At 41.1% G+C, this 281,875-nt stretch overlaps 7 protein-coding genes across 21 annotated transcripts; 4 read left to right on the top strand and 3 right to left on the bottom strand.

Annotated features, from left to right (window-relative positions):
* The first annotated feature begins 39,164 nt into the window (after positions 1 to 39,164).
* fbxo32 (F-box protein 32) lies at positions 39,165 to 61,720 on the top strand. Its single transcript, XM_048529207.2, has 9 exons — positions 39,165 to 39,677; positions 44,001 to 44,113; positions 48,830 to 48,879; positions 48,983 to 49,075; positions 52,981 to 53,074; positions 55,437 to 55,621; positions 56,666 to 56,848; positions 56,958 to 57,101; positions 57,790 to 61,720. Exons 1-9 carry the CDS (start codon positions 39,565 to 39,567, stop codon positions 57,877 to 57,879), a joined length of 1,065 nt encoding a protein of 354 aa, XP_048385164.1. The 5' UTR covers positions 39,165 to 39,564; the 3' UTR covers positions 57,880 to 61,720.
* Positions 61,721 to 69,526: 7,806 nt separating this feature from the next.
* On the bottom strand, positions 69,527 to 84,476 carry ntaq1 (N-terminal glutamine amidase 1). 5 transcript variants are annotated; one of them, XM_048530226.1, is made up of 6 exons: positions 84,395 to 84,476; positions 81,725 to 81,824; positions 77,913 to 77,963; positions 73,119 to 73,267; positions 71,208 to 71,332; positions 69,527 to 70,112 (listed from the first exon to the last, which is right to left on the bottom strand). In XM_048530226.1, exons 2-6 carry the CDS (start codon positions 81,725 to 81,727, stop codon positions 70,003 to 70,005), a joined length of 438 nt encoding a protein of 145 aa, XP_048386183.1. In that variant the 5' UTR covers positions 81,728 to 81,824; positions 84,395 to 84,476; the 3' UTR covers positions 69,527 to 70,002. The 5 variants fall into 5 exon arrangements, with proteins under 5 accessions (XP_048386183.1, XP_048386181.1, XP_059501932.1 ...); XM_048530224.2 differs by having other exon boundaries at positions 84,174 to 84,441; XM_059645949.1 differs by lacking the exon at positions 84,395 to 84,476 and adding an exon at positions 83,723 to 84,074.
* A 9,607-nt stretch (positions 84,477 to 94,083) lies between these two features.
* Positions 94,084 to 156,980, top strand: LOC125451564 (ATPase family AAA domain-containing protein 2-like). 4 transcript variants are annotated; one of them, XM_059645946.1, is made up of 28 exons: positions 94,084 to 94,315; positions 100,191 to 100,330; positions 100,582 to 100,625; positions 101,797 to 101,944; positions 102,022 to 102,127; positions 103,471 to 103,561; positions 106,507 to 106,620; positions 107,596 to 107,710; positions 108,147 to 108,254; positions 115,988 to 116,096; positions 117,101 to 117,216; positions 119,545 to 119,719; positions 120,966 to 121,054; positions 122,765 to 122,924; positions 123,622 to 123,712; positions 123,909 to 124,223; positions 128,253 to 128,382; positions 134,977 to 135,163; positions 136,346 to 136,531; positions 137,008 to 137,143; positions 137,423 to 137,619; positions 138,818 to 138,977; positions 140,397 to 140,519; positions 140,782 to 140,931; positions 147,775 to 148,209; positions 154,872 to 155,008; positions 155,517 to 155,645; positions 156,589 to 156,980. In XM_059645946.1, exons 1-28 carry the CDS (start codon positions 94,184 to 94,186, stop codon positions 156,625 to 156,627), a joined length of 4,062 nt encoding a protein of 1,353 aa, XP_059501929.1. In that variant the 5' UTR covers positions 94,084 to 94,183; the 3' UTR covers positions 156,628 to 156,980. The 4 variants fall into 4 exon arrangements, with proteins under 4 accessions (XP_059501929.1, XP_059501928.1, XP_059501931.1 ...); XM_059645945.1 differs by having other exon boundaries at positions 147,772 to 148,209; positions 156,589 to 156,979; XM_059645948.1 differs by lacking the exon at positions 123,909 to 124,223 and having other exon boundaries at positions 147,772 to 148,209; positions 156,589 to 156,979.
* Positions 156,981 to 165,637: 8,657 nt separating this feature from the next.
* On the top strand, positions 165,638 to 184,044 carry LOC125451545 (zinc fingers and homeoboxes protein 1-like). Of its 5 annotated transcripts, none has more exons than XM_048528745.2 (3): positions 165,638 to 165,991; positions 173,084 to 175,930; positions 181,668 to 184,044. In XM_048528745.2, exon 2 carries the CDS (start codon positions 173,214 to 173,216, stop codon positions 175,926 to 175,928), a length of 2,715 nt encoding a protein of 904 aa, XP_048384702.1. In that variant the 5' UTR covers positions 165,638 to 165,991; positions 173,084 to 173,213; the 3' UTR covers positions 175,929 to 175,930; positions 181,668 to 184,044. The 5 variants fall into 5 exon arrangements, with proteins under 5 accessions (XP_048384702.1, XP_048384704.1, XP_048384705.1 ...); XM_048528747.2 differs by having other exon boundaries at positions 165,638 to 166,031; XM_048528748.2 differs by lacking the exon at positions 165,638 to 165,991 and adding an exon at positions 166,069 to 166,722 and having other exon boundaries at positions 173,084 to 175,829.
* Positions 184,045 to 185,864: 1,820 nt separating this feature from the next.
* zgc:101716 (uncharacterized protein LOC492784 homolog) lies at positions 185,865 to 251,559 on the top strand. 2 transcript variants are annotated; one of them, XR_007247351.2, is made up of 8 exons: positions 185,865 to 186,001; positions 190,233 to 190,328; positions 191,244 to 191,387; positions 192,333 to 192,853; positions 195,073 to 195,205; positions 204,934 to 205,127; positions 218,044 to 218,130; positions 251,106 to 251,559. XR_007247351.2 is itself a non-coding variant. In XM_048529135.2 (7 exons), the coding sequence occupies exons 1-6, from the start codon at positions 185,888 to 185,890 to the stop codon at positions 205,111 to 205,113; spliced, it is 1,188 nt and encodes a 395-aa protein (XP_048385092.1). In that variant the 5' UTR covers positions 185,865 to 185,887; the 3' UTR covers positions 205,114 to 205,127; positions 251,106 to 251,559. The 2 variants fall into 2 exon arrangements, 1 of the variants encoding a protein (XP_048385092.1); XM_048529135.2 differs by lacking the exon at positions 218,044 to 218,130.
* On the bottom strand, positions 216,106 to 223,496 carry LOC125451563 (protein FAM83A-like). Its single transcript, XM_048528782.2, has 4 exons — positions 222,978 to 223,496; positions 220,051 to 220,218; positions 217,965 to 218,089; positions 216,106 to 216,760 (listed from the first exon to the last, which is right to left on the bottom strand). Exons 1-4 carry the CDS (start codon positions 223,494 to 223,496, stop codon positions 216,106 to 216,108), a joined length of 1,467 nt encoding a protein of 488 aa, XP_048384739.2.
* On the bottom strand, positions 239,832 to 279,647 carry tbc1d31 (TBC1 domain family, member 31). Of its 3 annotated transcripts, none has more exons than XM_059645941.1 (22): positions 279,355 to 279,647; positions 275,585 to 275,731; positions 273,703 to 273,818; positions 270,649 to 270,827; positions 266,045 to 266,196; positions 262,997 to 263,156; positions 260,937 to 261,137; positions 259,972 to 260,166; positions 258,688 to 258,767; positions 257,222 to 257,368; positions 254,164 to 254,297; positions 253,936 to 254,069; positions 252,898 to 253,077; positions 249,983 to 250,215; positions 249,665 to 249,817; positions 249,126 to 249,261; positions 247,831 to 247,923; positions 247,302 to 247,442; positions 245,876 to 246,067; positions 243,994 to 244,135; positions 242,745 to 242,870; positions 239,832 to 240,198 (listed from the first exon to the last, which is right to left on the bottom strand). In XM_059645941.1, the coding sequence occupies exons 1-22, from the start codon at positions 279,429 to 279,431 to the stop codon at positions 240,047 to 240,049; spliced, it is 3,270 nt and encodes a 1,089-aa protein (XP_059501924.1). In that variant the 5' UTR covers positions 279,432 to 279,647; the 3' UTR covers positions 239,832 to 240,046. The 3 variants fall into 3 exon arrangements, with proteins under 3 accessions (XP_059501924.1, XP_059501925.1, XP_059501926.1); XM_059645942.1 differs by lacking the exon at positions 279,355 to 279,647 and adding an exon at positions 277,810 to 277,936; XM_059645943.1 differs by lacking the exon at positions 242,745 to 242,870.
* Positions 279,648 to 281,875: the final 2,228 nt, after the last annotated feature.

Raw genomic sequence — 281,875 nt, 5'->3', positions numbered from 1 at the left:
ATCACTACAATTGATGTGAAGCATTTGTTTTCTCTTTCATTTCATCATTCTATTTTGGTTTTTGTTTTATCATTTCTTCTTCTACCTCCTCTATTTATTCACTGCCTTGTTTCCAGCCATTATGTGGTTACAGTAAAATGTCTGGTGAAATGTAGAACTGCAGCAGAATGTGGTAACTCACCAAACCTCACATGTGGTTACGAAATGAGATTGGATACAGAACTGACTGGGTGATCGAAAACAGACAGATATTTTTCAGGATGTAGCGGAGTTCACCAGGGGTCGGTGCTAGGACTTTGCTTTTCATGATATATTTTTAGTTATCTGGATCTCAGTGTGTCAGGGATAATGTCAAAGTTTGCAAATGACATGAAACTTGGAAGCGTTGTAAACTGTAAGGACAGCGTGGAACTCCAAAATGATGTGAGCACATTGTTCACGTGGATAGATAGGTGGCAGATGAGGCTCAATGCAGAGAAGTGTGAGGTGATGTGATTTGCTGGGAAGAACAATGTAAGACAGTGTAAAAGAGGTGCTACACTTTTAAAGATAGTGCAAGAACAGAGGGACCTGGGACACAGATCATTGAAGGAGGAAGAACAAGTGGACGGAGCAGGTCATAAAACATAGTGTCCTCAGCTTCATTAGTGGGGAGGGTACAAGACAGGAAGGTGATTTTGCATTTGTACAAGACACTTGTTTGCCCTCAGCTGGGGTGTTGTCTACGGTTGCAACAAGGTAGTGGAGCAATTTACAAGAATGGTTCCAGACATGTACTCTGGGGTGATTCCTACAAATTGGAAAACAGCTAATGTGATACCATTGTTTAAAAAAGGAAGTAGACAAAAGGCAGGTAACTACAGGCCAGTTAGTTTAACTTTGGTAGTGGGGAAAATGCTTGAATCTATCATTAAAAAAGAAATAGCAAGACATCTGGATATAAAATGTCCCATTGGAAACACCCAGCATGGGTTCATGAAGGGTAGGTCATGTTTAACTAATTTGGTGGAATTCTTTGAGGACATTACTTGCATGGTGGACAACGGGGAACCTATGGATGTGGTGTATCTGGATTTCCAGGAGGCATTTGACAAGGTGCCACACCAAAGGCTGCTACATAAGATAAAATTCCATGGTATTACAGGTATTGTACTGGCATGATAGAGGATTGGTTGAGCAATAGAAAGCAAAGAATAGGGGTAAAAGGGTGTTTTTCTGGTAGGTAGTCAGTGGCTAGTGGTGTGCCTCAGGGGTAAGTGTTGGGAACACACTTGTTCACAATTTACATAGATGATTTGGAGTTGTCAAAAGCGTGGTGTTGTCAAAAGTTGCAGATGACACTGAGGTGAGTGGTAGAGCAAAGTGTGCAGAAGACATTGGAAGTCTAAGTGAGTGGGCAAAGGTCTGGCAGAGGGAGTACAATGTTGATAAGTATGAAGTCATCCATTTTGGTGGGAATAACAGGAAAATGGACTATGTTTTAAATGGTAAAAAATTTCAGCACGCTGCTGTGCAGAGAGACTTGGGTGTCCTTGTACATCAATCGCTAAAAGTAGGATTGCAGGTGCGGCAGATGATTAAAAAGGCAAATAGAATTTTGTCTGTCTTTGCCAGAGGGATAGTGTTTAAAAGCAGGGAGGCTATGCTGCAGTTGTATAGGGTCCTGGTGAGGCTACACCTGGAGTACTGTGTGCAGTTTTGGTCTCCTTACTTGAGAAGGGACATGCTAGCACTGGAGGGGGTGCAGAGGAGATTCACTCGGTTGATTCCAGAGTTGAGAGGGTTGGATTATGAGGAGAGACTGAGTAGACTGGGATTATACTCATTAGAATTCAGAAGAATGAGGGGAGATCTTATAGAAACATATAAGATTATGAACGGAATAGATAAGGTAGGGAGACAGGGAGATTGTTTCCACTAGTGGGTGAAACTTGGACTAGAGGCATACCCTCAAAATAAAGGAAAGCAGATGTAGGACTGAGGTCAGGAGGAACCTCTTCACCCAAAGGGTTGTGAATCTGTGGAGTTCTCTGCCCAGTGAAGCAGTTGAAGCTACCTTGCTGAATGTGTTTAAGGCAAGGCTAGATAAATTTTTGAACAGTAAAAGAATTAAGGGTTATCGTGTGCAGGTGGGTAAATGGAGCTGAGTCTCAAAGATCAGCCATGATTTTATTAAATGGCGGGGCAGGATCAAGAGGCCAGATGGCCTACTCCTGTTCTCGTCCTTATGTTCTTATGAGAAGCTTCAGTTATGAGGACAGATTGAGGAATTTGAAACTGTTCTCCTAAGAGAGAAAAAGGCTGACAAGATATTTGATTGAGGTTTTCAAAATCATAAGTAGATTGGATAGAGTGAATAGGGAGAAACTTTTCTGATGGCAAAAGAAACATGAGTGAGAAGGCACAGGTTTAAAGTGATGTGCAAATGAAGCAAGGGAAAAGTGAGTAAAAACTATTTTCAGATCAAGTATAGAACATGCTACCTGGAAATGTGGTGATAGTTTCAGCTGAGGCATTCAAGAGGGCATTAGATGACTATTTAGATAGAGATATTGTGCAAGGATATGGGGAAAGTAGGAGATTGGCACAAGGTAATGTTCCTCGTTTGAAGAGCTATGGTAGGCACAATGGGCTGAATTCCTTTTTCTGCGCAACAACAATTCTGTGATTCCGTGGCATGTCAGTTAGCTTGATGTCCTTTTTAAGTCTCTGCTTGAAAACCTTCTGCAACTCTATGACTTCTGAAAAATTCTTTCTCCTTTCTTGTCATTCAGGAGAGATAACCATTCTGCAAACAGAATTGTCATCTGAAAAGGTAAGGCTAATCATCAATGAAGATGATAATGAATTTAACTTGACAGGCACAACTGAAAGATTATTTGTATCAGAAAATCACATATGTAATATGACTGTACACCAAAATGCACAGGGGCTGCACAGAAAGCTGTACTTCTGAGAAAATTGTACTTGTAATTCTCTGGCACCTTTTAGGCTGTCAGCATTTCACAAAACACTTTACGGCTAATAATGTACTCTGGAAACATAAGCATGATTGTAATGTAGGAAAAGCAGCACATTTATGCACAGCAATGTAAGGACTTGTTCATCTATTCTTAGCTGTTAGTTTTGAGAGGGATTGAAACCTAATTTAACATCTCATCCAAACAAAATGTGAAGCTAAAACTTAGGAGCAGAAGTGGGCCAATCTGCTCCACATGAAATAAGATCAAGACTAATGTGTCTGTAATCTCAACTTCACATTCCTGTCTGCCAACTGCAACCCTTGACTCCCTTGCTTATCAACTGAAGTCTATAAACATGAGAATTTCTTTTAAATAAAATGTTGGATGTGCTAGAAAAATTACAACATCTAGACCAGAATCTGCAAGACAAACAGGTAAACACTTCTGGGCATGACCATTCATCAGAATACTTATCATTTTTTACAAAATCTTCCAACACCCCTTGGAAACAAAGAAGAAAATCACTCAGGACCTCTTACATTTTACCCTGCCTCATTAATGCACTGGTCGTGTTAGCCGAGTTTCAGCACGCAAGTCTCTGGAGTGAGACTTAAACCTGCAATTGTTTCATTGTGCTTGGGATTTCGGGACTGTTTTATCTCCCAAAAGAATGCTGCTGAAGCCCATGGGACAATCTGCAGAACTTTCTATTTGCAACTTGATACAATCACACATTATTTTTGTATGAGGATATAGCTTCTGTTCCTTTCTGGATCTCATGATTTAATCATGTGACACCAAAACCCTTATTACATCATTGTTATGATTAGGTATGCTTCTGATGTTAATCCCATAACACTCCGACAATCTTCAGACTCAAGAGGTTGGTGTTCACAACTGAGCCATGGCTGCTGGAAAGGTGCATTCCCTATGGCAAAATCATACAGAAACATTCTGTTACATTCCATTTGGGAAGAAATAATTATCTTAGTTGCTGTTCCCCAAGATAGAGAGAACAAGATTGTTTGCCTGTCCTGTACTGCAGCTGGCTCTGACTGACATCTGGGCCCTTGGACATTCAACTGATCCAGTTCTTTTAATCTCACAACGACCAAGAGGATATGTCTAGCATGGCCTGCTCATATAATTCCCTTGGGGCAGAGATGGTGATAAGGTTGATGGTATAACTGAGGTCCATGCAGCCAATAAATTATCAAACCACAAATAATCTGATTTGATTTTATTCATCGTAGTCCTGTATACCTACGTACAGTGGAAAGCTTCGCTTGCGAGCAGTACAAGCAGATCATAGTAAGCAAGGACATGCAGATCAGAGTGCTTAGATAGAGTGAGGCATACAGTTACACTGCATAGGAGATGTGTGAAGCAAGATCAGCATTAACAAGGTCAGCATTATTTGAACTGAGTCCATTCATCAGTATGGTAATGGCAGGGAAGAAGCCGTTCTTGAACCTGGTGGTGCATGTGTTCAAGCTTCCATGCCTTCTGACTGATGGATGAAGTTGTAGGGGAGCATCACCAGGGTAGGATGGGTCTTTGATGATGTTGGCAGCCTTTCCGTGGAAACACAAAGTGTAAATGGAGCCCTTGGATGGAAGGGTGACTTCAGTGATGGGCTAGGCTGTCTGCTGTCGTAATTTCATGAGTGAGGGACAACTCTTCTCTACAGGATTTTTGAGGAAATAACCTCTCTGTCTCATTTGCAGTCATGGTATACATATTCTCATACAGATTATACAACTACAACATTGTTTGGTCAATCTTGAGAAAGACAGAAACATGAATTGAAAATGTTGGGATATATTCAGCAGGTCCAGCAGCATCTGCAGGGACAGAATTAGCGTTACAGTTTCAGATCATAGATATTTTCTCAGAACAGAATCAGATTGGGAATGTTGTGCTGGTTATCATTTCCAAAGTATGCCAAGTATACTATTGGCCAGATGAGTCATTGCATGTTTCATTGCACTGAACAAGTGCTCAAATTTACAGCAGGAATTTTTTGCTTATTAGGTAGGAATCCCAGTCAATAATTGTTTCTAAAATACTTCCCCATCCATTCTTTTGCAAGCCGAGTCAAGCAACCAGCAGTTAAACATTATATATATTTCATAACATCCCTGCATCTTATCCTGACACATAACCGCATGATTAGTGTGACAAACCCTAACAGTTGGAATACCATGTGGAATGCTGCAATACGACCAAGCATGATTAATCAGGCACAATGTCAGTGTAATATTTGTAAATGACTCTACAGAAATAAGCCGAAAGGTCGGGTATGTTGTAGAGAAAGTTACTGGGTTGACAGACACATTTTCATTTTATATCTGAATAGATTGGAGCCGGAGAAATTACAGAATCATTGAAACAAGTTCAGCTAATGTACCTTTTAAAGTCATGCCTGAAACCACAGGGTTACAAATTCTGATTAACACTGTGCTCTCCTGTCATTTTTCTATTTCCTCTTCTTGTTTTCTTGTTAGCTTGTTACCTATTTACAGTTTGGTCATTTTAAGTTCTTTTATATCTCATCCCACTTAAAATCAGGCAGACGTGAAAGTCAAAGGAAAACCTGAGTTAAAACCTGAACAGGCTGAATCGAGGATTGCTTTAAAGGATCAACACTTTGATGACAATGTTGTTCTTGACAAAATCAACTAGACCAAACTGAAATGAACAACGTTCTAACCCAAGACATGGAAATGCTGTAATAACTCCATAATAATCCACCAGTCATAGATTCTGGTTTACAGGAGAATTCTGAACTTTAAATCAGAACTAGTACTTGAAGATAGTTGTTATCGGTTAAACTTATGTTACCAAGAAAAAGTATTTAATGGCAAAATGTGACAGAAGTGAGATGATATCACTTGTATTATTTTTACTAAGTTAGTTGAGGAGTTTACAATGATGTAGTTTGATAATGTTGGAGAACTGTCGTAACATTTTTTTAATTTTCGGTGGGGGCAGTTGATGTTAATACTGCCATCTTTTCTAAGACAGTTACGTTTTAAGTCATCACTTCAAGCTAAAACAGAATGCCTTAGAATGCAGGAATGATGTGAAGTTGTACTGAACTCTGCCAAGCCAATAAGCCCATGTGAACTGGCTGCCACAAGGTCAGGAGCCAAGGTCAAAACTTACTCAAAGGCAGTTATGAAACTTGACAACTGGACAAAAAAAAGAGGCAACTGGTCTTAATGCTACAGATTTACAAACTCTCAGAGCTAATCAAAATGAAAGATTGGGGAAAAGAGAACACACCACAGTTGCTTCAATGTCAAACAGAAGAAAAGGGTTTCTCTTGGGTTACTCACTAAGCAGAGAGCTGGGAGGAAGGAAACTTTAGGGAAGATGGATTGTGAACAACAACCCATGGAATAACCAGAGGGAACCTTACAATGGAAAGTCTGTTCAATTATGTTCAAAGGGCTGAGCGTAAAGGACTGGATTAGTGGAACACTGAAGAGAAGGAACATTATTAATGTTGCGAGGAATTAGACTTTCATTTTAAGACCACATGCTTTTGGAGAGTGTTGTGTAATGAATAAACTTGTATAAGTCACAAGAGGGATAGATTTGTTGTGGTTCATTTCATTAGTCCTCTACTAAGTAATGTTTGGTCAATGTTGTTTTAATTTGTTTGCTTCAGTAAAAGTCTTAAAATGTGAAATCTTATCATGATTCTTTGTACATGGTCATAGGATTATAAAAGTTATTTGTTTCAGAATTATAACAATACATCAACAAACCACAACTAGCCTGTTGTCAACTACTAATAGTCCCCATTAGCAGCAATTGTTTCTCCCATACTGACCATTACCAATTCTTTTGTCTGCTGTTTTCTCTCTCTCTGAGCTCCATCTTCATTTACTCCTCCCCCAACCCACATCTACCTTCAACATATATCTTAACCTTTTTCCAGCTACAATTAGTTCCAAAGAGTCTCTAGACCAGAAATGTTAACTCTGCTTTTACTCCATAGACGTTACCAGACTGCTGAGTTTCTCCAGCAGTTTCTGTTTGTGTTTCTGATTTCCAGGATCTGCAGTTCTTTGGTTTAGTTTAGGTTCCTTTATAAAGTTAGAGTTATACAGCATAAAAACAGACCCTTTAATCCAACTAGTCCAAGCCGACTATGTTTCCAAACTAAACTAGTCCCACTTGTCTGCATTTGGCCCATACTCCTCCAAACCTTTCCTATGCATCCATCACATCTTCTGGCAGCTCATTCCACACAGATGCAACTCTCTGGTGTAAAAAAACTCGCCCCTCACGTCTTGTTTAAAACTTTCTCCTCTCCCCTTAAGAGCATGCCTCCCCCAACCTAGGGAAAAGATTTAGATTAGATTTTATTGTCACGTGTGCTCAAGCACAGAAGAACAGGAGTAGAGTTAAATCGTGTCTAATGTTGTAACACACATGGCTTCATCTTAGGTACAAAGGTACCTAGACACAAAAATCTCAGGTACAATATAGTAAAAGAAACAAAGTTTAAAAGTTTAAGTATTCCAGGCCTTCATAGAATAAGTAGAAAAATAAAGAAATAAGGTAATGTTTAACATTAAAGTCCTTCTTAATATAAACCAGAAAAATAAAGTTAAAAGTTCAGCAGTCTTTGATGAATGCCTGCTGAGGCCCCAATCTCCTCCACTTGGCTCACTGTCCGGGAAACCTCAGCTGCCTGTTCTCAATGCTGAGACAGGTTCTGTTGGAACCTCCCTCACTGCTCGCTCTTCTAGCATCTGGCCGGGATGCCATCGCTGCTGCCGCTTCCACCTCTGATCTCCTCCTGCTGCATCTGGAACATGCCCCCCCACCCCCCACCCCCCCACCCCCCCCCCCCCCCACCACCACCCCAGGCAGGCCCTGCTGGCAGCCTCCAATTGACAGGTACACACTGGGTCCCACTCTCACCACCAGTTACTTTGGATGCTGGGCCAAAAGACCACCACAGGGGACCACGACACCATCTTGGGCCTCCATTGCCTTTTCAAGTCACCTTATGCATACCTCTCATGATTTTATAAACAGCTCTCAGGTCACCATAACGTCTACATATCTGACCTGCCAAACCTGCTAAATCTACAAATCAGCAACTAGAAGACATTGGTAAGCACAGGCATTGCACAAGCAATATAGGAACAAAAGGAGATATTTACTCCTGTGGCATTTTACTTCCATTAGACAAAATCATGACTGATCTTCATCTTAATCCCATTTACCCCAACTTGGTTTCATGACCATTGTCATCTTGTCTTTTGAAATCTGTTAATTTCTGTTCTGATTTATTTCAATTGACTTGCAATTTCAAAGTGCTTTGGAGGACAGAATTCCAGATTACTGCATGTGTTTGTGTGAAGATGCTCCTTCTGTTATCACCCACAATGGCCAAGCCCTATTTTAAAGTTTATATCACATTGTACTGGGCCTTCCCCGAATCCCACAACCCTCACCAAAGGAAATTATTAGTCTTAGTTACCAACTTCTTTCATCATTTTAAACAACTAGGTCACACTTAATCTTCTATACTTGAGGGAATGTAAACCTAACTAATCTGACATCTAATATAATTAGCTCTTTTAGCCCGGCAACAGTCCACAGTAAAGTCTGTGTAATCAGCAGTTAATTATGACTAGAGTCACCGAGTCATACGGCTCAGAAACAAATCCTTTGGTCCAACCAGTCATGCCCAACATAATCCCAAACTAAACTAGTCCCACCTGGCTACACAAAAGTAAAAACGTATTTAAACAGTTTCTATTAAGATGGTGGACATTAGGAATCCTATTGTGAAATCTAACAACTGTTAAAACAAATCAACTGAGTAAAACATATTAGCATGGATTTTACACGTTAATGTTCACCACTATTAGCAAATAAACAATTGGCAACTTCTTATACACAAAAATGTACAGTTAAGTATAGAAAACAGGAAGTTACTGTTCTCTTCCTGAAGCTTCTCCATATTGTTATCTTGCTTCGAAACTTCACGTAAATGCAAATAACATGAGGTTGTGATGGTTATCCACTAATTACCCACTAAACATGACAGAGAAGGGAACAGCTTGTCCATTCAGTATTATTGAAAATTTACTTGTGTTGTAAAGTCTTACTTGTTTCCAAACAACAGTCATCAAGTCACGGAGCTGTATGGCACAGAAACAGACCCTTAGTCCAACTTTTCTATGTTGACCAAATATCTTAAATTAATCTAGTCCCATTTGCCAGCACTTGGCCCCTATCCCTCCAAACCTTTCTTACTCATACACCAATCCAGGTACCTTTTAAATATTGTAATTGTACTAGCCTCCACCACTTCCTCTGGCAAATGCCTTTTAAATGTTATAATTGTACCAGCCTCCACCACTTCCTCTAGCAGCTCATTCCATACCCACACACCCTCTGTGTGAAAAAGTTGCCCCTTAGGTCCCTTTCAAATCTTTCCCCTCTCACCTTAAACCTATGCCCTCTAGTTTTGGACTCCCCATCCTGGAGGAAAAAATCCTTGATTACTCATCCTATCTATGCCCCTCATGATTTTATAAACTTCTGTAAGGTCACCAATCAGCCTCCAATGTTCCAGGGAAAATAGCCCCGGCCTATTCAGCCTCTCTCTGTAATCTAATCCTCCAACCCTGTTAACATTCTTGTAAATCTTTTCTGAACCCCTCAAGTTTCACAATATCCTTCCTACAGGAGGGAGACCAGAATTGCATGCAGTATTCCAATTGCAGCTTAACCAATGTCCTGTACAGCCGCAACATGACCTCTCAACTTCTGTACTCAATGCATTGACCAATAAAGGCAAGCAAACCAAATGTCTTCTTCACTATCCTGTCTACCTGTGACTCCACTTTCAAGAAACCATGAACCTGCACTCCAAGTTCTCCTTGTTCAATAACACTCCCCAGGACCTTCCCATTAAGTGTTTCAGTCTGCCCTGATTTGCCTTCCCAAAATGCAGCACCTCACATTTATCTAAATTAAACTTCATCTGCAACTCCTTAGCCCATTGGCCCATCTGATCAAGGTCTCACTGTACTCTAAGATAACCTTCTTCACTGTCCACTACACCTCTGGTTTGGCAAAGCTATCTTATTTTCCCTTTTACCCCTCCTGACTTCCCTCTTAAGGGTCCTCCTACTGTCTTTATGTTCTACTAGGGATTCACTTGATCCCTGCAATCTACACTTGACATATGCTTTCTTCTTTTTCTTGACCCAAACCTCAACTTCTGTAGTAATCCAGCATTCCCTGCACGTACTAGCTTTGCCCTTTACCCTAACATAGTTGGTTTTAAAAATTACATACACAAGTCTGGGGTTTCGTTACTTCAGATTTTAATTACTGTCATAAGTTTGATATTTTCATTGTTTCCGTAACTTTATCTCTCTCTTTTAATCCTAATCTTTCTCTTTCCCTCTATTCCTTTTTCTGTACATGATATTACATTGAATTAAATCCTCTAATTTAAATTTTCTGATTTAAACACAGCATGTCTCCATGAAGTTCTTCTATCTGAATAGCTACTGTTTGTCCTGTTGACATAAGTCCTAGACTGTCTTTGAAGGATGCCCCACTGTAATAGTTTTCAAATGTGATTCTCTCAGATTTCACACCATAGCCCACATCATTTGAGGCCCTACAAGATTCCACCTCATGTGAACAATCAAACCAGGATTCACTCTAGGATCAAATTTGTCTAATATCAACATCAGGCAGGGTCATGACAGGACAGAACATCAAAGGAAACTTAATCATTTAAACTGAAATGTGGTTTTTGGAGATAATGCACTCCAACTCCTAGCGTATACCATTCAGCTCTCTGTCCAGGGACACCCAGATATGACATTACTATGGAAGAGGGGCAAGTTGTCAACTATAATGACCCACTACTGGGCCCAGGAGCAGAAGCACAACTAGAACAAAAGAATGTGTGGATGCTGTAAATCAGGAACAAAAACAAAGTTGCTGGAAAAGCTCAGCAGGTATGGCTGCATCTGTGAAGAGAAAAAGAGTTAACGTTTCGGAGGAAGTTCTGAGGAAGGGTCACCGGACCTGAAATGTTAACTGTGTTTTTGCCTTCATAGATGCTGCCAGACCGGCTGAGCTGTTCCAGCAACTTTGTTTTCGATCACAACAAGACCCCTGACTTGTAGGCCCCTCCCAACAACAGGTACTAAAAGAAGCATAAAGCTGAAGTACAAACAAAATTTAAGAAGCAGGTCACTTGTACAACTAAAAAGTCTGTAGCCTTTGGCACTCAGGGTAGGCATGGTTCACAGACTCTGGATTTTCTCTATCTCTATGCTAGGTATTTTCAAACAACCTGTTTGGACATGTGATGGGTACACTGGTACGGCAAGTGTGGCTTGAATTTTGATCTTCTGTCCTGGAGATATGGATACCCTTACTGCACCACAAGACTCTTTCTACATGTTTTCTTTATTTCAATATTCTACACGATTTCTACATAATTGAAAAATGCATGCACCAGTGTGTCTGAACAATTTAATTAACTCACTGTTAAAAATGTTCTACTTTTTATTATCTCTGGACAACATTACTCAAGAATGTCACACCATTGTGCACAGGCATTCCATTGCGGTCTCTGAAGTAGATGCACACATTTTTCCGGTGCTGCGTATTAATTCTGCTAAGTGCAGTGCCTTAATTGCAAAAACCAGAAAATGTTAGGGTTAACATGAGGCTCAGTGTCTGGATGTAATGTGGGATGGAAGATTTTGGATCAAAGCCACTTGACTGTAAAGTCCAACCATAATAACAGAATCATGACTCATTGCTTAAAAATGCAAAGATTCATAGCAATGTTCCTCAGCCACATACTTGTTAATGTAAGTGGCAGCCATTTTGTTTCTTTAACTGAACAAACAATTTCAGTTCACAAGGACTGATGATCCCACTGCCAAGTACAGCTCCGAAACAGCAGAACTACGGAGAGAAAAGAAAATCAATTTTGTGAGAGTAGATTAAATGTCAAAATGCAGAAACTTTGAATACTCTTACAATACAAATTAATCAAAACAGAATATCTTCTTTCTTAGATAACAAAGTGTAGAGCTGGATGAACACAGCAGGCCAAGCAGCATCAGAGGAGCAGGAAGGCTGACGTTTCCGGCCCAGACCCTTCTTCAGTAATGGGCTATTTCTGAAGAAAGGTCTAGGCCGGAAATGTCGGCTTTCCTGCTCCTCTCATACTGCTTGGCCTGTTGTGTTCATCAAGCTCTACACCTTGTTATCTCAGATTCTCCAGCATCTGCAGTTCCTACAATCTCTGGCTTCTTTCTTAGCCTCTTTCCAGCTGCGCTCTTTCTATTAGCAGCTAAGATTCCTTCGGTTCCGAATCACTCCATATCCAACTCTTCCCGGTGATGTCACATTTGTTCCTAAGCAGAGCTTCCATACCTTAAAACCTTTCTATCATCAGGATGTAGTGACTGTAAAGAGGTCAGCCTGGTAGAGAGCATAGAATATGAGTTCCCTGATTAAGGCTGTTAACCTGGTCCAATTAGGGAGCCCTGGCTGACAGATAAGAACAGGAGTGTCAGCGGTTCTGCTCACTCTGAGAGCTGCCTATGAGGGAGCTAGATCATGTCGAGGACGTTCAACATGTAAATAAATGGTGACTGAGTGACAGGATACTAGCCTCTGTGGACTTATTTCAACCATCTACTTCCACCTCTGTAACAGTACATGCCTCCATCTTAAAACAGCCTTTCTGTTATTGAAACCCTCATCCATGCTTTCATTACTTCCAGACTCCACAATAATCTGCCTCCTAGTCATCTCTTTTACTACATTCACCTTCTGTTCATTTCAGGTTATCCTGAAACTTTGCTGCCCATATCCTAGCTCACGTCATTTCCTGTTCGCCCTGTGTTTGCTGATCCACATTGACTCCTGGTATATGATGCTTTCCCAAACCCCTCTGTGGCCTCAACCCTCCCAATCTCTGAAACCTCTGCCAGCCCTGCAATGCTCCAACATCTCTGTGCTTCTCCAATTCAGCACTCTTGTGTTTTCCCAATTTCACCACATCATCATTAGCAGCTGTTTCTTAGGCTGCTAATGGTCTAAACTCTGGAATTTCTCCCCTACACCTAAGATGCTCCTTAAAACTTAAAATTCAGCTCTATGTCTTTCAATCATGTTCAGTGTCACCCTTTATCTGATATTGCACTAATGAAGAGCCTTGGCACGTTCTTATGCTGTGCTTTCTACCGTGTACACACAAAATGCAGACTATTGATAACTTAGCATGGTAGACTATTTCATTGGAAGGGATATAAAACTAATATTTGGGAGGTCGTTGGTCTGGTGAACTGGTCCTGTCCCTTCCCTGATGATTATATGAGGAATACATCACAGCCTGTCTGGTCGCGCACAGCAGTTTTAAATGTGCCCCTTAAAACTACACCACAACATTTACTTACATTAAAGGCACTACATAAGTACAGATTGTTGTATTACTGAGTCTGAATTTGGAAGCTGGGATGTTGTGATTTCTGCTTGGTTCGTGTGCAAGAAGGTTGGTATTATCCACGCTGAAACTGATATGATGCCTGGCACAATTCAATCTGCATGCGAGATCATTATCTCTAGTGTTTACTCCTGTCCTGTTCTCACTGTTGCTATGGAAGTCAGGTTACCATCAGTCCCTTTTAAAGGGCATGATCATGAGGTAAATAATCTGTGTAATTGTTTTAAAATTCCAATACAAGCAGCACAATAATCTCAAAGTCTCTGATAATGCAATTCAATATTGGCCCACTGTTTGAAGAATGTGATCTTTGATCTTTTCCATTTATATTTGAAAAATAATGCTGGTTTGCATACGCAGCACAAACATATTAGCCACATTAGACTTGATTGGATTACATAAAGCACAAGTCCTGGCCCTATCTGCCAAAACTGCTTCATATTCAAGCATCATCTGGAAGTGCAAAGATTCTCCCAGTTTTGTTTCTGTTCTCAAATTGACTTTTAAAATCCCTCTCCCCATCTCCTCCTACTGCTACTTTCCACTGGTACCCCTTACCAATCTTCCATTAATACTACCCCTCCGCCTGGCCTATACTCATAGCTTTCTACAGTTCCTGTTCTACTTGTCCTCATGTGCTCTTTGATTTCAAGAAACTTCCAGTTTTTTTATTCTGTTATTCTGTTCCTGTTAAATTGCTGATTAACCACTTCTTGCCCAGTGCCAAGTCAACTGCTATTGTCATTGATTGTCTCACTTCAAATGTTGTTCCTTTTTGCCTTAAAACTAATGTCATCTCCCCTCTCCTTAAAATAACTAACCCTTCATGCTGCCGAAACAAAAACAGAACAAAAGCTGGAGAAACCTAGCAAACTGATTGGTATGGATTGGTATGGCAGGTCGGCACAACATCGAGGGCTGAAGGGCCTGTACTGTGCTGCAATGTTCTATTAACTGGCAGCACCCATGGAGAGAAAAATAGATCTAATATTTTGTGTCCAGTGGCCCTTTGTCTTTGACTCTTCAATCCATCCAAACTACCATCCCATCTCCAACTCTCTTTTCTCTTCAAAGTCTTTGAATATGTTGTCACCTCCAACGTCCACGCCTAACATTCCTAGAACTCCATGTTTGAATCTTTCCAATCAGCATCCCCACAGCCCCCTCACTCCCACCACCCCACCCCCCCCAGTCCCTGCTCCACCGTACTGAAATGATATCCTTTGTGACTATGGTAAAGGTCAATTTTCCCTCCTTGTCCATCTGCTGCCTTCGACATGGTTGGACCCATCATCTTCCTCCAACGCCTCTCCACTGTTGTCCACCTCTTACCTAGTTACATTCTTTACAATCTAATCATAGAACATAAAACAATACAGGCAGAACAGGCCCTTCGGCCCTCGATGTCGCGCCGACCTGTGAACTAATCTAAGCCCCTCCCCTACACTATCCCATCATAATCCATATGCTTATCCAAGGACTGTTTAAATGCCCCTAATGTGGCTGAGTTAACTACATTGGCAGGCAGGGTGTTCCATGCCCTTACCACTCTCTGAGTAAAGAACCTGCCTCTGACATCTGCCTTAAATCTATCACCCCTCAATTTGTAGCTATGGCCCCTTGTACAAGCTGAAGTCATCGTCCTCTCACTGTCCACCCTATATAATCCTCTGATCATCTTGTATGCTTCTATTAAATCCCCGCTTAGCCTCCTTCTCTCCAATGAGAACAGACCCAAGTCCCTCAGCCTTTCTTCATAGGACCTGCGCTCCAGACCAGGCAACATCCTTGTAAATCTCCTCTGCACCTTTTCCAATGCTTCCACATCCTTCCTGTAATGGGGCGGCCAGAACTGCACGCAATATTCCAAATGAGGCCGCACTAGCGTTTTGTACAGTTGCAGCATGACGTCATGGCTCCGGAACTCAATCCCTCTACCAATAAAACCTAACACACCGTAAGCCTTCTTAACAGTACTATCAACCTGGGTGGCAACTTTCAGGGATCTATGTACATGGACACCAAGATCCCTCTGCACATCCACACTGCCAAGAATCTTTCCATTGACCCAGTATTCTGCCTTCCTATTATTCCTCCCAAAGTGAATCATCTCACATTTATCCGCATTGAACTCCATTTGCCACCTTTCAGCCCAATTCTGCAGTTTATCCAAGTCTCCCAGCAACCTGCAACATTCTTCCACACTGTGCACCACTCCACCAACTTCAGTGTCATCTGCAAACTTACTAACCCATCCACCTATGCCTGCATCCAAGTCATTTATAAAAATGACAAACAGCAGTGGTCCCAAAACAGATCCTTGAGGCACACCACTAGTAAGCGGACTCCAGGCTGAATATTTTCCATCAACCACCGCTAGTTGCCTTCTTACAGAAAACCAATTTCTGATCCAAACTGCTAAATCTCCCTCAATCCCGTGCCTCTGTATTTTCTCCAATAGCCTACCATGTGGAACCTTCAATGGATTCTCTTACAACTCCTGTTACATCTACTATCCTCAGGGAATACTTGCACGCACGCCTCTACCCATATGGTTTCTCATCTACATGCTGCACCCAGTGACATCGTCTGGAAGCACAGTGTTAATTTTTTACATATAAACTGATGACAGCTACCTCTACCTCACTTCTCTCAACACCTACACTGTTCTAAGTTATTGTCTGTTTAGTTGACATCCAATACTGGAAGGGCAGAAATTTTCTCCAATTAAACATTGGAAAGACTGAAGCCACCATCTTTGATTCCCACTTCAAATTATTTTCTAATTACTTATGCAATTCCTTTCCCTGGCAACACTCTAAGACTAAACCAGAATGTTGTGTTTTTTGACCACAAGATAATGAAAAGACCATAAGATATAGGAGCAGACTTAGGACATTTGGCCCATAGAGCCTGCTCCACTATTCAATCATGACTATGTTTCTCAACCCCATTCCCCTACGTTCTCACTGTAACTCTTGATCCTCTTACTAATCAAGAATCTATCTATCTCCGTCTTAAAGACACTCAATGACTTGGCCTTCTGTGTCAATGAGTTCCACAGATTCCCCACTATCTGGCTGAAGAAATTCTGTTCTACAGGGTCTTCCCTTCACTCTGAGGCATGTCCTCAGGTTTTAGTCTCTCCTGCTAGTGGAAATAATTTCTCCATGTCTGCTCTATCCAGGCATCTTCATGTTCTGTAGGTTTCAATGAGATAATCCCTTGTCCCTCGAAACTCCATTGAATCTAGGCCCAGAGTCCCCAATCGATCCCAATATTACAAGCCCTTCATTCTCAGGTTCAATCTTGTGAAACTCCACTGGACCTCCTCCAAGCCAGCATATCCTTTTTTAGGTACAGGGCCCAAAACGGCTCACAATATTCCAAATGTGGTCTGACTCGAGCCTTATACAGCTTCAACAGTACATCCTTGCTTCTGTATTCTGGCCCTTTTTAAATGAACATATTGCATTTGAAAATAATCTAGGCCTCTATTCTTCCTACCAAGTGCATAACCTCACACCTTCCCACATTGTATTCCATCTGCCATTTCTTTGCCCACTCTCTTAGACCATCCAAATCCTTCTGCAGCCTCCCCACTTCTTTAATATTGCCAGTCCCTGCACCTATATCTTTGTGTCATCTGCAAATTTAGCAACAATGCCCCTAGTTCCTTCATTTGAATCGTTAATGCATAGCGTGAATAGTTATGGTCCTAATGCTGACTCCTGTGGAACTCCATGAGTCACCAGCTGCCATGCCAAAGATATTCTTTTTATCCACAGTCTCTGGCTTTTGCTAGTCGCCAATCTTCTATCCATGCCAGTACCTTGTCCCTAACGCCATGGACTCTTACCTTATTTAGCAACCTCCCTGCAACACCTTGTCAAAGACCTTCTGGAAATCCAAATAGATCACATCCACTGGCTCTCCTTTGTCTAACATGCTTGTTAGTTCCTCAAAGCATTCTAACAGTTTTGTCTGGCATGATCTCCTCTTGATGAAGCTGTGCTGACTCTATTTGTCCAAACGCTCCACAATCTCTTCCTTAATAATGGATTCTAAAATCTTACCAATGACTGAAGTCAAGCTAATGGGCCTACACCTTCCTGTCTTCTGCCTCCCTCCTTTTTTTAGATAGGAATGTTACATTTTCAAGTGTTCTGGGACCCTGCCTACTCCAGTAATTCCTGAAAGATCGCCACCAATGCCTCTATAATCTCCTCGGACATCTCCCTCAGAACTCTAAGTTGTAGTCCATCTGGTCTAGATGATATATCTACCTTCAGCTTCCCCAGCACCTTCTTCTTAGTGATTGTCACTAGACTCATCCCTACCCTCTGACTCCAATGAAGCTCTGGTATACTACTAATGTCTTCCACCATGAAAACTGATGCAAAGTACCTATTCAGTTCATCCACCATTTCTTTGGTCTCTAGCCTCATTTTTTTTAGAGGTCCAATGTCCATGCTTGCCTTCCTCTTATCTTTTATGCATCTAACAAAAAACTTCCGCTATCTTCTTTTATATTACTACCTACCTTACCCTCATATTTCATCTTCTCCCCCTCTACAACTTTTTTAGTTGCTTTTTCAAGGCTTCTCAATCCTCTGGCTTCCCACTAATCTTTACCACATTGTATGTTTTTTTTTGCTTTTATGCTGGTCCTGACTTCCTAGGCTACCAATGAGCTTTCATCCTCCTCTTAGTATGTTTCTTCGTCCTTGGGATGAATCTCAGCTCTGCCCTCCCAAATTACTCCCCAAAACTCCTACCTTTACAGTTCCATCATCTTGCCTGGGAGGCTCCTCTTCCAATCAACTCTGGCCAGCTCCTCCCTCATGTCTTTGTGGTTACCTTTACTCAATTGTAATATTTTCACACCTGACTCCAGCTTTTCCCTCTCAAAATGCAGGTTGATTTCTATCATATTGTGGTCACCGTTCTCTCAGGGTTCCTTCACCCTAAGCTTCCTAATCAAATCTGCATCATTACGCAACACCAAATCCAGAACTGCCTGTTTTCTAGTGGTAACATAGTATGGAGCAGGAGGAACACAGCAGGCCAGGCAGCATCAGAGGAGCAGGAAAGTTGACATTTTGGGTCGGGACCCTGACCCGAAATGTCAATCTTCCTGTTCTTCCGATGCTGCCTGGCCTGCTGTGTTCCTCCAGCTCCACACTTTGTTATCTCTGTCTCCAGCATCTGTAGTTCTTACTATCTCACTGTTTTCTAGTGGGCTCTGTTACAAGCTGCTCCAAAAAAAAATCTTGTAGACATTCCACAAATTCCTTTTCTTGAAACCAACCTAATTTTCCCAGGCCCCCTGCATATTGAAGTCCCCTATGTTTATTACAATAGTGCCTTTTTTACATGCCTTTCTAACTCCTGATTTTTTTTTAATCTGCCATACAGCCTGACAACTGCTAGGAGGCCTGTATATAACTGCCATCAGAGTCTTTTTCTCCTTTGTGGTTCTTCAGCTCTATCCACACAGAGTCTATGAATTCCAAACCCATATTGCTTATTACTACTGATTTAATTTATTTCTAACAAGTCAACCTCACCCCCCCCCTGCCCATTTCCCTGTCCTTTCGATAGGACGAGTGTGGTTAGATACCATCCCTAATCCCATTGCAGCCATATGTCTGTGATGCCCACAATATCATATGTGTCAATTTCAATCTGTGCCTGCTTGAACTAATTTAAAGTCCTTGTGACCACCTTGTTTACCTTTGTTTCTGGGATCCTGGTCCCAGGTCAGTTTAGGTGATGGCCCCACAATACAGTCTTCTCCTATCCCAGTAGTAATGCCAGTGCCCACGAAATGGAACTTCTCTTTCCTGTGCCATTCTTTCAGCAATGCATTAAATTCCCTAATTTTCTTATCACTATGTCAATTTTCACATGGCTCAAGTAATAATGCAGTGATTAAAACCCTTGAGTTCCTGTTCTTTAATTTTATTCCTAATTCCTGATATTTCCCAAGAAGGACCTCCTGCCTACTCTTGCTTATGGTGCCAACATGGACCACAACAACTGGATCTTTGCCCTCCACCTCCAATACCCTTTCAAGCAGGTTCAAGATGTCCCTTCCCTTGGCACCAGGTAGGCCACACACCATGCCAGAGTCTTGATCCTGCTTACAAAGGATAATATCTGTACCCCAAACTATTGAATCCCCTACCACTACCATTTTTGCTTCCCCCGCTTGAATATACCATGGCACAATTGTCAATTTGCCCAGCCTCCCTACAGTCCTTTTCCTCATCCACACATGGAGTATGTCATACCTGCCTCACTTGGAGTCACACCCTCCTGTCCCTGGCCATTGGCCAAATTGAAGTTCTTCATCTACAGGGTGTGACTGCCTCCTGAAACATAGCATCCAGGTACCATTCTGCCCTTCCCTGATGTGTTGCAGTGCTCAGTCTCTAGCTCATCAGCTCTGAGCTGGAGTTCCTCAAGCCCCAACCCAATGCCCCCGTGAAGCATCTTGAGACATTCATCTGCATTTAAAGTGCTATGTAAATCAAAACTTTGGCTGTTTCCTGCATCTCATGCATCGTGCTCTTGTTTCTATGATTACTTCCGATCATCATCCAAGGTTGTTATAACATGATTGTACAGATTTAACTCAGATTTAACTTCTTGGCTCATCAACTTGTAGCAGAATAGTCGACACTGCTTGGCGACACTGCCCCTCACTCCCACTGTTGATCACCAGCCCATTCATGCTTTTTTGAGTCTTGCCATTCCAAGTTAATTGGCAACATGAAGACTGTTTATTACCTGATTAGGCAAACCTTGAATTTTGGTCAAATGAATGCCTTTCTCATGTCTCCAATATTTTTTATATTTTATATAAAAGTTTTGTTTTTAACTAATACACAAAAGGGTTCAAAAGAAAAGTGAGATTAATATTTCTTTCAGCAAAACTAAACCACCATGGATAGTAGGAACTGCCGATGCTGGAGAATCTGAGATAACAAGTTGCAGAGCTGGATGAACACAGCAGGCCAGGCAGCATCAGGGGAGCAGGAAAGCTGACCTTTTGGGCCTAGACCCTTCAAGGCCTGAAACGTCAGCTTTCCTGCTCCTCTAAAGCTGCTTGGCCTGCTGTGTTCATCCAGCTCTGCGCCTTGTTATCTTAGACTACCATGGTTGCTGGAGATCTGAAATGAAAACATTAAGTGCTGGAAAAACTCAGAAGGCCTGGCAGCACATGTAGTGAGATAAACAGAGTTAATATTTTGAAATAATTTTACAAACATTGACAACTGAACTCACTACAATGAACCAATTATTTATATCTGGTTCCAGATTGGGTTAAGTTTTGCGTCTTAATAAAGCAAACACCTTGATCATTAAAGACCCAATTTCGGATCACAGTCATGTTTTGCTCAGAGGACCTTGCTGTGTGCAAATTTGCTGTTGTGTTTCCAATACTACAACAGTGTTCATTGACTGCAAAGTACTTTGGGATATCTTGAACTATTGCATGTTGCTGCATGAATGTGAGACTTTCTGAAATCATGTCTTCTGAATTTTATTTTAAATCTTATTTTAGAAACGTAGGAATGGGACTAAGTCATTAAGCCATTTAACCCTAACCTGCCATTTTAGATCATTGCTACTTTTAGATTTTATGAAATACCATCTTCCTGCTATCCATGGATCCTTGCAAAGATAGTGATGAACCGGTTCATCCTAGGTGGTGAAGATATTGTTAGGTAGAGAAATCCAGGATGCTGATGCAGTGATCATGAAGGTGGTGCATCAATGTTGCATATCAGCTTGGAATGTGGCACTGTGAGAACTTGGAGAACTTACTTTGCTTATTTTGTTTAAAACAGAAACGTTTATTTACAATAGAAGACATGAGGACCAGGAGATGGCAAACTTGGAGACTAGGTTCAATCAAAGGATCATAGAACCTGCATTGTGTGAAAGTAGGCCATTTGCCCCATCAAGTCCACATCAACCCTCTGAAGAGCATCCCACCCAGACCCATCCCCTACCCCTATCCCCTAACCATTGATTCACCATGCCATCCAATATCTCCTACAATCAGTATATAGCCTCACCAACAGAGGTAAAGAGACAAACAACAAATTAAATAATGCTGAGGTTGTTAAAAAGATGTTTTTGAAATCTACATATTTATTAGACCTTTTAGTGTATCATGGGGATTCAGTTTTAATTAGCATCGTTGAGAGCAGGTGCAGTAGGAAGAGTGAAATGAAGTGAGTCACAGGATGGGACTGTGTGTTTGTCTTGTGATTCCTGTTGTAACCTGACCTCAAGGAGATAGATCAATGAGGCCAGATGCCTGCTAGCAGTCACAGCAGGGATGGACTTGATTCCTGGTAAAGTAGGGAGGGGGAAATTCCATTTTTTTCTCTCTCTTTTAGAAGCAGTGCTAATGATTTACACCATGCGCAGGCCTTGTGATCGGAGATTATTTTAACCCCTTTGACTGGCAGTTCATACAAGTGGTCTTTGAATGTACACATCACCCAAAGCAATGATGAAATCAGTGAGATCTATAACAACAGGTGGCAATGCCAATAAGCTTGGGTATTTTTACAGCTGCCCCTTTGCAATAGATTGCCTCACCTTGAAACAAAACCCCAAGAAAAATATTTCTGTGGCTTTCATAATAGTTCAATAACAAGCTCATTTGCTGGCCTAATTAGAAAACAACTGAATCAACATTCCTTTGTAATAATTATAGTTCAAAAACAAAAAAGTATGAGTAATTTAAGACTATTATGAGACTTGATAATTGCTTGCCCTTTATTTATATTTTATTTTTAACTCTATCTGGCATCCTAGGTCTCTGTGCCTGACAGAGAATAAGACTGTTCTCAGGGGCATTATGCATTTATGCTACAGATTTCCCAAGAGTGGCCATGTGCTGCAGAGTAGACAGAGCACTTAATCTCATCCATCAAACAATGATTTCCAGTTAACTCCTCAACCACTGCACATTCTGCCTGATGTCCTCGGTGCCTGTGCGTTATTCTACAAAGTAACCTGATAATAGTTGAACACTTTCTAATTGGTTAAACATTTTAAGGTGCCTTGTGGGGTGATTATTCGACAAAATTGTAGACAGGAGCATGTAAGAAGGACGATGGATTTAAGGTGCAATAAAAGAAGGAGATAGAAGTAGAAAGGGTTTTTCTGGTGGCGGGGTGGGGTGCGAGGAATTGTATTGCTTGGTCAAAGTAGTTTAAGGCAAGGTTACCAAGGTGGAGTAATGCAAATTAGGAATGCACAGAGATCTCAGAGCATTGCAGAAAGTGATAGAAATGAGGGAGAAATAGCTCAGGCAGTGAAATGTTTAGATTGGCGACCTGAGGTTTGAGTAGCTTGAGCAGCTACTCAAAGATAATTGCTTTCTTATCTCCCACTCCCAGTTCCTTGTTCACATGGTATACATTTCATCCTGTACACTTTCCCTCCAGTCTGCTCTCAGATACAATCCAAGTCGATGCCTCTGGGTTCTTCCTTAACAGGTTGCAGGCACTTGCCTTGTTAATCCTGGCAAAGAAGTAAAGGGGCTTGGATAGTGTTCCTCTGTTCATATTAAATTGGTATGTCCACATGAGGGAAAAGGATATACCATAAGATTGGATGAAGACCATTCTACCAAGAATGACAAATCCTGTAGATATATGGAAACAGTGCCATTTTTAAGCTCCCCTCCAAGCCACACATCATTCTGTCTTGGAAATATATTGTTGTTACTTTACTGTTGCTGGGCCAATATCCTGGAGCACCTTTCCTGACAACAATGTAGGCACCCCTATACCCCAAGGACTGTAGCGATTTAAGATGGCATTTCACCACTACATTTCCAAGGGCAATTGTGAACAGGCTTCATCCAGATCCCATGAAAGTATAAAAAAAACGAAGGAGGCTTATGTGGAGAATAATCATCAGTTTAGACTAACTGGGCCGAACAATGTAGTTGTCTTCTTTAAATTCTCTGTACATTTTGAGTAACAAAAGATGAAAAGGGACCAGAATGAATGAGGATCTGAGTTGGCAATGTGGCTTATAGTAAATGGAATTAAACTGGAGTTTCATTTGCAGATTCACAGTTGCTTTACATCTGGTGTAGCAGCATGAGAAAGAATTATACATTAAATGCTATAACAATGCTTCTCTGGGTATCCTTGATCCAGGGAGTCCGATCTTCCACACAGACAGAATACTACATTGAGATCACTAGAATAAATCCCAAAAGGAGAAATTGGCGTTAACAACGTTGTTTTCACTAAAACAAAGACATGAAAAGTTGACAAGCGGATGCTGTAAGCAAAAGAGAAGGCAAAAGGTATATTGGCCTTTATCGCAAAGAAATTTGGAGTGCAAGAATAAAGAAGGATTGCCCTAATTCATGCTACCTACTGAGTCACAGTGAGACTCTTTCAAGATTATTGTATGCATAATTTTGGAAGCATGTCCTTGCATTGGAAGCAATTCATTTGCTGAGTTCTGAAGAGTAATACCAGACTGAAGCATTTACTGTTTTCTCTGTCTCCACAGATGTTGCCAGACCTGCTGAGTTTCTCCAGTATTCTCTGCACTTGTTTCACCACATGGGACCTGGGATGAGAAGGGTTCCTATGATAATAGGCTGAGTAAATTGGATTTAAATATCTAGAGTTTAGAAAAACGAGAGGTGATTTCATTCGAAGCATGCAACATCCTGAATGAACTTTGAAAATGCTGACATTAATAAGAGATAATGGGAACTGCAGATGCTGGAGATTCCAAGACAACAAAATGTGAGGCTGGATGAACACAGCAGGCCAAGCAGCATCTCAGGAGCACAAAAGCTGACGTTTCGGGCCTAGACCCTTCATCAGAGAGGGGGATGGGGGGAGGGAACTGGAATAAATAGGGAGAGAGGGGGAGGCGGACCGAAGATGGAGAGTAAAGAAGATAGGTGGAGAGGGTGTAGGTGGGGAGGTAGGGAGGGGATAGGTCAGTCCAGGGAAGACGGACAGGTCAAGGAGGTGGGATGAGGTTAGTAGGTAGCTGGGGGTGCGGCTTGGGGTGGGAGGAAGGGATGGGTGAGAGGAAGAACCGGTTAGGGAGGCAGAGACAGGTTGGACTGGTTTTGGGATGCAGTGGGTGGGGGGGAAGAGCTGGGCTGGTTGTGTGGTGCAGTGGGGGGAGGGGATGAACTGGGCTGGTTTAGGGATGCAGTGGGGGAAGGGGAGATTTTGAAACTGGTGAAGTCCACATTGATACCATATGGCTGCAGGGTTCCCAGGCGGAATATGAGTTGCTGTTCCTGCAACCTTCGGGTGGCATCATTGTGGCAGTGCAGGAGGCCCATGATGGACATGTCATCAAGAGAATGGGAGGGGGAGTGGAAATGGTTTGCGACTGGGAGGTGCAGTTGTTCGTTGCGAACTGAGCGGAGGTGTTCTTCAAAGCGGTCCCCAAGCCTCCGCTTGGTTTCCCCAATGTAGAGAAAGCCGCACCGGGTACAGTGGATGCAGTATACCACATTGGCAGATGTGCAGGTGAACCTCTGCTTAATGTGGAATGTGAAAGATGACATTCCACATTAAGCAGAGGTTCACCTGCACATCTGCCAATGTGGTATACTGCATCCACTGTACCCGGTGCGGCTTTCTCTACATTGGGGAAACCAAGCGGAGGCTTGGGGACCGCTTTGAAGAACACCTCCGCTCAGTTCGCAACGAACAACTGCACCTCCCAGTCGCAAACCATTTCCACTCCCCCTCCCATTCTCTTGATGACATGTCCATCATGGGCCTCCTGCACTGCCACAATGATGCCACCCGAAGGTTGCAGGAACAGCAACTCATATTCCGCCTGGGAACCCTGCAGCCATATGGTATCAATGTGGACTTCACCAGTTTCAAAATCTCCCCTTCCCCCACTGCATCCCTAAACCAGCCCAGTTCATCCCCTCCCCCCACTGCACCACACAACCAGCCCAGCTCTTCCCCCCCACCCACTGCATCCCAAAACCAGTCCAACCTGTCTCTGCCTCCCTAACCGGTTCTTCCTCTCACCCATCCCTTCCTCCCACCCCAAGCCGCACCCCCAGCTACCTACTAACCTCATCCCACCTCCTTGACCTGTCCGTCTTCCCTGGACTGACCTATCCCCTCCCTACCTCCCCACCTACACCCTCTCCACCTATCTTCTTTACTCTCCATCTTCGGTCCGCCTCCCCCTCTCTCCCTATTTATTCCAGTTCCCTCCCCCCATCCCCCTCTCTGATGAAGGGTCTAGGCCCGAAACGTCAGCTTTTGTGCTCCTGAGATGCTGCTTGGCCTGCTGTGTTTATCCAGCCTCACATTTTGCTGACATTAATAAGTTGTTTTTCCTGTTTGGAGAATATAGGTCAAGGGATGAGATTTTCAGGATAAGTAACTGTTAATAAAGGACTGACATTAGGAGAAATTTCTTCATTCAAATGGATCTGCATCTCTGGAAATCTCTATCGCATTGAATATATTTAAGGTTGAAAAAGACAGATTGTTGGTACGTCACTGATCCCCTCAAGGGATGTGGGCAGCAGGCAGGAAAATAAAGTTGAAGTCAATGTTTAGCCATACATTCACTGAAGCAGGCTCAATGAGCCATATGGTTTTTTTGTTGCTTCTATTTCTTAAACGTTTGTGCATTTATTTGGCACCTTACTTCACTTCCTGAAGTGTGTTAAATGAAGCGCTTTATGAGTTACAGACACTCGTCATTTAGAAAGTGAAGTAACTAACTCGAACTCACCCAACTTCCCCTAACAATTGAGTTAATGAAGTTTCTTTGATTGAGAAATAAATATTGGCAAGGACACCAGGAAACTTCCTGCATTTCTTCAAATCACGCCTTGGGACTTATTTTACAATTACCTGAAGGAGCACACGGAACCTTGGTTTCATATCTCATCAGAAAGGCAGCATTTCCAACAGAGAAGCACTCACTGTGTATGGCACCGGGTGGGTTAACTTACAGTTTGTGGTCAAATCCTGGAATGGGACTGACATTCTGACTCAGAGATGAATTTTTACCTACTGAGCCATGATAACCATAATACCACTGGTTCAATTGCCTTCTGGTTGAGGTCACAATCAAGGTCCTGCCTTCCCAACCTCACCCCACACTTGGGTGAAGCTGATCTTCAGGTTATTCTCATCACCAACTGGCTCTGTCTAATGAAAGAGTACCCCATGGCCCTCTGGGGCTATGGCAACCTTCACACATGGTTGATGGTCTGTCCTGGAGAAGTTGATGAAATTGAGAGAAATTTTAAAATGATAAAATGTGAATAAAGAAAGACTATTTCCTCTTTCTTACAAAGTCAGTGCCAATGGATCGTTAATTTAAAATAATCCCCAAGCAAGGAGAGTAGCTAGACCAAATTGCTTTCTATATTTGACATAGAACAGTTTTTCCGCCGTCTTCGCCTCCATGCCTACTTCTTCAACCGGGAACCTAACCCTCCTTCCACTGACCCCTTCACCCGCTTCCAACACAATTCCTCCTCCTGGACACCACCCCCAGGCCACCTACCCTCCCTCGACCTCTTCATCTCCAACTGCCGTCGAGACATTAACCGCCTCAACCTCTCCACCCCTCTCACCCACTCCAACCTCTCCCCCGCAGAACGGGCAGCTCTCCGCTCCCTCTGCTCCAACCCCAACCTCACCATCAAACCCGCAGACAAGGGTGGCACAGTGGTAGTATGGTGCACTGACCTCTACATCGCTGAGGCCAGACGCCAACTCTCCGACACCACCTCCTACCGCCCCCTCGATCATGACCCCACACCCGAGCACCAAACCATCATCTCCAACACCATTCACGACCTCATCACCTCAGGGGACCTCCCACCCACAGCCTCCAACCTCATTGTTCCCCAAGCCCGCACGGCCCGTTTCTATCTCCTTCCCAAAATCCACAAACCTGCCTGCCCTGGTCGACACATCGTCTCAGCCTGCTCCTGCCCCACCGAACTCATCTTCACCTATCTGGACTCCATTTTCTCCCCTTTGGTCCAGGAACTCCCCACCTACGTCCGTGACACCACCCACGCCCTCCACCTCCTCCAGGACTTCCAATTCCCTGGCCCCCAACACCTCATATTCACCATGGACGTCCAGTCCCTATACACCTGCATTCCGCATGGAGATGGCCTCAAGGCCCTCCGCTTCTTCCTGTCCCGCAGGCCCGACCAGTCCCCCTCCACCGACACCCTCATCCGCCTAGCCGAACTCGTCCTCACCCTCAACAACTTCTCTTTTGACTCCTCCCACTTCCTACAGACTAAGGGGGTGGCCATGGGCACCCGCATGGGCCCCAGCTATGCCTGCCTCTTTGTAGGTTACGTGGAATAGTCCCTCTTCCGCACCTACACAGGCCCCAAACCCCACCTCTTCCTCCGGTACATTGATGACTGTATCGGCGCCGCCTCTTGCTCCCCAGAGGAGCTCGAACAGTTCATCCACTTCACCAACACCTTCCACCCCAACCTTCAGTTCACCTGGGCCATCTCCAGCATATCCCTCACCTTCCTGGACCTCTCAGTCTCCATCTCAGGCAACCAGCTTGTAACTGATGTCCATTTCAAGCCCACCGACTCCCACAGCTACCTAGAATACACCTCCTCCCACCCACCCTCCTGCAAAAATTCCATCCCCTATTCCCAATTCCTCCGCCTCTGCCGCATCTGCTCCCACGATAAGACATTCCACTCATGCACATCCCAGATGTCCAAGTTCTTTAAGGACCGCAACTTTCCCCCTACAGTGATCGAGAACGCCCTTGACCGCGTCTCCCGTATTTCCCGCAACACATCCCTCACACCCCGCCCCCGCCACAACCGCCCAAAGAGGATCCCCCTCATTCTCACACACCACCCTACCAACCTCCGGATACAACGCATCATCCTCCGACACTTCCGCCATTTACAATCCGACCCCACCACCCAAGATATTTTTCCATCCCCACCCCTGTCTGCTTTCCGGAGAGACCACTCTCTCCGTGACTCCCTTGTTCGCTCCACACTGCCCTCCAACCCCACCACACCCGGCACCCTCCCCTGCAACCGCAGGAAATGCTACACTTGCCCCCACACCTCCTCCCTCACCCCTATCCCAGGCCCCAAGATGACATTCCACATTAAGCAGAGGTTCACCTGCACATCTGCCAATGTGGTATACTGCATCCACTGTACCTGGTGTGGCTTCCTCTACATTGGGGAAACCAAGCGGAGGCTTGGGGACCGCTTTGCAGAACACCTCCGCTCAGTTCGCAACAAACAACTGCACCTCCCAGTCGCAAACCATTTCCACTCCCCCTCCCATTCTTTAGATGACATGTCCATCATGGGCCTCCTGCAGTGCCACAATGATGCCACCCGAAGGTTGCAGGAACAGCAACTCATATTCCGCCTGGGAACCCTGCAGCCCAATGGTATCAATGTGGACTTCACCAGTTTCAAAATCTCCCCTTCCCCAACTGCATCCCTAAACCAGCCCAGTTCATCCCCTCCCCCCACTGCACCACACAACCAGCCCAGCTCTTCCCCTCCACCCACTGCATCCCAAAACCAGTCCAACCTGTCTCTGCCTCCCTAACCGGTTCTTCCTCTCACCCGTCCCTTCCTCCCACCCCAAGCCGCACCCCCAGCTACCTACTAACCTCATCCCACCTCCTTGACCTGTCCGTCTTCCCTGGACTGACCTATCCCCTCCCTACCTCCCCACCTATACTCTCTCCACCTATCTTCTTTACTCTCCATCTTCGGTCCGCCTCCCCCTCTCTCCCTATTTATTCCAGTTCCCTCTCCCCATCCCCCTCTCTGATGAAGGGTCTAGGCCCGAAACGTCAGCTTTTGTGCTCCTGATATGCTGCTTGGCCTGCTGTGTTCATCCAGCCTCACATTTTATTATCTTGCTTTCTATATTGATTTGTTATAGTTGGCAATTTGTTGTCATGGAGTTGATTTGCAGTTGAAACAAGTTGCATTTCTATAGATTGTTTAACACAGTAAAACATTGGAAGGTATTTTGTATGGGCATTATTAGTCAAAATTGACACTTAACCAGATAGGAAGATATCAGAACAGGAGACCAGAAGTTTGGTCAAATAGGTAGGTTGGAACCCATATCTTAAAGGAGGAGAGGGAGAGCGGTAGAGAGGTTCAGGAGGGAAATTCCACGGCTTACGACCTTGACACCAGGCACCAACAGTAGTAATTAAAGTTAGGAAATGCTCAAGAGACCAAAATTAAAGAGACATAGACATTTCAGAGGGTTGTGGGCAAGTAAGAGGTCAGAATGCGATAATGCTATCCACTTCCAATCTTTGACCTGGGAGCTGCTTGTAGCTGCAGTCACATTGTTGTGAGTATGATGGAGATCAGAAAGATTTCAATCTACTTACAGCAGCAGGAAAATAGCACTCCTGAAGCTAGTATTCAATTTTCTTCCTCTCCACTTTCAGGCAGTAAATTCCAGATCAAAACAAGTCACTGTGTAAAAAATATTGCCTCATCTCCCCTCTGACCATTTTGACAATCTTCTTAATTGCTGTGCTTATTTTGGGTGGCTTAGGTTTATATACTCAGTTGCTCAATGTTATTCAACCATGTATGGTGTTTTATTATTATTTAATTGCACACTTGACATTATCCAAAACTGCACAGCCTATCTCTTAACTCACACCAAGTCCCAGTTGCCCAGCACCCACACTCTCTCCTCCAACCTAATCCCAGTTCAATTATGTACATTATTTCCTGGTTTATGATCAGGTGAGATGGGATGAATCAGTTCCATTCTTTTCAACCTCCTCAGTCATACACAATAAAATATTTTAAATTCTTTATAACAAGCAACCACTCCCCTCCCCAATTACAATGTGGTTAGCTTCTTCACCAGAAACAATTAGGAGCAAATCATAGTATCCCTATACTGTGGTACCAGGCCATTTGGCTCATCAAGTCCACACCAACCCTCTGAAGAGCATCCCACCCAGACCCACCCTCCACCCTATTGCTGCATTTCCCACCCTCAACATTATGGGCAATCCACATAGCCTGCACATCTTTGGACTATGGGAGGAAACCCATGCAGACATAAGGAGAATACGCAAACTCCACACAGACAATTGCTAAAGGCTGGAATTGAACTCAGGTCCCTGGTGCTGGGCAGCAGCAGTACGAACCACTGTGGTACCATTTCATTCCCAAATTATAAGGTTTTCTTGAGTGAAAGGAAGAGCGATTTTAAAACTTATAAACCTCAATGAAAAAATAAAGGCATGACATCAAACACGTAAAAATACAGGTAGCAAATTTAAAAGTGGACAGTATCCACAATAAAAGGAAAATAAGAGAATATGCATTTTAAAATTCTTAGGGTGTTCTGAATGTGTAAAGTTTTAATCTGAAACGACAGTGTATTGACTCAAAAATGGCCATGAATATTACAGATATTTTTGAGTTCTTGGCTTTTCCAACTAGCTTTGTCACTGGGCTTTGTCCTTCCAGAAAGATAGAGCTTTTTCCAGCTCTAGTCACAAATCGAACTCTCCCATTCTGCCAAAGCAGGTCTTTGAGATACAGCTCATTCTTGTATTCTCATTTAGGGATTTGTTGTCTCCAACTTGGATAATTGAAGATGAAGATTTTTAATTCCAACATGTGAACTTTTCATAAAGGTATGAGGCAAATAGGAGACATAGGTTTCTTAATGCCCTAACTGATGTCAATCTCTTGATAAAAAATGTTAATTTCAGTTCAGACTGGCAATTGTTATAGAGTTATACAGCACGAAAACAGACCTTTTGGTCCAACCAGTCCATTCCGCACATAACCCCAAATGAAATGAGTCCCACCTGTTTGCTCCTGGCCCATATCACTCCACAATGTTCCTATTAATGTACTTACCTAGGTGACTTTTAAGCATTGTAACTGTGTCCACCACTTCCTCAGGAAGTTCATTCCATACATGAACCGTCATCTGTGTAGAAAGAAAATGCCCCTTGTGTCTTTTTAAATCTCACTATCACTTAAAAATGTGCCTCTGAGTGTTGAAATCTTCTATCCTAGGAAAGGACACCTTCTATTAACCCTATCTACAGCCCTCATGATTTTATAAACCTCAATAAAGTCACCTCTCAACTTCCTATGCTCCAGTGAAAAAATTCCCAGCCTATCCAGCTTTTCTTTATAACTCAGACCTTCCATGCATGGTAACAACCTAGTTAATCTCTTCTGAACCCTCTCCAGTTTAATAATATCCTTCGCATAACAGGGTGACCAGAACTGCACACAGTACTCCAGAAGAGGCCTCACTAGTGTCCTGTATAACCTCAACGTGAATTCCCAACTCCTTTGTTCAAAAGGACTGAGCAATGAAGGCAAGTGTGCTAAAAGCCTTTTTAACCACCCTATCTACATGTGACACAAATTTCAAAGAATTATGTACCTGAGCCTCTAGGTCCCTCTGTTCTACAACACCAGCCAAGGCCCCGCTATCAATTGCATATGCCCTGCCCTGTTCTGTTGTACCAAAATGCAATACCTCACATTTATCCAAAATGAACTCTGTTTGCCTTTTTCCAGCCCATTGATTCATTTTATCAAATTCCCTCTGTGATCTTAGAAAACTTTCATCAAGGTGGAGGAAGCTAGGGTCAAGTTCAGCTAGAGAGGATTACATGCAGGCAAGGAAGGAGCTCAAAAATGGTCTGAGGAGAGCCAGGAGGGGGCACGAGAAAGGCTTGGCAGAAGGAATCCGGGAAAACACAAAGGCATTTTACACTTACGTGAGGAATAAGAGAATGGTCAAAGAAAGAGTAGGGCCGATCAGGGATAGCATAGGGAACTTGTGTGTGGAGCCTGAGGAGGTAGGGGAAGCCCTAAATGAGTTTTTTGCTTCTGTCTTTACGAAAGAAACGACCTGTGTAGTGAATGAAACCTTTGAAGAGCAGGTGTGCATGCTGGAATGGATAGAGATAGAGGAAGCTGATGTACTGAAAATTTTGTCAAACATTAAGATTGACAAGTCGCCAGGCCCGGATCAGATTTGTCCTCGGCTGCTTTGGGAAGCAAGAAATGCAATTGCTTCGCCACTTGCGATGATCTTTGCATCCTCGCTCTCCACTGGAGTCGTACCTGAGGACTGGAGAGAGGCAAATGTAATTCCTCTCTTCAAGAAAGGAAATAGGGAAATCCCCGGCAATTATAGACCGGTAAGTCTCACGTCTGTCGTCTGCAAGGTGTTAGAAAGGATTCTGAGGGATAAGATTTATGACCATCTGGAAGAGCATGGCTTGATCAAATACAGTCAACACGGCTTTGTGAGGGGTAGGTCATGCCTTACAAACCTTATCGAGTTTTTTGAGGATGTGACGAGTAAGGTTGATGAGGGTCAAGCTGTGGATGTGGTGTATATGGACTTCAGTAAGGCATTTGATAAGGTTCCCCATGGAAGGCTCATTCAGAAGGTCAGGAGGAATGGGATACAGGGGAACTTAGCTGCTTGGATACAGAATTGGCTGGCCAGCAGAAGACAGCGAGTGGTAGTAGAAGGAAAATATTCTGCCTGGAAGTCAGTGGTGAGTGGGGTTCCACAGGGCTCTGTCCTTGGGCCTCTACTGTTTGTAATTTTTATTAATGACTTGGACGAGGGAATTGAAGGATGGGTCAGCAAGTTTGCAGACGACACAAAGGTCGGAGGTGTCGTTGACAGTGTAGAGGGCTGTTGTAGGCTGCAGCGGGACATTGACAGGATGCAGAGATGGGCTGAGAGGTGGCAGATGGAGTTCAACCTGGATAAATGCGAGGTGATGCATTTTGGAAGGTCGAATTTGAAAGCTGAGTACAGGATTAAGGATAGGATTCTTGGCAGCGTGGAGGAACAGAGGGATCTTGGTGTGCAGATACATAGATCCCTTAAAATGGCCACCCAAGTGGACAGGGTTGTTAAGAAAGCATATGGTGTTTTGGCTTTCATTAACAGGGGGATTGAGTTTAAGAGTCGTGAGATCTTGTTGCAGCTCTATAAAACTTTGGTTAGACCGCACTTGGAATACTGCGTCCAGTTCTGGGCGCCCTATTATAGGAAAGATGTGGATGCTTTGGAGAGGGTTCAGAGGAGGTTTACCAGGATGCTGCCTGGACTGGAGGGCTTATCTTATGAAGAGAGGTTGACTGAGCTCGGTCTCTTTTCATTGGAGAAAAGGAGGAGGAGAGGGGACCTAATTGAGGTATACAAGATAATGAGAGGCATAGATAGAGTCGATAGCCAGAGACTATTTCCCAGGGCAGAAATGGCTAGCACGAGGGGTCATAGTTTTAAGCTGGTTGGTGGAAAGTATAGAGGGGATGTCAGAGGCAGGTTCTTTACGCAGAGAGTTGTGAGAGCATGGAATGCGTTGCCAGCAGCAGTTGTGGAAGCAAGGTCATTGGGGTCATTTAAGAGACTGCTGGACATGCATATGGTCACAGAAATTTGAGGGTGCATCCATGAGGATCAATGGTCGGCACAACATTGTGGGCTGAAGGGCCTGTTCTGTGCTGTACTGTTCTATGTTCTATGTTCTATGTTCTAATGCCTACTACACCACCAATTTTGGTGTCAGCTGCAAACTTACTAACCATGCCTCCTATGTTCTCATCCAAATCTGTAACAAATAAAAGAGGACCCAGAACTGATCCTTGTGGAACACCAGTGGTGAGATGCCTCCAGTCCAAAAGGCAACCTTCTGCTGCCAGTCTGTCTCCTGCTGTTAAGCCAGTTATGTGTCCAATGGCAAGCTCATCCTGAATCCCATTTGATCTAACTTTACTAATTAGTCTACCATGCAGTTCCTTGTCAAAGGTTTTACTAAAGTTTGAGTAAACAATATCTACTGCTCCCACCTCATCTTTTTGGTAATGCTGCAACTGCATAGGGTGCTGCTGAGGCCACACCTGGAGTACTGTGTGCAGTTTTGATCTCCTTACTTGAGAAAGGATGTACTGACACCGGAGGGGGTGCAGAGGAGGTTTATTAGATTGATTCCAGAGTTGAAAGATTTAGCTTCTATGGGGACATTGAGTAGACTGGGACTATGCTTAATGGAATTTGGAAGAATGAGGGGAGATCCTGTAGAAAAATATAAAATTATGAAGGGAATTGACAAGATAGAAGCAGGGATATTGTTTCCACTGTTGAGTGAAATTGCAAGTAGGGGGCATAGCCTCAAAATAAGGGGAAGCAGATTTAGACTGAGTTTAGGAAGAACTTCTTCATCCAAACGGTTGCAAATCTGTGGAATTCCCTGTTCAGTGATGTATTGAAGCTACCTCATTGAATTTTTTCTGGCAAAGTTAAATAGATTTTTAATCAGTGAAGGAATTAAGGGTTATGGTGAGCAAGCAGGAGCCAAGTCCGCGAAGAGATCATCCATGGTCTTATGGAATGGCGAGGTAGGCTGGGATGGGCAAGGTGGCCTATTCCTACTCCTGTTTCTCATGTTCTTAAACAAAGGCACAACATTAGTTATCTTCCAGTCAAACGTGGCACAAACCTATGGTCAAATGAATACTGTGGCCACTTTAAAGTCCGTGTTTAACACCATTAAAGTGCACAAAAATCCTGAGTACTAAAGCCAGATGATGAAATTCAAAAATCAGTTATGCATATTTCAGTATCATTGTTGTAAGCAGTGCCTCAACTTTAAAATTCTCATTGTTATTTTCAAATCACTCCATTCACCAAAAACCTACCCTTCATTTCCATCTCTGTAATCTCATTCAGCTCCACAATCCTCTGAGATAACTGAGCTCCTCTAATTCTGCTCCCTTCAATATCTTTCACTTCATTATTTCAACAGATGAACTATAGTAGTTTAAGGAGGAAGCTCACCATTTCGTTTCAAGCCCAAAGAGGGGTGGTCAAAAACTGCTGGCCTTGTCAGTGATGCTCATATCCCATGGAAAAATGAAAAAAAATGGTATCTGTGCCTTCTGTTGTCTAAGGCCTACCTCTGGAATTCCCTCCTAAATTTCCCTATGTCTTTCTCCTCTTTTATGATACCGCTGATTAATGTGTTTCTGTAAAATAATGTGATGAAGTGGATACTGGGAGATAGTTCTTTCTACAAGCCTCAAGTGAAATCTTGACCTTCACATGGTCCGCATTTAACATGTTGCTGACAACCAAGCCTCCAACAATCTTTATCAGCATCACTCATGGACAAAATCAGACTAAAACAACAGACTAACAGGTGTTGGCAGAAGGTGAAAAGGTGGCATAAAAGGCATAGCCAGTGAAAGATTATGGAGCACAGAAACAGTACAGTGAAGCAATGGAAAAGACACTGATCTTATCAGAGTGCTTCAAATATATTAACAAGGCCAAACCAGGCCTGAAGCAGCACTGCAGATTTGAGAACATCCTCTCCACATTAGGATTAGGCACAAAACTTAGTAAAAAAGAGGTTAGAACTCTTCATTACACCATGGACAATGGTTCTGACAACCTCATTAGACAAGGGATTAAAGAGAAACCAGCTTCATATGACAAACTTATTAAAGCATTCAACATTTACTCCAGTCTTAGGAGAAACACCATTATTAAGCAGCCAAAGATTAGTAAACGTACTCCTTTTATTAACGAATTATACCAGATGGCAGAAAATTGGGTAGATCGTAGCTTAACAGAAGAATTAATCCGGGACTGAATAGTCCAGGATTGTAGCTACCTTAGATGAGACTTTAGTAGACCTCTTGAAGACAAGGGGTGATTTGACACTGTTAATCAGGTAGGCAGAGGTTAGAAAACAAAACCATATAATAATTTGAGGTGACAGGGAACCGCTGTGAAAAATGACCAATACTGTAGTGTTTGTGTCTTTTGGGAGTGGAGGTATGACTGCATTGAATCAGCGGAAGCGCAAAGAAATATGATAGCAGCCATAACCTTGCAGTCTCAGTGCGGCAGGCAATAGCTGCATCAGTATGAAGATTGTAGACAGCATCTATCAACAAGAGGAAGTACAGAAAGGAACCAGAGAAAGGAATGTGAGCTATCTCAGGCCAAGGGCCAATTTCACCTCCCAGAAACACTGGCCTAATAGTCGTTGGATTGCAGCTTTAGGATCGGACTCATCATTCACACAAGGATCCACAGAACCCATGAACAGTGAAATGGAATTTCCTAGGTGGGCAATCATACTCATTCACCAAGCTGCAATGAAAGCTTTGCTGCAATGTTTACGAGAAGCTGGACTTAAGTTCAACACCAAATGTGAGTTCTTGCCACCAATCATTAAATTCTTAGGGCACAATGCACATGCTTCAGTGGTCAGAATAGATCCTCAGAAAACCAAAGAATTACCACGTCCTTGAAATGTCACAAAGTGTCAGCAATTTATGGAATTATGAATCAATCAGGGAAATTCATACCAAACTTAGCACATGCTAATGAAATACGCTGTCAGTTGCTCAGGCCAAACCAGTTTTGATGCTGGGGAGAAGATCAAGATGTTTCTTGAAAGAATCAAAGAAATGTTAATTTCACTGGACCTGTGGCCTCATTATGACCCGAAACAGCATGTTATTATTGCCACAGATGCATCATCAGCTGGACTGGGAGCTTTCACTTTTTTCAGTAAAAAGATTTTCTGAAGAAGGGTCCTGACCCGAAACATCAACTTTCCTGTTCCTCTGATGCTGCCTGGCCAGTTGTGTTCCTCCAGCTCCTCACTGTGTTATCTCTGACTCCAGCATCTGCAGTTCTTACTATCTCTAGGGTTGTAAGATGTTTGCAGAATATGACTTGGGCCTTCAGTTCACAATGAAGACAAACCCGAAGCCTTTGGTTACCCTGCTGAATGATAAGGAATTAGCAAAGATGCCACCAGATGTGCAAACATCTCATTTGAGATTGATGACACTTACTGCTACAACTGAATATGTGCAAGGGAAGATGGTCTGAAAGGTGAGCTGTTATCATCTGATGATTCTCAATCTGCCGAACCAAGTTTGAGAGAAAGGGTGTAAAACTCAAATTCAGGATTTAATATTGAGTGCAACACCTCCAAATTGTGAACCAACTCCATTCCTTCCCTTTCTTTCAGCTTCACTTGTTACATTCTCTATTGCCATGTCCTCTCTCCCCTCCCCCCACCCCAGGAGCACTATCTGTTCTTTCAAGTCTGGCAATTAAACACCATTGTTCTGCCATTCTCACATTCTGATTACTTAATCTGCACTATCAACATCTTTTGTCTCCCTGCACTTTACACCCCACCACCCCCACACCCTCCCCAACTATAGCATAAATGTTGCCTCATCCACACTTCAGCTCTGATGAAGTCATCCACACTCGAAACATTAGCTTGCTTTCTCTTTACAGATGCTGCCTGACCTGCAGTGATCTCCAGCATTGGTTGTTTTCAGCAGAGAACTCAAATTCTTAATACAAACCGAAAGAACTGCAAATGCTGTAAATCAGGAACAAAAGCAAAGTTCAGCAGGTCTGGCAGCATCTGTGAAGGAAAAAAACAGTATTAACGTTTTGGGTCCAGTGACTTTTCCTCAGAACTTCAGATGCTGCCAGACCTGCTGAGCTTTTCCAGCAACCTTCTCTTTGAACCAAAATTCTTAATCTCCTCCAAGAGAGCTGAGAATATGGTTAGGTATGGTTAGGTTAGGAATATGGTTAGATGAAAGGTCTAGGCCCGAAACATCATCCTTCCTGCTCCTGTGATGCTGCTTGGCCCAGTATTCATCCAGCTCTACACCTTGTTATCTCGGATTCTCCAGCATCTCCGATTCAATATGGTTAGGTGGACAGGTGAAACTGCCATAGCAGTTACCTCCAACAACCAGGGATAAAGTCAGAGACTTGAGCTGGAGATACAGTGTGAAGGGTTAATATGAATATGTAAATCAGTTTGTCCACATCATCAGGGGAAATGATGTAAGAACACATGACTGAGGGTTCTCTCTAGAAGCTTTCTGTGAAGTTTTATTGTGTACGTACCTGGAGTTAATCTTTACCGTGTTAAATAAAAGGTTTTTGATGACAATCAAGCCTCCTGCAATCTTTATCCAACCCATTTGCAGGCACAACCTGCTGAACAGAATTTAACTCAAGTCTGGCCTAATGTGTGGTCCTGGCAATTTTAGTTTTATATTACTCACATGAAGCACCTTAACTGGCACTTTACAGTGTTTAAAACGCTAAATAAATACAAATTGTTATAATTCAGCCACAAAGGGGTGTTTGGTTTTCAATTCAGCTGTGTAGACGATACTCTGCATCATAAATTCTTGTCAATTCAGATTCAGCTTCAACTAGATCTCGTGAAACATCTTTTATTAGTCTTAGTGCACACTGACCTAGTGAAAGCTATGAGAAGTCATGCAAGGGATAGTAAAGGTAGAAATTACATAGCCCAGCTACAAAGAGGAAAGGACTGATGAGTTGTTATAACAACTCATAGTGTGACATTAGTTTGTCAATATGCCCCTCCCCCACTCATGTTGTGCAAATCGCACTGGATCACGCTGTTCCAGCAGCCGAGCAGGAAAAACAATGTGTCATGTGAATAAGTTACATGTTTTGGGCTTGCACTATGCAACTTGACATGGGGGATGGGAAGGGAGGCGGAGCCACGATCTCTTCCGGCAACAAAGAAGCTGTATAAATAAGCAGCTGGGAGCAACTTTGCAGACCCCATAAGGAACGGGAGAACGAAGAAACTCAGAAACGCGGGAAAAGGCTTAGAAGAACGTAAAAGCAAGAAGCAGCAAAGGAAATACCGGCGACAACAATTGTACGACAGAGAGAAAAAAAGAACAGATCACTGTAGAGGAAATTTGGAGGATGCAAACTAAGCATCTTTGCTAAAGTAAACAGGAGAATCTTGTATTGAAGGAGTCGATTAAACATCTCTCCCACTCTTCTGCTACAACAACCGAAGCGGGGCCAGTGAGGTTTGGCCACCACGAAGTGACGTTTCCACTACTTTGTTTATAACAGAGGTAGCGTTGTTTCTGTGCCTGAAAAGATGCCATTTTTGGGTCAGGATTGGAGATCTCCCGGCCAGAATTGGATCAAAACTGACAATGGCTGGAAAAGGTCCAACGATGAAACAAATAATAATGTCACGCCGCTGAACAGGTTAGTTACCCACTAGTTCCAATATTAACAGCTCAGCAAACCACGATGATCGCAGCAAGAATTTAAATGTATCTTTTTTTCCAAAAAAAGTTCCTTGTAAGTGTGTTCAACAAGCTGCTTTTCATCCCGAGTTCAGGCTTCATGAGTGGAGAAGAAATAGGTTGGAAGCTACCCTAGGCCAGAAAGGGAACTAATGTGTTAAAATTAAACAAATGAAATAGTTTCGAATAGATCATTATACGCAACACCGCAAGAAGTCGAGCCAAGTTGGTTTTATAGTTAGGGAGCAAAACATGGTTTGTAACGGTACAGTAATTGTATCAATCTGAAACTAAACACATACAGCGTCTTACAGTCTTGTGATGAAAAATAATACATAGTAGTGTCTTTTTTGTTTGAAAGCGGGCTTTTCTAATTATGGGGTCAACAAAGTGTCTATTCTTAGCCTAAATTGTGATTGTACATTGTGTTCTCTTGAAGGAGACATTGGAAGGGTATTGCAGCAGTTTAGGGTATTTTTTTCACTCTGGAGACATGACGTTCGAAATCCAGAGTTTTTTTGTATCTTCGAGGTTGTGGCTTGGCCGGGGAGCACACAGAGAGCATCGTTTTCTTTACATAAGCATCCCTTGTTAGAAATGTTGCATTTAGAACAGCTGATGAAAACAAACAGATCCTGTTGACAGCATTACTCATCTGTTCTGCCTGATAAATATCGATATTTGAAAAGATCAAAGAATTACACATTAGGCAGAGTGGAAACTTAATGTGAAAACTCAGCACTTTTTTGGGATTTTTTTGGAGCCTGTGATTTTTTGTAAAAAAAATGCATACACTATTGTAAATTCTCACGCGTTTGAGTTTGCTGGGACACGTAATGCAAGTGTAGGGTAAGGGAAATGTCCCTTCTGTTTGCAGGCTATTGTGTAAGATACAAGTAAGCACCTGTTGCCTTTTCTTATGTAACTTATTGTTACCCCTAAACTTGCCTTGTGACCTGTCAATTCCTGCAGTCTTTACAGTGTCCATATTGATGAACAATTCAATGATAGTTATTGTTGAGTAAAACTTTTTTTTTTCCTTTCTGAGTTTAAGAGAAAATTGTGTGCAACAAGATTCTTTTATGAAAGGGAGAACAGTGCTCGTTAGACTGCTGATGTCTGGCATTCTGCCAGTGTGAGATCAGATGGTCAGCATCAGCAGACTCTTCTCGATGCGGGTGGTATTTTTCAGGCAAGCCTGACTGTGATCCATGTCCATACATGTTCTCCTTCTGACTCTGATCACAAGGCAAGGATGAAGACTTTGGAACATTTTAAAGCAGTGATTAGACCAGAGGTCAGATTTGGGGCCCAATTGGTTTGTAAAAGTCATCAGTGAAGTAACAACAACAGCTTGCATTTATGTAGCATATTTGTCATGCTAAAAGTGCCCCAATTTGCTTCATGGGAGTGTTATCAAACAAATTATGTGCACTCAGCACATGTAAAGAGATATTAAAATAGAGGATTGAAAGCTTGGTTAAGGATCTATATTTAAAAGCCTTTATTAAGGGAAGAGAAAGGCAGAGAGGGAGTGAATTCTATAGCTTAAGGCCTAGGAGGCTGAAGGCACCATTGCCAGTCGTTGGGCAATGAAACTCAGATGCTCTAGTGGCTAAAATTGAAAGAATGCATAAGTATTGGAGGGTTTTAGAGGCACAACTGCTGTTTGGTGCACTTACTCAGTGAGCAACAGAGGGAAGCAATTGCATGATAGATTTTTGACTTGTCCATCTTATCCTGTTACCTTTAGGACCCGGAAAGTCCAGGAAAACAAGCAATGGGATCACCACTGCCTCTCAGTTCCCTCCAAGCCACACACCAACCTAACTTGAAACTATATCATGGAACTTCAAAATCCTGGACTTTTCTTCGCTTATAGCATTTTGCATATACTTCCAATCTATCAATTACAGTGGTTCAGGAAAGCAGTTTGACACCACCACATTCCAGGAGCTATTAGGGATGGGCAGTAAATGCTAGCCTTGCTAACAATGCCCTCATCCAAAGAACCATGCATTGTAATGGCAGATGATGCTCCTTAAGGCTGATTTAAGAGTTTCTAAAATGTTAGTTTTGAAATATGGCTGCTTTTCTGGCTTTTTTAAACAATTCTGAATTGATAAGACTTTATCATAAAATCATCAGATACAAACACAGTTTGCAGAATGTGCTGAAGTCCGTTCTCTTTCCTGCATCAGTGATATCCAGGATTACAGGAATTGGGTGGAGACCTTTCATTCAGGACAATACATTGTGCCAAAACATGAAAATATTTTCTCAAGATGATGAATTTCCCCCCCAATTTGTTTTGGCAAAAATATCAAATCTGCACAGCAAGCATGTTTACTTTGAGGCGTTGCAGACTGGGGAAAATTATGACAAATTCAGATGTTCTTGAAAAGGTGATGGGGAGAGTGCATAGCTTATTACAAAGGGGCATAACTTTAGGATTAGATCTGGCTTGTTCTGGATAATGTCAGGAAGCACTTCTTCACACAAAGGGGAGTAGAAAGTTGGAACTTTCTCCTTCACAAAGCTATTAATGCTTGAAGTCAATTGACAAAATGCCAAAACAGATTAATCTATCTTTGTTCGGTAAAGGTATCAAAATTTATGCAATGCAGATGGGTACATGGTGTTAATATGCTGGTCAGCCATGATCTAATTAAATGATGGAACAGACTGAAGGGCTGAATGGCTTCCTGCTGTTTCTATGTTGAGGGATTACAGCAGTTTCTGGAATAGCTGAAACTTTTCAGATTGATTGATGGGAACTGATAAGTTATCAAAATACTCTTTAAAAGTGGTCCCTTCCTCTCAGTTTGTCTCATAATCCCCTTCCTCCCCCATCTCCCTGGCACAGGGCCTGCCAGACTCTGTTGCCTTCATTTACACTGGCTGTCTGCCTGGGAGCCAGTTTACAGACTGCTGGGTAACATCTTTCAATTTTTTTTTGTAGCAGCCTTCAGCTCATTACTCTGGATAAGAATATGCTGGAAAGAGTTTGCTGGAGCCAGGAGAACCTGTATGTGCAGTTTCTCCCTTCTGCAGGGTGACGTTTGTTTTTTTTTCAAATCCCATTGAGCTCTTTCTACAGACATGGGACTGTCTAAGTCAAGCCACAGATCAATGCTATAAATAACTCGTATGTGGTTGGCTGTTCACAACCAGCTTCCCCTGTCGAATGGTAAGCTGTGGCCTAAAAATTACGTTTGTTCAGAATCTTGCACTTCTACCTTCCTCTGTTGAATAACAGCCATTAAACAGGCAGCCTAAAGATGATTAAAATTATAGAGGCTATGCAATTTCTCTTCCTCTCAGTTTAACAAATGTTTTGAAGGTTTGAAACTGATTCTGTTTATGCATAGAATTAATGAGGGAATTTACATAGTTCAACCTAACTGATCCATACTTGTGTGTATGCTTCATTCTGGACTCCTCCTCCTAACACCTCCAACTCACCTCACCCCAGCAACAACTGTTCCTATAACTTTCTCCCTCATTTTCATAGTAATTGCAGAGCCCTCTTTTTATTGCAAACTTCACAGAACTAGTTCCAGTCCGTAAAATGTGCCATTCCAAGCTTCCAATATATTTTTGTCAGTTTCTAAAGTAAGAATTATTTAACTTGTAGAAACTGAGACTTGTGCACTGATGAATAAATTTGTTTTGGCAAGAGGCCTTGGAAATTTGGTCATCTTTGAGACAATAACAGAAGAAAGTTTAAATTTGATATGTGGCTGATTAGAGGGAAATACAAATCTCAAAGTGGGCTCTTGGAGATAAAATTTTGCATCCATTGAACGGCTTGGATGAGTAGTTAAACTAGTTTAGTGGTTTACATCAGTTAGACCAAAGTCTAGAGTTGCTACCTGAGCTAAGGAGGTCAGTGTAAGGTGTAAGTACCAGAACAGCATTGGTACAGTCAGATTTCATCATGTGACCTTCTGTCTTTAACTGACCCACTCCCAATCTCCCACCATTGGTCACCCAACCTGTCCATTAGGGTAGCACCCTACCTTTTCTAGGTCCATCAGAAAGCAAACAGACGTTCTGATTGGCTCACTTTTTACTGCCAGTCAAACAAACTTTTCTGCCCTCTGCAATAATTTTACAACTGGTAACCTGGAATAGTGAGACTTGAGAAAATGTTGGTGGATTTCCCCTTTCTCAGTGTCCAGACACAGAGCACTTTTCCTGTTGATTAATTGGTCACCTTTTGCATTGAGCTGTTCATGTCCTACAGCACAATTCATGTTTCACATTTGTCTTTACTTAGTTTCTGTGATGAAGAGGAGTTTAATAAGGAGAACTTCTTGAACAGTGTTGGTTATGATATGATGACAAAGAAGAGAAAGAAGGATCTGCTGAACAACAACACAAAAATCCAATGTGAGTTTTCATCTGTCTTTGAGTAGACTTCAAAATGTTTAGGATTAGTCTCTTTAAATCATAACTTTTATCCTTTAAGCCTGACTTTTGAAACCGTTGTGCAATTCTAGTTTTCGGAAATGTTCCAGCCGTAGATTATTCGATAATGGCAATCAGTCAGGAAGGAGTTGGCTGCAAATCCTTATCCGACATGAGCAAAGTGTCAAGCACGTTAATAGAATTTTGTTTTGTTACATTTTTTCAGTTTGAGGAGAAACTTGCATTTACACAGCATTTCGGAGCACAAAGTGTTCTACAAGCAGTGAAGTGCAGTCAATGTTGTAATGTATGGAATTGTGGCTGCCAACTAACTATTCAGCATTGTCCATCAAGACATCATATCAGCCAGTTTAAACAGCAGTGTGTTGTGGCTTTGTTGGTAGCACTCCTACCTCTGAACCATAATGTGCTGAGTTCAAGACCCTCTCAAGGACTTGACACCTGAGAAAGGAGACGTGACAATGTGGCTTGTCAGCTTGTGGATCAGCCTGAAAACCCTTCCACACCACTCTCCAAAGAAAGAGCATGAATATGCGAGTCAAACTAACTGAGCTAGTCCTGTTCCCTCTGTCATTGAGACTTATAAAATTCTGAGGGGACTTGGCAGGTTGGATCTTAACAGGATATTTCCCCTAGGAGAGTCTAGAACTGATAAACATATTTTAAAAAATAAGTGACTTTACCAGATACATTAACAAGTTCTAGGCTGACACCTTAGTGCAGTCCTCAGAACGTGCTGCACAGTTAGAGATGCTACCTTTTGGGTGAGATATTAAACTAAGACTCTTCTACCTTCTCGGCTTCCACAGGACTGTTTTGAACAAAAGCACCGGAGTTCCCCTGGTGTTCTGGTCAACATTTATTCCCACAACAATGTGTAAAATCCTATTAACTGGTTGTTATCCCACTGGTGTTTGTGAGAGCTTGCTGTGCACAAACCTGCTGCTGTTTTCCTGTGTCACGAGTTCAAAATGTACTTCATTGTCTGTATAGTACTTGTGATTTCCTGGAAGTTGCTATGTAAATGAAAACTACATCTATGCTGTTTTCACTCTGAATTCTCTTGTGAAATGTGTGTGGTTGAGGTTTTCCTCACCGTCCCAGATGAGCAGTACTCATTCTCTTGACCTTAACTAGAAATATTTTGAATGTCTTAGGAGATTAGTCAGATGCACTTGTGTCAATGTTGATTTCTCTTTGCCACCCTGAGATAAGATTGCTTCTGTCATGTTTGGTTCTAGGTAAGGAAGCAGATAAACAGGTCACTGTCAGAGGTTTAAGTACTTAGTTTATCAGGCCTTCGACTGGCTGTTGGGTCAGAGCCCTGCTTCCTAAAGCTTACTTCCACATTACCGCCATAATTTGAACTGCCAGTATTGAGAACTCTGTTTAGGTGTACAAATGGGAACTGCCCACATTTCTATCCAAGTGACTGATAGAATTCTGAAGACATTTCCTGTTGTGGTGATTTTAATGTTGAGGCCACATATAGAATGCATAGCAAAGAAACAGCCTATTTGGCCCTGAGAGTTGTAACTTCAGTTCTCATATCAGCAGTCATAGAAGTGTTTTACTGTACTAATGATACATAATTCGAGGCAGTTCTTGGTTATCCTCCTTCCAGTTTCAAAGAACCAACACAGGCAGGCTGGCTTGATGGTATCTTTCTGAGCTGTATCATTGTATGTTCCTTTTATTTAAGCACCACTTCTTTCTTAAAGCTGGTTTGTGTTTCTTTTCTTGTGGCCTGGGTTAATCTGACCCATGAAATCTCAAGCTGATTCATCTATCAGCTACTCATGGCCTTATATGCTAAAATATTTGATTTAGATCTTGTTTTGGTTTTGGGCTGCTGTAAAAGAAATGGGAAGTTGAATGATGACTTTTATTTTGTATTATAGCCTATAAATCCCAAGCAATAGCAAAATGTACTGTACTCTGCAGACTAGCAGACGTGACATAAACTCCCAGCTACTGCAGTATTGAATAACCATTACAAAGAAATAAGTATCAGCGGATTGAAGTTGACGAGGCTGAGGATATGGATCATTGTTAAATGAATACAACATACAGGAGCAGGAGCAGGAGCAGGCTATTTATCCCTTTCAGCTGCTCCGTCATTTAATAAGTTCACGGCTTGTGAACCATCTGAAGGATATGATAGGTCAGAGTTCCATTGGTGGGTTGTTATTGTGGTTTGGAATTATTAGAATGGTTACAATAGAGAATATGGCCCATATGAGCAATGCAAATTCTCAGCGAGTGTAATTTGCTAGTCCCACTCCTTAGCCCTTTTCACATAATCCTGCACTTTTGCTTCTTCCTCCACACCAAAACAATGATCCAATTCACTTTTGAAAGCTATCATTGTATCCACCAGGTTCTTCCTATCTACTCTGCCCAGAATGCTCATGATTCTTCTCTTAACTTCTGTTTTCTCCAAGGAGAATAATCCCTGCTTCTCCAAACTCATCTCCTAACTGAAATTCCTCAGCTCTAAAACAATTCTCTTAAATCTTAGGTGCACCCTCTCTTAGAGCCTTTTGAAACATTTCTGAAAGTACAGTGCTCAGAATTCAACTCTAGTTGAAGTCAAACCAAATGATCTATCAAGATTCATTGTATCTTTACTTTTGTACCCTTTGCCTCTAATTGAAGTCCAGGTCCACGTCAACATTATGAACCACTTTGAAGGAGTCTGGGCATATTTTAATTTATGTACATCTGCCTAGGTCTTTGTTCCTCCTCATCTTTGGAAGTGAACCCTTTATTCCATGGTATAGAGCTGGACGAACACAGCAGGCCAATCAGCATCTTAGGAGCAGGAAAGCTGACTATGAAGGATCTCAGCCCAAAATGTCAGCTTTCCGGCTCCTAAGATGCTGCTTGGTCTGCTGTGTTCATCCAGCTCTACACCCTGTTATCTCAGATTCTCCAGCATCTCATCTGCAGTTCTTAATATCTCTAACCCTCTATTCCATGTTGCTTTAATCATTCCTCCTACCAAAGTATATAACTTTGCACATCTCTACAAAGTTTAACATTTTGGAGTTATAAAGAACCTTTGGAAGGAACAGGGAAGGATGTGAAACTAATTGCATTGCTTCATCAAAGAGCTGTCACCAACACAGTGTATGGAATGGCTTCCTTCTGTGATTAGTTAATCTTTGTCATCTTTGAGGGCTTACTTCTATTATTCACCTCCTTCAAGAAAGTGAATTGTTTGCATATAATACATCAGCATGGGAGTGGGGCCACATAGTGAACACAAGAAATCGGAACAGGAGGAGATGATATTATCCCTTGTGCCTGCAATGCCAATCAATATGTTCATGACTGATCTCGGGCTTCTCTGCACTTTCCTGCCGACTCCTCACGTCACTTGATTCCCTGAGAGACCAAAACACTGTCTTGAATGTACTCAGCATTGGAGCATCCACAACACTGGGGAGGAGAGTTGTACAGTTTTGCAACCCTTTGAGTCACATTTCAGCTCTAATGTTGGTCCTTGTCCTGAGATTGTGCCCCATGATTTAGATTTCCTGACTAGCACAAAAGCATCTACTATATCAAGTCCCTTTAGAATCTGGTAGGTTTCAATAAGACCACCACCTCTCATTCTTCTAAACTCTGGAGAATATAGACTCACTTCACTCAGCCTGTCATCATAGGATAACCTCCTTATCTCGGGCACTCATTGTGGTTTTGTGAGTGGGGAGTTGTACATGGAAGGAACTTCTTTAAAAATTCACTTATTGGGTGTGGTAGTTGCTGGCTGGCCGGCCAGCATTTATTGCCTGCTCATAATTGTTCTTTAGAAGGAGGTGGTGAGCTGCCTTCTTGAACTACTGCCGTTCATGTGTTGTAGGATTGACCCACAATGCAATTAGAGAGCAAATTCCAGGACTTCGACCAAGCAGCAGTAAACACGCTGCTTTGCCCTGGATTCGGTCAGGGTTCTGGAGTGTTATTGGAACTGCACTCATCCCGCCAAGTGGGGAATATTCCATCACACTCCTGACTTGTGCCTTGTACATGATGGACAGGCTTTGGGTAGTCAGGAGATGCATACTGCATCAAGTAACTCAAAGCTTTTGACCTGTTCTTGTCGCCATTGTGCTTTTGCTGCAAGTCCAGCTGAGTTTCTGGTCAATGGCAACCCAAGGATGTTGATAGCAGGGGATTCTCTGATGGTAATAGCGTGAGTGTACAGGAGCTGTGGTTAGAATGCCACTTACTGGAGATGGTGATTGCCTCTTGTCAGTCCAAGTCTAGACATTGTCCAGATCTTATTGCATTTGAACATGGTCTGGTTCAGTAATAGGCTTAATGAGCTAACACAATACAAAAGTGTTGGCAATACAAAAGAAGTTGAAGCTGAGAATATGCAGCATGCCCCATTGAAATTTGTGCCTGGAGAGATTTAATATCATCAAGTGATTTTTTTCTAAAACTTCACTGTGTCCTAATCAAAATGCAGCAAAGACAGTGAGGGCTTATAGATGATGATGATGATGATGATGATAGGTAGATGTGTAAAGTGTCACGGTAGCATTTATTAGATGTGGGATCAAAGGTTCAGATATTTGTTGCTTTAAAATCATGAGTCTTCTGTGTATTTACTTAACCATTATTTGCTGACTGCAATAATAGCCTACTATATTTGTTTACCTTCAGATTTCCACCAAGAGACTTGGATTTCTGTTCACAAAGGAAGTACGAAAGAGGTAAGTAAAAATGGGTTATATCAATAAACAGCCACAAGTTCACTGATCCTGCATTAATCAGATTTCCATCAACAATACTGACAGTCCCTTGTTTCTCTTCCAGCGTCATGGATATTGCACTTTGGGTGAAGCTTTCAACCGTTTGGATTTTTCCAGTGCAATATTGGATACCAGAAGATTTCACTATGTTGTGAGGGTAGGTGATTTTCACATTTGAGTGTTCAGTTGAATGTTTTACTTTGGTAGGTTTTGCCGCTGTGTCTTGGTTGGCAAACTCCAACCTTTGAGTCAAAGATTGCAGATTCAGATTGCACAAAAAAGAATGCTGACTCTCTAGTACAGTGCTGAGGGCGTGCTGAACTGTTGGAGGTCTGATCTTTTGGATGTGAGGTTAAACGGTAGCTGCCTTGCTCAGGTGGGTGTAAAATATCCTGTGGCACTATTTCAAATGGGGCTTACCCCTGGTATCCTGGAGAATATTTATCCCTCAGTCAGTATTTCTCAAACTGATTTTCTGCCCACCTTCACATTGCTGTTTGCCAGAGCATACTGGGCACAGTTGGCAGCTATATTTCCTACATTTCAATACCACAACTCATCAAAAGTATCCCATTGGCTGTGAAGCTCAAAGGGACATCTGACGGTCATGGAAGGTGGCCTTTAGATGTAAGTCTTTAATTTTTTTTCCACCTCCTTCATTATTAATTGGAATTTTACACCATCACAAGGACTATTGGGGATTACAGTGAATCCTCCATTGTATGGACTGGAGCAGGAGTAATTCCATCTGATGGAAATTGTACTGCTCTGAAATCTAAACGGTGTGTCTAGCACAGAACAAGGCAACAAAGGAAAACTGTCTTTGTCCAGCAACATACAATGTGCTCATATGCCGCAGCCCTTCCTGAATCCTTTTGAGTAACTGTTCACATTTCTTCAATGCATTTTTGATCCATTACTAATTGAAACTGACATACAAAGAAGGATAGACGGGTTTGGGCCCTTTTTTTATCGGGGCGTGGGATGTGGGGAGTTGACTCCAGGGTGATGTATAGAGATCTTTAAAGTTATGAAGGGGGTTTGATAAGGATAGACATGGAGATGATGTTTCCATCAGAACTAGAGGGTTATAAATGTAAAATTGTCACTAATGAATCTATTTAAAGGATTGCAGAGAATCACTTTTGCCTAGTGAATAGTGAGACTGTGGAAATTATAACCACAGGGAGTAGTTGAGGTGAAAGCAGAGATGCAGCTTCCTCTTAAAATGTAGTTATGTGTGAGGGAAAGTAGCAAAACATATATGATGAAAGGATGATATGAAGAGAGACATAGCAAGTTGTGCCAGTGGGCTGTTTTTGTGCTGTTCATACCAGGAAATCCTCTATACAGGTCTTGACCAACAGCCTGAATTCCTGTGTTACTGTATGAAGATAGCTTGCTTTCTGGAAAGGTGCTCCATCTCCAAGGATAATTTCTTTGTAGATGTGTATCAGTTGAGTTTTACAATTTTTGATGATTGCAGACCCCCTGAAACTGATCTGTTTGTGCTGGTCACCATCCAGTTCAAGTAGGGATCCACTAGCCTGAGTCATTCAAGAACACTTTGCAATAGCAGCCCTGGCTATCAATCACAAGTCAAGTCATCATGCTGAGTGACAAAGCCAGCAGCTGATACAGTATCCCAGTGTGTTGTTGCTGGGGCTAGAAAGGTGCTGACGGAAGTGGAACTGTTTGGGATTCCTGCCATGTTCTCTGTCACCCTCCTATGTTTTCTCTGACCAGTATCTCATATCTCCTCAACTCTTTGTTTGTAGATGACATTCACGCTCAGACAGTGAACTAACAGTTTACTTCTGTTTAGAAGGACCAAGTGTGGTGTCATTTGGGTGAAGGGGCTATAAATTGATTCTGAAGAAAGGGCTTGGATTTATGCATCACCTTTGCCAATTGCAGTTTATTTTCCTTTACCCCACCAATAAAAAGCAGGTCAGTCACTGAGGCACTTTTAAAAATAAAGTCATTGTCAAAATGTAGAAAACATGATTGCACCACATCAAACTGCCAGAAGCAACAATCTGATAATTACTAGATTTTATCTCTGTGGTAATGATCGAAGAATCAGGATACCAAGGATAACCCTGCTCTGCTCTTCTTTGCAGTAAATTCTGTGCTCATTTGCTTTCACCTAAAAGGGCAGTGGCTTGGTTTAATGTCTCATATGAAACATGCTACCTCTTGACAATACAGTGGTCCCTCAGTACAGCTAAACCCAATGGCTGGTTCATCATTGTCTTGAAGAGCAATTGTAGGTAAACAAGATGTAAAATCTGTCTATCCTGGATTGGAACAGCCCTGAAAATTAATTTGTCTTTTCCTGCCAGACCAGTAGGCAAATCCATTGTTATTCCCTTAAACTGCTTCTTTCATATTTTGCACTCTTCAAACAAAGAGACAGAAGACAGATTAAGCCACAAAACCTTTGCCATCGTTTATGGCCTGCATACAGGTGACATGAGGAACCATGTAAATGAATGAGGAAATTTATGCTCTTTGTTATTTTTTCCTTCTTCTCCTCCTCTTTGTGCACAAAGGACCAGGTAATTGATTTGTGAGACAATTTTATTGTTGTTACTGCAAACTACGCAGGAACTGAATGTTGACCATTGGAGATAAATGAGCACTTCACCCAAGGAAGGGAAAGGATGGTTTACCCTGACCGTGTCTGTTAATGTGGAATTTCTGTTTGTTATTTCTGTATTTTAACCATTTTCAGGAAATAACTGAAATAATTTAATTACATTAAGTGATTTCAACTTCACTCGATTTTCCAATGGCCCAGTACTAATAGAGAAACAATACAAATTAATTTTAGTGAAATGTTGCTGCAAGTTATAGAATTTGTTGTTCCAAAATGCCTAATATTATACTTCACTCAACAACTCCTTCTGCCATTTCCTGATATACCCATGCCTGCAGTTTAGAAGGGTAGAGATGGATTGTACACTTGCTCCTGGAAGGAAAGTCAGCATGCCTGCAGGAAGCGAACCCCACTGATAAAATACACTGCAAATGGACCAAAATTGCAGAGAGCAGGACGTCTGATGAAGAGGCTCAAACTGGACTCAAAATATTAACTCTGTTGCCTTCCCACAGACTCTTCCAGACCTGAGTTTCAGTAATGTTTTAGTATAGAGACGGTGGGACTTCCTCTCCTATATAGGAGTTAGTCCCTTACAGCAGCTGTAGCAGGTCATCAGCTCCATAGTGGGCACTGTCTGGACTGAATAAGGAACACAAAGAAGTTTATGGTTGTTCCCACGCCCCCTCCCCCCAAAAAAAAATCCATTACGTGGCTTTAGGACAAGGAGAAATACTGGCTATCAGAGTTGGGAAGGAGTGATATAGGGTGCCAGGGTGTGGAGGGCAGGTCAGGTGTGCATGTGTGTGAGTTTATTACATTTTGGGGTGGTTGCCGCTGATCTGCACATGGTGACCCATGTCAGTCTGTCTCTGTCTCTCTGTCTGTCTCTCTGTCTGTCTCTCTGTCTGTCTCTCTGTCTGTCTCTCTGTCTGTCTCTCTCTCTCTCTTCACCCCCGCCCTCTCCACCAACCAACCCCCCACTCCAACACCCCCCCACCCATTGATTACTACCTTTTTTCATCAAGTTCACAGACAAACAAGTCTGCCCACTTGCTCATATCAGCCATATAATGGTGGGGGACAGTGTATTACCTGGTCTGTAGGCTTGCAGGGTAGCCTCATAAACCTTTTAATTATTGATTTCATGTACAGCCAAGCTGCCTATTATTGCTTCCTTGCACTTTTGTGTGTCAATGGGGGTCAACTTCAGTGTGAGGTGGAATAAGGGGAGCTGTACACATATGCATGTCCCCTCACCAAAAGCATGACCAGCAGGGGTGCATAAAAATCGAGACCTGGTGTACACACAACGATGCGCACACACCCCTTGATATGGAGCAGATGAAATGTAAATGTACAGTTGCTATGGCCTAAGTTATCACATTTGGAACAGCTGAGTGACTTGAGGAATTGCTCTGTTGTGCTAAAATGACGCCAACGTTATTTTCTATTTGCAGTTGCTGGAACTCATTGCGAAATCTCAGCTCACGTCCCTCAGTGGGATTGCCCAGAAAAACTACATGAACATTCTGGAGAAAGTTGTACAAAAAGGTGAGCAGTATCTGAACAGCACTGGTTTCCAAAATGTAAAATAATATGGAGACACTGGAAAGTTTTACTCGAATGATGTTGGAACAAAAGATGCTTTTATCAAGGAATGTTCATCAGGATGGGGAGGAGCTATAGGAGATTATCAGATCTTTAATATTGTGAAATAATAATAAGTGCGTCGACATCGATGTAGAGAAGATGTTCCCACTTGTGGACAGACCAAAAGTAGAGATTATAAAAATAATATGGCCACAAATAAATGCCAGAGAATTCAGGAGGAATATCCTCACCCAGAGAATGGTGAGAATATGAAACCTGCTTTCACAGGAAATGGTCAAATGTGAACAGCAGACTCGCATTTAAGGGAAGCTGAATAAACACATATCAGAAAATGAAGGGTATATTGAGGGAATTAGGGGGAAGATGTGTGGAAAATAAAAAATGGTGGGATGAATAGCCTGTTTGCCTTAAATATTTTGTGATAATTAAACTAAAGATTTATAGGAAAGAAATATTTCAATCTGCTTAATTTAATTCAGTTAAAATGTTCAGAATAACGCATCGAAAAGGGGATCATTGCGTAAAGAACCAAAGGGGAGATGAGAAGAATGACATTTTTAAATATTGTGATCTAGAATGTGCTGCTTGAAAAGGCAGCAGCTCATTCAAAACCTTTCAAAAAGAAATTGATGAATATGTGAAAAGGTGAACATTTGCAAGGCTATGGGAAAGCTAGATCCGGTGAAGTGGGACAACTGGGCAGCTTTCAAAGAGCTGCCAATGAGCTCAGTGGCTTCCTTCTGCTTCGTATAATATGTGACAGGATTGATTGCAGATTTACACTCCGGTTTTTTATTATAATTTTATTGGACAGTTACTCACTAATACATTATCAACTCGAGATTAAGTTTGTAAAATACTACACTGTTCTATCATTATGCCTTTATGGAACATAGTAAAATTTAAAATATATTTTATAATATTCAAAGTGAAAATATCTACAACTTTTTAAGATTCACACATCTTTTGGCACATCTAGGCCATGTGCTAATGTCTTCTTGTGCAAAAATACAGCATATGCATTCAATCTTGAAGTATTATTCACCACTAATGGTTAATTAAAATTGTGAGATTTGTTAATTTGTTGACCAAACATTTCAACTCTGGAGTATGGTACCCATTTCCGAACTGTAACAACCAGTTGGTTTGAATTCCTGTGGTCGTTGCACATAGGAACGCTGCAGAGACAAATTGCCTTGTGGTCATTTGTGTTCACATTTCATAGATCTAATAATGGAAAGAAAGGGCAAAATTCTCTATCTTCTTGTACTCTTGTAACATTAAGAAGGCATTAGAAAATTAGTGAACAGTTCTGGAAAATTCTTTTATGCTACTCCACTTGGAAAGTGATAGGGATACAAAGCAGACTGCAGCTTCAGTCTGTATTTGATAATGAAGTCAGCTGCTCTGTTTGAAGCAAATAATTACTTGGAGAGTCAAAATCCTAAAATTATTTTGAGGAAGGATAGTTCGTTTTAAAAAGTCAGCCTTGTGTTTTGGTGCTTTTAAGAAGTTTTATCTGCAGTCGTTGCATCATATATGATGCAATCATTAATTCATTAGGACTGAGAAGATAGTTACGAATTCTATTAGATTCCCAACATGAATCTAGAACATGGGACCAATTGGTTAGAACTGATTCGTCATTTACCACTGCCATGGTGACAATGCTTGAATATCTTCTTTGGATGAAATCTTTTTGGAAGTTTTCCTAATTTCTAGCAAAATGCCAATACAACCAGTCAGTTTGAAACACCTCAGTTTTAAAATTCTCATCTTTGGTTTAAAATACTTCCATGACCACGTTATCCCCTTCCTTATAACTGTCAACTCCTGCAGTCCCACTACCCTGAGATCTCTGACCTCTCATTGTGGTCTTTTGAAAATTCCTGACTTAAATCACTATCCCATTGACAGCTCTCCAGCTGACTGGATTCTACCCTCTGGGATTCTTTCCCTAAGTCTCCACTGCTCTCATTTCCTTTTTAAGATTTTCCTTTTACACTCTATCTCTTTGGCCAAACTTTTGGTCCCCAAGCCTAACCTTGTTGGACTTGGTGTTAAATTTTGTTTTATCGTGCACTAGTATAAGACATTTTATTGCACTGAAGTGCGAAATAAATACAGGTTGTTTTGTAATATCAGCTACAAGAGGTTTTTCATCATTTATTCAACAATTTTAACTTTGTTTTTCTGTCATCTCCATCTCTACAAATTTTTACTCTTATCCCCACTAATAACTGTTTGTTTTTAATACATCTATTTTTCATATTAAGAATGTTTTGGTCTTTTATCATCTTAGTGCTTGAAGACCAGCAGGATATCCGACTAATTAAGGAGCTGCTGAATAGCCTATACACAACTCTGTGTGCGCTGGTGAATGGTGTGGGCAAGTGCGTTTTGGTGGGGAACATAAATACCTGGGTCTGCAGAATGGAGGTCATTATGCACTGGCAGCAGCAACTGAACAACATTCATATCATCAGGGTAAGTGGTAGCCATAAACATCAGCTCCAAGGCACGATAAGGAGAACATGCCCATTCTATTTGGACCTATATCAGATGTTGTAATTTGTACTAAAGTAGTGATTTTTAAATGCAAAAATGCAAATCTCTTTGAATTTATTGTGGGAATATGGCTGGGTCAGCATTTATTGCCCATCCCCAGCTTATCTTGAGAAGGTGGCGATGAGCTGCCTTCTTAAACCATGACTGTTTTTATTTGGTTCAGATACACCTATTGCCCTGTTAAGGAGGGTTTTCCAGGATTTTTGACTCCGAAAAACTGAAAGAACAGTGATATATTTTCAAATCAGGATGATGAGTGACTTTGCAGCAAGGCAGGGACTTTTATATTATCAGATCCTTACTAAAGCGGTCGATTGAATGTTCCATCCCCTCAAATGAAGATGCTCTGCTGAAGGTTGTAATCTATTAAAACATTCTATCTTAACTCTAGTCTTTGAATCATTTTTGTTATTTTCATGCAAGTCTTTCTTGGTAGTCCTATTGAACAGCAGGTTGGATCCCCTGAAATTCATCTAGTATGGCATCACTTCATTAATATCGATGACCATAATTGAAATTTGACAGCAAGCCATATAATGAGATATATGAGATATACAGGATAATAAAAGCTTGGTCAATGTGGTAGTTTTTAAGAAGCATCTGAAAGGGAGGAGAATAGATGGAGACCTATAGACAGAGTTTAAGAACATACATGTGGCAGTTGAGGACATGGCTGCCATTGATGAAATAATAAAACTAGGGGATGCTCAAGAGGCCAGAATTGGAGTGCCCGGACCTCCAAGGTTTATGGGATTGGATAGAGATGGAGGGTTGGAGAGACCGTGTTGAGATTAGGAAATGACAATTTTTAAGATCAAGGCATTGCCTAGTTAGAGAGCCAATGTATGTCAATGTGTAAAGTTGGGATGATGGATGAATAGGACATTTTTGGGATACAGTCCTGTTCTACAATACCGTTGATTCTTGAGGTCCAATTTAAATTTGACATCGCTTGTTTTGCAGCCTTTGAATACGGGGCTGACCCTCACAGACCTACCAATGTGTCTGCAGTTGAACATCATGGAAAGGTTGGCTGATGGGAGAGACATTGTCAATCTGGGACAGGTGTCTCCAACCCTGCAAGTGCTGAGTGAAGATCGCCTTCTCTGGAAGAGACTGTGCCGCTATCACTTCACAGAACGTCAGGTAGGTAATGGATGAGCAAAAATCTGATTTCAATTTAAATTCAATACAACCCTCCAGCATGCTTCAGTGAGACCTGCTGAATCTTTGATATCTGTCTTGTTAATTGTAGATTCGCAAACGACTCATTTTATCTGAAAAAGGCCACTTGGATTGGAAGAAGATGTATTTTAAGCTCAGCAGATGCTACCCAAGGAAGGAACAGTATGGGGACACACTACAGTTCTGTCGACATTGTCATATCCTCTTTTGGAAGGTATGCTGGTCATTTTGTCACACCTGGGGTCTGATCACAGCAAATAGCATTGGTTCTCTTCCTTTGCATAACATGTCATTCCCTCATACTTCAAAATAATACATTCATTTATTCCCATTTTATAGATTTATTCATTTACACTGCAAACCATAAATTCTGATCACTGGATAAGTTTCATGGAGAACCTGAGGTGCATGTGAAGGGTGTATTCACCTTCAAAAGGCTGTTTGCTCATAAGAAAAGTCTATCATTTCTCTGGCACGTTCCATGATCTCTAGTGTCTCCAAGTGCTTCATCATTAGTGAGGTATTGTCACGGCTATAGTTTAGGAAAATGGTAACCAGTTTGTGTGCCACAAGCTTCCACTACGAGCATTGTGATAATTACCAGATGATAAGCTTTCATAGTCTCAATTAAGCAATAAATATTGGCCAGAATGCCAGGGAGCATGCTCTTTTCAAATTAATTCCCCAGGATCTCTTCCATCCACCAAATGTTTGAAATTTGTCCTCCTTGCATTTCTTCTGATGAGTGCAAAACAAAACACTTTGGCAAAGTCTTTCTGTTCAGCCATATTTGAGATCTGCCTATGTGATTGTTCATGTTGTCAATCCCATGATTTATTTAAAATGCTGACTTCATTCATTTATAAATACTTAAGTGTTTATCTCTGTCATTGCAATTATAGGATACAAATCACCCTTGCACATCCAATGACCCAGAAGGTTCTTACACTGCTGTCTCACCTCTTGATTTCATCAGTCTTTTCAAGTTCTGAACATGGAGGTTCCAGAGGACTCCCGCTGTGGAAAATAAAAAGTTTCCACTGAAAATTGAGAGTGATTGACTTTGTGTACTTCTCTTTTAAATGTGTAAATAATGTACAATAATATTTATACCTCCTTTTGTACAGTGAAACTGACATGGAGGTTGATTATGTTTTTTTGTTAAATATAAAGTTATCTATGGTTTGTAAATATCCTGAAGGGTGATGCATGAGCAGAAAGTTACTGAAACAATGCTTTTTGCCTGAAGAGTAAAGTCAGATCATGCTGTTAAATAGGTTATAGAGCATCATGGGAATGCAACAGGTAGTCGGATATATTTTCTTCTAAAATGGGATTGATATGTGTGGTGGGAGCAATGCACAGAGAGAGTCCAGTCAACGTGCTACCCGTTTGACGTGCAGAACCATTTTGCTCTCAAACTGGCTTCTGCTTATTTCACTACTTGGTGCACTGTTAATTCCGAATTGCAAGTTGATTCGCTTTCCCATATGGTTAGTATGGGACATCATTGGGTAGTATGAATGCGACTAACAACTGTTCTGTTTAATTATTGGTACTGGTGGTCAAAAGGGGCAACTGCTTGATAACAACTTCAGTTGTGAGCAATTCTGCTGTAAGAATTTTTAAATTGTGATTAGCATCGCGGCTATTCTTTCAATTATGTTTTTGTACCATTTTTATATAATATCTCATAGTTGTGTTAGATTGTAACGTGGGTGCTGGATTGAAAGTTACCTTTCATGCTTTACATTGTTAAAGACATTGAATATAAATGCCAACTGCTGTTGGCACTCTAGAGTGGGGGAATTGTATATAGAGATTGTGCAATAATGGAGAAGTGATAAGGAGTGAGTAAGGGAGACATTTTAGTTACGATGTCAGGCAGGGGTCCAATGCATTTTCCTGGTTAAATCATGATTTAATATATGCAGCAAGCAGTTGGCATTGAATCACAGCTGGTTGCTAGCTCGCCTGAGCAAGGATGGGGAGCAGGTATAGAAATCTGGTGACCGTATACTTCTGCAGGAAGTGTCAATAAAAGAGTGAGAGTGGATGAACCTCAAGCACAATTTATTGCTGAAAAAGAGAGATATGATGTTGAAGATTTTCATCTTGCACTTATCTGAACACACTAAAATACCAAATTTCAAAGAGCAACAATATATACTGCATAAGAAAATCAGCACCCTCTTTTCATCCAGTATAAGTTCTTGCTCCCTTTGAAATTAGGCATTCTTGCACCTGTCCCGATACGTGCAGGTCATAATCTTAGGTAATAGGTCTCTTCTTAGCAATGCTGTATATAGTCAAGTGATTATAATACTTTAGTTATATTTTCAACCACTAACATCCAATGGTCACCAATTCTGTAGAATTGCTCTGGAGTCATTAGGAACTGAAGGCAAAACTCCAGTTGGACAAATTTGTGGTGGCAGCAAAAGGTTGTGTGCTTTTCTTTTCCATTGTTTTGTTTTCTTTGAAAACATTTTGATAACTCATTTTTTAAAAAATTGTAGGTGTAAAGATAGATTGACTGGTAGTCAAAAGTTATCCAATTGGGGCTCAAAGAGGCTACTTGCATTCATTGTGCGATGATACCGTAATGATGGTTTCATTGAGTCAGGGTGGTGTTTGACAGCTGCTGGTCATATGATGCCTCCAAAAATGTGTTCCAAGGAGAGTGGGCAGTCCTTCCATCTATGCCAAAAGCAATGGGGTAATGGACAGACGTGGCTCACCATCAACTACCACCATAATCCACTCCTGTTAATGTAGACAAGAGTCTAAGTTGAAGTCACCTTTTTGTTAGTTTCTGCATAAAAATGTTCCAGTCTGCATATCAGAATAATATGGGCATTGGAAGAATGTCAGGGCTTATATGAAAAAGTGCTTGCGGAATATGATTATTAAGTTTACATATTCTCAGTTTGTTACACTGGCTTTTGTAAAGGCAACAATGATACTACTGTACAGCTGACTATACTGTTATTACTAACTATAGATGACCACTGTATTACCTTCACCTATTTACGCAATTCACTATATTAAATTAAATATAGATATACAGTTGACCTTTAATTATGTCAAGCCTTATACATCCACAGCTTGTTTTATATGTAACCTGATGACAGTAAACCCAAGAGGAAGATATGTTCATGGGTTCATGCTGAATAGTGGAAACCGAAGCAAAGATAACTTTAGTTCAGCGATACATTTAAACAGGAACTACTGTCAATATTTACTTTTTTATCCACAGAATACTCTTAGCAATTTGGAGTGCAATTGCTGTGTTAGCTATACATTGAGCAAGTTAACGGCTGATAATTTTTGGTCATAATATCACCAACTAAATTCTTGAAGTGAGTTTGAGTTCACTTTTTCCACGTTTAAGGGATGATTTGATGAAAGCTTTCAAGATGTTAAGGAGAATGATAGGGTAGATGAACTATTTCTACTAGCTGCCAAATCAAGAACAAAGGCCATTGTCTAAAAATTAGCAAGAGTTTTCAGAAAGAAAAATGGGAAACGCTCCTTCACATGAGGTCATGTAAGTTTAGAACTCTCTTCCACAAATGCCTGATGATGCTAGCTTATTTGTTAAACTTAATTCTGAGGTGAACAACTTATTGTGAGCCAAACATAGAAGGGAATAGGGGTAAAGGCAGTATGTGGAGTTAGATTGCAGATCAGCCATGATCCCAATAACTGATGGAATAGGCTCATCAGGATAAATTACCTCCTAGTTTTGTCTGGAAATACTCAATGGCTTAAGTAGTAGCTGTAGATGGAGAAACAGTTCACATTTTCAGGTCAGTTATCTTTCATCAGCAGTAATTTGCTTCTCTTTATTAGAATATAGCTTATTTGATGGTTGTGGTGAGAGGGGGTCTGTTTGTTGAGTTTGATGTCCAACTTTAACCCCTTTATAGCCCATGGGGCTTTACTTTTACATGGATCCTTACTTCGTGCAATAGTGTAAATCAGATGGGATGGAATTAACGCCTAGCTTTGGAACTCTGTTTCATTTCCAACAGAGATAACTTGATTTTAAAAAGCTGCATATTTGATTCTTAACAATCTAAGCTTTCTGTTGAGTGTGTCTTGTATTACACTGGCTATGGTAGAACACTGTGTATTTGGGTGGGTCACCCACACAGTTCATCTGATAATCTGCACATTGTCCGAGTGGTAGGAGGTCATTAAATCAATAGTTGTAATCCTGAAACACTGCAGTATATGTCAGAAAAGTGTTTTGAATAAGCAAATATTGCAACTCCGCTGGCAAGTCTTGAATCCATTGTCAGGTGACATTTTCCTGTAAAACTAATTTTTCTTTTTGTTTTTCACTCTGGAATTGCTGGATTTCTTTTGGACGCGGCAAAGAATGATTTTAACTTTGGTGACTTATGAATCAGAGGTTAATTCATGCATTTAAATTCAGTGCTGTTACTTGATTTCAGTGATTATTAAGAGGAAACCTGTTTCTGATTTTCAGAGATCGCGGTTTGCTGTTTTCATCAAGTTTCTACCTAATCACTACAATGCTGGTTTTTATTCATCGGAGCTGCTGTATGCAGCTCCAGATATTAATCTTCCTGTTTTTTTTAATCTCAGGAATTTTATACCTATAACTCCAGTGCAGTTGAAGCGTAACTTGTTTTTTGCATGTTAAACAGTGATGCATTTGCATTGACTTTATATATAGTCTCTGCAGAGACACATTGTAAGCTTTTGAACATCTGTAAATTAGTAGCACTATACTCTGATGTAAAATACTTTTGTAAATTTTTAATTGATATCTTTTTAATAAATTGATATCTTTAAAATTTAGTGGATCTGAGTTTTGAATTTTTTTAAAAACATTTGTGTGTACACTTCCAGGAGCAAGATGCTGGTGTGTAAATTCTAGAGATTCTCCTGATCATCACTTGCCTCAGTGAGGCAACAACAGTATCCCCAAAGAAATAATTCAAATACTGAGTTTACAAGGTGCTTCTCTGAGAGGACAAATGGTTAACTTGTTCCAGCAATCATGTAGGGCTGACAAATGGGAAAAAGTAGGGAAAATGCTTCTGAGGGAGATAAAACTAGAGTGTTATAAATATAGAAGTCTCTAATTAATATGACAGGGAAATTTAGAAGGAGCCTTCTTAACCAGAGAAATGAACAGGCTGAAGAAAATATCAGACGTATTTTAAGAAGTTAAGCAAATGAGTGAGAGAACTAGAAGATGTGAGCTGAAATATGTTTTGAGTAGGAGAAGGCTGTTTTGGAGCATAAACACCATCTTGGACATGTGGGTCATTTGGCCTCTTTCTGCTGTACTTTCTGGGACATGTTATGCAGTCATTGTGCAGTTATCACATTTTTCTAGTTCACCAAACCTCTCTGCACTCTTTTCCAGACTTTTTTGCCGCAGAATACAATCTTGCAAATTGTGTTGTGGAACATTTGATCATTCTGAGTTCAATTTTGAATGGAGAATACTTGTGTTTATAATTGTGATCAAAATAAACTTCCACCATGCATCAAAAATTTAAACATGGTGTTTCACAGAGATTTATTTCTGGTGATATGTAAACTAAAAGGGAAAAATTAATTTGCAAAAAAGTGTGGTACATTCACGTTGCTGACAATTATTGACTAAATTCTTCACTAAGAGCAAACTACATTCTTTGGATTTAGCAGGATTGACAAGTTGGTATTAAATCATATGCATTATGCTGAAAGACTGGCAGAAACTCACTGGCATATCAGACTATACCAAGGTCTTGCTATGACTTGTGGTGGCAGCAAATGGTAAATATGGGCTGGTAACGTACTTCAAACTAAAGGGTATTAAAAACTGAGTTTAAGACTCTGGTAAACCCAAAAGAAAAGTCTCTGCCAGTATCCCAGCACCCACCAAGTCCTGTTCATCCATTACCTCTATGCTTGTTGACATATACCAATGCCTGGCTGGCAACACCCTGATTTTTTTTTTAAAATTCTCATTCCTGTGTTAACTCATTTCATGGCTTCATTCGTCTGTCTGTCTGTGTCTCTCTCTCTTTCTCTCTCCCTCCCTGATTTCCTGCAACTCTACAAACCACCTCCTGAGGTTCTTGTACTTCTTTAACTCCAGTTTCTTGCTCAGTCCTGATTTTCAGTGCTTCTTCATTGGCTATGCCTTTAGCTACTCAAGTAAAACTCTAATTCTCTCCTTTTCAGGCATTCGTTATAATGTACCTTGACCAAACTCTTAGCGACCTCCTCCTTTTGCAGATCAATGTCCAATCTTATTTGATACTGCTCCTCCTGTAAGGCACCTTGAGATGTTTTTAATACATCGCACTTATACTGCATATTTCGTGACAACTGGATGACCCAAATCACTTCACACCCAATAAAGTATTTCTGAACTATAATTGCTGTCATAGGAAATGTGGCAGTCAATTTGCACACAGCAACCTGCATTAGAATCAAAATGATAACTGATCTGCAGTGATATTTGATGAGGGGCAAATATTGGTCAGGAGATGAATGCCTGCTTGTCAAATATAGGATAATTTATATCCACCTGAGAGACTAGATGGGCTTTAGGTCTCGTGCCAAAGAAAGTACCTCCAAAGATGTGGAACTCCCTCAGTACTGCATGGCATTTCAGCCTTGCTGCAACTGAACACTTTTTTAAAAATATTGAACTTGGTTTTTCAAATCAACCTGTTCATAGAAGTTATCACACATCTCAGGAGCAGGTAGGACTTGAACCTGAGCCTCCCAGAACAGGGATAGGCACACAAAGATTACACCACAAGAGTTAAGTCTGATTTGAAATACCTGACAGAAGGTAGTGTCGTGATCAAAAGTTCCTATCTCCTGGGACATTATGCCCTTTATTAGCGAGTTATATCTCAGAGCAATCAATAGCAAAGGTAGAGAATCCAACTTTCTATCGATCGCATGGCGGACCAGGAATCTTGCCTGTTCTTACCACCTGCCATCGGTATGTGGTAGAATTTTTGGCAGGTTGATGCTAAGCTTGTTTGGCTACATTAAGTACTTAGCTTCCTAGCTCAATAATCCCACAGTGAGACACAAACACAGACCTTCTGATTAGTCTCCGTTTACCAAATCTCGTCGTCTAGTACAGAATGATGCAGTTGAATTAAAGGAATGGTAACGTACTACACAAATAAGTCCCAGGTAATATTTTAGTGTCACGAACTGTCAAGAACGAAAATGAATGAACTTTGTGACAAAAAGGACACTCTACAATACTATCTTAGTGGAAATTTGTAGCTCAGGTTGTGGATGCGGTTGTTTGTTAGCTTGTTTCAACACACACACACAATGAGAGCCATCAGTTCGACTGGGACAAAGTGACCATACTGGGACAAGTGAACATCAGACATGCAAGGGAATTTCTGGAAGCCTGGTTCTCAACACAGGACTGCATTAACAAAGAGACAGAAATAGACCCCCATATACAGATCGCTGCTAAAATCACAGAACCGGAACCGGAAGCAACCAGAGGATCATCATATAAATCTGTAAGGAAGCAGAATACCAATGCTTCGATTAGAGGTCACACTGATGATATTGCCTATAAGAGTAACAAAATGTCTGCACACCACAGAACAATTGGCTTGGCGAGCTAACAAACAACTGCACTCAATTAATACACCATTTCTTTCTTGAAAGAAATCTGTGAACTAACTGTGGTGCAGGACAGTTTAAAAAGATAGAGAGACAAAGTGTGCTGTTCTCTACACAACGCATGTGAGTGTAAGATCACTGTATGAATAAATATCACCAGTGATAGTGAGTGCCTAAACTGAGGATGTATGCCAGAAACGAAACATCTGCATAATATCTTCAGGAAGTGAAATATTCCAAGGCTTAGCACAGGACTGATGAAAGCATTGTTGAAGGGAGCAATGGAAATTTTGGGACTGCTAACAGAAAGCTTTTGTTTAGCTACACTTGTATACTTGAATTATTTTGTAAACCTACAGCAGCAGATACCTGTAACTACATCTGGAATGATAGAGAGTTGAGTAAGTAATAGGCTTATCAGTTTATTGTTAAGATCAGATGATGACAAAACCCATGCCAATAGATCTCTTAAGTTACTTACAGGAAGAATCAAAATTCCCCAAAGTTAGAACGACAGCATTACAGAATACAGGAGGGTTGATCCATCCTTAGTGCTTGTGTTAACACTTTGAAAGACCCTCTCTCCATAAATTGATTTCTTTCAATTATTCATTTACTTTCCTTTTAAAGTTCATGACTGAATTTGCTTCCATCATCCTTTCAAATAGTATCTTTCAGATCAAAGCAACTAGCCATGAATAAAATAAATCATCTGCCCTCCAATTCTAACCTGTTGATCATCGATCAAAGCTTTTGCCCAGATATTGAGGAACTGTGTTTTTTTTTCAGTTGTCTAGAACTCAAGTTCTACCTATTCTTTACCAACTTGCTTCATAATTTTATAAGATCTGTACTTAGAGTTCCCCTCAGCTTTCAGTCTTCCCTAATAACCTTTAGGTTCTGATTATTATCCTTTCAGAGTTTCATGCACCTTCTCGGCATCTCTCAATCTACTTTACAATGTTGAGACTGTTGACAACTGTTCTCAGTTTATAAGGTTGCAAATTAGGAGTCATCCAAGAAAATTCACAGAAAAAAAAGACCTTTTTGTTGAATTATTAGTTTATAGGATGTAGGAATTACTGGCAAGGTCAGCATTTATTGCCCATCTTTAATTGCCATTGAGAAGTTGTTGATGAGACATCTTCCTGAACTGAGTTTCCAGTGTGGTTTAGTTGGTAGGTATTTGCAGAAGAGGTGTGTAAAATGAAAATAAATTATATTATGGATAAGTGTGATGTGGTTTAATAGGAGAAGTAAGAAGAAATATCACTTGGAAAACAAGTCTAAACAGATTAGAGGAACATAGATATCTGAGACTACAGATTCACAAATTGTTAAAAGTAGCAGCAAAATTTAATAGGGCTTATAAAATGCAAAACAATCAATGATGTTCGTGTATTGAGGTACTGAATTAAAGTAGATATGTTCTTTGAAATGTGCATATCATCTTTCTTTGACCACAGTGCTAAGGCCCTCTAAAATGAACTTTCAAACCACTCAGTTACACTTTAACAAGGGGAATGGATAATAAATGTCAGCAATTGCTTTCCCCTGGTGCTTGCTGATGTGTTGGAAGCAGACTTGCCTGCCATTTCCCCAACCTGCAAGCACCCTAATGCTGCCTTGACTGAGCTAACTAGAGACTTGGGGCTTGACCACTTAGACACAGTTGTATGATTTCACTTGCTGAATGGAGGTGAAGGGTGTGGGCTGTTGGTTTGGCTCTTTTCAGTTTTGCTGTAACTTCAAAACAGCCACTACTTTTCAAATGACCTGGACGACGGCATTGAAGGATGGGTTAGTAAATTTGCAGATGACACTAAAGTCGGTGGAGTTGTGGATAGTGTGGAAGGATGTTGTAGGTTACAGAAGGACATAGATAAGCTGCAGAGCTGGGCTGAGAAGTGGCAAATGGAGTTTAATGTGGAAAAGTGTGAGGAGTAACAGACATACAGAGTACTGGGCTAATGGTAAGATTCTTGGTAGTGAGGATGAGCAGAGGGATCTCAGTGTCGATGTGCATAGATCCCTGATAGTTGCCACCAACGTTGATAGGGTTGTTAAGAAGGCGTACAGTGTGTTCGGTTTTATTGGTACAGGGATTGAGTTTTGGAGCCGCGAGGCTATGTTGCAGCTGTACAAACTCTGGTGCAGCCGCACTTGAAGTATTGCGTACAGGTCTGGTTGCTGCATTATTGGATGTAGAAGCATTGGAAAGGGTGCAGAGATTTACCAGGACGTTGCCTGGTATGGAGGGAAGGTCTTATGAGGAAAGGCTGAGGGACTGGAGGCTGTTTTTGTTAGGGAGAAGATTAAGAGGTGATTTAATAGAGACATACAAGATGATCAGGGGATTAGATAGGGTCTTTTTCCTCGGATGGTGATGGCTAGCACAAGGAGGAATAGCTTTAAATTGAGGGGTAATAGATATAAGACAGATGAGAGAGGTAGGTTCTTAACTCAGAGAGTAGTAAGGGCGTGGAATGCCCTGCCTGCAACAATAGTAGACTCGCCAAGTTGAAGGGCATTTAAATAGTCATTGGATAAACATGTGGATGATAATGAAATAGTATAGGTTAGATGGGCTTCAGATTGGTTTCACAGGTCAGCACAACATCGAGGGCCGAAGGGCCTGTACTGCACTGTAATGTTCTATATTCTAATGCTCACATCCCAAAAATGAACAAAAAAGAAAATTTATGGGGGCAAAATTGCAGCTTAGAAGTATGCCTCCATTGTGCATGGACAAAGTCCTGGAACATCCTCTTTAACACCACCACGGGTATAACATTACAATGTGGATTGCAGTGGCTCAAGTAAGTGGCTCACCACCCCCTTAAGGGCAATTAGGTTCCGGAAGTAAATATTGGCCAAACCACTGATGCCCACATTCTGTTGACAAATAATTAAATAAAATTTCTCCTGTGAATATTCTTGCATGACTCCCAATTTTCAAAATTATTACAGACTATCCTTTAATTCTGACTCACTGTGAAACAGAAGACAGAAGCAAGCTGTTTTTGTCATACTGTTGCAGTTTTATAAACTGTTTACTTAGAGGTATAGTGGCTGGCTAGCAACAAGTGAAATCTCCAGAACATGGAACAGCTTCAAATAGCAGACAGCTGCACAATCCAAAATTCCTGTCTGCTATTTGATAATGGTTCCAAGTGCAGTTCACTTAACTTTCACCTGACACATATATATGCCTTGAAGTCAGAATAAGATTGAGGAAGGGCAGGGGGTTGGGGAGGAGGTGGTTGGGGCAGAGAGTGATGGGAATTTTCAAGAGGACTATAGTGCCCTCAGCAGGATGCATAAGCAATACCTCTGGCAATATACTCCTTGAAGGGAACTTTTATAGAAAGAATTGCATTTATATGGCACCTTTCACAACCACCGGGTGTCACAAAACTATTTACAACCACTGAAGTGTAGTTTCTATCGTACTGTGGGAAATACAGCCAACAATTTGCACACAATGAGTTTCGAGATGGCAATGTAATAATGAGTAGACAATCTGCTTTACTGGTGTTTGTTGAGAGATAAATATTAGCCAGGACTATGAGGAACACACCCTACTCTTCTGTGAATATATTCATAGATCTTTCATACCAACCTGCAAGGAAATGCAGTAAGTTTAACACCTCAGCCATGAGAGCTATACTCTCTCAGTATGACATTATATTGTCAGTGCGCATTGTTGCACTGAAGTCCGAGCAGTGGACTTGAACCGAAAACCTTTAGACTAAAAGGAAAGAGTGTACTCACTGAATTGCAGCTGACACCTTCTTGGTATACAGTAGATGACCTACATTGTTTGAAATACACTAGCCTATCTACACATACTTAATTCCAAGTTCAAAGACCTATTAACAATTTGAAAGCCCTCAAGAAATTTTCTTGATACATTTAGTATCAGATTATAAATGTGAGAAAATTAGTGTGCACAAATACACTTGCTGTCAACTAGTATCACACACCATCCTCAGTCATTAAGTGCTTCTCTGTCAATATTAGCGTATATAACTACTGTTTCAATTTTACTCCCGTGTGAATTAGCCAGTAGTGGTCTCAATTCCAAGGAAAATAGTTCTGCATTTCAGTCTTAAAAATCAAACTTGACACTCCAGAGAAGCTGTCCTTTAGATTAGATGTGAAAGCTTAAATTTTCAGGCCAAAACCAAACAGAGAGTTCATAGAATCCCTTGAGTGGAGGTAAGCAGGCCAATCAGCTTATCAGGTCTACACTGACTGTACAAACAGCACGCCAATCAGACCCACTGCCTCTACCCTATCCTTGTAACCCTGCATTTCCCATGGCTAATCCACTTATCTTACACAACCTTGAACACTACAGGCAATTTAATATGGCCAATCTACCTAACCTGCACATTTCTGCACGGTGGGAGGAAACTGGAGCACGCAGAGGGCATTCAAAGCGGAATGTGGCAACTCCATCCAGACAGGTGCTCGTGGCTGAAACTTGAACCTGGGTCTCTGACACTGTGAGGCAGCAGTGCTAACCACTGACCCACTGTGTCACCCTTTTTTAAAGCTACTTGAGTTTCATGAGGGATACGGACAGAGTAGATGTTGAGTAACTTTTTCCATTGGTAGAAGAATTGTGAAAAAGTTGCCTGAGAATGTTAATATGGTGGTGCCAGATTCAACTGTAGCTTTCAAAAGTCAATTGCATAAGCACCTGAAGATAAAATATTTACAGGGCTGGAGGAAATGGCAGGAGAGTCAGACCACCTAAACTGTCCTTTCGACAGTACAGGCCTGATGGACTGAATGTGCTTCTTTTGTACTGTAGATATTTATGATCCAACACCAATTTCAGATTGCGTATCAATGGGGCACCATATCTAATAAGGTGTGTATCTCCAATGAGCACCCAGCACAATTTATCAGGTCATCTCAACTCCAGTAACAAAACACATACAAATGCTATCTAGTAAATATTAACAGTATAAATAACAGAAAACAATCTTTAAACTTTAAAAAGATTTTTATTGAACTAGTTTGCTTTGTGGATTAACAATATTCTTCAGGATTCTACATTGATCAGATATGATTGGTGTTCTTTACTCGTCATATTAATGTATGAAGAAGGAACAGTCTCAATGGATAAAGATATAGCACGCATCAATTGTAAACAGTTCATTACATTCTCTCCTCCTTATGTTAACGATTCATTCTTAAGTAATGGTTCTGATTTGAGGGGTCGGCAGAATCACCACTTCCAGCATCAAGTTTGAATTTGATTTTCTTTAGTATCCACCTCTCCCTCTCCCTCTGTCTCCTCCATTCTTGTCATCGTGGGTTCTCTCAATTGCCCATTTTGGGGATTTTGGAAACTTCAACACCAAGATGCTGCTTCTTGGAGGATTATTAATGTCTGTTATGCAGTTCTTCTCACAGGGCAAGGACGAAAACTGGAATCTTTGTGATTTTTCTTTCAAATATTATAACTTTGAACTTCCGAATTGTTGGACAAATTCTGGAAAGGTATAGACATCACCCCATCCGATGGTACAAGTCATACTGATAAAATCATCCAAGTTCATCTTTGACTCTAAATTTGAACCAAGGTCACAAATTAGGTGATGCAAATTTTAAAAGACACAGCACCAAAATTGGTAACAACCTATTATAATGATCTTCCAGCCATTGGAACAGATGTTCCTTATTTAATTTATCAAAAATCTTAATGATTGTACAATCCTCCATTAAATATACTCTTAACCCAAATATCAAATAGCATTTTGTCATGAGAAATGAAAATATCAACAACTCTTCAGCTGTCAAGAACACGCCAGAAATTTGACCTTATAGTTATATCACCTCAGGGAACATAACATTACCTCAAGAACACACCATCCAAAAAAGTGAGGACAGGGTCCATCATTGACCAGGAACTTAATCGGACCATGAACTGGACACATTAGTTTTGTCAATTTGCTACACAATTGGGTTGGAGGTTGGGAATTCAGTGGTGACTAACTCTCCTCCTGATTCCCCAAAGCTTGCTGGTAGCGTATAAGTCACTAGTGTGACGGAATACGGTGCTGGAGAGCAGCAGGTCTAACAATAGTTGAAAAGCTTGATATTGTCCCAGACATAGCAGCCTGCTTGACAGCATCCCACTTATCGTAATCAAAATTCAATCCTTTTACCAGTAAAGTGCCGTGGCAGCAGTATGTACCATACACAAAATGCACTGCAACAAATTGTCAAGGTCCGTTCTCTGGTGAAACATTTACCATCTAGAAAGACAACAGCAGCAAATACATAGAAACACTGTCATCTGCACGTTACCTTCCAAGCCACACACTATCCTGACTTGAAAATATATCACTGTAACTTCACTGTCGTTGGATCAAATTGGGGAAATCTCATCCAAAACAACAGTGGGTGTCCCTAAACCGTGGACTACAGCAGTCAGGGAGGCAACCCACCATCACCTTCTCAAGTGCAGTTAAAGACAGACAATGTAAATTGGCATAGCCAACAACACCCACATCCCATGAACCAATAAGATTGTGTAGCTGTTGACATATTTAAGTTTCAACCATAAGGCAGACCAAACTTGTAAACTCCATAAGAAAACATGCATTACCTGGTTTTGGTGCATTGTGTTAAAGTTTTAAACATATCTTCTTTCACTAACCTGCTGTTTGAATACAAGGATATGGAGGAGGAGGCATGCGCCACATTCCGTTAACATCTTTCATATGAGATCGATCTGAAGCGAATGTCTTCAGGTACAGATCTGCTCGTAGTACTCTCAATTTTCTGAGCAAACACAACAATACCATTTGTTGAATTATATTTTTCATGGTTTTGTTTTCTTTCTGCCTTGATCTTTCTTTGATCTCAAATATTTTTCTCTGTCAGGTCAAAGGCTTAGAGAACCCAAGCTAGATGGAAACTATCTGTTACTTCTGCATTGATTCACTGTGGAAGATTGAAGTGATGAGAAGAAGGGACCACTAAATTCATCAGAATCAAAATGGCCTCCACTTAAAAAGGTACATGAATATGGTCTGGAGGACAATTTTCAGTGCAGTTCTTCACCTTAACCACAGGAGGCTTCACACACTTGGGAGCTCACAAGAATAAAATATTGCAAGAATAGGGGCAAAGTCAAGAGGGCAGCAAAATAGCAGGAATGTCATTTGAAGGAAAGATGGCAGAAGCCGTTGTTAGTTGGAGATTTGCCTTCTTTTTTTCATTTCTCTCTATTCAGAATATTTTTCTTACAATCTTGACATTCACCCAACCCTTGTCAAGTCTGGCTCCATGGGTGACACACTTTCCTCTCAGTTTTAAAGTTATGGGTTCAAATCCCACACTGGAGAGCAAAGCTTCAGGCTGACAGTCCCATTGATTTTCAGAGAGAGTGCTAAACTGTCAGAAGTTCTGTATAGAGGACTGTCTTAATCTGAAGTCTTGTCAATTCCCTCAGATGTAAAAACTTCTGTTATTTCAGGAGAATCAGAAGTGCTGGTGGTGCAATGATAGTATCCCTAATTCTGGGGGAGAAGGGCTGGCCTCAAGTCCCACCTGTGTAATAATACGTCTGAACAGGCTGATTAAAAAACAGAAGCATTATTCCTGGTGTTTGGTGTCCCTCAATCAAGATAACTAAAAACAACTTATCTGTTAATATTATTATGTTGCTGCTTATGACCTTTTATGTGCATAAAAGGGATGCACTCATTGCAACACCAGCACTTTTGATTCTCCTGAAATAACAGAAGTTTTTACATCTGAGGGAATTGACAAGACTTCAGATTAAGACAGTCCTCCATGCAGCACTTCTGACAGTGTAGCACTCTCTCTGAAAATCAATGGAACTGTCAGCCTGAAGCTTTGCTCTCCAGGTGGGATTCAAACCCATAACTTTAAAACTGAGAGGGAATTATGTCACCCATGGACTTGACAAGGGTCGTAATGTATTTCCTATATTACAGCAGTGACTCCAATTTAAAAAAGTAATTAATTAATCATTAAGAACTTGTGGGCATCTTGAGTTAATGATTCCTTGCTGCCATGTGGTTTGATGGTCTATGGCAAATGTATCCTACAGTACCCTTGCCAAGTAGCCACTCTTTTACGCATGGGCTTAGACTGTTGCCCTCGTCAATTACTTGGGCATGGGTCATCAGTAACAACCACAACTCCCTTCTCACTCACAGGGCCTCAAGAACAGATGGAGGCCATTCAGCTCCTCATTTCGTGAGATTATGGTTGATCAGTGATTGAAAACTGTCTATCCCACTTACAACCCATTTTCATTTCATGCAATTCACAAAAATGCATCAATCTCAGATTTAAAATTTACGTTGATCTGGCTAGCCATTTGCAGAAGAGTTTAAAATTCTTCCTTTGCATGTAGAAGCATTTTCAATTCACTCCTTTGGGGCTTGGCTCTAATATACAGGCCACAAGGGTGAGCTTTATTCTTCAAGACTATTGTATTTTCCAGGTGATTCTCTCCGTGGTTAGTAATAGTCATAAAATTTTCTACTCCAAACAGTGAAAAACTGTGCAGAACTAAAACAGTAGCTTGTCTCACCTTCTGAAAGCTGGTCTGATGAGATCTTCAGATCTGAAGGCTTCTTTCACGTAAGTATCGAAAGGACATGGAAATGGGAGTGTCGTATCCAGGTCATAGACCTCACAGTGCTGTCCTCCACAATCATGAAGTAGGATAACATGGTAATCCTAGTTTAAAAGATATTAATATTGAGGTTTGCTCTACCAGCATATCAGATTACAAAATCTGTATTTGGTATTACACGTTCATGAAGTATATACTATCGCAACACATATGTATCTGGTTTTTCTGACAGCAAAATATCCCAGATCATTTGCATAGCTAATTATTAGACTAAAAGTCTAATAAGACTAAAGGTCGCAATTATCACGGGAGCAAATGCAGGCACTTGGTCCAGCCACATCCAAATTTAAAAATTCAATTTTTAAAATATTCTTTCCTGGTGAGTATCACCAGCTCAGCATTCATTCCCCAGTTGCTTTTGAGAAGCCCACTGTTTTGAATGGCTGCAGTCCATGTGGTATAGATAAATCCACAGTACTGTTATTGTGTTAAAATGCCTCCAATGTCTTGCCCCTCTCTATGTCTATTCTCTTCCAACCTTACATCCCTCCGAGGTATCAAAGTTCATCCAATCTGGGCTCTTGCACTTCTCCAATTTTAATTCCTCCACCATTGGTGACCTTGCCATCAGCACGTAGGCCCTAAGCTCTGGAATTTTCTCTGCAAACCTCTCCATTTCTCTCTCTCTCTCCTCCTTTATGATCCTTCCAACAACCTTGCTGTTTGATAAATGTTTTGATCCTCTGTTCTAATATCTTCCTATCTGGCTCCTTGTCAATCTTTGGCTGATAACCCTTCCTGTGAAAAAGTGTTTTGAGATGTTTTACAATGTTAAAGGCACTATATAAATGTTATTGGTTGAGGGTGGAAGGTTTGCCAAGCTGTAATAAAAAATGCTCACTCAGCTTTCATTATTCCCCAGGGATCTTTAGAGATTCACCTGAACAGGTAGATGGGACCTCTATATGATATACATAGGTTTGTAAAAACTGATGTTGTGAATATATTTCTGTATTTTATCTTTACACATAAACTTTAGGTACGCCAAGAAGAATTAAAGCTGTGTTGATTATTCTGCATTGAAGTGTCAGTCTAAATTGTGGATTTCAATTGGCAGTCATCTGGCCGGGTTCTCAGTTAATTTTGCCAGAGTTTTGTCACAGACAAGATGGAATTCTATTTTGTGTTGCAACAATATAACCAGTTATATTTATAAAGCTGAGATAACAAAAAAAGAAGGGTCTAGGCCCGAAACGTCAGCGTTCCTGCTTCTCTGATGCTGCTTGGCCTGCTGTGTTCAACCAGTTCTACACCTTGTTATCTCAGCCTCTCCAGTATCTACAGTTCCTACTATCTCTGATACATATAAAGCCACTTTAATGTGATGAAATGTCCCAAGGGTCTTCACAGGAGTATTTTAAAATAAAGTATGGCCCCAAGCCACACTCAGATCACCTAGAGCTAGGCCAAAAAGATGAGATTTAAAGACTGTCTTTCAAAGCAACATAGCAAAAGAAAGAGGTGTACAGAGGGAATTGCAAAGCATGATGTAGACAAGGCCAGCAAAGACAGAGCGATGAAAATCCAAAATGCAAACAAAGCCACAATTAGGGGAGCACAGGTTTCAGCAGTGTTGTGGGTTGGAAGATGATAGGAACAGGATGAGACCGTGAAGGTGCTGAAAATAAGAATGAGAAATTTAAAGATTTTCTCTGACCAAAAGACAGCATAGGCCAGCCAGCACAAAGAAAATAGGTGAATTAGGATCAGATGCAAATTTGGACAGGGCAGCAGAATGTTGGATAATGCCAAGTTTATCCAAGGTAGAATTTGGGAGGCCAGCCAGGAGTGTATTGCAATAGTTGAAAATAGAGGTAACAAAGGTATGAAAGAGGGTTTCAGCAGCAGATGAGCTCAGGCAGGGTTTAAGTTGGAAGATGTTACAGTGGTGTCAGCAATGGTGCAAATAGGAGGTTGGAAGCTCATCTCAGGCAAATATGATATCCGAGTTGTAAACAAATTGGCTCAGAGTATTATCAGGACAGCAATGGAGTCAGTGCCTATTAAATAGAGCTTTGAGCAGGGTCTGAAATGATAGCTTCAGTCTTCTCAATATTTACTTGGAGGTAATTTCTGCTCATTTGGGTCCTGAATGTCAAATAAGCAATCTGATAATTGAGCAAAGTTGGAGGATTTGCAAGAGACAATTGTGGGGTAAACTGGGATATTGTCAGGTTAGGTTTAAATGCAAATCTCTTGGCTTTGGATGGTGTTATCAGGAGAGGATAGCAGGTAGGAGGGAACCAAGGACAGATGCTTCTCCAAGATCCAGTTAAAAGTCCAAGTCCTTGAAGAATCTTGAATCATCTTATTTTGTTTCATAACAGCTCAAATTATTCTTCAGCACTGTATTGTTATTTACTCTGATTTATTTTTGTCTTGGCAAACTACCAGTCTAACTCCAACTTCCCATTAGTCTCCAAAATGAACAAACATTGTTGACTTCCAAATCTGTGTCTGTTTTCCCCACACCTTCATGGCTCAATGTCTCGAATATGAATTCTGCCCTGCCAGAGTGCTGAAGCTACCCCTTAGGAAAGTTGTCCTCTGGCTTCCTCTACAGCCATAGTCTATTCCTCTCCTCATCAATCTCAGCTTCTCTGTGTCTTCAGTGTGGGACAGACCTCATTTCATTCCACTCCTACCTAACCATCAATATTATCAACAACCTTCTCTTTACAATCCTGCATTGCTATTATCTAAATAAAGGTATATTGGGATTGGACACATTCCAGAGAGGTTAACTAGGTTAATCCCAAATATGAAGGGATTTTCTAATGATGATAGGTGGAGTAGATTGGCCTTGTACTAATTAGAGTTGAGAAAAATTACAGGAGATCTCTTATTGTAAGATATAAGATTCTTAGAGATCTTCATATTGTACATGTGGAGAGCTTGTTTCCTTTTGGTTGCAGAGTCTAGGATTAGAAGCCATAATCTTAGAGTAAGAGGTTGTTCATATAAGACAGAGATAAGGAGGAATTTCTTCTCTTAGATGGTAGTGAATCTGTAGAATTCTTTACTGCAGAGAGGCTGGATCATTAGCACTATTCAAGGCTGAAACTGACAGTCAGATTTCCATTTAGTAAGAGAATCAAGGGTTATGAGGAAAAAGCAGGAAAATACTTCTGAGGATTATCTGATCAGTCATGACACCACTGAATGACAGAACAGACTTGATGGGCTGAATGGCCTACATCTGCTCTCAGAGCTTATGATATCTAATGCTTGTTAAACAAGGAGAAACTTCTGCTCTGGCACAAATTGGATGATCTTAAGTGTTATTTACATATTTAAATACTTCAGAACTCCCTTCACCGAAGAATCTATTCTTGGTGGCTTCCTCATCTACTTTCTGTTCCGCGGTAACATTATGCCAAGGCATAGTGTCACCATCTACATGAATATTAGCTCAGCTCTGTCTTCTACCAAATATCTTAACCCATTTGTTGGCCTGTAGTTTCTGCCATCCAGTCTGGGATGCAAAGCAATTTAGTCCACTTAAACACAAAGAAAACCAAACGATCACCTTTGGAGCCCATTACAAACTGTAGCTCCCCACCAATTCTAACCACAATAACTCTCCTACCCGCTAGCCTCTCCTAATAACACTATCCAAAGCCAAGAGATTTGCATTTACATCTAACCTGACAATATCCCAGTTTACCTCACAATTGCCTCTTTCAAATCCTCCAACTTTGCTCAATTATCAGATTGCTTATTTGACATTCAGTCCTGGAGGAGCAGAAATTTCTTCTCAGTAAATATTGAGAAGACTGAAGCTATCGTTTCAGACCCTGCTCAAAGCTCTATTTAATAGCCACTGACTCCATTGCTGTCCTGATAACACTTTGAGCTAATCTGTTTACAATTCTGATGTCACATTTGCCTACGATGAGCTTCCAACCTCCTATTTGTACCAAAATTGCTCCAAAATCACTGTTCTAGCTTGAACCAAAAACTGTCCATTTCCACTGCTGTAACACTGCCCATCTCCCCTCTTGCTTTAGCCTATCGCCTGCCAAAGGCTTTATCTATTCCTTTGTCACCTTCATAAGCAACTGTCCCAATTAACCTTAGTTAATATCACATCCTTCAAACAGTTCAGCTCATCTAAAACTATCCACAATCAATCTCATACTAACTACCGCTCACCTAACACCCCGTGCTGACGTATAACTGCTTCTTCAACCACAAAGCCTCAAACTTAAAAATCCTACCAGTCTGTTCAAATCTTTTAATGGCATCTGGAATTTTCTACAGTTCCATAATTCTCCTGGAATATCATGTACCTCTAACTATAATTTCTGTAAGTCCAGAACTCTTCTTGAGCTTCCATTGCTAGTCTTATTTTAAGCTGTCTCAGACCTGAACTCAGCAATTCCCTTCCTAAACTTCTCTACCTTGTTCTCTTTAAAGACAATCCTTAAAGCCCACTTATTTGAACAAGGCTTAAATCACGTCTTCCACTGTCTCTTACTTCAGTTTGGCAACACTTTTGTGAGGCATTTTTGCTGCATTAAATATACTGTGTGTACGCAAACCATGTCATTGCTTCTGTATAAATTTTTACAGAAAAGAAAACCGAGCTTGAAAAGCTTTGCTGTTCAGTAAGAAACGAAGGATTGAAAAATTCTTATGCCATTGAAAGTGTAGCTACCAATATTGATTTACAAAAGAATCACTTACCCAGATTACAGGCTGATCTCCACTACCAGACTGCTGACTCCAGATGGGCACCTTTGTAGTAATGAAATAAATAAAACAAATTGCAAGTTGGGCAAAAATAATTATTCAATTTCTTTTATTTAGCATGACAATTGTGTAGCCAATGTATCATGTCAGCAATATGTTGATTAGAACATTTTGGAAGATGGTGGTAACGTTACTGGCCTTGTAATCCAGAGGCCCGTGTTAATGTCTTTTGAATCTAATCATGGCAGCTGGTAGAATTTACCATCAATAAATAAAATCTGGAAAATCAAGCTGGTATTTTAACAGTGAGCATGGGGAATAGTGTCAATTCTCATTAAAAACAACCATCTGGTTCATGACTGCTCTTTAGGAAAGGAAATCTGCTATCTTTACCTAATCTGGTTTATATGTGACTCCAGACCACAGCAATGTGGAGGATTTGGGGCGGCATGGTGGCCCAGTGGTTAGCACTGCAGCCTCACAGCACCGGGGACCTGGGTTCGATTCCAGCCTCAGGCAACTGTCTGTGCGGAGTTTGCACAATCTCCCCGTGTCTGCGTGGGTTTTCTCCAGGCGCACCGGTTTCCTCCCACAGTCCAAAGATGTGCAGGCTAGGTGGACTGGCCATGCTAAATTGCCCGTAGTGTTCAGGGGTGTGTGAATTGTAGGGGAATGGGTCTGGGTGGGATGCTCCAAGGGGCAGTGTGGACTTGTTGGGCCGAAGGGCCTGTTTCCACACTGTAGGGAATCTAATCATAAATCTTAACTGCACTCTGGATTCAGTTCAAATGCGATGAGAGAAAGGCAATAAATGCTGGCCCTACCAGCTACACGTGCATTACATGAAACAATAAACAAAAGAAACTCATTCAAGCTGCTGCGACAACATACACTTTTTGAATTGATTTATTACCGTCACATGTATCTGGGTGCTGTGAAAAGTTTTGTTTTGTGTTCAGTACAGGCAGATCAAACCAAACAAAGTGCATAGGGTAATATAAGATATGTATGAGTAACATCTGCTGTAGACAGCTCACAAAATGTTGTCATGCTCTGGCGTCATCCTGGAAGAGACAGCAATAATCTTAGCAGGTGGTTGATTATGAATCTCTCCCACTTTTAACGCCTGCCAGCAGCATCTGTTAGAAGGAATTGCAGGTCGATGCTCACATTATGAATGCACATTCCTTGGTCACCAGGTCCTCAGGTTGGATGGGAACTCAGAATTTCTAACTCAGATGTAGTGACACATAGCCACTGCATAAGACCTCTTTCATTTCTGTTTGTACATTTTCCCTAATCTTACTGAGAGAGGAGTTAAGACAATAAAATGTGAGGCTGGATGAACACAGCAGGCCCAGCAGCATCTCAGGAGCACAAAAGCTGACATTTCGGGCCTAGACCCTTCATCAGAGAAGGGTCTAGGCCCGAAATGTCAGCTTTTGTGCTCCTGAGATGCTGCTGGGCCTGCTGTGTTCATCCAGCCTCACATTTTATTGTCTTGGATTCTCCAGCATCTGCAGTTCCCATTATCACTGAGAGAGGAGTTAAACTGGGGATCCCTCTGCTGGTTTAGTGGGGAGCTGCACTGTAGTGTGAGAATAAGCCTTTCACAGCATGTTTATCCAAGACTCATTCTCTATTTCCATTCAGCATTATTGAAATATAACAATGAAATGTTTTGCATTTAATCTAACTCCGTTATTTTGGGTGTTTCATGATGTTAATGTGCTGAATAAGCAGAGAGTTCACTGAATATGTAATGTATAAGTTCATAGATCTAAGAGCACAGGTAGCTATTCAGGTCATTGTATCTGAGCAATCTCTTTGAAAGACCTATCCAATTCGTCTCACATCCACTGCCTTTCCACCATAGCCCTACAAATACTTTCCATTCATGATTTCAGCCAATTGCCTTTTGAAAATTTTCACTGGATCTATTTTCAACGACCTTTCATGCAACGCATTCCAGATCACCTAGTCATCTAGTCATTTGTAGGCTTCTGCATAACTTCCTCGTTTTTGTATTTTGTTCAATGTAAAAGAAAAAGCCAAGACAAACAGTACTTGTAGTCTGTATTTATTGTAAAAAAATTCCCCAAAGCACTTCACTGGATCACTTTAAAACAAAATATTGACACCAAACCACTCAAGACAATATTGAGTCAGGAGAGGGGGAAGTTATATCAAACAGGAGTGCTCATTGTCCTTGCTCCTGAGTAGAAACCAATTGCTAACTGTTTTGTCCCATTGTGGTGGAAAAGAACACAAAGAAAGGGGAGGAATAGACCATTTGGTCCTTTGAATGTGCTTCACTATAAAATATGACAGTCAATCTGTAGTGGTCCCAAATCTCATTAAAATCTATTATTCTCCTCAGTCTTAAATATACTTATTGACTGAGAATTTAAGATAGAAAATTTAAAAGATTCACAATGCTTTGAATGACGAAATGCCTCCTCATCTCAGATTGAATGGCCAACTCTTTATCTTGAGACTATGATCTCACATTTTTGATTCTACAGCCATGAGAAAACAGCTTTTCAACATCACTGTGCCAAACCCTCAGAATTTTACACACTTCAATGAGACAGCCTCTCAGCTTCAAAACTCTAGATAATACAGGCCCATTCTAATCAAAGTTCTGAGGAAGGGTCATTGGGCTCTGATTTCTCTTCACAGATGCTGCCAGACCTGCTCAGCTTTTCCATCAACTTCTGTTTTTGTTTCTGAATTACATCGGCAGTTCTTTCGGTTCTTCTCAGTACCAACGCTGGGGCAAATATATTCTTCCTTAGGTACAGAAACCAGACTGCACACAGCACACCTAGTGTGCTCTTACAAAGTAATATATAATTACAGCAAGATTTCTTTTGCCCCCCTGTAACTTGTTTACAGACTTCTTTCCATCTACTCCTCCCCACGTTTCTCTATATATAAACATCTACCTCAACCTTAAAACATAAATCTGCTTGTCTTACCCAGGTGGCAGATTTCAAATTTTACCTTATAGTATTTAGTTTGATGTGTTCAGATTTTTCTCATTGTGCTGGTTAATTTTAGAGATAACAAAAATAAATTTAATGGAAGAATTCTTGCTATTCTAACAAAATGTTTAGTTTACAATATTTGATCTGATTGCAATTACAATTATTCAGTTTCTTGGAGAACTCAGTTAGTATCAGCCTTGGTTAAACTGGGCAGCACTTGTATCTTGGAATCAGAACGGTATGTGTTCAAGTTCTACAGTATTAACCTGAGCAGAAAATCTGTGCAATCTGGATGGAAAACACCGCTTTTTTTGTGAATAATTCGTTTTTATGCAGGCAATTTAAATAACTCAGGCTGATAACGGAGTTAGCACAGGTCAGATGGGGGGGGGGGGGGGTGGGGGTGGTGGTGGAAGCTGTTCCCACTGGAGGAAGGAGTGAGAAGAAGAGGACACAGATTTAAAGTAATTAACAAGGCAGCAATTGAAACTTGAGGAGAAACCTTTCATGCATCGAGTGGTTAAGATCTGGAATTGGCGGCCTGACAGCATGGTGGAGGCAAGGTCAATTGAGTCATTCAACAGGAAACTGGATTATTATCTGAAAAGGAAGGTTGTGCAAGTACAGGGTGAAGGTTGGTGGGTAACATGAGATATACTGATTAACTGGACAGCCTCAGCAGACAGAATGGGCTAAAAGATGTCCTTTGATATTGCAACAGTTCTGTGATTCTATGATACAGACAAAGCAGGAATTTGGTGAAATTCTTGTACCTTGAATTAATAAAACGTACATTCAATTGTAGATTGCACTTACCATCTTTTGGTCATTTGACACGAAAACAGTGTACCATTCTTCCAGAGGATATTGTCTTCTGTTCCTTATGTATTCACAAAGCTTCCATATATTTTCTTCACTAAGAACATATTTTAATATAAATGTGAACATTTATTGCAAAAATATTCACTTTTTTGTCTAAATCAAATGCTACAATATTCTGGGCACCGCTTTTGGGCATAGAGGCGTGAATGATGTATGTATGTTGCGCGGTGGAGTTGGAAAAGTCAGGACTATCCTCTTTAGAACAGAGATGGCTAAATATACAGTTAATACTATGGCTACAAAAGCAGGTCAGAGGCTGGAAATTCTGCAGCAAATCATTCACTTTCAAGCTGCTCAAAGCCTGTCCACCATTAACATGGCACGTCGAGAGTGTGGTGAACACTCATCACTTACCTGGCTTGGTGCAGCTCCAACAACACTAAAGAAGCTTACACAATCCACAGCAAAGCAGCCGCTTGATTAATATCACATCCATTACCTTTAAAGTTCATTCTCTTCACCACTGATGCACAGCAGCAGTGTGTACCACCAATAAATGCACTACAACTAGTCACCAGGCTCCTTTGGCAGCACCTTCCAAATCCACAAACTCTCCCACTTGAAATGACGAGGGCAACAGTTGCTTGGGAATACTACTACCTGCAAGTTCCAATCCAAGCCACTTAGCTTCTGACAGGAAACAATAACACTGTTTCTTCAAAGTTGCTGAGTCAAAATACCGGAACTGTACCCACAAACCAAGCAATGCAGCAGGTCAAGGAAGTGGCTCACTACCGCTTACTCAAAATGAAATTAAGGATGGACAACAAATGCTGGCCATCCCCATGATCGAATTCAAAAAATGACTTTTAAGATGATGAGGTTTTGGGATGGTCAATAAAAATATTATTGTTTCTGAGAAGTGAGTCAATAGCCGGAGGTTGTAGATTTAAACTTATTAGTTAATGAGGCAGAGGGGCATGAGGAAGATATTTCTACTCGCACAGCTGTCAGATTCTGTAATGCTGAACCACAGAAAGGATTCCAAAACTAATTTTTAAAATGAGATTTTGACATGTACCTAGTGATGAGGAATTTACAGGGTTACAGACAAAAAAAAACTCGGCTGTAGGACCAAGCAGAATACTTTTTAGAAGAACAAGCACAAACAACGACAAGCTGAATGGGCTCCTTCAGTTCTGCAATATTCTACAATTACAAGTACAAACTAAGTTTTGTATTCTTTTTATTTTTTGAAATCTGCTCTCATGGCTGGACTTGGACTGTAGAGGTTCTAGTGCTCTTTTGATACCTCATTTTTCTGGCCTTTGTAGGAAGGTAGAAAGATGCCAGAAGTGTACTAAACCCAAGGGTCACAGAGTTGAGCCTGGACCTGTCTTTCCACATGGAAGAAAATGAAATATGCTGCTTGGGAGCGGAGACTCAAAAGAAAAATAATACAACTTGTCTGCAAAATGGAATTTACAGTCTATTAGAGTATTGCTGAAAGCAGTTAAATATTTTCAATCATACTTTAACTGCTAACAATATAACTTATATAGCTTGATCAATGCTGATTACACTTTAGCAGCATTAAAAGCCAGGTTGACAATAAATAACTGTTTAGTCCTAAAAGTAAATTATGAACAATCCTTCAAAAGAAAAAGTACATTTGTGCAATTATATTGCATATTCCTAATTTCAGCTCAAAACAAGTGCTATTTGAATAGAAGGATCTACACTGACATAGCAGAACAAAACCATGTGAAAATCCTCCATTGATTCGTCGGAGAGCAACCCTGTAGGGGAAGGCAGGTGCAGACAAGTACAAATAAACTGTTGTTGTAAGTTTTAAGTACTAACCTTCACAAAATAAAATCGCTTAAGATGTGATTATTAAATAAAATTTGAAACTGAGCACCCAGTGAAAAAAATAGAACAGGTGACCAAAGTCCTGATCAAAGAGGTAGGTTTTAAAGGAGAGAAGCATACGTTTTGGGAAGCGATTCCAGAATATAGGGCCCAAACAGCTGGCCTTCCCCCTAAAAGGAGAAATAAATCCAAAGCTGTCAAGATCAGGTGATTGGGAGAAGGTAACGTTTAGGGACTATTCCAGCAAAGGAGGCCATTCAGTTCGATATATCTCGGCCGGCAATTTTGAATAAAACTGCCCAATCAATCCCACTCTCTTCCTCTGTTGTAGCGTTGCAAATTATCCTTAGAAATGTTTGTCCAATCCCTTACTGAAAGTCCCTACAGTATTTGAATCAGCTTCCGCTGCGCTTTCAGCCAGTGCACGTCAGATCACAGTAGTGATTTTCCTTTTAAAAAATACACTGATAACACAACTTCCGTTTAATTTATGGAAAACGTCGCACAATTTGTGGGACTTACACCCCCATTAAATAACTGAGACCATTTTTTCCCAGTAAGGCCTGCTTACCAATAACAGCTGGTGTACACACAATCCTCCTTTCGAATGGCTGAGATCTGGCTCTTACCTCCTGGGTCTAACCTCTCAGGGTTTGGGATACTCATAACAACTTCGCAACAACGACAAATTAGAAACTAAATTGCAGGATACCTAAATTTTCATTCATAATACTAAACAGCGAATTCATTCAAACAAAACTGGCTCAAGGTAAGAACCAATGGGATTACAACCTTAGGAACCATTCATCGGGGATTAGGACCAAAACAGGAAGCCGGAAGGAATAGCAGGTGCACACGGAAGAAGACTGCCTCGCTTTCTTTGACGTTTGGGATACTGCCGCCTGCGTGCGCAACCTCCGCTGCCTCAACGAAGTGTTTTAATACGTTGACGCGTAAAGCTGTCATGTTAAAACCTGTCTTTCGTAACAGTGTGAAATAATTATGCACTTTCTTCAATTAGCAATATGAATTGTATTAGGTTGATATGGGGAGTAGGCGTTGAATTCATTCACGTTTTCCTTCAATTGTTGCTTTTAACTCTATGGATATCCTGGTCATGTCTCTACCTCTGGCCTGGAAAATTTGGTTGTAGTCACACCTGAAGCTATGTGTTCGTGGACGTGTGCCAGCAGGTTCATAATCTCCCCTTCCCCTACTGCATCCCTAAACCAGCCCAGTTCATCCCCTCCCCCCACTGCACCACACAACCAGCCCAGCTCTTCCCCTCCACCCACTGCATCCCAAAACCAGTCCAACCTGTCTCTGCCTCCCTAACCGGTTCTTCCTCTCACTCATCCCTTCCTCCCACCCCAAGCCGCACCCCCAGCTACCTACTAACCTCATCCCACCTCCTTGACCTGTCCGTCTTCCCTGGACTGACCTATCCCCTCCCTACCTCCCCACCTACACCCTCTCCACCTATCTTCTTTACTCTCCATCTTCGGTCCGCCTCCCCCTCTCTCCCTATTTATTCCAGTTCCCTCCCCCCATCCCCCTCTCTGATGAAGGGTCTAGGCCCGAAACGTCAGCTTTTGTGCTCCTGAGATGCTGCTTGGCCTGCTGTGTTCATCCAGCCTCACATTTTATTATCTTGGAATCTCCAGCATCTGCAGTTCCCATTATCTCTCATAATTTACAACTCGGTTTGTGGTGCAGCAGTTTTGTGCCTGACGCAGTGTCAAAAAGTTGTGTGTTCAAATCACGACATTGAGAAATTTTGAGACTATAGGGTTAGCTGATCTTGTGTTACAGCGATGGTGTCCCTTCCTTTGAACCCAGTGGTGTGCTTGTAGATGTCTGCAGATTTCTAGTTGAAGATTAGTTTTCTCATGAAGACTGTCAAAGAAACAATTGGACCCCAGGCAGACATGTCTAAGATACTGAAACCAAAGAGAAAGTAAATTGAAACAAAAAGGAGTAGCACTGAACAAACATAGGTATTTAAGAAAATTGGAAGTTTGATGTCAACTAATGTGAAGTGATAGGTTTTGAACATGAAGAGGAGAGAAAGATGGAGAGGTTTATATAATGTAGGAATTGCAGCAGTCAATTTGGATATAGCAAAATCTTTAAACAATGTTATAATAACTGCAAAATCTGTTTTAGTGATGTTAGTGGAGAGATAAGTATCCGTCATTAATTCCACACACCCCTACAAAATAGTGCAAGGGTGAGCATTTACATTTAACTGGAGCATAGATGAGACCATTGTATGATGAAGATAGTCAACCAGTGCAGTAGTGTGGAGGTAGAACATAGAAAAGTACAGCACAGTACAGGCCCTTTGGCCCATGATATTGTGCCGTGGAATAATCCTAAGCAAAAATAGAATAACCGAACCTCCATTCCCCTCAATTTACTGCTGTCCACGTGCATGTCCAGCAGTCACTTAAATGTCACTAATGACTCCGCTTCCACGACTACCACTGGTAAACTATTCCATGCGCTCACAACTCTCTGGGTGAAGAACCTCCCTCTGACGTCTCCTCTATACCTTCCTCCTAACACCTTAAAACTATGACCCCTCGTGGCAGTCAATCCTGCCCTGGGGAAAGGTACTGAGATTACATGTTCATTCTCCTGCAGTGGGACTCTGTGTTAGACAGGATGACTACAGCAAACCTTTTATTAATGGACACTTATGGGATCAGGAGCGTGTGAGTTGACTAAATATTCCAGTTGATCAAGAGGTCCACATAATCAATATAAAAACTCTCACTAATTAATAGAAATGTAATGCGGCGGTATACACATCGCTGTTCTACTTATTTGCAGCATAAATCACTTAAATAATAATGCAACTTTGCCTGAAATAAACCTTACTGGCAGAGAGCCCTCTCACACCCTGAACTGACTGACTACTCAGAGATTGTGATAATTCAGTAAACTTCCTATATTTGAGGTATATAATTCTTAGTGGTTTATCAAAAATGCTGGCCATAAGGTATCGGTTAAAACAAAGTTTGCAGTAATATTTTGACTATTAGTAAAAAAAGGGCATCAACTGGACTTATTGAAAAGGGACAGTCAAAAGATTGTGGGTGTAAGAATTAAAAGGTACAATATACCTTAAAAATTGGACAGCTTCAGGTACCCAGTACCACTGAATTATACAGTACAGGAAGCTATTCAGCTCATTCTACTACTGCAGTCCCTTTGAAGCACCTATACAAATTATTCTCATTAAGTTGTTCCCCTTAGCTCTGCAAATTTTTCTTCAAAGTATTTATTCAATTCCTTGTGAATCTAGCTATTGAATTCCACCATTACACACCTATTCCACCTTTTTAGGAAAATCAAGAGCTCCCTAAAAGAACACTTGGGATATGTGTGAAATTGCCTCTACTGTATAACTTAATAAAATTATGAAGATTGGGGAGAACCTTTCTCATTGGAGGGTAGGAGGTTGAGAAGTGACCTTATAGAAGTTTATAAAATAATGAGTGGTATAGATAGAGTTAATGGTGGTTGTCTTTCCCTCAGATGGAGGATTTCGCGTCTCGGGGGCACATTTTTAGGAGACAGAGAAATTTTAAAAAGTCACACAGAGTAGTTTGGGTGTGGAATGAACTTCCAGAGGAAGTAGTGGATATGGGTACAATTGCGACGTTTAAAAGGTTTTTGAATAAGTACATGACTAGGAAAGGTTTGGAGGGATATGGGCCAGGAACAGGCAGGTGGGACTAGTTTAGTTTGGGATTATGTTTAGCATGAATTGGTTGGACCAAAGGTCTGTTTCTGGCTGTGCGACTCTATGACTATGAGTCTATTTATGGAAATATGATCACTGGCAAGTCCAGTGTTTGTTACCCCTCCCAAATGTCCTTGAGAAGGTGACAGTAAGCTGTCTTCTTGATCACTGAGTGGCATGGAATGCCATATCGGAATCCAGTTAAAAATCAACCACATCATTATGGATCTGGAGTCACATGAAGCTCAGACAGTGTAAGGATAGCAGATTTCCTTTCTTGAAAGACAAGGTAAAATAGATTTTTTAGAAAAGCTATCAAATAGTTCCAAGGTCACCATTACTCAGACTTTTTATTTTCACAGTTCCATTTAATATTTATTTGTCCCTACCACTGGACAGAGAGGCTTGTGTTCAAGACCCACCTATTCCAGAGATGCATAATAACATCTCTGAACAAGTTGATTAGAAAACTGTGTGACAATACCATGGCCTTGGGTGTATTTTCTCCTTCTTGTGAAGAGAGGTGTTGAGCCATAGGCACCAAGCTGTCTCCTCCAAGCCAATAAAGTGTACAGGTTGTGAGGACGTGGGGATTTTTAAAAAGTTGAAAAATAGAGTCAGCATGAACAGGGGAGTCAGGCTCCCATAGAACTTCAATACACAAACATTACATTGACTCTAAACGTGCAAATATTCAACACTACAGTCCATTTCAATCAGTTTCTTCTGCCAACAAACACCTTCATTTTCTTTCGTTAAACTTGTGACAACGCATCAGCAATTACATTCTCTCGTCATACCATGCATATAATCTTTAAATTAAGTGGCTTTAACAACAAATTCCATGTTGGCAATATTGTATTTCTCTGTTTTTATTTTTCCAAAAAACATTAAGGGTTTATGATCAGTATATACAATTGTCTCAGGCGCATTACTGGGAACATAAATGTTGAAATGTTGCACCATCAAACTCAAGGTCTCCTTCTCAATTGTGGAACATTTCTGAGAAGGACATGGAGCCTTTTTCATTTCATGTGAGAAAGTAGCTAAACAAATGAGATGGTTGGTGATCATGCTGATATTGTTGATTCAAACCACATTTGTCGGTGAAATAACTCCACGAGGACCAGTATCCCATCACCAAGTCACCTTTTACTTACATGTGCGTAGCATATGACACTGGCCCAGCTAGCACAGAGCTGGTTCCTGTAGTATAAAACTAAAGGTTTTTAAAAATGAAGCCACCTATGTTTATTGATAGTTCATTTTTCTTTTAAGGGGTAGGGGAAGGTGTAATGATATTATGGCTTTAAGAGGAGCATTTTGCCCTGTGTCTTTTTGAAGAGAGGTTTTGAGTATCGATGAAAAACTGCCTCCTCCAGGCTAATAAAATAAATAGTCATGAGGCCTTGGGATTTTTTAAACGTTAGTATAATGGAAGCAACATGAATGGGTGGAATCAGGTTCCTACGGAACCAGAGTTTTATTTTCACTCAGCAGTTGTTGGGGTTTGCAGTTGACTGTGGAAACTGTTACATCTGTTATGGACCAAATATTAAGATAGCTGAGACCCTAACTTGTTACTTTAAAAGTAAGAGGCATTGTGTTCTAGATGTAATTTGATTGGTCAAAATTACTCAACTTTAAGCAAAATAAACTTTATTTTTGAACCAGAGTTAAAAGACAAACAAAACAAAAATTAAAAAAGGCTTAATTGTAACTCTATTGAATTCTGATATATATATTAACTACCACTAATTAATTGTACCAATATGGTAACATTCCATGAATACACCCTTGGTAAAAGCAAATTCCCACATGCAATTCTAGTAGCAGGAAGAGAATCCCCACTTTTAACTGTAACAGAGAGAAGACTAAGAGCTTCCACATCCAGCTTCAAGACCTCAGCAACTGCAGAAACCTAAAACTAAAAATCCTAGTTATTTGAGAACTTGACTCCACCCATCCAGGCTGCTCCTATTGTTCCAACCTTAAAAATCCTCAAGGCCTCACATGCTGTTTACTTTAATGGCTTTGAACAGACTGTTCGATAGCTCTCTTAACCTTTCTTCACAAACAAAAACCAGGTCAAAATATGCCTTTTAAAGCCACAGTATCATCACTCTTGGTCACAGCAAAATACTGAATTTCTCTCTGCTGCCAGAGTTGCATGTGAGGCCATCTCTTTTACTGAATTTGCCTTTGCTCAGGGGATGTTTAAGGGATGTTACTATATTGGATCAGTTGCTGTTTAGTAGTTAAATAATCTTGTGGTTGATTGGCTCGCCAAGCTCGTATCTTTACCCTGCTGGATAATGTCATCAGTGCAGCCTCCAATGAAGCACTTTTGTGTTTTCCTGTCTGTTACTTGAACTCTGGTGTCCATTGAACTAGGTTACCTTACTTCCAGTTTTCCTTCGCTGTGGAGTATATATAGGGTCTAGCTCTGTGAGTTTGTTGATGGTTTTCTCAGTGAAGAACCAGGCCTCTAGGAATCCCCATGCTTATCTCTGCTTGGCCTGTCCTAGGATCCTGGTGTTGTCCCAATCAAACTGGTGGTTTTCTTTATCCATGTGGATGGAGATGAGTGAGTCTTAGCGGTGTCTTTTTGTTGCTAGTTGATGTTCGTGTACACTTGTGGCTAATTTTCTTCCTATCTGTCCAATGTAATGTTTGTTCCAGTCTTTGCAGGGGATCTTATATGTAACGTTGGTCCTGTCCATAGAGATAACGGGTCTTTGGTTCAGGTTAGCAGTTGTTGCAGGGTTGATGTGGGTTTGTGTGTTACTCTGATGCCCAGTGGTCTTAGGAGCCTTGTGGTCAGTTCAGATATGTACTTGATATAAGGCAGCATGATGAGTGTGTTGGGGCATGCAGTAGCTTATTAGTGTCGTTCATGTAATAGGCATCTTCTGACTCAGTTTTTCAGGTATCCATTGTTCCATTGGAGGAGGTACTCTTCTTCTTTTTGGCATCGTTTGTGTTGCTGCAGTGTGTTGTTGTCCATTTAAATAGAGTTTTCATGCAACGTCGTTTGTGAGTGTTAGGGTGGTTGCTGTTGAAATTCAGTACTTGGTCAGTGTGTGTGGCTTTTCTGTGTATTTCCATTTGGAATTCCTCATTGGTCCTGCATTCCACCATGTTCTGGAGGAATGGGAGCTGTTTGTTCTTTTCCTCTTTCTAGGTGAATCTGATCCCAGTGGAAATGTCGTTCATTAGTTTGTGTGTCTCCTCTAGAGCTACAAATCTATTCAAAAACCTTAGCTAAATAAGCTATTATTGTGTTGTGTTTTCCAATATAGTTACAGTTACACCAATTCTGCTGTCTTGTTTATGTTTTAACTGGGGTTAGGAATAAAGTATGTTTCGCTTAAAGCCAAGAAGTGTGACCAATGGAATTACATCTAGAACACAGCACCTTACATTTGCCTTTAAATAAGATAAAAGTATCTAAGCTAAAGTATGATCAATAACAAATAACAACTAAGATCAATGAAAACTTATCTGAAAAGCCTTCCTTGTGGGCCCACTTGTGGTGCAGTGGTAGTGTCTCCACCCCCAGATCATGTGACCTGGGTTCAAGTCCTACTTTCCCCAGAGGTTACGTAATAACATCTCTGAACAGGTCGAGTAGAAAAATAGGTTAAATTTAACATAAAAATTATGGCCTTCTTGTTGTGATTTGCATTGCCCATAATGGACTTTGCTTGTAAATTCGCAGTTGGACACATTGATGTTTTTACAGGTGGTGGTTACCATTTTATAGTGAAAGAATAAATCTCACCTGTCGCCCTGGTTCAATTTGAAATGGTGTCACTGAAATTGTCCAAAAGTTTTTACTGCACTTTCTCAGGACCATTCACACACTCCATACCCTCCAAGCCAACAGATGTGCTAAATATTCCTTTTATTGATGACCCCCTCCAATGAGGACGGGAACCATTTGGTCCTGATGGAACCCAAACTGAGCATCAATGAGCAGGTTGTTATTTAGCGTCACTTGATACCACAGTTAATCTTCCATCACTCTGCTACTGGTTGAGGGCAAGCAGAAGCACAACATATATCTGGACATGGTCAGGTAGATGCTGGAATCTATACTGAAAACAAAAAATATTTGAAATCACAGTGGGTCAGGCAGCATCCATGGAGGGAGAGCAAATTAATGTTTCAAATCTAGACGACTCTTCATCAGAGCTGATGTGAATTTCCAGCATTTTTTATTTTCAGATGCGAGCACTATCTGCACTGGAACAACTTAGCTAAGGATGTTGCTTGTTCTGGGGGACAAGACTTAGTACTGTTGGTGGAAATTTGTCAGGGTTCGTAGCTTTTGCAGTAGCCAACATCTTTATTTGCTTCCTGATATCGTATGGAATGAATCAAATTGACTGAAAAGTGGTGACCTCATGACGAATTGGAGATGGATCATCCACTCGACACACCTTGCTGAAACAAATTGTGAATGCCTCACTGTCTTTGCACTGATGCAATGTGCTACTGCATTACTGAAGAGAAATAGTAGGAACTGCCGATGCTGGAGAATCTGAGATAATAAGATTTGAAGCTGGATGAACACAGCAGGCCAAGCAGCATCAGAGGAGCAGGAACTTTCTTCAGAAATGGGGGAGGGGAAGGGGATTCTGAAATAAATAGAGAGAGAGGGGGAGATGGATGGAAGATGGATAAAGGACCAGATAGGTGGAGAAGAGATGGCCAGGCCAAGGAGGCTGGAATGAAGCCAGTAAAGGTGAGTGTAGATGGAGTTAGGATGGGGGTAGGTCAGTTAGGGGAAGATGCACAGGTCAAGGAGGCGGGGATAAGGCTGGTAGATAGGAGGTGGGGATGGGGTTGAGGTGGGAGGAGCGAATAGGTGGGAGAAAGTATGGATAGGTCAGGGAGGCGGGGATGAGCTGGGCTGGTTTTGGGATGCAGTTGGGGTTGTGGAGATTTTGAAGCTTGTGAAATCCACATTGATACAATTGGGCTGCAGGGTTCCCAAGCAAAATATGAGGTGCTGTTCCTGCAACCTTCAGGTGGCATTGTTGTGGCACTGGAGGAGGCCCAGGATGGACATGTCATCCAAAGGGTGGGAGGGGAAGTTGAAGTGGTTCACAGCTGGGATGTGCAGTCAATTGTTGTGAACCGAGGATAGGTGTTCCACAAAGCGGTTTCCAAGCCTTTGCTTGGTTTCCCCGATATAGAGGAGGCCACATCGGGTACAGCGGATACAGCATACCACGGTAGCAGATGTGTAGATGCACATCTATTGGATGTGAAAGGTTTTCTTGGGGTCTGGGATTGGGATGGCGGGAGGTGTAGGAGCAGGTGTAGCATTTCCTGTGGTTGCAGGGAAATGTACTGATGATGGTGGGGCGGTGGGGATTGTGGAGTAGACAAGGGATTCACAGAGACAGCGGACGCTCTGGAAGACAGATAAGGGTGGGGAGGGAAAAATGTCCTTGGTAGTGGGGTCAGATTGCAGGTGGCAGAAATGGTGGATGATGATGCATTGGATCTGGAGGTTGGTGGGGTGATACATGAGAACAAGGGGGCTTCTGTTATTGTGGGGAGGGGGTGTGAGGAATGAGTTGCGGGAAATGCGAGAAATGCAGTGGAGGACATTTTTGACCACTGTGGGGGGGGAAATTACAGTCCTTTAAAAATGAGAACATTTGGGATGACCTAGAGTGGAATGCCTCATCTAGGGGGCAATAGTAGATGTGGCGGATGCAAAGTAATTGGGAATAGTGGGTAACATTTTTGTAGGAACGTGGGTGAGAGAAGGTGTATTCTGGGTAGCTGTGGGAGTCAGTAGGCTTGAAATAGATATCTGTTTCCAGGTGGTTGCCGGAGATGGATACAGAGAGGCCCAGGAAGGAGACAGAGGTATCGGGGATGGTCCAGGTGAACTTAAGGTTGGGGTGGAAGGTGTTGGTGAAGTGGATGAACTGTTTGAGCTCCTCTTAGGAGCACGAGGCGGCGCCGATGCATGACTGAAGATAGATTCAGAGACAGTAGGAACTGCCGATGCTGGAGAAACTGAGGCAGCAAGGTTTAGAGCTGGATGAGCACAGCAGGTTAAGCAGCATCAGAGGAGCAGGAAGGCTGACGTTTCGTGTCTAGACCCTTCGTCAAGGCCCGAAACATCAGCTTTCCTGCTCCTCTGATGCCGCTTGGTCAGCTGTGTTCATCCAGCCAGAAGGGTCTAAGCCCAAAACGTCAGCTTTCCTGCCCCTATGATGCTGCTTGACCTGCTGTGTTCATCCAGCTTGTTATCTTGTTTCCGAAGACAACTGTGTAGCTTCCTCAAGAGACGACCGGACGGTGGCGACCAATGAGATCGCGTGACATCACCTGCCTTGGATTGGCGGAGATACTGGCCAATGGGAGTGAGGAAGGGGGCGAGGCTCAGCCTCTGATCAACTCCCGGCAAAATAAAGTGGGAAGCTGGGTCGCAGGGGGAAGCTAAATCAAATCAATCCGCGCTACGACAGGAGTAGGCGATTCTGCCTTTCGATAGGAAATAAACCAAAAATAATTTGATTCAAGTGACTGAGTTGTCGTGGACTTTATTTTTTACCTTGACATTTCACAACCAGTCGGAATTCGAAGGAAACTAATTTTGCTGGTGGAAGGATGCGATGGCCAGTGTGTGTGTGTGTGTGGAGCGCGCGGGAAAGTTGTGGCGCCAAAACTTCCAACCGCCGGAGCGCGAGAGTAACGGTCGGTGGGGGTTGCGCAGGCGCAAACCCAGTGAGCGCTGTCAGCTCCATCGCATTTTCTGCTTCTCCGGAGCCCCGCTGAGGGCTAAGTGAAATTCTGTCAGGATGGTGATGCTGAGGAGTGGCGCGTCGCTTAGCCTGGATTCCAGCTCCGAATTCATAGTCCTGGACAACAGCGAGAGGCCACTGCTGCCCACATCCCCGGCTCCCTGTGGCAAACGGAGCCGGACTGAGGCGGTGAGTGATTGGGGAAAGGAGTCCGACAGACACTGAACGAAAGCCCCCGGGCCTGTGAGGAGAGGTCAGGGCACTTCGACCTCTTTTTGTGTTTGTCCTTTCCCCACCCGGTGAATAATTTTACACCCGCAGTTGTCCAGAAAATGGTATCTGGTAGTTGGCGGGTTGTGTCACTCAAGTCTACTTCGGGCCAAAGTGAGGAATGGGCGGAGCAGTGGCGCAGTTTGCCGTAGTTATTTATTTTGAAATAATTTCCTGAGTCGCGTTTCTTTCCACATGATAACAGAGCCCGCTCGACTGGGAAAAGCAAGGGAGAAATCGAGGATCTTTCACCTCTTGGGGGCGATTTAAAAAAAACATATCAATGCTTTTCATACTTTTTTGGGTTAATAACAGCGACGAGTTTGTCACATGGACATAAGGGGGTTGGACAAATGTCATCATTTGGAAGTCCTCTTTATTTCTTGTTTCACAGTCTTCCTGCGTTGTCACTAATTCTTCCTCCACATTTTCTCCTCCGGTCTCTCTTGTCTCGAGGTTTAATTTTGACATTTGCCATCTCCTGCGCTGCTGCTCCTGGTGATTGTTCTTGTTGGTAATGGAGGCAGGGTTGTCCCAGCATTCTCAGCTCCTGAGAAAGTCCTCTACCCGACTACAGAGATTCAGGCATTTTACCCTCCCCCTCAACTGAGAAACACTTTATCGTCGCCGTTTGGTCTCTGTGTTTTGCAATTTATTTCAAATATTATCACTTGTGAAGTAGGTTCATTAATTGATCTACTTCTTGTCCCATTGAGACGTCTCTCTTCACAAAAACACGGTGGAGGCTGGTATATTAAACTGTCAAGGTTGAGTTTGACACTTTCTTGACTAGGCAGTTAAAGTTTCCAAAGGGTAGTGGATTGGAAAGTAGAGTTCAGAACTCGATAAGACACGCTGTGATCTTCTAGGACTGTGGCGCGAGCTTGAGGGGCCGCATGGCCTACTCCTCGTTCCTATCTACGCCATAACAAAAGAAACAAGCAGCAGGCCACCATATGGACCTGCTCTGTCATTTTAAAGAGAAATTTGGTTGCCCTTCAGCTTCGATTTTTAAAGAAGCATTAGAGATCTACAGCACAGATAGAGGCCCTTCGGCCCATCTCTTCTGTACTGGTCAAAACAACCACCTAACTATTCTCATTTTGGTTTCCTGCACTTGCGTACGGCCTTGTATGTTTTGTGCACTTACAAGCTACTATAATGTTTCTGTCTCTAACGTTTAAAAGGTAATGAGTTCTGAATTCCCACTACTCTCTGGGTGAAAAAGTTTTTCCTCACATTTCCTGCAAACATTTTGCCGCTTGCCTTTAAATCTGAGCCCCTGTTCATTCTTTTATCAAAGAGAAACGTTATTCCGTGCCCTGTCTACGTCCCTCATAATTTTATACATCTTGATCATGTGTTGTGGCATGGAATATTTGTGATCCTTGAGATAGAGAATTTGAAAGGTTCACAATCCTCAGTTTAGCTTACGTTGTTTACCTTGGTAGGTTGCTTTAGAATGATGAAATGTGCACTGAGAAAGGTCATGCTGTTTGCAGATATAATTCCTATGCTCTGCCACTTTTCATCTACAGTGTAAACAACTACACTCTGAAGTGGATGCCTCTTCAGTCCAATGATGACCTCTCTTATTTCATCTTAAACTGTTGTCTTCATGGTATTGTCTGTGAATGCAAGACTTCTCTGTGGCTCTTGTACTTTTTAATCTGCTACCTTCAATTTACTAACAGAATGGTTCTAAATTAATTCATTTGCAAATCAACAAAAACAGTCAGTCCTTTAAGGCACAGTGTTAGCTGCTTTCTGCTACAGTTGGAAATTCTGATTCTTGGCCTGCACAAGCAGTTCATGAGCCAGTCAACAGTGAAAATATTATTCTAAATTTGGGGCTGTTGTTGATGACCTTCTCATTCATTGATTGCAGTTGTTCCTGCAGGAGTCTGAGCAACTGTTATTGATGCAGACCCTGATTACCCTAAAGCAGCTTGGATGATATCAGGTCTAAAGATGCCAAACTGTAATTCTCTTTGTGGCTTGGACTGTAATATGTAATTTTTTTCAAAAATTGGGCATTACTCCAGAGTTTTTCATTTTTTTATGTTGTTATGACTTACAAACAGAAAAGAACTTTTTGAGTATATTTGCTGTTTTCATGTGGAAAAGATATACAACCAATTTATACACAGTGATATCTCATTTAGTTTATGAGAGAATATGTTAGTAATCTGTTTGTTGTACTGGTTGATGATAAATATTAGCCAGGACATGGAATTCTCTCTCCAGCTGTTCTTTGAAATAATCAAATTGAATATTTTTATACCAACATGAGGGGACAGATGGAGTCTTTTTTAACAACTCATGTGAATGATGGAACATTTGCCTCTGCAGCACTTTTTGGAGCAACATGGTGGCACAGTGGTTGGCACTGCTGCCTCACAGCGCCAGGGACCCGGGTTCGATTCCAGCCTCGGGTGACTGTCTGTGTGGAGTTTGCACGTTCTTCCCTTGTCTGCATGGGTCTCCTCACACAGTCCAAAGATATGCAGGTTCGGTGGATTGGCCAAGCTAAATTCCCCATAGTGTTCAGGGATGTGTAGTTTAGGTGAGTTGTACAGAGTTGAGTCTGGGCAGGATGCTCTGAGATTTGGTGCGGACTTCTTGGGCCGAAGGGCCTCCTTACACACTGTAGGGAGTCTATGATTCCCCTCCAAAACCCCCATCACCATACGCACTTGTGCTCGTCGACCTAGATTTTTGTATATTTCACAATCCTGAGTCAGTACCAAATAATGTAAGTTTTGATTCGAGTCATTTTAGCTACCTCTTTTTTTAGTAAGGTGAATGTGTCTGTTGCTCTGTACAATTATATTCCCGTAGCTCAGATAATGCACTGTTGCCTAGACGTTGGATGCTGTGCTACTCTTCCTTGGGATTTTAACAGGTATATAACCAGCAACAAGGCATTAAATATGTCAAGTAGCAAATGCATGTGGAAGTGCATCAATGTCATGTTGCTGAACTTACAAAAAGATGGCACTCGCTACCATTACCGCTGATGTGTTGTTTTGCAAACAAATGGCTACACTCCTGTTTGAGGCCGTCTTTGCAAATTTGATATGCCTCAAACACATCTCAGTGCCAGCCAGTTGCATTCAAGATCTACAAGGTTATGTAGGTCAGTGGTGAGGCCTCTTCTGAAGTACTGTGTACAGTTCTGGTTACTGTGCTATGGGAAGGATATTCTTAAGCTAGAGACGGTACAGAAGATACTTAGCAGGATGTTGCGGAATACAAAAGGTTTGAGTTATAAAGAAAGGCTGAGACCTTTTTCATTGGAGCGTAGGTGGAGAGGTGACCATATAGAGGTTTATAAAATCACGAGGGGTATTGATAGGGTTAATTATAAGTGTCCTTTTCCTAGGATGGGATTTTCAAGAATAGAGAGTATATTTTTAAGGTGAGAGGAGAGAGTTTTTTTTGAAAAAACGACATCGGGGCAATTTTTTTTCCACAGAGGTTAGCTAGTGTGTGAAATGAACTTCCTGAGGAAGTGGTAGATGCAGGCACAGTTGCACTTAGATAAGTACATGAATAGAAAAGGTTTGGAGGGATATGGGCCAGGAGCAGGCAGGTGTGACTAGTTTAGTTTGTGATCATGGTCGGCATGGACTTATTGGATCCGTGCTGTATGATTCTATAAGTAGGTACTGCGGCTGTGCTTCAAGGCAGTGGCACCAAAAAGATAGGCTGAATTTTGAAAAAAATTTGTTTATATATGGAACTGAAGATTGGCCATCTCCTAAGCCCCAAACCCTGGCTTGCCTCAAACATGAAACCTGAGATTTGAGCATGGTAGACTCCTCATCACTTAGAATAGTTCCAAGCTGCAAATTATTTCTTCATCTTCCTTGAGTTTGCTCATGATAGAAGAGTTTGAAGGGAGAGCAGCATAGATGGCTAGTTAATACTGTTATTGTTGGTCCTTGGAGGAACATTTGCAATTATGCCATCCCTGATCTTCCTCTGGACATATTTGGTGTAAATGCTTCTCAAAACATATAGAATCAAGTTTCAGCGCTTGCCACTATAGAAGCTAGGCAGCTCAAGGAGTTTACTCAAATGAGGTGCTCTACAATGCAGAAGTTCAAGACTTTTTTGAGTATTCTGTAATATTTGTACCAAACGCCTTAAATCTTTTGACCTGAGACATTGCCCATAGAAATTTTGTGTTCATCAATGCAAGAAGTATTGTCTGACACTGAACTAAGTTTTCCCCAGGATGACCTCCATGCAATTGAATCTTGCACAATAAATCTTATTTCTGGTTTTCCTCTGCCGCCATATTCTCATGACAGGCTTAGGTGACTTTGGAAATAGCCCAGAACTTTGCGGTATCTCTAGGGGAGTCGCGATGCTGCATCATTTATCAAAGTGGTAAGGACAATGACCTGATAGCATTAAAGTGAAAACTAAAATCAAACTATGAAGCTTCCAGACATAGTTTTGGAGTTGGCCTTAAACCAAATGTCCTTTCTGAATGTGCACAAAAGCTTCAATAGACAGAACACTAAAAATTGAAAAATTTTCCACAGCCTTGGGATTGGTGCTATCAATGATTATGTCTTCACAGTGTTTTCCTGGCTCTAAATGAAATATAGCCACAGTCTCGGGAGGAACTGATTTGGAGACCAAGGTTTTTGTTGGCTCTTAAGAATTAATTCGCCATAGTGTGAGTGTCTATCTTATTATGAGCACAAGGGCACAGACATCAACATAGAGGAGCACTCTGAATATTGTCTTTTGTGGCTGTGTTGGAGGCACACTCTGGAATGTTTCCCTGAATTGAAGCCAATATTGATACTTGAAGTTTTGTCTCTTCCTTTTGGTTACTTCCTTAAATATGACTGCAAGAAGAGATTGAATAATTGTGAAGTCATAATGCATCCTTATTTTAAATTGGTTACTGTAAAACCATTAAATTTGTTTGTGCATGTCTAATTATGCAGCGGGTTCAAGATTTTGACACAGTTCCTAATATGTGGGTCCAAGTCTCTACATAACAAGATAAATTTTGAGCATGCTATACAACCTTGGTTTAGTGGTTTCCTTTATTTGATTAATTCCCATGCAGTAATTCTCTCAGGTCAGGGATATGCCTACAATATCTGATCAGTCACAGCTGTTCGTGGAATTATTTTTGTCTTTTCCTCTAGGACTTCACAGACAGGCAGAACCAAATTTTTACCACCCAAATATTGAGAGGTGCTAATTGCACTGATTACTTGCATTTATATGGTACCTAAGGTAGGTAGGTAAGCAAGCAGAGATGATAGATCAGCAGGACCTCAGCAGTGTAGCCTACTTTACAGGTCGCAGAGGTTTGGATGAGTTAAACTAGAAGAAAGTGACAGCTTCAAGAATCCAAGTAAGTAATGCTTTGGTTTACAAGTCAGTACATTCTTGCAAGATTAAAAAAGAAAGATTATTTTCCCTAGAGCTGAATGTCAGAAAAGAGATATTTCCCCAAATGCTTTCTGCGGACGTTGTTTTGAAACATGGCAATGCTGATATAATTATAAAAATTACAGGATCTCAGTACAATGGGAGATTTCCCAAACTCATGATTTCACATGTGTTGGAAACTTAGAGCTGAGAACAAAATGTAACAACTCTCTTATCCCCACCTTCTGGATTCACTGTTCATGAATTATTTCTGTTAGTTTCCAGCCATTTTAGATTTGTAGGATAAATGTTAGCCTGCCTTACAGATGTTTGTAGACATTTTACAGCTTGTATCATTCAGTATTCAATGTAATTCTTTGCACTCTAGAGTTACTTGCCCAGTGGTGTGAAGAAAAACTGCAATGATAATCTATCTCCAGTTTTGAAAAGGAAAAGTCGATTGCAAGCCGAGACATCCTTAGATTCGAGCTGTAATGACAATAGTATGGAAGTAAGACATTTTACCAGGTAAAATGTTGACCATGTACTTCGTGTTTGTGCTTTCACAGTATTGCGATTTCCTACTGCAGTGTGTGCATTGTGTTGTCTTAAAATTCAATTGTTTTTGTGTAGGAGCTTTTGGTATGCATTAGTTGCCACCAGGGAGCGCCATTTGTCTCTTTGCTATTGACATAAAATGCAGTTATCCGAGTTCAGAAAACTTCAAGAATGTCTAATTTTTCAACTTCATATTAAGCACTCTTTTTTTCTCTATGCAGGCAATCTGTTAGACTGCAAGTCAACAAAAATAATGACAAAGATGGCAAGTCAAACTTTTTCATTTATTTTTGTTCACTAATGTTGTGTACCTCAGGTAGAGGTATTTTAACTCTGCTGGAATCATTGCTGAAATACAACATGAAGATGAGATCTTTTGTGTCAAATAAGTACGGTGCAAAAATAATGCTAAAAATTTTGTAATTGGGTTTGGGCTTGTCAATGTTGAATAATTGGGGTCAGTTCTGGATCATATTGAACATCAATAGCTTGCGTTTATTAAATGCCTAGAACACAAGAAATATTCTGAAGCTGCTTCACACCAGTGTAATCAGACCACATTAGACAGTAAGCCAATGAAGCAGATAGTTAGGATGACTAATATCTTGTTCAAAGCACTGAATGCTCTTAATGGAGATGAGAGGCAAAAAGAGGTATTTTCAACACTTGCAGCCTAGGTTACTGAAGGTCCTTCTGCCATTGCTGGCATGAAAAGAGTTGGGTGAGTGCAGGAGGACCACATTTGGCAGGGTGTTGGAAGATGTTTCAAATGGGCCAAGCCATGATGATGGAGGGTTTTGAACACTCAGAATTTTAAATTTTCTCTTTTGGTAGACTAGCAAACCGTGTAGGCAAATGTGTGAAATGAATTTGTTCTGGGTTAGGATTTGTGCAATAGAATTTTGTATGACTTCAGTTTATTTAAGGTCGTGAATAGGAGGCTAGTCAGAAATAATTGGAACAACAAGATTGGAGATCACAAAATATGATTGAGGATTTCAGTGGTAGGAATTGAAGAGGAGTCCGGTATCGCTGCACCTCTTTTGACAGAGGATGCAAGGTTGGAAGTTCAACTGGGAGTCAATTTGCTCTTTGGTAGTTGTTATTCTGTACTATACAGGTAGAAACTTGATACAGTTCTTTTAAATTGTGAAAGGATATGCTAGGGTACCATAGAAAAGATTTTCCAGTTATAGGGTGAGACCAGATCTAGGGGCCATGAACTGGGAATTCAGGAGAAACCTCTTTACCTGTTTAATGGTTAGAATAGTGTGTTTGGGCTTGATGGACAAAATGACCATTTGCTGTGCTAGCAATACCTTAGTATGTTGCAATGCATATCATGAGTCACCCAGAGAAGCAAAATATGACATTAACTTATATGGTCATGTTTGTCCTCTGTATTATAATGGTCATGTCCTTTCTACTGAATGCAGGATCACTTCGTGGTAACAGAGTTGAAATGGAAGTGAATGAGAGAGTACGGGAAGGCACTGACATAGAAGTGCGCCGTAGCTGTCGACTTCGAAGAAATCGCTATAGTACACTAAACCAATCTGTACTCTTTGATAAATTAATAACAAAGTAAGTATGGGGTGGGGAGTCATAATTCAACCTATAATGCATTTCTGGAGTCTAACCTGGAAATATTTATTGGACAGCACTGCTGAAGCTGTTTTACAGAAAATGGATGACATGAAGAAACTGCGTCGTCAAAGAATGAGAGAATTAGAGAATTTGAGAGAGCTTAACGATACTGAAGATGAAGTAAGTCTGTACTTGAAGTACTTCAAATGTAACTTGTAACTGCCTGAATGTAACCAAATTGAAGTTTTCTGTGATTGACATGTTGATAAGTTGGACATGATGGTTATTTAGGGGAGAAAGGGGGCCAATTAAAGATACAAACCAACACTTGGAACACACAGGCATGGAATAGGAGCACAATTAGGCTTCTCCAGCCTGCTCCACTGATCAATCAGATCATGCTGGTCTGATTTTTGAACTTTACATTCCCATCTACCTTCACTATCCCGCATCCCATTTTTTAAAAAAAAACCCTTGATTCTCCTGCCTAACAAGAATTTATCCATGTGTGTCTTAAAAATAGTCAATGACCCTGCCTTCTGAGGCACTGCCCTCTAAGAGGAAAAACATTCTACTGATCACAATCCTAAATGACAATCCATAGTTTTAGAATTGTATTCCCTTAGTTCTAGAGTGACCTTTCTTTGCCCATCTTGTCAAGATTATTCAACATCTTCAACACTTCATTCAAGTCATTCCTCACTCTTCTAAACTCAAATGGAAACAAACCCAACCTATCAAACCTGTCTTCTTAAGACAACTGTGATGTTCCAGATATCAATCTAGTAAACCTCTGAGCTGTCTCAAATGCATTTAAATAACTACGTAAGGAGTCCAAAACACTCAGTATTCAAGATGTCGTCTCACTAATGTTCCATATCAGTGTAGTGTAGTATCTTTATTTTAGTGCTGATCTCCCCATATAATTAGAGAGAGCATCCCATTCTTAATTTATATGCAGTACCTGCATGGTAACTTTTTGTAAATTATGTATTGGGATGCCTAAATCCTTCTGCAGAATGGTATTCTGCAACCATTCTTCTTTTAGGTAATACTCCACTTCTTTTCCTTCTTCGTATGAAAGTGAAAACTTCACATTCCTCAAATGAAAAATCCATCTGCCTACTTACTCAACTTGCCCATATCCCTACTTTCGTTACAGCTTCCTTATAATATACTTTTCTATTTACCTTGGTATTGAACCATGCACATGCTGTTTTAAATGTCTATATATACTGATGTGGCATATAGAGTTGATCTGGGCCATATTTTGTAGATTTGTCCAACTTTGTCTTAAGTAGGCTGTGGTAATGTTTTTTGTTTGATTGCCATGGGGAAATTGGAAGTTCGATTGTACTGTACAGAATTAATGTTGTTTAATGTTGACAGTGCTCCGCACATTGATTTTACAACAAAATTGATATTACAACAAAAATAAACCATTGAGCTGAAATCAAAGACTATCCTGTCAAGGAGTAAAATATTTAAGATTTGGTTCCGATAAGATCTTTCTTGCTTTAAAGGAAAATCTGGATATGTACTCGCGTGTGAACAAGAGGACAGTTCAGACAATAGATGAAGAAACCACCGAAGATCATGAGGACGGGAGTGGTGGTAAGTATCTCAAAAGTTTTGTTGTACAAAGCAAATAAAAACAAAATGCTGGAGAAACTGAACAGATCTTGCATTATCTCTGGAGAGAATGGCTTCTCTCTCCACAGATGCTGCCAGACCTACTGAATTTCTCCAGCACTTTGTTTATATTTCAGATTTCAGATATCTGCAGTATGTTGTTTACATTTTAGTTACACAAAGATAATTTTAACCATGATCCCTCTTCTCTGAAAGAGTCTAAGTTTTAATGCATGGTAATGTATGAGAGAAGTGAACAATTAAACTTTTTTTTCATAAAGCACTTTTGGTCGCAGAGTGTTGGGAAACATGAGGAATCTGTTTTCTCCCTGCCATGTGCACTTTTCAACACTCCTGAACTAGTGATTTAATTGCAGGACTTCACCAGCTACATGAAGTGATCTACAGCATGTGACTTGAATTCTTCTAGTCAGATAAGTGGAAGTTTTCAGTGCCAGTGGGTATATGTTATGGTTTGCCAAAGGGAGGAGAGGTAAAACTTTGATTCTTACCAGGAGGTTCTTGCACTGAGATTGCTGATGAGAGGGAGAATTTAACGTACAAGTCCCAATTACTGTGATGGTAATTATTGCTCTGAAGGACACAGTACCTGACCACAATTCTGTACTGTGATGAACTAATTTGGCATGTAATAGAATCTAACTTTAATGGGAAGCTTTGTGGTCATTTATGGTTTAGTTATGTACTAAACTGAGTCTTTGCAAATCAGAGTGTAATAGTAAGCAGTTAACCAACACAGAGGAAACAGGAGCAGGGGAGGTTATGGGGCTCCTTGAATTTTCTCTGCCGTGGAAATAAGCTGATTTTCTACCTCAACACCATTTCCCTGTGTTGTCCTAATGTCTTGATAGATTTTATATCTGGAAACTTGTCCAACTCTGTCTTAGGTAAACTTGACTGAACTTCAGCCCTGGTGAGGTAGCAAATTCCAAGGGTTCACCACATTCAAGTGAAGATGTTCCTCTTCATTTCAGTCTAAAATTATCTACTTATTCTGAGACTTTCCCTTCTAGTCTAGACTCTGCTGTGCAACCAGTGGAAACATAATTCCGGGATCACCCTGTTGAGCCCAGTAAGACATTTCATACATGAGATTACAGATCATTCTCATCAACATGCAAAAACTGGACCTATGTTTTCTCAACTTCTCCTTAAAGATACTCTGGTCATCCCTAATCAGTCTGAACATGTGTTGCACTTCCTGTATGACAGTTTTGCCCTGTCCAAAGCTGTCCATGATACTCCAGGTGTAGTCTCACCAAATGTCTAATTGCGGCAAGAATTTGTTATTTGCACTAAAGGGCAACATGCCATTTGCCTTTCTAATTGCTGGCCACACTTGGCATGCTTTCTTTCACTGACTTATGATCAAAAACACATGGATCCCTTTGGACTTCAGTCCTTTTGGACGCCAATCTCTCACTTTTCAAGAAATGCCTTGGTTTTTTTTTGTTTTCCTCCCAACGTGGATAACCTCACATTTTTTCCCATTATAGTTCATCTGACGTGTTCTTGCTCACACTCGCACTCTGTTCAAATCCCTTCTAAATTGTCTTTTCATCCTCCTCACAACTCATTTTTCCTTTGGTTTTGAATTGTTGGTGACCTTGAAATATTACGTTTTGTTCCCACGTACAAATCATTGATGTAGACTGTGTGAATAGCTGGGGCACAAGCACTGCTTCTTGTGGTACCCCACTGTTCATAGCACCCCATATTGAAAAATGACCCCTTTATTGATACCTTTTTGATAGTTAACCATTTCTAAATGCTGTACCAACGTACTGTCCCAAATTCCATGTACTTAAGTATTATGTCCTAATCTCCCGTGTGGAAACCCTATAAAAGCCTTTGGAAGATTCCAATGCAACATGTTGACTGGATCTCCTTTTGTTCATGTTGTAGATAAGGTCCTCAAAAAAAAACTTGGGTCACAATTCTGTCACGAGATAATGGGAACTGCAGATGCTGGAGAATCCAAGATAACAAAGTGTGGGGCTAGATGAACACAGAAGGCCAAGCAGCATCTTAGGAGCACAAAAGTTGACGTTTCGGCCTAGATCCTTTCCCTTGCATAAATACATATTGACAACTACCCCATCATACCATTGTTTTCCAGTATCTAGTTATCACGTATTTTATGATTCATTAGCATTTCCTTTAGTACTGATGTTGGGCTAATGGATCTGTTGTTGCCCTTTTCTTTCTTTCTTTCTTTCTTTAAATAGCAAGGTTACATTTCCTAGCTTCCCATCTGGAAGTACCATGACAGAATCCATACAGTTGTGGAAGATGATCATCTAACCCAACCACTATTTCTGCAGTCACTTCTTTCAACACAAATGTGGATCATCCTCTCCAGGGGATTTGGCAAATTTCAGTTCTGTAAATTTCTTTAGTACCATTTTTAAATTAATAATTGCTAACATGCCGACAGTCCATTAATGTAGGTTTCCTCTACCTGACAGGTTTAAAAGCAAAAAAATCAAATCAATTTTAATAGCAATATTTGCAGCATGCTGCAGTGACCAAGTGTAATCAAATTTAACACAAAGCAAGAGAATGAAAGTTATTTTAACAAGACATCCTTCATTAATCACTTTTTCCATCTTTTCTAACTTTAGTTTCACCTGTACTAAAAGACATACCATATTTTGAGCAATTAACTTTGACATTGGTGGGAGGGGTGCAATCTATCCTTAAATGTCTGAATTTCTTTCATGCCTTTTCTTTCAGTCAATCCTCATTAAGAACATGATATTGTAATTTTTTCCCTTTTTTGACTTTTAAAGCTTTAAAATCAACCAGTGATGAATTGAGATATTGAGGAATTAATGTGTGATCTTTCCTTCCTCATGATAGATGTTGAACTAACAAATAATTAATTCCTAAACCTGTTAAAATAGAATTGTCTGAAGAAGAAGAGACTGAAGATAGAGAAGATGAAGATGGTGAGGAAGACACACCAAAGCGCTACTACCTACGTCAGAGGAAAGCTGTTGTGCAGTGCCAGCCTCCAGGTGAAAATATGACTACTTTAAGTCTGATGTGTTTCAACTTCCTGTCTCTTTTTGCCTTGATCCCACAGACACCATTTCAAAATTTTTCTTTTCATAGTATACTTTTTGGTTTCTTAGGCTACCTTAATGCAATCCAAATAGGGCTGGTGGAATTTACATGTCGACAAGATTGACATTACTTATCCTCCAAATTAAATAAGTAGGTGCCCATAGGCTTTTTACAATCATCTTACTTTGCAGATGAAGAGGCTGGAACTGCTTTATTGTGCTGGCATTTTCAGGATGTCTGCAGTCCTCCAGGGCATGGAGAGATGGAGAAATGTTTTGATTTTGTTTTGCGGCAGATTTCCAGGGATGGTAATAATAGTCTGACATCTTTGCCTCAGATATCCACTTTAATCACTTTAACAGAACTGATCTGGAAGATGGTATAAAGCTTTTCTGGTTTGTACCTTTGTTATTAAGGCCTGATTTTACAGTTGCAGATTTGAACTTCATAAAATTGATTTTATTTTAGATTGTTTAAACAGCTCGGATGCATATACAAAAAACCCACCTGTTTATACATACCCATTACATGACTCTCACTGTATCTTCCTCTGAGTTGTGCAAGACTAACAGTGAACCTGTTGAGAATAAAAATGTCTTGAGTTTAGTAAGGATTTTCATTATGACACCAATGTATTTTTTTATGGTCATAGGCTGAAACAACCTTTTTGTATTTTTTTTTGTGACAGCGATGCAGCTAGATCTTGCCTTTGAAAGGGTTGATTTATTCTGCATTATGTTTTTCTGTTAAACAAAGGTAGTGTGATCCTGCAAATAATTATGTTTGATTTTAAGGGTAGAAATTGCCAACAGATAGGTAGCTGTCAATCTGTCTTCTATGAATTGTTTGGGAAAATCTTCAATCTTTAGTCCGTACATACTAGACAAATATAATTAAATTGTTTCACTTGTGTTTTTCTGTACCAGAACCTGAAAGTAAGCGCACAATGTTTTATCGTGGCCCAGCTTCTCCTGTAAGGCGAAGATTTCGATTTGGTACTTCTGGCTCGCGGAGCCCTTACTGCAAGAGAAAAAAGACCAGGTTCGTAATGGAATTATAATCTGCAATATAAATTACTTAGACTTTGGGCAACAATCTTTCTTAGTAATAGGATTTAATGCACTTTTTAATTCAGATAATGAATTTGTTTGTCATCTGCTTGATCCTGAATGAATAACTTTCCCAATAAAATAGATCATATGGTATATTAAGGCTATATGACTTTGCATTAGTGTTTTCTAAAGCATGTAGCTATGTCACTTGGAAAAAAAACACACCTGTGAATATTGGCATCAATGCGATCCTTAAACTTAAAAGTTCTGAAGACCAGTGCTAAAATCTCTGAAGTGCTGTCCTTTACATGGACTTGCACTGACTGACTTGGACAAGAGATGATCAAGATATAGGGATTCTTTTTTAAGAAGGTAACAGCTATGCACGAAATTTTAAAATATACTTACGTGTTTTCTGTTTGAAGACGAAGACATGCAATACACAGCAGTGATTCCACCTCTTCCTCATCCTCTGACGAGGAAGAGCGTTTTGAGAGAAGACGAAACAAAGCAAGGAACCAAACAGTTCTGAGGTATGTTGTGCATTTTAGCAATAGAGATATGTAAAATAGATAATTGTTTTGTCCCAGAGTTAGTACTTTTGCTTTGCGTCTTAGAGCAATAAATGGACATTTGTCGAGTACAGTCTTTCCAAAAATACTAGATTCATAGTTAATCGGGTGTGGAGCCAGAAGACATGTTTTGGAATACGTTTGGGATAAAAATTCTATTTTGCTCATGACTCTTTCACTTTTCACTTGTCTACAAATTATCAGCTTGTAGTGAGTTGAAGTGCAATCTATAATGAGGGTCAGTGTCATTGTGATTATGATACTCCAATGAAAGTGTAGTTTTTAACCACTAAATATCCATTTTGGTTTTAATTAGTACATGTGAAATTTGATGCTTTGGGCTGATTGTTTAAATGTGGAGTTAGTACTAAAAGATTTCACTTTATTATGTCATTTCATTCTTATTTTTAAAAATCTTGCATCATAACTGTAGGGCTTTCTTGTTTGAATATAAATCACCTCTTTCAGCTGGCAGTCTCTTGAAAAATGTAGAAATAGTTCAGACAACTGTGCGTTGAAATAATGCTGGTATACAATGAAGTTAGTCATTTTGAAAAGATTTGAGTTTTATTTTGTGTAACTGATGGACACAATAGAATTTGTGGAAACCGATTGCTGATGGTGAGTTTTGTCTGTGGAGGTGTATTTGGCAGTAATTGACAACATGAACTTAATATTGCTCATAATTCTGCGTCACTTAACAGAATTTGCAGTATATGGTTTTCACATGGGGTGAGTTACTGTATAACAATCAAACAAGCACACTTAAGTTGGCACCAAGAAGTCACAAACGGGGAGCAGTTAGGATTGAAGGACAGATGAGAATCCCAGCAAGTTAAACATAGCTGAGTATTACTTTAATGTTTCATAAATGCTGACAGAACTGATAGAAGAAAAACTCGCATGCCTTGTTAGGAGGCAAAGGGAAATATTTATAGGAAATTTGGAACTTTTGAAAGAATTTTGAAAATTCTTTAAAGTGTTGAGTTAATATAAATATTTGATCCTTTTCCCATTCCTTCAAAGCTTCTGTGAATACACTTTTATTAAATCTGTTGCACATTAACCTGAATGACAAGCTGAGGCTTCTCCACCTACTAATGTTGGAGCATTAAGTTTTTTTTTTGTTTGTCTTCCATGGACCGTCACATTGGAATCTTGACATCCGACTCGCGTTGAGTCCAGGTGCGACTGACTTTTGCAAATGCAACTGAAATTCAAAGTAATCAATTGTGAAATACTTAGACGTTGATAAAAAAATGTACATCTTTTTACATTACTTTGAACTTCAAACAATATGTGTTTTCTGTGTAATATTTTAAAAGTTTGGTCTGAAACAATTGGTGTATATCTGAACTAACAATTTCATTACAACATCTTTTTCATGTAGAAAAACCAAGGTTCATTGGTGCCAAAAGCTATCAGAAACTTGGTACATCACATGTTGAAATGGCCTGTAACAGTGAACTGTTTAAAATCCATTTAGATGGGTGCAAATGATTTCAATGCCTTTTGCATGTGGATTGAATTAGTTATTGATGACAAATAGGAATTTTTGGAAGCCAATGTGTTTCTTGTAGTTACGGATATTGACTGAATGCTAGGAAACATGGTAATGCTTAATGGATGTTTTCAACTTGGGGAGGTTTTTGAGAGGAGTTCCATTGTAATCAATGTTGTGACGCTTGCATCCCATAATATATGTTGATGCACAGAGCACACTTCCCAAATTTTGAGGTTAAAGTGAAATGTGGAAGCATTGTGAAATGAGCAAAGCATAGTGTAGACCTTGGAGGACACAGGCAATTTGCAGCTGTTGTCAGCTGGCAGATGAAGTTCGATATGGAGAAGTGTGAGGTGATACCTTTGGTAAGGAGAACATGGATGTCTAGTTCTGAAGGGGATGATGATCGATGAGAACTGGATGTATATGTACTTTTGTCTTTAAAGGTGACAGATTGAGAAAATAGTCAATAAAGCTTACAGTGCCTTGGCTTTATTAACCGTGACGTGGAGAACAAGAGAAAGGTAGTTATAATGAACTTGTATAATACTATTTTAGGCCACAGCTGAAGTATTGTATTCTGTTCTAAGCTTTGGAGGGAGTGCTGAATTGGTATACAAGAATGGTTCCAAGGATGAGGGATTTCATTTGAGAAGTTTGGCTTATTCCTTTTGGAGTGGAGATTCGATTTGAAGTGTTCATAATCATGAGTAGTCTGGACAGAGTAAATAAGCAATCGCTCCATTTCAAATTTCTTTTGGAAAGAAAGTATTTGCATATTGTCTGGCCTGTCCATTTGCTCGTAATGTTTCCTTACCATCTGTAATATCTAGGGTGCTAGCGAAGTTATTAGATCCATTTGCCTTTGTTCTCAAAATGGCAACCTTAACCAAGCTTGTTTTCCTGCTGTCCTAGAATCATAACAAAATGGAAGAGGCCCTTCAGCCCTTACAAGTTGTGTTGACAAAAACTACTCTAAATTTACATTAATCCCATTTCCCAGCGTTTAGCCCAGAGCCTTGAAGTCTGACATTTCAAGTGCTCATCCAAATTTTCTTCAAGGTTGTGAGGTTTCTAACCTCAACTAACCTCCCCAACAGTGCATTCCAGATTTCTGCCACCCACGAGGTGAGAGAAAAAATTCCTCCAATCTCCAAGTCACCTCAACCTGCTGCCTTTCACCTTAAATATTTGCACTCTTGTCATTGATCCTTCAACTGAGGGAACAGCTACTTTCTATCCACCCTGTCTGTGTCCCTCATAATCTTAATACACCTCAATCAAGTCCTGTCAACATTCCCTGCTCTTAAGAAAACAATCTGAGCTTATACAGCCCCTCTTCATAGCTAAGCTGCTTCATTTCTGGTAACATCCTGGTAAATCTCCTCCACATCCTGCCAGTGCAACCACATTCTTCCTAGAGTGCGATGACCAGAACCGCATGCAATGTGTAAGCTGTTGCCTAACCAAAGTTTTGTACAGCTACAGTGCAGATTCTTTATAATCTATGCTATGACTATTAAATGTAAATTTCCTAAATGCCACCTTAACCATCCTAATATTCCGTCCTGCCTCCTTTAGGGATTGTGAACAAACACCCCAAGACCTCTCTGATCTTCTGAGCTTCCTTGTCCCCTGCAATTCATTTGAGTACTCCCTTGAATTGTTACTTCTTCCAAACTGCATCATATCACACTTACCAGAGTTAACTTCCTTTTGCCACTGATAACAAAGTGTGGAGCTGGATGAACACTGCAGGCCAAGCAGCATCCCAGGAGCACAAAAGCTGACGTTTCGGGCCTAGAACCTTCATCAGACAGGGGGATGGGGAGAGGGAACTGGAATAAATAGGGAGAGAGGGGGAGGCGGACCGAAGATGGAGAGAAAACAAGATAGGTAGAGAGGAGAGTATAGGTGGGGAGGTAGGGAGGGGATAGGTCAGTCCAGGGAAGATGGACAGGTCAAGGAGGCGGGATGAGGTGGTAGGTAGGAAATGGAGGTGCGGCATGAGCTGGGAGGAAGGGATGGGTGAGAGGAAGAACAGGTTAGGGAAGCAGAGACAGGCTGGGCTGCTTTTGGGATGCCGTGAGGGGAGGGGTCGAGCCAGGCTGGTTTTGTGATGCAGTGGGGGGAGGGGAAGAACTGGGCTGGTTTTGGGATGCAGTAGGGGAAGGGGAGATTATGAAGCTTGTGAAGTCCACATTGATACCATTGGGCTGCAGGGTTCCCAAGTGGAATATGAGTTGCTGTTCCTGCAACCTTTGGGTGGCATCATTGTGGCACTGCAGGAGGCCCATGATGGACATGTCGTCTGAGGAATGGGAAGGGGAGTTGAAATGGTTCGCGACTGGGAGGTGCAGTTGTTTGTTGCGAACCGAGCGGAGGTGTTCTGCAAAGCGGTCCCCAAGGCTCCGCTTGGTTTCCCCAATGTAGAGGAAGCCACACTGGGTGCAATGGGTACAATATATCACATTGGCAGATGTGCAGGTGAACATCTGCTTGATATGGAAAGTCATCTTGGGGCCTGGGATGGGGGTGAGGGAGGAGGTGTGGGGGCAAGTGTAGCACTTCTTGCAGTTGCAGGGGAAGGTGCCGGGTGTGGTGGGGTTGGAGGGGAGTGTGAAGCGGACAAGGGAGCCGCGGAGAGAGTGGTCTCTCCGGAAAGCAGACAAGGGTGGGGATGGAAAAATGGCTTGGCCCACCACTCTCCCCACCACTGCATCCCAAAACCAGCCCAGTTCTTCCCCTCCCCCCACTGCATCACAAAACCAGCCCAGCTCGTCCCCTCCCCCCCATGGCATCCCTAAACCAGCCCAGCCTGTCTCTGCTTCCCTAACCCGTTCTTCCTCTCACCCATCCCTTCCTCCCACCTCAAGCCGCACCTCCATTTCCTACCTACCACCTCATCCCGCCTCCTTGACCTGTCCATCTTCCCTGGACTGACCTATCCCCTCCCTCCCTCCCCACCTATACTCTCCTCTCTACCTATCTTGTTTTCTCTCCATCTTCGGTCCACCTCCCCCTCTCTCCCTATTTATTCCAGTTCCCTCTCCCCATCCCCCTGTCTGATGAAGGGTCTAGGCCCGAAACGTCAGCTTTTGTGCTCCTGTGATGCTGCTTGGCCTGCTGTGTTCATCCAGCTCCACACTTTGTTATCTTGGATTCTCCAGCATCTGCAGTTCCCATTATCATTGATACAATTCCTTTTGCCACTGTTCTGTCGATTTGATCAATCTAACCGTATCGTCTTGTAATTTAAGATCTCCTTCCTCACTGTCAAACACCTAACCAATCACTTGCTTACCATTCCCCATATTTTTTTCTATGTTGCTTATATGTGTCATGAACAATAAGGAACCCAGCACTGATCCCTGTGGTATATCACTGGGCTTCGGCCCCCAGTCACACAAACAGCCTTCTACAACCATCCTGTTTTTGGATCCAACTTGCCAAATTATCCTGAATCCCATGTGTTTTTATCTTCTGTATCGGTCTGCTATGTAGTTGTTGTCTTCTATGCTTTGCTATCTTCTTCATCCATCTTGGAGTACTCTTTTCATTCTTCAAAATATCAAGAGGGTACGGATGTAGAGAAATTATTAAAAGGTGCAAAAGCAAATTAATTTTTAAGTCAACAAATGGTTGGAGTCTGGAATGCAATGTCTGTGTGTTGTGGAGGCAAGTTCAATCAAGACATGAAAGTAGTTAGGTGACTATTTGAAAAGGAATGATGTGCAGGGATCTGAGGAGAAGGTGGGACATGCAGGACTCATCATATTGTATTTAAATGAGTGAACTTGATTGGCCAAATTTTTGCTTTTGTAGCTTGTCGTCTAAATCGTCCTCTTGTTAATTCCATAATGGCCTTCAAAGTTGCAGTTTTTTGCATTTGCACTCTTAATTTCATGTCCTTTCATTGAAATTGCCTTAATTTGTGTGGCTTTGTTAAAGCTGATTAATTGCTGATTGACAATTGAAAAGTAACTCCTGGAGCAGCACTTAGATGTCTTTTAGTAATCTTTGTCCTATCGCTACCTGAAACAGAAATTGCAATTCCTGGAATTGCACAAATCTTTCAGCATTTGTGATGATGATGGGCAAGATAACATTTAAGAGATCTGGATCTTAAGCTTGAAGCAGTGATGGACCAATATATTGACATGTTTTTCTTTTTCTACCAGTTGCTCTACTGTGTATTTACAGGTTTCTGCTTTTCAATGCAATCAAACTTGTGGGTCAAGGATGTTTTGGTTGGTAATGTAAAATTGATGATAGTGAATGGGAAGCCTGTTTATTGTGCTTGATTCTCTTCTGTTTTCCATTGACTTCAGTGCCTCTAAAAATGCAGTCTTCTGTAAATATCTTTTATAGCTTCTTTGTATCTATCTACCTTTTGCATGGCATCTTTTGCCATAGTGTTGATTTGAACTAACCTTCCTCTGTCCCCCAAATCTTTTGCTGTTCTTATTGCTCTTTAAGACCCTGCAGGTGTTGAACAACTCCAAAATCCATACCTCTTGATGTACACAGGGACCCATTCTTATTCCCTAGCTAAAGTCACTTGGTTATCTGAAGACTCTCAAATGGCTGCAAAAACATGCCATCCTGCAATTTCTGCTCTGAATACTACACCGCCTATTGTAAAGATAAGTCATGGCAGTCCTCTGAATCCAGAATAGCACGAATCTTAAATTCCAAATCTGTTGGAAGAATCACCAGTCCCTTCACTTCTGATTTCTGTGGAAAACGAAACATTTGCTTACTGATCTCTGCTCTGTCCATTTGTTCATAATGTTTGTTTACCACTAATACAATCTAAGATGCTGTTACGTTTGGCTTGGTTCTCAAAATGGAAACCTTAGAACTGCAAATTTTATCCACCTCTTCATCCATTTTGGATTTATTGTTTCATTCTTTAATTAGTGCAAAGCAGAACTAATTAACAGGCTTTGCTCATTTTATCGCATTGTCCTACCAGCCTTTGACAATCTTTAAGACTTAATTTTCTTGAATAAAAGAATATTGTGTGTTTTATGAAAAACGAATTTTTATGAAAAGTGAATTATTATGAATGCTGTAAATCTGAAATAATATCAGAAATATGCCTGAAATATTAAGTTGAGATTGGCAGCATAATTGAATGTATTCTTCAGACCTGGCACAAGAATAGCTTTTGTTTTTCTCTCCACAGATGCTACCTAGCCTGAGCATTTTCAGCAGTTTCTACTTTGTTTTCATTCACAGGATGTCAGTAGCTGGGCCACAATTGATTGCCCATCCCTCAGTCACCTTGCGAACTAGGTAGTGAGCTGCCATGTTTACCTGCTACTATCCATTGGTTATGGGTAGACCCACAATATTGTTAGGGACAGAGTTCTAAAATTTTGACCCAGTAATGACAAAATATTTCCAAATCAGAGTAGTGGTGTGTGTTCCAATGTATCTGTTTTCCTTGACCTAGATGGTCTTGGGTTTCGAACCTTGATAAATACCTGCAATGCATCTTGTAGGTGGTACAAATTGCTCCAACTGGATGGAGGGCTTGAATGTACACGTAATGTCAGTCAAATGAGCTGTTTTGTCCTGGATAGTGTCAAGCTTTTTGTGTATTGTTGGAGCTGCACTCTTCCAGGCAAGTAGGGAGTATTCAATCATACTTCTGACTTGTGCCGTGTAGATGGTGGATAGGCTTTGGGGAGTAAGGAAATGAGTTACTTACTTTAGGATTCACAGGCTTCTGAACTACTGTTTTAGCGACTGTATTTATATGGTGAGTCCAACTCAGTTTCAGGTTAATTGTATCTTAGGATATTGACAGTGGGACATGTGATAGTAAAATTCTCTGATCATGCATAATACATGAGAGAGGTTTGATTTCAAAAACTTTATGAAATTAGCCAAAACATTTGACTTCTGAATGAGCATGGCTAAAATGTAGAAAAACATGCTCCTAACAATTTCAGGAGCTTTGTGTTTGCTGGCTCTTTTGTGGAGGCATGCTAAAAGACAGCCACTTCCGGGCAGCAAAATAAGTTGCATAAGATAAAGTAATGCACAATGCAATGTTGTATGTGTAGTTTTCCCTTCTAGGATTATCTCTCTAATTAGTTGTTTACAATTAACATGTACAAGCATGCAAAGGCACACTTTGTATCAACAATCCCCTATTTAATTTTCTTTTGCCTTCCAGATGTCTTCCACTAAACATTAGGAAAGATGACTTGAAAGGAATTCACAAAGATCGAATGAAAATAGGTGCTAGCTTGGCAGATGTGGATCCAATGCAAATTGACACTTCCGTAAGTGAAGAAAAGTTGGTCTGCTTCCTCGGATCCTTGAGTCTTTCCATCACTCCACTTCTTCCCCACTAAAGTTTAGCAGCTCAATCACCAAGTGTTGTCAGGTTAAATGATGTATAGAAATTGGAAATAGCTATTTGGCCTTTGGCCACTTTATTTCCACTGAACTATCAGGAATAATAAAGGTTTCTTGCTATCAATGACAGGTTTTCAGTTGTTGTGTATCTTTTTTGCTGAGACTTCTTGCAATTTCCTTCAAGCTCATACTGAGTTTCAAGTGGAAAATATACAGGACAATAAGAAAGAAAAACAGAAATTTCTCGGAAAACTTCTGCCTAAAGAAGGGTTGCTGGACCTGAAATATTAACTTTACTTTCTCTCCACAGATGCTGCCAGACTGCTGAGCTTTCCTAGCAATTTCTGGTTTTTTTATTTCTGGTCTCCAGCATCAGCAATTATTCTTCTTTTTTCCCCAGTATATGCAGGGCAATGGTGTTTGGAGAGCACAAGATTTAGTACAAGATGGACCAAATGGTGGCCTCCTGTACTATAACATTCTACATGGTTAAATCAGATTACAGATCAGCAACAATGAAGGCTCACCACTGTAATGCTATAGATATTAAAAACTTTTAGAGATGAATTTGGGGAAAATGTTCTGTGCTGACAATATTGTTTTCCTTTTCAGCATTGCTTACCATTTGAGTTGTAATTACCAATTTAATGTCTGGCATTTTCTAATGTAAAATGGACAGTTGTGTATCTTAGAAGCTGATTGTAACAGTTTTATGAACTCTCTTTATCTTGATTTTGGGAATGCAAAATAAATGTAGAAAGACTGGTTTCTATACTTTGAATTATATAGCATGAATCAGATGTCTAAGAGGGTTTTGGATAAGGTTTGGATAAGTTTGTTTTAGTTTATCAAAGTGTGGAAGGAAGGCATATTTACGGTAACTGTGTCACTAGTAAAAGTGGTATTTGTTTCTGTTATGTATTCTTAGGTAAGTTTCAGTAGTGTGGGTGGACTTTCAAGCCATATTGCTGCACTGAAGGAGATGGTGGTTTTTCCATTGCTTTATCCTGAAGTATTTGAGAGATTTAAAATTCAACCTCCAAGGTACAGAAAAGTTTTACTCCTCCAGTGTTTTTAATGCTGTTTTGTATGGACTGGGGTGGTTAATTGTGAAATTTAGGAGCCACTATGTTGAAGGGAAAAAATACAAATTATTTCAGATTTTTAAAGTCTTCTATATTTGGTCTTGCTGTGCTAAACTGCATTACTTTATAATCTTCCACTTTATTTTAGTCACAGATAATCAATGATCTGGAAAACGTTATGTTGTTTATCTACTGGCATAATTTGTTCACTCAAGTCTGTTGTTGTAAATAGGCAAATCCAGCTAATGGTGAACTGCTGTTGAGCTTCTCTTTATATGACTATGTAGAATCATGTTCACAAATTCCAAGCCCCAGCTGATTGATCACATTTTATGTACTTGTACTTATGTCAAAAGTAATGGATCGATGCTAAATAAAAGATTCTTCACTTTAAAACATCTGCTGTTGTATTGCTAACGAAAAATCAGAATGATGTTCTTTTTCAATTCAAATAATATCAGGAATGTAGGAATTAACAGCGTGAGTAGGAAATTCAATAACAATTCAAAGAACGATATAAATTCCAGATATTATAACCGAGTGAAAGGTTCCAAAGTATTTTTACAAGAGTATTAACAAACCAAATATGGCCCAGAAGCGTATCAGAAACTATTAGGACAGATGAACAAGAGCTTGACCAGAGATGAGTTTTATGCAGAGTAGTAAAGAAGAGAGAGGTTTAGTGAGGAAATTGGAGCTGATACAGCTGAAAGTATGACTGCCAAAGGAAGGATCGACAGAAAGGCATGAACAAGAGATCAGAACTGGAGTACGGTGACCTAGGGCCGAATGATATTGAGTGTTGAGATCTTGAAGGTTTTGAAAACAAGGATAAGAATTTGCCAGATTGGAGTTGAGTGTGGGACAGCCAAGAGATGATGAATGAATGGAGCAATGTTGGAGTTGATACAAGTAGCAGAAGTTTGGATAAGTTGAATTTAAAGTGACCTTACTGTAGTATTATGCTGGCAGGGTGGAGATGAATCTCTTTTCAGGCCACAGTGTTGAATTGCTAAGTAAACAGAAACAAATCATTCCAAGTTGGATCACTGTTTGGAAGGGTTCCGTGTCTTTCTTTGGACTGTATAATCAGATGAAGAGGGATGAATGGCTTTCTGCTTTTCGATCCCCTTCCAGTCAGTTGCAGCAAATAGATTTATTATGTAGTTATCACACTTCACTTAATCTTAGCTCCCCTTTTTGATGTCGTTAACTAATTATAAGGTTTTCTTGTGTAAAAGAGAGAGAAGTTCTCCTCAGGTTCACTATGTAATACAATAAGAAATTGCAACATTAAACACACATGAACACAGGTAATAAGCTTTCAAAAAAATGACTGGGACGGGTATCACATATGGCAAAGAAGGGAAAGGCAAATGCTATTTAGAGTTCTTGAGTTGAGTGTAACGTGTCCTGTTGGTTTAGTTGTCGTCCTGTTCCATCAGGAATGATGAAGCTTGCAGATAACCTTGATTTCTCAGTGAGTGGAGTTTCTTTTGTCTCAAATTGTTTTTTCATTTGCTTGCTTGGGCTGAAGAGAAGTAAAGAACAACTTTCAATATCTTTGCTGTTATCGGTCAATGCTGCTTTCTGTCTTGGGTTACTCAAAGCTATCTACTGAAATATGGTTTGTTTGATTATCCCAAGTCGAGCTTCATTGCCTTTTAAGGCTGAATGCTCTGGACTTTTCATCTTCATGTGAAATTAAAATGCAATTGTGTTTAAAACAATAGGTGCAAATTTATTGCTGCCTCATTGAATTTGTGCTTTGATTTAAAAATGTAATTCTGGTGTAGCTGGTTTTGTATATTCCACATGAGTTGCCTGAGCTTATTTGGTGATTTAAAGCAACCATTTTAAGTCAGTAGTGTTCTTTTTTTAATTAAACTATTTTTAATCCATAAAAATCTCAGTTATTGAAGCCAAATGATGTAAGTTGAATATTGATAGCCCATTTCACTTTAATATGAACAGGGCTCCCACAACATTGATTGAAATCTGTGACAAAATGAATAACTGAATGTTCATAGATGCAGAGAGTAACTAATTAAGTAACTTTATTAAAGTGTACAATAAAACAGAGAGGTGATCTTTTTAATTCCCTTTAACTCTTGATTTGTAGTAAAACTAGTTTGCATCATGCTGTTCCTTATCAGCAATGACCCACAGTTAACTTGTGTAACAGTGGCTAAAACTGAATCTATCAGAACTTGTGAATATTTCTTCCTTTGTAAACACTAGGCACAAAAATATTACTTTTAAAAACTGCTTACCTTTGAATTTGTAGAGGCTGCTTATTCTGTGGCCCCCCTGGAACTGGGAAGACCCTTGTAGCCAGAGCTCTGGCCAATGAATGCAGCCAGGGAGACCGAAGGGTGTCTTTCTTCATGCGAAAGGGTGCAGATTGTCTCAGTAAATGGGTAGGAGAATCTGAGCGACAGCTACGGTTACTTTTTGATCAGGTAATTAGAAACCTTGATCTTTTTTCCAGATTATGATTATTATATCTTTTTCTGATAGTGGAGGCTTATTTTTGAGCTGCCATGCAGCATCTAATATAGACAGAATTTAACCAAGGCTTTTGCTGGTAGGGCAGATAGCCTTTAAATCTGTTGATAATGTGAAAAGGAGAATTCCTTTCTGACCTCCACAGATTAGGCGAGGTAAGGCCCAATTTTGGGCTGGCTTCTAGCTTTTTGTTACAGGTATCTGTTCATGGCTGTATTATCCTGAAACTGAGTTCAAGTGACTTCCCATCCCATACAGTTGATAAACCACAGTATGGTTACACTGCAGGAAGAGGCTCTTTTGGCTCATTGTGCCCGTGCCAGTTCATTGCAAGGACAACCCTCCTAGTTACACCTTGTTCCCTGCAAGAAACGGTTTTTCACAATTTACAGTGTTTAGATTATCATGACTTGAACACCTGTATCAAATTTGACCTTAATCTTCTCTTCTCAAAGAGGAAAAGCCGAGCTGGTCTAATTTGTCCATGCAGCCAATGTTTCTCATCCCTGGAATTATTCTTGTGAACCTTTGCTGCATCGTGTCCCATCCCTCGTAAATGTGCACACTATTCCAGCTGAGGCTGGGCCACCGCCTTTATACAGGTTTATTGTGATTCCCTTGCATTTTTTCTCTGTGCCCTAATTGATAAGACTCAAAATCCCATTTTAATTTTAGTATACTGCTTATAGAAATCTTTATCATCTGATTTTTTTTCATTTTTTAGTAATATCTTAATATTTTTAGTTATTGCGGAAACAATATTAGTCCTGGTATTGGCCATGCCTCCTAATGACTAGGTTCCTATCTTTGGATTCATCCTAATAAAGTCTGTACAGTTTTCTTTTGTGGCTTACATATTGTTTTGTAATTGCAAGCCTAAAACTGTACAGTTGTGGCAGACACATTGATCATTACATAATCTTTTTTGTACCTGTTTATAAAATCTATGTTTGACCTTATTTATCGATGGCATGCTCCCTAACTTCCTATCTCACAAATTGCTGTATTTTCTCTGCTCAGATTCAAATCATTAAATATTTTTAGAACAAAAGTTAATCCAGAACTGGACCTTGGACATTTATCACTTGTAAATTTTCTCTAATCCAAGTATTTGAGTTGTCTATTGCAGTTCTTTTCAGACAGGCCTTTCTGTGTTACCCTCCTTGGAGTTTGATCTGGTAACTTCTTTTTTATTAAAAGGCCTATCTTTTGCGTCCTTCAATTATTTTCTTTGATGAAGTAGATGGCTTAGCCCCTGTTCGTTCCAGCAGGCAGGATCAGATACACAGGTAAGGATGCAAAGGATATTTCATTTGAACTGGTTTGTAAATAATCATCACCATTTTTAATATGGTAATCTGATTCCTTATTAATGTTATGCATTAAGAAACCTATTGATACTTAATATCTTTTGAATGAATTAGCGGGGGAATTGCTGAAGCTGTATATATCTTCCACATAAAGATCTTATTTGGCTTGACCGAGTTGCTGCGAGATGTATTTTTACCACCTGGAGAGTCTGATTCCAGAGGTTGAATTCGTAGAATTAAGGGTTGGAAGTTTAGAACTGAGGAAAGGAATAATTTTTTCATTTAAAGATTTGAGTGTATTTAAAAATTCTCCTTCCTTTGAGCTGTGTGTGCTTACTCATCAAGTATATTCAAGGCTGACAAGCAGATGTTTGGGCACCAGGAGAGTTGAGGAATAAGAAGGAAGTGGAAAAATGGAAGAGCTGATTAATTGTGGTCATCTTGAATGAAGGACCTGGTTAAAGGGGCTGTTACTCAGTTAATTTGATTGGCATAAGTTGTACATTTCAAAAAACAATTAACTTAAATGGGCCTTTCTGTTTTCGTGATAATGGGAACTGCAGATGCTGGAGAATCCAAGATAATAAAATGTGAGGCTGGATGAACGCAGCAGGCCCAGCAGCATCTCAGGAGCACAAAAGCTGACGTTTCGGGCCTAGACCCTTCATCAGAGAGGGGGATGGGGTGAGGGTTCTGGAATAAATAGGGAGAGAGGGGAAGGCGGACCGAAGATGGAGAGAAAAGAAGATAGGTGGGGAGGTAGGAAGGGGATAGGTCAGTCCAGGGAAGACGGACAGGTCAAGGAGGTGGGATGAGGTTAGTAGGTAGGAGATGGAGGTGCGGCTTGGGGTGGGAGGAAGGGATGGGTGAGAGGAAGAACAGGTTAGGGAGGCAGAGGCAGGTTGGACTGGTTTTGGGATGCACCCACTGCATCCCAAAACCAGTCCAACCTGTCTCTGCCTCCCTAACCTGTTCTTCCTCTCACCCATCCCTTCCTCCCACCCCAAGCCGCACCTCCATCTCCTACCTACTAACCTCATCCCACCTCCTTGACCTGTCCGTCTTCCCTGGACTGACCTATCCCCTCCCTACCTCCCCACCTATACTCTCTCCACCTATCTTCTTTTCTCTCCATCTTCGGTCCGCCTCCCCCTCTCTCCCCATTTATTCCAGAACCCTCACCCCATCCCCCTCTCTGATGAAGGGCCTAGGCCCGAAACATCAGCTTTTGTGCTCCTGAGATGCTGCTGGGCCTGCTGTGTTCATCCAGCCTCACATTTCTGTTTTCGTTTAGGTTTTTCTAGATTTTTGTATCCATTTTCCCATTTTGTCCCCTACTTACTTCACTGAACATACCTCGCTTTATTTTCCCCTCTGGTCTGAAGCAGGCCCTTATTCGTCAAGAAAATAATCTGGAGTATGATGGAATATTTGTTCATAAATTTGTCTGACTTTTTTTTTAAAAAGTGGATTAATGGAGACCTGTAACTACTGAGGCATTTATTTTTGTGGTGCTTTCAACTGCACACCAACTTTAAAAAATGCCACATTTTTGTGAATGTGATTTTGATTTTTATTAAATCCCAAATCTTGACTCCCTTGCTGCATGTTTTTACAATAACATGTTAGCTTGAATTATATTGTTTATATTTTTACTGTAGTGTAATTTTAATGTTAATTTTTCTTCAGTTCTATAGTTTCAACATTGCTGGCATTGATGGATGGATTGGATAGCAGAGGTGAGATTGTGGTAATAGGGGCAACAAACAGACTGGATTCAATTGATCCTGCTTTAAGAAGACCTGGACGATTTGACAGAGAATTTCTTTTTGGCCTCCCCGACAAAGATGTTAGTATATAACTTGTTTTGGTAGCAAGTTCGTATGACTAAGGGATTAGCTTAATTTTAAAGTTGTTCATTTTGCTTACCAAAATGGGAAGATTGCAGTTTACTTCATGTAATTTTTGTCACGTCTGTGAGTTTGATTCATCTTATTGGAGTTTCTTGTATGTAACTCGGTAAACAAGGCTAAATTCCCAGATCTGTTATGAATGGTAACTTTTGACTTTTGGTTATGGCGGTGTTCCAGTAGATAGCTAGAGTTATCTGTAGAAAGTCTTCACTTAATTTTTGCAGTTAAATTCTGCTGAAGATAGGCTGATGTTGGGAGCATGCTGAAGAAACGGGAGCTTTATGACTTTTTAACAAATGGTTTGATGTGACACTTGATTGTGTAGACGAAAGTTTAAAACTGTTGGAAAATGTGAATTCTGTTTTGCATGGAGTTTGTGTACACTTATTGGTTTACTGGTATTGGCACTGTTCATTTCGTATCTTTGTGACATGGATTGTAGCATTTACCTCTCTGTTCCAACTTTTTGGCTCATACAAAGCAATTTATTAGATTCACAAAGTAATTGAAAACAATGCTGTTCGTACAAATATGAAATCAGCTTGCACTAGAAACAGAATGAGTTATCCATCAGTGCATTAATGAAATTATTCTATTTTCCTCTTCTGGTCTTTTGTTCAATTTGATCCATAGGCCCGTAAAGAGATACTGAAGATCCATACCAGGGATTGGAATCCAAAGCCATCTGACGCATTTCTCCAGGAACTGGCTGAAAAGTGTGTAGGTGAGTAATAAATAGGCAATGTACTTGAGATACACTTATCCACACTTGAACATTTGTGTGTTTGGTTAGAATTTATCAAATGAATGGTACTGCTTAATTTGCAAGCAATGTTGTGGATTATTGAGTTTCGTGTATCTATGTAACTTTACACATTAAACCCTGCTGGTGTCAACTCATAAATTCATTTTGTTCGTAGGTTATTGTGGTGCTGATATTAAGTCTGTCTGTGCTGAAGCAGCACTTTGTGCCTTGCGTCGTCGTTACCCACAGATCTATGCCATCAATGAAAAATTGCAACTAGATGTATCTTCCATCAACATAAAAGCACAAGATTTTCTAATGGCCATGCAAAAAATCGTGCCCGCTTCTCAGCGGATGGTGGCTTCACCTGGACAAGCACTTTCGTTTATTATTAGACCGCTCCTGCAAAACACCTTCAGTCAAATTCTAGAAGCTTTGAAAAAGGTTTTCCCACATGCAGAACATGATTTAAAAAAGAATGGCAAGATTGGTGAGAGCTGCATACATAGAATTTACATCACTAAAACAGATCATTTGGCCAACATCCTATTATAGACGGTCTCCTCATTACTGGTTGAACTGAGGTGCAGAATTAGAGAAAATGGCTGCATACTAACTTGACGTTAATGACCTCATGTCCAAAAAAAAAGTTAACAGTGAAGCAGTTATCACAGCAGCAGCCAAGCATTCTAGCAAATGCTGTCCAATTATCATTAGAAGGCCAGGTTTAAAATTCACTGGAAGTTCACCTGCAGACGACACAAAGGTTGGAGGTGTCGTTGACAGTATAGAGGGCTGTTGTAGGCTGCAGCGGGACATTGACAGGATGCAGAGATGGGCTGAGAGGTAGCAGATGGAGTTCAACCTGGATAAATGCGAGGTGATGCATTTTGGAAGGTCGAGTTTGAAAGCTGAGTACAGGATTAAGGATAGAATTCTTGGCAGTATTGAGGAACAGAGGGATCTTGGTGTGCAGATACATAAATCCCTTAAAATGGCCACCCAAGTGGACAGGGTTGTTAAGAAAGCATATGGAGTTTTGGCTTTCATTAACAGGGGGATTGAGTTTAAGAGTCGTGAGATCTTGTTGCAGCTCTATAAAACTTTGGTTAGACCGCACTTGGAATACTGCGACCAGTTCTGGTCGCACTATTACAGGAAAGATGTGGATGCTTTGGAGAGGGTTCAGAGGAGGTTTACCAGGATGCTGCCTGGACTGGAGGGCTTATCTTATGAAGAGAGGCTGACTGAGCTCGGACTTTTTTCATTGGAGAAAAGGAGGAGGAGAGGGGACCTAATTGAGGTATACAAGATAATGAGAGGCATAGATAGAGTTGATAGCCAGAGACTATTTCCCAGGGCAGAAATGGCTAGCACGAGGGGTCATAGTTTTAAGCTGGTTGGAGGAAAGTATAGAGGGGATGTCAGAGGCAGGTTCTTTACACAGAGAGTTGTGAGAGCATGGAATGCGTTTCCAGCAGCAGTTGTGGAAGCGAGGTTATTGGGGTCATTTAAGAGACTGCTGGACATGCATATGGTCACAGAAATTTGAGGGTGCATAAATGAGGATCAATGGTCGGCACAACATTGTGGGCTGAAGGGCCTGTTCTGTGCTGTACTGTTCTATGTTCTATGTGTGACTTGGGAAACCTAGCTACCATCTTTGTATCTTCATTTGAATAGCTGAATCTTGTTCCTGTTTGTTTTGATCTTAAGTTGCAACAGCAGCATTGATATTTCACCAAATGGTTTCTTCCTATCTTAACATATTAATACAGTTTCAATGAGCTTGGTTTGCCTCTTACTCTACAAATATTGCAGTGCAAAGACTCAAACAGATTAACAGCACAAATACAAATATCTCTGGATTGAGACCTCCCTTGGTATCAGGATAACTATAAATAGACAAGGCCGATGGTAAAGTTGTAAGTAGGGAAAGAGAGCACTGTTTTGCTGTGTAGTCTACCGTTCTCATCAACCCAGTTATAGATGTTAAAAGCTTTCACCACCATTTAACGATCCAGTGCTGCTTTGGTTACTGATGGGGCTTCTTTTTATTGTTGTGGATATGTTATTCAACTACAAACCCAGAGAACCTAATTCAGTTGCCTCTACAGCTGTTTAAGAATTTGAATTTAGATAAACAAAACTTGATTTTTAAAAAAAACTGGAATCGATGCAAGTGACTGAAACTGTCAAATTGTCTTAAAAACACTGCCATCATTAGCCAAGACAACAAAATGTGAGGCTGGATGAGCACAGAAGGCCAAGCAGCATCTCAGGAGCACAAAAGCTGACGTTTCGGGCCTAGACCCTTCCTCAGAGAGGGGGATGGGGTGAGGGTTCTGGAATAAATAGGGAGAGAGGGGGAGGTGGACCGAAGATGGGGAGAAAAGAAGATAGGTGGAGAGGAGAGTATAGGTGGGGAGGTAGGGAGGGGATAGGTCAGTCCAGGGAAGATGGACATGTCAAGGAGGTGGGATGAGGTTAGTAGGTAGATGGGGGTGCGGCTTGGGGTGGGAGGAAGGGATGGGTGAGAGGAAGAACAGGTTAGGGAGGCAGAGACAGGTTGGACTGGTTTTGGGATGCAGTGGGTGGAGGGGAAGGGCTGGGCTGGTTGTGTGGTGCAGTGGGGGGAGGGGACGAACTGGGCTGGTTTAGGGATGCAGTTGGGGAAGGGAAGATTTTGAAGCTGGTGAAGTCCACATTGATACCATTCGGCTGCAGGGTTCCCAAGCGGAATATGAGTTGCTGTTCCTGCAACCTTCGGGTGGCATCATTGTGGCACTGCAGGAGGCCCATGATGGACATGTCATCTAAAGAATGGGAGGGGGAGTGGAAATGGTTTGCGACTGGGAGGTGCAGTAGTTTGTTGCGAACTGAGTGGAGGTGTTCTGCAAAGCGGTCTCCAAGCCTCCGCTTGGTTTCCCCAATGTAGAGGAAGCCACACCGGGTACAGTGGATGCAGTATACCACATTGGCAGATGTGCAGGTGAACCTCTGCTTCATGTGGAATGTCATCTTGGGGCCTGGGATAGGGGTGAGGGAGGAGGTGTGGGGGCAAGTGTAGCATTTCCTGCGGTTGCAGGGGAAGGTGCCGGGTGTGGTGGGGTTGGAGGGCAGTGTGGAGCGAACAGGGGAGTCACGGAGAGAGTGGTCTCTCCGGAAAGCAGACAGGGGTGGGGATGGAAAAATGTCTTGGGTGGTGGGGTCAGATTGTAGATGGCGGAAGTGTCGGAGGATGATGCGTTGTATCTGGAGGTTGGTAGGGTGGTGTGTGAGAACGAGGGGGATCCTCTTAAGGCGGTTGTGGCGGGGGCGGGGTGTGAGGGATGTGTTGCGGGAAACGCGGGAGACGCAGTCGAGGGCGTTCTCGATCACTGTGGGGGGAAAGTTGCGATCCTCGAAGAACTTGGACATCTGGGATGTGCGGGAGTGGAATGTCTTGTCGTGGGAGCAGATGCGGCAGAGGCGGAGGAATTGGGAATAGGGGATGGAATTTTTGCAGGAGGGTGGGTGGGAGGAGGTGTATTCTAGGTAGCTGTGGGAGTCGGTGGGCTTGAAATGGACATCAGTTACAAATTGGTTGCCTGACATGGAGACTGATGGGTCCAGGAAGGTGAGGGATGTGCTGGAGATGGCCCAGGTGAACTGAAGGTTGGGGTGGAAGGTGTTGGTGAAGTGGATGAACTGTTCGAGCTCCTCTGGGGAGCAAGAGGCGGCGCCGATACAGTCATCAATGTACCGGAGGAAGAGGTGGGGTTTGGGGCCTGTGTAGGTGCGGAAGAGGGACTGTTCCACGTAACCTACAAAGAGGCAGGCATAGCTGGGGCCCATGCGGGTGCCCATGGCCACCCCCTTAGTCTGTAGGAAGTGGGAGGAGTCAAAAGAGAAGTTGTTGAGGGTGAGGACGAGTTCGGCTAGGCGGATGAGGGTGTCGGTGGAGGGGGACTGGTCGGGCCTGCGGGACAGGAAGAAGTGGAGGGCCTTGAGGCCATCTGCATGCGGAATGCAGGTGTATAGGGACTGGACGTCCATGGTGAAGATGAGGTGTTGGGGGCCAGGGATTTGGAAGTCCTGGAGGAGGTGGAGGGCGTGGGTGGTGTCATTAGCCAGCCAAGGCAACTGCTGTCCCACACAAAGACGTTAGCCTTTGGATTCCCTCTGCGGCTGAACGAAGCTCTACCTGCTAAAGTTGACTTGAAAAAGGCATTAAGTGCTAGCTTTGTGAGAGCCTAGCTCTGGAAATCTGCTGTTCATGCTGTCTCCATTTTGCTGCTGTGAGTGCTTTGGAAGTTATAATATGATAAAGGTGCAGCACATATGTGTGATGTTGCTTCTACGGGAGCATAAAACAACAAGATAAAGGATTTGTTTCTGCAGGGGATACAATATGAAATATTTATTTTCAGCTGGTAGTTTGTTGATAACCATACTACCTTTTGGTCTGGCACAGGGCAGGAAAAATTGTTCTTTCAATTCAATAACACATCACTGATATGGTTTCTGCTTTCAACAGATGGATTAAGTCATATATTAAATGATGGAATTTACAGTGATGATGAAGGTCCATCTGTTTTTGAAAATGGCCCACTTCAGCAAGCTCCGGGCAAGCTGGGGCATAATGGGTATTTCCTCTGTTACAACAGGTATGTTGTGACAGTCTTTACATTCTGTAGCCTATATTTACTCACCTACAAGTAATGAATATAATGATGTTTGGGATTTTTATCGTCAATTTTGTTTTCTTCTGGCTATACCACTTGAAAGTTGTTAAGGGATGAAAAGGTGGAGCTTGGAGTCAGTTTTTTTTTTGTTCATAAGACATAGGAGTGGAATTAAGGCCATTTGGCCCATCATGTCCACTCCGCCATTTAAATCATGGCTGATGGGCATTTCAACTCCACTTCCCTGCACTCTCTCCGTAGCCCTTGATTTCTTGTGATATCAAGAATTTGTCGATCTCTGCCTTTGAAGGCATCTAACGTCCCGGCCTCCACTGCACTCCATGGCAATGAATTCCACAAGCCCACCACTCTCTGGCTGAAGAAATGTCTCCTCATTTCTGTTTTAAAATTACCCCCTCTAATTCTAAGGATGTGCCCACAGGTCCTAGCCTCCCTGCCTAACGGAAACAACTTCCCAGCGTCCAACCTTTCCAAGCAAGGTTTCTATTAGATCTCCCCTCAACTTTCTAAACTCTAATGAATACAATCCCAGGATCCTTAGCTGTTCATTATACAGTAAACCTACCATTTCAGGGATCATCCGTGTGAATCTCCACTGGACACGCTCCAGGGCCAGTACGTCCTTCCTGAGGTGTGGGGCCCAGAATTGGACACAGTATTCTAAATGGGGCCTAACTAGAGCTTTAAAAAGTCTCAGAAGCACATCACTGCTTTTATATTCTAACCCTCTTGAGATAAACGACAACATTATATTCGCTTTCTTAATCACGGACTCTACCTTTTAGAGAATCCTGGACCAACACTCCCAGATCCCTTTGTACTTCTGCTTTACGAATTTTCTCACCATTTAGAAAATAGTCCATGCCTGAATTCTTTTTTCCAATGTGCAAAACCTCACATTTGCTCACGTTGAATTTCATCAGCCATTTCCTGAACCACTCTCCTAAACTGTCTACATCTTTCTGCAGCTTCCCCACCTCCTCAGTACTACCTGCCTGTCCACCTATCTTCATATCATCAGCAAACTTCGCCAGAATGCCCCCAGTCCCTTCATCCAGATCATTAATATATAAAGTGAACAGCTGCAGCCCCAACACTGAACCGTGCGGGACACCACTCGTCACCGATTTCCATTCCGAGAAAGAGCCTTTTATCCCAACTCTCTGCCTTCTGTCAGACAGCCAATCCTCAATCCAAGCCAGTAGCTCACCTTGAACACCGTGGGCCCTCACCTTGCTCAGCAGCCTCCTGTGAGGCACCTTATCAAAGGCCTTTTGGAAGTCTAGATGGATAACATCTGGATTTCCCTGGTGTAACATACTTGTTACCTCTTCGCAGAATTCTAACAGGTTTGTCAGACATGCCCTTCCCTTACTAAATCCAAGCTGACTTGTTCTAATCTGACCCTGCACTTCCAGGAATTTAGAAATCTCAACCTTAACAATGGATTCTAGAATTTTACCAACAACCAAGGTTAGGCTAATCGGCCTACAATTTTCCATCTTTTGCCTTGATCCTTTCTTAAACAAGGGAGTTACAACAGCAATTTTCCAATCATCTGGGACTTTCCCAGACTCCAGTGACTTCTGAAAGACCACAACCAAAGCCTCCACTATTTCCTCAGCCACCTCCCTCAGAACTCTAGGATGTAGCCCATCGGGGCCAGGAGATATATCAATTTTTAGACCTAATCAGGTCAGGTGCCAGCATAGAACAAGGAACAGAACACGCATTCGTATCCAGGTCTCTCTTTTGGAGATGGGTGAGAAAGTGAGAGATCTGAATTTAGATTTAAGAACTGGAGGTAAATTATAACTGAAACTTAGTTTTCTGTGCTTAAAGCTTTAAGTGATACGGTAGGTCTGCTCTGCCAGAAGACACACCCTCTAAGACCCTCCCTGATTCAAGTGATTCCTGAATGTTCACTACCAATGCCGCCTCAATCTCTGCAGTTAACTCCTGCGGAACACTTAAGTGTAGTCCGTCTGATCTGGGTGATGTATGTACTTTTAGACCTTACAGCTTTCGTCGCACTGCCTCCTGAGTGACAGCCATGACTCTCACCTCTGCCTCCGACTCTCTTGAAGTTCTGGAATGCTTTTCGTGTCTTTCGCTGTGAAGATTGATGCAAAATACCTGAGTTTCTCCACCAGTTCTTTGTTCTTCATTTCTGTTTTTCTAGCCCCATTTTCCAGTGGTCTATTGCCCACTTTTGCCTCTCTCTTACCTTTTATACATTTACAAAAACTCCTGCAATCTTCTTTGAATTTGGTAGCTAGCTCAGCCTCAGTTTCATTTTCTGCCCTTTTTTGTTTATTATTGTGTAGCGGCTTCCTACTCTGACACAGACTGTGTTCAAGTGAATGGACTGTGAAAAGCAACCACCTATCCATTCAAACCTGATTTTCCAGCAATTGACACACAGCCTTGGTATGTTTTTGGCATGACAAGTATACACCTAAATATATCTTAAATGTTATCATGGTTTCTGCCTCAACTTTGCAAGCAGTGAGTTGCACATTCCTACTGTTGCCTGGTCTGTGACCAGCAATGTTCCAGAGGGCTCAATGCTGGGTCCACTTTTGCTTGTCATTTTATATAAATGATTGGAATGAGAATATAGGAGGCATGGTTAGTAAATTTTTTCAGACATACCAAAAATTGTGGTATTGTGGACAGTGGAGAAGGTTTTCTAAGATTACAAAGAGATCTTGATGAATTTGGTCAACGGGCTGACGACTGGCACTTGAAGTTTAATTTGGATAAATGTGAGGTATTGCATTTTAGTGAAACAAATAAGGGTGTGACTTATACAACTAATTGTCGAGCCCTGGGTAGTCTTGTTGAACAGAGTCCTCGAGTTTAAGGTACGTAGTTTTTGTTTGAAAGTTGTGTCACAGATGGACATGGTGGCTGACAAGGCATTTAGCATGCTAGCCCTCATTGCTCAGTCCTTTTGAATATAGGAGTTGGGACGTTTATGTTTGAGGTTGTACAGGACATTGGTGAGGCCTTTTATGGAGTACTGTGTCCATCTGGCCGCCCTGTTAAAGGAAAGATATTATTAAGCTGGGGAGGGTTTGGAAAAGATTTACCGGATGATAACGGGAATGGAGGGTGTGAGTCATAAAGGCTGGATAGGCTGGGACTTCTTTCACTCAAGTGTGTGAGGTTGAGGAGTGATTTTATAGAAGTTTATAAAATCATGAGGCATAAGTAAGGTGAATAGCAAAGATCTTTTCCCTAAGGTAGGGGAGTTCAAAACTAGGGGACATATTTTTGAGGTGAGAGGAGAAAGATTTAAAAAGGATGTAAGGGGCAACTTTTTTTACACAGTAGTTCATGTGTGGAATCAACTGCCAAAGGAAATGGGAGGTATAGGTACAGGTACAGGTACAGTTACAGCATTTAAAAGACATTTGGACAAGAACATGAATAGAGAAGGTTTAGAGGGATATGGGCCAAATGCAGGGCAGGTGGGACTAGTTCAGTTTGCAGACATGGCAAGCGTGGACAAATTGAACTGAAGAGTCTGTTTTCAAGCTGTATGTCCTTGGCTCACTATCTGCTGAGTTGTTTTATAGAGCCATCACCATGGGGACACACACAGACACACACACAATGAAACACACCTTCAGTCCAGCTTTTTCACACCAAACAGGCGTTGTAATTTGAACGAGTCCCATTTGCCAGCATTTGGCCCATATCCCTGTAAACCCTTGTTATTTATACACCCATCCAGATACATTTTGTTTGTTGTAATTGTACCAGCCTCCCATCACCACCTCTAGCAGCTTGTGTTATACACACGTTTTCATGCAAAGTATGGTTACTGTTCAGGCCCTTTTTAAAAATCTTTTCCATCCTCACCCAAAACTGATGTCCTCTAATTTTGCCCCCCACGCCCCCTAGGAAAAAGAACTTGGCTGTTAACCCTATCTATGCGCCTCATAATTTTATAAACTTAAATAAGGTCAAGCCTCAGTCTACAATGCTCCAAGGGGAATAAAGCCTCAGCCTCTCCTTGTAGCTCATGGACTCCAATGGCAACATCGTTGTAAATCTTTTCTGCACCCTCTCAAGTTTAACAATATCTTCACTATAGAATGGTAATCAGAACTGAATGCAGTATTCTAGAGGTCGCCTCACCAATGTCCTGTACAACTACCACAACATAGCTCAACTCCTATACTCAATGAAGGCAAGACTACCAAATGCTGCCGTCACCACCCTGTCTATGTACCACTCCACTTTCAAGGAATAGTGTATCTGCACCTGTCGGGCTCTTTGTTCAGCAACACTCCCCAGGGCCCTACCATTAAGTGTATAAGTTCTGCCCTGGTTTGCCTTGCCAAAATGCAACACTTCACATTTGTCTAAATTCAACTTCATCTGCTAGATTAAACTCATCAGCCCATCTGATCAAGGCTCTATTGTACTCCGAGAGAATCTTCTTCACTGTCCACTACATCACCTATTTTGGTGTAATCTACAAACCATCCATCCTATATTGACACCAAATTATTTATATAAATTGTCTTGGCAGTTTTTGTTTCTTGTCAGTGGTTTGCCATTGCCTTTAACTCTTAAGAGCAGGGCAAAGAGGCAGGTCCCAAGTTCACCTCAGCTGGAATGGGAATTGTGCTGTTTGCCCCATGCTAACTAATTACTCCTTTTTCTAAGGAATATATGTTAAAATTTATGGAATTAACTTGGGAAATCATTTTCTAATTTCTCATTCGCTGCATTTTATTAATCTGACCATTTATTCCTTTTTGTTTATATTTAATCACTTGTTCAGCAGACATTTTAAGTAATAAACTTACATGTCCACTTTAGCCATTCCAGATTATCGGTGTGGTATTTTGTTTTCGGAGTTTGTCTTTCGGGTGTGATTGTTAAACCAAAGCTTTGTCTGCTCAGAAAGATCTTTTTATTCAAGACTGAGTTGAAAATCTATCTTGGCACCTTGGCCAACATTTATTCAAATACCTTTGGGCAACTGTGTGGAGTTTGTACATTCCCTGCATGGGTTTCCTCTAGGTGCCCCAGTTTTCCCCCACAATCCAAAAGTGTGCAGGTTAGGCGGATTGGACATGCTCAATTGACCATAATGACCAGGGATGTGTGGGTTTGATGGATTAGCTATGGGAAATGCAGAATTACAATGATAGGATGGGGGAATGGGTCTTGGTGGGATGCCTTTGGAGGATTAGTGTAGATGTGATGGGCCGAATAGCCTGCTTCTGTAATATAGGGATTCTATATGATTTACTGTAAAGTGCTTTTCAATGTTTTGGGAGCATTATAGGATGACATCAATGCAATCTTCCTCAGCAATTTGTGGGAGTTCGTGCATGCCTTCCTTTTAATTAGCAAGTTTTTCAATTTTTAAGAAATAGTCATAACCAGCAGTGCAACCCTATTGTTTTAAACAAGACACAAGTTTTACTTTATTACACAAGGATTGCTGTGTAAGTAAGCTAAGAATACCAAGTGTACCAAGAATAAGTAGGTACAGCAACATCAGGATGTGAATGGAAGACCTTTTCCCTTCTTGTTCTTTAATTATTAATCACACTATCTGGATTCCTTCTTAGTATTACCTGGAAGAATTCTAGGCAATTTTTGTAGTCCCTGATGTCAGGGAAAAAGCAAACTTTCCCACGAAGTTCACAGTTGGTTTTGTTGAGAGTGATGCGAGAGCTATCTTCACAGCTTGTCATGAGATCTCTGCACAAAATGATTGTTCACAGCTGAATGTTTTACACAGTTTAAAAATGGCTGCTGTCCGAAACTTCTGAATCATGTTTCAGTTGGGTATTAGCCTAGCCCAGGTCTGAAGCACAGAACCATCCATTGTCTTTTAGTGAGATAATTAACTTTTTAAATGTCTCTGCCATTAACTTGAGTAGCCACCATTCTTACAAGTTTTGGTGAGGTAGAAATAGGGATGGCATCATGGCTCAGTGTTTAGCACTGCTGCCTCAGTGCCAGGAACCTGGGTTTAATTCCACCCTCAGGCAACAGTCTGAGTGGAGTTTGCACATTCTTCCTGTGTCTGTGGGTTTCCTCCCACAATCCAAAGATGTGCAAATTAGGTGGATTAGTTGTGCTAAATAGCCACAGACCCCGCAGAAGACTAATCATCGGAAATGTAGGGTTACAAGGATAGAGTGGGGGTAGGGTTTGGGTAGGATGCTCTTCAGAGGATCAGTGTGGACTCTAGGCCAAATGGCCTGCTTCCACAATGTAGTGATTCTATGATTCTATTCAAATTTTCAGAGAAGTCATTGTTAATGAATTTATTTATGCTTTGAAATGTTTTATTTGAATTTCAAAAGATCTCTTTTATGATTCTTCTTGAGAAAGTACAGTCTGGTTCCATTTGCAGCTGAATCACCAAAAAACATTGGCTTCTGGGAACCATTTTGAAAGACTCCTTTGTATCCAATTTAAAGACAGATTAGCTTTATAATGCAAAAATATATAATATAGCAACAAATTATCAGTTGAACAGTAAACATTTTTTCAGTATCTAAACTTTTTTATTAGGTGTGCCTATCACCAACCAACCTCCTATAGACCAAGGATGCTGTTGTCTGGAATACCGGGTTCAGGTCAAAGTTCACATCTTGCCCCTGCATTGCTTCACAATTTGGAAAAATACACTGTGCATACACTAGATCTTCCAGTATTGTATGGCATCAGTGCCACATCACCTGAAGAAACCTGCGCAATGGTAAGATTTTGTATGGTTGAAATGATCAGAATACACATTTTAGTGGGAATGTGATTGATAATTTTACCACAGTAAAATTAAGCAATAAAATTAGACATTGCACTTTATTGTTTGCTTCCAGTAAAGTGGCCATAAACTGTTCAACTGAATTGTTTTATCAACTAAATTCAGTCTTTGAGTTTATAAAGTCAATTATGGAATCATTCACCTTGTAAAATTGCATTTTTTCCCCCTCTGGTTTAATTTTGTTTCTTTGAATAAAACAAATGTATGTAACTGTTGACGATTCCCTTGGAAGGCGAAATCTGAAGATGTGTTGTAAAAGAATATATGTCAGGCATTTGGAGGCGTAGATCATTGGTCAAGATTTTCCTCTCAATTTTATTCACATTTGCTTTGATCTTTATTCAGTGGCTAAGTTTTGACCAGCCTGTGTGTACGCTATTTACTGCACAGGTGTAGCATTTGACTGTAAACACGTTCAATGTACTATGAACACTGAGATAACAAGGCGTAGAACTGGATGAACACAGCAGGCCAAGTAGCATCAGAGGAGCAGGAAAGCTGACGTTTCAGGCTGAGACCCTTCTTCAGGGGAAAAAGAAGGGAATTACTATGAACACTAACATCTTTATCTTCTATTAATGTGTCTGGTCAGGGTTATTGGCTTTCTCACTGGTGTTCAGTAAAGAAACAGTGTAGTATTAGGCAAATGTCATTTCTCTTTTTTTTAATAAAGAAGCTGCAGGAGTTGTGCAATATCTATAACATCTGTCTAGCATTCAGTACATGTTATGTCTGGCAGAGCCAGTCAAGGTGGTCTCCGTTCTCAGTTGAACAGGAGAGCCTGGAAATTAGTCCATTCACTTCCTTCACTGTCAAGTAGTGACTCCCAGTTAATGCTTGGAAAATGACCAGATTTGTTTTATTAAATGGCATCTGATCCTGCTGACTACATAGGTAAAGAAAAAATGGTTCATTTGAGTCTTCACCCTGAAAGAATCCAGATATGATGCTGCCAGAGTAAAGTGTAGGCATCACTCATTGGAGATGGGCTGTCATTATTTTTGTGTCCTCTTTTATTGCAGAAATTAAAGTTCATTTTTGGATTTGAACAGATTGTATGGTATGTTGGCCTTTGTATGTAATTTATTTTACACTATTGCCTCATTTCTTTTTTAGCTGTTTCGAGAAGCTCGAAGAACAGCCCCAAGTGTACTGTACATGCCACATATTGATCAGTGGTGGGAATCAGTTGGAGATACCATGAGAGCCACATTCATTACATTACTTCAAGACATTCCCACGTTTACCCCTATCTTGCTACTGGCAACATGTGATGTCCCGCATAGCGAACTGGCAGAAGAAGTGAGTTCTCTCAGGAACAGATACCATGTATTTCTTTTGCATTAACTACTTTTAATCATCTGACATAACTTGTTATATATATATAGGTTAATTTAAAAGCATATACATCTAGACTTTATTAAGCATGGGTTTACATTTTGCTTCTTCAATGATGTCACCAAGTACTTCTATCACAAAACATGATTTGCACTTCATCCAATTACCCAATTTCATAACCTGACTACTGTATGGTAAGAAATTTTCTAACAGCATTTTGATTAGGTCCAGTAAATTAATGTTGGGTAAAGACAGTACGGAGTGTGGAAAGAAGGATGTGGCTAAATTTTTGCATTTAGATTAAATTAATAAATATTGGTCTTGTAGATCAACTGTGCTCTGAACCTCCAAGGCAGTTTAAGCCTTCCTAATCATGCCCAATCAGTTTCTAGTTTCATATCTAATCTTTCAGCTTTCAATTTGGTATTTTATCTTTTAAGGTAAGAAAGATATTTGTCTGCCATTACGGAGAAGTTTTTGATGTTGGGCTTCCAAGCCATGAAGAACGAAAGAAGTTCTTTGAGGAGTTGTTATTGAAACAGGCTGCAAAAGCCCCACCCTCTAAACGAAAGGCTGGTGAGTCAAAGACTTGCGTTGCTGATTGGGGTCATTAGACTAAGCTAGTATACACATGATTGAGATACTTAGTGAAAGAAAAATACATTTCTGTTTCTCAATGTTTTACCAGTTTATTTGGCATTTCTAAGCTTGAAGTTTGAAAGAACTGAGTTTACAACATGAAGTTCAATTTTAAAATGCTTCCTAGTTGCTGTGTTTTATTCTACCTACTGTTAAATAAATATTTGTTTCTTATATTTGATCAAAATAGCAGATAAATTTGAAGTCCCTTTTTAGTCCTTCAGGCTTTGGAGGTTCTTCCAGTAGCACCGCCACCAGAACCACGACGTCTCTCCAATAAAGAGGTGAAACGACTGGAAGAGGAGGAGGAAGGCACTCTACGGGAGCTGAGGCTTTTCCTCCGGGATGTGACTCATAGGCTGGCAAACGATAAGCGTTTCAGAGTGTTCACAAAGCCTGTTGATGTTGAAGAGGTAAAAATCGCTGAAATTCAGTGGAGCATATTGTCCCATAAGAATGGTCAACATTTAATTGACTTTTTATAGTTGAAAAAATTCTCTTCCATCTTTTGAGCATTGCCAGTGGAATTTAAGGCTAGATGAATTATTTGACCTTTGAAAAATATTATATTCATGTAGTGTTGCTTGTCCTCAAGATATCCAAAGTAGAAATTTATCCTTTGTTTTGTACTGTTTCTCCATGTTCTTCCAACCAAAATGAATCACGTCATACTGCTTCTTCACATTAAACTTCATCTTCCACCTGAAACCACTGTCACACTCTTCCAACCTGTCTGTCCTTGTAAACTTTTATATGATCCGCCTAACTTACCACAATACCTCCAAGTTTTGAATCATCTGCAAACTAAAAAGTTTTGCCCAGCACACTGAGGTCATTTAATGTTAGTCAGGTAAAGCAAGGGTCCCAACACTAACCACTGGGGACTTCCATTGCAAATGTTCCTGTAGTCTGAAAATCATTTGTTAATCAAAGTTGGGTCTCCTTAACTAACCTACATTTGTCCTTACATCTATGAATTAACAAGCTGTGAAACATGCAGCGGTGTATTCCTGCCACCAGCTATCTTGTCTTAATTTTTCTGACTGTACTCTGCACTGTGTTTTTCATTCTATTTTCTCTGGAGATGAGGTGGAGTGAGTTCACACTGGCCGCTTTGAAAAAGTGACTCTGTAACCTAATAAATTTATGCTAAATAACTAGGATGAAAGAAAATACCATAGATCATTTTGCAGGAAGGGCGACTTATGCAGCCTGAGTGTACCATGAAGGAGTTAAATATACATTATCCTGATGAATTGGCTATGGTTAAGCCCTGCCCTTCATAAATACCTTGTATGGGATGCTGTACCATTTAGCATACTGTGACTTCATTGTTTGCTCATCTGCAGTTTTCTGGGAGTAAACTGTCACTTTTTGCACAAATGCAGTCAGTTATTTTTGTTGTTTGCAAAATTCGCCCACTTTGATGAGCTCCAGGAATGTATCCCTCTCAAAAGGTGGGACTTTATTGCTTTGTGTTCCAAGTATGTCTAGTCTGATTGTCAACTTTTGGATTTATTCAGCTACATCTAGAATTGTGTAAACACTTTGCATACCATCACAGTATCTCTTCAAGTGTGCACATAGTTAAAGTACTCAAATTTCTGTTAGGTTCCAGATTACTGCGCTGTTATCAAACAGCCGATGGATCTTTCCACTATTATGTCAAACATTGACCTCCACAGATACATGACTGTCAAGGTATATCTTCAAGACATAGAGTTAATCTGCAATAATGCACTGGAGTACAATCCTGATCGAGACCCTTCAGGTGAGAAACAAATGAGTGAATCTAATCTGTTGAAAAAGAAGGTCCAAGTTGACCAAATTAAAGGGAGCAGTTCTAGTGTCAGGCAAGAGAGTGGAACTGGAATAGAAATGAAAATGCTGGAGAAACTTAGCAGTTGTGACAGCATCTGTGGACATGGAACCAAAGAAACAGGTTTTAGGAGGAGTGGCCCAAGTTTTGTCAAAGATAAATTTTAAGGAAAGTCTTGAAAAACTTGAGGGAGGGCCAATTGAAGAGGGGCAGTGCACGCTAAGACTTGAGCTGTTGAAATACAATTGTCAGTGAAGCAAGATTGGTCAGAGATACTGCAGACTAGAATCAAAGAAAAGGAGTATACTGAAAGATTATAGTGCTGAACCATTTTAGTGGCAAGGTCAAGAAAGGCTTTGAGTGCAAGAATGAAGATAGTAAATGCATCTGGGAACCACTGAAATGGAAGAATAGGGGATAGGTTGCACTTGTGCAGAATATGATATAAGCAGGAAAATTTTGAACACCTGCATTGTCTGTAGGGTAGGAAGTGTGCCTGGAATATGACAAGAGTTTCAGCAATAAATGAATTTCTAACTGTACCAATATCTTGAATGAGTTTTTTAGGAGGGGTATTTTTCAGGAATTGAATGGGTTATTCCATTCAATCCACGTCATGTATTTCAGTTTGAGAAGATTAAATTCTTAATTGTTTAATGTACCACAGTTCCAAAACAAAAGCAATTTTTGTCTGTGCACCCGCATAGAGCAAAAGGACCATTTGAACATAAAGATGGTGGTTGGGGAATGCACAGTATATTACTGCAGTGTGAAATTCATTTTGTAACTTTAAATTAGCAATGCATTTTTTGTGGTTGTCCAGTTTGGAGCTGTTAAATAGTACATTATTGCTTTGCAGATAAATTTCAGTTCAAATGGAGTCTGGAGGCGATCTTAATTGACATTTAATTGATTTAAAATTTTATATTTGATGAGTTCTTTTAATTAATTCATAGATCTGAGTGTTGCTGGCAAGGTTTACATTTATGACTCAGTTGCTAATTTCCCTCTAAGGTCACAATGATCCACTTCCTTGCTGACTTATATCATTTCTGAGAGCAGTTGAGAGTCATCCACATTGTGTTGGTCTGGAGTTGCATGTAGGCAGGATAAGAATGGCAGATTTCCTTCCCTAAAGGGCATAAATAAACCAGAAGTTTTATTAAAGAATTTTAGTTACTTGATACTAGCTTTCATTCCAAATGCAATTAATCAACTGAATATCAATTTTCCAGCGACCATAGTGGAATCTCTCTAATTTAGTACATAACTACTGTTACCCTATCTCTGTCTCCTATCAAAACAGAATGGAAATAAAATGTAAGTTGCTATTGCTTCTACAGAATGACTAATGGAATATTGCTGTCCTAGATCGTATGATTAGACACCGAGCCTGTGCTTTGAAAGACACTGCCAATGCAATTATGAAATCAGAACTTGATGAAGAATTTGAAAAGCTCTGTGAAGAAATTCAAGAATCTCGAAAGAACAGAGGTACATCACTTTTTATTATTGAGCCCTTCCACTTTAGTGCTAGTTATGTTCCATCACTTGCTTGTAGCAGAAGCTGTAGCAGTTGACATGTACGGTCATAAGAAACAACCTGTCAGTAAAGTTTCTGAAGCAATATCAAGTGATTGCTTACATTAAATGCTAATAGTATACTAGCATCTATAATGCAAGCCCCTGCATTTACTGACAAAAAAGCATTACATTTCAAGTAATATCCAAATCTTTACACTTGTTGCTATCACAGGTTGCTATTCTTCCAAATTTGCACCCACGTTTTATCATGTGCTACCAAAGAGTTCTACAACAGAAAATAAAAAAAACACTCAAGAAGCTTCTGAACAAAGAGTTGAAATGCCCACACCAGTCGCTGCAAGCACCCCTTCCGTCCCCACAGGTAAGTTCATGAAGTTCTTGGTAATCTGCTAAAATCAGATTAGGGCAGCCAGAGTTTACTCAGTCCTCGTGATTTGAAAACCTATAGTGGTCCCTTGAGCTATTTTAAAAGCAAATTGCAGTTAATTTTTTTTAAAAATTGATAAGTGTAATTTTAATTTCAGTAAATGGCTTTTCATCAAAATAACTCCTCCATCACTAAGTCACCCTTTTATTTATACAAGCATAGTACATGTCACTGACCGTGCTAGCTCAGAGCCTGCTTCAAGAGTGAACAGAATCCCTGACACTCCTGTTTATATCTGTCAGCTGGGGCTCCCTGATTGAGGCTGACAACTCCCTTCCCCTTCCAAGTCTTGGGACATCGGCCCATTCTTTCTCCTGCAGCTTTTCCTGCAGTGTTTTTGCACCAGGTCCATTTCCTTAGACTGCCTCGGATACTGGTGGTATGTACCAGACTGTAGCCAGCTTCTTTCCCCATAAGGTTTCGGAAGAAATTCATCATCTTTGTCAGGTGGTAATGGTGTCGAGGCTGTGACATCTGCCACGTCCATCTTGTCCTCTGAGGTTTCTTCACTAGGCTGAGGGGGAGAGGTATGTTTTACTACTATCTGTTTGCAAGGTTGCAGCTTTCGTGTGGTCCAGTTGCTTATTTAGGTCCGCCTCCCTGATCTGAATTTCATATGTCACATGACCTGACCTCACGTCAACCATGTCTGTTGATCTTGCAGGGCTATTCCCGTGATTTGGACAGAAAGGTTTGTCTCTCACTTAAAGGAGTCTTTTGCCTGGCATTGGCATTCCTGATTGTATTTCACATCCCCCACCCACCAAGGTCCGGCAAGGTTCGGTTTAACCTGGTGCGGAGTCTTCTCCCTATTAGCAATTCTGCTGAAGCTATTCCTGTAGTTGCATGAGGGATGGTCCTGTAATCAAATAAGAATCAGGATAGTTTGGTATCTATGAAGCTGTAGACTTCTTCTTTAAGCCTGTCTTCAAAGTTTGGACTACTGTTTCCGCCAGTCTGTTGGATGATGGATGGTATGGAGCTATCCTTACATGCCAATGCCATTCGACTTTAGAAAATACTTGTATTTGCTGCTGGTAAATGATGGCCCATTGTTGGCGACCATCATCCCTGGGAGTCTGTGTACGACAAAAGTTGGCAGCTTTTCAATCATTGTCCCTGTGTTTGAACTCTATGTCTAGCCACTTTGAAAGGACATCCAAAATGATTAACTACATGGAGTCCATGAAAGGACAGGCACAGTTGATGTGTAACCGAGTCCAGGGTATACCCAGCCATTGCCACAAATATGGGAGAGCTGCTGGTGGTAACTTTTGTCCTTATTGGCACTCCAGGCACTGCCCCACTAACACAGCTATGTTAGCATCCAGTCCTGGGCATGAGACATAACTTTTTGCCTCATTTGTTTTTGGAAACCCCTGGATGATCCTGTTGGAGTTCAGCCAGTATCTGCTGGCAACCTTTACTCTGGACAATTGCTCTTACTCCCCATAACAATCTGCCATCCTTTATGATGATCTGGTCTCACTGGGTCCAGAAAGATATCAGTTCTAGTTGTGATGGCCCTCCTGTTTCCTGCATCACTAGCTGGTGTTTTAGTTTTGCCAGAACGGGATCTTACGTCCACAGTCGCATGCTGTCAGTGGTGTCCAGAAAGTTTAAAACCAGAAAGGACTCTTTTAGTAGCAGCACTGGGGTAGATGGCATAAGGCATCCACATTTTCCACTTGACCTCTCAGACAGTGTTCCAGCTTATATTTGTATGCACTCAGAATAAAAGCTCAATGCTGAATTTGACTTGAATTTATGGATAGCATGGCCCTGTCCTCTTTAAGTAGCCTTAACAAGGGATTGTGGTCCGTTACTTTTACAAATTAATGTCTGTGAAAGTATTGGTGGAACTTTCTGTCACCAATGATGACCACCAAACCTACCTTCTCGATCTGGATGTGTTTTGGTTCAGCATTAGCCCAAGTCCAGGAATCACGTTATCAGGTGTTCCTGTCTGTTGGACCATGGGTGAGCCAATACTACAATGACAGTGTCGCATGTCAGCACCACATTTTGCTTGGGATCATAGTGTGCCCACACCTCAGATGATAATAGCTGCTCCTTCACTTCCCTAAAGGCTACATCTTGGCTACGGAACCATTTCCAAGGCTGATCCTCTCTCAATAGCAGATGTGAGGGTACCAGGTTATGTATAAATTTTCTATAATAATTCAACAACCCAAGGAAAGACCTAAAGCTGCAGTACAGACCTGAGAGCTGGGGCACCTTTGATCACCCTGACTTTATCTTCCAATGGGCGTAACCTGGTTTTCTTGACTCCGTATCCCAAGTAGGTTACTTGTGGTACCTGGAACACATCTTTCCTTTCTGAGGCGTACACCTGCCTTGGAGAAATGTTTAACACTGCTGTTTATTGGTCTTCCAGGTTATTAGCATGTCATATAGATAAATGGCAACCTAGGGTAGACCTTGTAAAATGTTTTCCATTGTCCGCCGGAAAGTTTCAATGGCTGATAATACCTGAACATGTAGTCCCATATATTGATACAAATGCTTATGTGTTTTAATTATAGCAGACTTCTAGAAATCGTCATTAATCACAATTGCAGGTACAGATGGCTCTTATCCAGTTTCATGAAGGGCAGCACCACCAAAACTCCCCCCAAAAAAGTTTTGTGTACAAGTCCTCTGTGTGAGGGTTTGGGTATTTATCCAGCTGCAAAAAGCAGTTTACCATTTTTTTGAAATCTTTAGAATCAGTACAACCAGTGCTGTCCATTCCATAAATTGTAGTGATTTGTTGATTCCTTTAGTTTGCAACACCCTGATTTCTGCCTCAACTTTTGCAGTGCCTTACACAATCATGGAATTGCTTCTAGGCCAACATGCAGGGTGGCTTTCGGCCTTTTGCAAGACACTCTAGACTTCCCTGAAAAAAAACTTCTGGGCATTTAATTAGGACTTTACTCAGGCAGCCATTTTCTAATGGAAAAATGTTTAGCTAATCAAGTGGAGTCTTTCTCAATCAATTTCGCCCCATAAAGCTCAGGCCTGAGCCGTTTAGTTCAATCAGTGGTAACTGAACCAGCTGCTTCTCATGAGACTGGAACTGAAGTTGTACCCTTAATATTTAGGGGATCCCCAGCATAGGTTCTTGGCTTGGCCGAGGCTTGTGTAAACTTAAGGGCTGGAGTCCAAAGCAAGTTTATCAAAGACAAGTTCCACAATCACTGATGCAGCCATGCTGGTATCAACCTCCATTAGAACTAGGTGATCGTGTTACCAGACATTTATTTTGATTGGTTCTGATTTGGATGTTGCTAAACAATTTAACAGTTCCAAACCAGGTGTAGATTCTCCTACATACTATGAGTTCTGTTACTCAATTCAGGCTTAGTGGGATTCTCTTGCCGTCTTGAGTCCACATACTGGCAGCAACTACAATGGTCTGTCACCCAGACCCTCAAGAAAAATAACTTTGCATGAAGTTTGGCTTTATCCTGGAGTTTTGCTGTGGGCTGCCCTATAGTACCTCTGTTCAGTTCATATCTTAAAGTCATAGAGATATCCTAAATAAATCTAGTCCCATTTGCCAACATTTAGCCTATATCCGTCTAAACCCTTTCTATTCATATACTGATCTAGATGTCTTTAAATGTTGTAATTGTACCAGCATCGACCACTTCCTCTGACAGCTTATTCCATATATGCACCACCCTCTGTGAAAAAGTTACCCCTTAGATCCCTTTTAAATCTTTTCCTTTCTCACCTTAAATCTGTGCCCTCTAGTTTTGTACTCTCCCACCCCAGAGAAAAAAATCTCTTCACCATTCCCCTCATGATTTTATAAACCTCTATAAAGTCATCCTTCATCCAACAACACTCCAGGGAAGATAGCCCAGTCTTTTCAGCCTCTCCCTATAGCTTAAATCCTCCAACCCTGGCAATATGCTTGTCAATCTTTTCTGAACTCTTTCAAGTTTCACAACATCTTTCCTATAGCAGGGGAGTCGAGACTTACATGCAGTATCCCAAAAGTGGCCTAACCAATGTTCTATACAGCTACAATATGATCTCCCAACTCCTATACTCAATGCACTGACCAATAAAGGCAAGTGTACCAAATGCTGTGTTTACTGTCTTATCTACCTGTGACTCTGTAGTTCCTTGAAAGTGAACCTGTGCTCCAAGATTCCTTTGTTCAACAACACACTCGGGACCTTACCAATAAATTTGTAGGTCCTGCCTTGATTTGTCTTTCCAAAATGCAGTACTTCACGTTTGCCTAAATTAAACTCTATCTGCCAATCCTTGATCCATTAGCCCATCTGATCCAGATCCCATTGTACTCTGAGGTAACTTTCTTCACTGTCCACTACACCACCAATTTTGGTGTCATCTGCCAACTTAATTATCATACCTCCTATGTTCACATTCAAATCACTTATATAAATGATGAAAAGCAGTGGACCCAGCATTGATCCTTGTGGTACACTGCTGGTCACAGGCTTCCATCTATCAAGCAACCCTCCACCATCACCCTCTGTCTTCTACCTTCGAGCCAGTTCTGTACCCAAACAGCTAGTTCTCCCTCTTCTGTGTGATCCAACCTTGCTAACCAGTCTACCATAAGGAACCTTGTCATACCTTTACTGAAGTGCATATAGATCCTTTTTGTTATTTTTTCAAAAAACTCAATTAAGTTAGCGAGACGATTTCCCATGCTCAAAGCTATGTTGACTATTCATAATCAGTCCTTGCCTTTCCAAATACAAGTACTGAGTGAGGTCTTCATTCTGATGTTCTTCAAGCTTAGTTGGCCTGGCAAGGCTATCAACTTCCGTCAGCATATCCTATAACTCATAAGCTCCATTTGCTGCATTATCAAATGACAAAGCCAGTTGTAGTGACTGTGTTTATTTGAAATCCAGTTGGGCTTCAGCTAGTAGCTGCTTTTGCTTGGCCACATCTTTTAATCGCATGTACCAAATGGGGTCTTAGTACCTCACTTAGGGTTGAACAAAAAGCACATGCCTCCACCAATCGTCTCAGTCTTATTTCCCTGGTTCTCAAATGCCAAGTAAAACTGGAAGTGTCACAGGATTAGAGAGGTTTGGGGTTTTAGTGTTCCTTAGCTAAATCTGTAAACTCGACAGGTTTCTGTTTCTGGTGCCTTGTGGGCAGTTAGGCTCCCAGTAACCAAAAGAGTTTCAGCTCTACAAGCGGTCAGGAGGATAACTTGTTGACCTTCATCTGTCCCAATGTCATTTTCTCGGGAATAAATAACTCCTCCTTTCCACCTACTGGGCCACATCTTCAGTAGGATTGAATTAGTCGACCTTCCTAATTCGCAGCTTGATGGCAGAAATGCTTTTTCCAACTCAAAGACTGTTGTGAATGAATCTGTACGGGGGTATGATTTTCTCATGTCCCCATGAAATGGCTTCACCAAGACAGGTATCCTGTCACCAAGTCACCTTTTATTTACGTGACACTGACCTTACTAGCTCAAGGCCCACTCCTGTGGTAGTCTGTCAGCCAGAGTTCCCTGATTGGGGCTGTTAACCTGGTCAAACAAGGAATTCATTCTGTTTGGTCCACATGGCTTACCTCTTTCTAATCACTAAAGCCATGTATTACAATAAAGCACTATCTATCTTCAACCAACATGAATTGTTGGATGTTAATACTTATGGCTGCAAAACGATGCAAACTTCTGTTTTCCAATCATGACTTTAGTTGGTAAACAGTGTGTGATTGGGTATCTTGGTTTAATTCATGTGATCAGTACCAGTTTAGTTCTTCATAGTTATGCTGCTGCCATCTAGCTACAATTGTCCTAAATGGATGTAGGTAAAAGCAAATATTGGTGAGCGTTCCTGCTTTTTGACTACAGTGCTCCTGACCCAGCTTGGAAGTTGATTGCAATAACAAATGACCATGGTTGATCATGGTACCTACTGATCCTCAGACCTATCTTTCACTAGTCTGTGTTTGGATGACCCTGTGCTGTCTAAGCTTGTTTATGAGCAAAAGCATTTGGGGTAAAGTAGTTTAGGGTGACTTTTATGGCCAATGCATCAGTGGGTTTTGAAGAAAGGAAGGGCAGCAATCCAAAGCATTGATGCTGATGTACCTTATTGAGATGGCCAGACTAACAAAATTCACACTGATAAAACACCTAAATCAAGGAAATAAATTTTTGTTTCTGCAAAACTTCGGGTTCTTTTTAAACAGTAAATAAATTTGGAATCAACATTATTAAACCAAGAATAGGTTTATTTGGTAATAACTCTTAACTTACTGAAAGCACTTTATATATTTCAGAAAGAAATCTATCTGTAGGTACAACCTTTTAAAACAGATCTGAATGGCTCTCACTTTTATAAAATAACTTTTTTTTAAAATTACATGCAAGCAATTAATTTCATTCCATCTGAGACCTCTGTTTAAGTTGGACTGATGTTTAGAAATTATGATTCATGACATTTTGAGGGCCATGATTGACCAGAAACTGGACTTGTCATTATAGAACTTTGGCTACAAGAATAGGTCAGAGGTTGTAACTTATACAAAATGGACTGCAGCGGTTTAAGAAGGTAGCACATCACATTCTGAAGGGTAATGAGGGATTGGCAATAAATACAAGCCTATTCAGCAACCACCATCATCCCATGAATTATGAAAAAGCATGAGGGTTGATTGTATATATGTTCTATTTGTTGTGGGGGGGAAACCTATTGTTTAGTAATCACATTGTATTAGGAATTATTCTGATGTTATTTCATGATATTATTTAAGTAGTTCAATCAAAGAAGAAACTTCGGAGATCTAATCGCTGGGATTGTGATGTACGCACCAACAAGCGCAAGAGATCTTCACCAAATATCAGAGATGCAGAGGATGGTTTTGGTGATAACTCCATTGAGAGAATAAAAAATCACAATGATTCAAATGTAGTTCAAACAGACTGCAATGGAGATTACTCCATGGAAACTCCGCCAGCCCAAAGTCTCCACAATGGGTGCGTAAAAACATTGACTAAGGAATTTATTGAAATCCAGTCTGATGATGCACTGATCTCTGCTGGTGTGAACATGTCCAAGAAGAAAATGCTCTCTTCTAATGAGGCAAAATTTGAAGAAAAAGAACTGGTTGAAGAAGATTGTTTTAAAAAACAGCAACTCGAGTCAAGTGACCACAAGGAGAAGACGACTGACAAAACACATCATTCTGCAGGTCTGAGTGTATGTGATGTATATTGTTTGTGTGTGTGTGTGTATTTATTTTTGAGCTTTTTTGCCGACAGGAAGTCAGTTCAATCATATTATACTGGATAGAAAAGTATAGCACAGTACAGGCCCTTCGGCCCACGATGTTGTGCCGTGGAATAATCCCAATCCAAAAATAGCCTAACCTAACTTACATTCCCCTCAATTCACTGCTATCCATGTGCATGTCCAGCAGTCGCTTAAATGTCACGAATGGCTCTGCTTCCATGACTACCACTGGCAAAGTATTCCATGCACTCACAACTCTCTGGGTGAAGAACCTCCCTCTGACATCTCCTCTATACCTTCCTCCTAACAGCTTAAAACTATGCCTTGTGGCAGTCAATCCTGCCCTGGGGAAAAGTCTCTGGCTATCGACTCTATCCATGCCTCTCATTACCTTGTACACCTCGATCAGGTCACCTCTCTTCTTCCTTCTCTCCAGAGAGAAAAGTCCGAGCTCAGTCAACCTCCTCAACCTGGTAAACCTCCTTTGCACCCTCTCCAAAGCCTCCACATCTTGCCTGTAATAGGGCAACCGGAATTGGACACACTATTCCAGTGTGGTCTCACCAGGGTTTTGTAGAGCTGCAGCATAACCTCGCGGCTCTGAAACTCGATCCCGCTGTTCATGAAAGCCAAAACACCATCTGATTTCTTAACACTCTTATCCACTTGTGTGGCAACTTTGAGGGAGCTATGCACTTGAACACCAAGATCCCGCTGTTCCTCCACACTGCCGAGAATCCTGCCTTTAATCCTATATTCAGCATTTAAATTCAACCTTCCAAAATGCATCACCTCGCATTTATCCAAGTTGAACTCCATTTGCCATTTCTCAGCCCACCACTGCATACTGTCAATGTCTTGCTGAAGCCTGCAATAGCCCTCGATACTATCAACGGCACATCCAACCTTTGTGTCATCAGCAAACATACTAACCCATCCCTCAACCTCCACATCGAAGTCATTTGTAAAAACTACAAAGAGCAGAGGCCCAAGAACAGACCCCAGCGGGTCACCACTCAGCACTGACCTCCAGGCAGAATATTTACCATCTACAACCACTCTCTGCCTCCTGTCAGCCAACCAATTCTGAATCCAGACAGCCAAATCACCCTGATTTCCATACCTCCTGACTTTATGAATGAGCCTGTCGTGGGAAACCTTATCAAATTCCTTGCTGAAGTCCACGTACACCACATCCATTGCTTGACCCTCGTCAACCTGTCTCATGACTTCCTCAAAGAACTCAATAAGATTTGTAAGACATGACCCGCCACTCTCAAAGCCATGCTGACTCCCTTTAATCACGCTTTGTGCATGTGCAACAGCACATCCACATGAAATTTGACAGGGCAGGTCCTCGTCTTCTTGACACAAATTTTCTGCTCTGTGGATAACTCTGGGGAGGCTTCCAGCGCTTGGCAGGGGGTAGCAATTGACATAGTTGCATGATTGGGACTGCAGTAGGTGAAAATAAAGGCATTACCTACTCACTACACGCTGTTGGGTATCTACCAGGGTCACCCAGCTCCTGGCCTCATTGATGCTCTGGTTCAAATATGGACAAAAGAGGTGAGGGAGTGAGGGCGAGAGTGATTGTTCTTGACATCAAGGCCACATTTGACCAAATGTGGCACCCAGGGAACCGAGCAAAACTGGTTTTAACGGGAATGGAGGGAAAGCTCCCTGCTCGTAGGAGTCAGATTGAGTGCAAAGAAGATGGATATGTTTGTCTGGAGTTAGAATCTTGGTGGCACACTGCATGGAAATAAGCCTTTCTGCATACTGTCAATGTCTTGCTGAAGCCTGCAATAGCCCGCGATACTATCAACCTCCAACCTTATGCATCCAGAGATTATGACATTGAAGGCTCTGCTTCACGGTGCCAAATTCCTCATTACAAATATTCACAAACGCCTTTTTTGTCCGGCCTGCAATGACTGGATTCTCCACCTCCCACCGCAAGGTCTTTTCCCGTCTGAGCAAAAAAGACCGTAAGATGTACGGGCAGCATTAGGCCATTCTGCACACTGAGTCTGCTCTGTCATTCAAGCACGGCTGACATACTTCTGAACCCCATTCTCCTGCGACCTCCCCGTAACTCTTGATGCACTTACTAGTCCACAAACATATTTATCTCTGTCTTAAATACACTTAATGACTTAGCCTTTGCAGTCTTCTGTGGCAATGGCTTCCACAGTTACAGACTCTCACTCTTTGCTGCACAGAATAGAGTCAATCCCACTGACTACTACGTTGTGTTTATCAAGCCCCATTAAAAGTGTTTTTTTACCACAGTGTGATAGTCAATTTGCACAACCACCCTAAAGCTCATGCCTTCTAGTTCCGCTATCAGCCTCATTCAGTCACAGAAGAACATGGAAACTAGAAGCAGGAACAGGCCAATCAGCCCTTCAAGCCAAGTCCACCATTCAATAAGATCATGGCTGATCTTACATCTCGATATTATATTCCCACTTTCCTGTATACTTATTGATGCTTTTAACATCTAAAAATGTATCACAGAATCAAAGAATCCCTACAATGCAAAATGTATTCAGCTGATTAAGTCTATACTGACCCTTCGAAGTGCATCGTGTCCAAGACTGGCCCCTCCATCCTTGCCCCACAACTGTGTATTTACCATGCCTCATCCACTTTGCCTGCATATTTTTGGACTGTGGGAAGAAACCTAAGCACCTGTTGGAAACCCACACAGACACAGGGAGAATGTACAAACTCCACATGGACAGTTACCCAAGGGTGGAATCAAAACAGGTCACTGGCACTGTGAGGCAGCAGTGCTGAGCAACTGAGCCACCTTGTCTTGTTCTTGAATACATTCAGTGATGGCCTCCACAGTCTTCTGTGGTTGAAAATTTCACAGATTCGCTCTGCTTCAATGAAGAGATGTTTTCCTCATCCTAGTCCTAACTGATCTATCCCAAATCCTGAGACTGTGACCCCTGGTTCTAGCCCCCTAAACAGGGAAAATAGCTTCCCTGCATTGAGTTCATCTGGCTCAGTTCGAACTTTCTGTATTTCAATCAGATCCCCCCATCATCTTTTTAAACGCTCATGAATACAGGCCCAGTTGAAACCATAACTCCCCACAGGACAGTCCGACTTTCCCCAGTATTAGCATAATGAACCTCCACCATCGAACTCTCCTGTGCCTGAAGACTGACCAAATCAGACAAACACAAACTTAAGGGCTGTGACTGCCTCTTGGTGCAAAGAATCCAGGTAACTTGCTCCCCTCCTGATGTGTCCCAGCATCCCTAAGTCAGCCTCCAGCTCATAAACACAAGCTACTCAGACACTAAGTGCTTACAGCAAACATGCTTGCACCAGACCATACTGGAACACAGGAGCTCCTACATGTTGTACACGAGTTCTAATTAATGACTTGGCTATTTTTATTTAATTATATATATTTACTTATGTTTTCCTAAAGCTGCTTAACTTTACCATCAGTTGCATCATGTTAAATCTTCGGAATAGAATAAGCCACAGTCACTACTTCTTCTCTAGCACTGGAAGAATCAATGTAAATAATTTTTGTGTAACTCTATTATGGACATAGCAAAATGACATTACTTTTCAACATGCCTATCAGATTAGTAGAGTCCCTTAATCATATAGCGAACAAACTGAAATAGTGAATGTTAGAAGTGTATGTTTTTAAAAAATAACCCTTCGGTATTGTTCAAAGAGCGGGGGACTTGTTTCAGTAGGGCCCTTATTTTATCCCTTAAATAGTCATCAGAACAGTCATTGGTGTTTGTGGGGCTTTTTGTTCAGAATTTGGGTGCTGTTGTTTTTCATTTGTGAAAGTGTGTACCATTTGGCTAGGCCAGCATTTGTTGCCCATTCCTAATTGCTCACAAGGCAATTAAGAGTCAGCCAAGTTGCTGAGAGTCTCAAGTCAGATGAAAATAAAGGCAAATATCCCTCCCTAAAGGACATTAGTGAACAAGATGGATTTTGATGACAGTTGACTTTTTTTAGGTATCACAGTTAGGTTGGCCTTTTATTCCACATTTTTATTGAATTAAAATTTCACCAAAATTAGCCTGACATTGGGTCATTAGGTATGTGACATTACCACTATGTCACTACTACTACTTTTAAACCTAGCTGAAAGTAACTGTGCTTCAGAAGTAAATTGTATTGACTGCGACGTACTGAGGTCATTAAAGGACAAAGTAACTGCAGGTCATTTGTTTTTATAATTTTACCTTGCTGTCTTAATCAGAGTTTCATTTCGAGTTGATTGTGTATTCTTGAGTAACATCTGCTTTTTAAGCTTTTTTTTTCATTTCCATGTAAATGAAATTTAGGACTTGTTGAGCATGTCAGAGTTTTAACATTTTTTTTCCTCAGAGATGGGTTGGGACCAAAAAGAAATTGGAATAGACTTAATTGGATAGAACCACAGGTATTAATTGCTCCATTTAGACTAACTTCCAAGTCCAATACTCCAGAAGTCTCGACTGACAAGCTGTCAGCAGGTGTCCACTATCAGTTGCGCTATGGACTTACCCATTCTGAATATTTTCAGTGCCCAATTTGTCTAGGTCAATGTACATGAATTTCTAAGGCAGGGGCTTCTTCTGTTTGCATGATTGCATGCTAATGTACTTGGCTCCACTTTACTTATTTATTCAGTAATGTGTCTGTCTCTTGTCAAGGGGGATGGGAGGGAAGAAAAGTCCAGCAGAAAAAGGGCGGCACGGTGGCTCAGTGGTTAGCACTGCAGCCTCACAGCACCCGGGACCCGGGTTCGATTCCCGCCTCGGGCGACTGTCTGTGTGGAGTTTGCACACTCTCCCCGTGTCTGTGTGGGTTTCCTCCGGGTGCTCCGGTTTCCTCCTACAGTCCAAAGATGTGCAGATTAGGTGAATTGGCTATGTTAAATTGCCCATAGTGTTCAGGGGTGTGTGGGTTATTGGGGGATGGGTCTGGGTAGGATGCTGCAAGGGGTAGTGTGGACTTGTTGGGCCGAAGGGCCTGTTTCCACACTGTAGGGAATCTAATCTAATCTAACTTCCTTATGGTTGGGCGAATTGGAGCAGTTGCAGAGACCATAGGCACCTGGGAGAAATGGGAAGCCAGAATGGGAGTGAACTTTGAATGGGTTAAGATGGAACCATGTGGCTATTGTTTTGCTTACAGTTTAGTTTGGAGGCAGCAAGGTGTCATTGAAGCAGTGAAGCATCCTGGAATTAAACCTAGCACTTCTCATTCCTCCCCACGTAACCCAAGGCTGAATAGTGTGATTTGCCCAGGTCTGTAACCCCCAAGGCACAGCAATGTGGTTGTGCAATATCTTGTTAAAATATTTGGAAATGGAACACTAGTATCTTACATTGTGCCACCTTGTTTAAAAAATTAGGATGTGGATTTTCTTTTCTCTTTAATTTTGTGCAGACATTACAGCTTTTTTTCTGATCTTATAATTTTCCATTTATATTGTAATCTTAGATGATTAGTTATCTCACAGATGGTTAAAAAATTCATTTTTAAAAATTCTCTTTCTTTCCCCTCCATCTAACCAGTAATGTTTGCTAGAGGTAGTCATCTACTGTGATCTCATTGAGCTGGATTTTACGTGTCCCAGCTCAGCAACTGTTTATTTGGGGGGTGGGGGGAAGAGGAAGCAGCGGCAGCATTGGAATGGGTGTTCCGCTAACCTCTGTAATACAAACTTTTCTTTCTTGGAAGTGCGCATTGCTGATGAGGCCAGATTTGAAAGCCATCCTTCATTTCCCTTGGACTGAGTGGCTTTTCATGTCATTTCAGAGGGCAGTTAAGAATCAACCACTTATTGTGGATCTAGAGGCACATGTTGGCTAGACTGGAAAACAGTAGCAGATTTCCTTCCCCAAAGGACATTAATGAACCAGATAGTTTATGATACTGAATTTCATGGTCACTTCTAGTTTCAAATTGCACTAACTGCCAAGGTGGGATTTAAACCTGTGTTTCCCAGACCATTAGCTAGTGCCTCTGAATTGTGAGTCCAGTGACATTCCCACACTACTAATGTCTCCCCATTTATAAATAAAGGATTAGCTTTTTAAAACCTCAATTAACCTCAGTATTTGCAGCCAGAAATAAGCATCTTGTCTTTTTTTGTAAAAGAAATGTGTTTGAAAGGGTGAAAAGGGGAATACTGTATTTGGGGTGATTCCTTCTGCAACAGCAGCAACTCCATTCATTTCTCCCTGTTTAGATTTCAACCCTATCCACCCTGCCCAATGTCACTGATTTGCATAGGTCCACGATTCATTGTGACCTTCATCCTGGCACTGCTTGCAGTCCACAAGCTCAACATTTAATTCATTGTGGAGGTATGCATGACGTGAAATGTCTAGGTATTTCTGTTACCCTGATGGCTTCTGCCCATTTTTACTCTCAACACGCAGAAACTAGGGCTGAACCCAGTTATTTGTGCTTGTTAAACACCTCTGCTACTTATTGTCAACTGAGAATGTAAGGAATATAATGCTGCCAATGCTTTTGGTTGTTAGGTTTGAGTGACGTAAATATGATTGCCAAGATTCCACAGAAAAGAGGAGCACCATTTTACAAGGTGTTGTTATTTATATCCCCACATAGATAAATACGCACTGTTACGTATGACACGCAGCAGACATGCTCGGGTGGAACAGCAACAACATATTAATGCAGAGAAAGCAATGGAGGTTCTTTCTGAATGTATACCACCTGTAATTGTTGACCACGAAAGGCTGAAGGTAGATTGTAATGTGGAGTATTTTGACATTCTAATTGAAATTGTCATTATTTTTAGACTTGAATGGTTTATTCCTAGTTCTGTAATTGTATTAATCAATTGGGTATTTCTTTTATCTCTAGAGCTAACATCTTTTCAAATGAATTAATATTAATTTGATTGCCCTGCTTCTTGTAATACAAAAATGTTTTAAAATAATAATTCCTGTTGAACCATTAAAAAGGATTTTACAAGATTTTTTCAAACAGTGGAGTTTACTACTGAGTGTATTGGCTCGCCAGTTGCTTCATTAGTCCAGCAGTTTTCAGTATTTGTTATTCCCATCCCTCGTATGTTGCTCCTTCTATTTGTGATGTCAGAACAGCTTATTAGCTAGGCGGAAGTTAGTGTTTCTAATTCCATAGGTTAAACAAATGTAGAAATGCAGCCAAGAATAGTGCAAAATCTTTTTAAGTAATGAATTCATTATTGACTGTTTTAAATGTTTCTTCAATCTGGTTTGTCTGCAGAATCTCTGGAAACTAGCTACTCAGAAAACGGAGCGATTCACTGTAAATCAACTTGAAAAACTGTATGCAGTGCTCAGTCAATGTATCTACCATCATCGTAAGGAATTTGACAAGACTCTGCTGGTACAAGTAAGTCACAAGGCCTTTCATCTTTGAAACTAAAGTTTCTCTACTTGTTAAAACTATTAAATGGCGCATAATGCTACGTGAAATTAAAAATGAATTTTCATTAATTGCATCATAATGCCAAAACTGAGTGCTTCACTCTTAAAACAGTTGAAACAAAGAGCATTTTCAACTGTTTTAAGAGTGAATATACTTGAATTCAGTACATTGACAAGAAGGTAAAACAGGCTCACAAAAAGAAGACAAGGTGAGGAAGAGCCAGAGGAAGAAATAGCTGGATGAATCTGGCTCTTCCTCACCTTGTCTTCTTTTGGTGAGCCTATCTGTTTTACCTTCTTGTCTATATACTGAATTCAAGTATATTCAAATCTTAATTATGTCACCCCCAATAACCATTTTCTTTTGATTTGTAGATAGTTATTGTCTAATTATTTTTACATGAAGTATTTAGGAAATTTATCTATGACTAAACCTGCCTCCTAAGTTTCATCCACTTTGTTTTTAATGTATTTTGTTTTCATCTGTTTCTTCACTCTCTGGAGTATTTAGGGTCTCCTCTTGTGAATAAGTTCTTTATTGTTTCAGCAATACCAATTGAGCTAAATGCTATAAATGTTCTCTTGCTTACCCCCCGCCCCTGCCAACCCACATTTCAAGCAATCTACTGGAATTGGCATAGAACTAGGCTCAGCTATGACATCCTATATAGTTGATTAAGTTACTGATGCTCAACATCAAAATTAACATGTGAATGACAAATATTTGGCAGTTTTATTTGGGCACCTGTTAATATTGAACCTTAATGAGAAGATTACCTCAGGAAGTGAAATTTGCCTCTTTATAACCTCTTGTTTAATGCATTCAGATGTCTGCTATTTGGGACAGTGTGGGTATCTAGGGCTCTTTGAATGTCATTGTATTTTTTTTTCTTTTTCACCGCCTGTAGGAAATGGAGAAAGAAGTGAGGAAGCTAAGTCAAACTTGAACCTGTTTGCAAGTAGATGTTGCTCATTGCACCTGTGTTTCCAATCACTTTGTTCCAGTTTTTGTATTTTTGAATGTTTGTAACATAAATGTAAAACTAATCTTTCAATGTCTTTTTGTTGACAAATTATTTTTAGTTGAATTATATATCCCAGCAGAAAATTAAAGGTTATATACAAATGTTTTGCCAGATTATCATCATAAGCCATCTTGTAATTTTATGTAAAGAATAAATTTTAAATTTGTAGCCACTTAGACCTACAGGAACTGCAATATTCTGTCTTTGTAACATATATATATAGTGCAACATTTAATATTTGTTTATTGCACATTTAACAGTATTCACTTAGAATCTTTCAGCACAAATAAGGCCATTCAAACAATTAGCAAGAGCTGTCATGCTTAATCCATAAACTTTAAGTGCCTTATCTTTGCTTTCCTTCTGAAATTATTTATGGAAGCAGACTCTACACTAGAATTATTCCATGCTTCACACCTCCATCCTTTTTGGTTAGATACTAAACTAGGTATAGTAAATGCTTGTATTCTTAAAAATATCACAACATTAAGTGAATCCTGGATTCTCATGGAAATTTACGAAGCCAGAGTTAATTTCTTTTGGTCAGTTCTCACCTGTATAAATTAAGGGTAGTTTTCCATTTGAACGTGCTCATACAACACTGAGCATCTCTTGCTGAAATTAAAATAAGACACAGGAGCAGAAATTAGGCCATTTGGTCCATTGAGACTGTCCAATCATGGCTGACAAGTTTCTCATCACCATTCTCCAACTTTTTCCCCGTAACCTTAGAACATAGATAGAACATAGAACATAGAACAGTACAGCACAGAACAGGCCCTTCAGCCCACAATGTTGTGCCGACCATTGATCCTCATGTATGCACCCTCAAATTTCTGTGACCATATACATGTCCAGCAGTCTCTTAAATGACCCCAATGACCTTGCTTCCACAACTGCTGCTGGCAACGCATTCCATGCTCTCACAACTCTCTGCGTAAAGAACCTGCCTCTGACATCCCCTCTATACTTTCCACCAACCAGCTTAAAACTATGACCCCTCGTGCTAGCCATTTCTGCCCTGGGAAATAGTCTCTGGCTATCAACTCTATCTATGCCTCTCATTATCTTGTATACCTCAATTAGGTCCCCTCTCCTCCTCCTTTTCTCCAATGAAAAGAGACCGAGCTCAGTCAACCTCTCTTCATAAGATAAGCCCTCCAGTCCAGGCAGCATCCTGGTAAACCTCCTCTGAACCCTCTCCAAAGCATCCACATCTTTCCTATAATAGGGCGCCCAGAACTGGACGCAGTATTCCAAGTGCGGTCTAACCAAAGTTTTATAGAGCTGCAACAAGATCTCACGACTCTTAAACTCAATCCCCCTGTTAATGAAAGCCAAAACACCATATGCTTTCTTAACAACCCTGTCCACTTGGGTGGCCATTTTAAGGGATCTATGTATCTGCACACCAAGATCCCTCTGTTCCTCCACGCTGCCAAGAATCCTATCCTTAATCCTGTACTCAGCTTTCAAATTCGACCTTCCAAAATGCATCACCTCGCATTTATCCAGGTTGAACTCCATCTGCCACCTCTCAGCCCATCTCTGCATCCTGTCAATGTCCCGCTGCAGCCTACAACAACCCTCTACACTGTCAACGACACCTCCGACCTTTGTGTCGTCTGCAAACTTGCTGACCCATCCTTCAATTCCCTCGTCCAAGTCATTAATAAAAATTACAAACAGTAGAGGCCCAAGGACAGAGCCCTGTGGAACTCCACTCACCACTGACTTCCAGGCAGAATATTTTCCTTCTACTACCACTCGCTGTCTTCTGTTGGCCAGCCAATTCTGTATCCAAGCAGCTAAGTTCCCCTGTATCCCATTCCTCCTGACCTTATGAATGAGCCTACCATGGGGAACCTTATCAAATGCCTTACTGAAGTCCATATACACCACATCCACAGCTCGACCCTCATCAACTTTTCTAGTCACATCCTCAAAAAACTCGATAAGGTTTGTAAGGCATGACCTACCCCTCACAAAGCCGTGTTGACTGTATTTGATCAAGCCATGCTCTTCCAGATGGTCATAAATCTTATCCCTCAGAATCCTTTCTAACACCTTGCAGACGACAGACGTGAGACTTACCGGTCTATAATTGCCGGGGATTTCCCTATTTCCTTTCTTGAAGAGAGGAATTACATTTGCCTCTCTCCAGTCCTCAGGTACGACTCCAGTGGAGAACGAGGATGCAAAGATCTTCGCAAGTGGCGAAGCAATTGCATTTCTCGCTTCCCAAAGCAGCCGAGGACAAATCTGATCCGGGCCTGGCGACTTGTCAATCTTAATGTTTGACAAAATTTTCAGCACATCAGCTTCGTCTATCTCTATCCATTCCAGCATGCACACCTGCTCTTCAAAGGTTTCTTTCACTACAAAGTTGGTTTCTTTCGTAAAGACAGAAGCAAAAAACTCATTTAGGGCTTCCCCTACCTCCTCAGGCTCCACACACAAGTTCCCTATGCTATCCCTGATCGGCCCTACTCTTTCTTTGACCATTCTCTTATTCCTCACGTAAGTGTAAAATGCCTTTGTGTTTTCCCGGATTCCTTCTGCCAAGCCTTTCTCGTGCCCCCTCCTGGCTCTCCTCAGACCATTTTTGAGCTCCTTCCTTGCCTGCATGTAATCCTCTCTAGCTGAACTTGACCCTAGCTTCCTCCACCTTATGTAAGCTACCTTCTTCCTTTTCACTAGAAGCTCCACCGCTCTCGTCATCCAAGGTTCCTTAATCTTACCCCTTCTTGCCTGTCTCAGAGGGACATATTTACTCATCACTCCCAACAACTGTTCCTTAAACCGTCTCCACATGTCTATAGTTCCCTTACCATGGAACAACTGCTCCCAGTCCATGCTTCCTAACTCATGTCTAATCGCATCATAGTTTCCTCTTCCCCAATTAAATATCCTCCCATTCTGCCTAATCCTCTCCTTCTCCATAGCTATGTAGAATGTGAGGCAGTTATGGTCACTATCACCAAAATGCTCTCCCACCACAAGATCTGATACCTGCCCCGGCTCGTTTCCGAGCACCAAGTCTAGAATGGCCTCTCCCCTCGTCGGCCTGTCAACGTACTGCGTTAGGAAACCCTCCTGAACACACCTTACAAAAACAGCTCCATTCAAATCTTCTGCTCGAAGGAGGTTCCAATCAATATTAGGAAAGTTAAAGTCACCCATTACAACAACCCTACTGCGTGCACACTTTTCCAAAATCTGTCAACCTATGCTTTCTTCAATCTCCCTGCTGCTATTGGGGGGCCTGTAGTAAACCCCTAACGAGGTGACTACTCCCTTGCTGTTCCTAATTTCCACCCATACTGACTCAGTAGGCAGATCTTCCTCGACAAAGGAAGCTTCTGTAGCTGTGATACCCTCTCTGATTAGTAGTGCTACACCCCCTCCTCTTTTTCCCCCCCTCCCTATTCTTTTTAAATGTTCTAAACCCTGGAACATCCAGCAACCATTCCTGCCCATGAGAAACCCATGTCTGTTATGGCCACAACATCATAGCACCAGGTACTGATTCATGCTCTAAGTTCATCACTTTTATTCCGGATACTCCTTGCATTAAAGCAAACACACTTTAACCGATCCCTTGGTTCCTTCCCAGGAAAATCCTTCCCACTAGCTGGTCTACCTCTTGCTACTGCCTCACCTGCATCAACGCTCACCTCTGGTATACAGCTCAGGTTCCCACCCCCCTGCCATACTAGTTTAAACCCTCTCGAACTACTCGAGCAAACCTTCCACCCAGGACATTGGTCCCCTTCCAGTTCAGATGCAACCCGTCCTTCTTGTACAGGTCCCACCTTCCCCAGAAGGCATCCCAATTATCAACATATCTGAAGCCCTCCCTCCTACACCAGCTGCGTAGCCACGTGTTCAGCTGCGCCCGCTCCCTGTTCCTCACCTCGCTATCTCGTGGCACTGGTATTAAACCAGAGAACACTACTCTGTTCGTCCTGCTCTGCAGCTTCCATCCTAACTCCCTGAAATCACTTTTTATATCCTCAAACCTATTTCTGGCTATATCGTTTGTGCCAATATGTAACACGATTTCTGGCTGTTCGCCCTCCCCTTTTAGAACTTTATACACCCGATCGGAGACGTCCCGGACCCTGGCACCAGGGAGGCAACATACCTTCCGGGAATCCCGATCTTGCCCACAAAATCTCCTGTCGATTCCCCTTACTATCGAGTCCCCTACCACGAGTACTTTTCTATTCTGCCCCCTTCCCTTCTTTGCCACAGTGTCAGGCAAAGTGCCAGAGAACTGACTACTATGGCTTTCCTCTGGTAGGTCATCCCCCCCAGCAGTATCCAAAACGGTATACTTATTGCTGAGGGGAATGCCCACAGGGGATCTCTGCACTGTCTGTCTGTCCCCTTTCCTCCCCCTAACTGTAACCCATCTATCCTCGTCCTGAGCCTTAGGAGTGACCAACTCCCGATAACTCCTCTCAATTACCCCCTCTGCCTCCCGAATGATCCGTAGTTCATCCAGCTCCAGCTCCATTTCCCTAACACGGTTTTCAAGGAGCTGTAGCTGGGTGCACTTCCCGCAGATGTAGCCAGCGGAGACGTGTGCCACATCTCCCAAATGCCACATTCTGCAGGAGGAGCAAGGTTCTTGGTTGTCAAGGGAATCAATCTGTCTTAAATATATTCCATGACCTGGCCTCCACACCTTCTGTAACATTGAATTGCATCGATTCACCACCTTCTGGCTTAAGAAATTTCTGCTCATCTCTGTTCAAAAGTGAGTACAAATTGGCCGACTGTGTTCATGCAGCTCCACACTTTGTCATCTCGGATTCTCCAGCATCTGCAGTTCCCATTATCTCTGTTCAAAAGGGTCTGTCTTTACTCTAAAACTGTGTCCTCGGGTCCTAGTATCTCCTGCTAATGGAAACGTCTTCCCAATGTCCACTGTGTCCAGGCCATTCAATATTCCGAAAGCTTTAATTAGGATCCCCTTCCCCATCCTTCTAAATTGCATGGGGTATAGACCCAGAGTCCTTAAATGTTCCTCACATGTTAAGCTTTTCATTCTTCAGATCATTCTCATGAACTTCCTCTGGACCCATTCCAGGGCCAGTACATTTTTCCAGAGATATGGGGCCCACAATTGCTCACAATATTCTAACTGTGGTTTGCCTACACCTTTCTAAAGCCTCCAGTATGTCCCTGCTTTTATATTTTAGTCCTCTTGAAATAAATGCTAACATTGCATTTGCTTTCCTAACTACCGACTCAACCTGCAACTTAACCTTAACAGAATGCTGGACTGAGACTCCCAAGTCCTATTGCACTTCAAATTTCTGAATTTTCTCCCCATTTCAAAAATTGGCTACGCCTCTATTTTTCTACCAAAGTGCATGACCTCTCACCTTTCCCACATTCAATTCCATAAGATTGATGGGCTTAAATGGCACCATACTCTCAAACATTCACTCTGCCACTGAACATCAGAAGCAGCAGTGTGCGCTATTGACAAATTCACGAACAATCCTGAGCTTCCAAGCCTATAACTATTTCCATCTGGAAAACAGGGCAGCAGATACATCTGAATACCAACACCTGCAAGTTTCCTTCCAATCCACTGAACATCCTGACTTGGAAAAATGCTGCCATTCCCTCACTGCTGAATCAAAATCCTGTGATTCCTTCCCTAATGCCTTTCTGGTTCTATCCACAGCACATGAATCACAACAGTTCAAGAAGACAATTCAACACCAAGGGCAACTAGGGATAGGCAATAAATCCTGGCCAGCAAGTGATGCCATGTCCCAGGAGTGAATAAATGAAAAACCTAAATAAAGAAGAAATACTTCATAAAGAGGAAACATTGTAGAACTATGGCTAAAGAATTTGAGTGGGATTAATCAATATCAATTGCAAAGACCAACAGAAGCACAAAATTCTAAATTGGCTTGCTTCTGTCGATGCCTCTGGCTGGTCCCCTAACTCTTGCCTTAACCTGCATTGCAATTCTCTGTCCTAACGATTTTCTTTCCTAGTGATATTTATCCTTCATCACACATAGCCACCAATGCCCTTCATTCACCTTCAGATGAATTTCTAGCATTCTTTACCCGAATTTCCATATTCATGTCAACCCGCTTATTAATATTTAATGTTAATAGCAATGATGACACATGCAAATGATGCAAGGAAGAAAAAAATCGGCAGTGCACTTCAGAAAAACTGGCCAAAAGAACTGAACAACCCCAAAGTCACACCACTGAAATGTCTTATTTTAACACAAGAACTGGTTCAGCTTTGTTTTGTTCTGAATTCTTGCCTTTACAGGCCATCAAAACGGTTAGACAAGACTGCTAGTCAATTTACCACCCTTTCAAACTATTTATATCCTGCTAACTGTTCATGTGGAGCAAAATTTGTCAGAATTGATCTGTTATATTTGGTGCAAGACATTGCTTAGCCTTTGCTATAGTGAGGGGTCAAGCTAACGTATTTACATTATCTGCTGTCTGTATGTGACTTCAGTAAAATGGGGTGAAAATGCTTATTTCCTGGCTGTTTTGCATACTAGTATGTCCATTGTTTTGTTGGGGCAAAATTTTTAGATGTCTATTGAATAACTTCAGAACAGTGAAACTAAAATGCTATAACAGATTTACAAATGGAAACAAATTGAAGGAAGCCTTGTGTGTCGCTACAGAAATATTTTCTCACTTCGCTCAGTGAAACACAGGCCTCATCGTATTACTTCATTCCAGAGCTTAGGATTTCCAGTTGCAGACTATTGGAAGTGTTTCAGTGCTTATTCATTGCATACTTAGAGAAAATAGGATGATGAATGTTATTTACTGAATCAGGAAAGATGTGAGATCTTAAAAAAAACTCCATTCAGATTTTCTCAACAAGATTGTTCTTGGATTTTGGTGCTCAACTACACAAGACACTTTTAGGTACATGGACTTAATTAGTTTTAGTCAGCATCGAGTGCAACCGAAATTGATACTTAAAGCCCAGTTTGTTTTATTTTTTAAAAAAAATTAAAAATTGAACTTTTTGAACAACTCTCTTAAAATATGCTCCTGAACAGTAAGTATTCCTCCCTTCAACTGGACCTTTCTTCGTCATTCTGAAAAAATGACATGACTACACTAAGTAGTAAATATCTCTTAATCATATCGTGTCCAACTTCGTGAAAGTTTTGTGGAGACACTTTAAAAGGGATGATCATTTAAGATAACTTCAACTATCCATTTACATAGGACTTCAGTAAAGGAGCAGAACATTTGGCCCTTTGAGCCTAATTATGGCTTATCCGGTTGTGGTCTCTTCACCACTGTATTTGTACTCCATTAACTCTTGACTCCCTTGTTTATTTAACTCAGCCTTGAATAAAATTAAGACACAGATTCCTCAACTTTTTTCTTCGACAACCCTCAAAATAATTCTCCTCAGTTTCTTCATTTTTAAATGATGTCCCTAGTGTGAGTGCCCCACTAGAAGAAATATCCTCTGGGTATCATCTGTCCCATCCACTCCCTTCAAGACTGTTTCTCATTCTTTTAAATCTCATAGTACAGGCCTAATCTGTTCAATACTTTCTTCAAGATGATGAGTCCTTTAGTTGAGTTAACTATTTTTCAAATAAGTGGACAACCTGTACTTCAGAAGTGGTGTTCATTTTCCTCCATTTGCCTTAATGATATTCTTAAAGACGGGGACAAAATCCAGTGCTTATCGTTGGCTTGCTCGGCAACTTACAAGAATGTTGTGCTGTGCACAAACAAAGCAAACCAAAGTCATGATTTTTATATACGTGTCAAGCATGGAAGGCAACTAAAGCAATGTGTCTTACTCCTTTATAAAACTGAATTCTACAGTTAAAGCTTTAAAATAAACCATTCAACAACCTTTTATCCGTGAAACCAATATAGCACTATATTGTTCAATTCTGCCAATAAAAGGGAGAATGAGACAATTTGAAAACAAATGATGAAAGGAAAACTTGGGCTTCAAGGGGTAGGGACAGTAAGTGGGACATGGTCTTTGAGATAAAAGGACCAGCCATGATCGTACTGAACGGCAGAGGTGGTGTACACCTGCTCTTAGTTTCTATATTGTACAGTGACAAAACGAAAACGTGGCACTTGAGCTGGTTCTTTAAAAGGACTACCTAAGTAAGTCTACCCTGCACTCCTGTCCTCCCGCCCCCATCGGTTTTTGCACATCGCACTGCAATGTTTTAGCTTTTATTCGCTTCCTTTCGAACGCGCCCCACCCCACCACTTCAGGTAGCCCATTCCATGCTAAGCTTAAACAAATTTCCTTTTCGACCTAATGGGTCCTTTGTCAAATTTCTGAAATTTGTCTTACAAACAAAAACGTGTTGGAGAAAAACAAACAAGTCTGACAACACTTGCGGAGAAAGAGAAACAGTTAAGGTCTCGAACAAAAACAGAAGTCACTCAAAAAGCTCAGTAGGTCTGGAAGCATTTGTGAAGAAAAATCAGAGTTCACGTTTCAAGTCCGGTGACCTTTCAGATGCTGCCAAACCTGCTGAGCTTTTCCAGCAACTTCTGTTTTTTTGATTCCTGATATGCAGCATTCTCAGTTCTCTGGGTTTTTAGTTAAGGATTTAGAGACCAGAATGACGCTATCTTTAATGTCACACTGGACTCGCCACCGATGCCGTCAATCCTACTGGACATCTCTAGCACGTTTCGTTTTTGTCAGATCTTCCAAATTCTACCCTATTTCACCTTTGTAAATTTGACAGCTGTACTCTGATAACCAATCTTCCTACCTCCTGAAACCAGTTCATCCTTATTCATTCTATTAAACTCCCGTTAAGGACCACTGCTGCTCTAAAGTCGAGAACAAAAGACAAAGAACTGCTGATCGCAACTCAACTTTGAGAAATGCTCGGCTGAACAGCCGCCGGTGGTCAAACCGGTGACGGCACTCCAGGAGATGGTGGTTCACGACATGTCCTCACAAGGAATTGCTACAATTCGATTATCGTTTAATTACAGTATCTCATTTTACTGTCCTCGGCTTCAGCGGGCACTTTGTTACAGCTATGGTTTACCTTCCCCTTCGTGTGGGGGGAGAAAAGGAATGTTTTACAGAGGAAAAGCGAACCATGCCGATAAAGCCAAGCACAATCCAATTTACGGCCTATTGGCAAAGTCGCGCTCCGATGATGTCAGGGCGTCTGCGTTGCCCTCTCTCCCGATATATTTATAAAAATTAATGTGTCGATTAATGAAAGAGGGATACCGATAAATCGGGAAGATCGGTAGGAGAACAATGCGTTTCGAACGGTTTCGGGGAGTCAGGTATGCCCCCTCATTACCGGGGGGCGGGCGGAGAGAGAAGAATTGGGCGCGACACATTGGGTTCAAAGGAAAGGCCGGTTGTAGCGGATGGGGAGGAGGTCGATGTTTGGTTCTTTCCGCACCAGCGGTACATGTCATCGGCAGATCCGCTGTCGGTTCGCCGCCCTGGCCGGCGGTCAGGCTTCGACTGTTTGAAGGTGGCAGAGCTCGAACTCATTGACAATCGGGGAGGGGTCAGCGAGGGGGCAACAACCGTCACCCCCGCGCGATTGTCAACTGCCACCCCCTCGCGGAACTCTCCTCCTCCGCCAGCAGCCCCCTCTTTCTCCGCCCCTCGCCAGTGAAACGGCCCGGCCACTGGGCAGCTGCCGGTAATAAGAAGAACAATAAGTTCGGGGATACAGGGTAGAGTGTACCACCTCCGACCTTACTTCTGACAGGCAGGTACTTCCCCCGCCTATGGCTGGAAGATGTTCTCCACATCTTGTCCTTTCTCGGTGCTGGCTGCTCAGATTGCACCCGGTCTCCCCGACCGTGTGGGTGCGCTCTGTTTACAGCCTTCCATCCTTCCATGTTGTTTACACTGAGGAGGTGGTGGATAGAGTTTAGTGTTTCCTATTCCAGAAAAAAAAACTTGAACATTGCAACGTGATCTGCTTGATTTTCCATCAAGGAGAGCTAAAGGAAGGAGGTAGGACTGTTTTGTTATTTTTTTTCAAAGAGCTGGAACTAACACAAGGGCCCGAGTAGTCTCCCTCTATAACCTTATTGTTATTTATGTTTACAAAATGCGCCCAGTTTGGAAATAACATATAACGCTCCTTCAATCTCTCTCTCTCCCTCCCCCCCCCTTTAACATGCCCTCCTTAACTAAGTTGCCCTCGCTGTCCTCCGCGCTTTGCGATTTTATTTCTCAGATAATGCTACTTTGAAGCATCCTAAGATAATTAACAAAAAAGAAGACAATATTAATGAGATATCAAGAACTGCAGATGCTGGAGTCAGAGATGACAAAGTGTGGAGCTGGAGGAACCTAGCAGGTCAGGCAGCATCAGAGGAGCAGGAAAGCTGACGTTTTGGGTCGGGACCCTTCTTCAGAAATGGAGCTTCAGATGAAGAGTCTTGACCCGAAATGTCAGCTTTCCTGTTCCTTTGATGCTACCTGGCCTGCTCGACTCCACACTTTGTTATCTATTGTGTTCTTATGCTAATCAAAGCCATTGAAGGGTCAGTGCTTTCTAGTAGGAAGATCCTAATGTCCTTGATAGCATTCCTCTGAAGCACCTTGGGACATTTTGCTGTGTTAAAGTGGCAAAATAAATGCAATCTCTTGAATATTGAGCACTTTTTTTGCACCTGGCTGTAGGCAAGTTATTGGGCTAATGAAAATTAGTAAAGCCCCTTTTTGCTTTAATTTGCTGAGGATTGGTTGAAGGTGTTTTGGTTTGGTTTGTGTTGTTCCTTTGCAAATTCCAGTGTATAATTTTGAAATGAAATTGCCCAAAGAGCTGTTCAATTCAGCAAAGCTGAAAGCCTTGTCACGATTTCTATGACTTCTCATTAGGCTAGAATGATTTCAGAACATAACAAACCAAACCTTCCAAAACCAAACTGCATGTTTAATTTTTGTTTTTAAGATTTATAATTTTTGTCTCTGAATTGAGTTTAATTGATCAAGTTAGAAAGTCAGAGCAGTGACATTAACTCACCATGTATGTCAGTTGAATGTTCATGAATATTTGACTACATTTTGTATGATCATTCAATTTCGTGATTTATTTTCAAACATGCAAATTCCAAGGATTCTTTAATTTAAAAAAATAATGTAGCAGACAGATTAGAATTCCAGATTTTTCTGATAAAGTATATACAGCCAATAAAAGAGCAAAACACAAGCAGAAATCAGATCTAGAGAAATTATTCGAGAATTTTTTAAATCCTAATCTAGACAGGATGAAGAAAGCACACATTATGTCCAAATGGTGAAGTAACAAAACAAATTTATGTCTAATTTCTTTGTTACTCTTCCTCCAGTTTTCTGTACTCTGTACTATATTTTTCCACCTGGTTTGTTCCTCACTCCTGAAGTGAGTACTTATCTCTTATCCAACAATTCTGTACAGATGCTTTCTTTGGCTGTTAGTTTGTCTTTTTCTCCCTTTTTTGTTGTTTATCTACAGAGTCAATTCATCCTATTGAATTTTGTGACTGATATTCCTCTGGAACTGGGGATGTGGGATGGTTAACTTACTATTAAGAAATTCAGTGCATTTAGCTGTAGCCGATGCAAGGAAAGCAGTATGGTTTGGGATTAGGCAAGCAGAAACTGTCGACTGGAACTGAGTAAAGAGAGAGAACGTAAGCATTAGTCAGAACATAACAAAGGACTGAAAGCAGCTGTGAAACTCAGGACTGGCAAGAATGGCCTCAAAGGAGAGAGCAAGCAGCACAACCATGACTTGGGAAAGAGCAGGAACAAAGGAAGAACTTTATTCTTATCATTTTTATTTCTGAAAATACCTTTCAATTTCATGATTTTCTTTTCAAAGCTGGATTGAAAGGTTTGGAAAATGAATGCAATTTACAAGAGAACCAAAGTAGTAATTCAGTCAGATCAGTGAAAATGGTGTCTTTCGTGAGGCTCCAAGAATCTTCCAATGGTTCAGAGACTTTAACGCCTTATCCTGTGATTCTTTATTTTTTCATTCATTTTTCTCTTTGCTAGAACTTGAAAGTGCAGTACATATTATTGAACTTCTGTTCTTGATTATTTGATTGGCTGTGGCAAGAGTTAATTTGAATATTGTAGTTATTGTGTTGGGTGTACTTTTCACTCAATGCTAGCTATGGTCCTGCAGTCCAAAGAAATTCTAGGTTTAAATTTATAGTCAAATGTTCACCTCTCATCCATTTTCCCTTGAACAAAAGTTTTTGATTTCTCTTGTGATCTGAACACAGCAGGCCAAGCAGCATCTTAGGAGCAGGAAAGCTCCTCTTGTGTTCATCCAGCTCCACACCTTGTTATCTCGGATTCTACAGCATCTGCAATTCCTATTATTATCCGGTCATGATAATCACCTGAACTCAAACTAATTATCTTCCCACTCTGAAGAGCGGGTTAAAAAATGATATTGTTGAAAGACATTGAAATTTTGGTGACTAAGTTTAACATCCATTTTAACTGCTTGCTCAGAATTGTTATATAAAGAAGTAATTATATGCGCAGCACCTAAACACTAGTACTTACAAGATGTGTTTAAATTCTTCGTATCTAGAGGGAAAATGAAAGCACCATATTGAACTTCTGAAGTGGTAAATTTGACAAAACTCAGCTTTCCAATTGATTTTCTTTTCTTGCTAGTGCATGTCCATTGGCACGTCATAATATTTGCAAGATTGAAATTGAGAGCCCAGCCTGAATAATTCCATACATAGTAGAAGCTGCAGACTCTGGAGAATCTAAGATAACAAGGTGTGGAGCTGGACAGACACAGGCCAAGCAGCATCAGAGGAGCAGGAAAGCTGATGTTTCAGGCCTAGACCCTTCCCGAAACGTCAACTTTCCTGCTCCTCTGCTCCTTGGCCTGCTGTGTTCATCCAGCTCCACACCTTGTTATCTATGAATAATTTCATGCTTACTTGTATGTTGTTATTTTGTGAACTGACTGTGTATTTGTCTGTGAGAGTAATCTCTGCAAGCTTGGTGTTGTGATTTTCAACAAGAAAATTATTGCCCTATACTTTCATACGTAAGTTAACTGAGTTTTCACTTTGGATCATAAATTGAATGAGTAGTGTGTTTTTTAGCTTTACCATGTTTCTCAAGGTCTAGGAAATATTTCAAAGGGAATTGTGGAATATAAAATTTATTCCACTATGCATGAAGAATTTAACAAGTTGTGAGTAATCTGTTTTTCTGACTTTGAGGTCTGTGACTCACTGGTATGTAGTGTTCTTCAGCAAAAATTAGTTGTTTGAGATTTTAAAGTTCCGTTGAGTTTCTGTGTTTCCACAAATTACAATAGTGTAAGTAAAAACTAACAGGTTTTAATTATATACCTACAAAGAAAGTGTTTTTGTACTTTTGGTGTCCTTCAGCAGTACATTACCACTGCTTTGAAAATCTCCTAAATTAATCCATTGAATTCCTAAATTAGTTTTTATCCCAAATGAACATTTTGTACAATTGAAAAAGCAGCTAGATGTAGTAATATCTGTGATATTAGTAAACATTTCTCATTAATTAACAGGATGTAGGTGTCACTGGTCAGGCCAGCATTTATTGTCCATCCCTAATTATCATTGAAGCAGTGTTGTTTAACCACACTCTTGACATCTGAATGGATTCCTCAGCTGTTTCACAGGGCACTTCAGAATTGACTACATTGTCGTGGGTCTGGAATCACATGTAGGGCAGTCAAGGTAAGGGATGGCAGATCTCCTTCTCTAGGATGCTGGTGAACCAGGCAAGCTTTTACAACAGTTTTGTGGTCACTATTATTGACACGAGCTTTTTGTTCCAGATTTAGTTAACTAATTAACAGCATTTAAATTCCCACAGAGCCATGATGCCTGTGGATCATGCGTTCACCCTATACACTAGTGGATTACTTCAGTGAACTAATATTCTATTTATTTGTTAAATTGTGAGGAATTGCATTCAGTTCACTTAAATTCAAATCTCAATTTTATGGGATATTCACTTGGGAAAGCCTGTTAAGATGGATAACACAGGGTTCCCATATGCACTTCTAATCCAAACTGGTGTAATGATATTCTGGCCAGTAGAAAATCTGGCCTGATATATATTTTACAAAATGTAATTACTATTTTATAATTGATATTAATTAGAGGTGATCCCATTGAAACATACACAATTCTGACAGGCTGCAGGGAGGAGGTTTCCCTGGCTAGAGGGTCCCAAGCAAGAACTCGAGGTCTCAGGATGTGGGTTGGGCTACATCAGAATGAGATAGAGAAATTTCTTCATTGAGTGTGATGAACCTGCGGAATTTTCTACCATAGGCTATAGAGTCCAATTCCCTGAGTGTGTTTAATGAAGAAATAAATAGATTTTTAAAAACTAAAGACATTGACAGAGATGGAGAGAGAGCAATATATGGCATTGAAATAGCAAATGAGCCATGATCATATCATATATGGTAGATCGGACTCAATGGGGTGAACAGGAAAACGAGTAGGCAGTTTTCCACTTTTTTGTGAAGTTTGATTACACACAGGCTTTTCTTTTATTGTGGATTAACAATACAGAAAATTTGACTTCTAACTGTATGTAGTCCGAATGTCAGATTCAGTTGAGGATAAAATTAAGTGAAGACCTGTTACACCAGAATCTCAGATTACACATTTGATTAGGTTTGCATCACGGTAAGTTTATTCCAGGTTAATCCTAAAAGTTTGATGCATTACTTTTAACCTCCCTTGAAACTCTTTTGAACCAACTTTTTTTTGGCAAGGATCATATTATCTGCCTTTTTTTAAATTTGGTGCAGTTGTTGACATGGATGTGTGCTTACACCATTGATCAATCATTCTTAGGGCAGTTGTCAGCTTATTTTCCAGCCTGCACTCCAATTTACGACACAATTGTGTTATTTCTCTAAACAGTGAGCTTTTCTCAAAGTAACAAGGAACTCCCATTTTCTGGAAACATTGTGGAAATAGGGACTTGTCTTCTCTGCACTCTTGGAGTTCTTGAAGCTTAGCCCAGTATTGCCAATGTCACATTCAGAAAGTCATACAAAGATTCAAGGCCTGTTCCAATGGCATGACCATGTAATTTGGATTAATACTTTGATACATTAGTAAGGCACAGATGCACAGTTGGATGTACGTCATTTCAGATAAAGTGTTTAAACCAAGACCCATCTGTACTCTTAACAAAAAAAATCCCTTGACATTATGACATTATCTAATTAAAAGCTGGATGTTATTTAGAAAGTGTGCAGATTTATGAGAATGATTTTGGGGGTGAATGATTTTAATAAGTGGATAGATTTGAAGAAGCTGGGCATTCGTATTAGAAAAGAGAAGTTTGACACAAGTTTTTATAGAGATGTACAAAATTATCAGTTCAAATAGACTTGATTGCGAGAACCTTTTCTGACTGGGAGAATGGTCAACAACGAGAGGGGACAAATTTAAAACAATTGTGAAAAGGACCAAATGCAAAATTGGAACAAACATTTTTGCACAGCAAGTGGTTAACATCTGGAATGCAAATTTTTATGCTGATGAAGGCCAGTTGAGCTATGGCAATCAAAGGGGAATTGGATAAGCTTTTAAAGGGAAACACTTGCAGGATTAAGGAAAAGGTGACAAGCTAAGTTGCTCTTGCATAGGCCAGCATGGGCTATGTTGGCTTTATGACTTCTTACTATGATCTAATTATTGTGACCTTATTCCCATAGCTGGCCTGGTCACTATTTATTCCTCAACCAACATTGTAAAAGAAGGATATTGTGCTTACTATTTTAAATGTTGAAAAGGATTTGATTGGGTAGGTATGCAGAAACTGTTCTGTAATAGTAGAACCAAGTAAAAGATGGAGTATCTTTATTAGATTTAATCAGCCTTGCAGTGATCGGATAATACACTTTTAAAAAAAAATCAGGAGCAGAAAACCCATATCATTTATGATCTTCCCCAGCCACATAGCTTCAGTTTCTTTACTCTTACGTCAAATCTCAGACCTCAAATGCTTGGGATCGGTCATGTGATTCCTCTTTTATCTTTGACTGAAATGTTTCCCATGTGCTTCAGTGACTTTTGTAAGTGTACTACAAGCGACCTGCAAGGAAGTTAATGGAATACATTGACAATAGATTTAAAGTTGCCCTCACTTTCTGTGGCTAAATAAGTGGTCTTTAATGTCATATGAACACAGTTGAGATCAGGAAACTTTAAATCCTTAAAGTATTTATATTCCAATGTAATGAATCTAAATGACGGTCTTGGATTTCAATACTGGTGTTAAACATTAAAAATTATTTATAATCCCAAAGTTATACTTTCTTTTCTTTTATTTACAGGTGAAGGCAATGTGATAGAGCTACTGCCTGTGAGGTGGCATATCAGTGAAAATAGATCAACTTCCAGTGACGTTGGTAGTTTTTGTTGGGTGTGGGGGGGGGGGTGAAGTTTCATTTTTCACCACTGAGCATGGCCAGTAAGAGGAAATCTAAAATTCCTTGCATGGTTCCTGCCAGTGAGACCGTGGACCAAGACCCAGAATTAGACGTGATTACAGATGATCTGCCTCCCGATATTTCTGATGAGAGCTTGACAGCAGATGGTGTAGGAATGGATGATGAGAATCTTCCAGAAAAAGAAGTGCAAGATACTCAAAGCAAGAGACTGGAAGGAGGCTATGAATGTAAATATTGCACTTTTGAAACACAGGACTTGAATGAATTTACTTTGCATGTTGACTCAAAGCACCCGAATGTCATTCTTAATCCATCCTACTTCTGTGTGGAATGTAATTTTACAACCAAAAGGTATGATACTCTAAATGACCACAATGCCAGATACCATTCAGGTGAAATAAATTTTAAGCTTAAAATGGTAAAACACAATAATCAAACTGTCTTTGAACAGACTGTTGAAGAATCCAATAGCAGTGGTGTTTCTATGAATGAAGAGCAGGCAGAAAGCACTGACGGTACTCTGAAAGGAATTTCAATAAGTAAAACTCCAATTATGAAGATGATTAAAAATAAAACTGAGACCAAAAGAATCTCTCTGTCTCCTAGTTTGGTAGATGAATTTACTGCTGATCAAGAAAACAATGAGACACTAGGGGCCAACTCAGTCTCAGGATCCACCAATACCAGTGGAGTTTGCATTAACCAGGAAACCAATGGAGGAATACTTGATTCAGTAGGTGTAAATCAGATGATATCATCTCCAGCTACTAATTTCATTCCAAAAGTTATGATACCTGTAAACAGCATTCCAACTTATAACACTAATATGGATGTAAATACTCACCTAGTGAACTCATTCAACAAATTTCCTTATCCCACACCATCAGAAGTTGCAACACTAAAGACTCAGACAAAATATGCAGAGGAACATATTAAAATCTGGTTCACGGCTCAACGCCTCAAGCATGGTATCAGTTGGACCCCAGAGGAGGTGGAGGATGCCAAGAAAAAACTTTTCAATGGACGTGTGCACACTATACCACAAACAATTACTGTCATACCGGCACAAATTTCAACATCCGCTAATGGATTGCAACACATCCTCCAGCCTTGTCAGATAGTTGGCCAGCCGGGCATTGTCTTAGCTCAGGTTGCTAATACAAATGCGATTACTGGAAATTCTCCACTTACAGTCACTGTTGCAGGAGTTGCAAATCAAATGCCTCAGTGGCAAAAACGCAGAGGACTGGAAGGTGACACAGGCCCTGAAACAAAACGGGCAAACAATGCACCGCTTCCTCAAATTGCTGCACAAGGAGGTTCTCTTGTTTCTGCCCCAGCCACTGATCCATATAGCGTTCGCCTTAAGAAGACAAAAGAGCAACTGACAGAACTAAAAGCCAGCTTCAATCGAAATGCATTTCCCAGTGATGCAGAGATTGCTAGAATTATACAAGTAACTGGCCTCTCTAGGGGTGACATAAAGAAGTGGTTCAGTGACACAAGATACAATCACAGGAATTCAAGGTGTAATCAAAATGTCAATGTTCCGGAGGTCAGCAGCACTATTGTTTTAGACTCCGGTGATGAAACAACACCAGAATCCCTTGTACTAAATCAACAACGCAAACATGGGTGGAATGCTTTCCCTGATTTTACTCCACAAAAGTTCAAAGAGAAAACGGGAGAGCAACTTCATCTCCTCGAAGAAAGTTTTCTTTTAAATCCATTTCCCACTGACGATGAGGTTAACAAGCTAAGGATTGACACAAAACTCACAAAGAGGGAGATTGATGTCTGGTTCTGTGAACGAAGGAAAGCTAAAAGTTCTGAATATAAAAATGAGGAAAATGGAAAAGCAGTTGGAAGTGAGGTCGATATTAAATATAAAGAGTCTGAAGGGGGACCTGCCAAATCCAATTATGGACAAATTCATACCACGTCTTTGGCAAGTGGACTAGCAATACCAAGGGTAATGGCTGCTGCAGCTAGTAGGTTATATAAGAAAACACCAGAACAACTGCATCTCCTTAAAAGTGCATTTGTTCGCACACAGTGGCCATCCCCAGAGGAATATGACAGATTAGCAGCGGAGAGTGGACTGGCTAGAACTGACATAGTAAGTTGGTTTGGAGATACGCGATATGCTTGGAAAAATGGAAACCTGAAATGGTACTATTACTATCAAAGTGGCAATGTGGACAGCCAAAATGGACAAACCCAAGTGTCCTACAAAAAATGTAAAGGCAGAGGTAGATCAAGAGGTAGACCACGAGGGAGAGGAAGGCTCAGAGTTACTGGAAGGGCAAATAACTGGAGTGGAATATCAACCAGCAAAATATCTTCAAGCCATGCTTCTTCAGGGAAAAACGTTCTTGAACAATACTATTTGAAACACAGATACTTAAACGAAGAGGACCTTGATGACCTTGTTGCAAGATCATGTATGAGTTATGAGAGCATTAGGGAATGGTTTGTACAAAGGCAAAGAGAAAGTGGGGCTTCTGAGAGCAATAATTCAGATGGACAGTACCCTGGTGATGATGAGAAAAATGAAGCACTTGAAGAGGATGATGATTGGCCTGGGGAAGAGAATGCTAGCCAGGAAGATGAGGATGATGCCTCTGATGTAAGTGCTAGCAGTGATGTATGGAAGCCTCCTCCACAAAAAAACAACCAAGTAATGGAAGCAGATGATGAATTTTCTGTAGAGAATTCAAACATATGAATGTGAGTTATGGAAGTAACTTTTTATGTTCACTTGAAACAGATCTAGAAACACCAATTTAGAAATTATACTTCATCTAATATTGGAAAATAGAATGTTGTTTATCTTTTGGTGCTGCCAACTTTGAGTGAATAATTTGCTTTATTAACTCTGCTATATTCTATCAAAATTCTAATTCAGGATAGATATACACATAATATAGTAGAACGTTTTACAACTGTGTTTGAATAACTCACAATGTATCCCTTAGGGAATACCAGTTGATATTACGTCTCCATTTTTTTTGACAGAGGTACTCAGTAGGATGTCTGCATATTATTTGCATTAGTTTAAAGTAATATATATATTGAATTTAAAATAATTTTAATTTGGCATCAGACACTTGAATTAAGAGGGCACAAGTCTAAGTACTATCTAAAACTGTCCCTGCAGCTCTGTAGCACTTCCTGATTTGAGAAATAAATTGCATTACGACTTTTAGATGGGGTACCACATGGGGTAGCTTTGTCTGAGAATCCACGTCCAGTACAGCTGCACAGTCTTTCAGAATTTGTTTCACATGAGGGTCTTAACAGATTCCAGTGTTGCTTTTATTCCATCTGTATGAATGGACCTAATGTGTGGAAGAGTGTGTGCAGTTAATAATGCACTGGTGTATTTCTATTGATCTTGCACTGGTAGAAGTGCAATTAAAATTTTAATCCCTCTATATACTATATTGTATCACTTCTAATTGTGGGTATATGTTTTTTAATGTAAACAGTGTCACTTGAATTGTTACAGTTCAGCTTGGGTGTATGCACTGTCCACTGTGGACGGAGTCCATATCTTTTAGATTCAATTAGCCACATTTACTTTCAAGATATGAACAGATATCTATCAGTTTAGATACAATTTGTGCACTGTAGTTGTAAACAAAATATTAACCAGGTCTCAAATTATTTAGCTGTTAGCTGAGTGTTTGTAGCTGCTACCAAATTTTATATGTAAGTGGATCATATATTATATATTTCAACTTTCCTGTTTTGAACCACAAGACATACTGGGGTTTGTTTCGGGATTGTGCTTCCTAATTCACCCTTATTCCTGAGACCATTGGGATATCGCTGGACACTGTCATGAAGAATCTCAAGAAGCCCCAATGTGTAAATAATGTTCAGGAAACAGGTACATGTTCATCCATAAAGTTGGGGAAACCGCAGGTATATATTAGAAATCGAAAAATAATCCAAAGTGCAGAGTGCCAGTGGCATAATGGTGATAGAATGGTATGCCAGTGGACCAGGCCAATAGTCTGGGGACATGGTAACTGGTTTAAGTCAAATTTTGTTACTCAAATCTGGCATATAAATCACATCTCTAACCATGACTGACTGATATTGATTGTAGTTTACAAACCCAGCTGGTTAACTAACAGATTTTTGGAAGGAGACTGCCATTTTTACCAGATCTTTCCTACACGTGACTCCAGATCCACAGCAGTGTGGTAGACTTTTTAACTGGCTATGTAATTTTAAAATAAAATTTTCTTTACTGCTGAATAATTCTTCACACTGGACTTGTGGTTTGGAGGTATGTGTACTGTAAGCGAGGATATTCCATTTGCTACTTTCTGAAGTTGAGATCACAAGAGGGCCTGTGACATATCCAAGAAGCTGGATTCTCTAATCTCAGTCCTTCAGCTCCCTTCATGACCAGATATTAGATCGATAATAGAGCAAGGACTTGCCTAAAAATGTGGCCTTTGACACTGAGCACAAACATATTTATATGAAAATCCATAAATGGAACAGATACACAAGAAGATTTAAAGCACCCATTTATTATGTGTTTTGATGTTTGTAAGTCTTTTGTATCTCCATTTATGTTGAGTGTACACTTTCTATCGTAGAGGATATGTATGTTTACCACTACATGTTTGCCCAGCCTTTATGCCCTTATTTAAGGAACAATAAATTTATTTCATTTGGCTGTGCAATCATGGGCCCCTTTTCATTACTATCCAGCACATCAGAACTGAGCCTTTTTCCAGATTGTCAGTCTGCCTGTCCATCTATCTTTTCTGTCCGTTTATTGGTATGGTGTAGTACAGAATGCTATTCAGCCTATCATACCTGTCTGGTAGGGGATTCTGTCTCTCTCGCTCATCTCTCATTTGTTTTTCCTCTGTCTAGCCATCCCAGAAACTGCTGAATTCGTTATCCTCCATTCCCTTTTTTCCAGTGGTTTGAGGGGAAAGTTTTGTTTTTGCTGTGTATGTTTTCTAAGTGCAGAAGACCAGTTCTAGCCACACTGCCTCATGACCAGTCTGAACCTGGATTACACCTAGCTGTCTAAAATAGAAATAGACTTTAGGATTCTTTTTGATAAGTCAATGAGGAACATGATGTCCACTTTAAGGACCTCTGCTGGAAATTCATTAGCTATCGATATATGGCCTCAATTCAGGATTTTGGATTCTACTGCTACCTCATTGGGGTTTGTGAAAGCCTCAGTAGGGAAAAAAACTTTTTCATTAAAGAACCTGTGGGAATCAGCCACATATTTTTTCCTGCTGCATTGTTCAGTTGATTCTCTTATACTTCCTCCCTTGCTTCCTTTTGGACAGGTTTGAAGACTGCAGTCAACCCAAAATGGTCAACTTCAAATTGTGTATGACCTTGAATACCCGCTTGGCATCTGCAGCAACATGCAGATGAAATCTGAAACAGGCTTACTATAACCTTTTGGGTCTCTGGGTTCTAGTGTGCATTGCCTTTTTCGAACCTGAAAGTCTTCGGATGACACTAGTTAAGTTTAGTACGTTAAATATTCCTCACAATACCTTTTAATGACAAATTTAAATTTCTAGCAAATTATTTGAAGTAAAAACTAATTTTTAATCTTTTTTCTTTTTCACTATTGGTGTCTAAAGCAGTCAGAAAGGGCTTCTCTTGCACATTGAACTTTGCAAGTTGCTTTATTTTAAAACTTTTAGTCCTTGGTTAATTTCAGAAAGTGGATCTTAAAGTTGGATTTTTGATATCCTGCAATTTGCAGACTTTGTAAATCTATCATTTAAATATTTTTAAGTGAGAAATAACTATATAAAAGACTTTAGGTTACTGACTTAGTTCATAATATTAAACTATACCAAGAAAACAAAGCCGTGTTAAACCTTTTAACAAATATCCTTGCACAGTTTATTAATTATTGCCATTACAAACACCATTTTGATTTGAAATTGTGAAAACCAGCCTCGCTGCTTATCTTTCGAACTCCTGGTATTGCAATGGCTTCATCACTTGTTATTGTTTCCATTTCCTTTCTATTCTTTCTATTTCTTGTCTACACCCCTCACAGCCTCCCGTCCAAAAATAGGAAAGAAGAAGATCACAAATACAGCTTATACATTTCAAGTTGTGACAGATTCTATGGTTGTGACTGCCATTTTGTTTATACATTGTACAGTGGCTCCCTGTTGGACCAATGTGTAGCATGTATGAAACTGACCAGGAAACTCAGATTTGTTTGTGGTTCAGCTGTTAGGTCAGTAGATCTCAGACAACAGCAGTAAAGTATCTGGTTTCATTACGTCTTCCCTCTCTGGTGTTTGAGGAGGTCAACTGTCAGCCTGGATCTCACTTCTAGTTCCTATCTAGTAAATACTTCCGAGAAAGTGTTAGTCTATGTTTAGGTCAAAGCCTATATTCGGTAGTCTTAACTCTCATAAGCCATTTCGTTACAAGATTTGTGAATTTTGGAGGAGTCTATTTTGAGGGACTTGCATTCTTCTAAAGTGGAGAGGGTGTGTTTGATGGAAATGCCGCACTATGTTTGAATAAAACAAAAGTTATCATTCATGTGACTTGTATAAGTGAAGCTTTGTGCTCTTTGTATTGTACTGTGAATAGGCTATGTTTATACACACAATTCTATTTATTTAGCTATTGTGTGTAGTTAAACAGTAGGAAGCCATAATTTAATCCATTAACAGATATTTGCTCATGGTGGAAATAGTTGCTCTCACTTAGTGTGCAATATGTATTGTTTTCTGTTCTAGATACAACTTTTAGAGACATTGGAATAGACTTGAGTGAAATGTGGAGGGATGAAGCAATTGAACCTCTTTTCCCCCCCTTGAACTTGTTCACCCGTTCAATTATATCCTGTCTGATTTGTGACCTAACACATACTGACTTCCCCGTATTACTTAGATTTTTGTAACCAAATAGATTATGAACTTCAAATATAAAATAAACACATATTCTAGCATTTTCCAAATTACCTACCACCCTTAGTGTATTTCCTAATTTCACTCCAAAAAGATCTAACTCTAATATTTAGCTTTGACCCACTGTCCTAGACTCCCTAGACAGTGGAAGTAATTTCCCTCTATCCACCCTACCTGTTCCACTTTAATAACATCGAAATCGTGATCAAATTACCCCTTAACCTTGGACATTCAAGGGAATAGAATGAATGTAACCTCTCCTTGTAATTTAAATTTTGGCACCCATAATTAATTCTCGTAAACGTAGTCTGCTCCCCTCTGACTCCAACATAATTCTTCAGAAATTTTAGTGTCCATAATTACTCAGGGTACTTTTGGTGTTGTTAGAGAAGGGTCTCTCAGTGAGTTTGTGTGAGAATACGTACAGGTTAATGCAGACAAAATAAATGAAGTGCAGTTCACATGTAATATAAATATGTTTCAATTATCAGTGTTTCATACTAGAATGGGAACAACAGTCCTTGGAAGTTAAGTTCTCTAAAAATAGGTATTCACCAAACTTTAAAATGTCACAGTGCTAGTAACTACAGTCTTTGTGAAATTTGTTTTTCCTCCCCCAGTTGATCAGCTTGCACAAGTTCTGATTCTTGGGTATAAGCTATAAATATGTAAATTAATGGTGAAAATCTGTCATGCTTATTAAGCTCATAGTTTAGCCAATATATTCTGAGGAAAGGTCGCCTGACCTGAAATGTTAACTCTGATTTCTGTCCATAGATGCTGCCAGACCTGCTGAGCTTTTGGAGCATTTTCTATTTTTGTATTCAAACTCAGCATTATTTTTCATAAATGTTTCCGAAGATGCACTTTCTTTTTGATATTTTTAATGGACCCCACTCCCTGATTGTGTGGCACTGTCAAATTTCTATATTTTCCATCCTTTTGAACTAGTATCTCCCCGGATCTGACCTTTTTCCATTAGGCTTGTAATGGATTCAGCATTGTCTTTCCTCATTTGATCTCATTTGATTGGTAGTCTTAAGGACTACCTCAGGCTTCAGCAAGCTATGCAATTTATATACATTATCAGTGTTGGAACTGAATTTAATTTTACAGTGTAAGTAATCTAGCCTGCTTCCAATTGTTGTTTCATCTACGTTTTGATTAAAATCAAGGGAGATTACAGTGGTATATCCAGCAACAAGGTATACTGGCCGGCTAATCAGGAACAGAATTAAAAGGGTGGGCTGGATGAGAAAGGGAGAATAATGTATATGGGAGGGAGGTTTCGGCAGCATACTGAATAGTCTTGTCAAACTGAATCTTAGAAATTTTAATAAGTGCAAATTTGAGCATTACTTTAGAACAGGTAAGCTATCACCCAAAGATGTAGTTATTATCTATAATCCTATCGAAGAAAATATTACCGTGTACGTATTCATTCTTATTTTTATTGATGTAAGTACAAATAGTGTCAATAATTTTTTTTTTAAATCTATTAAACTACCGCATTTTCTTCTCTCTAGGAACCACGGACATGGGAAAGTCACCATCAGTTGTTTGAGTCAAACAATTAAAGCAGAGAATCCTCAGCTGTGGTTCCATAAATTAGTACCACAAAGAAATATCCACGCACCACGTATTTCACTTCTTAGTATAATAAAGGTTTTCTAAATTTCCATAGTGCCAAAGTTTTAATACAAGAGCAGAAATGTTTTTTGTACATAGATTGTTTTGGAACAGATTTGTACTGTTGGGATTTACTACATTTTTAGTGAGATGTGCCTGAGCACATTTGCACATTTTTCATGCTGGCTATTGCATTTCCCAACATGCATTTGCCTCAAGTGTCATATCATATCTGCCTTCCTGAGATATGGGGCAGTTTTAATAAGCTTTGACCAACTAAATGACATTTCAGAATTAGTTTAAAACAACCATTTATCAGTAAAGAACAGCAAACTGATATATTTGCATGGTACTTTTTGTATATGCTTTGGAAAATATATTTGGTCAATTTTATGTTTTGACCTTTTCAGTAGATGCTGAAATTTACACACACATTGTAGATGTAGATAAAGTCAGCATTTTGTTACTCCACAAACATTTTCTTCAGAAGCCATATGCCCAATCGCTAGCATTTTTCAGTGTCTTCTGCAAAAGTGATTTTGTATACTGAAATTAGGAAATTGCTGCTTCTATATATACAGTACTACATTTATATAATATATATATAGTATTTAAATATTGTAAGCATTGAGTAAGGGGGTTGCAAGCTGTGGTTTGAATAAATCAATGTCCAGTTCTAATTTTTCACGCTATTTATTGTACTTTATGATATGAGTACAGTGAGGAGAGCATCCAAGTAGATTGGTCATGCTTTTTTATATATACAAATATATATATGTGTGTGTGTGTGTGTGTGTGTGTGTAGTATAAGAAATTCACCACTAGTTATTTGCATTTAGTTTATCTTGCTTATGAAAAAAATGCCATTTGTTCTCAATCCACTTCAATTATGATTTGTTTTAGATTATTTTCCAAAAGTAAAACTGATACCTTTCCAGCACATGTGGTAAGATAAAACAGTAAAAGTGTATCTAGAGTTAGACATGATTTCTATTTCTAGAGAAATATTGATCTCCTTTAAAAAAACATTTGAATTATGATTACAGTACTGGCTGGTCCTGGTGAATGATGCATTTTTATAATGCAAAAGAATCATTTGCACATTTATTGTACAAGTACTGTATGTTAAATTCTTCAAAGTTTGATTATTTGTTTGAACTTTGGTTGTTCAACCACTACAGGCACATACAAGTCCTCAATCAAGTTAGTTCGGACCTGCACTAGTGAATCTCAAGCAATTTACCTTTTATAATGTACATTTTTAATATTCACCAAGAATCCTGGCAAAACATGAATTCTTTAAATACATCATGATAAAATCATCGGTCTTGGTTGCATTTTCAATTTTAAAATACACGAACAGTGTTTTAGTTTTTAAATTTAGTGAAGACTTAATGTAGCACGTAACACTAGTACAATTTGTACAGCTTTTCCAAACACATTTTGGGAAATGCTGCACCAGATGCTTTTTTCTGGCTTGCTAGCAAGACAGTTTTTAGTTTGTGCAGAGTGCTAGTTGCCTAAATCGTAAAGGTTTAGTATCCTATATTTTTTTTAAATGTGAATAAGTGTTGCTGTGGTTCTGAACAGTGAAACCTTAAGACCAAACATTGTTGGATGGTGGCAATGACAACTTTCCCTTCTAAACCTACCCCATAAGACTAACGGAAAATGCAGTTGAAAGTTTTTGCATGTCAGAACCATATTTTAAATCAATGTTTTAGAAACCTTCATGCATCATTTATCGAACTTTTTCTTCCTTTTAATCCAAACCTCTTGATAGGTAACCTGCTGATGTAGCTGCATTTGGTTTTGATACTGGTCAGAATCCATGTACAACTGCTCCACCAATGAGAACTGATCAGCAAGTAGGTGAATCAGCAAATTGTCAATGTCCAATAAATAACAACTTCAACCTTTATATTTTGGCTGACATTGCTATTTTGTTTGTTGAGCAACATGCTCTGTAAGGTTTTGAGAATAAAGATGTCAAAAATGCTTAGCAAAGGTTTCGAATAAATTTTGAAAAATATCTATGAATACCTAACATAATCAGTCAGCATCCGTGCCATTAATAGCTTTCTGGGAAACCTCAATGTGCCGTTGACTGGGTCATTGGAGATTTTTATACAGGCTTATTTTGTATTTGGTCTGGTACTCTTGCTAATGTTTTTACATCGATATTATTTAGCTGTCTACTGTCTTGATATTTAGTTTTTATGTAGATTTGACAAATTCTTTTCCATTGTTCATAATGATTGTACTATGTGAACTCGACACATTTCAAAATAAACCTTCATTTTATGATTTAAAATGTTGTTGGATATAGTTTTAATTTTGCTTTCTGTCCAACTGCAACAAAGATAAAAGACCAAAAGCAAAGTCAGGTTGGCATTCTCTTCCATTACATGTACTTTGCTCATTACTGAGCTGTTGTTACAAAGATATTTAATATTGCTTGTAGAACTTAAGTTTTTGAAGGATTGTGGGGAAAATGGGTTTACTTCAAAATATCTGGAGTAGTTACTTTGAAACAGGTTGTTGAAAAGTCAGGTGGACAATAAGGCTGCCTGGAAGACACACAGGAGGCTGGAAGAACACAGCGGGCCAGGCAGCATCTGGAGGAAAGCAGCAGTCAACATTTCAGGTATAACCCTTCTTCAGGACTGGACTGCTGTGATCTTCTAGCCTTCTGTCTATCTGCCTTGGATTCCAGCATCTGCAGTTTTTTGTTTTTTTTTGCCTATTCCTTGAAATAACAACTGATAACTCTTGCATTGCTGTAGACCCATGCTGGCCGATTCTGAACAGTGACTAATTTGGAGAAGTTCTTGACTTTATCTAGTTCATTTGGAGAAAAGCTTGCAAAGAACATGTTGCCTAGCTGATCTCTCCAATTTGTGAAAAGTTTTTTTTTCTTTTTGTCTAATTTAGCTCAGGGAAGAAATATGTTTTTTTTAGTGATTAAAAGGCAGGTATTGGTGTAGTGGTATTGTCATTGGGCTAGCAATCATTACTGTTCTGGAGATATAGTTTCAAATCCCACCATGATAGAGGGTGATATTTGAATTTGGAAAATTTTGGGATGTGATTGAAGGAACGCCACAAGATTTTATCCCCTGAGCAACTTAAAACCTTTAAAGTGGGCAGCTAAATGAGTGATACCGCCAAAAATATCACCTGCAAGCTTCCTGCTCGAGAGATAAATAACCAGTTCTATTTTAATAAAGAAGTGCTCAAAGAAAATGAGAGATCTAAATTTTGAAATGACATGACAGTGTCTTTCAAGTATATCTGGAAAATGGGATTCTGACATTTTACAACCCTTTGAAAGACAGCAAGTGTGATAGCACAACACTCCAGAACTGCCACTGTGTGTCAACCTCGATTCACATGGTTTAGAGTGTGCAAAGAGACTCCTCTTCTACAGATCATGACAGAGCTCTGCGCTTCTGGCTGGGTCTTCCAACTCGGTTTCTTTAAATGACTGGTGATCTTCCATGCGTTCTAGTTCAAGATTGTCAGAGAGAGAGAGAGACAGACAGACAGACAGATAATCTGCATCTATGTTTAGGGCACTAGCTGCCATATTCTCGTACATGTTCCAATGTTTCAAATTTTTTCATGATGGTAAGCGAATGTGTGGGTGCTTAAGTGGATAGAGTGAATGAAATAAAGGAATAGGCTGGCAGGTGAGTTGAAGGGTATTTGGGATTGGTTTGGAGGGAGTCTGAAGTTATGGGAATAGTCAGATGTTTGGGCGGAGGAGTCAGTGGCAGTAATTGGTAAAGTTCTTTAGTGACTTGGGAGTTAGGCAAGGATTTTTCAGCCTAAACAGTCATTTTAGTGTCTGACTATTGGAGTCTTTTGGGATAAAGCCCAGTGAATAGGGCAATTGTCTATTAGAGAACTTCAATTTCTGGTAGTCTGGAAAGAATTATTGGGCGAGAGTTCAAAATTGCTCGAGTCTCCGGAGTTTTGCGGGGCCTGCAAACTCGAGCCAAGGGGATTTGATTGAACAGGGGTTGAGCTGGGCAAGGGGCTGAGGAAACGGAACTGTTGTACAGAATTGCCATATTCCGGGGGAACTAATTCCTCTACGTTGCGTGAGGGAAAAATGGAAGGTTTCGGCTGCGAGTTCGACGATTCTGTCTTTGAATCGTTTCGAGAAAGGAAGGCGGCGTCCGGGATAAAACTAGGATCCTACACAGCGAAACTCTGCGAGCCTCGGGTGAGAAGTGTTGAATTTAGTGGCGATCTGTTACCCTCAATAGGCAGCGTGCGTTACACATACTGTCGCCCGACTGGAAACCAGATGAGACCCAGCCCTGGAGCTTGAGCTTTAAGCTTTCCTGTGTGGAGGGTTGGGGTGTTAGTTCAGTCGTGGACCAGACAAAGAAGAAACTACATAAAAATAACAATTTATGATCGAAGTTACAGCATTCCCCAAATGCATTCAATCCTTCCGAACTAGTCTGGAACAAATCCTCAACCTCGGTCAATGTCAGATGTGACACAGTGAGTAAAATTTATATGCAGAAACAGTCCATTTCGTCCACTTACTCCACAGTGTTCTTTATGCTTTACTGGAAGCGTTATTTCTGAAATCAATCGTCACTACAAGTGCTTTCTCCCTAGTGATGTGTGTTTCAGTGCCTGTATTTTAGGACTGGTTCATAATTTAAATTCAACAGCTCTTCCGTTAAGAGAGAGTAAGAACTGCTGATGCTGGAGTCAGAGATAACACAGTGTGGAGCTGGAGGAACACAGCACTAGAGGAGCCGGAAAGTTGACTTTTCCGGTCGGGACCCTTCTTCAGAAATGGGGAGGGGCAAGGGAGCTCAAAAATAGGAAGAGAGAGGAGGGCTAGGGCTGGGGCTGGAGAAGCTATGTGTGAACGGTGATAAATGAGTGCAGGTGGGGTTTGGTCAGTGACTTGGGTGGGCGGATAGGTAGGAGAGAAGTTGGACATTTTATGACAGGTCATGGAGGTGGGGGGTGAGAGGGAGGGTTGGATGTGGCCTGATCTATTGCCTCTGTCCCACAGAACCTATCTCCGCTTACCTTGATTCTGTTTACTTCCCCTGGACCGGGAATTCCCCACCTAATTCTGGGACACCACCCATACCAGCCGCCTTCTCCAAGACTTCCAATTCCCTGGCCCCTGGCCCCCAACACCTCATCTTCACTGTGGACATCCAATCCCTGTATACCCCAAGCAGATGGCCTAAAAGCCCTCCACTCCCCCCTCCACTCCCCCCTCCACTCCCCCCTCCACTCCCCCCTCCACTCCCCCCTCCACTCCCCCCTCCACTCCCCCCTCCACTCCCCCCTCCACTCCCCCCTCCACTCCCCCCTCCACTCCCCCCTCCACTCCCCCCTCCACTCCCCCCTCCACTCCCCCCTCCACTCCCCCCTCCACTCCCCCCTCCACTGATACCCTCATCCACTTAACAGAATTCATCTTTACCCTTAACAACTTCCTACAGACTATTGGGATGGCCATAGGAACCCACATGGGCCCAAGCTATGCCTGCCTTATTAACAGCCCATCTTCCTCTGGCACTATGCCCCACCTCTTCCTCCGCTACATTGATGACTGTATCGGCACTGCCTCGTGCTCCCACGAGGAACTTGAACAGTTCATCAGATTTACTAACACCTTTCACCCCAACCAAGTTCACTTGGACCATCTCTGATGCCTGTCTCTTCTTCCACGACCCCTCTGACCCCATCTCTGGTGACCACCTCAGCCTACATCAGTTTCAAGCCCACTGACTCCCACAGCTATCTAGACTACGCCTCCTCTCACTCACCTTCCCGCAAGAATGCGATCTCCTACTCCCAATTTTTTCGCTTCTGCTGTATCTGTTCTCAATCTGGAGTGTTCCACTCCCACACATCCCAGGTCATTCTACTTCATGGATCACAACTTCCACCCACCCCCATCCCCATTCCCCCGACAATTGGTCAAAAATGCCCTCAACCGATCTCATTTGTTTGCTGCACTTCTGCCCTCACATCCCCTCCCCCCAACAAAGATTAAGACAGAATCTCCCTTGTCCACCCATGTCACCACACCAACCTCTGCACTCAACGTATCATTCTCTGCAACTTTCGCCATCTACAATCAGACTCCACCTCCAAACATATATTTCACTCCCCACCTGTATCTGCCTTTTGTAGGGACCGCTGTCTCCATGACTCCCTGTCATCCGCTGCACACTTCCCACTAACCCCTCCGTGCTCAGCACCTTTTTCTGCAACCACAGGAAGTATTACATCTGCTCCTACACCACCTCCCTCCCCGCCATTCAAGGCAGGCGCCAAACAAACCTCCTACATTAGACAGGGTTCACCTGCACATTCATCAACATAGTATACTGCATCTGCTGCTCCCAATGTGGCCTCCTCTAAATCAATGAGACTGTTTTGTATAGCACCTGTTCTCTGGCGACAAACGACAACACTTCTGGACAAGAACCCCTCCCTGGGTGACATATCCATCTTGAGCCTCCTACAGTGTCACAATGACGCCACCTGCAAACTGGAAGTGCAGCACCTCCTATTCCACCTCAGGAGCCTACACCCCAATGGCCTAAACGTGGATTTTATCAGTTTCAAAACCTCCTCATCCTGTGACCATCCACCCCACTCCCTTCCCTACCTCCTTGACCTGACACAACCTGTCCCTCTTCTCTCCCACCTCTCCACCCCACCCACCTCACTGACCAATCCCTACCTACACTCACCTATCACCATCCCACCTGCCTTCCCCATGTCCGTCCCTCCTCTCTCTCTTTATTTCTGAGCTCCCTTCCACCACCCCATTTCTGAAGAAGGGTCCTGACCTGAAACGTCAACTTCCCCGCTCCTCTGATGCTGCCTGGTCTGCTGTGTTCCCTCAGGGCTACACTGTGCTCTCTTCCATTAACATTCTGTCCTACATTTCCCTTTAAATGTTGAATTCATTTGTCTAGTTTGATTATCATGTGATTTGCATGTGTTTGTAACTTGTTTATTGGCTTCTTGATGTAAGTTCCACCATAATGTGGCTTTTAGACTGCGAATATGTTTCTTGAATAGAAAAATCATTGTTGTTGTTGCTATTGTTTGCCTTCCCCTAAAACGCAACAGAACTATTCACTCCAACCAATCCTCTATGGAATAGTAGAGTGTAGGTGATGTGATATGTGGTTTGCAGGGGGAACGAACCTGGTCAGCGGATCAAGGAGGGGTAGTTGTAGAAGAAGAGGAGATGGGAATGTCAGTGGTGAGATAGTGTCAAGGGTCGTGGCGGTTGGAGGGGTAGTTATCGGTGTGAGTACTTAGGGTTTGGTTCTTTAGTTATTCAAGGGTTAGATAGGAGCTCATGTCTAAGGAACTGGACACTTTGGAGGGTTCTGAGGAGCAAGGGACTTGTTAAATAGAAAGTTCAGATTGTCCAGATAATATTTTCATGTTTAATAGTGTGCAAATGTGGCTGGTCACCATGTTTTATTCTAATTACTGGTGCTTTTTGAGGAAATTTGACTGAAAAAATCCCATTTGATCTAACGTCTTTGGAATACAATAAGTTCTACTGTACTTTTGCCTAATTGAGTCATAGACCCAAGCAAGAGGCCATTCAACCCATCATGCTTGTGTTAGCTCGTTGAAGAAGCTGTACAATTAATCCCATTTCGCTGCATTTTTCACCAAGGTGTGGCAAATATTTCCTTTGAAGTATTTATCCAGTTTCCTTTCCAAAGTTAGTATTGAATTTGCTTCCACTGCCCTTTCAAGCACATTTCTGAACTTAACAACTTGCCACACAAAAAAGAATGGTCCAGGTGCCAACTATCATTCTAACATAACAATATTGCACTAAACTGTTCTAAAAAAAACTACTTGGGACTCGGGTATTGTTTCCTAGTATAGGTACCATACTTAACACTTTGGAATGGGTGCAGAGGAGATTTGTCTTAGTGTGGTTAACAGAGATGTGAGACATTTTACCTCCTCGTGGTGAAAACAGATTTTCCTTAGTTAATGCTGTTAAGAATTCGTAACAATTTAGAATGCCTACTCTAAATCTTCCATTAGCCTATTCTAGTCTAAGCAGAACAATGCTAGTTTTTAAAAGTCTCAATGTAATTGATGTCTAGTATCCGTCTGAAACATGCTTTTAAATCTCCTCTGCACTCCCTCCAAAACCATCCTAAAGAATGTACCTAAAATGAGACAGGATATTCCACCTGAGTCTGTAGCAATGTTTCTGACAGCTAACATAATGTTACTATATTTTTAACATAACAATTTTTAAATTGTCTTAATTTTTTGCAAGTTGTGTTGGCTGATGTGAAAACTTACCCACGATGTCTACGTCACAAATTGGCTTCAATGAATAACCCTGCAGTAGACTTTATTTATGGGAAAAAAAACCTCTAGTTTCAGTGTGCATTGTCCTTGATGTCTTGCAGTGGTTCTGGGGTGAAATCTGCACAGCTGATGATGTGGAGAAGTTAACTGCACTGAAGTTTCGTGGTGATCTGGCATTCAAGCATCAAGATTATCAGGTATCCAGGAACATGGAAGGTTTGCCCTAACCAAGGAAAGACAATTGCCTGTAATACTAAGATAGGAAGAACTGCAGATGCTGGAGTCAGAGATAACAAAGTGCAGAGCTGGAGGAATACAGGCCAGGCAGCATCAGAGAAGCACGAAAGTTGACTTTTTGGGTCAGGACCCTTCTTCAGAAATGGGGAGGGGGAGGCTAGCTCAGAAGTAGAGAGAGGAGGGGTGGGGCTAAGGCAGGGGAAAGTAGGTGGGATGGTGAAAGGTGAGTGCATGTAAGAAGTGGTGGGGATTGGTCATTGAGGTGGCTGCAGTGAATAAGTGGTGAAAAGATGGACAGGTTGTGTTAGGTCAAGGAGGCTGGGATAAGAGGGAGGGTTGGTCATGGGATGAGGCCAGGGATGCAGAGATTTTGCAACTGGTAAAATCCAGGTTTAGGCCATTGGGCTGTAGGCTCCTGAGGGGGGATATGAGGTGCTGCACTTCCAGTTTGTGAGTGGTGACATTGTGACACTGGAGGAGACCCAGGATGGACATGTCACCCAGGGAGTGGGAGGGCAAGTTAAAACGTTTTGCAACTGGAAGGTGGTGGTGTTTGTCGTTTACGCCTGTAATACCACTAAGTTTCTTCAAAAGCCAGTTTCTCCGTTAGAACTGCAGAGTTGGGAAATGTTGGAAGTACACCATCATCTCACTACCATTATTAGACTGCCTATGATGCATTGCCTACAAAGTTTTCCTTTAATTGTGAGGCAAAATGCACACTTGTGTTTGGGGGATATGTAGATTTGTTTTTGTTAAAGATGCATTTCGGCTGTGACGGTTTTTAATAACAGTTGAATTGATCATTGTAAATAGCCACTTGATCACAAGATACTGCATATAATGCACTCTTTACTGCACCTTTTCTTTCCCAGAAAGCATTGTGTGAATACTCCAGTAGTTTGAGCCTTGTTCCAGAGTCAAATATTGCGCTCAGAAGAGATCTACAGGAGGCCCAAGCTCGATGCCTGTGCCTTCTTGGCCGATCTGATGATGCCTTGGATATAGCACAGAAACTGGTTAGTCTTAACACCATTTTAAATTTCACCGTGTTATGATGCTATGGATGTAATTAAAAATACAGGGTTTGTGTTACAAAACACTGAAATATCAGCTACAGTTCAGTAGGTAACATTTCTCACCTTTGAGTCAGAAGATCTGGGCTTCAAGTTCCACAATGAAACTTGAGCGTATGTTCCAAGCTGACTTTCCTACTACGCAAGGAGTGATGCATTGTTCTCAGCTCCACCTTTCAGAGATGTTAAACTAAAGCCCCTTCTGGCCTCTCAGGTGGATGTCAAATATTCCATGGCTATCGAAAAAACAAGCAAAGAATTGTGGATGCTCTAAATCAGAAGCGAGAACAGAAAATGCTGAAAAAAAATGCAGCAGATTTGGCAGCATCCAGAGAGAGAAAATAGAGTGAATATTTCAGGTCCAGAGACCTTTCCTCCGAACCCTTCTTTGTCTCCACAGATGCTGCCAGGCCTGTTGAGTTCTGTTTTTGTATCCTGTGGCTAATAGTTGGAGAAGGAGCAGGAAAATCTTTGGTGTCCAAGCTAACATTTAACACTCAACCAGGATGATATCAGTTTTGTCTGGTCATTAAGTGTTTTTTTTGTGGGACCTTGATCTTCCACATTGCCTACATACGCCAAAACACTCAGTGGATTGTAAATACGATTAAGCAAAATCCATGATAATCACTTAATAAAGGAGAAACCTGCCCAGCTATGAGGAAAGCAGAGGGAATGGTACTCATTGGATAGCTCTTCTACAGGGAGTTGGCCTGGCACAGTGGGCTAAATGGCCATTTCTGTGCTGTATGATTGTATAATATCATGTTGGAGACAAGATAACATTTAATACATTGTAAAATTAAACCACTTGTGATTTTCATATATGTTAATAATTTAGGTGTTTTCTTCATTCTAATCTGTTGCTGTTTTTATTCTGTCTGCTAGAGATCCGAGATAACCAATACAGACCATCTCACTACAGTTCTTAACCTGGATATTCTCATCTATCGGAATGCTGGAAATCTGTTTGAAGAGCTCAGCTGTTTACAACAATTAATTTCCATGCACACACTGAATCCATGGTACTGGAAGAAGCTAGCTGAATGTTACCTAGGTCATGCGCATGCCTTATTGTCTGCAACAGTGTCAGTTGTCCCAGTCTGCAAGGATGGACGCTGCCTTAAAATGTTAGAAAAGTCAGCTATGGAAACAGCAACATCTGAAACCAAAGGTGACTGTGCACAACTTCAATCATTTAGCAGAAATCCTTGTGGGCAAGTGGATTGTAAAAGGCAAATAAACCTCATCAGGAATGCATCCAGGGTGGAGAATTCTGGCCTAACTCTTAAAAGCCGTGTTGTCTCCTCTTGTTCAGCTGTTGGTGATAGCACTGAAGTCGATCTCAAAAGAGGACAGCAGTTGAGGGATCTGTGGCTGTTTGCATGTTCCTCCTTTGTAAGAGCGAGGTAAGTATATCACACGTGAATGTGTTAAAAGTGCAGCGGAAAAATAATTGAGAAATAAAAAGGGAAGGTAGAAAAAAATGTCAAATATTTAAGTTTGACTATTTGGAATAAGTTGTCCCTTTCTGGTTCAGCTTGATTGTTTTAGATTATCTTGTTATTAGGAAGGGCAGATTCTGCAAAGGTTTCCTTTAGGCTGGAAAATAGCTAATATAACCTTTTTTATTCAAGGAGGGAGGAAGGTAGAAAAAATGAGATTTAGAGGCCAGTTAGCATGTCATTTGTGAGGAAAATGTTAGAATCAATCATTGAAGTTATAACTGAGTAGGTTGAAAAATTGAGTAATCGGGGAGAGTCAGTATGATTTTGTGAAAGGAAATTCGTGCCTAACCAATTTTTTGAAGGAGTAATATGCTGTGAATGAAGGGAAATCTATTTCATTCAAACGTAGGTAGATTTTTGTAGGGGCTTCCAGAAGCATTTGACAAGGTTCTACAAAAATTTTACATCATAAATTAGGAGCTCATAGTACAAGGCTAATATATTAGCATAGATTGAAAATTGGTTGGCTGGCAGAAAACAGAGTATGCCTGATGGATCTTTTTCAGATTTGCAGAATATGATGAGTGGAGTCCTGCAGGTGTACGTGCTGGGCTGTGAACGTTTTACAATTTATGTCAGTGACTTAAATGAGGGATTTTGGATTTAATTGATTTATTATTGTTACATGTTCTGAGACACAACAAAAAGTATTGTTTTGCATGCTTTCCAAACAAATCATGCCTTATATAAGTACATCAGAGTAGACAGAATCCAGAATATAGTGTTACACCTATAGAGAAGGTGCAGAGAAGAATCATCCCTAATATATGAGAGGTCTGTTCATAAATCTAATAACAGCAGGGAAGAAGGTGTTCTCAAATCTGTTGATACAAAAATTTGAAAGCACATATCTTCTGCCCTATAGAAGAAGGTGGAAGAGAGTATAAAAAGGGTTTGAGGAGTCTTTGATTATGTTGGTTGTTTTCTGTAGGCAGTGGAAAGTATAGAATCCAAGTCATAGTGACCAGAGTTACAGAGAACAAAGACAGGTGGGAAAGTATGTTGTGAAGATAACCTAACTATAATCAGGTTATTCCTATGTAAAGTTAATGAGCAAACATCCAGCAGATGGAGTATGAAGTGTGAAAATGTGTAGTTCTTCACGGGCGGCAGGGGGCCCAGTGGTTGTCAGCCCTGCTACCACGGTGTCAGAGAGGGTTGTCCTGTGAGGAATGATTGGTCAGACTGGGCATGTTTCCACTGGGGTTTAGAACAACAAGTAATAATATGATTGAAGTTTATAAGATCCTGAATGGTCTTAAAGGTGGATGTGGTGAGGATGTTTCCTCTTGTGGGTGAGTCAAAAACTACGGGACACTTTGAAAATTAGGGATCACCCTTTCTGCTTTTAGATCAGAAATGGGGGAAATTGTTTTCTCTCACAGGGTTGAGACACTTTGGAACTCTGTCTGCCTTTGGGGTCATTGAGCATTTTTAGTTCAAAGATAGGTAGATTTTTGTAGGGTGAGGGAATCAAAGATCACGTATTATGGAGGGTTTTCAGGGCTGGCAGAAATTAAGTGATAAGGTTGGGCAAAGCCATGAGAAGTTTTGAAAGGAAGAATAAAAATATTAAAATCAAGGTGTTATTTAACTGGGAATAAATAGGTCAGTGAGCATCGAAGTAAAAGCAAACAGGGGATTTGGTGGAAATCAGGACTCAAAATACAGAGTTTTGGATAACCTTAAGCTTACAAGAGGTAGAATGTAGGAGACTGGATAGGATTGTATTGGAATAGTCTAGAGGTAGCGAAGGTAGTAGTGAGGGTTTCAGCAGTTGATAACCTGAGGAGATGGGAAGTATTATAGACATATAAACAGGTGATCTTAGTGACAACATGGAAATGTGGTAGGAAGCTCATCTTGGTCTAAAGGACACCAACTTTGGAATTCAATCTGGGTCAGTCTGAACACAATTGCCAGGATAGAAAAGAATGGAGTCAGTAGCTAAAGATTAAAGTTTATGATGGGGTTCGAAGGCAAACCAAAATTTTAGCCATTCTGAGAAAAATTGTACTTTACCAATGAGACTGAATGGTGAATTTTATGTACCATTAACTACATGCTGCAGTTTGTTTTACAATATGAAAGATTAACGAATGAAACCAAGCTTTGCTCAGACTTCTGTTGCAGATGGTGAAGGCACAACAGGCCTCTTTCGTCTTAGAGAGGAACCTGACTGTCCAAGAGGACATCAGGCAGAAACTCAACAATCTGGAGTTGAGAGAAGAGGCACTGAATGCAATAAGTAAGGTAGCTGGATGCTTTATATTTTTATGTGAGTAAGCTGTAAATTTCTATGTTCATTTTTCAGATACATAATGATACTTGTGTTTCCTATTCATTAACCCCAGATGTCTAAACTAAACTCCGATAATTCCTTCCTAAACCTCTAGTCTCCAGATGCTTTTACAAACCTATGTTTTTGACTAAATGTTTGATCAGTTTTGATCAAACATCTCCTTATGTGCCTCAGTATCTGATAATCACTCTTATGAAAGATCTGTGAGCAACATACAACGTTACAAATTTACAACATTAAAGGAACAGTATAAATGCAAGAGATAATGGGAACTGCAGATGCTGGAGATTCCAAGATAATAAAATGTGAGGCTGGATGAACACAGCAGGCCAAGCAGCATCTCAGGAGCACAAAAGCTGACGTTTCGGGCCTAGACCCTTCATCAGAGAGGGGGATGGGGGGAGGGAACTGGAATAAATAGGGAGAGAGGGGGAGGCGGACCGAAGATGGAGAGTAAAGAAGATAGGTGGAGAGGGTGTAGGTGGGGAGGTAGGGAGGGGATAGGTCAGTCCAGGGAAGACGGACAGGTCAAGGAGGTGGGATGAGGTTAGTAGGTAGCTGGGGGTGCGGCTTGGGGTGGGAGGAAGGGATGGGTGAGAGGAAGAACCGGTTAGGGAGGCAGAGACAGGTTGGACTGGTTTTGGGATGCAGTGGGTAGAGGGGAAGAGCTGGGCTGGTTGTGTGGTGCAGTGGGGGGAGGGGATGAACTGGGCTGGTTGAGGGATGCAGTGGGGGAAGGGGAGATTTTGAAACTGGTGAAGTCCACATTGATACCATATGGCTGCAGGGTTCCCAGGCGGAATATGAGTTGCTGTTCCTGCAACCTTCGGGTGGCATCATTGTGGCAGTGCAGGAGGCCCATGATGGACATGTCATCAAGAGAATGGGAGGGGGAGTGGAAATGGTTTGCGACTGGGAGGTGCAGTTGTTTGTTGCGAACTGAGCGGAGGTGTTCTGCAAAGCGGTCCCCAAGCCTCCGCTTGGTTTCCCCAATGTAGAGAAAGCCGCACCGGGTACAGTGGATGCAGTATACCACATTGGCAGATGTGCAGGTGAACCTCTGCTTAATGTGGAATGTCATCTTGGGGCCTGGGATGGGGGTGAGGGAGGAGGTGTGGGGACAAGTGTAGCATTTCCTGCGGTTGCAGGGGAAGGTGCCGGGTGTGGTGGGGTTGGAGGGCAGTGTGGAGCGAACAAGGGAGTCACGGAGAGAGTGGTCTCTCCGGAAAGCAGACAGGGGTGGGGATGGAAAAATGTCTTGGGTGGTGGGGTCGGATTGTAAATGGCGGAAGTGTCGGAGGATAATGCGTTGTATCCGGAGGTTGGTAGGGTGGTGTGTGAGAACGAGGGGGATCCTCTTGGGGCGGTTGTGGCGGGGGCGGGGTGTGAGGGATGTGTCGCGGGAAATGCGGGAGACACGGTCAAGGGCGTTCTCAATCACCGTGGGGGGGAAGTTGCGGTCCTTAAAGACCGCAACTTCCCCCCCACGGTGATTGAGAACGCCCTTGACCGTGTCTCCCGCATTTCCCGCGACACATCCCTCACACCCCGCCCCCGCCACAACCGCCCCAAGAGGATCCCCCTCGTTCTCACACACCACCCTACCAACCTCCGGATACAACGCATTATCCTCCGACACTTCCGCCATTTACAATCCGACCCCACCACCCAAGACATTTTTCCATCCCCACCCCTGTCTGCTTTCCGGAGAGACCACTCTCTCCGTGACTCCCTTGTTCGCTCCACACTGCCCTCCAACCCCACCACACCCGGCACCTTCCCCTGCAACCGCAGGAAATGCTACACTTGTCCCCACACCTCCTCCCTCACCCCCATCCCAGGCCCCAAGATGACATTCCACATTAAGCAGAGGTTCACCTGCACATCTGCCAATGTGGTATACTGCATCCACTGTACCCGGTGCGGCTTTCTCTACATTGGGGAAACCAAGCGGAGGCTTGGGGACCGCTTTGCAGAACACCTCCGCTCAGTTCGCAACAAACAACTGCACCTCCCAGTCGCAAACCATTTCCACTCCCCCTCCCATTCTCTTGATGACATGTCCATCATGGGCCTCCTGCACTGCCACAATGATGCCACCCGAAGGTTGCAGGAACAGCAACTCATATTCCGCCTGGGAACCCTGCAGCCATATGGTATCAATGTGGACTTCACCAGTTTCAAAATCTCCCCTTCCCCCACTGCATCCCTCAACCAGCCCAGTTCATCCCCTCCCCCCACTGCACCACACAACCAGCCCAGCTCTTCCCCTCTACCCACTGCATCCCAAAACCAGTCCAACCTGTCTCTGCCTCCCTAACCGGTTCTTCCTCTCACCCATCCCTTCCTCCCACCCCAAGCCGCACCCCCAGCTACCTACTAACCTCATCCCACCTCCTTGACCTGTCCGTCTTCCCTGGACTGACCTATCCCCTCCCTACCTCCCCACCTACACCCTCTCCACCTATCTTCTTTACTCTCCATCTTCGGTCCGCCTCCCCCTCTCTCCCTATTTATTCCAGTTCCCTCCCCCCATCCCCCTCTCTGATGAAGGGTCTAGGCCCGAAACGTCAGCTTTTGTGCTCCTGAGATGCTGCTTGGCCTGCTGTGTTCATCCAGCCTCACATTTTAGTATAAATGCAAGTTGTTCAGTTGTACTTTCTTAAATACAGGGCAATAAATTCAGTAATATATCCATCGTTGAAATGGTTTTGAAAAAAAATCCAGATCAGTGCTTTTGAGACACTCAAGGACAAATCCAAAGGTTGATTTACACAGATGTCATGATAGATTGCATTTGTATAAGTGTTGAGACTATGATACTGCATAAATGAAAGAAACTATTTAATGTTGTAATATGAAAATAATAGGCTTGGTTTTCCGGATCCAAATTTGTCTTCAACCGAACCCATTTTGTATGAAGGCTAACTTTGTCTGGTGCAATATAGAAGCAGATACTGTTATTATAATAATAAATACTGAACAGGTTTGTTAATCTTTTGAGTAGAGTACAAAAACAAGTCAGCGATGGTAACCTTATATAAAACACTGGCTAGCACTGACTTGGAGTGACTAGAGAAGCTGGAGTTGCACTCTGAAAGCAGAAAAACCAAAAAAAATCTGATTAGATTGTTCAAAGTTGAAAGGTGCTTTGATACAGTAGTTGGTTAAAAACTGTTTCAGCGTCAAGGTGGGGCAGTAACCAGGGTCACAGATTTAAGATAATTGATGAAGTATGCTGGAAGAAAATGAGAATTTTTGAATGCAATGTGTTCTGGTGCACACTACCTGAAAGGGTAGTCAGAGCAAATTCAATAGTTATGTTTGGCAAAGAATTGTGTAAAGTATTGTAAGAAAAACAAACTTGTAAAGTAATTGGGAAAGAGCACGGTGAGTGGAACTAATTGGAAACCCCAAAGTGCCAGCACAGGCTCGAGGTGCTGAATGGCCTCCTGTGTTGTAAGGTTCTTTAAAAGTATGATTTGCATTGTGTATTGTTGCTGAGTAACATCTATTAAAGATGTTGATTTAGTTGTACTGTTATTGTGGTGAAAGACAGTAAATAGTAATGACAGATGTGCATTAGCTGTAAATCCAAATTTTCATGATTTTAATGATTGCGGTGGGGCTTTGTATGTTTGGATTCAGTAGTTGTAGTTGATTTTCGTACCAATTCCAGAACAGTACAGTGAGACAATCTTTTAATTGATTTGAGGTATTAAAACTTTCTACTTTTGACTCAAGGTTGCAATGTTATCGAATAGGTTAGTCATGAGCATCAACTACAAACTTGCTTCACTGGCAGGTGGCAAAATGAGCTCAAAAATATAACCAACTATGTTTGTGTAATAGCATCAAAGTCCCTCTCTGAGACTCAAGTGTGATTTTGTCTTTACATGAACCTTTTTTCCCCCTCTCTGGCAAAAATGTTTGAAGAAGGGCCCCGACCTGAAACATCAACTTTCCGGCTCCTCTAATGCTGCCTGGCCTGTTGTGTTCCTCCAGCTCCATGCTGTGTTATCTCTGACAGGTTTAAGTTCTCTGTCAAATTTTTGTGACCAGATCTGATAAAACATTGAAAAGCATGTGTGACTGGCCCCAAGCAATCATGTGACTGTCAGTTAATTTATTCAAGTACTAAATTATTGTTAGTATACGAGAGCATATTAGCCTAGTTGTAATGTTACTGGAACAGCAATTTAGAGGTTTTGCTGAATAATACAGGAAACAAAAGCTTAACTCCTGCTGATTTGAATTTTTTAAATTTGTGAAAGCGACCATGATGATTCATGAAGAAACTTGCTATTCTTAGCCATGTGGGCTCAGGGAAACCAGGGAGAGTTAGCACATGTTGTTCTTGCCAGTACCACCACATCCTGAAAATGAAGATCGCATAATCTCAGTAAAGTTCTTGAAGCCAGGTACATCATGAAAGCTCCCTTACACAGCCAAATTTATTTAGATTTCAATGTATTTATTTGTCACATGTACAACGTATAGGAATACATAAGTACAGCGAAAAGTGCACAAAGTCACTATTCATTGGTGCCCACTTGGTTAGAAAAACTAGAATTAAAAGATTTAACAGAGCTGAAAGGTAAGCAAGAAAAAGAAAAAAAAAGGTCCAGTTCTCAGAGTCCCGAGTCCCACTCCACAATGGTGCAGGCGCTGCTACAATCGCTAGGACACCTAGAAGGCTGCTGCTGCCATGCGAAAGGCCCACTCTCGCCCTCTGCAGCTGTCTTACCAGCCTGCTCTCGCTGCCAAACTGGTTTTCTGTTGACCCACCACCATCACTCCAGCTCACGCTCGATCTGCTGTCACTGCAGGATATGGTCCGCACATTCACTTCCCGCCATGCGGGTCCCAGCCACAAGCCGACTCCTTCCTGATTCCTTAGGTAAGTAGTTAAAATGACGGAGGGTGAGGGAAAGATACAATTACTGCAGAGAGGAGAGAGAGAAGAAGAGAAAAGGAAAGGGAACTGGCGAGCAGCGTGGAGCTCCAAATGAAGTGACTTACCCTGCCGCCATCTTGTTTTACAGTGGGTAACAGCTTGCCCACCATTTGAAAAGATTGCAAATGTTTTGCAGAATTCTGCACAACTTTGAACTTCAGCTTGGCTCAGCTTACAGTTTACTTGGCACTTGGTCAGACAATGTGTGTGTGTATCTCACTCACTCATCCATTCACTCCTTGACATTCTATGGCATTAACAAAACTGAATTTCCCACTATCAACATCCTGGGGGTTAACATTAACATTAACCAGAAACTGAACTAAATTATAAAATAGAACAGGTCAGAAGCTGATAATTTTGCAGTGAGTAACTCATGATCTAACTTCTCAATTTGCCCACTGTCCACAAGGCAAAAATCAGAGTGTAATGGAGTCTGAATGAACAAAGCAGCCTGCTTTATTAGTACCATATCCACCATCTTTAACGTTTGCTTCCTCAGCCACTTTGTCCGCAGCAGTGTGTACTGTCTACAAAATGCACTGCAGGAACTCCTTAGATAACACCTTCCAAATCTACAGCATCTACCATCTAGAGTGACAAGAGCAGCAAATGCATGGTGATGTCATCACATCAAGTTCCCCTCCAAGCCCCACACCATTCTGACTTGAATTACATCATTGTTCCTTCATTGTTACTGGGTCAAAATCGCAATGATATCCCAACATCATGAGGACTGCAGTGGTTAAAGAAGATCGCTCACTACTTATTACCTCCTCCAAGGCAATTAAGAATGGTCAATAAATGCTGGCCCAGTAAGTGAAGCCTACATCTTATGAATGGAAAGCAGGAAGATAACTGAGTTTGATATTTCCATACTATACTGAGGATTTGCTGCTCTGTCAAAACTGCTGTTCTTCAGTTGACTTTTCTAGATCTGTGTTTAGATTTACTTCAATGTAGAGAAGAGTATTTTCTTCCTCCCCCCTCCTGATATCTGCAGACTGCCCATTTTATTTGTTGCTTGTGGGAAATTGCAGCATACAATATGACTGCATTTACTGAGATAATGAGTCTTCGCTATTGAAAGTGAGTTATAGTACATGTAGCGTTTTGAGATTTTTCTGAGAGTTGTTAAATGAATTCAAATCCATGCTTTATTGTGATATTTTCTACAAAACCAATGTTTCTGTTGTTTAGTTATATTTTATGTCAATTCCACTGGGAGTGAAAATTAACAACTCTACAGGATAAAATACTCAAGACATAATGCACATTTGATGTGGTTTCTGTGTTGGATGGTTTAATGCTCAGGCTGGAAGAACAGAATGTACAGTTCTTTTTAGACCATGTGTAACTCTCTTTGGCCCCAAAACACATGTATGTAATTTGGTCTAATATGTTCCAGAGAATTTGGAAATGAGCCCAGTGTATTAGCAAACAGTATAGTACAGTTTAGCAAAGCTTCATATTTGTCCTGCACAAGAGACTGGAACTTTTTGGGACTGATCTCTGAATAAAAAAGTTTACTCTTGTTCAATTAGTCCAGCTTCTTCATTATGCATGGGATCTAAACGTTCCAGAGATGAGGAACATCCATTGTGAAGGTAGTTTGAAAAAGTTAGGAATGTTTTCCTTGTAGAAAAGGTTGAGTTGAAGCTGAGGGGAAAATTGACAGAGGTGTTCAAAATCATGAAGAATCAGGACAGAGTAGATATGGAGAAACTTCCCACTCATAAAAGGATTCACAATATGAGGGCACAGATTTAAAATAATTCGCAAAAGCAAAAGTATTTTCAGAGAAACTTTTAACGCTTTGAATTATTAAGGGGTAACATGCACTGTTTGAGACTGGTGAAGACAGGTTCAATGAAGCATTCTGAAGGGAACTAGATTGTTAACTGGAAAGGAAAATGTGCACAGCCATTATGTGAATTGTTTGTGCTGTGATCTGGTGCAGACACTTGGGCAAATGACTGCATTTGACAATGTAACAATTCTATGATTTTAACCTTCTCAAAGGAATTTAGTTTTCATTATTCAAATGCAAAACATCTTTAATTCACAGCACGTTCACAAAAAGCATCCTTTTGCTTTAGTGCAGTGATGATAACACATCATTGCTGGTAGGGGTCAGAGATGTAGGTAATGAGCAACACTGTTGTTTTACTGAGATAACAAGGTGTAGAGCTCGATGAACACAGCAGGCCAAGCAGCATCAGAGGAGCAGGAAGGCTGCCATTTCGGCCCTAGACCCTTCTTCAGAATGTATAACGTTTCTGAAAAAGGATCTAGGCCCGCAACGTCAGCCTTCCTGCTCCTCTGATGCTGCTAGGCCTGCGGTGTTCATTCAGCTCTACACCTTGTTATCTCAGATTCTCCAGCGTTTGCAGTTCCTACTGTCTATTGATTTACTACCTGCTTCAGGATTTGACCATCTCATCAAAAAATGATGAGTTTCTTGCTGTAAAAGAACTTGTTGCTAGACGGCACCTTGAAAGCTTTACACTCTCAATACTCCCAAAATCAAAAGCTTGTTGAAAACCTCTGTCCAGTTTATTTAGAAGTACAAGAAGGAGTTCAAAACACTTGGCTAAGATTTGATTCAGCCCTTGACAGGATCGTTAGGACTGTTTTATATTTGCCCTGGGAACATTTCTACATCATTTATGCCAGTTTATTTCTGCAGCTATCAATATGGGATTTGTCAGGAATCCCTGCTGTGTTTATGCTTCCTGTATGAAGTAGGGAAAGAGACTGACACCCAGTCAGTATAATTATCACACTCCTCCCAAATCTGATACATCGGTGGAGGTGATCTCATATCAGTTTGTCTGAGAAATCTTTTGCTAGAGAGAAAGAGAGCAAAATTACACTGGGAAGAAATTTGTGTGAGAATAGGCCAGTTTGGCTCCATGAATATGCCCAGTCATTCAATAGGATCATGGCTGATTGAATTGTAGTCGGTACTCCACTTTTCTGCTTGTCCCCCATACAGCATTGTCTTAAACAAAAAATCCGTGTAACTCTGCCTTAAATATATTAATAGCCAAATATCCGCTGTTATCTGGGTTACCAGATTCCAAAGATTAATGAGAAACGCAGGTTTGTGACATATTAGAACTGCTAAATAGCAGTTATTTTTAGTGCAGGTACAACAAGTGATTAAGAAGGCAAACAGTATGCTAGTCTTTAACGCAAGTGGCATGCAGTATAACTCGGAGTCTTGCTACAAATGATGATTTTGGCAAGGCCACACTTTGTACACTGTGCACATTTTTTTGTCTCTCTACCTAGAATACTTGGCTTTGAGAGGTTGCAATCAATATATTGATTTTAGAGATGAGGGAATTGTTCTACGAATGAAACGGACCTATAGACTTTTGATTTAAGAAGATTAAGACATACCCTCATTAAAAGTTACAACATTTCAAGGCCTGAGAGGGTTGATTCTAAGTGACAGCTTCCTCTGGCTGGAAAGCTTAGAACTAGGCATTCTAGACTCCGGATAAGGGGACAGCCATTTAGGACTGAGAACATGGTGATTGTTGTAGACTGTTAGGATTCCCTACCTTGATTTGCTCAGTCATTAAGCGTACTCAAGACAGATGTCAGAAGATTTTTGGATGCTAAGCCTTTTGAGGAGTGAGCTGCAGATTCCCACTATCTTGTGTATGGATATTTCAGCACTCAATAATAAGCTGATATTTTAAAATTATTCTCCCTTGTTCTGGACTTCACTCCCTAACCCTTGCTGAAGAAATAGCATTTTTATCAGCTCAGCTGAATCTTTTGATCATTGGAAAGCCCTAAATTAGAACGATGTCAAAATGAAACCTTTTAAGCTCTGAAATGATTCAGCTCAGACATCATCTGAATCTGCTTCTTTGCAACAGCGATAACCTCCTCCCATTTGTAGTGAATTTTCAATCAACCTTAATCAGAGGTATAGCTTTGCGACATGTGAATGCAGGAAATGTTACAAAAAGTGATCTACGGCGAAAACCAGATGGCAGCAATGTATAGTGAGTTGTTTTATTCATTCACAAGATAACGTTGTCACTAGCTAGGCCAACGTTTGTTGCCTATCCCTAATTGCCTAGATGGCAGTTAAGAGTCAACCATGTTGCTATGAGCCTGGACTCATTTGTAGGTTAGACCATGTAAGATTAGCATTTTCCTTTAAAGGAAAATTGTCCTTCCCTAAAGGGCATTAGTGAATCAGATGTGTTTTTCCTGACAATCAACAATAGATTCATGGTCATCATTAGATTCTTCAGAAATTTCTGAAGAAAGGTCCAGACCCAAAACGTCAGCTTTCCTGCCCCTCTGATGCTGCATGGCTTGTTGTATTCATCCAGTTCTATACCTTGTTATCTTAGATTCTCCAGCATTGGCAGTCCCCACTATCTCTGAAGGGAAATAAGGCAATTTTTCTAATGTAGTAGTTGTTACGATTGGGACAGTACTATCAAGCAGGATGTTGAGAGCAGATTCAGTTGTAACTTCTATAAAGCATTTGGATAAATACTTGAAAGAGACAAATTTGCAGAGCTATGGGAAAGGCCTTGTGAACGGGACTAATTGGAAAGCTCTTTCAAAGAGCCATCACGGAGACAATGAGCCACACTCCCACCTTCTGTAATACCATTCAATGGAATTTATATTGCAAGTACAGTGTTTTGCTTTAACTGGAAATATTAATCCTTTGCTCATTCTCAGGTGATGGCGGAGGACCTGCTGCTGGACAAGTTTAAAAATGGTGCAGAGACTGAAAAGCCTGCAACATTTCCCAGTTCGTCCTCACTTGACTGCGTTACCATTGAGTCAGGCTCTGAGTTTGAGCAGAGGTGGTTTAAAAAGCTCCGAAATGAATCCTTCTTCTGTCCCATATGGAAGTGAAACAGGGCAAGAAGGTAAAAATGTGTATTGATTACGTTGATCTCTGCCAAGGACTGTGAGAGCCACCTTGTGTTTGTACTGGATGATGAAGAAAGGTAAACAGCCCACCTAGCTGAAAGAAAACAATACTTGCTTGTGACAGAATGGCGAAAATGCTACTTATACATTTGACAAATCTTGACAAGGCATCTGACTCCTGCAGACTTCAGGAGTGAGAGTTCCATATCCCATGTTGCCTGTATCTCCCTCGTTGCCCATACCTCTCACTTTGAACATTGGAATATAGTTTCTGACTCATTCCTTCAATTAACTATCAGGCCATGATGTGATTTTGTTACTGTTGAAGTTCTGATGTAAGCACTATAGGTTTCACAATAAGGTGCCAAGAAATGTCCGTATCTGTGATGTTAACCTTTATGTTTAAGATACGCTGGAAGGTCATTATTCCCCCAATATTTTTATTTTTTTAAATTTTAGTTTTATTCATACTTTTCCAATTGTAGGAAAGTTTAGTTTCTCTAAATTAAAGCTGTTTTACCATTTTCTGGTATTTTTTCTGAACTTCATTTGTATTTATGTCATTCTAAGGTAAATACATAAGTCGATAATGTGACCACATATCCTGGGTTTTCATTAACTGTCCCAGTGCCCTGACAGTTTCCTAAATGCTGTTCAAATGTTCCAGGTTTCATCTTTTCTCTTTTTGTCAGATATAAACTAGGTCTTGAGGAGAGAATTTGTGTGAAACTTCATCCTTTTTCTTGAAGTATAGGAATGGTGGAGGGCTCACCAAGTGTGTTTTGGAACAGCTGAACTGAGAGATTAAAAAAATACATCTGTTTCATAAATATTCTTTTGAAATTACATGTAGATATGATTTGTAGGATCTGTGACTTATAGAGGTTTATAAAATCATAAGGAACATGGATAGGATGAATAGTGAAGGTCTTTTTCTGAGTCTGAGGGAGTCCAACACTAGAGGATGTAGGTTTAAGGTGAGAGGAGTAAGATTTTTAAAAAGGACCTGAGGAGTAACAATTTCATGCAGAAGGTGGTGCATGTATGGAACGAGCTGTCAGACGAGGTGGAGGAGGCCGGTACAATAACAACATTTAAAAGGCACCTGGGATGGGTATATGAATAGGAGGGGTTCAGAGGGATAGGGGCCAAATGCTGGCAAATGGGACTAGGTCAGGTTGGGATGTCTGGTCGACCTAAATGAGTTGGCCTGAAAGGTGTTTCTGCGCTGTATGACTCTGAGAAAATATTATTTCATATATTTAAGATATTTGCATTTTTGTACTCCATAGTTTTTATACTTCACAGTAATTGCATTTCATAGATTGGGCTTTTATTTGGGAAATTTAATCCCATGTTGCTATTGAATGATATTATTCACCCACCCCCCAAATTAGCCAGCCTGATGTATTTCCCTTCGTGATTAAAAATAAGGACTTCATCAATACAGTAAAAACATGAATGCATCTCTGCTGATTTCATGACTGTAATCCAGATGTTTTGGGAAATTAATTTTCTTTTAAATGGAAAATGGGTTGGTAACAACATTTTGCTTTTGAAAGTCATTAGAATCCAGATTTGCTGCTCGCATAACCATAGCTTGCACTTTTATTACTGTATGGAACACATTCTAAAAGAGAGAAGATTTAAGAACATAATGTAATTGATGTATATTGAACTGTCAAAAGTGCTTACCCTCAGGATATGGGTTTCACTGACAGCATTTGTTGTCCATCCTTGCTGCCTTTTAGCAGTCTGATAATTGAATACAGTGCTTAGTGTGAACAAAAACAAAAGGTTTTACTGTACTTCTTTGAGTATTGATATAGGAAACAGATGAAGGGAATGCAAACTAAAAATTGGAGAGGTTCCCATGTAAAGAAATAAAAGTCTCAGCAATCCACAAAAACTAACAGTCATTACTCAATTCACAAATAATTAATTTTTATTGATGAATAGTTGTGGGTGCCACATTATAGGAAATACGTGAATGTATTGGGCAGTGCACAGAAGAATGGTTTCAGGAATGAGAAACTTCAGTTATGAAGTTGAAGAAGCTGAGACTGTTCTCCTTTGAGAAAAGAAGGCCGAGAGGAGATTTGATGCAGGTTTTCAATGTAATGAGCAAGCTGGATAGAGTAGACAGGGAAAAACCATTCGTAACAGGAAAAAAAAATGACGGCATAGATTCAAATTGATGTGCAAACAAAGCAAAAAAGTGAACTTTTTAGAAAAACTAAGTTTTCATACAGCAGGTAATTAGGGTATGGAATGCACTGCCTGGAAACAGGTTCAATTGAGGCATTTGATAGGGTTTTGGATGATTATTTGGAAAGAAATGGTGTGCAAGGATGTGGAGGAAAGAGAGGAGATTGACTGTGCTTGATAGAACTGATGGAGGCGTAATGGACCAAATAGCTTCCTCCTGCGCAATAGCAATTGTTTCTGGTGAACTGCCTTTTTGAACCACCATGTGCTCCAGCTGCTTTTAGAGAGGAAGTTCAAAGATTTTAATCCAGCAACACAAAAGGAATGATATATTTCCAAATCAGGATGGTAAGTGGTTTGCATGTGGTGATGTTCCAATACATCTGGTCACCTTATCTTTCTAAGTGGTGGAGATCAGGATCTGGAAAGTGCTGTCAAAGGAGCCTTGACAAGTTGCTACAGTACACCTCACAAGTAAAATACACTAGTTGTGGTTCATGTGGTGTCAGTGTGTAAATGCTGAAGATGGAATGTTTACTGACAGTGATGTATGTGTACCAATATGCGCTGTCTTCAAAAATCACTATTATACAGTAAAATTCGAGTTTCCTCATATTGACGTACAGATACTTTTGTTCAAAAATTGCTGCTGAAGTAGGTTGAACGACTTCATGTTTTCCATTGCAAAGCCTGATTAGTCCTCCATTTCAAATTAGGATAGTGGTTTTTAACACTATTTTTAATAGTTGTGAAACAGCATCACATAAGAAATAGGAGCAGGAGTAGACAATTTGGCCTTTCTAGCTAGCTCTATTATTCAGTACGGGCACGGTAAATGTTTTATTTCAGCTTCGTTTTCCCGCTTTCCATGTCCAACGACTCTCTGAAGCTTTCCAAATATCTGAATACCTCGGACTTAAATATGTTCAATGATGGGGCGTCCACAGCTTTCTGGATTGGAAAATTCCAAGCATTCTCTCAGCCCTCCAAATGAAGAAATTTCTCCCCAGTCTAAATTATCACCCTCTTATAATTGAACCCTTGTTCCTGTGTTCTAGATTCCCCAGCCAGGGGAAACAACTTGGTGTTTACTATGTCTGCTCCCTTCAAAATTTTGACTGGCCCAATGAGATCAATTCTGCAGGATATAGACCCAATTTATCCAGCTTGTCATCATAGAACATCCCTGTTACCACAGAGACCAACTTAACAAAGCTTCATTTTGCTGCTTCCAAGATAAATCCTATATATGTATCTGATATTTTGTGGTAGACAGCACTCCCTTATGTCTAATCCTCAGAACCATTCAATTAAACTAATATCTGACCAGACAAGATGTGCTGTACATCCAGAAAATTATATCTTTTTTCTTTTAAACCTATTATGTACTTTGTCAGTTTCCTGGTATTTCCAGTTGTATATAGGTAGGGAGTGGGATGCTGAAAAAAGATATGATGACAGTCTTTTACAAAAAGTAAAGTCTTAGATTTATGCAGTGCATTTTATGACCATGGTATGTCCCAATGAGCTTTCTGGACAATATGTAGACACCATTCTGGGGAAATATGGCAACCAATTTGCACACAGCAAGTTCCCACAAAGATCAATAAATTAATGTCAAGTTTCAAATTAGGTAAGGTAGCAGGAAGTAGAAACCCCCAATCCTCTATTCCTCAAAACAGTGCCATAGGATTTTTTGCATCTGTTTTAATGAGATAGGCAGGACTTCAGTTTATTTGAAATTAAAGCGTGGAAAAAGCCCATTCCATCGAGTGACAAGTAAACATCCAGTGCATTCCCACTTCCCACATCTTCATCCAAAAGATGATGCATCTAACAATGCAGCATTCCCTCAGTGCTAGAGCCTGGATTGTGTGGTTCAGTCTCTGGAGTGGGGCCTTGAATCAAGATGAGAGTGTCACTACTTCAAGCCCCATTCCAAACACTTGTTATTGAGTTGATACATTTCAAGTAAGTGTGGAGCTCTGCCCACTGATGGGTGAATACTTCAAGTCTCCAAAGCTGTGTATCCAGGGAATGTAGTGTGCTACATTATGACACTGACCATACTTCAAAAGTGCTTCAATAGGTGTAATGCCCCAAGGTCGCGAATGGCACTTTGGAAATGCAAGTTCTTCTTTTCTGAGTCCCATGGAAGGACTAAAAAGCTTTCAGTGTGAGGAGAAGGTTCCATCAATCTGATCTGCTCTAATGTTTCTCCTTGTGGCTGGACTCAGGATTCATGGAAGTTATCCAATGACAAATTCCCTTGGCTGAGAAACTATCAGCTAACTTCGAAGTTATGAATTCAAAATAGGAAGGCAAATATGTTTTTTATGAAAAGCGCAATTGTAAACATCAATAACATGTAAAACAAGGTGCACTATCAATTTTCCAGATCAGTACATGAAGTCACAAGAAGACCTTATTCTGATACTGAATGTGAGGTTATGATTTTTACATCATGCTGAAGAGTTACACTTTAGTTGCTTCAACTCCGTCAAGTAATGACCGTTATGAATGTTTTGTGCTGCAATAATGGAGTTGTTCTTTGTTTTCCTCTATCATAAGATAAAACATGTTCACAATTCATTACAACCACAACAGAGACCAGTAGAAGCAGCCAGAAAGTAGGATATTTTAATTACTCAAAGGTTCCTAATTGTTAGTTGGACTGCTTGATTATTGGTTTTGGTGATTTGTTGTCAGCATCTAAGTGCATGTTGAGTGGTGTAGTCTTCCAGACTTTTCGGTCTTAGCAACAGCGGATGCCCTTCTTGTCGATGTTCTTGGTCATGTGGGCTTTTAAATGCAGGCTGGATGCTCGCTTCCCTGTTGGCACATTGATCCTTTTCTGCTAATCCTTCTGGTGGTGATTAGGCTCCAGCCCTTCTGCATGGGTAGCATGTTTTTTGGAAACCTACATATGACTTCTGTTCATATTATCTAAAAATTCTTCTGTCCTTTCATACTGTCTTGGCGCTCTTCATTAGTTCATCTCTCCACCCAGCTTACATTTAGGATTCTTCTTAAGCGCCTCATTTCAAGGCTGTTGTTTTTTTTTCAATGCTCCAAACGTCATATCCGTTATTCATAACTGACTGGACATAATGTTTTAGTACATAATTTGATTATTAATATGGTTAAAATTTTTGGTCCTTCCTTTTATCCCAATCCATAGGCAGATGAATGCAAACCACATGAAGCCGCCAAGAAACAAGACTGCTTCAGATTTCATACCTGTTGTAAATTAGTTGATATCTACCAGACCAGATATTGTCCAATATGTTAACCACTAGCCATATGTTGTTCATTGTGTATAAAGAGTGAGTGGGCTGAACACAGGGCAGAATGAGAAAGAGAGAAACATAAATACATGATGCATTAACAGTTTGTGCTACAGACTGAGATATAATCACAGATCCAAAAATAAACAAGGAACAGAATTATGCGCAAATAGAAAGAGGGATACAGAAAGCAAATTGTAAATATCTATACAGTCAGGAAGAGAGAAACAGCTCAAGATAGAGAAGTGAGGAGAGAGTTACCGGAGCTACAAATCTTTGCTAAAACCTTAAATAGAGAAAAGTCCTTTGGCTGCAAAAGATGGAGTGAAAAATACTGAAAATCGCAATACACAAAGGAATAGTAAGAATTGAGAGAAAGATAACTTTCATGTCGATATTGCAACATACTTTTGAAGTGGTTGCTATTCTAAAAGATGCAGTGTAGTAAACAATGTAATAATGAATAGACAGTACATTTTAATGATAAATGTTGACCAGGACACTCTGGCAAGTACCTTTATTCCTCTTAATGTAGTGCCATGGGATCCTTATCATCTAGCTGGGTCAACAGACCATAAGACATAGAAGCAGAAATTAGGCAATTCGGCCCAATGCGTCTGCTCTGCCATGGCTAATAAGTTCCTCAACCCCATTCTCCTGCTTTCTCCCTGTAACCCTTGATAATCAAGAACTTATTTATTTCAGTGTTAAATGTACTCGATGACCTGGCCTCTATAGCCTTCTGTGGCAGTGAATTCCATAGGTTCACCACTCTCTGGCTGAAGTAATTTCTCCTTATCTCCGTTCTAAAAGGTCTTCCCTTTACTCGAAGGCTATGCCCTCGGGTCCTAGTCTCTCCTACCAATCTTCCCAACATCCACTTTGTCCAGGCCATTGGGTATTCTGAAAGTATCAATTAGAGCCCCCCCCATCCATCTAAACTCCAATGTGTATTGTCCAGAGTCCTCAAACGTTCCTCATACATTAAGCTTTCCATTCCTGGGACCATTCTCATGAACCTCCTCTGAATCTGCTCCAGAGCCAGTCCGTCCTTCCTGAGATACGGAGCCCAAAACTGCACGCTGTACTCCAAATGTGACCTGACCAGAGCTTTATAAAGCCTCAGTAGTACATCCCTGCTTTTATATTCGAGTCCTCGCAAAATAAATGCCAACATTGCACTTGCCTTCCTGACTACTCACTCAACCTGCAAGTTTACATTGAGAGAATCCTGGACTAGAACTCCCAAGTGTCTTTGCACTTCAGATTTCTGAATTTTCTCCCATTTAGAAAATAGTCCATGCTTCTGTTCTTCTTACCAAAGTGCGTGACCTCACACTTCCCCACGTTGTACTCCATCTGCCACTTCTTTGCCCACTCTCCTAACCTGTCCAAGTCCTTCTTAGCCTCACCACCTCCTCAATACTACCCATCCTTCCACCGATCTTACATCATCTGCAAACTTAGCCAGAATACCCACAGTTCCTTCATCTAGATCATCAATGTACAAAGTGAAGAGTTGTGGTCCCAACACTGACTCTTGCGGAACACCATTTGTCACCAGCTGCCATCCTGAGAAAGACCCTTTTATCCCCACTGTCTGCTTTCTGCCAGATAGCCAATCTTCTATTCATGTGAGCACCTTGCCTCTAATACCATGGGCCCTTATCCTAATCAGCAGCCTCCAGTGTGGCACCTTATCATAGGCCGTTTGGAAGTCCAGGTAGTAATATCCATTGGCTCTCCTTGGTCTATCCTGCTCATTGCTTCCTGAAAGAATTCTAGCAGATTTGTCAGGCATGACAAATCTGCTTGATGAAACCATGCTGACTTTGCCCTATTAGACTACATACCTCCAAATATTCAGCAATCTCATCCTTTACAATGAACTCCAAAATCTTACCCACGACTGAGGTTAGGCTAATCAGCCTGTAATTTTCTGTATTTTGCCTTACTCCCTTTTTAACTGGGGTGTCACGTTAGCAATTTTCCAGTCCTCTGGGATCCTCCCTGACTGACTCTAGTGATTCCTGAAAGATCACCTCTAATGCTTTGAGTATCTCTTGAGCTGTCTCCTTTAGAACTCTGGGGTGTAGTCCATCTGGTCCAGGTGATTTGTCCACCTTCAGGCCAATCAGTTTTACTTGCACCTTTTCCTAGGTGATGGCCACCATACTCAGCTCTGCCCCCTGACTGTCTTGAATTTTTGGCATACTTGTGTCTTCCATCGTGAAGACTGATGCAAAGTAATTATTCAGTTCCTGAGCCATTTCCTCGTTTCCCACTATGATTGCTCCACCGTCATTTTCTAGTGGTCCACTGTCCACTTTTGCCTCTCTTTTGCCCTTTATATACTTAAAGAAACTCTTACTGTCTTAATTTATATTACTGGCTAGTTTACACTCATATTCAATCTTCTCCCTCCTTATTTCTTTTTTTTTTGTTGCTCTTTGTTGATCTTTGTAAGCTTCACAGTCCTCTGGTTCCCCACTGCTCTTCACCACATTATATGCTTTCTCCTTTGCTTTTATGCTATCCCTGACTTCCTCAGTCAGCCATGGTTGTCTCATCCTCCCTGTACCATGTTTCTTTTTGCGAGGGATGAATTTTTGTTGCGTCTCCTGAATTACCTTCAGAAACTCCTGCCATTGCTGTTCCATTGTCTTTCCTGCCAGGCTCCTCTTCCAGTCATTTCTGCCCAGCTCCTCCCTCATACCTCTGTAGTTACCTTTATTCAGTTGTAATATCGTTACCTCTGATTCTGTCTTCTCCCTCTCAAATTGCAGAGTAAATTCTGTCACCTGTTGATCATTGCCTCCTAAGGGTTCCTTTACCTTAAGCTCCCTTATCAAATCTGCCTCATTGCACAACACCAAAACCAGTCTTGGCTGTTTCCTTGTGGGCTCCACCAAGAGCTGCTCCAAAAGTCTATCTTGTAGACATTCCACAAACTCTCTCTCCCTTGCAAGCCACGACCAATATGATTTTCCCAGTCCACCTGCGTATTGAAATCCCCCATGATCACTGTGACTTTGCCTTCCTTAACACATCTTTTCTATCTCCTGGTGCATCTTGCGCCCCAGCTCCTGACTACTGTTTGGAGGTCTGTACACAACCCTAACTATGTTTTGTTTTAAGATAACAAAGTGTGGGGCTGGATGAACACAGCAGGCCAAGCAGCATCTCAGGAGCATAAAAGCTGACGTTTCGGGCCTAGACCCTTCATCAGAAAAGGGGGATGGGGAGAGGATTCTGAAATAAATAGGGAGAGAGGGGGAGGCGGACTGGAGATGGATAGAGGAGAAGATAGGTGCAGAGGAGAGTGAGGATGGGGAGGTAGGGAGGGGGTCAGTCCGGGGAGGACGTACAGGTCAAGGAGGCGGCATGAGCTTAGTAGGTAGGAAATGGAGGTGCAGCTTGAAGTGGGAGGAGGGGATAGGTGAGAGGAAGAACAGATTAGGCAGGCAGGGATGAGCTAGGCTGGTTTTGGGATGCTGTGGGGGGAGGGGAGATTTTGAAGCTGGTGAAATCCACATTGATACCATTGGGCCGCAGGGTTCCCAAGCGGAATATGAGTTGCTGTTCCTGCAACCTACGGGTGGCGTCATTATGGCACTGCAGGAGGCCCATGATGGACATGTCATCTAAGGAATGGGAGGGGGAGTTGAAATGGTTCGCGACTGGGAGGTGCAGTTGTTTACTGCGAACCGAGCGGAGGTGTTCTGCAAAGCGGTCCCCAAGCCTCCGCTTGATTTCCCCAATGTAGAGGAAGCCACACCAGGTACAGTGGATGCAGTATACCACATTGGCGGATGTGCAGGTGAACCTCTGCTTGATGTGGAAAGTCATCTTGGGGCCTGGGATAGGGGTGAGGAAGAGGTGTGGGGGCAAGTGTAGCACTTCCTGCGGTTGCAGGGGAAAGTGTCAGGTCTGGTGGGGTTGGAGGGGAGTGTGGAGCGGACAAGGGAGTCACGGAGAGAGTGGTCTCTCCAGAAGGCAGACAAGGGTGGGGTGGGAAAAATGACTTGGGTGGTGGGGTCGGATTGTAGATGGCAGAAGTGTCGGAGGATGATGCGTTGTATCCGGAGGTTGGTATGTGAGGACTAGGGGGATTTTCTTTTGGCAGTTATTGCGAGGGTGGGGTGTGAGGGATGAGGTGCGGGAAATGTGGAAGACACGGTCGAGGGCGTTCTCGACCACTGTGGGGTGGAAGTTGTGGCCCTTGAAGAACGAGGACATCTGGGATGTGCGGGAGTGAAATGCCTCATCCTGGGAGCGGAAGCGAAGGAATTGGGAATAGGGGATGGAATTTTTGCAGGAAGGTGGGCGGGAGGATGTGTATTCCAGGTAGCTGTGGGAGTTGATGGGCTTGAAATGGACATCGGTTTGTAGGTGGTTGCCTGAGATGGAGACAGAATGGTCCAGGAAGGTAAGGGATGTGTTGGAGATGGTCCAGGTGAACTTGTGGTTGGGGTGGAAGGTGTTGGTGAAATGGATGAACTGTTCGAGCTCCTCTTGGGAGCATGAGGTGGCGCCGATACAGTCATCAATATAACAGAGGAAGAGGCAGGGTTACCTTTTGTGGTTCCTCGATTCTGCACCATCTGACGCTACTTTGTTTCCTCCTATTGATTTAATTTCATTTCTCACTAATAAGGGCAACCCCACCCCATCGGTCCACCTACCTATCTTTTTGATAGGATATATGTCCTTGGATATTCAGTTCGCAATCCTGATCCTCTTGTGACCACATCTCCATGATGCCTACTAAGTCATACCTGCCAGTTTTGATCTGCGCCACAAGCGCATTTACCTTATTCCTTTTACTGCATGCAGGCAGGGTTTAATATCTCATCTGAAATGCTGCTTCTTCGACTGTTAGCACTCCTGCTCAAGTCTTTGGAATGGGATTTGAACTCTTGAATTTTTGACATTCATGATACTGAGACGAGACTGGCTCTCATCTCTACCACTCATCAGGAGCTGAGTTTCATAAGACTAGAATACATCGGGAAGTTGGGCACATACGTGAAAATCCAATCTCTGTCCATGACAATGAAACACAAGCATCAAAAACAACCATTTTCACATATATAAAGAGAGAAACAACAGACACATGTAAGGAGAAAGATGAAAACAGATGCGCACTGAGAAAATGGTAAAGGTGTTAACCAAGAATTTTTTTACCTAACAATTCCTGGGTAATTACTTAGTTTGGTCAGTCAGGACTGTTGAATGTCTGTAAATCAGAGTAAGAATTGGAACCCTTGGCAGAGGGTCTTAGGGAGCAGGGGATTTGCCTACTGGAAGTTCAGACTTGTTGGATAATGCCAATGGAGTCATTAAGTTGGAACTTGCATGGGGTCCAAATGTGCATTTTAGATTGTATGTCTGGTTTCCAATAATCCAGCAACTGGAAGACTTGGGCCATCATTTTTCTTAGATTAACCAGATTCTCTACAATTACATTTGCAAGCAATCATTTGCATTGGTTCAAGTGTTTTTCATATCTATTGTTGAAGTACTTATGATTGGCTAGGTTGCTCAGTCTGAATGGGGTTTCCATTGAGTAATTTCCTATGTGGGTTCGCTCCAGGTTGAACAACAGTTTAGTGTCTGTCAGCATGTGATGTTGCCTGAAAGGTAATAGTCGTGATACATTCTGCAGGTCCTCCACCTGAGCTCTTAGTGTGTTGATACGATTAGAATTTAGAGTTGGCTTTGGTATTTCATTAAGATGGCCGTCAACTTGGAAGGGATAGTTCCTCTCCTGCAGAAGTGGTGTGTACAACAGTCTGTACTGAGGAGCAGCTCTGCTGTTGTGTTTCTGGTTGTGAAGATCCTTACCTTTGGCAAAGGGATGGATGTTGAGTGATGGCTGGCTGGAATTGGATAGACTGCTTAAAGTATTTGAAAGGGTGTTGCGACTTTCTGGCCACGTGATTATTGGTCCACTGCTGGTTTTCAGTGAGCTTTTTGGAAGGCTGCGAGGCAACGCTTGCTTTGAACTGAATTCACTTACTGGCTTGGACTGAGAAAACAGCCTGCGGAATTCTTCATCAAAGCTTTCAACAATGTGTCCTGAAAAGTGAGTGATGAAATTCCTGTGCACCTGCCCTGATAACCAAGTAAAACTGTAAAAGCAGAAGTTGAGAGAGAAATCAAAAGTTTGATTCAAATGAAAAAATACTTAAAGTTTATTAACACAAAAATCTAAGGCAGATATGTTCCTTTATTGTTATTTTTGCAGCATAAGTTCTCAGTTGTTTGTTCAGTACCACTGTTACTTTTGAGTTTAAAGGTCATATGTTCAAGTCCCACTCCAGGGCTGAAGCACAAGATCCAGGCTGGCAGTCCCCGTGCAACATTAAGGGTGTGCTATACTGTCAGAAGTGCATTTTTGCACGAGATGATAAGCTAAAACCATTTTGTCAAGAAGACAAAGCCCTTATTTTGAAAGACAATGTGGGCATTCTGTCCAGAGCCCTGGCAAATTAATATCCCTGAAGAAAAAAAACAACCCTTATAGACATCTTCACTTAGCCCCATCCTCCCTCCCTAATTACCACTGCTGTGCCAATGGTTGCTGTTGACATCAACTGTTAGTTCTGGAATTCTGTCTCTAAACTTCTCCACCTCTCAGGCTCTTGCTCCGCCTTTAGAATGTTTTTAAAAACCTATTCGACCAAACTTTTGATCATGAATAATAAAAGTACTAATAATTACTGCCAAATGAAGCAGGTTGTTCTTATTTTCTTCACCTACAAAAAAAAAGCCAACAAATGAATGTTTCCTTGCTATATATCAGCACCTTGCAAGACTTTAGACAATAGCCCATTTGGAAAAACTATCCAGTCACCATTTCCAAAATGGCTTGACCCTGCTGTGTCTCACAACCCATATTGGCTTGCCAGCTCTGGGGTAAACATTCCTGGAGGTCTTTCTGTGTGACTCTGTTGCTTCATACATTCCCTCCCCCAACAGCGTGACACACCGTCCACCCAATACTTGCTCTTCATTCATTAATTGGGGAGTGATTGCCCGATTAAATGACTTTTAACTCTCAAATAAGGAATGGACAGAAGCATTTAAAGAGTAAAATTCGACACAATTTTGTCCAGTGCTCCAATGATTTTTTGCCCAGGCTGCTTGCAGTACAGTCCAAGGAGAAACACTGAGGTCTTGGAGAGTTGTAGGCTAGAGGAGGTTACAGACTGGAATAATTCTTTTACTGCTGGACAATCCTGGAGTGTTTGAAATATTAACCCTGACTACATGATGCAATTTCTACTGTTTATAAGTACAGTGACTGCACTGGCTGAATAATTTCCCACTCACCTGTAGGATCCCGCTAACACATGTAAGCAATCAATAATGGTAAACTTTTCCTGAACTTGGCCTGAAAATTTTTTTCCAGATTTTGAACAGTAGAGGTCACCAGACACATGCCTGATTTCGATATTCTGAAATACAAGAGAGGGAAAGAGGATTTCGTAGAGAAAAGGTGACAACAAAATTTATGTTTGAACAATATGAAATGGAATATTGCCAACCTTATGACAAAGAGTGTGAGAAAGTAGCAATTGTGGCTGACACATCACAAATCAATTATTTGCCAGCTTTTGAGTGATTTATTCCACTCCATAGATCCCTCTGATCCACAACCAACTGAAATCTCTGTGCTCTCCCACCTTGGCTTGTTCATTATCCCCTGATTTTAATCACTCCACTATTAGTAGTCATGTCTTTCAGCTGCTGAAGCCTATGTTCTAGTATTTCCCTCCTTAATCTGCTCTATCACTCTGTCCTTCTTTCTTTAAGATGTTATTTAAATCCTTGACAAAGCTTTTGGTGACTTGCCCTAACACCACCTTATGTGGCTCAGTGTCAGATTTTGTATCATCATGCTCCAGTGAAGCACCATGGAATAGTAGTATATTACATTAAAGGTATTTAAATGCACATGTTTAGCTGTGGTAATTACTGTGTGTTCCCACAAAAGAGAAAGCTGGTTAATAATGCAGACAGTGGGAACCTCTAATAAAACAGGAAATTCTGGAACTGCTCAGCAGGTCAAACAGCCACAGAGAGAGAAAGAGGGACTTATGTCCAGATATTCCAATGATGGAAAGTCACTAGAGCAGCACAGATTGGATTAGCACTTTGGGACCCCAGGTGCAGCAAGCAATAGGCATTGAAATTCACTTTTCCAACGGGGAAGTCTCTTGCACTTAGAGCCTTAGAAAAGCGTCCATTAAAGTTGTAAACTTGGGAGAGATCTGACTGACATAATTTAGTAGTTATCTGGGAAAACTTTGAGGTTGAAAATGTTACTTAAATCCCACGTAACTATTAAAATAGAGCTCCAATTTATCAATGACTCCCCCAACTGCACCCCACTCCAACTTTTACTCCTCCAGCCCAGACCCCACAATCAAAAATCCTACCCTGCAACCAAGCCTAATTTCTCCCACCTCACTCTGAGCTAATCCTGACCACACCCAACTCCACAACTAAGACTCTCCCAGACTAATAAAACCCAAAAGAACTGCGGATGCTGTAAATCAGGAACAAAACCAAAATTGCTGGAAAAGCTCAGAACTGAGAAAGGGTCACCAGAAAACCTTGGGCCTGGTGACCCTTTCTCAGTTCTGAGCTTTTCCAGCAATTTTGTTTTTGTTCCTGATTTACAGCATCCGCAGTTCTTTTGGGTTTTATTAGTCTGGGAGAGTCTTAGTTGTGGGGTTGGGTGTTGGTCAGGATTAGCTCAGAGTGAGGTGGGAGAAATTGGGCTTGGTTGCAGGGTAGGATTTTTGATTGTGGGGTCTGAGCTGGAGGAGTAAAAGTTGGAGTGGGGAGTAGTTGGGGGAGTCATTGAATAATTGGAGCTCTATTTTAATAGTTACGTGCGATTTAAATGACATTTTCAACCTCAAAGTTTTGGGTCATTGGGCCCAAAACCTTAACTCTGTTTTCTCCTTCACAGATGCTGCCAGACCTGCTGAGCTTTTCCAGCAATTTTGTTTTTGTCTCTCCCAGGCTGATAACCCCCATCGCTGGCCTGAGCTAACTCCACCACCAGAACTGATGCATCCTTCCCCTTCTCATCCACTGATCTGAACATCCCCAGAACTGGTACCCTCTCCCAATGTAGGACCCAACATCCCTCAGTCCCGACCCAACATCCCTCAGTCCCAACCCCACTTTGGACCGTCAACCCACTCATGCAGTAAGAATCAGCTCTCCTCCTGTCTGCCTATCACAAGGTGTGGCCTGCTCACCCCTCCACCTCTTGAAACAGATGCACAAAGAAAATCAGCCAAGTGTCTATCATGCATTGTTGAGCACAGATATATAAACGTGGATCGTGCTGAATTCAGCTGGATTATTTTGTTGTTGAAAGTAAAGCTGACAAAGCACGTACCGTTAAATGGGTAGTTGTTATCTGGAGTTTTTCACACATTTCAATGAAGTACTGTAAGGAGTGCTGATCCAGGAGAATGTAAACAGCGACATCCCGTTTGTTGGCTGCTTCGAGGATATCACAGAAGATGTCAACATCAGTGAATATGTCCATCACGATAGCTATCAGCTGGGGGATAGGAGGTTAGAATTACATTTGGTATTTTAACTTACACACTTACAGTGAGAGATTGGAAAAGCTGAGGGAGATGGTATAGATGGTTTGATGGGAACATGAACCCATCTCTTTAACCAGTGAGAGAAAGAAAAATAAGAACAAAGAGAGAGGAAAAAATTCATATGCCTGGGCATATGAATCATAAAACATCAATATGTGATTGCAGAAATTGATTGGGGAGGCAAATGGACCATTGGACGTTAATGCAACGAATTCAGAGAAGTTCCTGTCTGGGAAGAAAGTCTCATCTTATGAAGAACAGGTCAGGCCTGTACTCATTGGAGCTTAGAAGAATGAGAGGGATCTAATTGAAACATATAAGATTTTGTTGGAACTGGACAGGTTGCGATATCTGGAAATTGTTTCCAGTTTGGTAAAACTAAAACCATGGAACACAATTCAGAATTTAGAGACCTCCCTTTTAAAAGGGAGAGAAGGAGAATTTTTTCACTCATTTGGTCATTGCTCTTTCATAGAATGAAGTGGAGACTGGGTTACCGAGCTTGTCGGCTCAGTTCAATACATGTTTGATAGATGAGTGAGTCAAGCACTACGGGTTTTGGGGGAGTGGGACAACAGGAAAACAGAAATGAGGATGCCATCAGAATGACCATAATCTTACCAAATAGTAGAACAGGCTTGAAGGGTCAAATGACCTACTCCAGTTTCTAAGTTTCTAAGCCTCTTGTTCTGGTGTTTTGGGGAGATTTAATGGAGATCATCAAAACTATGGAGAATTCTGGTAGAGTTGAAAAGCACAAAGGGATGAAGAAATCATGATAAAGATAGTGCTGTCAGCTAATATCAACACTTCTGATCCTTAATAACTCACTCAAAGCTCTATAAATAGAAATAGAAATAAACCTGCAGGAATTATTCCAGGATCTACGGAATTTTGGAAGATGATCACCAATGCATCCACATCTGCTTCAACATCCTGAGATATAGGTTCCAGAGACTTAACTTTCAACTTTCAGTCCCATTAATTGCTCCAGTATAGAACAATTTCCTTCAACTCTTCACCGTACCAAATTGCTTAGATCTCTAAAGGATCAATGTGAGGTTATTCACTTTGGTAGGAAGAACAGATGTGCAGAATATTTTAAAGGGGTGGGAAGTTAGAGAGTATAGATGTGCAAAAGGACCTTAGTGTCTTCGTCAATAAGTCACTGAAGGTTAACATGCAGGTGCAGCAAACTATTAGGAAAGCCCATGGAATATCATCCTTTATCACACATGGATTGAGTACAGGAGCAGTAAAGTCCAACTTCAATTGTCCAGACTGCATCTGTAGTACTATATATAGTTTTGATCTCCTTATCTCAGAAGTCTGTCATTGTCATAGAGGAAGTGCAATAAAGGTTACCAGATTTGTTCATAGGACTGTGGGACTGTGGAAGAGAGATAGGGCAAACTAGGTCTGAATTCTCTAGAATTTCAACAAATAGGATCTGATCTCACTGAAAACTACGAAAAACTTAAAGGCAGAGGTGATTGGAGGTAAGCTTCCCCTTGTTTCCCCTTGTTGGGGAGTCTAGAATCAGGGGCACAATTTAAAAATAGGGTGGGATGCCATTCGGGACCAAGATGAAGAGTTGATAACCTGCTAGAAGTGCAAGCTGAAAAGGGATAGGTTAGTAAGACTTGTGGGATATTAGTGAATATGATTTAGTTTGATTTGTTGCTGTCCCATGTATCTAAGTACGGTGAAAAGTTCTGTTTTGTCAGTAGTACAGGCAGATCATAGCAAACAAAGACAAACAGAACTTGGGGTGCTTGGACAGAATGAGGTGTACAAGATTACAGCTGCACAGGAGATGCACAAACCAAGATCAACATTATTTGAAATTAGAGAGGTCCATTAAGCAGTCTGATAGGAACATGAGCCCATCTCTTTAACCAGTGAGACTTATAGTTTGAGAAAGAAAAATAAGAACAGAGAGAGAAAAAAATGGAAAAAGAAGACTATTTGAATCAGATACAGACAGATAAATGAGCAGAAGGAAAGAGAAGCAAACACAGAGAATGCTGGAGAAACTAAAGCATCTGTGGTGAGAGAAAAACCAAATTAACATTTTAAGTCTGGTATAACTGAAGAGGAGTTATACTGGACGTAAAATGTTAACATGGTTTCTCCCTCCCAGATGATGCCAGATCTGCTGAGTTTCTCCAGCATTCTCTGTGTTTGTTTCAGATTTCCAGCATCCACAATATTTTGCTTCTATTCGAAGGAAGGAGATATTAGATTGAGAGACAGAAATAAAAACAGAAAGGAAAAGTAAGATTGTCTTTAAATAATACATTGTTAAAATGTCTCAACAATTTACAGGCTGTGGACTGAGATTCCAGTTTAAACTGTACCCTTTCTGAGCCAGGGCTGTTGAATGACATTACAGAAACATAAACCTCATCTCTAGAGGATCCTCGTACTGTCGGGCGACAGCTCCAACTTTCTGAGGCAGCTTTGCAATTTTGTGACACTCAAGTGGAGATTGTGGGCACGATCACCTATTCATAAGGTCAAGCAATGCAAATCTTGCAGTCATTCACAAGTCTCAGAATAACATTTCCTTGTCACAAGGTCCTAGATGCTTAAGCAGCAATAATAGCATGACAATTTAACTCATCTTCAATATAGCCAACAAATTCTGAGCCATTATTGATTCACAACAAACAAACATTACTGAACTGTCACGTCATAAAGGAATTACCTCAATAGCTTGGCTGATGTAGAAGCGTAAAATATTTTTGATGCTCTGCGATTTTGCAGTCTGAAAGTAAACTTTGATGTTTGAGGGTCCCTTCAGGTAATATCTTTTGTCTGCCATTGGCCAACCTTGTTCCAACATTGGTCCATTGCTGTCTGAGTTGAGTGGAAAGTAAGTGCCAGTCAGGTCTGAAGAGACATCTGGTGCCCCAGGTTTGGTTTGACCCCCTTCTAATTGGGGTTCCTCAGGTTGGAGGGGCTCCTTAGGGTTACTAGTAATGTATTGTATTTCTGAAGGAGATAGGAAGCTCACTTCTCCTTCTTCAGCCAACACGTTGTCATAAGCCTCAGTGCCAACATCCAGTAAGGCATCTGTTGCGAATCTTATGCTTTCATTGTGGCTCAGGTCAAACTCAGGCGCAGACATCCAGGGGTTTTTAACTGCTTCCAGTCGCCTCTTGATCTTGCCAACATTCTTCGACTGATACCATTTGTTTTTCCAGTAACTTTGAGTGTTCATCATTACTGTTTGCATCTGGGTCCACAGCTCTCTGATAGCTATACTAAATGCTGCATTAATGCAAGAGGGTAGTCATTAAGCTAAGACATGCAATTATGTGTAAACAAGAAAATTATGCTCCCTTACCTTAAGGCAAGTGCTGAATCAGAATAATTACATGCTTAAGGTAGCACTGGATAGCTGTCACATCAGATAAATTCATAAGAACAAACTTTATATTACTTTTTTCCTCTGGTATTTTTTCAACACTTGTGGCTCATTTTAAACTTTGGTGCTTTTATCTATGGAATTCCAGGCCAACTGGTGCAGTCAGATTTCTCTGATATTTTCAGTGCAGTACTGAGAGTGCGCAGTACTGTCTGAGGTGCCATTTCTTGGATGAGCTACTAAACAAAAACCACTCAGGTGAGTGTAAGGAATCCCATGGTACAATTTTGAAGAGCAGCAGGGGTAGCCTTGCTACCCAATGCAATATTTATCTGTCAATTGACACCACAAAACCAGATTCTCACATTGCTTTTTGGGGACTTAATTGTGTGAAAATTTGTTGTTCTGTCTCCTTCATTACGATGGTAACAAAACTTCAATAGTATTTAATTGGCTGTAAAGTACTTCGGGATTCCCCGAGGTCGTGAAAGGTGCTATATAAATGCAATTTCTATTGCGTGTAGCTGTTATTCTTATGTCCCAGTTTGTATTTTACTGTCCCTAAGTCTCTGTGTGTTTCTGGATTTTTTAATACTGTACACAACTGTCGTTTCCTCTCTTTCTCCCTATCTCTGTGCGTATCAATTTTTATCTGTTGCACTGTGTATTTATGTTTTTATCTCTGTGTGTTTATTTGACCCTACCTCTGGCATTCAGCCCAGTTTCTCCTTTTTGACTTGATTTATTATTGTCACATGTATTGAGATAGTGAAAAGTGTTGTTTTGCATGCTAACTAGGCAAATCATACCTTATATCAGTACATCAAGATAATAGAACAGAATGCAGAATATAGTGTTACAGTTACAGAGAAGATGCAGAGAAAGATCAATTCTAATATATGAGAGGTCCACTCAAAGGTCTGATAACAGTGGATAATATGCTGTTCTTAAATCTGTTGGTACATGTTTTCAAACGTTTGTATCTTCTGCATAACAGAAGAGGTTGGAAGAGAGTATTTGGGGTGGGAGGGCTCTTTGATTGCATTTGCAGCTTTTGTAGAATCCCGACAGTGTGGAAGCAGGCTATTCGGCCCTTCGAGTCCACACTGACCCTCTGAAGACCATCCAACCAGATCCACACCTCCAGCCTATCTGTGTTATACTGCGTTCATCATGGCTAATCCACTAAATGTGCACATTTCTGAGCACTGAATTGATATGGTCCGGCCTGTCATGGTGGGCACTGTTGTTTCTGCTTTTGTACCCTTGTGGTACGTAGATGGTTTATTTCAATGTTTGTTAATTACATCAGTGGTTGAAAACCAGGCCTCCACACAAAGACAAGCATGAGAATTCCTGGAGGCCTGGTTTTCACCCACCAATGCAATTAACAAACATGTTAAAATAGACCCCATCTACATAGCACTATGGTACAAAACCAGAAACAAGACTGCCCAACATAAAAGACTGAACCATATAAATTCAGAGCAGGACAGAACAACAGTGCTTCAGTGGAGGCTACACAGCGAGACGATATCACCGAGAAGGAAAACAAAACTTTTGCCTGAAAACCAGTCAGCTTGGTGAACCAACCAACAAATCCAACCACAACCCGATCTACAGATCTTTGTTAAAACATTAAACTGTCTCATGGCAGTGTCTCATAGGCTTGTGGCAGGTTGTATATTCGGTGATGTGTAATTGAGTTTGAGAAACTGGAGAAAAGAAAGTATTCCTTGAAATAGCCATAGTTTGGGTGGAATTTATGGAAATGCCAACTCATCAGCTGGTCATTATCATATTATTGTTTGTGGGAGCTTGTTGTGTTCAAATTGGTTACAAAATTCCCTACTCACTGACTGCACCTCAAAAATAAACATTATTGTCTGGAAAGTGCTTCGGGATATCCAGAAATCATGAAAGGTGCTATGTAAATGCAAGCCTTTCTCAGACTGGAACCTAATGTTGGTTGGTGAGCTTGGGGCAATGAATGAACACAACTTGGTGTGAGATGAGATATGGCAATAGTTTACAGTTAGCTTAGGTTTAGGAGGGTAAAAGATGGGAGGACAGCCAGGGAGCTTTGGAATAATTGAAGATAAAATGTGAGGCTGGATGAACACAGCAGGCCAAGCAGCATCTCAGGAGCACAAAAGCTGACGTTTCGGGCCTAGACCCTTCATCAGAGAGGGGGATGGCGTGAGGGTTCTGGAATAAATAGGGAGAGAGGGGGAGGTGGACCGAAGATGGAGAGAAAAGAAGATAGGTGGAGAGAGTATAGGTGGGGAGGTAGGGAGGGGATAGGTCAGTCCAGGGAAGACGGACAGGTCAAGGAGGTGGGATGAGGTTAGTAGGTAGATGGGGGTGCGGCTTGGGGTGGGAGGGAGGGATGGGTGAGAGGAAGAACAGGTTAGGGAGGCAGAGACAGGTTGGACTGGTTTTGGGATGCAGTGGGTGGAGGGGAAGAGCTGGGCTGGTTTAGGGATGCAGTTGGGGAAGGGGAGATTTTGAAACTGGTGAAGTCCACATTGATACCATTAGGCTGCAGGGTTCCCAGGCGGAATATGAGTTGCTGTTCCTGCAACCTACGGGTGGCATCATTGTGGCACTGCAGGAGGCCCATGATGGACATGTCATCTAAAGAATGGGAGGGGGAGTGGAAATGGTTTGCGACTGGGAGGTGCAGTTGTTTGTTGCGAACTGAGCGGAGGTGACATTCCACATTAAGCAGAGGTTCACCTGCACATCTGCCAATGTGGTATACTGCATCCACTGTACCCGGTGAGGCTTACTGTACATTGGGGAAACCAAGCGGAGGCTTGGAGACCGCTTTGCAGAACACCTCCGCTCAGTTCGCAACAAACAACTGCACCTCCCAGTCGCAAACCATTTCCACTCCCCCTCCCATTCTTTAGATGACATGTCCATCATGGGCCTCCTGCAGTGCCACAATGATGCCACCCGTAGGTTGCAGGAACAGCAACTCATATTCCGCCTGGGAACCCTGCAGCCTAATGGTATCAATGTGGACTTCACCAGTTTCAAAATCTCCCCTTCCCCAACTGCATCCCTAAACCAGCCCAGTTCGTCCACTCCACCCACTGCATCCCAAAACCAGTCCAACCTGTCTCTGCCTCCCTAACCTGTTCTTCCTCTCACCCATCCCTCCCTCCCACCCCAAGCCGCACCCCCATCTACCTACTAACCTCATCCCACCTCCTTGACCTGTCCGTCTTCCCTGGACTGACCTATCCCCTCCCTACCTCCCCACCTATACTCTCTCCACCTATCTTCTTTTCTCTCCATCTTCGGTCCGCCTCACCCTCTCTCCCTATTTATTCCAGAACCCTCTCCCCATCCCCCTCTCTGATGAAGGGTCTAGGCCCGAAACATCAGCTTTTGTGCTCCTGAGATGCTGCTTGGCCTGCTGTGTTCATCCAGCCTCACATTTTATTATCTTGGATTCTCCAGCATCTGTAGTTCCCATTATCTTTGGAATAATTGAGTCTGGAGGTTAAAGAATGTATGGACAAGTTTTGTCAGCAGGTAAATTAAGGTAGGGTTGGAGCCAGGGATATAACAGAGGTGGAAATATGCTGTTTGAGATGAAGGGAATATGAAGTTAGACGATTAGCTGAAGGTCATATAGGATAACAAGGTCATGAGCATGGATGTTTATAATGAGGGGATGGAATCTGTGACAAGGGTTTAAGACAACGACTTTTCAGGGTTTAATTGGAGAGCATTGTGACTCCTACTTGTTTTGACATTGAATAAATCAATCTCATAATTTAGTGACAGTGAAGGGTTTGAGAGTGGTCAAGCTAGTTGTTGTCAGCGTCCATGTGTAAGCTGGAATCATGTGCTTGAGAGATGCCACTGAGTGGGAATAAAAAGGCCATTTCTGGGGACCTGCTGGTTACAACTTTCTTATCTTTGTGTTTCATTAATATTACGTTGTCATCCATTGTGGCCCACAACTCTATTCTTTAATATGGTGCTCCAGGGCGATACACCACACAAATGACTTATTCTTTAAATTCCCTTCTCTGTGGAAACGGTGGAATTTGTGGATTAAACTATATTTGTCCCAACAGTTCAGAAAGATTGCTCCATTAAATCTGAAATGCTTTTGCGTTCCTTGAATGGGAAGGTGGCTGTTTACATACAGCACTCTATTCTTGCCCCATGCTCAGTTCCAACATCTGCCTTTAAGAAGCTTTAATTCATTGCAGCCACTCCTTTGCCAATCAATTGTTTGTGTAACTGACATATGTCTGTACTGACAGGTTTAAACCTTTATGTTGTATTTAGAGTTTGCCTCAAGGTCATAAAGGATATACGGAGGAATTTAGCTAGTTGAATATCATAAAATCTCTGAAAAGTTATTGATTGGCATCATCTCAACATTCGGCAGTGTGGACGAAGACTCTGCATCAGGAACTGCTCAGTATTCCCCCTTCAAAACTATTGCTGTATGTTAACACCCCACAAGTGAAATTTCCATTTCAGACACTTGACTGAGATGAAAAGGAACAAAAACAACTTTTAGAAATTGAGATCAGAGATAATGGGAACCTACTAACCTCATCCTGCCTCCTTGACCTGTCCGTCTTGCCTGGACTGACCTATCCCCTCCCTACCTCCCCACCTATACTCTCCTCTCCACCTATCTTCTTTTCTCTCCATCTTCGGTCCGCCTCCCCCTCTCTCCCTATTTATTCCAGAACCCTCTCCCCATCCCCCTCTCTGATGAAGGGTCTAGGCCCGAAACGTCAGCTTTTGTGCTCCTGAGATGCTGCTTGGCCTGCTGTGTTCATCCAGCTCCACACTTTGTTATTTTACAAATTGAACTATGTTTACTTCCTATTTACCCACCACCTCAGTTCAAGAGCTGAAGAGTCCCTCATACATTCTTTTTAACCTGCAGACTTGACTATTCCCAAGGCTTTCTCACCAGCTCCCACCTTACATCCTTCTTAAACCAGAGTTCATTCAAGCCTCTGATGTCTAAACCCTAACTTGCACCAAGTTCTACTTTTCCCAATGTCTCATTTTTCCTCACTCATTCTCACTCAGGAGTAAAATTCCAATGGGGTACAAATGACCCTTGAGCCTCGCCTAGGGTGATCTTAATGAGCAAATCTAGACTCCGACAATTGACAGCATTCCATGCCTAGAGGCCATCATGTCCAGACCTTTTGGTGCTCTCACCTAAAGCCCACATAAAGCAAATATCACTAAGAATCTGACTGGAGCAGTTCAACTGTCACTCCAGTGAGATTAGTCAGCCAAGTCATCACAATTGAGCTGAAATCCTTCCTGGGCTTTTTTAATAGGTCAGCGCCATAAGTGCTCACCTAGTGAGGAACCATGGGACACTCAATTAACTTTTATTATTATTTTTGTTAAATTGCTGTTGACTTTTAGAATGAGAAAATAGATTACATAATTGAAACAACTGGTTTGGAAGAGTTACCGAGGCTGAAAGTGCGTGAGGGCTGGAATAAAACAGGTAGCTCTGATGATGCAACTAGCTGACATAGAGCAACTTCTAAATAAAAAACACTAATCTTAAATTATCTCCTTCACATTCTTGTCATCAATTTTTATCCTCTTGTGCAACTTTGGCATGAATGCTGAAATTCAAGATCCAATCAGTGGATTAAAGTATGATAGGCAAGTATGGGGACTAGGGATTGGAGGCTGACTCAGTATTAATTTCTAGTGACTAGTTAGACTGCAGATGCATTCTGACCTCCGATCTATTTTTATGGACACAGCATCTGGGCGTGGGAGGGAGATTGGTGAAGGTTCCATGCCCATCAGCAGTGAATAACCAGTTAAGGTGCAAATTGAAGGAACTCTTCCCAAGCTGCCAATCTATATGCATTTTCCAGATGGCATGTGCTTTTGCCCAATGTGGTTGCCACCCATGTTACAGCTGACCCTGTGGAGGGGTCTGCACCTTTGCAATGATGGCCTTAGTAGCTGTGGACAGGTAACTTTGTTGAGCTTCAACTCTCCTGCAGGTGCTTGCATGTTCCTGCACTCTCACAGTGCCTGACGTACCTCAGCAGTATATACCTTCATCAGTTGGAGTTGTCAAGTCTTCAGAACTACCTGGCAACACAAGTGTGCTATTCTTGATTGGATGGCAAATGTGGAGGTGGCCAAACAAGAGACATTCATCCAGGACGGCTGAGCTTTCTGCACACATTTGTAACTAGTCCCTACAGGAATAGTGCCAGATGACTGGAGGATAGCAAATGTGGTTCTCCTGTTCAAGAAGGGGAGTAGAGACATCCCTGGTAGTTATAGACCAGTGAGCCTTACCTCAGTTGTTGGTAAAGTGTTGGAAAAGGTTATAAGGGATAGGATTTATAATCATCTAGAAAAGAATAAATTGATTAGGGATAGTCAGCATGGTTTTGTGAAGGGAAGGTCGTGCCTCACAAACCTTATTGAGTTCTTTGAGAAGGTGACCAAACAGGTAGATGAGAGTAAACAGGTTGATGTGGTGTATATGGATTTCAGCAAGGTGTTTGATAAGGTTCCCCACAATAGGCTATTGTACAAAATGCGGAGGAATGGGATTGTGGGAGATATAGCAGTTTGGATCGGAAATTGGCTTGCTGAAAGAAGACAGAGGGTGGTAGTTGATGGGAAATGTTCATCCTGGAGACCAGTTACTAGTGGTGTACCGCAAGGGTCGGTGATGGGTCCACTGCTGTTTGTCATTTTTATAAATGATTTGGATGAGGGCATAGAAGAATGGGTTAGTAAATTTGCAGATGACACTAAGGTTGTTGGAGTTGTGGATGGTGACGAAGGATGCTGTAGGTTGCAGAGAGACATAGATAAGCTGCAGAGCTGAGCTGAGAGGTGGCAAATGGAGTTTAATGCAGACAAGTGTGAGGTGATGCACTTTGGTAGGAGTAACCAGAAGGCAAAGTACAGGGCTAACGTTAAGATTCTTAGTAGTGTAGATGAGCAGAGATATCTCGGTGTCCATGTACACAGATCCTTGAAAGTTGCCACCCAGGTTGACAGGGCTGTTAAGAAGGCATACAGTGTTTTAGCTTTTATTAATAGAGAGATCGAGTTCCGGAACCAAGAGGTTATGGTGAAGCTGTACAAAACTCTGGCACGGCTGCACCTGGAGCATTGCGTACAGTTCTGGTCACCGCATTATAGGAAGGATGTGGAAGCTTTGGAAAGGGTGCAGAGGAGATTTACTAGGATGTTGCCTGGTATGGAGGGAAGGTCTTACGAGGAAAGGCTGAGGGACTTGAGGCTGTTTTCATTAGAGAGAAGAAGGTTGAGAGGTGACTTAATTGAGACATATAAAATAATCAGAGGGTTAGATAGGGTGGATAGGGAGAGCCTTTTTCCTAGGATGGTGACGGTGAGCACAAGGGGGCATAGCTTTAAATTGAGGGGTGAAAGATATAGGACAGATGTCAGAGGTAGTTTCTTTACTCAGAGAGTAGTAAGGGAATGGAACGATTTGCCTGCAACGGTAGTAGATTCGCCAACTTTAGGTACATTTAAGTTGTCATTGGATAAGCATATGGACGTACATGGTATGGTGTAGGTTAGATGAGCTTGAGATCGGTATGACAGGTCGGCACAACATCGAGGGCCGAAGGGCCTGTCCTGTGCTGTTACGTTCTATGTTCTATGTTCTATGTTCTAGTGCCAGCTTCACGGCCCCAAAGTCCTTGGGAAGTCGAGCCTGAAAATCAAGAATGTGGTCACTGCTTCACACCAAAAAGTTGATTGATGGATATCTAGGGAGGGAGCATTAGCGTGGATCTCTGACTTACAGGCTCAGCTTTGGTTGTCAAAGTGTACTCAACATCACCATGTAGCTCATCTGATTGCCATCTGTGAAATTACAAGGTGTAATTAAGGAATAACAGTGAGCTAAATGAGGATGGTTTGAGGAACTGCAGGAACTGAACATCACAATCATGTTAAAGAACTGTGCCAATGTAGGTGGTTTGTTCTATTTGAAAATATTTAGCTCAAGGGGACAAGAGGGTTTAAACTAACTCAGCAGAAGTTTGTGTGTTTCAAAGAACATGGAAAGGCAGTCAATAAAGCGATTTATACTAAAGGATGTGCAGGAACAGAGATAACCTTGGTGCATAATTAATTAAAGGGGGCACGAGAGGTAGAAAGGTCTCTGAGAAAAGCATAATTATTAATAGGGACGGAGCCAATGTTCTTCGTAAATGCAGCCACTTGGAAGGTCTACACATACCAATGGACTTCAGGTCCAGAAGGTACTGCTGCACATGGACCTTGGCCGGAAAAATCAGAGGAAGCCTAGAGAGAAAGGCATAAGAGCAGGGAGGTTATGCTGAACATATATAGGACACAGATTAATCCTCAGTTGGAGTACAGTTCTGGGTGCATTACTTTAGGAAAGATGTGAACGCATTGGACTGAGTGCAAAAGAGGTTTATGAGCATAGTTCCAGGCATGGGAAATTTCAGCTATGAGGATAAATTAGCAAAGTTGGAGTTGTTTTCCTTGGAGAGGAGAAGGTTGGGGTGGTGGGGGAGGGGGGTTGGTGCTGGTTGTAGAGGAGAAGGTTGGATTTGATCAATGATTCTGAAATCATGAGGGGTCTGGACAGAGTAGATGGGAGAAACTGTCCCCACTCATAAAATATTCAAGAACCAAAGAGCACAGATACAAAGTGGTTTGCAAAAGAAGCAAAGGTATGGGTGAGAAAAAACTTTTTCATGCAGCAAGTGGCTTGGGTCCGGAATTTATTGCCTACAAATGTGTTTGAAAAGGTTCATTTCAGAGAGTATTGGTTGACTGTTTAAATAGAAACAGTGTGAAGAGTTGCAGGCAAACAGTAGGCATTTGGTACGAATTCAAAATGCTTGGAGCTGGTACAGACATGGTGGGCCAAATGGACTCATTATACTTCACAAGAATTCTGTGTGGTATGGGATAATGTAGCTGTGTCTTGGAATTAAACAACAGTTAATCTGTATGAAGTACCAAAGAGCAACACATTGAATACCTGCTGTTGACTATATGGCTGACCGTGCAGTGTGTCTCAGTGAATTGCAAATCACAAAGCCAATAAAAACACAGAATGAATAGGCCATTCAGCCCAATATGCATGCTGGCTACTTGAAAGAGAAGCAACGTTTAGTCCCACAACACTTTTAATATGGAATTCTGTAAATTCCACATCTCAATGCCCAGCCCCCTTTCATATCCATTTATGGATCATCTCTCTCTCTCTAGATCTTTAGCTAATTAATTTAAATCTATGATCTTTGGTTATTGAACCAGTGGGAATGGCCTTTATTTATCAAAGCCTGTCAGCTTAAATTTCCATTATGTCAGCTTCTAATCTTCTTTGATCCTGAAATCAATTCTGACTTTTCTATCCTCAGCTCCTAACTAATATCTCTTATCTCTAGTAGTATCCCAAAAACCTGTATACTCCAAAGGCCTTGAGACTTTTGCTGAAGTATAATGTTAAAAACTATCCACATTGCTCCAGCTGAGTTCTTTCCAGAAGCTTGATTCTAGCACTGTTTCTACTTTTTAAAATATTTCTATTTATGAGCCTGTTTACTCTTCAATCACTCTATCAACTTGCTGTTACCTTTATAGATTTATGTCGGAGCAGCACAGAGTGACAGAGGACAATAAAAATTTACAGGATTTCAACCTGGAGTGAACTTGAGAAATAATAACGTTAAGTTCTTCGTTTCCAATAAACCTGAGTTGCAACACCAGCCTCTTTACAATACAGTATATTACCTTAGAGCAGGGGAGGTGATGGCCTAGTGGTATTCTCACTGGGCCATTAATCCAGAGACGCAGATAATGTTCTGGGGAAGACTTTTGGTACCAGTTTTTCTTTGAGTTTTGGGCAAATCCTATGAAGTTCTTGGTCGAGGATGGCAGTATATATACATTTAAGGGAAATATAATAAACTAGGTTACCTTAGAGTGTACCATGCTGGATATGTTAGGATAAAATCTTAGAGGTTACTTAAAGGTGAGTTGTAAAACAGTTCCAGGAAGAAGCTGTCTGCAGTTCCATCCTAAAAGTTGAATACACGAAATTACCTAAACCTACCAAGATGTTAGATAAAGGAACCCTGTTGGTATGAGAATTGTACTACTGTGTTTTGGGTATGACAAAATAGCTGTTTTGTTTCTTTTCAATTTATAAAGGGATGTTTGGGATGAATGGGAGTATACTTTTACTGTATGTTTAAAATTCTTTGACTTATTATTATAATATGTCATTTGGTTTTTTCTATTTTATCTTTGTTTCTTTTATCAACTTTTGTTTTATTGTTAAAGCAGAATCTGCAGCATTGCATGCTTAGGTTTCAATGAGAGACCACTTTGTTATATCAAATTGAAGAAAACAGAAACATCTCTCAAGTTAGATTTCTGTCTGGGATCTAACTGATCTAGTAATAACATTGACTAGATCATAACACTAATGACAACTCACATATACAACATATTGAGTCTTTGGGTTTATAGAATAGCACACCACAGAACTAGCTATTTGATCTAAGAGTTTGTATAGTTCTTCAAAAGGCCAATCCTATAGTCCCACTCCCCTACTTAACTCCATTTCCCTTTAATTTCGTTCTCCTTCGCATACTTACTCAATTCCTTTTGAGATCTTCTACTCTAATTGAAGATGAAATTAACCGAGGGATCTTTGAGACAAGTATATAATGATAGCATACTATACCAATCCTAATAATAAATGCAGATATAAAGTGATTGATAAATGTAGACATCAACACAGTAGCAAATTTAAGTTTCTCGAAAAAATTAACCTGCAAATAACTTTAGAAATGAGAACGGTGTAAAGCATCCCAAGATGATTTAGACAAATAATCACATAAAAATTAACACCAAACTATGTAAAGGAATATTAGGATCAGGGTTGGTAATTATCTTCCATTTGTACAAGATGGGGATGTGGTAGAGGATGAAAGCCTCCAGATATTCATCCTCAGCACCATTTCCACCCTCCCTTCACTTACTTGCAGCTGCAGAAACATCCATTTGGCCACACTGCTCTATCCGACCTGTACCATCTATCGAATCCTTCTGCAAAACTACTTATTGCATATCATTTTACTCCTTTCTCCCTTGGGTGTTTACCTAACTTCCCTTAAAAGTATCTTTGCTGTTCACTCAACTACTCCTGTAATAGCAAATTTCACATCCTCACCACCATATGAGTTCCTGGTTTTGGACTCCCCCACAATGAGAAACATCTTCCATATGTCTGGCCTCACAAACCCTTGTAAAGGAGGATGCAGTTTGTCGAGTACGCCCTTGACCGCGTCTCCCGCATTTCCCGCAACACGTCCCTCACACCCCGCCCCCGCCACAACCGCCCAAAGAGGACCCCCTCGTTCTCACACACCACCCCACCAACCTCCGGATACAACGCATCATCCTCCGACACTTCCGCCATCTACAATCCGACCCCACCACCCAAGACATTTTTCCATCCCCACCCCTGTCTGCTTTCTGGAGAGACCACTCTCTCCGTGACTCCCTTGTTCGCTCCACACTGCCCTCCAACGCCACCACACCCGGCACCTTCCCCTGCAACCGCAGGAAATGCTACACTTGCCCCCACACCTCCTCCCTCACCCCTATCCCAAGCCCCAAGATGACTTTCCACATTAAGCAGAGGTTCACCTGCACATCTGCCAATGTGGTATACTGCATCCACTGTACCCAGTGTGGCTTCCTCTAATTTTGGGGAAACCAAGCGGAGGCTTGGGGACCGCTTTGCAGAACACCTCTGCTCGGTTCGCAATCAACAAGTGCACCTCCCAGTCGCAAACCATTTCCACTTCCCCTCCTCTTCTTTAGATGACATGTCCATCGTGGGCCTCCTGCAGTGCCACAATGATGCCACCCGAAGGTTGCAGGAACAGCAACTCATATTCCGCTTGGGAACCCTGCAGCCCAATGGTATCAATGTGGACTTCACCAGCTTCAAAATCTCCCCTTCCCCCACCACATCCCAAAACCAGCCCAGTTCGTCCCCTCCCCCGACCACCACACAACCAGCCCAGCTCTTCCCCTCCACCCAATGCATCCCAAAACCAGTCCAACCTGTCTCTGCCTCCCTAACCTGTTCTTCCTCACACCCATCCCTTCCTCCCACCCCAAGCCGCACCTCCATCTCCTACCTACTAACGTCATCCCACCTCCTTGACCTGTCCGTCTTCCCTGGACTGACCTATCCCCTCCCTACCTCCCCACCTATACTCTCCTCTCCACCTATCTTCTTTTCTCTCCATCTTCGGTCCGCCTCCCCCTCTCTCCCTATTTATTCCAGAACCCTCACCCCATCCCCCTCTCTGATGAAGGGTCTAGGCCCAAAACGTCAGCTTTTGTGCTCCTGAGATGCTGCTTGGCCTGCTGTGTTCATCCAGCCTCACATTTTATTATCTTGCAGTTTGTCATTGTTGGGCATTGTATGCCAACTTCCCCAGTGATGCAAGTAAATAAGTCAGGTTGTCAGTTAAAGAATGGGTGGTAGGAGAAAGGGTGGAGAAATTTGGAACAAGGGGTGAGAGGGTTACGAAAGAGGAAGGTATTTTGAGATAATAGGAACTGATGATGCTGGAAAATCTGAGATAACAAGGTGTCAAGCTGGATGAACACAGCAGGCCAAGCAGCATCAGAGGAGCAGGAAAGCTGATGTTTTTGGTCTTGACCCTTCTTCAGAAATGGAGGAGGAGAAGGGGACTTTGAAATAAATAGAGGGGCAAGATGCGATGATGGAAGGATAAAGGAGCAGATAGGTGGAGAGAAGATGGAAAGGTCAAGGAGGCGGGGATGGAGCCAGTAAAGGTGGGTGTAGGTGGGAAGTTGGGATAGGGATCGGTCAGTTGAGGGAAGATGGACAGGTCAAGGAGACAAGGATGAATCTGGAAAGTAGGAAGTGGGGTCGGGGTTGGTCAGTGAGGTGGGAGGAGCGGATAGGCGGGAGAAAAGGTGGACAGGTCAAGATGGCAGGGACGAGCTGGGCCTGTTTTGGGATGATGTCAGACGTGGGGAGATTTTGAAGCTTGTGAAGTCCACATTGAGACCTTTGGGCTGCAGGGTCCCAAGCAAAATATGAGGTGCTGTTCCTGCTTCTTCAGATGGAGTCGTTGTGGCACTGGAGGAGGCCGAGGATGGAGATGTTGTCCAAGGAGTGGGAGGGGACGTTGAAGTGGTTCACTACAGGAAAGTGTTGTCATTTGTCATGAACTGAGCATAGGTGCTCCACAAAGCAGTCTCCAAGCCTCCGCTTGGTTTCCCCACTGTAGAGGAGGCCACATCGGGAACAGTGGAGACAATCTACCACATTAAACAGATGTTCACATGCACATCTGCTGACGTGGAAAGTTTTCATGGGTCCTGGGATGCGGGTGAGGTGTAAGGGCAAGTGTAGCACTTCCTGCGCTGGCAGGGAAAGGTGCCGGGGTGGTGGAGCTAGATTGGACGAGGGAGTCACAGAGAGAACAGTCCCTCACGAAGGCAGATAACGGTGGGGAGGGAAAAATGACCTTGGTAGTGGGGTCAGATTACAGGTGGCAGAGGACAATGCGTTGAATCTGGAGCTTGGTGGGGTGATACGTGAGGACAAGGGGGATTCTGTTTTGGTTATTGTTGCAGGGAGGGGATGTGTGGGATTAATTGCGGGAAATGCGAGAGACATGGTCGAGGGTGTTCTTAACCACTGTGGAGCGGAAATTGCAGTCCTTGAAGAACGAATGTCCAGGAGTGGAATGCCTCATCTTGAGAGCAGATGCGGCAGAGACAAAGGGATTGGGAATAGAGGGTGGCATTCTTGAAGGAAGGTGGGTGACAGGAGGTGTATTCTAGGTAGCTGTGAGAGTTGGTAGGCGTGAAATAGATATTGGTTTCCAGGTGGTTGCCAGAGATGGAAACAGAGAGGTCCAGGAAGGAGAGAGAGGTATTGGAGATGGTCCAGGTGAACTTAAGGTTGGCGTGGAAGGTGTTAGCAAAGTTGATGAACTGTCCGTGCTCTTTGTGGGAGCACAAGGCGGCACGTATACAGTCATTGATGTAATGGAGGAAGATGTGGGGGCTGGGGCTAGTGTAGCTGTGGAAGAGAGATTGTCCATGTGTCCTACAAAGAGGCAGGCATAGCTTGGGCCCATGTGGGTACCCTTTGCCTGTAGCAAGTGGGAGGAGTTGAAGAAGTTGTAAAGGGTGAGGACCGGTTTGGCTCACTGGATAAGGGTGTTGGTAGAGGGGGCTGGTGTGCAGCCCTCTGCTCTTTGTCTCCATCTCTGGCAACCGCCTGGAAACCAACATCTATTTCAAGCCTGCTGACTCCCACAGTGACCTAGAATACACCTCCTCTCACCCACCTTCCTGCAAGAATACCATCCCCTATTCCCAATTCCTTCACCTCTGCTGCATCTGCTCCCAAGGTGAGGCATTCCACTCCCAGATGTCCTCATTTTTAAAGGACCACAATTTCCCCCCCCCCACCCCAGTGGTTGAATGTGCACTCAACCACATCTCTTGCGTTTCCTGCAACTCATCCCTCACACTCCATCTCTGCAATAACAACAAATACAGAATCCTCTATGTCCTCACGTACCACTCTACCGAGCTCCAGATTCAACACATCCTCCTCGTTCACTTCCACCACCTGCAATCTGACCCCACTACCAAGGACATTTTTCCCTCCCCACCCTTACCTGCCTTCCGGAGGTGCAGCTCTCTCCGTGATTCCCTTGTGCACTCCACACTTTCCACTAGCCCCAACACTTTTCCCTGCAACCACAGGAAGTGCTACACCTGGCCCTACAACTCCCCCCTCACCCACATCCCAGGCCCCAAGAAAACCTTCCACATTAAACAGATGTACACTTGCACATCTGCCAATGCGGTCTATTGTATCTGCTGTTCCTGATGTGGCCTCCCCTGCATCAAAGAAACCAAGCGGAGGCTTGGAAATCGCTTTGTAGAACACCTACGCTCGGTTCGTAACAAACGACTGTACCTCCCAGTTGCGAACCACTTCAACTCCCCCCCCCCCCCCCCCCATGCCTTGGACGACATATCCATCCTGGGCCTCCTCCAGTGCCACAACGATTATACCCAAAGGCTGCAGGAAGAGCATCTCAAATTTTGTTTGGAAACCGTGAGGGCCCAATGATCTCAATGTGGACTTCACAAACTTCGAAACATCCCCACCCCCGTCATCCCAAAACCAGCCCAGCTTGTCCCCACCTCCTTGACCAGTCAACCTTTTGTCCCACCTATCCACTCCTCCCACCTCACTGTTGAACCCCTACCCCCACTTCCTACCTACCAGCCTCATCCCCACCTCCTTGACCTGCCCGTCTTCCCTCAACTGACCAACCCCATCTCAATTCCCCACCTACACTCACCTTTACTGGCTCCATCCCCACCTCCTTGACCCTGTCCATCTTCTCTCCACCTATCTGCTCCTTTATCCTTCCATCATCGCCTCCCCGCCCCCAGCATTTATTTCAAAGGCCCCTTCCCTTCCCCCATTTCTGAAGAAGGGTCAGAATGTCCCAAAATGTCAGCTTTTCTGCTCCCCTGCTGCTGCCTCGCCTGCTGTGCTCAACCAGCTCTACACCTTGTTATCTCAGGTATTTTGAGGTTGAGAACATCAGTTGCTCTGTGTCAATGGAGGTACATAATCATATTATAAAAATTGATTACAGTGCATCAAATTATGGTATCTGTCCAGTTTATTGGATAACAAGTCAGTTTGAACTTAAGTGGATTTAAAAATTAATTATAAATGTTGACATATTGTGGATGAGTGGTTTGGGCTGCCCTGTACTGATGGAACAAGTCAGTTTTCACATACAGGGGACAAATTCATAAATGGAGTGTTGTTTGCTTTATTTAGTCATGGGGATTCCAACATTAGAGCCACACCTGAACAGACAAATAATATCCTTCGGTCTCAGCCTAATCTACTCTTCTGATTCTCACTTTCCCAAGAGATAAGTCATCCATGCTGATCGTTTAGCTGCAGCAGCCAAGTGCATCTCACTGTAATTCACCAGTGGGACAAAGGGAATAAAGACTAAAGCTTTAATTGTAGAGACCAGAGAAACATCTTGTAAAAATAGCAAACTAATTACGTTAAAAATTACCTGTGGTTTTATTGGCAACTCTGTACAATAGTAGCATTTTAGAAAATAGAACAATATCATGATGTGCACATCTTAAACACTGTACATAAGTACAATATTAAACCTTGATTCCATAATAATCCTATCAAAATTGAAGAGTAATCAATATAAAGTACTGCACCAAAAGTTAAGCACTAATAAATTTTGATTTAACTGAAAGGTTATTTAACAGTGATTATATGTTGTCCCCTCTGAGAGAGAGTTTGTTGAATGTTGCTGACGAGCCCGTGTTGTAAGCTTTTGTCTTAGTTCTCGTATTCCAGTCATTAATTCACACCCCTTGTTTTTTAGGTCAGTTCTTCCTCTGTCTAAAGACACTAAATAATAAGACATTAGAGAAGTGTTAATATTCCAACATAACATGATTTTCTTTGCAGAAATACCTTTAAAAATTAATGTACCTGAATACTTGTCTCTGCAGGGTTTCATTATTTTACATTATGTTTTGGGGGTAGCCATGGAAAGACAGGAAAGAAACAAAGGTCATTCTCTTGGCCTATTCAATCATACTACTAGCCTATGAGTCATCGTCTTCAAATTGTGAAGTGCAAAGTTCAACTGCACATATTAGATATGAAAAGAGGCTGCATTCCTTTGTTGTATTGTAGAAACAATGAAGACGTAATAAAACATTTTGGCCACAAAGTATTTTGGACTGCCTTGAGGTGATCATTGTATGAATGCAAGTCTTTATGCCAGGATGCAAGCTGGCAAAGATGTTAGGAAATACGGTTAAATGCAGCAAATTCAGGACTGAAAAATAAACAAAAATGTGTGAAAGAGGGCTCATTTGAGAAAACAAAGCATTTTTCAGGAAGAGAAGGATAATCTTTTATTTCTCATGGACTCTGTTTGCAGTCAAAATGCAAAATATCTGGTGCAATATATTTAAGAGAGAGGTATCTGCCTCATGTTAGCCAGTGGCTTTAAATTCAACCCCAAAAATGAGAATTTCAAAATCCAGGTGTTGCTTGACTGGGAAATTGTGTCAGTCAATTAGCAAAAGAGATGATTTTTGAACGGGACTTGGTGAGAGTATGGGCAGCAAGAGTTTTGATGAGCTCAATAAACCCAATGTACTACCTCAGGATACTCAAGTCAGAACATGCCAAGCATTCTGTCCAAAAGAGTCACACTCTACATGTCTAATCCTTCGCACTCTGACTTGAGGCATACATGTCTATTCAATAAGATCCACACTGTACAATAATGCTCATTTCAAGTTGAAGGAGCAGTAGAAATGAGCATTGTGCAAGAATCTGAAGTGACAGGATCACTTCTGGTTAAATAATGCTTCCTGATACATATGTCTTTAGGAAGCATGCATGTGGTGGAATTTTAGACCCGAGGCAACTTGAATGAGGACCATGTGAAAAGGAATGAATTAAAACTTAATTACAAAAAATATGCCTTTCTTCAAAAACGGGGAGAAGGATATACTTTACAATTACAGGCCAGTTCGTCAGAGGTGGACAATATTTTAAAAATAATAATAATCAGGGCAAAAATCAACCGTGGCTTGAAAAAGCATGTTAGCAACATTGAAGTCCAAGGAATAAAGTGGCCGGAGGCAGCATGATACAAAACTAATGGACAGAAAATGGAGTTGTGGAGAGTGGCAGTTTTGATCTAGGTGATATACAGTGAGGTTCTTCAAGGTTGAGTACTAGGATCACTATTGTTTTTAACATAATTGACTTGGTGGTCTAGGGTACAGTTTTCAAATTTGCAAATGATACAAAGTGTAAGCAAACAATGAAGAAAGTAGTGACAGACTTCAAAAGGACAAACAAGCTGGACATCATAGAATCCCTACAGTGTGGAAACAGGGCCTTCGGCCCAACATGTGCACTCTGACACTCAGAGCATCCCACCCAGACTCATTCCCCACAACCTACCAAATCTACACATCTCTGAACATTATGGACAAGTTAGCACAGCCAATCCACCTAGCCTGCACATCTTTAGACTACGGAAAGAAACTCAAGCATATGCAGGGAGAATGTAAACTCCACGCAAACAGTCACCCGGGGGTGGAATCGAACCCAGGTTCCTGGCACTGTGAGGCAGCAGTGCTAGCCACTGTGCCGCCTGCTATGAAATTCAAGAGAAAAAAGAAGCATGTTGTAAGTTTTGGAGAGAAGAATGAGGAACTAGAGAGAAGAGAGATCATGCTTTATTTGCACAAAAATCTTTGCTAATATGCCTGTCACCTTCAAAGAACTTGAGAATTTCAGCTTAGTAAACATAGATTTAGACTAAAAGCCAGTGGTAGTTCTAAATCTATGTGAAATGTTAGTTTGGATCTAGTTGAGGTAATACGTCAGGTTCTGGGTACCACACCTTAAGAAGATGTGAAGGCTGTGGAGATTTACAAGAATTGTTTTAGAATTACAGATTACAGTTATGAGAACACAACTGGAAAAGCTGGGGTTGTTCTCCTTCGAACAGAAAAGACAGGGAAGAGATGTGATAGAAGTATTTAAAATCACAAAGTGTTTAGATGGTGTAAAAACAAAAGAGACCATTTCTGATGGCTGGAGTGTCAATAACCAGACAGCACAGATTTAAGAGAACTGACAAAAAAAGCTACAGGTAAATTGAACTACAAAGTAGTTAATCCTAACTACTTTTGCACAAGTAGTTAGGATTAAGTAGAAACAGACTTAGTCATAAAGGGAACAAATACTTGAAGGATAAAACTTACAAGAACATGGGGAATGAGACTGAGCAGACTGTCTTCAAAGAGTTGGTGTGAATTCAATGGACAATATGCCCTTCTCCTGGACTGTACTATTCAATGACTCAGTGATTTGAAAAAAATGATAAATCTGATCAGGGTGCCACTAATTTATTAACTCACGTTGAACAGAGGAGTTTAATGACACATTGTTCAAACAAAGACTGCCGGGTATTTGTTCTTCACTGCCTTGTAATAGATCCATTCTTTGGTTTGTTGGACATCCAGTTGTTGTGTCATTAAGCCTCTCTAGGGAAGGGAAAAATAGCAAACTCAAATAGTATTGCATAGAGTTCAATTGAGAAGTATTACTCCAGTACAGCACCTTTTTCATGACATGCAAGAATGTTACTCAGTAATTACAGTAATTGTTGAAAAACACAATAAAGTAAAAGTTGTGTGGATGCTGGAAATCCAAAACATGAACACAAAAAAAAACTGTAAAAGAAAAGATCAGGCAGCATCTGTGGAAGAAGAGTTAACATTTCAAGTCAATGACCTTTAATTAGAATCATTCAGAATAAGAAAGACCCCTTTTGTTTCTCATCAATTTCTGTAAATTATTTAATGCCACCCCATTCTTCAATCACTTGTCCCTCTATACCAGGACACATCTGATTCTAGACATGGTCAGATCTATATTGGCCTCAGTGGAAGCTAATAAGTAGTTACTTAGCATTCCAGAGAACAGGTATGATGAGTTGTGTGGCCTCTTTCATTGTGGTATGACTTAAACTCTAGAAACCGCTCCTTCTTTAAATGGTTGTTCTGGCACTGAGGAGTCCAACTAAACACACAAAAAAACTTACAAATGATATAATGAGGGTAAAATACACACCAATATACTACTTTGATGTTGACAATTGTTTTGTCAAAAGAAATCATTTTCCAGATGAATTTCTTCAGCTTAAATATGCTACAAAAATAAAAAATGTTCTGTTTTGTTTTGGATTCAGGAAGTGCACAGGTTTCACATTCAGTTGATTACATTTGCATTTTGGAAGCATTGACCGTCAACCCAATATGTCATGCTTCTTTAAAGATCTCAGTAGTTAACGCACAAACAGGGAATCAGATTGAGGTAGTTTTGCAAAGTGTATGACACCTTACATTCTTTCTAGATCTTTGAAGTGTTTGCTGACACTTTTGTGAAATAGCCTATTTGAATTTCTGACACTTGTCTGTTATTCTTGCCTCCACCTTCTAAATCACATGCCTAAATTCTCAGTCCTGTGAGAAATGGCTTTACACCAAACACACTGTAGGCTCACACCTGAACACTAACCACCCTTAGGAAAACCAATGAACCATCCATGCATTTCCTGCCTTTTGCCAACTTACATCCCATTGAAAAAATGGTTTGGATGTTTACCAAATAAATGTCTGTGTTGATCTCCGTCAGGTTCCATTGCTTGACTAGTTTCATCTGATAACAATGAGGGTATATGAGCACCAGCAGCTGCTTTGTCTTGTGGTACTTTTAGCTGAGCATGTCTTTCGACAACCTCATCCCACTGCACAAAAAAATAAGAAAAGGGAATCAGACAAGACAGGATAACAAAGTGTGAAGCTGGATGAACACAGCAGGCCAAGCAGCATCTCAGGAGCACAAAAGCTGACGTTTCGGGCCTAGACCCTTCATCAAACAGGCATTAGAATTATACAGAAATTAGACTGAAATCCCTTCCCAAATTAAATACCCCACTCCCATAAAGTGACTGCCAAATGCTTCCTTGCAATTCCTCTACAATTCAAAGCAACTAACTCTTGGCTTATTATGGAAACCAAATCTGCTTAAAGTGCAGAACTATTTCATAAATTGGCTAATTTTATACTTATTTATTTCCGTACATACATTTCCACATACCAGTGCCTTTTCATGCTCAGAATGTCTCAATGTGCTTTATGGTATAGGATTATTCTTGTGATCGTCACTTAAAGGTCAACATGCTGTATTAGTGATGTACTTGGTTAGCTGACAATGGCCAATTTCAGGGTTAAACTGGTCTTTACTCTTTGAAAATAAGAATGGCGTTGAACATTTAATGATTTCCTGAAGGAATACTTCAGAATCAATTTAAAAACAGTAACAGCTGAAATAATTGCACAGAGACCAGTATCCCATCAGAAGGTCACCGTTTATTTACTTGTGGCCAGCCAGCTCGGGAGTCAGGACCTGCACTGAGGGGATTCTACATCCCCAGATTATATTAGTCAGCCAGGGCTTCCATTAACCTAAGTAACAACCCCAATTAAGGATCTTGTAATCAACAAGGTCCACGTGGTTCCAATCACTACAACAGCACACCCCATTTGTTAAAGAGAAATCGATCATTTTACCTCCAAGACAGCACAACTTAACTAATACTTTCAGGCGGCATTCACAGAACTAAATGCCTAATTTGGCTGCTCAACTTGTGGTTATAACATCTCTCCGCAAAGTACAGATTTTGAAATGGCAAACAAGTTTGAAAGTACATGTCCAAGCAAGCAAGTTATAAATCATTGCTTCACCCTCAGCTAGAGAATATAGCCAGTTCTGTGATGATTTTGATTCAGTTCCTGAAAGGGTATTGCTCAGGAAGCAGAACAAAAAGTAACTTTCTAAGAGAAATGTAGGGAACAAACAGAGATATAAGAATGATTTAACAGCTTTCAGAGATGGCAAAGGCATAAGGGTTGAATGGATTTCTTCTGTCCTGTAGATTGAGCGATTCTATAAAGTGGCATGCAGTTAAAGAATTCTGAAACTGGATATTATTCTGTTGCTATTGTCACACGAAGAATTTAACTATCCAATGACTAAGGCCTGTATTTGCACACACTGACCTAGGGATGTTTATTAATTTGTGTTGGGGGATCTGTTACTAGTATCGGAATTGGCATAGAAGTTGCAATTACAGAACTCCAAATACGTTCATCACTAATATCATTGTAATTTTATGATCTTTATACAGCCACATCACAAACGAACAACAGTTGGAAATCTGACATAAGTGATCACTGGAAAAATACAGTAGCCCAATCTACAATACAATACCTACTGTGAACTTAATGCAAACTCTTCTCAGCTGCCTTACCTAATATGATCTAACATTCTGAAATATTAGAAGCCATTAGATAACATTTGTGTTTCCTTTGAATGGAAGGTCTTTCTCAACATCAGTTAAAATCAAGGGGTGGAATTGAGTGACATGTATATTCAAGCATTACTGAACAGAAAGTCCATTTTACAAATGTTTCGCATTACTCACCTTTTTGCCTTCAACATCCTTCTTTGCTTGCAACAGCTTGATCTCCCTTTCTTTATTTTCATTGGCAAGTTGTGCTAACTCTGCTCGGTACTTTTCCTGATCCAAATTGTAGACCCTTTGTTTCTCCAGCATCTGTGCTTGCCAGCCTAGACTGGGTGACAGCTGATCAATTTCAGCTGGCTCTTTATCATTCTAATCAGAAATGTAACATATTTATAATAATAAGGAAAAGTATATATTTCCTGCAGTTTCTTAAAATAAGTCTAAGTACAAAGTAGAAAGGATCTTCAAAGCACTCACCAGAAGTAAATTATTTATAAGAAAACATGAAGATCATATTAATTGTAGTTGTTACAGTAGCAATACTAAGTAAGAACATGGTGTCTGTCATATTTTTGTCTAACTTAAAATTAGTGACAAAGCAAAACACACATGTTTGCATTAGTGATAAATTAGTTGTACTTCAGCACAAGGAATCCAAGCTCTGGTTGATATAATACTGAGTTAGTAAAAAATCCACTATACTTTCACCCCAGCCAACTTTTCCTCATTAAAAACATTTAAGATTAATACAAAGAACCCATAGCAAAGAACATAATTTCTGACATACAAAACCTTTTGACTACATTTTGATCATTTAATTTTCTCGTATAGGCAAAATAGGGGAAGTATGTGGAGGCTGATTACCAGCGTGGTAGACCACAATACCAGCTAAACTTGCACGGTTGTAATCAACTTTAGAGAACATGGTAGGTTGAGTTATCCCCACAAAGTGACAGGTTCCCACAATCCATGAGATTGCTGGCTCCTGAAAGATTTTATACCTGCAAGTTAAGCTGGTTATTATGTGTTCTTTTATGTGTAAACATAGCATATAAATGTCAATTCTCTTAGGTAAACATTGATTTGCCACCAAGTACTTTTGTGCTCTTCAGACAGGTAAGCTATTTATTGCAGACAGACCTTACCAAAAGAGATAGTGGGAACTGCAGATGCTGGAGCATCTGAGATAACAAGGTGTAGAGCTGGAGGAACACAGCAGGCCAAGCAGCAGAGGAGCAAGAAAACTGACGTTTCGAGCGTAGACCCTTCTTCAGAAATGGGGGAGGGGTAGAGGGTTCTGAAATAACTAGGGAGAGGGGGAGTCTCCTCTCCACCTATCTTCTCCTCTGTCTCCCTATTTATTTCAGAAACCGCCCCCCCCCATTTCTGAAGAAGGGTCTAGACCTGAAATGTCAGCTTTCCTGCTCCTCTGATGCTGCTTGGCCTGCTGTGTTCATCCAGCTCTACACCTTGTTATTCCTTATCAAAAGATACTGTGGTTCCACAATTTTCAACTTGTGCTGAGCCAGATTACAGCATTTGCTGTGAGGATTGGGAAACAGCCTGAACTGTAATATCAAATCATCAAATGCACATAATGTACCTTACAATCCAGAACACCAGTATATTGGTCCGTTTCCAGCATCCTCTTAAACTTCTGTTCTTCAACATCTGCCTGGATCCAATTGGCGTTCAAGTGTCCTTTCACATCTCGCATCACCGCCTCCTGGTCCTTGGCAAGTTGCTACAATTGCATTTTTATTACAGTGACATAGAATTTTTTTTAATAATCTGTAAAGAGCTAGCTGACTGTAGACGTATAGACACTGTGTGACATGCAGAACATAAATGATAGTTTGAAAAAATTAAGAGATGATTGCTCAACATTATTTTTTTCAAAAGGGAGTTGCTTCAGAGGAAAGGCTACAGTACAGAGACTGAATTATCTCAAAAGTCTGCAATTAAATTTATCCAAGTTCTGAGTTGAGAAAATTTTTGTAATATATATTAATGTAGTTTGAGCCAACCAGATTAAGATTTTTTTTGAAAGCTCAGTAAAATGCATTCATATTTATGATTGGTATGTTCATATTTTTAAGTGATGGATGGTAGTAGATAGAAATATTGCATACTTGCTCAAATATTTTTTTCTGCATCTCTAGTTCCAAGTTTCTGACCTCAATGTCCTGAATTAATGCAGCAGTTTCCCTGTTTCGGACAGCAACCTTAAATCAAAAAGAGACTTTTTTTTACTTCCATAAAATATTTGATCATCAGCACAACACTGAAGCAGCATCAAGTTTGGTGGGAAGGACGGGAAAAGACCAAGCTTGAGGTTCCCTACATGGTCGGTTTCTGACCTTCGTCATGTCATTGTGGGAAACTGATATTCTTGGCAATTATCCTCCACAGATGAGGTGAGGAAAACATTACCACAATCCAGATTGCTATTACTCACTGCCGGAAGCAGGTGAATAAATCTTAACTTTGAGTGAACTTGATAAATGGTGTGGGCTGAAAATGATACAGGATGTTTGACTGAAGAAAGTTTGTTACATATTTTATAGGAAATGTTGCAATAAAACATTTCTCTGTGTGGAAAATCACCGTTTAATCTTATGTTTAGATGGGAAAATGACAAAGAAAGGCAACTGCTTGTGTTCATTAAAAACTTTTCATGTAATAAATCATCTGAAGTTACTTCACAAGAATATTATTAAAAAATGATAATGAGCCACTTAATGCACCTAAGGTTGTATTAGGGTAGGCAACCAAAAGCTTGCTCAAGAAGGTACATTTTAAGGAACATCTTAAACGAGGAAAGTGAGACAGAGAGACAATGAAGTTTACAGAATTTTGTTAAGAGTTAAGGGTCTTGGCAACAGAAGGCACAGTCATCAACATCATAGCAATAAAAATGTGGGATAATCAGTGAGTCATAATTAGAAGAATACATATTTTGGAGGCTTGTGGAATGGTGAGGGTTACAGACAGTGAGGGTTGAGGCCACAGATGAATTTGAAAATAAGAATGAAAATTGTACATATCTATACGTATAAAAATCTGTAATTGAATTTGTAATTGGAATCTGGTAGTAAAATTGGGACAAGCTGATCCATTGGGTGCAAAATTTTGATCAGCCAAGTCAGCTAATCTTTACACATGCAATCAGGTCCACAGAACCTGCGATAAAAAAAATAACAACAGTAGCTGCTCTTGGGTTGCTCGTAAACTTGTTCATAGCTGGTCACAGAGTGGCAAAGACTTGGAAGCAAACTGGTAACCTCTTCGGGAATACGCCCAAGGTGTCCAAAAATGGAGGAAACCAAAATTTGAGAAAAACCAGGAAAATTTACTGAAGGTCAAAATTCTCACACAAATTAAGGAATTGAAAAGAATTTAAAAAGCAACCTTTAATCTCACAGACCTTCCTGTCTATTTCATCATCAAGTCTCCTTAATTCAGATTTCTGTTGGTCTTGCTGATGTTTCAGGAAACGCCTGTGTGCTGCATCCAAGATTTGAAGTTCTTTTACCTTCAATTCACGTTTCATAGCAGCAAGTCTTAAAGGGAAGAAATACAGTATTTATCAAAGAAATGCTGGCTAGGTTTCTGCACTTTGCATAAGGTTAATATTTAGAATTGCACCTTTAAGAAAGCTAGACACCACAAAATGTGACTCTTTAGTGTTAAAGGTCTCCACCTTATTATCTTTACAGTCAGTAACTAATCAGCCAGCCAGAAAACTACGTACGTAACACAAGTAAGCACATAGCCTAGTGTGAAATGCCACATGTGGACATAGTTGTGAATAAACATCTAGATACCTGTATTCTTATGAGGACGAGTCTTGGTGATATCTGTGGTGTGTTGGACAACATATAGAAAGTCACTTCATATCAAATACCATGACTGTACTTGCAAGAGCTTAGCCTATTCTAAATTGAACAGACTGGTGCAGATTACCTCACTCTCTGTTCTACAAGTTTTTGTTCCTCTTCATGTAGAATCTTTCTCCTTTGCTCCTCAGCTTCCTGGAGTAGCTGCTGTTGCCGATACCAGGCTGCACTCTCAGCCTGCCTCTTCACACTTGCAGCTTGCAGCCCATGTGCCAATTGCCTGAACAGACCACGGAGCAAAAATAAGTTAATTTGACAAGAGAATGTTTTTGTTGTAAATTTACAGTGGAACTATATGAATTTGTATATGCAGCTGTAGTTATGCTGCATAAAAGAAGTGATGAGAAAACACAACCTATCTCTTGATTTTTACTTTCATGTTTACCTTTCTTTTAAATATTCCAATTCCTCATGCCAGATCCTCTCTCGCTCTTTACTTTGATAATCAATAACAAACTTTGGATATTTATTAAATATTGGATATTGCCCTTTAGTTAATGGTACAAAGTCATCCAACATGCGTTTAGGGTGGATATCCTCAGGTGTTGTCTCCATGAGGTGGTATGCTTCTTTGATCACAGCGTTTAGATCCAGGTTGTTACGGTGATGGAAGAAATGCTAAATCAGATGAAAGATAGATTTAGTTTCCAGATAATATATAACACTTGTATCTATTTCTCTCTCCATTCCTCACTGTCATACATGTCATACATAATAATTTTAAACAAGATTACAAATGCATCAGCAAAAGCAAAAGCAATACTTTATAAAATGACAGGGCATCAGGGTCATAAATATTGAGATAGAGATTTCTTCCTTTCTGCTTTTGGTGAAGTCTGTGCTCCGTATGAAAGCTGAAACAATTTCATATCCCATTACGACTTCTCTTTCAACTTCCCCTCTCAGAATATCTCTGGATATGCACTCTTGGTACCAAATAGACAGTGCTGTTTCTGTTTTATACCTATACAGGACTTATTGTCAACTGCTGCCATTTCTGGATTCCAATGGCAATGCTAATGTTAGATATGAATTGTGTGTCGATAATAATAAACAAGATTCATTTCTGGGTGCGGGGATTGCTTCATGAGAAGAGATCAAGTATAATAGCCCTATATATTCTGGATTATAGAAGGATACGAGGCAATGAGCCTTCTAGTTTTTTTGGGATGTGCACCTGGCACTTTAACTGCACAACTTTTTTTTGCACAGCAACTTAAGAGTCATTTTGTTATCAGTTTATGCAGGATTGAGTTAGGATTAGCTTGGTTGGAACAATAATAAGTATTGATTACAAAATTTTAGGAAGGTTTGAGATAGTGTTGTTGAGAGGTTGTTCCTCATGCTGTAAAGTCTATGACTGGAGAATAGAAGGGATTAGATATTTAGGGCTGAGTTGGAGAGATTTCTTCCCTACTCTTATTTTTATGTTCTTGTAACTGCATGATAGAATGTTGCAGAGCTACTTAACATATTCTTAAGATCTCACATCATTTGTTTCCTCCCAGATGAATAATTTCTACCACTGAGAAGGACAAGGACAGAAGAATCATGGGAACACACCACCTATGTATTTGCCTCCAAACCATTGTGACTTTGGAGTATATCAATGTTTCTTCACTGTTACTGGGTCAAAGTACTGGGACTTCTTTCCTAACAGCACTGTGGGTATACTTAACCAACATGGAGGGCAGCATTTCAAGAAAGCAGTTCACCACCATCTACATGAAGAGAATTAGAGATGGGCAATAAATGCTGTCGCAGGAGAGCAGAGAAGTCTTCTCAGCATCTCGGCCAATATTTATCCCTCAAGCAAAATGAGGAAAACAAATTAGTTGCTGTGTTTCTTACATTAAAACAGTGACCACACTTCAAAGAAAAACATCATCAGGTGCACAGTGCATTGAGACATTTTGTTCTTCTGAAACCTGTTAATAAATTAAAGAATTGCTTTTTTCATTATTTTCACATCTGCAGTGGTCATATTTTGGCACTTGACAACTTGGACTCTTGGGCTATTAAGAGATGGGGCAGATCATTTCCCCCTTTTTTTAAAGTTTCTAATCCTGTGTGTTGCAGGACAGGTGTCTCCCCAGATTGTGACAGAAAAATCTGAGGATTGCTATCTGGTATTTTGCTGAGAATTATATCAACAGTGGCCTGAGACGAAGCTACATTGTTAGTGACTGTCATATTTCAGGAATTTTTGGGGCAACTATTTCGCCCCACAGAAAGGATGTGGAAAAAGTTATTTAGGTTTTAAAGTACAGTGCATTCACACAAGTTTAAATAAAAGTGATGTAAGACAATCCAGATGCTAGTGAAATGGTGTTCACCCATATAATGTTAATAATAATCTATAGTAATCATCAGCCTTTTTTTTAGCATTTAACGAACAATTCACTTATACAGAGAGTTGGGAAGACTCTGATCCCTTTCTGGTTGTGAACATGGACTCAGAGGGAGATGTTTTAATCTAACAACAAGTAGTAATTAGGTAATTCAAATTTAGGCACATCCTTCACACATGCACTATTTTACTCTGCATGGACTTCAAAAAGGCATAAAAATTGGGCAGAGTTCAAAATGGGCACCGTCCAAATATAAATATTAATTTTGTTGAGTGGTTAGACAAAATTACTCAGACTTTATTTTCATAATGAAAGCACTGACTCAGATATGCCCACCAAGTATTGCATGAATGTTAAACTAAAAGAGGTACTTTGCTTAGGCCAAGCAACTTGACCCAATGAGAATAACAGGTAATAATCTGGTACCATCTTAATATGTAATAGCTCACTCTGCTTCAGATAGACTGAAGATGCAAAAGAAACAAACACCTGGTTCAGACCACTAAGCACTGCTAACCTTTCAATACAATATTTGTCAGCGTGATGTCTAAACCATCACACTGACAAATATTGGGTGCAGACTGACTATGGCAAAAATGAGAACTGAGATTAGTTACAAGGGTGAGTATTACCACTGAAAAAGGAAAGTACTAAAGCAGGGTTTAAGTGTGCAATGGAAAAGCAAGAGAAGAGACCGTGGAAAGGAAAAAGACTGTAGAGAAAATAAGAAACAGAGATGGAAAAAGAGATAGAGAATGAGACAGAGAAAGAAAGAAAATATGGCTGGCCTCTGTAACAAAATAAAGTGATACACTGTAAGAAAAAGTGTTCTCTTCATTATTTATCTATGCTACTGAAAGAAACAGCACAAATGGAGCTCAAATTTATTCCTATAAAATATCTAATTCTCCACAATTAGCAATAATAAAAACTGAACTTGTTTTCTCACCTCAAGGTCTTCTTTAATATTGCATCGGAGCAAAGGAGTTCGTGAACAAATTAAATAGGCTGCTACTGCCACCAGGAGGTAGGATGGATGATTAGAGAAAACATTATCAAATAGTTTAAGCCATTCATCTCTCGTTAGCACTTCTGAGAAAAGTGTTTCCATTAGAGGCCAGGCATACAACTGTGGATAGAAGGAAATTTATAAATGTTAAAATAAAAGATCAGAAATGAACCATCAGTAGCATTACTTAAAATACTAAAGACAAGTTCTGAAATTTGTGATGTAAATGCAAGGCAGAATTAAATACCCTGAATTTGTTCCTTTGGGACCTAGGCAGATTTCAGAATTTCTTGAACTGCCCCACCACCTCCCCAACCCACCCCTGACAATTAGCGCACTGCATTACAAGTTACACCATATGCATCAAACTAGGAGATTAAAAGGAAAGGCGTACTCTGGGACAATAAACAGAAAACTGGGTCATTGCACTTACTCAGAGGTAGCAAGAATTGCCGATGCTGGAGTCAGAGAGAACACAGTATGGAGCTGGAGGAACACAGCAGGCCAGGCAGCATCAGAAGAGCTTCATGCTGTGTTGTCACTGCGTTTATTTGTGGGTCATATTGTGAATTACAAAACCATGTTGTCATCTTTAGAACGTATTTCAATCTAATATAGAGTAATAAAATGAAAGCTTCCTCCTGTGTAAGGACACAGTGAAATTAATCTGGAGGGGATCAACACTGCTCCAAGGTGCAGTCTCACTGCAAAGAAAAAATTGTTCTGGATTTAACACTAAATTGTTCCCCCATTCTTGAGCAACAGCTGATGTAGGAATATCACACTGGTATTTCTGGGGTTGGGGATTAACAGGTCTCGATAAAGGAGCCTTATACCATGGGAAGATAGGCTATGCCAAATTTCGGAATGCCCTGCTTCCCCATCAATTTCTGTATGTCAACATATGAGTCACAGTGAAAGGACAAAGACAACAAATACAAATTTGGTAATACAACAGAATGGAGATTAGCTTGCTACCTGTGTGGTTATGTTGTATTTCACTAGGTGATGCAGAAGTTCTTTGTCATGATGAGCAAGAATATTCTCAATTACACTGAGGACATTTATTGGAGGATTTGGAAAGTATTCAAACCAGTGTTGACACCAGTTTGCTAGAAAATAAGTAAAGTTGAAAGATTAAAACATTTATCCTCAATGTAAAACTCTTCTTTTCACAAATCAAGACACTGTCCAACTCTTTCTTACTTATAATGGTGGCAAGAACTTCGAATCCAATTAACTGGTTGTTTTGAAAAAGTTTGACAAACGGAAATGCCAGCAGTGGAAGGTATGAGACCTCAGCGAAGATAGCTGACCAGTGAGCCATGGCTGACAAAACCCTGAAAAATATGAGGCACAATACATTACTAAAATTACATTTCAGCTTATTTCTTTGTTCATTGCATCTCTGTTCTTTAGACAGCGATCAATCCCTCATTTAAGTTTGTAAGATCCCTCATTAAGTGGTGGGAATGCTGACAGTGACAGGAGTGACAGTTATAGAACAGAGAACATAGAACAGTACAGCACAGAACAGGCCCTTCAGCCCACAATGTTGTGCCGACCATTGATCCTCATGTATGCACCCTCAAATTTCTGTGACCATATACATGTCCAGCAGTCTCTTAAATGACCCCAATGACCTTGCTTCCACAACTGCTGCTGGCAACGCATTCCATGCTCCCACAACTCTCTGCGTAAAGAACCTGCCTCTGACATCCCCTCTATACTTTCCTCCAAACAGCTTAAAACTATGACCCCTCGTGCTAGCCATTTCTGCCCTGGGAAATAGTCTCTGGCTATCAACTCTATCTATGCCTCTCATTATCTTGTATACCTCAATTAGGTCCCCTCTCCTCCTCCTTTTCTCCAATGAAAAGAGACCGAGCTCAGTCAACCTCTCTTCATAAGATAAGCCCTCCAGTCCAGGCAGCATCCTGGTAAACCTCCTCTGAACCCTCTCCAAAGCATCCACATCTTTCCTATAATAGGGTGCCCAGAACTGGATGCAGTATTCCAAGTGCGGTCTAACCAAAGTTTTATAGAGCTGCAACAAGATGTCACGACTCTTAAACTCAATCCCCCTGTTAATGAAAGCCAAAACACCATATGCTTTCTTAACAACCCTGTCCACTTGGGTGGCCATTTTAAGGGATCTATGTATCTGCACACCAAGATCCCTCTGTTCCTCCACGCTGCCAAGAATCCTATCCTTAATCCTGTACTCAGCTTTCAAATTCGACCTTCCAAAATGCATCACCTCGCATTTATCCAGGTTGAACTCCATCTGCCACCTCTCAGCCCATCTCTGCATCCTGTCAATGTCCCGCTGCAGCCTACAACAGCCCTCTACACTGTCAACGACACCTCCGACCTTTGTGTCGTCTGCAAACTTGCTGACCCATCCTTCAATCCCCTCGTCCAAGTCATTAATAAAAATTACAAACAGTAGAGGCCCAAGGACAGAGCCCTGTGGAACTCCACTCACCACTGACTTCCAGGCAGAATATTTTCCTTCTACTACCACTCGCTGTCTTCTGTTGGCCAGCCAATTCTGTATCCAAGCAGCTAAGTTCCCCTGTATCCCATTCCTCCTGACCTTCTGAATGAGCCTACCATGGGGAACCTTATCAAACGCCTTACTGAAGTCCATATACACCACATCCACAGCTCGACCCTCATCAACTTTTCTAGTCACATCCTCAAAAAACTCAATAAGGTTTGTAAGGCATGACCTACCCCTCACAAAGCCGTGTTGACTGTATTTGATCAAGCCATGCTCTTCCAGATGGTCATAAATCTTATCCCTCAGAATCAGACAGACGTGAGACTTACCGGTCTATAATTGCCGGGGATTTCCCTATTTCCTTTCTTGAAGAGAGGAATTACATTTGCCTCTCTCCAGTCCTCAGGTACGACTCCAGTGGAGAGCGAGGATGCAAAGATCTTCGCAAGTGGCGAAGCAATTGCATTTCTCGCTTCCCAAAGCAGCCGAGGACAAATCTGATCCGGGCCTGGCGACTTGTCAATCTTAATGTTTGACAAAATTATGTTTTTTGAGGGAAATATCAAATGGTTTATATTCTTGTATTAATTTCTTAAATATGCAGACTCAGTTTTAAGGAATTTGGTGGTCCAACAGTGATGCAAGAATGAAGCAACTCTCAGTATTTGTAACATTCCCCAAAGGGTGTGCTTTCAATGCCCTCAATTCCTGCAGACCTTTGCCCGAGTGATGCTCAACATGGTAAAACTTTGTTATGGGATGTGGGTGTTGCTGGGTATATCAACATTTATTTCCTTTCATTAGCTGCCCTGGAAATTGTTGCAGTGAGCTGCCTTATTGAACTCATGCAATCCTGGTTGGAAGGGAGCGAGCAGTTAATGTGTTCCCATGCACCTGCTGCCCTGGTCTTTTTGGCTGGTGGAGGTTATGGATGTTGAAGCATGATAATTGACTGCACCATGTCTTGTAGATGGTACCCACTGCTGCACTCCATGTCTGTGGTGAAGGGAATGAATGTCAAACATGTTGAATGGGGTGTCAATCAAGTAGGCTGCTTTGAGCTGGATGGTGTTGAGCTTCCTGAGTGTTGTTGGAGGTGTAGACATCCAAACAAGAGGAGGGTATTTCATCACAATCCTGATCTGTGCCTTGTACATCATGGACAGACATTAGAGAAACTGGAGGTGAGGTTCTTCCACAGAGTTCTCAGCCACTGAAGTGCACATGTAGCAACACTATTTAAATGGTTGGTCCAGTTCAGTTTCTAATTCACGGTAATCTCAAGGATATTGACAGTGGTGGTGGGCAGGTTGAGTATTTGAGAAAATAGTTAGATTCCCTCTTGTAGGAGATAGTCATTGCTTGGCACTTGTGTGGTATGAATGTTAGAGCAATATCAGTCCAAGTCTGGATACTGTCCAGGTTCTGCATGTGGATACAGACTCCTTCAGCATCTGAGGAGTCATGAATAGTGCTCTATAAATGGGCAGTAAAAATTGTCAGTTCACTCCGAGGACACACTTGGTGCCTGGCAGTGACACCAAATTCTTGACAGCGAGCCGTCCCAGAATTGTCAAAGTTGCAATTTTAAAATCAGAATTCTAAATAACTGACTTAAGTCTGACAACAGCTACAGAACCAAGCCATGGCTAAGAAAAAGAATGCTACTGGGAAATGCTCAGGTTAGCTAGGCCTGTACATATTTAAGTTAAAACCTTGCCAGAATATCTTTGTACATAGTTAAAGTTTGCAACACACCTTTGAAGAATTCTTAAAAGTTTTCGACTTTTGATAGGATATCTTTCATGAATTCCCATGTATGCAGCATGTATCCCTTTGTCAGTGAGGCTACTGAAAGCTGTGTGGTTCTCAGGCAATTGCAGCAAAGACCGCCAAATAAACATCCTATAATCCAAAGTCAAAAATGGAAAAGGAATACTCATTATTTAATACAAAAGAAAAATAGAATTTACAGCACCTAAACAGACCAACTATTTCAAATGGTCCACACCAAAGTACATGCTCCTCTCAAGCCTGTTTCCACTCATCTTTATCTCATCCCAGAGTCACATCCCTCTATTCATTAGTCCCTGCATTATCTACACTAGATAAACTTATCCAATTTCCACTTAAATGGGGAGGTAATGGCCTAGTGGTATTATTGTTGGACTGTTAATCCAGTGACTCAAGTAATGTTCTGGGGACCCAGCTTCGAATCCTGCTATTGGCAGATGGTGGAATGTGAATTCAATAGATATCTGGAATTAAGAATCTAACAATGACTCTGACAATCATTGTCAATTCTCAGAAAAACTTATCTCATTCACTAATGTCCTTTAAGGAAGGAAACTGCCAGCCTTATCTGTTCTGGCCTACATGTGACACTAGACCACAGCAATGTGGTTGAGTTAACTGCTCTCTGGGCAATTAGGGATAGGCAATAAATGCTGGCCTAGTGAGTGTTGCCATCATCCCATGAATGAATTTAAAAAATACATCTGTCCTACTTCCTTTAGCTGCTCCCTGTGGTAGCAAGTTCCCATTCCAACCACTATCCAGGTAAAGATATTTCTCCTGAATTCCTGATCAGATTGTTATCGCAATATTGTTGTCATCTCATTGTCGTAGCAATATTTTTAGAGGCAAGCTGTAAACGTTAGTTTAAAATTCCACATTATGAATTTGCAAAGATATAAAGTACATTCATATTTTGGTTGATTTAATTACTATATTCAAGACTCATGCACTAAACAGGAGTAAAGGCTGCTTTTAAAACTATACACACATAGATTTATGATGGAGCTCAGTTTCTGACACGGTGACAATGGTGAAGTGATGACAACTGGCTTTCAGTTTCCTGGGCGGGGAAGCGGATAATCAACCAGCATTCTCACACTGGATAACACTCTCCCAACTCCTTGTGGTAAGTGTACTAGTGTAGATAATGCACAAGACAGTTTAGGCATGCCTACAAGTTGCCTCTGAGCAGAAGGCTCACAAGCACTCATTCCATTTACAATCATTTTAAAGCAATTCAATATTTCATCAAGCCCAGAACAAACTAAACACACAAGTATTTGAAGGGGTGGAGGTTGAAGACTCACGAGAGAAGAAACTAACAATAAGAACATTATATCAGACTGCTTATATTCCAAATATAATTCATATTTAAAATCAATTTAGTTACGGAGTTGTAGGTATTTTCAAAAATTTCAGTGATGTACCTGTACTTCTCTGGAAATTCTCCAAATTCTTTCAGCAAGGCCTGTAGCCGCTTTTTATTTAGGCCCGCTGGAAGCACATTCTAAAATATTATAAAGAGAACAATAAATCACCAGCTATTTCTCTTCTTTGTGCTAGACAATATGTCATATCATTAACTCAGAATATTTCAGCAATTGATGCTAACTATTCGCCATGGAATGTCAAACCTGTACAAGGTTTTATAAGACGGTGAAGAAGGAAAACTCTTAAGTTCTGATGCATTTTTGCTGAAGACGAAAATGCAGATAATGTCACAAAGTTTTAGCAGACACACAGATTGCGTGACAATGAGTTGCATAAACCAGAAAAGTCCTAGTGTAAATCTCTGCCATTTGGCTAATGACCTGACCTCGGCTGGGCAGTTGCTGTAGCCTTACAAATGACATCTAACAATCAATCTTAACATTTTATGAGGTGAAAGGGAAGGAAGCAGTTGTATTTAAATATAGTCCCTGTTGCCATGTAGAAAACACACCAGGCAATCTACACACAGCAAAATTGTACAAACAGCAATGTAGCGCAGCTGTTAGCTGAGGGATAAATACTGGTTAGGACACCGGGAAGAACACCCTACTTCTTGTTCAAAATAATGCTGTACGATCTTTTCCTTCCAACACAGAGGGCAACTGGAGCCCAGATTTCACAACTATTCCAAACAATACTTCCTCTAACAGTGCAGCAGACCTTGACTGCATCAGGCATTGGCCTGGATTACATACTCAAGTCCCTAGGGAATCACTTAATACATAATCATCAGATTCAAAGGTGATAGTGCTACCCATACAGCCACAGTTGCCATTCAGTTTACACCAAGGTGGCTAATCTCAGTTGTAAAGGTGATCAATGATTGGCTTCAGCACATTGAAGCTGGGTAAGCCAGATGAACAGAGGAGAACAATTCCCATCTAGTGACACCACTTGTCAATGCAGTTAAGTGATTACTGTCTGAACTCTCTGTGAAGAATGGCCATTCTCGGCAATGGACAAGAGAGTAGTCAGCATCAGGAATCATATTTTTAAAATCAGTGCCAAGACGTGAGGAAGAGAAAAAGTAAATCAAATTAGTTTCTTCACCTTTTAGAACAGTTAACCTTTCTTAGAAATACCAGCAGACAAGACTTTTAAACAATTTACTTTAGTTATGAATTAATTGTTCCAAAATCAGCCATCAGGGTGCAGTGCTTTAAAAAAGTTTTCAAAGAAAAACTGATGTCATTCAAACTCCCTTGACCCTGCCTTCCGACCTCTTTATCGTCCATAATGCTGTCAGATGATTTTAACACCCTGGTGTGGATTTTCTTTCCAGTTGATATTCCTCTCAAAGGCCTTCCAACTTTTCCAGATGTCACTCTTAGTTTCAAGCCAGAGACATGATTCTGATTTTGAGAATCCTTAGTCTTCTCACTGTCTGCCACAACTTTAACCAGTGGAGGAGGAGGCTGGAAGAAACAAAGGAAAGTGATGTGAGACATTAAAGCTTCCTCCACTGTTAATGGTTTCTCTCAGAAGCAACACAGATGGAGACAGGCAGTATTAACCAATGTCTTGATCTCAAAGAAGCAAGTGTTGGTTCCATTACAGTCTCTGTATTCTAAGCAAGGTGGTACTGGGAACTGTATCAACTGGGAGAGAACTGTGTGAACATATATGACAAAGTCTAGTTATTTTATCAGGACTGTATTGTAGCATAAAGCATTATCATTCTTTAAATATATTGTACCTGCAGAACAGGAGAGGGAGGTGCAATAAATGCTATGAATTGGACAGAACATCCTGAACATTACACATTTTTAAACATAAAGTGATTCAGCATTGTACTTTAAATAATCACAGACAATACTCAAACTGAGACAATAATCAATTTTAACTTCAAAATATAACTGTTGGAGTAAGAGTTTGACAAGGTTAAAAATATACTATGTATATAGAGCAAATTTTTAAGACATTCCAAAATACTTCACATAACTAAACAACAAAAACTGGGGTCATGTGTACATATTAAACTGCAAGTACATTTATGAAAGTCAGAGAGAAAACACAAACAGTTCCACCTTTCTTTTTTAAAATCTCAGTAACAGTAAATCAAACCGTTAATCCTGCGGTATTTTTGGCAAGAAAACAAAGCATTAAATCATGACTGGAATTCACAATGTCATTATACTTCTACATTTATTTTGTTAATATTGCATCCCAATATACTGCTGAATACCTTATTTAATTCCTGTGACAAAGCCTTAACACTGTAAATGTTAATGCTGCCATCCTCTAAGACCGCTACAACATAATGTCCATTTGAACTGATTGCCGCAGTGTTAATTCCATTATCAAGGCTTCCAATGTCAAAAAGCAGTTTGCAGGTCTGGATATTGATAAACCTCATGATGCCATCCTGACTCAAGACTCCAATGACCTGCAACGTTGGAAAAATTTGTTACTTGCAACAAAAAAATGAAAACCAAGCAGCAATAATTTATCAATGGATCTGCAATGATATGAAAGTTTCACACTATATGTGCATAAATGTTCAAAACTTCATTGCTTATTCAATCAATGAAGTTCAAAGCCAATAGTGATCAATAGAGAACCAAGAGTGATCCAGAGCAGTGCCAACATAACCGCATCAAAATTATTAACAGGGGTTTTCCCTCTATTGTCCTAACTGTAAGTTAGTTTCGACAATAGTTACATTTGCATGGACCAGTCCCCAACTGGCTTGCATTAATTATAATCAGCAGCCCCCTCCACCTCCCATTCCAGTCTAGTCTGAAGCAGCGTTCCAGATTTGCCTTTATTCCTCTCTGCCAACTATTTTAAATGAACTGGTATATCTACTCATTCATAATCAGTGATAGCAAATAAGGGACCTATTTTATCTCTTTGCTCAAAAGCTGACGTTTCAGGCTTAGACACAGTCGAGGGCATTCTCCCAGATGTCCTCGTTCTTCAAGGACCACAACTTCCCCCACCGCAGTGGTCAAGAATGCCCTCGACCGTGTCTCCTGCATTTCCCACACCTCATCCCTCACACCCCGCCCCCGCAATAACCACCAAAAGAGAATGCTCCGAGTCCTCACATACCACCCGTCTAACCTCCGGACACAACGCATCATCCTCCGACACTTCTGCCATCTACAATCCGACCCCACCACCCAAGTCATTTTTCCAATCCCACCCTTGTCTGCATTCCGGAGAGACCACTCTCTCTGCGACTCCCTTGTCCGCTCCACACTCTTCTCCAACCCCACCACATCCGGCACTTTCCCCTGCAACCGCAAACCTGCCCCACACCTCCTCCCTCAGCCCCATCCCAGGCCCCAAGATGACTTTCCAGATCAAGCAGATGTTCACCTGCAAATCCGCCAATGTGGTATACTGCATCCGCTGAACCCAGTGTGGCTTCCTCTACATTGGGGAAACCAAGCGGAGGCTTGGGGACTGCTTTGCAGAACACCGACGCTCGGTTCGCAATAAACAACTGCACCTCCCAGTTGCAAACCATTTCAACTCCCCCTCCCATTCCTTAGACGACATGTCCATCCTGGGCCTCCTGCAGTGCCATAATGACGCCACCTGTAGGTTGCAGGAACAGCAACTCATATTCTTCTTGGGAACCCTGCAGCCCAATGGTATCAATGTGGATTTCACCAGCTTCAAAATTTCCCCTCCCCCCACTGCATCCCAAAACTAGCCCAGCTCGTCCCAGCTGCCTAACCTGTAATTTCTCTCACCTATCTCTTCCTCCCATCTCAATCTGCACCTCCATTTCCTACCTACTAACCTCATCCCACCCCCTTGACCTGTCCGTCCTCCCCGGACTGACCTATCCCCTCCCTACCTCCCCACCGATACTCTCCTCTCCAACTCTCTTCTCCTCTATCCATCTTCGGTCCGCCTCCCCCTCTGTCCCTATTTACTTCATTTTCCTCTCCCCAGCTCCCTTTTCCGATGAAGGGTCTAGGCCCGAAACGTCAGCTTTTGTCCTCCTGAGATGTTGCTTGGCCTGCTGTCTTCATCCAGCTCCACACTTTGTTATCTTGGTTTCTCCAACATCTGCAGTTCCCATTATTTCTTAAATCTTTGCTCATCTTGTTTCATCACTCAGTCCTCAGATAGTTTGAATCAACCTCTAACCTTGGCTCTTCCCTGCATCAGATTCTGGTTAAAACTGGGCTCAATTCTTGCAATACTACTCAATGCTGATGTGTCTTCCTCCAACCAGTACTCCACTTTGGCCATTAATGCAAACAATCAGCTGCTCTTCATGCTCACCTGGCTTGATCCACCATCAAAACTGTCAGGCAGAAATTCCAGATGTCGAATACTTCGCACTTTAGGAGGCATCTGAATGATCCGCTGAAGTTGCCTGGCATTCAGGCACCAGAGGTGAAGAAAGTTTGACTTTCCTCCTGCTACAAGAGCACGACCATCCCTGTAAGTAACAAAATTTTGTCACAAATCCTTAAATGTAAGGTAATCTGTATATTTATAGGACTTATATTGCACCCACTGACAACTTGCACTCTTCCATTATCCATCAATTTGCTGATCCAACCTAGCTTGCTGTTAAACCATAATTTAATTCTCAACTTTGTTCTTAAATTCCTCAATGGCTCCTGAGCTCAAAAAAACTCCCAAAGTTTATGCATCCCTGCAATTCTGGCCTTTTGGGCATCACCAATTTTCAACACACTGTCACTGATGTACTTTCAGTTATCTGAGACCTAAGCTTTGGAAATCCCTCATAAACCTCTCACCCACTGTTTTCTCCTTCAAACGAAAGCCCTTGATATATCCCGCCATCTCCTCATCTAGTTCAGTGTCAAATTTTGTTTAGTAACTCTCTAGAGAAGCAGCTTAGTATGTTTAACCAAGTTAAAAGCAGTACTGCATACAAATACAAAGTGTTGTAATTGAGGGCGTCTGGAGGCAGTTGTATGAGGAATACAATGGTTCACCATTGCACTCCTATCTTTCAGCTGAACAGCCTACACCCATTAAAGGATCCAAGCTGTTAAAGCAGTCACTTAAAGGAATTGAGTAACTATGCAGCAGACATGATTTACTCTTTACACTTAAATTTACTACCATCATGCTATAATAATACTGTGATTGGCATATACATAGAACATAACAGCACAGTACAGGCCCTTCGGCCTTCGATGTTGTGCCTACCAGTCATACCGATCTCAAGCCCATCTAACCTACACTATTCCATGTACATCCATATGCTTATTCAATGACAACTTAAACGTACTTAAAGTTGGTGAATCTACTACCGTTGCAGGCAAAGCGTTCCATTCCCTTACTACTCTGAGTAAAGAAACTACCTCTGACATCTGTCCTATATCTTTCACCCCTCAATTTAAAGCTATGCTCCCTTGTGCTCACCGTCACCATCCTAGGAAAAAGGCTCTCCCTATCCACCCTATCTAACCCTCTGATTATTTTATATGTCTCAATTAAGTCACCTCTCAACCTTCTTCTCTCTAACGAAAACAGCCTCAAGTCCCTCAGCCTTTCCTCATAAGACCTTCCCTCCATACCAGGCAACATCCTAGTAAATCTCCTCTGCACCCTTTCCAAAGCTTCCACATCCTTCTTATAATGCGGTGACCAGAACAGTATGCAATACTCCAAGTGCGGCCGCACCAGAGTTTTGTACAGCTGCAGTATAACCTCATGGTTCTGGAACTCGATCCCTCTATTAATAAAAGCTAAAACACTGTATGCCTTCTTAACAACCCTGTCAACCTGGGTGGCAACTTTCAAGGATCTGTGTACATGGACACCGAGATCGCTCTGCTCATCTACACTACCAAGAATCTTACCATTAGCCCAGTACTTTGCATTCCGGTTACTCCTACCAAAGTGCATCACCTCACACTTGTCCGCATTAAACTCCATTTGCCACCTCTCAGCCCAGCTCGGCAGCTTATCTATGTCTCTCTTAACCTACAACATCCTCTTCACTATTCACAACTCCACCGACCTTGGTGTCGTCTGCAAATTTACTAACCCATCAGCAAGGAGTCATGTGCTTTGAACAGGGAAGAAAAAAATTAAAAGCAAAAGAAACATTTTGAAAAAAATTAACTAGTTAATTTTTCATATTCTTTAATGAGTGAATGTTGCCTTTAATAATTCTCAAAATTATACCATTTTTTGTAAAAGGTATTTATAAATTAACCAGTTGAATGAGAGTTGCCTTTAAACTACAGAAAGTAGAATGCATGAAAGTGTGCTCCAAAACAGAGGAAATGCACTGGGCAAGCTGTAAAACATACTTGAAACAATATCATCCAAAAATGAAGTTCAAAATCATGAGGAGCTTTGCTCAGATAAGTAAGGAGAAACTGTTCTTCCTGGCAGGAGGTTTGGTAACCAGAAAACACAAAGATTATTTTGCCAATTAATTTTGAATATTTTGTATGCAGGGAACTGTTACTATTTCAAAAAAAAACTTTCTGAATATATGAGAGAAAATTACTTACTAGTTGCTCGTTACTGGAAATGGAAGATTTTGCAGGGCTACAGTAAATTGTCAGGAAATTGTCATTTGAATAGCTCTTTCAATGAGGTGGCTTAAGACCATAACAAATAGGAACAGAATTAGGCCATTCAGCCCATCAGGTCTGCTCTGGCTTTCGATCATGGCTTATACATTTCTCAATACATTCTCCTGCCTTCTCCCGTAACCCTTGATCCCCTACCAATCAAGAACCGATCTATCTCTTAGTTAAAGATACTCAGTGACTTGGCCTTCATAGGAGCAGTGAGTTCCATTGATTAATCACCCTCTGGTGAAGAAATTCCTCCTCATCTCAGTTCTAAAGCGTCATCCCTTCACTCTGAAGTTGTGCCCTTGGATCCTAGGCTCTCCTACTGGAGGAAACATCTTCTCCAATTCAATTCCATCCAGATCTCTCAGTATTCTGTAAGTTTCAATCAGATCCTTCATCTTTCTAAACTCCAATGAATACAGACTGAGAGCCCTCATTTGTTCCTCATTTGACAAGCCCTTCATTCCATTATCATTCTTGTGAACCTCCTCTAGACTCACTTCAAGGCTGCCACATCTTTCCTTAGATACGAGGCCCAAAACTGCGCATAATATTCCAAATGCAATTTGATCAGAGCCTCATACAGCCTCTGCAGTACACCCATGCTTGTGCATTCTAGGCAAAGGCATGATGAGCCGAAAAAATCACATTCTGGGCTATGTAATTACACGAACAAAAGCAAACCCCCAAAACAAGGTTATTGAACTGCATATATCTTCTTAAAATTGGCCAAATCATAATCCAGTACATATCCTACCTAGTAACAGCAAAAGCTTTATAATTGATCCGGGATTCATCTTCAGGTACAGGTAATTGGTACTTGCAACGGAGAGTGTCACTTTCCCAGGCAAAGACAGAGCCATCCTTAAAGCAACTGATGATTGTATTATTCAGTGGAAGGAAATAAACCTGCAATTCAAAAGAAAGAACAATTAGCATGCACTTTAGGAAGTGGAGAACAGGCTACTTCAACAGCAGAACAGGCTCAAGGAGTTAAACATAGAACACAAGTAGAATATTCAACCCTTTGAGCCTGTTCTGCCATTCAGTGAGATTATTGTTAATCTGCATCCTAAATCCATAAAACCATTCTGCACATTATCTTTAATATGATTTTCTGTTAGCCAATCTTAGATTTAAAGTTAACAACTAACCCAGTATCAAATGCAATTTACGGAAGAAAGTATCAACTTATGAATTGTCCATTGTTGAATATATTTAAGGCAGGGTTAGATGGATTTTTAGTCTGTCAGGGAATTAAGTGTCACAAAGTGGAATGCAAGTCCATGTTTAGGAGTGATTGTAGTGAATAGCAGAGAAGCTCAATCAGCCACATGCTCTACTCTCGCTTCTATTTTGTACACTCTCGTTGTAGCATGCTATGTGTGGAGATGTTTCCAATTTTATTGCTGAAAAGCTTGAAATCTTATGTGATTAAATGATGTTCTCTAGTTCCAGCCTCTTCAGCCAGTAGAAATACATAAAATAGAGAAACTATCAGTTACTCTTATAGCTTCAAATTTACAAATAAATTCTCATTCTGTACTGCATGCCACACAAAGGTCAATATATCCATCTTACAACATGCTGCCTAGAACCGTTCACAGTACTCCAGGCTTTAATGCCAGGTATATATATTGTTGTGCTTTCTTATTTTTGTGTAAGAGCTAATTTTCAATTTTAAGAAATATGTTTTGCATATATTTCAACTTAAGATATTTTATAAAAGTATGACGAATTAAGACAAATGTTTACAATTCTCGGCCACCACTACTGAGCAATCTAATAACATGAATTATTATCTTACAATATATTTAAATGCTGTAATTGTATCCTACTCCACCATTTCCTCTGGCAACTTGTTACATATGCACTATGCTCTGTGTGAAAAAGTTACCCCTAAGGTCCTTTTTAAGTTTTTCCCCTCTCACCTTAAACCTATGACCGCTAGTTTTGGAATCTCCCACCCTAGGAAAAAGACATTGTCTATTCACCCTATCCATGCTCCTCATGAATTTATAAACCTCTATGATGTCACCCTCAGCATCCAGTGCTCCAGGGGAAAAATGCCACAGTCTATTCAGCCTCTCCCTATAACTCAAACCCTCTAGTCCTGGCAACATCCTTGTAAATCTTTTTCTGGACCCACTCAAGTTTAACAATATCCTTCTTGTAGAAGGGCAATCAGAATTGTAAACAATATTCTAAAAGTGGCCTCACCAATGCCCTGTACAGCTGCAAAATGACATCCCAAATTCTCCACTCTATGGGCTTCAGATTGGTATGACAGGTCAGCACAACATTGAGGGCCGAAGGGCCTGTACTGTGCTGTAATGTTCTACGTTCTATAAATGTATCTTATGTACAGTCTGAAAGGATTATTTAATTGAAACCAGATTACCTAAGTTTGCCATGAGCATATACCAGGTCAAGTCACAACTACTTTAAATTGGTAAAAGTATGGAATAACGTGACTTTTTAATGTAAAGAGGCAGGTTAAGTTTTTCCCTGCTGTATGAAAAGACACTACCTGGATTTCTAAAGTTATGTCAGGAACTGTTCTAGGCTCCACACTATTCCCAAAATAATAGAGATCAACATCCTTTTAATAAAGCAATTTCAATCTGGTAATGGCATTAAACTAGAAGTAAGGCTCATCTGAAGTTAGTGGGTGGATTAAAGAATGATTTGTTAAATTTAATGTAGATGAACACATAAGATTTAGAACAGAAATAAGTAAAGAACAGAATATTAGGCAGTCGTAGAAAACAATTTGGGTGAGATTACTATCCAAGTATCAGGACAATGAAAATCAATTTTAACTACATTAATTGAGTGATGGGATTATTTTAAAACACTAGATGATAAAATCTGGAAATAATTCTAATGAAAGCAATAAGTAGGATTCAGAGATTTGCATATACAAGTTAGAAAGATAGAGCCTTACAAGTGAACTGGCTTTCACTGGAAAAGAGTCAAGATCCACACCTTTAATTCAGAAATATGGTTATTTGAGTCAAATTGCATTCATAGAGATACAGGATGAGAGCTCAATTAACATATCCTAGATGAGAAGAGATCAGATGATGTTTTATAATCTACTCAGAAGGAGGGCATAAAATAAAACTTCCAGCTACAAAAAATAACTAATTATCAAGTTAATAATGAATACAAAGTTACAAGGAAAAGCACAGCATTCATTATTCCTTAACATTACTGATTGGATCACAGCATTCTGTGAAGCAATAATTTGCAACATTGTGAATTCATATGATGAGCAGTTGAATATAATAGGACTTGCTGGTCTGAAATTAAGTGTTAAGTGGGAAAGTAATGGTTATCACAAGTTAAAAAAATGGCAGCAAAAAAGGTGGAAACAATAGAGAAGGATGAAAAAAGAAACCAGAGCTTCAATTTGTCAGTGATAATGGGAACTGCAGATGCTGGAGAATCCAAGATAATAAAGTGTGAAGCTGGATGAACACAGCAGGCCAAGCAGCATCTCAAGAGCACAAAAGCTGACATTTCAGGCCTAGACCCTTCATCCTCTGTTAACCTCTGTTAATCACTGGAAAAGATACCTGCTGTTTTCTTGTTGAATGGACACTTGAGAGTTTATGTTGGTTGCCATTGCCAAGAATTCTATGTTGCATCCTCTCAACACAACATGTGAGTAAAATCAGATGTTGTGCAATTTTCCCAAATGTTAAAGGCTTGTCTCCAAAAAAAGCTATATTTTTAAAAACTGTTTTATCTCTGAACCAAATATTACTTTGTTTAAAAACAGTATTTACATTTGGAAAGTGGTTGTCATATTTTCCAGAAGGAGCTTTTATGCAAATTTCTGGGTCAATGCACCTTTTATGTAGTTCCATTTACTGAGGAACAAATACAGGTCAGAAATTATTGAAACACCTCCATTTTATTTCTTCACAACTTTTCAACCACAAATATAACAAACGTGTACAGTGATTTCCAAGAAGTCTTCCTAGGGATATAAAAAGGCCACAAAGGAATATAGATTTTTTAAGTGAGTGGGCAAAGATGTAACAAATGGAACATAATGTGGCAAAGTGTGAATTTTGGCAGCAAGAGTAAAAGGAGGAATGTGATCTAAATGGTGAGATACAGACCTCTAAGATGCAAAAGATCTGACCGTCCTAGTTGGAAAAACCTCAGCATGCAGGTACAGCAAATAATTACAGAAAGCCAATCCAATGTTATTGTTTATTGCAAAGGGAAATGAACACAACTGTAAAGAGAAGGGTCTCGACCCGAAACATCAACTTTCCTGTTCCTCTGATGCTGCTTGGCCTGCTGTGTTCATTCAGCTCTACACCGTGTTATCTCAGATTCTCCAGCATCGGCAGTTCCTACTATCGCTGTAAACAGATAATGCCTTACTTTTACAGGGCAGTAGTGAGATCCAATTTGGAATACTGTGTACAGTATTTGTCTCCTTGTGTAAGGAAGGGTGTAACTGTGTTGCATCCAGTTTAGAGGCTTGTTAGACTACAATCTGGAATGGGTTGTCTTAGGAGAAAAGGGTGGATAGGCTAGGGTTGTATCTGCTAGAACTTAGAAGAGTAAGGGATGACCTGGCTTGAAACATAAGAAGTCTAGAGATGTCTTCTCAGGGTGGATGTGGAAAGTATGTTTTCTCTTGTGGGAAAATCTAGAATTAGAGGTCATTGTTTAAAAATAATAGCCACCTATATAAGACAGAGATCAAGAGATTTTTTTCCACAGAGGATCACGGGCATTTGGATCTCTGGTCTATAAAGTGCAGTGGAAACAGAGTCTTTGAATATTTTTAAAGCAGAGGTAAATAGATTCTTGATAACCAAGTGGGTGAAAGGTTATGGGGGGGCGGCAGCAGAGATAGAGAAAGGGCAGGAAAGTGGAGTAATCAGGAATGAGAAAATATCCTCTGGGTTTTGCGCATCAACAGTTAGCATGGCACACACATGTATACGATTAGATTAGATTCCCTACAGTGTGGAAACAGGTCCTTCGGCCCAACAAGTCCACACCGCCTGTTGAAGCATCCCACACAGACCCATCCCCCTATAACCTACACACCCCTGAACACTACGGGCAATTTAGCACGGCCAATCCACCTAACCCGCACATCTTTGGACTGCGGGAGGAAACCGGAGCACCCGGAGGAAACCCACACAGATACGGGAAGAATGTGAAAACTCCACACAGACAGTCGCCCGAGACTGGAATTGAACCTGGGTCCCTGGCGCTGTGGGGCTGCAGTGCTAACCACTGAGCCACCGTGCCACCCAAAAATAATGCTATGGAACTTGTTAGCTCAAACCTGCGTTAGTTTCTATTTTAAAATTATTTACTAACCTTCTGAATGCCAACTGCCAAGTGTACATTCAATTTCCTCTTTCGTTGGAATGTGTCCAAGTCCCAGAGTTGTGCTGTATCAGATGATGTTGTGATAGCATATCTTCCAGATCCATGAACAGAAATGGATGAAACTGCAGACTCATGACCCCTCATCCAACTCACAAGCTCTTTGCTGTCTGTCCATTAAACAGAAGAGTTCAAAACACTAACTGTTTTTCACAAAATTCAAAAATTAAAAGTCCTGCATCATTGTGCATCTGCCAAAAGGACCCTCAAAAGTAATTTCCTGTCAACCCGCTAATTTCAAGTTGACAATACCAGCAGTTAACCGAAAACAAACTGTTACCCAAAGTGATATAAACCCAAATTAAAGTTAATTAAAAGGGTAATTTACTGAGAACCAATGATCTATTCCATAAGCGAATAAAGTGAAATTCATACTTTTGCAGTTGCTTGACCATGAGAAGCCTGCAACAAACAGCCAAACAAGATATGGTGTTAAATTTACAAGGATTGTACTACAATTTATTTAAATGATAAATTTGCAAATTTACTTCATTTTATTTTGTTAGCGGCTATCTACTACAGCATTTTCCTGATGAACGGAAAAACTTTATTGAAATATTTTGTTTCCGCTGCATCATACCAATCATCTTCCTGTGCACTAACTACATTCAGCTCTACGTCACCATCACTTCTTTTGACTCATTCACAACTATGAAATTAATAAACTATTTATGTGAAAACTAGTACTAGATGAGCAGAAATCAGATCTAATGTGATACCGGTAAGGCTGAAATCACTGTTTTCGGCACCCTGCCCGAACTGTTTCCTAGTTACCGATTCCATCCCCCTTTTTGGCAATGGTCTGAGCCAGTCTGTTTATAACCTTGATGTCACATTTGAACCCAAGATGACGCTCAAGTGAATCTATATTAATGCTGTCATTAAAACAGCCTGTCCCTACTCCTTTAACATCTCCCAATTTTGTCTCTGCTGGTGAAATGCTTTGTTATCACGGACTATTTCAATGTACTCGAGGCTGGTCACCACATTTTATTCTCTGTAAACTTGAAGCTAGCTGTCTGTGCTTTAATTTCCACTAAGTACTGTTTCCCTATTACCCACGTGCTTGCAGTTAAACATTATTTTATTTTTAACATTCTCAACCATATTTTTCAAATCTCGCCATGGACTGTTTTTGTATTGTCTTCAAGCAATACAGCTCTGAAATATCTATGTTCCTTTAATGCAGTCCCAATTATTACTGCTCCACCACTGGTGGCTGTGTGCTTAGTTGCTTAGGCCCCCAACTCTGGAAAATCCTCCCCAAATCTGTCTGTCTTCCCACCTTATTTTCTTCCCTGAAACATTCCTGCCCAAGCCTTTGGTCACGTTGCCTAATATTTCATGTAGCTCAGTGTCACACTTTGTTTTATAGTGCCTGTGATCACATTAGGATTTCTTATTGTTTTAAGGGTGTTATGTAAATCTCAGTTGTTTTTATATTTCAAGAGCTCTTAACTTGCTGTGATAAAATTCCCTGAGAGCTGATTTATCTTCTGCCACCTGACCCTAATGGTTAAATTTACATGTAAGTCACAACAGTGAACTTTGAAGGCTACACAAGCAAAAGGAGGATGATAGCTGAGGCCTTCAATGGACACTGGCATTGATATGCTTCAGGCAAAAATTCACATCCACAAACATCCACTCCCTCCACCACTGACTCTCAGTAGCAGTGGAATACTGGAGAAAAAGTTGCACTACTAATCCAGAAACTCGAAATATTTTAGTCTGGGAACATGGGTTTAAATCATGTACTGCAGTTGATGTAATTTTCATTTAATTAACATTTCTGGTATTGAAAATTAGTCTCAGTAATATAATCAATTGTTGTAAAAACCCCTTTTGTTCACTGACGTCCTTTCGGGAAGGAGATTTTCCGCCCTTACCTGGTCCGGCCTACGTGCATATTCAGATTCTCATTAATGTGGTTGATTCTCATCTGCACACCGATATGGCCCAGTAAGTAATGCAATTCAAGGGCAATTAAGGACGGACAGTAAATCCTGGCCTTGCTGCTACATCCCACATACCACGATTAAGAACTAGCATTTTACTTAATCTGAGATCTCAAACTCAGACTTAAATCTACTAAGTGATACAGTGTTCATTACAATAGCATTTACTACAATTTTCTACACCATATAAAATCATGTATCTTAAAAGAGAGATTAAACATTTATTTGCAAAGCATTCATAACCTCACTGCTTTCAAGTTTTCCTGGCTCTTAATTATGGGAGGATTCCTTTGTTGACAGATTTAAAACTGTTCTCTTTACTTTGCAGTCTCCGTCTCTTCCCCAACCCAAGCAGCCATTATCCTATCCCCGCTTTCCTTGCAGCCTCTTTCCCCATTCTTGGGCCCCTCCGCAGCCTCATTCCACGCTCATCCCCTCATTTTAATCCACACTCCCCCATTGCAGCCCTTTTCCTCTTCCCTTGCCCGCTCTTTCATCCCCTTCAGTCGAACATTCTCAAGCCCCAGTTCCCCTGCAGCAAAGAGCTTCTCCTCTCGGCTAGCAAAATTCTTCCTTGACAGCTGAAGAATTTGCTGACTGCTCACCTAAGTTTCTTTCTTTACTTTCTTACTTCACTCCCTGCCCCTCCAAAGACAGACTGCTTCTCTCCCACTGTTTCTGTTCTGTGATAGATTCTCACAGTCCCACAAGCATGGCAGAGAACCAGTCTTTGACTGGGGTAACAGTTCCTCAGAGATTCTGTCCACCTACTCCTGGGAAGACTTTGTCTCTGTGGTTCAATATTCCAGGTATTTTGGGGCAAATTAAACCGCTGCCTTTGTGTATTTTGAGCACCATTCAATGTACTGATACTGTTTTATTAATTGCTGCTTTACTATTTAATCTTCCCTGCTATTTTATATGGTTCAGTCTGAATGATTGATCTTTAGCCCTTGACAAAACAGAACCTCTCCCTCGGTAAAGCAATTATATGATTCTCCAACAACTGTTATAAACTTTATCATACCTGTATCAAAACATTTTAGGGAGTAATCTGCCAGAGCGACCAGGTATTCTGTCTTCCTTCTGAGATTGAAAGCCAATGCTGTACATGCCTGCCCTGTACGCTGCACCAGTTTAAAGCTATAGAAAGAATAACGAACAATAATATTACTGTGAATGAAAGGTCATTCAACATAGTTTATTAATTTAATATATTTGTGTCATTGAATAACAATTCAGTCCAATGACTTAGGGAACTTTGGACTGGAATTGTTTGGAAACAGAAATGAGGTGACGTTTAATACCCCTCTATAAAGAGCACATCACTACCTTCCTGGTTATAATCCAGGGCGATATGCAAGTGATTCAGGCAGTCTACAAATAGTCAATATGCTGAAATGATTATAACCAGACATTTATCCATTCTAAGCACCCATCACCCAAAACCTCCTACTAGCTAATCAATTTCATAGACAAACTCGACACAAAAGTAGTATCTTTAGAACCACCATTTATAATTCCTTTTGGGGGGAAAAATGACATGATTATATTGGCATGCAGTGGTCCACTAATGCCACGTTTCTAATTTACATCAATGATGACTACACTCGCTCTCGACAGAACGTCTATCCAGCCTTTATAATACCGTAGAACTTCACAAAACAAATGAGATGCACCCAACTTTGCTTTTATCCCCCCATTATTTAATTAACATTATGGATAAATTTAATTTTATTGCTCTAATTCTTTGTTGACGGATGCCCCATAGCTCAGTGGAAAACGTTATGGCCTGGTGAGATAATCTGCACACTGAGAAAGCAGCAAGTTTGGTCCTTAGTTTGTATCTGACCACTGCAGCTATGATAAATTAATTTCAATATCCACAGATTACAGGAAATGGCAGAGTAGAACAGAGGTGAAAGCAGGCTGCTTGCAAAAAGATTTAAAAGTCTCAGAATGAGTTAATACTTCACATCACACTGCTGGCCAAACTACTTTCACATTTGTTATTTGAATAAAGCATACCCATTTTTAAGTGGATGGCATACTTGCCTTGATTTCTATGGATCTAAAATGATCTAAAGATTATTGGGATTATAACTTTCATTTATTTAGATCTTTAATGTAGTAAAATATTGCAAAGCACTTCACAGAAACTGAATCTGACACAGAGTCATACAGGCAAATAATAAAGCAGTTGACCAAAAGATTAATCAAAAATGTATATTTTAAGCAGTGCCTTAAAAGGGAGAGAGAGAGGTTTGATGAATAAACTCGAGAGTCTAGAGCCTAAACAGCTAAAGGTATAAATGCCATTGATTAGAGATGTAAACAAGGCCAATATACATTAATGTTGAGCACTTGTGGTGCCATGATAGTTGCCCTACAGATGAACCAGGAAGTCCAAGTTCAAGTTTCACTTGACCTAGAGGTGCATGATAATTTGCCCAAATAGGTTCATTAAACATATCTACAATATTAAAACTCCACAGTTTATTGGTTATTGGTTTGAGGTACACTTTGAACTGTGTTGTATAATGATTAGGCAAGGTGTCCCGCATTCAAATCTGGATGAGACTTTATTTTTGCCGTCTGTTGTAAAAAGCTTTGGCTATGTTTTGTAAAAGAACAAATCATTAAAATCGGGCTCTGCTGGTCTCGTGATAGTGTCCCTGCCTCGATCTAGATGACTCAAGTTCAAATTCTACCTGCTCCAGAGCTGAGTCACAACATATCTGAAACAATTGATTAAAAATATCTGCAACGTTATTATAAGGTCTTGTGGTGCAGTAGTGGTTTCCCTACTTCTGGGCTAGAAGGTCTGGACTCAAGTTCTGCCCGCTGTGGACATGAACAAATTCAGACATTATTATTGGTGAATATTAGCAAAGCAATCAGTGACTCACCTATTCCTGCTTAAGTCAAAGAGATAGATGTTGCCCTGATGATCACCAGCAAGAAAAGCATCCCCTGCAGCATCAAATGCAACATGAAGAAATCGAATGGTCCGTGAGTGATAGCCCACCGCACTATGAATAACATTCACTATGACTCTGTTCAAAAAGAGAGAGACACAGATTAGAAAAGTTGATAAAACTATCAAAATAACAATATTCTTTAAAATGCTTACAGCTGTGTGCATTAAATTGTTCAGGGCCCACCATATGAACTATTGGATCAGACATTTTTGCATGTCCTTTATTCAGTAAAATTTAGCAAACCAGGTCTGCTCCCATCATTAGTTTTAAGATCCCAGAATCAATCTGAACACCATCATCTGACTCACTCCCAATGAAACAGGCAATGAAACTCTTCGAAATTAAGAGTACTGTCATACCATGTTACCACAAATAGAAATGGGTTGGGAGGAAAACATATTCTATCCATTGCATGGTAAAGGAGGAAGAACAAGATACAGACGTGTGATCACCATTATAGAAATGAAAGTGGAACTTTCAGAGTATTATAACATGGAACGTGTCAAGACATGTAGACACTGAGTCAAAGAAAACAGTATAACAACATGTAATTTTATAATTTTTTGGATAAATATCTGAGAAGCATGATTAAAAGGCACAGAGAAAGGGCATGTGTTGCAGCTGAAAATTAGCACTACATTTTAGAAATTGTTAAATTATATTAAAATTTGGACAGGGTATAGAAAAGATTTACCAGGATGTTGCTTGGTTGAAGGGTATTAGCTATGAGAGAGATTGGACAAACTTGGTTTATTTTCACTTGAACATCAGAGGCTGAATGGCGACTTAGCAGATTTTACAAAATTATGAGAGGCATGGATAGAATGGATAGTTGAAGGAGATGCGAGAGGCACTTTTTCTTTCCCACACAAAGGGTGGTAAATGCCTGGAATGCGCAGTCAGAGGACGTGGTGGAAGCAGATACAATAGCAATGTTTAAGGGGCATCTTGACAGATACATGAATAGGTAGGGAATTAAGGGATGTGGAACATGTAGAGGTGAAAGGATTTTAGTTTAGAAATGATTGGTGTGATGGCACACGTTTGATAGGCTAAAGGGCCTGTACATGTACTGTTCTTTAAATGACTTGAATTCTCATACAGGCCTTTCAGCCCATTGAACACATACTGCCAAAACTACACCAAATGTACACTTGGCCCACAGGCTTGAATGTTGTGACATTTCAAGTTCTCATCCAAGAACTTTTTTTAAAGGTTGTGAGGTTGCCTGCCTCAAACCTCCCAGGCAGTGCATTCCACACCCCAATACCCTCTGAGTGAAACAATTTTTTCCTTAAATCCCTTCTAAACCTTTGGCATTCAACTTTAAAACTGTCTCTTTTTGTATTGACTCTTCAACTAAGGGGTAATAGCTGCTTTCTATTCACCCTGTCCATGACCCTCACAATCTTATTCACCTCTAACAGGTCCTCCCTGTATCTTCTTTATTCCAAAGAAGACAACCTGAACTTATCCAGCCTCTCTTCATAGCTAAAGTGCTCCAACCCAAGCAATATCGTGGTGCACTGCCCTGGTAGCGTCTCCAGTACAATAACATCCCTCCTGGAGTGTGGCTACCAGAAATGCACACACAATATTCCAACTGTGGCTTACTCAAAATTTTGTAAGGCTCCCACATAGTCTCTCTACTCTGATAATCTACACCTTGACTGATAAGGGTAAGTGTCCTATCTACCTTAACTACCTGATTAACCTGCTCTACCATCTTCAGCGATTACGGACAAGCACCCCACGATCCTACCATTCCTCTAAGCTTTCTAGCAGCTTATCATTCACTGAATACTCCTTTGTCTTGTTACTTCTTCTGAAGTGCAACACTTCACATTGAGGGTTAAGTTTCATCTGCCATTGATTTACCCATTTGACCAAAGTGATTAAATCTTCCCGTAAGTGAAGACCTTCATCTTCACTGTCAAATCTCTGTGTCATCCAAAAACTTATTTATCACCGCTGCCCTCCCCCCACCCAAAAAAAATCCACATTTTTATCTCCATCGTTTATATATCCTGAACAATAAGTGACCCTGCACTGATCCCTATGGTATGCCACTGGGCACCAGCCTCCAGTCAAACAAAGTCTTCTACCATCATCCACTGTCTCCTGGCACCAAGCAAATTTTAGATCCAACTTACAAGGTTATGCTGGATCCCATCTGTTTTTCTGGTTAGTCTCCAATCCGGGACCCTGTTAAAGCCGCTGCTGACAAAATCACATCTAACTATGTTAAAATCTCAAACACTGGAGAGATTTAAACATAGAACATTTTAACACCTAAACATATGGATCTCTCATCTTCTTGAATCAGTGAATAAAGAAGTTCATCTTTATTAAACAATTCTCAGGAACTGACTTTCATGGTTTGATACCGTTTACCAGCAAAAAGCTGAATATCAAAGTTTAACTAATTTGAGGGACATTGCATATTACCAATGGGACTGAAATAGTAATTTAAAAATAATAGCTCTCCATAATGTTTCAGAAGTTTATCACCTCTGAGGGAAAGGTTTTAGAAACAGTCCTAACAATGCTTTAAAATTGCACACTGACACCAAAGATGGGACTGAGGCATGAAGTCATGTAACGAAGTGTGGAGCTGGATGAACACAGCAGGCCAAGCAGCATCTTCGGAGCACAAAAGCTGACGTTTCGGGCCTAGGCCCTTCATCAGAAAAAAAACTTTTTTGTGCTCCTAAGATGCTACCTGGCCTGCTGTGTTCATCCAGCACCACACTTTGTTATCTCGGATTCTCCAGCATCGGCAGTTCCCATTATCCATGAAGTCATGTGATTTGCATTGTACATTACAAATTAATAAGGGATGACATCCACGTTTTAAACAAAAAATGCTGTTGTGTACAGTCTGTTAAAGCTACCATTATATAAAGTCCGCTCGATCATTCCACGGGTTGAAGAAACAATGCATTGCAGGGCACAGAAAGATCATGGATGCCTCTGGTTCGATCTGTGTTATATGAGCTGATCCTCTTTGGGACCGTGCAGAGAAGGTAACGTGAGCGAGGAGAAAAGGTTTATCAAGCAGGGATCTCCTTTATGAGCTCCACCCTTTGATACGGTTTAAAAATATTGACGCTGTGTGTCGGAGCTAAGGCTGCCACTCTGAATGCACTCATTCTGGGAGTTTCGTGGCAATGGGACTATTCTGGATGTGAGTTTGTTCGCTGAGCTGGAACGTTAGTTTTCAGACGTTTCGTCATCATTCTAGGTAACATCATCAGTGAGCCTCCGACGAAGCTCACTGATGATGTTACCTAGAATGGTGACGAAACGTCTGAAAACTAACCTTCCAGCTCAGCGAACAAACTCACATCCAGCACCTCAACCTGAGCTACAAATCTTCGCAAAACTCGCTAGCACCTATGGGCGCAATACGCTAAAACTGGCCCAAAGATGGGAAACCAATGCCATCCGACAGAGTGGCTACTTGGGGAGGAGGTGGGAGTGGATCACCGTGCCACTGAAAAGGTCGAGTGGTGGAGTGGAAGATCGCAAGGACTACACTGACGCTCGCCACAGTCGAAAAGGAGAGCGATCTTCGACACCACGCTGATGCCTTCCCCAGTCGAATGGGGCGGGGGAATCTCAAGCACCGCAGGGATGCCTGCCACAGTCGAATAGGTGTGTTAGCTATAGGTGGCAGACAAGGCTGGCAGTGTTACCCGTCGGCTGTTGAGGGGTTGGGCCTTCGATGCCAGATCTTTCCCTGCGGCCGGGCTCCAATGTCGCTGATCTGCATGAGGCTGGCAACAGGTTCGGCGGCAAATTCAAACTTTATCCCACTGTCACCTCACCACATCAGCCGTAAAAATACACAAACGCCTCCAACGCCACTGGAAAAATAAAACTGAAAGGTTTTCTAGAAAACAGACAAATTAAATCAAAACCCAATTTACAAATTCAAGGAACTTCTACCAGACCCTCGAACCAAATAACTGACACGCTCGCCCTCAACATCCGGTCATGGAGGAAGTGACACCATCACGTTCGCTGACCGCGACGCATGCTGGGAATTGTAGTTCTGAAGAAACGTTAACTCAGCTTTTTCCCCCACAGATGTTGCCAGACCTGCTGAGTTTTCCCCAGCAATTTATATATATTGAAAAAAAAAGACTTCCCACAGTGTGGAAACAGGCCATTCGGCCCAACAAGTCCACACCCACGCTTACCCATCGCCCTACACTGTCCCTGTAACCCTGCATTTCTCAAGGCTAATGCACATAACCTGCACATCACTGAACACTCTGGGCAACTTAGCATGGCCAAACCACCTAACTTGCACATCTTTGGACTGTGGGAGGAAACCAGAGGATCCAGCAGAAACCCATGCAGACACAGGGAGAATGTGCAAACTCCACACAGTCGGTTGTGTAAGACTGGGATCAAATTTGGTTCTGTGGTCCCAGCAGTGAGGTAGCAGCGCTAACCACTGAGCTACCGTGCTACCTTTCTTTCTTTCTGGGAATTGTAGTTTTGGGGGTTCATTTAATAACAGAAGTTGATGGAAAGAAAAAAATATATTTTCCCAGGGCAGAAATGGCTAGCACGAGGGGTCATAGTTTTAAGCTGGTTGGTGGAAAGTATCGAGGGGATGTCAGAGGCAGGTTCTTTACGCAGAGAGTTGTGAGAGCATGGAATGCGTTGCCAGCAGCAGTTGTGGAAGCAAGGTCATTGGGGTCATTTAAGAGACTGCTGGACATGTATATGGTCACAGAAATTTGAGGGTGCATACATGAGGATCAATGGTCGGCACAACATTGTGGGCTGAAGGGCCTGTTCTGTGCTGTACTGTTCTATGTTCTATGTTCTATATTTAGAGTGTGTGCCAATGACATACTTTTTGAAGTGTAGCCCCTGCTACAATGCAGAAAATACATTCAATTTCACAAATAGTAATGAGATAATGATAAAATTGATGTTGATTATTGTTCTCTCTCCATATTTATCTCTCAACTATTTCAGAAAAGCAGCATACCTAGTCATTTTCTCATTACATCTTAATTCAAAGATCATGTCTAGTCAGGACTACAGGTTTTTGCCATGGTTCTTTGTGTAACTGAACTGGCCAATTCTGGATTTGCATAATATCTTTTGGTATTGGGGTAGGATATCTTATAGTTTAGCAAGGTGCCAGCACTTTTCTGTTTTTATGACTTGCTTTCCTTCCAGTATGTTCGTTTCAAAGATGGCTGATAAGTTTGTAGACCTTGTGTGTCTTTGTTGATGCCTCGATTTTATCTTTGCATGACTCCAACAAAATGTCTAAATCTACTTGGTGTATTCCTACATGAACCATCTCCTTTATAGTTAGTCACGGGCCAGGCACTTCCTAGTGTTGTTTGGGATATTTGATCCCTTCAAGGATGCTTTGACAACATCCCTGAAGCATTTCCCCTGCCTTCCTGGGGTGTGGCTTGATGTCTAATTTCTGAGAAGAGGACGTACTTAGGAGTTTGATGTCAAGTATATGAACATGTTTTTCCCAGCAAAGCAGTGATGTGATGATTTTGTGTTTCCTATCCCACAAAAATCCTGCTCCTAAGATGCCACTTGGCCTGCTGTGTTCATCCAGCCTCTCCAGCATCTGCAGTTCCTATTATCTCTCTACCTCAATGATTTTTAAGTGCATTGAGACATCTTGAGGCTGTGAAGGTGCTATAAAAAGCAAAAATGTTTCTGATACATAGAGTTCACAGGTTGCTTCTCCCATGTGGTCATTCAAATTAAGGTTAATGTTGTGCAAGGACTTCACAAAAACCCTGTAAATAACCAGCTGTGATTAGTGGGGTACTACAGAGATCCATACAAGGACCCCAGATATTCAGAATATATGTTCATAATTTAGTTACAGAAATAATATATATTTCAAAATTTGCTGATGACACAAAGCTGAGTGGAAGAGGAGCCATGAGCGGGATGCTGAGATGTTGCAGTGTGATTTGGAGAGGCTGAGTGAATGGACAAATACATAGTAGATGAGGCAAAATGTGGATAAGTTTGAGGTTATCCACTTTAGTAGGAAAACTAGAAATGGCTGTAAATTCAGAGGTGAATATTCAACAATGGATGTCCTAGTGCACTAGTCACTGAAAGCATGCAGGTGTTGTAAGCAATAAGGCAAACTGTACATTGGCCTTTACGGCAAAAGGATTCAAGTGCAGGAGTAAGAATGTCTTGCTGAAA

The sequence above is a fragment of the Stegostoma tigrinum genome, chromosome 5 (assembly GCF_030684315.1).
Source record: "Stegostoma tigrinum isolate sSteTig4 chromosome 5, sSteTig4.hap1, whole genome shotgun sequence".
NCBI lineage: Eukaryota > Metazoa > Chordata > Chondrichthyes > Orectolobiformes > Stegostomatidae > Stegostoma > Stegostoma tigrinum.
This window is presented reverse-complemented; position numbering and strand designations above follow the sequence as displayed.

Coding starts and splice junctions, on each gene's coding strand:
- fbxo32 (XM_048529207.2), top strand. CDS start 39,565: ATGCCATTTTTGGGTCAGGATTGGAGATCTCCCGGCCAGAATTGGATC. Junction 44,114..48,829: donor CAACAACACAAAAATCCAAT/GTGAGTTTTCAT, acceptor GTTTACCTTCAG/ATTTCCACCAAGAGACTTGG. Junction 53,075..55,436: donor GGAGAAAGTTGTACAAAAAG/GTGAGCAGTATC, acceptor TTATCATCTTAG/TGCTTGAAGACCAGCAGGAT.
- ntaq1 (XM_048530224.2), bottom strand. CDS start 84,268: ATGAGTATCCCAAACCCTGAGAGGTTAGACCCAGGAGGTAAGAGCCAG. Junction 77,964..81,724: donor TGTCAAATGACCAAAAGATG/GTAAGTGCAATC, acceptor ATTACTACAAAG/GTGCCCATCTGGAGTCAGCA. Junction 70,113..71,207: donor TCCTTGTATTCAAACAGCAG/GTTAGTGAAAGA, acceptor GTTCAAATTTAG/AGTCAAAGATGAACTTGGAT.
- LOC125451564 (XM_059645945.1), top strand. CDS start 94,184: ATGGTGATGCTGAGGAGTGGCGCGTCGCTTAGCCTGGATTCCAGCTCC. Junction 108,255..115,987: donor AGGAACCAAACAGTTCTGAG/GTATGTTGTGCA, acceptor TTTGCCTTCCAG/ATGTCTTCCACTAAACATTA. Junction 155,009..155,516: donor TTGACCACGAAAGGCTGAAG/GTAGATTGTAAT, acceptor GTTTGTCTGCAG/AATCTCTGGAAACTAGCTAC.
- LOC125451545 (XM_048528745.2), top strand. CDS start 173,214: ATGGCCAGTAAGAGGAAATCTAAAATTCCTTGCATGGTTCCTGCCAGT.
- zgc:101716 (XM_048529135.2), top strand. CDS start 185,888: ATGGAAGGTTTCGGCTGCGAGTTCGACGATTCTGTCTTTGAATCGTTT. Junction 190,329..191,243: donor TCAAGCATCAAGATTATCAG/GTATCCAGGAAC, acceptor TTTCTTTCCCAG/AAAGCATTGTGTGAATACTC. Junction 192,854..195,072: donor TCCTCCTTTGTAAGAGCGAG/GTAAGTATATCA, acceptor AGCTTTGCTCAG/ACTTCTGTTGCAGATGGTGA.
- LOC125451563 (XM_048528782.2), bottom strand. CDS start 223,496: ATGATGAACACTCAAAGTTACTGGAAAAACAAATGGTATCAGTCGAAG. Junction 220,219..222,977: donor ACATCAGCCAAGCTATTGAG/GTAATTCCTTTA, acceptor CCTATCCCCCAG/CTGATAGCTATCGTGATGGA. Junction 216,761..217,964: donor GTGTTAGCGGGATCCTACAG/GTGAGTGGGAAA, acceptor CTGCTTTTACAG/TTTTACTTGGTTATCAGGGC.
- tbc1d31 (XM_059645941.1), bottom strand. CDS start 279,431: ATGCAGATCAGCGACATTGGAGCCCGGCCGCAGGGAAAGATCTGGCAT. Junction 258,768..259,971: donor GCATTATGGACGATAAAGAG/GTCGGAAGGCAG, acceptor ATAATATTTTAG/AATGTGCTTCCAGCGGGCCT. Junction 250,216..252,897: donor ATATTAAAGAAGACCTTGAG/GTGAGAAAACAA, acceptor CATCTGATTTAG/CATTTCTTCCATCACCGTAA.